The sequence below is a fragment of the Armigeres subalbatus genome, chromosome 3 (genome assembly GCF_024139115.2).
Source record: "Armigeres subalbatus isolate Guangzhou_Male chromosome 3, GZ_Asu_2, whole genome shotgun sequence".
Taxonomy (NCBI): domain Eukaryota; kingdom Metazoa; phylum Arthropoda; class Insecta; order Diptera; family Culicidae; genus Armigeres; species Armigeres subalbatus.
In genome coordinates, this window is record NC_085141.1 from 102,466,857 (window position 1) to 102,713,371 (window position 246,515).

The 246,515-nt window shown below is 40.4% G+C and overlaps 7 protein-coding genes and 1 long non-coding RNA gene across 8 annotated transcripts in view; 4 read left to right on the forward strand and 4 right to left on the reverse strand.

Annotated features, from left to right (window-relative positions):
* Positions 1 to 13,851, forward strand: part of LOC134228163 (histidine-rich glycoprotein) — a 14,771-nt gene extending 920 nt beyond the window's left edge. Inside the window, exon 3 of the mRNA XM_062709949.1 lies at positions 13,312 to 13,851. Within this exon, the coding sequence (XP_062565933.1) occupies positions 13,312 to 13,518 (207 nt within the window). The 3' untranslated portion in view covers positions 13,519 to 13,851. The remainder of the gene's footprint in view (positions 1 to 13,311) is intronic.
* Positions 13,852 to 29,754: 15,903 nt separating this feature from the next.
* On the reverse strand, positions 29,755 to 30,830 carry LOC134226731 (uncharacterized). Its single transcript, XM_062707695.1, has 2 exons — positions 30,637 to 30,830; positions 29,755 to 30,484 (listed from the first exon to the last, which is right to left on the reverse strand). Exon 2 carries the CDS (start codon positions 30,471 to 30,473, stop codon positions 29,892 to 29,894), a length of 582 nt encoding a protein of 193 aa, XP_062563679.1. The 5' UTR covers positions 30,474 to 30,484; positions 30,637 to 30,830; the 3' UTR covers positions 29,755 to 29,891.
* A 4,326-nt stretch (positions 30,831 to 35,156) lies between these two features.
* On the forward strand, positions 35,157 to 185,650 carry LOC134227253 (histone-lysine N-methyltransferase trithorax). The gene is made up of 6 exons (XM_062708602.1): positions 35,157 to 35,965; positions 148,858 to 150,211; positions 163,275 to 172,878; positions 181,625 to 181,758; positions 181,839 to 182,014; positions 182,167 to 185,650. The coding sequence occupies exons 1-6, from the start codon at positions 35,657 to 35,659 to the stop codon at positions 182,338 to 182,340; spliced, it is 11,751 nt and encodes a 3,916-aa protein (XP_062564586.1). The 5' UTR covers positions 35,157 to 35,656; the 3' UTR covers positions 182,341 to 185,650.
* Positions 185,651 to 193,791: 8,141 nt separating this feature from the next.
* On the reverse strand, positions 193,792 to 198,078 carry LOC134221321 (uncharacterized). Its single transcript, XR_009982320.1, has 3 exons — positions 197,572 to 198,078; positions 197,094 to 197,335; positions 193,792 to 194,458 (listed from the first exon to the last, which is right to left on the reverse strand). It is a non-coding gene; the product is annotated as an uncharacterized LOC134221321 (long non-coding RNA).
* Positions 198,079 to 203,053: 4,975 nt separating this feature from the next.
* LOC134222199 (double-strand break repair protein MRE11) lies at positions 203,054 to 205,953 on the reverse strand. The gene is made up of 4 exons (XM_062701342.1): positions 205,701 to 205,953; positions 204,833 to 205,435; positions 203,764 to 204,611; positions 203,054 to 203,583 (listed from the first exon to the last, which is right to left on the reverse strand). Exons 1-4 carry the CDS (start codon positions 205,804 to 205,806, stop codon positions 203,212 to 203,214), a joined length of 1,929 nt encoding a protein of 642 aa, XP_062557326.1. The 5' UTR covers positions 205,807 to 205,953; the 3' UTR covers positions 203,054 to 203,211.
* Positions 205,954 to 206,329: 376 nt separating this feature from the next.
* On the forward strand, positions 206,330 to 207,506 carry LOC134222201 (probable dimethyladenosine transferase). Its single transcript, XM_062701344.1, has 2 exons — positions 206,330 to 206,492; positions 206,554 to 207,506. Exons 1-2 carry the CDS (start codon positions 206,435 to 206,437, stop codon positions 207,414 to 207,416), a joined length of 921 nt encoding a protein of 306 aa, XP_062557328.1. The 5' UTR covers positions 206,330 to 206,434; the 3' UTR covers positions 207,417 to 207,506.
* On the reverse strand, positions 207,418 to 223,837 carry LOC134222200 (protein FAM114A2). Its single transcript, XM_062701343.1, has 3 exons — positions 223,010 to 223,837; positions 220,791 to 221,810; positions 207,418 to 207,620 (listed from the first exon to the last, which is right to left on the reverse strand). Exons 1-3 carry the CDS (start codon positions 223,688 to 223,690, stop codon positions 207,546 to 207,548), a joined length of 1,776 nt encoding a protein of 591 aa, XP_062557327.1. The 5' UTR covers positions 223,691 to 223,837; the 3' UTR covers positions 207,418 to 207,545.
* Positions 223,838 to 229,868: 6,031 nt separating this feature from the next.
* On the forward strand, positions 229,869 to 230,947 carry LOC134222202 (nucleolar protein 12). The gene is made up of 2 exons (XM_062701346.1): positions 229,869 to 230,078; positions 230,140 to 230,947. The coding sequence occupies exons 1-2, from the start codon at positions 229,996 to 229,998 to the stop codon at positions 230,864 to 230,866; spliced, it is 810 nt and encodes a 269-aa protein (XP_062557330.1). The 5' UTR covers positions 229,869 to 229,995; the 3' UTR covers positions 230,867 to 230,947.
* The last annotated feature ends 15,568 nt before the right edge of the window (positions 230,948 to 246,515 follow it).

The window sequence follows — 246,515 nt, forward strand, 5'->3', positions numbered from 1 at the left end:
CCATCGGTGCCGCAGAATTTCCAAGGTTATCTTTGGGTCAATAACGCAACTAGAATCGTTGCTAGCGTAACCCCTTATAGCATAATTCGGGTCAACGAAAAATGTTGAATAATTTATTATAACAATAGTTATACTGTCATTTCAAGCATAAGGTTCCCATATTTGAATGCTTTTGTGTATAAGCCTTAGACAGTTGGGGACCCAAGAACTTCTTGAAGAATACACCTACGGATTAACCAACGTAGCGATGAACTTCTCACCTGTGACTTCTAGCGGTACAGCCCCATTCTGGTCCAAAGAAGCACGCTGGGTAATCTATAATCATTTTCAAGCTTTGTAGGTCATCCTTGAAGAATGGACCTTCGAATCAACCAATGTAACGTTGGACTTCTCACTTGTGCCAGAGTGTAAAATAATCGAAATTTTTTGGTGAAGTCCACCTCTGCCGTAATCTGAAATAGTGACGTATACGCCATTTTCCAAAAATGGTGTTAACGAGTACTACTCCATCGAGCTTTTTAACAGAAAAATGGAAAACATGCATGTTGTAAAATGGCTGTTACGTCACTTTTTCAGATTACGGCAGACTTTTCTTCACTTGTCAGCTCACTTCCAGACACATTCATAGTCGGCTCTGGCCTGTCAATATTCGGTTGAATATTAATTTATGCACAAATTGATAAATTATCTAAATTCTGAACACGTTTTAAATGAGTAAAGTAATATATCACATAGAACTGAATCCGATTTTTATCCACGAGGCACTTTCAACGGTAAACGTCAATAACGTAAACGTCAATAAACAATGTTAATTATGTTTTTTCTGCACATATTAAGCAGTTTTGAATAATCATGCGATGTTTGTCAAAATTCGGACCGAAGATGCTTCATGAAGATGAATAATTTAAGCTCTGCTTGTGACTTCTAGCGAAATAGCTCCATTCTGGTCCATAAAAGCACGACGGGTGGTTTACAATCATTTTCAAGATTCATAAGTCATCTGAGAACTCCTTGCAGTCCTACGAACCAACCAGCGTAACGATGGACCTTTCATGTGTGACTTCTAGTGTAATATCCACATTGTCCATAGAAACATGCTGCGTGGATCATTATCGTTCACAAGGTTTGTAGATTATCCAAGAACTCCTTATACAATACACATGGTTTATCATACCTTTAAAGGTTCGTAGATCATCCAAGAACTCCTTGGAGTATAGGCCTACGGCCCAACTAGCGTAATGATGAATTTCTCACGTTTGACTTCTAGTAAAATAGCCCCATTCTGTCCCACTGAAACACGAAAGATCAACCAGCGTAACGACGAACGTCGCATGTGCAGCTTCAAGTGGAATAACCTCATTGTGTTATATGGAAACACGTTGGGTGATTCATCATAGTGGATAGCAGTTCTTCTGAGAACTCGTTGGAGAACAGATCTATGGATCAACCAGCGTAACGATGGACTTTTTCATGTGTGACTTCTAGCGGAATAGCCCCTTTCTGTTAAACGGAAGCACGTTGGGCAGTGTGTCATATTAATATCATGTTGATGATTTATAGGTTGCCCAACAGCTTTTATCAACTTACCAGAGAACGATGAACGTCTCATGAGCATAGAAGGGCGAAAAACCTTTGTTCGGGCCTACGATAACACGTTGGTCGTTTCATTATTATTTTTGAAGTTTAAGTTATACAGAGTTTAATTGGTACGATGCGCGGTTACAAGGCAACAATATGCTGAAGGTGGCTGGTTTAGATTTCTAGTTTGGTAGGAAGTTTTCTCACAATGTCTGGCGACAATGTCTTAGTGAGCGATGTAATGTCAACAAAAAAAAGACGAACGAATCGGACCTAATGAAATTACCGCAAATTGATTTATATAGGGGAACTGTTCCGATCTCCATCTCACTGTACATATATCCATCTCATCGCCAAACAAAGAAATACGGCACCAAATTCGTCGCTTCTTTTTGTCAACATGCGTGCTCACTGCTGAAAAAAATCACAAAAATAATAAACAAACCAAATTTCATTCCATTTGTTTTTGATGGGATAGAAATAGGAGCTATGAGATGAAGTGGCGAACCGTTCCCCTACAATCTATAATAAAAAAGACGCAGAACAGAGACTTGCACTTGATCATGTATTTGAACAAGTACATCTGCGACAGAGTATAAACTTCTGTCTACACTAAAACTAGGGTTGTGGTACCGGAATATCGGCGACCAGTACCAAACACCAATGAGAACCAGTATTTATGGTACCGAGGTACCAGTATTTTGTATAAAATATCAATATGGAGAAATGCTTAAAAGTGACAAAATATTTTTTGAAAATCACGATTTTAAATTATATTTCCGCTTTTTCATAAACATGCATAAAAACTCAGAATTGAGTAATTCAATGGAAAATGAAGCAGTTGTATTTAAATTTGCTCAAATAGGATCGCAAACCAACTTTGTGCTATAAATACAGTGGCGCTGCAGAATAAAGTTTTAGATATGGATACGTTTAGGGGATGTGATTGATAGACGTTTCTCGTAGAGAATCAAGAGCAAAGTTTTATTTTTATATATTTATGTGTTTTAGCTTATGGATAGTTATTGTGCCTCAGTATTTGATGTGCTTTTGTCAGCAAAGTTTTAAAACATCTCGAAGTATTATTTTGTCCAAAATGCCACATATGCGGTTTCTCAAACCAATGGTATTTTGCAAATGATTTACCATGTTATGCTATTTACTATAAAATAATACATCCCCTCAAAAAAAAGATGTGTTGAAAATTAATGTTGAAAAATTCTGAAAATTTCCAATCTAATTTTCCCGGAGCTGTAGTGGACACCAACTTGACTGTGGGATAATTTCTGATATGGCGTTTGTGGATGTCTACTGCATATGATGTGCCGGGTATTCTCAGCAATGAAGTGAATAAGAAGGTGTGGATAATCGATATTTTAGTTACAAGATAAAGATTGTCGTTGTCCAAAACATCTTTTTCTGGCGAGGATGGGGCGCTAAATATCAATTAAAGAAAAATTCATACGATTTGACAGTTGTCCAACATTTTTTATCGTTATTATAGTGATTTTTAAATTGTTATTAAGTTCATCACTGTAAACTCTGTACCCAACATGTTTCGAACAGCAGAACAAAGGGAACTGGAACGACGATCTTTATCTTGTAACTAAAATATTTTTCATGTGGATCTTCTTCATTAACACCTTCTCATTTACTGATTTGGACAGAATGCCAAATATGAAATATTATCCGCAGGTGAATTGGCGGCCATTACCGCTCGCGTACATCTAAGTCATTCCAAATCTAAGGTAAAAGGAACAAGTTATTCAAATCAAAATTCAATATCAATAAAAATACTCTAGTACCGGTATTTTCCCGGTACTACCGGTACTGGACTTTCTTAGTACCGTAGTACCGGTACCACAAAAAGGGGCCGGTACTAGGAACCCTAACTAAAACCAAAACCTTGTGGCTCTTCGTGTGTGTATTTTTGAATCTCTCAATTTTTCTGATCCATTATAAAAATAAATCCATGACAGAAAAATAGAATAGTTATTCAAAGACTCTATTAGTATGACTATACGTGATTTTTGAATGACTCCTTTCAAAAATTATGATTTAATTATTGGTTTCGTTGTACATGAGGTTACTGTGAACACATAAGTTTGTAAAAAATCATGGTTTTTAAAGACCAACATTTAAAAAAGGCTTAACAGTCAAAGTATTCTTGTTTTTCTTCTATATATTAGACCTCTTCATGTTTTCAAAAAGTATTGAAAAACCGGTCAGCCCAGGATCACAATTCGTATGCTAAAAGAAGCCTCCTATCAAATTTTCAGCCAATTCGGATAAAATTTCGAGGTTGCTCAAGTCGATTTAGTGTTTTTGGGCTATTTTCAATTTAAAAACAATTCTAACTTATGATATAAACGCCGAAAACCATCGGAACAACCTCTATACGGAAGCTTTAGGTGTGCTCTGCAAGTGAACATTGCGATTCGTTCCGTTCACGTTTTGACCATGTTAAAGCGATTTTCGAGCTTTTAAGTGCATAAAAATCACTTTCTTGATACTTGATGGGCTACTGCTCTTCGATGAAACTACGCCGAATGGAGTATCCTTCTCCACTGGACTCGATCTTGGGCCAATCGCTTCCAGTCGCCCTGAACATTGAGCGCCCTCAGGTCCTCTTCAACTGCAACAAGCCATCGTGTACGCGGCCTTCCACGAAGTCTGCGGTCTCTTCCAGGTCCTCTACTAAATATTATCTTCGGTTGACGTTCTTCCGGCATACAAACAACGTGACCAGCCCACCGTAGACTGCCGTGTTGTATAAGCTTAATAATATCCAGCCCTTTATACACCTGGTACAACTCGTGATTCATGCTACGCCGCCAGATACCGTTCTGCTGTTTACCGCCGAGTATTGTCCGCAGCACCTTACGCTCAAAAACTTCAAAAGCTCTCCGATCAGCATCCTTTAATGTCCATGTTTCATGGCCGTATAAAGCCACCGGAAGAATCAGAGTAGTAACATAGAAACTCTATTTCCCCTAAAAGTCGTAGTTCTACAAATTTACTATATTATTATTCCTTTTTTCCCTGGGCATTTGAGTAATATAATTGCTAATGTACGATTGTCCGTTCTTCTTTGTTCGAACAACTTGTTTGAAGAAATCCTAACGTGCAAATTTATGACAAATGTTCAGCTTCTGATTTTTAAGAATTTAACGGTAAATCGTATATTAGCAATTATATTACTCAAATGTTCAGGGAAAAAAGAGGAAAAATAATTTGATAAATTTGCAATTATTTGTCATAAATTCAAGAATTTGGCAGAACAACGACTCTTTGGGCTTTTAAAAGCTCGAAAATCACTTTAACATGGTCAAAACGTGACGGAACGAATCACAATGTTCACAAGACTTGTAGAGCACACCTAAAGCTTCCGTATAGAGGTTGTTGCGATGATTTTCAACGTTTATATCTCTGGTTATATTTTATTCGAAATTAAAAATAGCCCAAAAACATTAAATCGACTTAAGCCACCTCAAAATTTTATCCGAATTAGCTGAGAATTTGACAGGAGGCTTATTTTAGCATAGGAATTGTGATTCGGGCCTGACCGGTTAAATTTTCGATACATTTTGAAAACATGAAGAGGTCTAATTAAGAAATTCAATCAAATTTCAATGAAGGTGTGATTGAAAAACAGCAGCATGTTACGCGCACTTCTAGCACAATGCATAACGAAGCGCTCGTAGATCTGAGGTCTTGATTGAGGCCTCTCATTCACGCAGTCGCTGGTACAAATTTGTTCTGAGTGGATTTTTTTTTCTATTTAAAGGCGATTCTCACCACTGCGCATCTCGAATCGAATCACTCGATTCGTACGTTTTTGCATTCGTTTCGAAAAAAATGCGGCATTATGTATTTCGTTCGACTTCATTCAGTCGCAGTACAAGATTTCGAATGGTGCTGTACTAGCTTTATCGAGTATGTTCTGTCAAACGAAATGTAAAAAGAGAGAATAAAAGGTAGTTGTCTCCGTGTTTAGTATGCCGCCCACTGGAGAGACTACCTTTAGCGCATAGCGTATGTGAGTAAACAGGGAGAATAAGTGTAATTTCATCTGCGTGTAGCATGTTGCCTGTTGGAAAGGCACTCTTCAGGGCATGAATTGTCAGTTAATTTATAAACAAGCCAATTGTGCTCAATGACTATAGAAAGCAATATTATTTATTGAGCAGTTGCAACCGATTTAAACATTATGCCGTATGTTTTGTAAATTGAGATATTGTTACGACACAAATTATAATTTTTATTTTTTTTTGTTAAATATCTTGGCTGTGCATATGCACAGCATATGTTTCGAAATGGACAAATTGATATGAAATTTGCGAAAAAGAATCCACGTGTCTTGGAGGGACTCGAACCCTCAACCTCCTACTCTCTAGATAGGCGTGATAACCCCTACACAACAAGACCACTTAAAGGTCACGTTTGCGGAAAAGCCATCAGAATCCGAGTACCAACCTCCACCGCGGTTAGCTCTCTTTTTTGCAAATTGAATATCTTTCGGATGCTTGATTTGCCCAATCATGTGCTTTACTGTTGTATATCCACAGCCAAGCGAGTGCACATTGTTTATTAAACGAGAGGATCGCACTCCATGCCCCCCAGCAACGGACTGGGCGGGACGGTATAGAATGCGAATTCAATCGCACTCTGCTGTGCCAAAGGCTTGCTTGGCTAAAGCATTTGATGAGTTTGATTGCCTTTACGTAAACGGTCGCGTGTACTCAGACGACTAATGACGGTGAAAGACCGACACTTGATTACAATTAATTGCATATTATTCGGCAACTTGGCCGTACGAAAACCATTTTTTTGTTAAATATCTTGGCTGTGCATATGCACAGCATATGTTTCGAAATGGACAAATTGATATGAAATTTGCGAAAAAGAATCCACGTGTCTTGGAGGGACTCGAACCCTCAACCTCCTACTCTCTAGATAGGCGTGATAACCCCTACACAACAAGACCACTTAAAGGTCACGTTTGCGGAAAAGCCATCAGAATCCGGTACCAACCTCCACCGCGGTTAGCTCTTTTTTGCAAATTGAATATCTTTCGGATGCTTGATTTGCCCAATCTCCACATTTGCTTTACTGTTGTATATCCACAGCCAAGCGAGTGCACATTGTTTATTAAACGAGAGGATCGCCCTCCATGCCCCCCAGCAACGGACTGGGCGGGACGGTATAGAATGCGAATTCAATCGCACTCTGCTGTGCCAAAGGCTTGCTTGGCTAAAGCATTTGATGAGTTTGATTGCCTTTACGTAAACGGTCGCGTGTACTCAGACGACTAATGACGGTGAAAGACCGACACTTGATTACAATTAATCGCATATTATTCAGCAAGTCGGCCGTACGAAAATATTTTTTTCTTAAATATCTTGGCTGTGCATATGCACAGCATATGTTTCGAAATGGACAAATTGATATGAAATTTGCGAAAAGAATCCACGTGTCTTGGAGGACTCAGACCCTCAACCTCCTACTCTCTAGATAGGCGTGATAACCCCTACACAACAAGACCACTTAAAGGTCACGTTTGCGGAAAAGCCATCAGAATCCAGTACCAACCTCCACCGCAGTTAGCTCTCTTTTTGCAAATTGAATATCTTTCGGATGTGATTTGCCCAATCTCCACATTTGCTTTACTGTTGTATATCCACAGCCAAGCGAGTGCACATTGTTTATTAAACGAGAGGATCGCACTCCATGCCCCCAGCAACGGACTGGGCGGGACGGTATAGAATGCGAATTCAATCGCACTCTGCTGTGCCAAAGGCTTGCTTGGCTAAAGCATTTGATGAGTTTGATTGCCTTTACGTAAACGGTCGCGTGTACTCAGACGACTAATGACGGTGAAAGACCGACGCTTGATTACAATTAATTGCATATTATTCGGCAACTCGGCCGTACGAAAACCATTTTTGTTAAATATCTTGGCTGTGCATATGCACAGCATATGTTCGAAATGGACAAATTGATATGAAATTTGCGAAAAAGAATCCACGTGTCTTGGAGGGACTCAGACCCTCAACCTCCTACTCTCTAGATAGGCGTGATAACCCTACACAACAAGACCACTTAAAGGTCACGTTTGCGGAAAAGCCATCAGAATCCGAGTACCAACCTCCACCGCGGTTAGCTCTCTTTTTGCAAATTGAATATCTTTCGGATGCTTGATTTGCCCAATCTCACATTTGCTTTACTGTTGTATATCCACAGCCAAGCGAGTGCATTGTTTATTAAACGAGAAGAACGAACTCCATGCCCCAAAGCAACGGACTGGGCGGGCCAGAGTAGAATGCGATTTCAATCGCACTCTACTGTGCCAAAGGCTTGCTTGGCTAACGCAGTTGATGAGATTGATTGCCTTTACGTAAACGGTCGCGTGTACTCAGACGACTAATGACGGTGAAAGACCGACACTTGATTACACTTAATTGCATATTATTCGGCAACTCGGCCGTACGAAAACCATTTTTTTGTTAAATATCTTGGCTGTGCATATGCACAGCATATGTTCGAAATGGACAAATTGATTTGAAATTTGCGAAAAAGAATCCACGTGTCTTGGAGGGACTCAGAACCCTCAACCTCCTACTCTCTAGATAGGCGTGATAACCCCTACACAACAAGACCACTTAAAGGTCACGTTTGCGGAAAAGCCATCAGAATCCAGTACCAACCTCCACCGCGGTTAGCTCTCTTTTTGCAAATTGAATATCTTTCGGATGCTTGATTTGCCCAATCTCCACATTTGCTTTACTGTTGTATATCCACAGCCAAGCGAGTGCACATTGTTTATTAAACGAGAGGATCGCACTCCATGCCCCCAGCAACGGACTGGGCGGGACGGTATAGAATGCAATTCAATCGCACTCCGCTGTGCCAAAGGCTTGCTTGGCTAAAGCATTTGATGAGTTTGATTGCCTTAACGTAAGCGGTCGCGTGTACTCAGACGACTAATGACGGTGAAAGACCGACACTTGATTACAATTAATTGCATATTATTCGGCAACTCAGCCGTACGAAAACCATTTTTTTGTTAAATATCTTGGCTGTGCATATGCACAGCATATGTTTCGAAATGGACAAATTGATATGAAATTTGCGAAAAAGAATCCACGTGTCTTGGAGGGACTCAACCTCCTACTCTCTAGATAGGCGTGATAACCCCTACACAACAAGACCACTTAAAGGTCACGTTTGCGGAAAAGCCATCAGAATCCGAGTACCAACCTCCACCGCGGTTAGCTCTCTTTTTTGCAAATTGAATATCTTTCGGATGCTTGATTGGCCAATTCGTCACATTTGCTTTACTGTTGGATATCCACAGCCAAGCGAGTGCACATTGTTTATTAAACGAGAGGATCGCACTCCATGCCCCCAGCAACGGACTGGGCAGGACGGTATAGAATGCGAATTCAATCGCACTCTGCTGTGCCAAAGGCTTGCTTGGCTAAAGCATTTGATGAGTTTGATTGCCTTTACGTAAACGGTCGCGTGTACTCAGACGACTAATGACGGTGAAAGACCGACACTTGATTACAATTAATTGCATATTATTCGGCAACTCGGCCGTACGAAAACCATTTTTGTTAAATATCTTGGCTGTGCATATGCACAGCATATGTTTCGAAATGGACAAATTGATATGAAATTTGCGAAAAAGAATCCACGTGTCTTGGAGGACTCAGAACCCTCAACCTCCTACTCTCTAGATAGGCGTGATAACCCCTACACAACAAGACCACTTAAAGGTCACGTTTGCGGAAAAGCCATCAGAATCCAGTACCAACCTCCACCGCAGTTAGCTCTCTTTTTGCAAATTGAATATCTTTCGGATGCTTGATTTGCCCAATCTCCACATTTGCTTTACTGTTGTATATCCACAGCCAAGCGAGTGCACATTGTTTATTAAACGAGAGGATCGCACTCCATGCCCCCCAGCAACGGACTGGGCGGGACGCGGAATTCGCATTCTATACCGTCGCAGTCCGTTGCTTTGACACGTGGATTCTTTTTCGCAAATTTAACAATTTGTCCATTTCGAAACATATGCTGTGCATATGCACAGCCAAGATATTTAACAAAAAAATGGTTTTCGTACGGCCGAGTTGCCGAATAATATGCAATTAATTGTATAATTTTTATGTTTATTCGATTACATGCCACAGATCCAATTTTGAGCTAAACAATTTGAAGGTAAAGAAGAATTCGATAATAAATTACTTTGATGTTTCCATGTGTTTTAGTTAAATGCACTAACTCAACTATTTTTCCATAGATTTAGGAAAATACACGTTTTTCCCCATAGATTTTTCACGCGGTTTATCGAAATTGTCAAGAAATACGTGAAAACTGAAAAAAAACGATTTTAGTTGAAGTCGTTTTTATGCGAATTTCGGGATAATTAGAGATTGCATATTGTCTGGAAACTATAAAAGTAGGTATACTAATGGCATTCTTTCCTTCAATATACAATAATAAAACATTTATTCTCTTCCCGTAGAGAAATAATAAATATACACCATTATTCTTGTTTACGGACAAACGATACTTTCGAACGAATGCGATTCGTTCGAACCGTTTCTCCATTTGATTTTGCTGGCGTAATCGGGAATGCGCTTCAACTTTCGTTCGAAAGCACGTTCGTACGAAAACAAGAATATGGGTGATAATTTAAAATTTTCAGCAAGAAATGACTCTCGAATAACATTCGAAAGCTTTAAAGGTGACGAGCGTTTTTCATTCGACTTGAGTCGTTTTTCAGTGTGCCGAGTATCCATAATGCCAAAACATCTCGTTATTCTTGTACCTCCTCGAGCATGCTCGTACAATGAATCGTTTTCGAGATCGAATAGAAAGCCGTAATGCCAAACATGTTCGACTCGATAGAATTTCGTTCGAATCGAGATGCACAATGCCACCCCTGGTACAAAATAGTTGGGCTTAAGTTGTTTCAGCGTAATCGATCCATTGATAATTTTGCGTCAGTAGTGAAAACTGTTATTTGCGGGAGAATTAAACAATTAGCTTGAGCGTCTTGATTTGACTTATTGGATATTCATGCAGGAGGTGTTTTGGGAAATTCCTCTACATATTCCGTTTGTAACTTCCTTTTAAAATTTCATTCAGACTTCCTCCCAAAAATACTTAATAAACTTACTCCAGATGTTGATCATGAACTTCTCTAAGGTTTTGCCTCAGAAGGAATCTTTTCGGAAGTTACTCCGGGAGTTACTTTGCAAATTCCTCCAAAAACTCCATAGGAAATTCCTCCGGAAATTCCTTTGGAAATTCTTCCAGAAATTCCATAGAAAATTATTCCAAAAATTCCTTTGAGAATTTCCCCAGGAGTTCCTTCGGAAATTTTTCTCGAAATTTGTTCTAAAATTCTTTCAGAAATTAATTTCGAAAATCATCCTGGAATTCCTCCGAAAGTTTCTTCAGGAATTTCATCGGGAACTCCTTGCGAAATTCCTTCGGAAATTTCGCCAGGAATTCCATCGGAAGATGAACGTTCCAGACGTTGCTTCTGACTACTCAGAAATTGTCTCAGAATTTCCTCCAAAAAAATTTCTGGAAATACCTCCAGAAATTTCTGCAGATCTTGCTTATAAGCGCTTCCCTCACAGAGGTATTGCCTGAAAAATGTGCCTCAGAAATTGCCTCAAAAATTGCTCCAAAAACTCTTTTAGTAATTTCTGCTTCTAAAAAAACTGTAACAGATATTGCTTTGGGAATATTTTAAACAATATTTCTCGAATAAATTTCACTGGTAATTATTTTAAAACCGCCACCTGACGAATTTTCAAATAAATTTCTGGAATTTATTTAGGAAATTCATCCGACTATTCCTTCGGAAATTTCTTCTGGGCTTCTTTTCTAAGTATTTGTAAAACAAATCGTGGAGGAATTTCAAAAGAAAAGTTCCTTCCAAAAAGCTTCAAGGAATTCTTTCGGATTTTATCAGTTATTTCTTAGAAAATTCATCTTGAAAATTCCTTCGGAAATTCCTCCAGGACTTCCATTGCAAATTTGTCCAGGAATTGCATCGGAACATAGACGATCCAAACGTTGCTTATGAACTTCCCTCAGGAAGTGTTGCAGAAATTCCTCCAAAAATCGCTACCTTCCAATTTATCCAGTATTTCCTCCGGAATTTCCAACAAAAGTATTTTTCTAGTCTTTTTCAAATCTAGGACAAAATTAAATTGCTTTGAAAACTTCTTCAGAAATACCTTGGAAGCTTCCTCCAGAAAGTTCTTCGGAAATTCTTTTAGTAAAACCATATAAAATTTCTTCCAAATTCCTGCAGGAACTGTTCCGGAAATTTCATTAAAGAAATATTTTTTAGACACCTTCTTAATAAATTAGACGATTGCGTTGCATTTTATATACGGTAAAATGCAATCAAAAATTGGTAAAATTTGAACTTGCCTGACACCAGTGATTACTAGTTATATTATCAAATGAACATTATAAGAAAAAAAATATTGTTTGGAAGCCAATCACCGTGCATTTTATAAAAACCCTTAATTGCTTCCAAAGTGTTAAGCAAATTAATTTTTACCGAATAGATGGAAAACATTTAGTTGTACTCCTTATAGATGATAGCAATTTTATGCAATTTCCATGCACAAAAATTGATTTTGAGCTAATTTTAAAGTATTGAGTCATTAATGTTCTACGTGGTTGGATATCTGTTATTTAGTCTGGTACTTTATATACACATGGATTTTTCGAATGTGAGTGATTTAATACCATCATTATTTACGAGACTTTTAAAGTTATGTTCAACCTTGAAAACTAATTTTAGACTGCATTTTATTTAGATCATTTTCCACATTAAACGCTTTCTCAGCATATTTACATCTATTTTTATTAGCTACCGGCTGGGTTTTCATAATTTATTCATATTATCAACTCATTTCCAATTATCCTATTCAGAGGCAGAATTTTGAAGATAGTTACAATGTAGCTACTGAAACTGCATTGAATTATTAGAAAGCTATTTTCTTACCTTCACTTATTCGTTATGTTCATTAAAACTCAATTAATACTTGCTGTAATGTCAATACAATGAATATCAAAGTAGTAAACAATTATTATTTCAAGACTTGCTATGAAAAAATAACTTTTAATTACATTAGCATTAGCATTAGCATTGAGCAATTCGCACAAATTCGTAGGTGGTACAAGCCAAGACTATTGTATAAGAGTAGCATCACTTTCATCCGTTACCACAGATATTGATTTGGGACTAATCACTATCTCTTAGATGGAAGCAATGCACTCTCCAATAGTCGAGATCTGTCCTGGCCACGTCCTTGCGAATGCTGAGGAAAGGGAAGGATGGTTAGTTGGACACCTACTTAAGAAAGATGCAGAGAACTCTACGACCTCTCATAGGTGTCACGGGAGATTTTGGGATTGTGTGGAAGAAGGTTATAACAGTAGGAATCGTTTTGGTAGAACGTGAAACACAGGAAGAACTAAGATAGAAATACAAAGTAGGAAAGGGACGAGTCTGGAATTGAACCCACGACCTCCTGCTTATAAGGCAGAAGCGGTAACCACTAGACCACCGAGCTCGTTTTTTAATTACATTTAATTACATTTCAAAAACTGATAGGGTGTTAATTTATTAATTTACAAATTAATGCTACCGAACCTCACATAAACATTTCATGCTCTTACAATTCGCAGATTGTCCACCCTGAAACCGAGCACAATCACGCCCACGGACTGACCCTGGAGAACCACAGCGAGTTCGACAGCAAGCTGCACGGTGGCTACGGACACGATCTGGGCCATGCCGGTACGGAGCACGTTGCCGCCCAGGAATACGGCGGCCACCAGGAGTACGAACACCACCAGCACCACTACGGACACCTGGAGGACCAGGACGAGTAAAGAGCGGACCGGGGCACTCGCGCGCGGTCGTTGGGCATTCCCCGCTGACTGAATGACTGTTGTATTATGTGTATACTTGTGATATAGTCAATTTTTATTATTTAACATAAGTTCCGCCCGCTGCCTCATCCCGTGTTGAGCCATTGAGGGGTTGCTGGCGGGGGAGCTTGATTTGAGTGCAGGAATAACTCCCACTTGTTGCAGCCACGATATATTATTTAAATTATCAAACCATGACATCATCAGTTGTTAACTATTGTTTTTCATATTCGTTACGAATCTCACCTATAAAGACTTAATAAACGTAATGAATGTTACGATGCTTTTATCATACTCGAAACGGTATTTTCAATTAGCCTAGCTTATAAAACCAGCAAAGAACAGACATGTCTCTTTAAACAACCGAAAGACCTAGTCTTTAGTTGGATTTTTTTTATCGGAAGTGAAGGTAGTATACATACAATTTTTACCGCTTTTGCCTTTCTCACATACACAATAGGGTAACGGTACCAATAGTGGAGGTATTAGAAGATCCACAAAAGAAAATATTTTTAAAAAATTGATAATTATGGGAAATTTACAGCTTTAATATCTATATCTATGGAACTCGCCACTATTGATACAGTTGCACCACTATTAGGTGTAAGGGTGTCAATTTTGTTAATCAAAATCATCGTTTTCAATAGTTTTTCAAGCGAAATCTTAAGATAAGTTGCATTTAACAGGATATTTAAAGCACGACATATCAACTGAAACCATCGTAAAGTGTATAAATATGATAAATCTCATATCTCCACTATCTCCACTATTGGTGCTTCCTCCACTAAAGGTACCGTTACCCATAATATATACGTAATATATACGTGAAGGCTATAGAATCACTGCAAAATCGAACTTTTGATAGAAGGCTCGGAAACCCATAGTGTTGTATACCAATCGACTCAGCTCGAATAAATTAAGGTGATGTCGTTATGGTGTACGTGCGTATTAATTGAAGGGAATTGTAATATCTATCCCCATGAGGTGCAAATTTGACCTCTTTCATATGTTTTTCTCATTTTTATAATGCGCGAGAAAGGCACCACCAACGCTAGGTGGATTAATCTGGGTTTTTCTTTTTTTTTTAAATGGTCATGTTTCAGAAGAGGATCGAAGAGTGATGCGTCTGTGGGTAGACATAAAAATGTCACTGGATCAGTGGTGGGAAATGTCAAAAAAATGTCATGGGGTTGATATTACTAATTTGCTAATAACTTTTTTCAAAAGTTATTTACAATTCAGATTTTTAGGTTAACATGTAATGCTTAAAGGATGCTACAACTTTGCCGAACAGACCATTGTTCTAAATACAAAGTGTGAGGCATGATAAGGAAATTAAAAAAATGTCACGGAATGTCATGACATTAATGTCATTTGACCCTAATTGGGCTCTCACGCCGTCAATTTCAGCTTTAGAGCAATGATCTATTAGAAAAAGTTTTAGGATCCTTTGAGGGCTACATGTTTATATAAAACATACAGTTGTGAATAACTTGTGAAAAAAGTTATTAACAAATTAGTCCCATGACATCGATATGACATTTCCCGTCACTGCACTGGATGAAATTTTTTTTTCTTACTTCAACTAAAACCGGAAGCTTCAAAGCTAATTAGTAACTCGCTTAAAGAAACATAGTATTATTTGGATTTTCTCATTCATTTATTTAGTCTACATCTAAACAGTTAACACTGAATCAACAATTTGACGCCACAATACACGGTTCGAGGCCGCATCTCTCCATCCTCGAATACGCCCCACACTCGCCAAGTCGTTTTGCACCTGGTCTGCCCATTTCGTACCTGCCGGATCGGAAGCGAACATAATCTTTGCAGGGTTGCTGTCCGGCATTCTTGCAACATGTCCTGCCCATCGTACTCTTCCGGCTTTAGCTACCTTCTGAATACTGAGTTCGCCGTAGAGTTGGGCGAGCTCGTGGTTCATTCTTCGCCGCCACATACCGTCTTCCTGCACGCCGCCAAAGATGGTCCTAAGCACCCGTCTCTCGAATACTCCGAGTGCTTGCAAGTCCTCCTCGAGCATTGTCCATGTTTCATGTCCGTAGAGGACAACCGGTCTTATTAACGTCTTGTACATGACACATTTGGTGCGGTGGCAAATCTTTTTTGACCGCAGTTTCCTCTGAAGCCCGTAGTAGGCCAGACTTCCACAGATGATGCGCCTTCGTATTTTACGACTAACATGGTTATCAGTCGTTAGAAAGGACCCAAGGTAAACAAATTCCTCGATCACCTCGAAGGTATCCCGGTCTATTGTAACACTGCTTCCCAGGCGGGCCCTGTCTCGCTCGGTTCCGCACACAAGCATGTACTTTGTCTTCGATGCATTTACCACCAGTCCAACTTTTGTTGCTTCACGTTTCCGGCGGGTGTACAGTTCTGCCACTTGCCGACAATGTGCATGTCGTCCGCGAAACAAATAAATTGGATGGATGCATTGAAAATCGTACCCCGGCTGTTACACCCGGCTCTCCGCATGACACCTTCTAGCGCAATGTTGAACAACAGGCACGAAAGTCCATCACCTTGTCTTAGTCCAGGCGTGATTCGAACGAACTGGAGTGTTCGCCCCAAATTTTCACACAGTTTTGCACACCATCCACCGTTGCTTTGATCAGTCTGGTAAGCTTCCCAGGGAAGTTCTCGTCCATAATTTTCCATAACTCTACGCGGTCTATACTGTCGTATGCCGCCTTGAAATCAATGAAGTTGTTGTTAGTTTGTAAGTTGGACCTCTCTTATATTTTCTCATTTTTATAATGCGCGGGAAAGGCACCACCAATACTAGGTGGATTAATCTGGGTTTTACGTTTTTACGTCTTTTACGTTTTTACGGTTTTACGTCTGTTTTCTCTATATTGCCAAAAAAAATCGAAAAACGTCACAAAAATATGATAGACTTTGATTGTTAATATCTCAGCCGTTTCTAGATGGATTTTTAATTTTCTTGGACCATTCTATCAAAGAAGAGTCAACGCGTCATACCCGATGTACACTGAAGTCGTTTTTTACGCGGTTTTCTCACACAAATCACATGTATGATAATATTACCTATTGAAAACTTGCTGACAGTTTAGAAAACTAAGGAGTAGCGAATGATTAGCAGGCTGTTACACACGAAGTGAAGCAGATTACCACTTCAATTGAAAAGTTCCGAGCATTTTTGTCTGATAAGTTTGACGAAATCGTAACTGATTTCAAAGACCTGCGGGTCGAGAATGAAAAATTAAAAACCGAAGTAGAACAATTGAAAAAAAACACAAAAACACATGATGGGTACGGTTTACAAGTTGGAAGGTAACGTTGACAGATCTGACAAATCAGCTCTGGCTAACAATGCAATTGTGTGGGGTATTCCTACAGCTGACGGTGAAAATGTACTTCAACTTGTAGGCAAAATGTTACTTTCTCTAGGTTTGAGTGGACATTCTGAACTTGTTGTGTCTGCTGAACGTGTCTTCGTCAAAAATAAGACGAATAATGCACTAGCGCCTATTAGAATTATTTTTCGCAATAAAGAATCGAAAGAGGCAGTTTTCACCAAGAAAAAAGCCCATGGACAAGTTATTATACACTACTATTGATTAAAAATTTGTTGTTAACGGAAAAGCAATGAATGTGATGTTACGTGACGAGTTGACTCCTCTTTCTTTTGCCTAGACAATCTCAAGAGATGGTAAAAGTTAAGTATGTCTGGGCTGGTAGAGTTGGCGTTATATTAGTCAAGAAAGATGACAATAGTAAGCCAGAATTGGTTAAAAATAGAGATGATCTTACTCGTGTAATGAGTCATTTCTTACAGTTTACACAGAATCAAGTATCTGCATCTGTTTCTGGAAATACTCCATCGCCGAAGCGTAAAAAAGTAATCAATAGTTAATTTCACGTTATTTTTATTTTATTTATTTTTTTTAACGATATTAAACTGACTAAATGGATTCTACACCGAATATGATTTTAAATAAATTTTATGATAATTTGTGTGATTTTAATAATAAGTGTGTAATTGATGGTACTAAATGTTTAAATATAGTTCAGTGGAATCTTAGAGGAATAAACGATTTTGAAAAATTTGACGAACTGATTTATTTTGTGAATGAATGTAAAGTTGATGTTGATGTTATTGTTGTCGGCGAAACATGGTTAAGTAGGAAAAATTGTGGTATTTATAATATTCCCGGCTATTATGGCTTTTTTTCGTGCCGTGATAGTTCTTCAGGGGGTTTAGCTGTATTTGTTCGAAGTTCATTAGAATGTAAAATTATAGATAACCAAGCTACAAACGGTCTACATTATATCCACATAGAGGTTAAGCTTCTCGGCCATCTATACTACCTTGTTGGTGTTTACCGTCCTCCCTCGTTCGATTATAATGAGTTTCAGGATCTCTTAGAAAGTTGGCTTTCAAAATCTACCCCAGCTAAACCGTATTTAATAGCTGGGGATGTGAACGTTCCAATTAACAGGCAAAATAACAATTTAGTAGCAAGCTACAAACACCTTTTAGAATCATATAACTATATTTCTACAAACACCTTTTCAACACGTCCAGTTAGTGATAATATTTTAGATCACTTTATCTGCCCAATAGAAGTTGCTGCACGGTTGCATAACAGCACCATTTTTAGCAATATTAGTGATCATCTTCCTGTTTTGTCATCGCTCTCTTTGCGAAACGAAAAGAATGAACAAGTTTTAAAAACGAACATTGTTGATCGGGTTCAACTTCAAAATGAGTTCACAATGTTTTCAAATGACTTCCAGGTCACTAGTGATGTTGAAGAATCTATAAAGACTCTTGTTGAAACTTATGTATAATAAACTGTTAACTGACTGTACTAGTTCGTTTATCAAAACTGTAAGGATTAAAGGAGAATATTGTCCGTGGATGACTTACAACCTTTGGCGGTTAATACAAATAAAAAACTATCTTGAGAGAGTCAAGCGTTATCCTAACGATATGCAAATTGCTGCATGGTTGGATCATGTTTCAAAAGAAAGTAAAAACAGCTAAAGCCCAAGGAAAAAAAATATTATGAAAACATATTAAAAGCTCTAACCACTCTAATGTGTGGAAAAGTTAAAAGAAATTTTGGTCGTACCAAAGCTACAGAAAAAATTAGACTTCGGAATAGTCATAACGTTGAAGGCTCTGATTTAGAGACAGCTGATGTATTTAATAGCTTTTTCTCTACCATTGGTATTAAATTAGCTAATAAAATTCCAAGCAATAACTTTGATTTTTTGAAACCTGTCAAACGTGTTGAAAGTTCTATTTTTCTGAGACCTGCTAGTGTAAATGAAGTTTACGTAATCATCAGTCAGCTCGACGTAAATAAAAGTAAAGGGTACGATAATATACCGGCAGATCTGATGAAGGCTAATGTGGGACCATTTTCACAAATTATCGCTGATTTCTTTAATAGGATGATCGTAAACGGATCCTATCCGAATATTCTGAAAATAGCTAAAGTCACTACGGTATTTAAATCTGGTGACTCGTCTGATCCTTCAAACTACCGTTCAATTTCAACTTTGGCGATTCTCAACAAAGTTTTTGAGAAGCTTTTGACTAGCCGAATCATGAAATTCTTGTGTGATAAAGATGTTCTGTACAAATATCAATACGGTTTTCGTGAAGGCTGTGGAACAGCAACTGCTATCACCGAGCTCTTTGATGCGTTGACTGGTGAAATTGATCGAAAAAAGATTGTGGGCGGATTATTCATTGATTTAAAGAAAGCGTTTGACACTATAGACCACAAAATTTTATTAGATAAACTTGATCGTTATGGAATAAGAGGTGTTGCCAACGATTTGATCAAGAGTTATCTATCAGATAGGAAGCAGTTTGTTGTAATAAATGGTGTTCGCAGTAGTTTACGATCAATTGAAATAGGAGTCCCTCAGGGTAGTAATATAGGACCCCTACTTTTCTTGATATTTATCAACGATTTGGGTAATTTAAAACTTCGTGGAATTCCCCGACTTTTTGCTGATGACACGGCATTGTTTTACCCTCATCACAATGTGGAATCAATAGTGGAAGACATTAAATCAGACCTGGGGAGTCTCATATGCTACGTTTAGACAAGGCAAGTGAATTGAGCAAGTCGCTTGAATCGCACGCGAATGGAACGTGTAAACATCTTAATTCAATTCACTTGAACGAAAAGAAAGTTGAACATGTTCAACTTTTGGCAAGTCAATTGAATTCAACTGAGTTGTTCAACTCACTTGCCCTGTCAAAACGTAGCAATAGAGTATTTTAATGGTAATATGCTTTCTTTGAATTTGACAAAGACAAAGTAGGGTAATTCGCCAAATGTTGAACGGCTAATTTCTTCGCCTATTGTTGAACGCACGTGCATTTCTTATGGGAGTTCAACAATAGGCGACAAAATTAGCCGTTCAACATTTGGTGGTTTCCCCTACATGGTTTTCCACTCACCACGGAAAAAAATATTGCCGCATTCTAATCCATGCATCGGAAATTTGTGGATAGAAAAAGTTTCATCCTTTCAATACTTGGGACTTCACTTAGACCCTTGCCTTTCATGGGACAAGCACATACAACATGTAGCATGTAAAGTATCTTCGCTATGTGGACTTATGAGAAGAGTCCGCTCTTTTGTGCCTCCTGAAGCCCTGTTGCGATTTTATTATGCGTGCATTCATTCTATACTGCAATATCTCATTATTGTTTGGGGTCATGCTGCTAAGTCAAAACTTAAAAAGATTCAAACATTACAAAACAGATGTGTGAAAGTGATTTCAACTTGCCTCCATTATCTTCTACCGTTTCGCTTTATACTAGTCTACGGCACAGAATTGTTCCTATCATCGGATTACGTTATTCTCAAACGATCATATTTGTGCATAACGCTTTATACAACTCGAAGTTTCATCACAATATCGTATTTTCGACAAGAGACAGCTTTCAGGGCACTAGAAATGCTAATGGGCTATTGAGAAGCAATGCTTCCACGAACATAGGTCTTGTGCGCATCACATACCACGGTCCATCCAAATATAATGCACTTCCAACAGATTTGAAATCAATAACAAATAACACCATTTTTAAAAATAAGTTGAAGCAGTATGTAATTAGGAATGTAAACGAATTTCTTTTCTAATCGTGTCGACGTTTGCGAATGCGGGTTTTTCTAGCACTTGCTAGTTTTTTCCCTGCATCTTATGTTAATTGTAGTTTAATAGTATAATTAAATAAAGCCACATCGTTATCACTTTGTTGTAACATAATTTTTGATTTCGTTCCGGGAATCCCTTCAAAGGAGCTAAGTTCCACTGGGATTCACCTTAATTCATGATAGTAGTTTCTACCCCGCGTTTTAATTTGTTTGTTAGTAAGTGTCCATTACCAGGGGGCTCAAAATGTGAGCTCTTTGGTATGGGGGTCAGAGGAGGGTATTAAAAAAAAAAAAAAGAAAAAAAAAAGAAATCGGTTTCAGTGAATCAGTCAATCTCGTAAGTGCATCGCAAGCTTCTTCTTCTTCTATAGCACTACATTCCAACTGGAAATTGGGCAGCTTTTCAACTTTTGGCATTTCTTAAGTTATTAGTTTTTGGCATTTCTTTAGTTATTAATTGGTCGGGGTTCTGCCAAATTGCACCAAGCGCCAATGAAAAATAACTCATTTTCTTGCACAAATTTTCGTTAAGCAGATCCACTTGATCACAAATCGTATCGGATATTCTTTCACAATATAACTGAGGGTCTTGAACAACAAATGTGCGAATGAGGTGGGATGAATTCATTTCCGTTTTCATTTTACGAACCAAATATCACAAGTCTGTCACAAAGGCGCTTGGTGCGGTTTCGCTAAACCCCGACCAATTAAAACTTTCTATGCCCGCCATTTCATTAGTATGTATCTTGTGTGAAAATTATAAAGGATACATTATTCCCAGGGTGTCGAGAATTTTTTCCAGCCTAGATCGGATAGAGAATCGATCTCGACATCTCCGGATTCTTTGTTCGCAAGGCTAACTAGAGACCTCAAGCCAAATTTATGCAACAACAACAACAACAACAAAGCCCCTGGGGTTGACCAACTAACAGGAGAGCTATTTAAACACGGTGGTAAGGCACTGGCTAGAGCGCTACACTGGGTCATTACCAAGATTTGAGAGGAGGAAGTTTTGCCGCAGAAGTGGATGGAAGGTGTCGTGTGTCCCATCTACAAAAAGGGCGATAAGCTGGATTGTAGCAACTACCGCGCAATCACATTGCTGAACGCCGCCTACAAGGTACTCTCCCAAATTTTATGCCACCGACTAACAACAATTGCAAAAGGGTTCGTGGGGCAGTACCAGGCGGGATTTATGGGTGAACGCTCTACCACAGACCAGGTGTTTGCCATACGTCAGGTATTGCAGAAATGCCGCGAATACAACGTGCCCACACATCTTCTATTTATCGACTTCAAAGCCGCATATTATACAATCGGTCGGGACCAGCTATGGCAGCTAATGCACGAACACGGATTTCCGGATAAACTGATACGTTTAATCAAGGCAACGATGGATCGGGTGATGTGCGTAGTTCTAGTTTCAGGGGTATTCTCGAGCCCCTTTGAAACGGGCAGAGGATTACGACAAGGTAATGGTGTTTCGTGCTTGCCATTCAACATCGCTTTGAAGGGAGCAATACGAAGAGCATGGATTAACACGAGTGGTACAATTTTCAATAAATCCGTCCAGCTATTTGGCTTCGCCGACGACATAGATATTATGGCACTTAACTTTAAGAAGATGGAGGAAGCCTACATCAGACTGAAAAGGGAAGCTAAGCGGATCGGACTAGTCATCAGCACGTCGAACACGAAGTACATGATAGGAAGAGGTTCAAGAGAAGACAATGTGAGCCACCCAACGCGAGTTTGCATCGGTGGTGACGAAATCGAGGTGGTAGAAGAATTTTTGTACCTGCCGAAAATGATACCAGCAGAGAAATTCGGAGACGCATAGTGGTTGAAATTCGTACGTACTTTGGACTCCGCAAGACGCTCCGATCGAATAGAGTTCGCCGCTGTACCAAACTGACAATCTACAAAACGCTCATTAGACCGGTAGTCCTCTACGGACACGAGACCTGGACGATGCTCGTGGATGAACGTGCACTTGGAGTTTTCGAAAGGAAAGTGCTGCGTACCATCTATGGTGGGTTGCATATGGCGGACGGTACGTGGAGGAGGCGAATGAACCACGAGTTGTATGAGCTGCTGGGAGAACCATCCATCGTTCACACCGCGAAAATCGGACGACTGCGGTGGGCCGGGCACGTAGCCAGAATGTCGGACAGTAACCCGGTGAAAATGGTTCTCGACAACGATCCGACGGGCACAAGAAGGCGAGGTGCGCAGCGGACAAGGTGGATCGATCAGGTGGAAGATGACTTGCGGACCCTCCGTAGACTGCGTGGTTGGCGACGTGTAGCCATGGACCGAGCCGAATGGAGAAGACTCTTATATACCGCACAGGCCACTTCGGCCTTAGTCTGAATAAATAAATAATAATTCTGTCAAGAAGGACCCGTTTCCAGAATTACTTCTGATTGCTCGCTGTACAAAGGGTTGAAGTTGTTTGCTGTGGTAGGAGTTTTTCAAAATATCCTTGACGGTTAGTAGTTCTCTGCGCATGCCGAGTGGCAGTTGTCCGGATTCGGCCATGACTACATGGATGGGAGTGCTTTTGAGAAGTCTCATAGCGCTCCGTAGGTAGGCGTTTTGGATGGTTTGGAGTTTCTGCAAGTTGGACTTGACCGCATTTCCATATATTTGGGCTCTATATTCTAGTCGGCTTCTTATGATGGCGTTTCCTATCTTGACTAAGGTGTTTGGATTAGACCTGCTGCTTCGCTTCCCTAGCATCTTGATTATTTTTAGTTTTGCTGCTGCTTTGCCGCGAATGTCCTCGATGTGCCTCCTGTGGGTGAGGCTCCTGTCGACTGTGTACCCCAGCTATCGATGTGTGTTGTTCATGTTCACATTCTCTCGTCCCAGAGTCTATTATATATAGAGTTGCGCAAAGAGTGAAGCCAAATCTACCTATTGAACTGTCAAACCGTCTACCTATCGAGCAAAGTAAACAAATGCTTGTTGGTGAGGCGGAAGTATTGTTATCGCCTAATGATTATTATGGCGAATTAAAACGCATGAATTGAAATGTATTAGATTTGATCTAGAAACAGCTTCAAAAACCCAGATTAATCCACCTAGCGTTGGTGATGCCTTTCTCGCAATTAGTTAAGACACCAACCTTATATGGGGCCTATATGGTTCGGTGTACCATTTTCTTCATAACTTTTAAACGCAATGACCGATCGTTATCAAATTCAATAGTGATCAACAAGGCTTTGTCCTCTGTCGAATAAAACTTGTTGCGGTTAAGGTTTACTATACGAAAAGTTGTCTAATGTTTTCTTTAGATTTTGTGCACACACATACACACACACATACACACATACATACACACGGACAGACAGACATGTGCTCAGTTCGTCGAGCTGAGTCGATTGGTATATAACACTATGGGTCTCAAAAGCTTCTATAAAAAGTGCGTTTTCGGAGTGAAATGATAGCCTTTCGGTACAACTTTGTTGTACGAGAAAGGCAAAAACATCAATACATTCCCCAATAAAGTAGCAATAAGAAACTCACGTGTTTTCACTCTGTGGGTGACTAAGTTATTGAATTAAAAAGATTCAGAAATGAACGCTTCCGTGAAGTCACTTGAAGGGTTGAACAAAAGTGAAAGTTGGCAACAGAATAACAAGAGCATCATTCAGAATAAGTGTAGGAAGATCCTCTTTGCGTAACTCTATATAATAGACTCTGTCTCGTCCCATCTTGATCCTAATGTTGCTAATATCCTTCCCCGTGAAGGCAACTGCGGCGCTTTTTGAAACGTTAGTTTTGAGTTCCAGTTGCTCAAGCCCGGCTTTGAGCTGTATTAGGTGCATTTGGCTTTTCTTGCTGCGTCCTCTGGGCTAATTCCTGTCACTACCGCAGCAAAATCATCAGCGAACTGGACTAGTTCGCATTCTTCTTATTCGATCTGGTGCAGGCTGCTAGTGTAGAAATTGAAGAGTATCGGCGGCAGAGGACATCCCTGAGGAAGACCTTCACTAACCTCTATGTGAGCGTCCCCTTCGTTTGTCTCAAGAACGATTTGCCGGTAGCTGAGATAGGTGTGAAGCCATGAGATGAGTTTGTTAGCGGAGCGGAATATGCCTTCCTCTTCCTTAGGGCTCCAAGGATTTCTTCAACCTGGAGTGCCATATCGTAGCCTTTCCACTCGGTGAGGGTGTCTGTGTGGGGTTTCCTTACCGATTTCATCTTGTTATCGTAGTAGTCTGCAAGGAACCGCTGGGCGTCTTCCTGTGTGATTTCTGGTTTCCGGCTCACTGGTTGAGTTAGCGCTGTGTCTATGCCCTTTATGATATTCCACAGCTGTCTAGTGGGGGTTTCCTCATCAACTGCCTCGGAAAGTTCCTGACAGTAAGCTCTTTTTGCTTTCCGTATGAGCCTCTTCAGATTGGCCCGTGCTTTTTGCAGCTTGAGTAGATTGGTTATCTCGTAGCATTTCTCTTTTTTGTGTGTACGCCGCGTTGATTTCCTGGGACCACCAGCGCTTCAGGAAATTTTCCTTTTTATCTTTAACGATGAAGCTTGCTTTTCCATGCTTTCTTCGAAGATCGCCTGCATTTCTTCTGGGTTGTAGATGTATTGGGGCTTCAATTTGTTGATCAGTTCAGCTGCTCTGTCTTTGTTCACCCTTTTGATTTTTCCTGGTACCACCGGGATTTCGCTTCCGATATTAATGATAATCGATAAATGGTTGCTGTCAAATTCCTGGGGGATAACTTTCCAGCGAGATTTTGTTGCTATTCCGGCCGTTCCTAAGGTGAGATCGATCACCGTGCTGTTCCTGCTGACCGTAGACATGCACGTGGGTGTGCCATCGTTCAGCAGTTAGAATTTAGAGGGTTCCAAGATGCTATTGAGTGTATTTCATTTGGGGCAGTTGATCGAGCCGGGATCCCAGCTCTGGTGGTGACTATTGAAATCGCCTCCGACGATAATTTCGCCTTCCATCAGTTCCAGAGTCTCAAAGAACTCCTGCATTTTCCTTCTGGTTTCTCCGATTGGTGTTTGTCCGGGCGGAATGCAGTCCGAAATCAGTTTGAGCGGGGAGAAACCTCTTATCATCTTGATTTCGATCGCCTCGATCGGTAGGAGGTCCTCAAACTCGATTGTTTCAAAGTCTAGTGTTTCGTGCACAAGAATCCCCACTCCGCCGAATCCCTGATTGCGCCTAAAAGATGCTAATCTGTAGTGTGCCAGACGAAAAGTTTCCTGTTTCTTGAGCCAGATTTCCTGCAGCAATGCCACCCCTATCGCGTTTTCCATGAGGAAGTGACTGAGCTCTTCGCGTGTTTCGACGGGGCGAAGGCTTTAGACATTGTGCTGCTTAAACTCCACTTGATTGGTTTGTGTTGGTTCTGGGGGTTTCTTCGTGCGATTGCTCTTCGATGATCATTTGAATATCCTGACTAATTTCGATGAGTAGTTGGTCCCAGCCCAGCTCGGAATTTGCAAGATGTACCCTTTGGACAATCTTCTGCTGCAATTCGTATAAGGCTCTTAGCCAACGCTTGGGTCGGATCTCCTCGAAAAACTTGTGCTGCAGCCATGCAATGATGCCCTCGAAATCGGTTGATTTGAATGGATTCTCGTGGCATCTCAAACATGCGATCGGAGGTTCCAAACGTTGTTCGCCAGAGGTTTCCATGGGTGGGGCTAGTCCGGACCGTTCGTGGCTTGTCTCACGTGAGCGGAAATTTTTTTGTTGACGCCGAATTCTCAGACCTTCGAAGGATCTGTTCGTCTGTCCGTTTCCGGAATTGGTCTGTGCTAGCTTCGGATAATGGGTCTCCGCCTGCGAGAAACTTATCTGTTTTGTTCGCATCGTTTCTCGGATCTTCATGTGCCTCCGGACATTCGGGATCATTTGCTCCGTGCTGAAGCTTGCAATTTGGACACTTCGCGTCTGTCTGGCAGTCTGAGGAGGGGTGTTTGCCTCCGCAAGTTGCGCATCTTGATTGGGCGGTGCAGAACTTTGCTCCGTGTCCGAATCTCCAGCAGTTCTTGCATTGACGAATAGGAAAGATGTACAGTTCCGGTCTGAAATTGCATAAGATCTTCACCCGTTTTGGGACTTGTGGTCCGTCGACGGTAACTTTGATGTTCGTCGTGTCCTGGAGTTCTCCGTTCCTGTCGCGACGTTTGATGCGTTGTACCTGTGTTACTGGATGTTCCGCCTCTATGTTGAGCTTCTTCTCAGCTTCCTCGAAGCTGATAGGCACTCCTTTGATGAAGGTGATGGTGGTGTTCTTGTTTTTGGGTACATACACTCTCAGGTTAGCGTTCACGAGCTTTATGCGTCTCAGCTCCTTTTTCACTCTAGTGTCGATCTTGTACCTAAACTTCCCCAGCTTGGTAATTTCGGTGAAGTTGTAGAATCCCTTTTCTCTTAAAAACTTCCCTACAAATATCGGGTGGTTTGGAAAGTTTCCCTCTGTGTCGATCATCTCCAATACGACTGTGGTTGGCTCTTCCTGTTCGGTGTTGGTTGGCTGGTCGTTCGTGTGATTCCCCGATGTGTTCGGACCGCTAGCTTGTCTGTGGTCCTTGCTTTTATCGACAGTCTTCCTTCTATCGACGATTCTTTTAGGCCTACCAGCGGCTTCCGTACTCCTTCCAGGCATGTTTTTTTTAATTTCCGGGTACTTTTATTTATTTTCGTATTGATCCAAGGGTCGTGATACGCGCACTACCGTAAAAGTAGAACTCCGGAAATCACTCACTCGCACACGTATGTTCAAATTTTTAGGCTACTTTGGACATCAACAAACACATCAACAACAATAAATGACATTTGAATCATTTGTTTGAGAAACTGCATAAGTCCATTTTACACTATTTCGAGAAAACAACAAAAAACTGTTTTCGAACAAATTTGCACCGAATCTTTCGATTTCTTCGATACAGATCAATAGTTTTTGGCAAAACTCAACACCCTGGGGCACTTTCAGTGCAAAAAATGTAAGCAGTACATCACAACTGCTCTTCAAAGTACGTGGACATATGTAGTTTCTCAAACAAACGATTTTTTTTTCATACATTCCTGAACAAAAATTTTTTTTTCGTGTTTTTTTGCCAGAATACGTATTTTTGGACGAGGATTCAGAATATATAAAAATCTCATTTTGGCCAAAAATGTTACATATGCAGTTTCTCAAACAAACGGTTCATTTGTTTTGTTGTCGTTTTTCATAGCAACGTGCTTTTTTGGATCTAGTACCTATTTCTATTTTCCTTCCATTCCTCGATATCTCCCTATCTCGATGGCCCCCTCAATATCGAGATGTGGAGAGGAGACTGTATTTCGAACCAAGATAAAAACAGTGATGTATGATGTTCAAAATAACAAAACAATTTTGCGATTATTTTTAAAATGATTCTTTTCAAAAACAATCTTTAACTGCGTCAAATATGGTGATTTTACGGTAGTTCGTTTTTTTATTAGTTGCAAGGTAGGTATATAATTCATCGTAGATTATCCTGTCGCAACCTGCGAAACCTAGCGACTTGCAATTCCATGTCCCAAGCTCCCAATCGTGATCCTTTATTCGTCGCCTGGGTCTTTGCCGATTATATCAAGTCGTATTATCTCTTAATTCATTCGTAATTTGTGGTTTTGGGGCGGCTTATTGGGCCTGCGCAAACCTCCTGTCTCGTTGGAGAGCCATCGAGTCAGGAATTAGGCGTTCCACCTAACACCAGGACGGCTTTAACCCTAGCCCTGCCGGATAAATTGGGACAACTTTGCAGTGAGACGCGCTGCGTGGAGCGGTGAAGTGAAGTCCGTTAGCCAAACTTTGAGGAAACAGAATACCAACGAGATAAATACATATTTTGATGTACTTTAGCCGTGGACATAAAAAAACGGACACACCGGGAGTTTTCCAATTAAAGGATATACGTTACCAGAATACGGGTTTGAAACGTTACAACTTTGCACGTCATTTGGTTAAGAAAATTTTTTTTTAGCTTTTTAGTGGAATGTCTTCACTTGTCATAAGACGAGTTTGTACAATCCCAATTCCTTAGCTTAGCTTGATTGACTGTACCCATCGTAGTTGCTAGTCGTGATTGGCCGAGAAACAACAAATAATGCACAGCTCACCAATTGAATAGTTTTCTCGGGACTAGGAAGCAATTCTCACTGTACATGCTTTGGAGTTTCTTTAATTCAAGACCAATAACGATGCCGGCCACGTCCTCACAGTCAATTAGTATAAGGGGAGGAAAATTAGTTCGATACTCATTGCTACAAGAGACCGAGGAATCCTCTGCATCTCCATGAGCGCACTGGAAAGGAATAGTATGTTAGTTGAGAAGGAAATACATTGGAAATCGCCTTGGTAAGCGACTAATTATTTCATTTGAACGATGCCATATTCATGATGATACAAAAACGGAAAAGCAACGCGTGTCTTACGTATTTTCCCGAAGACTGGTTCGGAATCTTAACTACTTTGCTTGATAGCTACTCCGAAAAACACGCTCTGAACTGATAAAATTTATTACCGGCCGCGCAATGCAGAACGCAATATTTCGGTAGATCGCGCGATCGTTCTGCTGTCCGAAACAAGAGAAAACATGCACTGAACTGCTGTACAATCCCATTTAATTCCACCACTTAATTGTACCTTGACATATACGTATTTCGACCTCAACAGTAAGGTCATCTTCAGTGTCTCGTACTTGACTCGACTTCAAGTCGAGTCAAGTACGAAACACTGAAGACGACCTTACTTACGAATCACTTGTTAGGCTCTGAAAAAGGAAAAATAAATTGAAAGGAGATGTCCCAAACGAATACAGGAATTTAAAGTCAAAATATATTCTAATCTTAAAGGCAATTGTCTACGTAGGTCAAGCAAAGGAAAACATGTCATCAAATGAATAACAATTCCTTTAAATAACAGCTTCATATTTTTTTTTGACTTGTACATGAGCATTCTACAAAAAAGCAACCATTCATAGGATTCAAAAGCATTGAATTTTGGCTTTATTGTTTAATTAGTACGCCAAGCATTTGTCTTTATAGTTTTTTATATGTATTTTTCTCGGAATACTCTATAGGATTAAGTTAAAAAGACTATAATCGAACCGATTTAAATAAATAAGTCATGCACCTACCGTCTAGTGTTTCACGCTCCCGCCTTAAACATCTTTATCTTCCCTCTTCCGATCGACTAGACGTTGCTCGATCTTGTCAAGCCGATCGTTCATCGCTTTGAGCGAATCCTTAATTCCTATCTGAATCTCACTGTAGCGCTGCATCGCAATTACCAGGCTCTCCTCGAGGAGATCGTTTGCCTGCTTCTGCTCTGCCGTCCCGGTGGTCATCGCCTTCAGATGGTCACTGACGTCCGGCAAGTTGCGGAAGTATTCCGCCCCTAGTGTCGGCTCCAGCGCCTTTATCTTCTGCAGCGTCTCGAACGTTCCGGCCAAATCGTTCGCAATTGTGTTGATGTAGGTTTCCTTCGCCTTGATGTCTTGCTTCTCATCGAGGTACGAAGGATCGAGGTAGGACTCCAGTTCGTCTTTCCGTTTGAATGCTTGCAGGATATTGTCCCGGGCGCTCCCGTCGGCCAGGTGGCCGGTACTGGCAGACGGTAGGAATGATGCCGCCGATAAAACTGCATCCGTTAGGTTTTCGCCTTGGGCTTCAGTAGGGGGCAGCGGTCCCAACAGATGATTTAGGTTGTCAATCCGCTGGGAAATTACATCTAGCGATTCCATGTTTGGAGTATCTGAAGAATTTTTACATACCGTTAGTATTCAATAACTAATAATGATAAGGATTATGGTTTTCAATAAAAAATATAATTGTATGTACAAAGTTATAAGAATCTATTGCGGAATAACATGACATCATTTTTCATTTCACTCTTGCAATACATACCCTAATAATATAAAAATGCCAAATAAATAATAAAACTATCACTTGATTCGCGATAAAATAACACAAGAAAGTTTAGATTATAGATGTCTGAACAAAAAGGCCACTTTTTCACTTTTTTGAATGGAAATCTGAGAAAATCTTTACAAAAAAATTACGCTTGTTTTTGAAGTGACAGATCGATGGTCGTCAGCTACTCGAAAAACTTTGTTTGGAAACTGCTCGATAATACACGGCAAAACTAATTTTTTGTAGGTTCCACACGCACAGAAAAAAAAGTTGTTGAATATTGCGCTTTTTGCACTTAATAAGAGTTTTGCGAGATTTTTTTTCTCACACACAGTCATCTTTTTCTCACACTCAATACAATCAAAAAAGTTTGATTTTCCGTGTATAATATTTGTGTGTGAGTGCTCAATCTGAGAACAAACAGACATCAAATCATGGCGAGAATCGATTTAGTGTACACGCTTACATGTGACTAACGAGTAATGGGTTATAATTGGGTAAATTTCAGTTACAAAAATTGATCAACCCTATAGATACCCGCATAATAAAAAACAACATGTTATATGGTCAGAATCATTATTACGATGTAAGATATAGCTTCACAGTTTACGTTGCGGTTATCGAATACTTTTCGATCGATTCAACCATAACTGCTCGACATCATCACTAAATGTCAACATATAACATGCTGTCTCTAAAATGTTCTTTATTTCCTGCATTATATGTCAACATTTTATCATACTGTTGAGCGAAAATTTTGCACGCGAAAACAGACGATTTTTTATGGTGACATAACTTAACAACCCATTCAACATATTGTTATTTGTCAAATAACCGTACCACAAACTGTTAAAACTGTATATGAGATTGTTCATTTACAGTTGCCAACAGTAAAGGATACTGTTGTCGACCGCACGGGAAAATATCCATGTACAGTTTGTAATTATGCGGGTAGTGGAATACTCGGTGGAATATATAGATGAGCGAAGATAAATCCTCTGTCTCCAAACGAACTGTCAAACGTGTCTCCGAACGAGCATGTCGTCACGATTTCAATGGAAACGTTAAAGGCTGTGACGTCATATGCGCATGTGCACGGGCAAAAAAATCGACTCAGCCATGCTTTCGCTCATCTATAGATTCTACTATCTATAATAACGTACATATCCACAAACAAAAAAAAAACAAAAAACAAAAAAAAACAAAAAAACAAAAAAAACTCGGTGACAAAAGTACCGAGTGCCATCAACAGCGAAAAATGTGAACGGGTTTCCACGCATACATCATCTTATTATATCTTTGGATGATAAAATTACCACATGCTTTCAACTTCTGCAATAAGTGTGTGTATAATATCACCGCCGAGCAGTAGCCATGACACCAGTTGCAAAAACAACAGCCCAGCCAGCTGGAGTTTTCGTTAGTTTAAAAATCAGTTTTTCATTACCATATATATTTTTGAAGCAAATAGATGAAATTTGTATCCGTGTAGCAAATTTTTCGCTCGCAAAAGTGAAAACGTTTTCAGGTGGCGTTTTCAGTGTTTCACTGCAAAAATAGGAATGAAATTAGATTTTGTGGCCGAAAAACAAGTTTTTCGTTTTGTTTTATTTTGCATGAGAGTAAATCTGACATTTGCTAAAAGTAAAAAACTGCTACGTGTGACTGCAATTGCGAGTGCTCTCAGAAATCATTCGCTCGCACGAGTGATTTGCTTGCAACGTCTGACGGAGCCTTAAAGAGAAAGGAATCAAAGAGAGACTCTCTTTTGCACATACGACCTATTCTCATAGCACTCTAATCCAATACAAAATATTCAAAACGACCTGTCTGCTTTTGTAAACAAAGATTCAAACGTCGATTTGACGAATCTGATAGCACTCCCACGCAAACCGTCACCATTAACAGGTAGCGGAAGCCTTCCTCTGCGTGTTGAAGGTGTTGGTTTGCGTGGGAGTGCTATCAGATTCGTCAAATCGACGTTTGAATCTTTGTTTACAAAAGCTGATAAGTCGTTTTGAAAATGTTGTCTTGAATTATTACTTTTTTGACGTATACAATATGAAAATTATTCTCACTCATGGTGCTAAAAAATTCAATATTATTATCAATTATTATTTTATAGATGTTTAATTGCATATTCAGATTACGCCATTTATGATCATCATGATAAAGAATAACTTGACGTTAATCCCCATACATTCAATTTTCTTTCTCCACTTCAACACGATTAATGGTGTAATCTGAACAGGCTATATATAATGTCGTTTTCGTTTATTCGCACCGCTTGCACCGGTGTAGGCAAACTTGCACTGGAATCGTTCGTTTTTAAAAACGGTGCAGTTCCGTTCTTGCACCTTTTTGCCACCGGTGCAGAAAAATCTACACCCTACCCGAAGCGAGTGTAGCGGGTAGGCACCGCGTGGTACCAATACTTGTGTGATGCGGAGCTGTCATAAGTTTCCTATTCCGTTTCTTATTAGGTTCTTCGGATGGCTTTGTTTTTATTTTATTATCTGCTGATATCTATTCCTCATTGATATTATATTCAATAATGTTTATCAATGTTGTTGAAGTAGAATCAAAAGCTGCAAAGAATCTGTATCCAAAGAAGTTTCTATAATTGTACAATTTGTTATAATATTAATGAATTATTCTAATTATTAGTGATTTTTCAATTACAATTATATATATCAAAATCAACAAAAGAGAGAGAAACCTTTCTATATTTATTTTATTCTAATAAATTTATATAGTTATAAAACTATTCATTATTTATACTTATATACAGTGAACGTTCGCTAATTGGGGTTTTTCTAGTTGGGGCGCTTTTTAGTTGGGGGTTCGCTAATTGGGGCGAAACCCAATTAAAAAGCAGCTAAACGTCAGAATGTGATGTCAAAAACGCGTTGACGTTTTGTTTCCGTGTTTGGCGGGATCGATATTTTCTGGCGCGTAAAATTTTCCTTTGTTCAATGCAAAAAGTAAACAACATTGACGCTTGTCAAAGCGCCCCAATTAGCGAACGGCATTCGCTAGTTGGGGTGAGGTCGTGCCCCAATTAGCGAACGATCACTGTATTTTCTTTTCATAATGTAGTAAATCGAATAGACAGATAGAACAAACTTGTTCATTTTCCTCAACATTATATTTTAACTTTATTCAAACGAATATTGACATGATGTAACAAGGTTTGACTGTGAAATTCTGGAATTGATCTCAAATTAATAGTCGATTTACATAACTATTTTTAAATCGAGAAATAATTTAAATTTACACATATGCGGTTCTTGATTCAGCCATATCCGGTTATCTTCTGATTTAGCTTTTATCAATACTTTTTCATAGCAATGATATAAATAGTGCTTTTGTCTTTTTTTAAACTTGATATTTTGTACTATGAATATAAATGAATTGTATAATATGTTCAATTCATATGAAATTATTGAAGTAAAGGAAAAAATATCAAGTTTCCAAAGACCAGCTTTGGAGTAAATCCGTAACGTAACGTATTAGTTTTTTTTTTAAATCAATCACGTAGAGATGTAAAAATTTATGTTGAAGTCCATAAACTCGTATTGCATTATTTTCTGGTAAAACTCAAAATCTATTGATCATTTTGATACCATCATTGGGGGTGACAAAGAATCAAATGAGATTGAAAATAGGTCACTGTCAACAACTTAAAAAGTTTTTAGTAGCAAGAAAACTAATTAACCAAAACTAATTAACCAGTCGTTTTCCAACGATTTTGTTATCGACCTCTTGGCTGCCAGTAACAGCGATGATTCATTCTTAACTCATCGTCACCCCCGATGGCGGTATTTGAATCGATCTTCGTTTCAAATAGTTTTCAAATAAATATAAACGGCTAGATTTCATGAATTTCTAACATTCACAATTTATCAAATTCTACAAGTCCCTTTGTTTTTTTTTGAAGATTTTTCTACATTTAAATATGTTACAAACAATAAACAAAACGCATAAGAAACTACTTTATACGTTTTTAATTTGCAAAATTAAATTACAAAATTTGTGTAATTCTTTGTATAATATACAGTAGATATTTAAAAAAAAACATTAAAAACAAGACAAAAATATTACATAATCATATTACATCCTTACAAATATTACATCCTTATATAAATCTCAATAATATTCACTCGCTATATGATATTTGATAGATTTGATTGACGACATCACCAACACCATTGAAAACATGTGTTGGCAGTCAAAAAGTTGCACCAAAACCGTTCGTATTTGCGGTGGCAAATGTTGCACCGCCGGTGTACACCGTTCGGAATAAACGAAAACGACATAAAACTGATGCTCTTATTCCAGAAAGAGCGCGATAATGAACGTGCGCTTTGAAATTCGAGCACTATACGGCTGTCCGCTATCCTTTCATGACATAAAAACGAACTGACGAAACGTTCTCATCCGCATCAGGACGAAAACGAGTTGACCGTCATCCATTTTCCTCTTGACTTCGGGTGTCAGTTCGGTAAGTGCTGTCTCTCGGTTCGGTCGTGTTTTGCAAAGTGCTCCTTACGTGTGTGAAACCGTATGAACGTCGCCGCCGCCACCCCGTGCATGTTGCGCCTTTCCAACCGCCCATCCGTAACCGTACTTCGTTCGATTGTGTGCGTGAATTATACTCCCTTTCCACCCTCCCGTTCCACAGGGAAAAGTGGTTTGGTGGAAAAGCTGTTTATGTGTGTGTAGGTGCGTCCTAAAAGATCCAAAATGTTGATGTGATTTTGAGAAGAGTGTGTGGAGAAAATAGTGGAATTTTTCGCAAATGGGATATAAAGATACACCGATAAGAAGGGATACGCAAAACAAGAGAAGAAACAAGGATATAAAGGGTGTGCCAGACCCCGAATGATTAGAGTGAAAGTGGGCTGAATTTGAAGCTGTGAAAATTCATATTTTTTGGAAGGAGAACACGAAGGCCAGGCTAAAGAGCCAGTGATGTGTAAAGATTCGTTGCTCGATTTCCACCTTTTCCACGATGGGGAAATCCAAGTTTCCCGGTAAACCGTCGCGTTTGGTGAACAAGAAGCGCGTTTCGGTCCTACTGTCCGGTGCTGGGCTAAATTCCATTGCCAGCAGCGGGACCAGCAGCGATGAGGATAATAACCAACAACAACAGCAAGAGCAGGAAAATTCGACGGCGACGGAAAAGTTAAATCAATCACTTACACAAACACAACTCCAACAACAACAAAAACAGAATCAGCAGCCGTCAACGAAGGTATCAAAGACGTCGTTATTAGACAATGAAGAAATTGATCAAGATGGCGATGATGATGTTAGTAAGGTAAGTGAAAAAAAGTTTACATTCGCTCTCTACTTGCATAAATTATATGAATAACAATTTAAACAAATTCTGGGTGCATCTTGCATTTTTGGGAACGAAACCGTTTGAATTCAATCGAAACGAATTCAATCCATCTCTTCTGTTTTGACGGGCGTCCGAATGATGACCCCCATAAAAATTGCGTTGCCCTGAAGAAAATTTATGGAATTTTTGCATTCATGAAAAAGCAGAGCAACCACTAAGAGAGAAAAATGATTTCAAACGTCGTGTGGGGAATGGAAAGAGGAAAAATCGACGCCCGATGGTGGTGTGCGTTTCAGTCACTACAAATTCGGTAGTCCACCGCGGGAATGAAACGCAAACGTAAAAAAAACAACAGAAGGAGCGCGACTCGTTAAACAAATTCACAGTGGGTTGCTGTCAAGTGAAGAACTGATCAATGTATCAAAATTCTGTAAAATAAAGATAGCAAATCCAGAATAATTTATTCACTAAGCAGTGATTGTGCCTTTCTCGTGTATTATAAAATGAAATAAAAAAAACTGATTAATCCACCTATCGGTGATGGTGCATTTCTCATGCAGACAAAAAATAGTATTCTGGTCATAACTTCCGAGCCCATAGTCCGATCTGGCAAATTTTCAATAGGAAACAATGAGACTGAATTCTGCGTCGAATGCATAAGGATAAGTGCCTGAAAAATGAGTGACACTTTTGCTACATTTTTTTTAGGTGGGTGCGCACAGTCGTCATTCGTCTAATTGAGTCGATCGTATATAACACTATTGGAGCGATCATATAGTCTTTACGTTTACTTAGTATACAAGAAAGACAAAAATACACAGACAGGCCATAATAGCTCTTTTGCGTTCATTTGAACCCATTGCAACCGTTTCGAAAAAAACCAAAATTATCCACCTAGCGGCGATGATGCATTTCTCGTGCATCACAAAATGTGTTGAAAAAATTTCATCAGAAAGTTCATTTTGCATATTTTTGCATTATGTAATTAATACGTACCGTGAGCGTGCCTTATTCTGCGCGGCTCCTAATTCTGCGCACTTTGATACTAAAACATTTTTTTTAATTTTCTTTACTGTTGGGAATTTATTGTTGTCATGGGCAGATAATAAAGCAATGAATTAGCGTCGATAACGGGAATATGAAGAAAAACAAAATCGGTAAAATCGAAAATGTTAAAAAATGGCCTCCATTAGCAGCAGCGCTGAAACGCACATAAACAATTTTTTCTCAAATTTGAGCACAAAAAAGATTTGGACTCATTTTTTTAAAGCGAAGTGCAAAAGCAGATCATTTGTTGCTTTAATATGATGAAAATCGGCTTTCAGAGTGTAATCTCTATCTTATAGAAAGCATTTTATGTTGCGCAGAATATGGCACAAAATTTACTTTCTGTTCCTAATTGTGCGCGCGGAATGCATAGGTACAATAAGCCTGGCTTGTCAACCCAAATTGAACGTAGCAACTGTTTTGGCAAGGAAACATATTTCAAAATGCTGGAATAAAACAAGAAAAGCAAAAAAATGCGAAGATAGATTATCCGGAAAGAGACAAGGGATATCTGCTACTTGGCCTTGCGCACCGCATCTCCACTGAGCATGTTTTTAAACTTGGAGGTATCTTATCTAATACACATCACGTGACTAGCACGTATAATTTTCCCTGAAAAATCGACATAATTCCCCACTCGGAGATTTCCTAGGTCGGACTGGCATTTCAACATTTGAGAAAATAGCACTTTGGGCAAAATTAGCATTTATGTAAGACAGATCTTATTATTATTCGCATTGGATTACATTTATTTCCATTCCATATAAATATCGGATTTGATCGGAATAAAAAATGGCCTTTTCATCAATGGCGAACTTTAGTAAACAAAACAAAACAGTGACTTGACCATTGGCATGAACACAATAACCGATCTGGAAAGTTATCTGGGGGGCCGTACACATATTACGTAAGCACTTATGGGGGGAGGGGGGGTCGGTCAATATCTTACGCTCCATATGAATAAAAATTCATTTGTATGAAAAAAAATCATGGAGGGAGGGGGGGGGTCGAAAAACCCAGAAAAATTGCTTACGTAATAAGTGTACGACCCCTAACGGAAAAAATGGATCTTCGAAAGCAACTTGTGGCGACGGCGAGCAATCGGGTAATGGACTTGAAAAATGAATAAGACCTTTGTGCACATACATCATACACACATACAGGCACACTTTAGGAAACATACATGGTACTAAAAGTGCAAAAGTAATGAAATATTTGTATAAATGTTCAAAACCATTTCATGAGACAAAAAAACTCAAACTGAGTGTTTATTACTGTGCGCAGAATTAGGAACATTGTGCGCAGAATATGGAACATTTCAAAATATGTGCGAAGAATTAGGAACCATATGGCAATCCACAAATCGATTATTAATATATGTTCTTAGACAATTTAATCAAAATTTGAATGATTCATAGTCTTCCGTGGATTATAGTTACACAACTACTACATAAAGGTATTCATAAATCATTATGGTTCCTCGATAACAACGATTTTTTTTTTCCAAAATTTTCTTAAATGCGCAGAATATGGTACCTCCACGGTATTGCCACCATCCTTGAAAAAAAAATCGATTTTGAATTTATTTTTTCAAGGGGGAACTTTGGGAAAAAACAATGATTTTTCAATAATTCAGAAATGCAATGTTCGATCGGATCAATTTTCAATAGCAAACAATCGGGTTATGCTAAGTTCCAAAATTGTGTCTACAATATTTGTACACATACAGACATCACCTCGGTTCGTCGATCGGTATATAATACTATGAGTCTCCGGGCCTTTTAGTACAATTTTGTTGTACAAAAAAGGCAAAAAGGTAAAAACACAGGCACACATACATCACCACAATTCGGCGAACTGAGTTGATCGGTATATAACACTATGGATCTCCGGGCGTCCTATAAAAAGTTTGGTTTTGGAGCGAACATATTAGCGAGGTTCAGCGAAACCTCACCACGCGCCTTTTTGACTGACTTGTGATATTTTGTTCGTAAAATGAAAACCGACAGTAAACCATATCAATTCATTCGTACATTTGTCGTTGGATATCCTCAGTTATAGGGTAGAAGGATATCCGATACGATTTGTGATCAATTGGATCCGCTACACGAAAATTTGGGTAATTTTTCAATGGCGCTTGGTGCGATTTGGCTGAACTCCGACCATATAGCCTTTACGTATACTTAGTATACGAGAAGGCAAAAATAAATGAACTTCGTATCTAACGAAGGAAAATGTACATGTGTGAGAAAAACTTCAAAAAACTATGTTTGCTTTAGAACATTCATCATAAATAAGTTTAGGTAAAATGAAATAAAGGCAAGTTTTTGAAGCGCTAACTTGTTCCGTAATATGGATTCAACCAATGACGGTTTCGTTCAACCAATAATCCGGACTTGTTTACCCAGTAATTCGTCAACAACTGATCTCAGCGGCCAACATTCGAAATGCGTTTTTTCCTTAACTCTGCCTAACAGTCGTTGCAAGAGGTTTAGAAGGCTTCTTCTAGGTGTCCCGGAAGCCTCATTCTAAGTAGCTCGCAAGCCTCCTATCAAGAGGATCCAAATTATCCTTCCAAGCATGCCTTCTTTGAAAAGGCTCGGAAGTTTCCTTTTAAAAGGTTCCGAAGCCTTTATTCAAGAGGCTTGAAAGCCTTCTTTCATGAGACTGAAAAGCGTACTTTTTAGACGCTCAGAAGACTCCTTGTAAGCGGTTCGGAAACCTTATATTAAGAGGATCCAAAGCCCTTTTTTCAACAGACTCAGAAGCCTCGTTTCAAGAGGCTTGAACACACTTAAATTAATTTGCCGACCTCAGCAAAATTATCGCCGATATTCCAACAGCCGAGATCTCGGTAATTTCTTTTACCGAAATTTCGTCATAATCTTACCGAAATTCGGCAAAGTTGACTTTTTACCGAGATCTCGGTAACGATTACCGATGACTCGGTAAAGTGGGATTCGTCGAAATTATTGCTGAGATCCCGGATGTTGGGTTTTCGGCAATGGTAATATTTCGAATTTTAAGTGTTCAAGTCTTCTCTCAAGAGGATCGGAAGCCTTCCTCCAAAAGGCTCAGAATTAGTATTTCAAGAAGCTTGGAAGCCTCCTTTCAAGGGGCTGAAAAGCGTCCTTGCAAGAGAATGAAAAGCGTCCTTTCAAGACGCTCAGAAGCCTTATTTCAACTGACTTGGAAGCCTTAAAAGGTTCGGAATCTTCCTTCCAAGGAGCTCGGAAGCCTTCTTCAAGAGGCTCGGAAGCTCGTTTCAAGAGGCTTAGAAACATCCTTTCAAGAGGCTGAAAAGCTCAGAAGCCTCCAAAGGTTTTCAAAAGCTTGTAGAAAGCTTGATGTATTGGTGAGCCGTTTGTTTTCGGGTTCGTTTTTCATATATCTTATGAGTTACGACTATTTGTATTTACATCAAAAAATAGAGGGGTACCTCAACATTGGATTCAACAAAAAGATTTGCACTAAATTAATGATTTTGTGTGTGTTACTTCTACGTGAAGTTAAACGATTTACAATGATATGGCAATGCTAATATCATCTTCCAAACTTAGACGTACATGTTCATGATAGAATTAGAGGCGAAAGTATAGAATTGATAGTTCCGTTAGGATACGGCAGGCATGAAGAATGTTTTTATAGTTAACGATTTGAAAGCGAGCGGAGGGCAATATTTGTGATGGCACATATCACACGACCTTCCTTCTGCCAAGCTCCCGTATGAAGGGGGAGGGAAGAATATCAGTGTGGAAGCTTCCACATCGTGGTATCGTTATTCGCTTCCGGTCGTTATTCATTCGGGCGGCTTTCAGCCGTTATTGGCCAACCGACCGTGCCTAGTGGCCACCCGACGGTACCCCAATTGTTTGGCTTCAGTCGTTCGTCATCCGACAATTTTAGGGCGGAAGTGCCCGGGGAAATCCACGTGGTCAACCCTAACCCTACCTGCGGCGTTCGGCGAGGCCACAATACCCGAGACAAAGCCTCCGTGTCCAACCTTAACCTCCAGCACCGGCGGCGTTTTGCCGTATTCGGCAGTGTGCTCAACCTGCCTTCGCCAGCTTCCGTGTCCAACCACAACCTCCGGCACCGGCGGCGTTTTGCCGTATTTGGCAGATGGCTCAACCTGCCTTCGCCAGTCCCGCGTCCAACCACAAACACCCACCCCAGCGGCGTTGTGCCGTATTCGGTAGTGTGTTTGGCCTGTCTTCGTCAGCTCCTGCGTGCAACCGCAACCCCCAACACCGGCGGCGTTTTGCCGTATTCGGCAGTGTGCTTGGCCTGCTTTCGCCAGCCTCCGCGTGCAACCATCAACACCGACGGCGTTTTGCCGTATTCGGCAGTGTATTCAACCTGCCTTAGCCGATCTCCGTGTACAAGCAAAATCACCTGTCGGCGGAAAACCTACGCCATAATTACCACCATCGCCTGGCCGGTCTTGGGAGGCGGGCCTTCGATCATCCGAAAACCAGGTAGCATGCAGACACGGTATGTTAAATCGCATGCCAACAATGGACCCCAACGTCTCCGGCCGGCCACCCCACTACTAATCCTATGAACTAACCCTAAACAAAAACTTAAAATTAAATAGAACGATGCTTTAAGATATATTTCATTTTGCCAACGTGTTTGTTGATTCGTCCTGGTAATGCCCGTTTCTGCCTCCTTGGTGTCGTAGACTCCTTAAGCAGGTTACAAGTTGACCCTGAGAAATTTGGTGAGCTAGTTAGGGACGTTTGGACGTCCACTCCATAGACGTGAGGACGTCAAGGGAGATTATTGCAATAGTTGTCCAATCTTAATACTTCTTCATTCCTTGGCGAGATTTTTCAATTCAGGGTAAATAAAACTTTTCGGGTTCAATTCTTGCTAGTCTGGGCTCAATGTTCATTAGATGTCTTCGTTGGAATCTCCAGATGTCACAAACTCAGAGCTGGTAGCAAGTCACTTTTTAGTGACTTGGTCACTATTTTGAACCTAGTCACTAAAAAGTCACTATTTTCACCCAAAAGTCACTAAAGTCACTATTTTTCGGAAAATGGTCACTAAAGTCACTATTTTCGCACCATCGTTTGTAAAAAAAGTTCAAAATAATTCATTTTTACCCATCAACCAAATCAAATGTAAATCTGTTAGCAAAATATATAAAGTTTGAAAAATTGCTCCAAGGCCGTCTTATGAAGGGCAGAGCGGGTTCAAACCATGGACTTCGGGATCGAGAGACACACAGCGAATCTTGGGCATACGTTTAGGCTACGCCGTATATAAAGCGCAGGATTGTTAAGACTACGAGGATTTCCCGATTTTTGCTATTCTCGCGGATTTGATGCTGATTTACATAGGGTTTTGTTTTCGATAGCAAAATGTCGTTGAGAAGGGACTCCACATTTGAAGTCTATGCTTACCCATTTTTTTTGGATATTTCCAAGCCATTATTGAATGCATTATACTCTTGAGCACTCGTTTAACAAGCATTATAAGGGTAAGAACTTCACTTGTTGTCATTTTTCATCGTTTCTGTATATCCATTTTTTCGTCACGTCAATTTTGACATAATTCCGTGATATTTCTTAGTTTTAATTGATTAACCTTTTGTCTGTGCTCTGGGGTAAATATGACCCCAGGCCACTTTGAGTGGCTGCAATTTTTTTAGTTTTCAACCGATTCTCCTAATTTTTGGTAGTTTGGTAAAACTCGCCGGGATCTGTCTCCTATGTGCAAATTCGCTTGAAAAATCTTGAAAATATGGGCTACAGTGTCCTTTTTTCAAAAAACTTACGTTGTCTGTGCTCTGGGGTCAAATTGACCTTAAATTGAAATTGCTATAACTATTTTAATGTTTGGCCAATTTTGGATTTTTGGGGCTGTTTCGAAAGATAATCTAATCATCTTTCAGGTCGTTACAAAAGATTGACTATAGGTGGGCGGGTACATCGCGGGGAGGGGTTTTCGTAAAAAAGGGTACAAAAACAGTGATTTTTCATGCTTATTTTATTATATCTGAAATCCTACCCATTTTGAACTGCACCTTTTCAAAAAGGTTATGCAGGAAGGCGTGTGCTTTGACATGAGGCATTGATTTAGCGCTTGGTCGCTAGGTGGCGGTATATTTGAATTCATTATTTTAGACTACTCAAGTAACTCCGATATATGGAATTTTCCTCATTGTAAATATTCTTATCGCTAAATTTTGAAATTTGTAAAGATGACGTCTGTAACAAAGTTCGTCTGGTGGGAATAGACTGCCATGTAACGAAATAAATAATTAGGAAATTTACAAATAGGCGACGCTAGTGTACTTGCAATATTCTTGCATATATGAAATATTGCTTTAGCTTGAGATCCCTCATACCTACACCCAAGTTGAATTCGGCAACATTGTTCAGGATGTCTAGCACTACAAAGCGGTGCTCAATATAATGAGCACTTCTTTCCATTTTTAAATTTGTGCGATAAGAATATTTACACTGAGGAGAATTCTATATACCGGAATATCTTGAGTAGTCTAAAATAATGAATTCAAATATACCACCACCTGGCGGCCGAGTTCTAAACTTATAAACGCCTCATGCCAAAGCACATGCCTTCCTGCATAACCTTTTTAAAAAAGGTGCAGTTCAAAATAGGTAGGATTTTCGGATATAAGTAAAATAATCATAAAAAATCACTGTTTTATACCCTTGTTCACCCCTCCTCGCGATGTACCCGCCCACCAATAGTCAATCTTTGGTAACGACCTGAAAGATGATTAAATTATCTTTCAAACAGCCCTAAAATCCAAAATTGGCCAAACATTAAAAAAGTTATAGCAATTTCAATTTGGGGTCAATTTGACCCCAGAGCACAGACAACGTAAGTTTTTTTGAGCACAGACAGAAGGTTAACCCCTCTACGACGAACCACACAGCATGATATTGTCGGCGTAGCACCACATTAGAATTCGGACATCGGCACTTCCGAACCGAACTTTCTTCCTAAGTTTTATCTGCACATCTTTAGGCGAATCCAGCGCACTACTTCCTAAGTTGGGTAAGTTGCCTGTATCTAGAGAAAAATCCACCTTCGTTATGAAAAGCTTCCTAACTTTGTTTCGCTTAGAGGAACTTTCACTGTAATTTCTGTAGCGATGACCGCATAAATGTTTATGTAAAACTAGCAGACCCGACGAACTTCGTTCCGCCTAAAATTGATTTATTCTCTGATTAGATTTCGAGCTACGCAAAAATTATTGTTCCTTTTGTATGGGAGCCCCCCTTTCCAAAACGATGAGGGGTCTCGAACCATCTTAAGAACCTTCCCCGGCTCCAAAAACCTCTACATACAAATTTTTACTCCGATCGGTTCAGTAGTCTCCGTGTCTATAAGGTTCAGACAGACAGAAATTCATTTTTATGTATATAGATTTCGTAAAAATTCCGCCTTGAATTTGGGAAATAATTTTCGGAAGGCTTTTCTTAGGAACTCACCAAACACTATCTACAGGAATTCTCAAAAAGATTTCTACCGGAATTCATGAAAAAATCCGCTTGTATTTGAAGGAGATTTTTTTTCAAGGATTCGCGGAGAAGTAATTGACGTGCAGTTTCCGCGGAAATTCCTGAAAGACAGCAGGAATGTCTACAAAATATTCTGCCTTGAATTTATGGTATGAAATAATTTCCGGAAGTTTTTGTGCTGACATTCGCCATCGGATTTCTGTTGGAATTTCCGTTTGAACGATTTCAGAAAGATTTCACAAGGATTGAAGTATTTTCTGCACAATTTCAAAAAAAAATTCTAGAAATTTTCACAAGGTTTTCCACAGAAAGTCAACTTCCGCTGAAACTTCTGAAAAAAATTCAGAGTTTTCCAAAGCGACTTCTGCATCAAATTCAAGATTTTGTATCACATTTTACGAAACTTGAAACTTAGGAAACCTTAGGTTCGGTAAAATTCATGTTATATATGAGTTAATGTTTTTATGAAACCGAGATCAGGGTCTCGAAAAAACAAATGGCGAATGGACTATTTAAATTTCTTTCAATTAAAAATGTTAATAAAATGTTTTAATAATTAAAAATTAAAAACCGTATTTTGAAAATGTCATCATAATTTTGGATTCTTTAAGTTTTTTTTTTAACAATTTTTCTTTATAAAGATTCATTTTTTTTTTTTAATTTTTCAACGTGCCAAAACGTCACACGTCTAAGTACATAAAAATTAGCGAAAGCCCAATCGAAAATATCGTTCTAGCACTTTTTCACATTGTCTTGAATGCTGAATCATATATACATATATGGTGAAACTTTTGGGAATATATTTTGCGAGACAATATTTTTTTATCGATAGTAAAAGACAGCGCAAAATTTGTTATACTTCATTCTGACTTTTTCATACACAAACTACAGTTTCACGAAAAACTTCGAGCTCATGTTAAACTTTATTACCACAATGCTGTAGAAATTGCTTCAAAATCGTTGTTGAAATTATAAGCATGGTTTAGTGTAACAGGAATAAGGTTTACCATGGTCATTTTGCTAGCCTCTGGATGTCCCAACGAATACCTTCCTCAATATCCAACTCTGTGGTATTTATGGTGGTGTCGCCAAGTCGGTTGTCCCCTGCTAAAGATCCATCCTCTCCCTAGTTACGATGATGATGCACACGGCCAGCAGTAGTAATCCTCATGATTCTGTAATTTTTGTCTTCTCTTGATTTCTGATAGCATTCTAATAAGGATTTGAAAAAAAACATGATATCCCTTGTTTTTGATCTACTATGAGTTACACAATAACAATACGAATGCAATTCAGCTCACTACCTGGTTAGTACTTCATACAAAAGTCACTATTTGGTCACTTTTTCTGCTTCTGAAAGTCACTTTTTTCGTCATCGTTGGTCACTAAGTCACTATTTTGAACGGCATTTATCGCTACCAGCCCTGCAAACTCCTTGACAGCAAAACAATTCGTGAACCCTGGCTGCTTATTCTTCTGAAAACGTTTCACAGTAGGGATTGTCCACTACGCCTCGTTGGTACAGCAGCTCCCGATGTTTATTTTTGTTGTCCATAACCACAAACCAATTGGACTTCTGCACCGATGTCAAATATTTGCTGTGTAGATGTTCGAAGATAGTTCTCCAGTCTCGATGCTTCGCTGCTATAAATTTCAAACTCAAATAATCGAATCCTCCTGCCGTACCGAACGTCTGATATTGGTTTAATGCGTTAAGTGTCCATTGATCAAAATTTTAGAATATGATTGACTCCAAACGTGAACGAGTAAGTCGACAATTTGAGTTTAAATTCATCCTATCTAAGGTTGGCTTCAAAAATTGGTGGCTTACTCGATCAAGATGAGATCAACATCCAGAGGACCATGCCAGATCGAAGGAAACTAGCCGCAAAATTCTACGTGTATGCTTCAGTTGACAGACGTAGATACGACTCGTTGCTTCAAAGATAGTTCTTTTTTCATTTGAGCATTTTTGAGTGTCAGATAACACCAATGATAGCAGACAATGTTAGGGGAGGAGGTTCGGTTGTGGGCACCGTTCGGTTATGGGCACCCCTATGTATCTTTTGACAGATAAGAGATGCTGTCATTCTGATAACCGTCATTTGTTTGCTATAATAGCATGATGTTTTGTGCTCAATATCAAAACGGATGGGCATCTCTACTTTGTACTGGAAACAAATAAATTTTTTGTACAAGAAAAACAACACGAAAGTTTTTTTTTGTCTTTTTTAAAGTATCATAAATTGAAGTGATTTAATTCAAAAAGTGAGTTCTAATGCGTATTTACACAGTAAATTTAATCTATTTTGAGGCCCAATGTCGATTGCCATCAAAATTTTAGCGCGATTTTTTTTTCTTCTTTTTCTTCTCGTTCGCTGCGAAATTCGATTGTGGGCAATTTTATTGGTTCGGTTATGGGCACCCTCATTTTATTGATAAATCATTCAATATCATTTAACTTGTCCCTTAACTTATTTTTAATAACGTTTTAAGGCAGTTTTTATAATTAGTTTGACATAATTGTTCGAAATAATGAGTTTATTCAATATTTTTGTTCTTTGGGCATGTCTAGTCATTATACACACACTTTTTGGAACAAAGCGTTGATCGATTTGCTTCCAACAAGTTGTATTCGACGGGGAATGCTTTCCCATTGTTTCCTATTGGAAATTGGTCAGATCGGACTATGGGATCAAAATTTATGGCCAAAATATTATTTTTTGAAATGAACGAGAAAGGCACTATTGCCGCTACACGGATAACCTCGTAAACTCATTAAAGGGTAAATTTTCACCCATTTTGGAGAATAAGTGGATCTACTCATTTTATGAGTAAACCGCGATTTACTCATAAATGAGTAAATGCAATATATGTCAAAAAATGTGGCATTTTTACCCATTTTTGAAAATTGGTTTTTGTTGAAAATGGGTAAAAAACTCTCATTTTTCAGAATGGAGCTAGAATGGAAAATAATAAAAATGGGATTTGTTGCAGTTTTAAAGAATAGCACAACAAATAAAATACTCAAGCTTATTTATTTATTTCATACATTCTAATAATATGGGTTCATAAACACAATGATATTCTTAAAAATCCTATAGCCAGGATCCAGGTGTCCCTCGTCCTGGTTTGATTGAAGGTGCACTTCCATCTGTTTCGATCCTGATAAATCAAAAAACACAATAGGGATTTTTGATATTCAATTGAAAATTATTACAATTACTTACGTTTAAGCTTATCCATGGTTCCAACGTATAATTAGGTCACAGAGATCCTTTGAATTTCTGCACCGCTGCAAAACGCAACTGGCAGCTAAATTTGATTCAAAAACTTACAAGACTTTTTTCACCCATTTATGGGTTTACAAATAAACGTTTTTAAAGTCGGTCAACATTCTCAAAATGGGTGTTTTTTCACCCACTTCAAGTTGTCAAATTTTCCACATTTTCTGACAGCTTAATACCAGATCCTAAAATGGTTATATTTTTACTCATTAATGAGTTTACGAAGTTATAGTAGTAGGGTAGGGTGATTAATCAGAATTTTTTGACTGTGATGCATACCAATTAAACGTAAATCAATGAAAAATTAAAACCCATTTACCTAAAGTGCTATTTTAGGCCTTTCTTATGTGATTTTTTTCAACATCCTCCTTAATGCACCGAGGGAGGCATCATCACTGCTAGGTGAATTGATTTGAGTTTTTTAGCGTCTCCTGGCTTTTAGAATGAATAAACTATTCCTTGTCTTTAAATCTGGATGGTTTTTATTCATGCTTCTTTATTTTTAGCTAAGTTTTCAAGGGTGCCCACAACCGAACCGCGAAATGAAAATGTCCAAAAATGTCAAATTTTCTAAATTGTCCATATTTTTTCCTAAATCGATGAAATCATATTAATTTCTTTGCTAGTAGTAAGGTTATAAGTTTAGCTTTCGATTGCTATGCAAATGTCGACATAAGATCAACCAGGGCCAAAGTTATGGACCAAACACAAAAGGGTGCCCACAACCGAACCTCCTCCCCTATAAATTGATCAGTTTGATGGACATGACATCCAAATTTTCCAAAGGCAAGTTCATATTTCGCTTCATGGTTTGTCGAGCTATGCAATGTGGTACGATAACATGGAGTCTGACTGTTCCTTAGATGGAATCTGACTGTTTCATAACATGCTTAGGTATTTCAATACCAAACAAATAATTATTTGTAATGCGTTTGGTATTGTAATAAAAGAGTATGTTATGCCTGAAGTAATGTGCATATTAATTTTTGGTATACTCGTTTGGTATTTTATCTCTTATTCATAGCTAGTCATAATAGAGTATGGTATCAATAACAGAATGAGGTATTGTTGAGTCAATTTCTCCAACTCGGGTATCACACACACGCGTGCGTGTTGATGCTGCGTGGCCGTTTCTAGATTCTACCTTTGACACATGGCAGCGGACGAGGGTTTCGAGGGTGGCTTGAAGTGGTTTGACGGTGACTAGATTAGACGGCAAGGCGACAGCCAAAAAGGTGTTGACAAAGCGAAACGCTTGTGTCGGACCATACTGTCAGTTTTACGGGCAAGTGGAAGGTACGAACGACCTGCTTGGTGTGATGTGATGTAACTGATAACACTGACCCTGCCCAAGGTGTAGGTACATTGGCCCTGTAGATCTTCTAGGCAGCGTGATTGTGCGAGACGTGGTTTGGCGTTGATTACATTGGCGGGTTTTTCGGAAAAGAATCCCTGCCGGACTGTCGTCACTCGTCACTTGCTACCACACGATTATTTGGCATTAACTACGGTAGAATAAATACCCTGTTAATTACTCAGGCTATCTTAGAAACACCGCGTATCTACGACCAACACTGGATCGCAAACTTGATCCCTGGTGATCAAATGAAATAATGGCTTCAATTCAATTTTTTAATTTTTCGTCAATTTTTTTTTTATTCGTCAAGCTCAAGTGCCTTATGTCTCCCAGTCGTACATTGCATTTCCCTCCAAACGACACGATAAGTTAAGATTCACAACATTACTTTTATCGAACTTTTCAATTCCTCTACGCCACCGTGCTGCGGCAAATCCAACCAAACACAGCACACCAAAGTCCCGCTTGTGCATGCATGTGTTGGTGCAACCACCGCCGCGCACACAAAAGAAGAGTAGAAAATTTGGGAAAAATAAATAAAAATAGTGCGCAAATTTTGTTTCGTCGGGAGTTCAACTATACGGACGGGACGCTCTCTTGGGTGCTGATGACTCAATCGCGGTCAATCATCACCTCCTCGCAACCGCGCGCCGTATCGTTCGGTTTCATCACGTTGTCTTCGTTTCCATTGAAACCTTGTGTTGTGTTGTTACGAGCAGAGCGAATGTTGCCTCGCCGAGTATGTGTGTGGCGCTCTGACTGGGATCGAAAGACAAAATTTCAGACGAACGACTGAAAAACGATACTCCCGGATTCAATGCCATCATCCATCCATCAATCAGTCTCTATGATATTCCTTCAACCATGCTCAGGGAAGATGGGATTTAAAAAAAAAGGTCAACACGTTTAGAAAGGAAATAGGGATATGGGAAAAGGGATACAAACAAGAACGTGAGAAGGGCTTGTTCCTCAAAATAAACACTGGGGTATTCCCCTATCGACGGCTCCGGTGGATGGTGAATGAATCTTTGTTCTATGACTTTCTAGTGGTTTCTGGGCCGCGCGTCGCGCATCAATGAAAGTACTTTCATGCTTTTGGGTTCTGGATCTTTCTCGTGGCATGGGAGCTAACTCGAATTGAGTACCAGAGGTTAATTTTTGAAATGTTTTCAGGTCATATCTAATTATGAGATATAGGTTACTGTAAAGTGAAGTATCATTCTACAGTTTAATGTGTATTTAATATTTTTTATCACTGTCTGAGTGTTTTTTACATCATTCGTCATTTCAGTGTATCACATATAGCATTCATTTATGTATTACGTAACGGTTAAAAAATAATCATCTCATTTGTTGCGTTTCTTGTACACCAAGGTGTAACAAAAAGGCTGTAATATAATATAATAACATATTATGTTCACTCCAAAAACGAATTTTTGGTAGAAGGCCAGGAGGGCCGACTTTTTAAATACCAATCAACTCAGCTCGACAAATGTGCGAAAAAAAACTCACTCACATTTCATGTACTTATCCTTTACCGAAAAATTCCTTATCTGGAAACATCCTGAAAATATCAAAAAATTCCTGACACAATCAGGGAAAATTTCAATACCCGGTAATGAATACATCATGAGAGAAACTCTTTCAAAAGATGAAAATGATCCACAACTTTGAATAAATGTACCCATCAAATCAAACAATTAAAATAAATTAAACATATAAGGATCGTGGTTTCGATCTATGGGCAAAAAAAAACGTTTTGCCATCTTCAAAGAAATTTCTGGGGAATTTATTCGGGAAATCAATTAGGGTTTGCTGTGTAAACTCTTTTGAAAATTCCTTCGGAAATTCTCCAGGAATGTATTAAAAATTTAAAATTACTAAGAATTTTTAAGGCAATTCCTGGGGAAGCTTCCGGGGAAATTTCTGAATCAATATTCTAAGGATTTTTTTGAGGATTAGGAAATTTTTGGAGGAATCATCAAGGAAGGGATTATTAGCGTTATTTTCTAAATTATTCCTAGAAGAATGAACAAGGTGAGTCCTTGAGAGAATTTCTGGAAGTATATCAAAAGGAATTCAAGATGAATTTCTGAATGGATATTTTTAAGGAATTCCCGAAAGAAAACCTGAAGAGAATTTAAAAAAAAAAACCTAAAAGAATTTGTGAAGGATTTTTGCTTAAAGGTCTTTCCAAAGGAATGTCCGGAGGAGTTTCCGAAGAAGTTACTGGAGGAATTTTCAAAGAACATTTTCCTTTAGGAATTCCAGAAATAATTTCCAAAGAAATTTATTAAAATTTCCAAAGCAATTCGTATAGGAATTTTCCAAGGAATCTCTAAAAAAAATGTCCAAGTGAGTTCCTAAAAATTCCAAAAGAATTTCAAAATATTTTATGAAGCATTTTCCAAAGGTATTTCCAGTAGATGCGTCTAGTTCCTAGTAGCGTTGTAACAATTAAAATTATTTTGCCGAAACATGCTTCCAAAAGCTTAGTTTGGCCGTTTATTGTCCATCATGTAGTAGTGAATGTTTAGGTTTCACACTATCAGTACCGGGTACTTTGGTATAAACAAACTAGGTGTTGACCACATTACATAAGCAAACTCGTACTTTTCCATCAACTGTATTTCGTAACGAATTTACTGAGGAATTTTCAAAGGAACTCCCGAAGGAGTTTTCAAAAGAATTCCTTAAAACATCCGAGGAAATCGCTAAAGGGATTTAAAAAAAAGACAGTAACACCGCTTTCGACCATAGGTCCAAACTAAAAATTTAACATCTAGACAACGGACAGGGCACATAACACCCAGTGGACCGGTGGAGAATTTTTCGGTCACGAAAAGTTTCCTCCTTATCGGGGCGGGAATCGAACCCACACTCCATAGCTCATGCGTCTAGACGATTGACGTCGCTAATCGCACGGCCACAAAGCCCACTCGTAAACAACTCGTAATAGAATCTACAAATTAATTCCTAAATGATTTTCTGAAGGAATTTTCGTAAGAAGTTCTGAAGGGATTCGCAAAGAAATTCTTAAACAAGTTTTCGAAACAAATCTATAAGAAGTTTTCTGAAGTTTCTCTAAAGAAATTACCGAATTTAAATCCAAAGGAAATTTTCGAAAGAATTCTATAATAAATTTTAGAAGTAATGTCCAAAGAAATTCTTGGAGAAATTTTGAAAGAATATCTGAAAGTATTTTACGGAGGTATTTTCGAGGGATTTCTTAGAAAAAATTTTAAGCATTCCCTAGAAGAATTGACAAAAAAAAAATCGTAAAGGAAATGTTAAAGGATTTTCCGGAACAATCCCTTAAGGTGTTTTCTAAAGTTTTTGTAAAGATATTTCTGAATGAGATCCTGGAGGAAGTTTCGAAGGAATTCCTGAAGAAAATTTCGAAGAAATTCTCAGAATTTACTTTTTGAAGAAATTAATTTTCGATTCGAGGGAATCCCTGGAAGAATTTTTGAAGGAATAGCTGGAGAAATTTTTGATTGAATAGCTGAAGCAATTTTTGGATGAACTCACGAAGAAATTCCTAGAGGAATTTGTTAAGTAATTTACCAGAAAAAATGTTGTGAGGCCAGCAATGATTTCTTTTGAAAAACGTTTCTCGCAATACAGGTCAGCCTCGTATAAACCAACTGTATTTTTCGTTTCGTTGCTTTATATAGAAGTTGCGTTATATGGAATTACAGTCATACCTCGATATAACGTAACTTAATTTTTATTTTAGTTACGTTATATCGAAGTTACGTTATATCGAAGCAAATTGTTTTTCCTCAATTTTTTTTTAAATCTTTTTTTATAAAAGAATTTTAACTCGAAATCAATGTTATTCCTTCCAACCTTTCTTACTTAACTTTTATTTTATTTATTTTTTATATTTTTTTTTGTTTTTTGTTTCTTATTAGCTTATTTTTTTTTTCATATCTGTTTTCATATTTACATCTTTGAATATTACTTCAATCAGTATTCGTTTAATAATTTATAAACAAGAATAAACCTAAATTTAATATTCTAGATTTCCATTCTTTATTCATGAAAGTAGAGCTCAAGTTCATAACAATTCTCAAACCAGTTCGAAATAGCAAAACAACATTTCTGCACTGAAGCCTTTTTAGTGTTGCTTTTTAATTACGATGTCCATGATACAAGTACGCATCTGATGCAGCGAGAACTTATTAGTCAGTGGCCGATTGTTCTATTCCGAGTATCTGCTTACCATAATGAACCCATTGAGGGCTGCTTGTTCCAACTCGTTTACATATTCGTTATCATTTCCAAAACTCGCAGATTGTGACATGACATGCTTCTTCTTGCGTTGACATTGACTGCCTTGTGTTGTCACCGGCATAGGGTCGGTATGCTACCTTCTCATGGTAGATTGGTTAGAGGAGGTCCCGCGGACTCGAAAATAGACGAAGCCACTCTGATCAATCTCTAAAAACGTGCTAATCAACCATGTAGAGAGGGAGAGCATCCAAAAGGTGACGTGGTAAAGGAAATTACGGACATAATCATGCCGTTTATGGAGGCCCCCAGACCTTGAGCAAGTATTTCATACTCGTCGTGCTGATTCTCTGCGACCTAGTAACAATGGCTAGGCATCAGTGGAAGTCTCTGCTAATGTCTAGTAAGGAGGGGGAACGTGAGAAACGCCTCCTTATTGATTAGAAGGAGTTGGTGGTGCGACTCTTAAAGTGAGTAAGATTTTGCAGGATGCCGCCCCAAAACGTTAAATGTAGTACTCCCACCGACTGAATTTCATCGGCAGGACAACCGTCCCTGGTGGGAAATTTCCATCCCTAAAAAGCCGAAAATGAAAACGAAGTGAGTCGTAAAACAAGCGGCAGAGGAGGTAGCTGCGGCAAAAAAGAGGTGCTTGTAGAAGTATGATATTATGACGGAGCTACGCGGATGTCCCAAAGGCCATGAGAGGAGAGCAAATACTCTCTGGTCAAGTAGAAGATGTCAACTGCATCCATAGGATGCAGAAGGGCGAGATGATTTTCGGAATCCTGCTCAGAAGAGCTCGGCGTACAAAAACTTGACTGTAGATGGGCTGGTTGATGGGATTCATGTCGGAGTCTTATGCCCAGTCGAAGTCATCCCATGCAAGGGTTTGGATGAAATGTCTAAAGCCGGTGAGCTGGTTGATACATTGAAAGATCAGTGGAGAGTTGAGATCCTATTCGTTTACGTAAGAGCTATGCGGGCACGCAGGTGATGAGCCTATATATGTGCCCACCAGGTACGTCTGGCGGCAGCCAAGAAGTTGCTTGGTAAGACCAAGTTTAAGGTAGGATTAATGGTATGTTACGTGATCATACACCAACCACTTGTGGTCTGCTACAAGTGCTTCGGCTACGCTCATAAGTCATTTCAGAACTGAACTTCGGCAGGAAATTTCGTTTAGTACTGATTCTCAGCAAAATATTTACATTATCTCAGCAACCGTCACTTTTACTGAGATCTCAGCAAAAATCATGTTCACTGAATCTCGGTGGTGCCTACCTAGGGAAAATTCGTGGAACTGAAAATTTCTCAACTTCATCGGAAACACACGCATACTCGGTGATGTGCTCAAGGACTATGGTTTCGTAGCGCTGTAGGAGGTTTGTTGAAAGAGATCAATGGTGCGTTTAGAGGTAATCATACCATCTATCAGAGTAGCAACACACACGAGCTTTGAACAGCTTTACTAGTGATGGCCGATATGCAAAGGCGCGTGATCGGGTGGTGGCCGATTCATAATATAATGCGCAGGTTAAGGTTCAAAAGCCGGTTCTACAACTTTAGCATAATCAACATCCATAGCCCATACTCCGGAAGCACTGATGATGATAAGGACGCATTCTACACGCAACTGGAACGTGAGTACGACAGCTGCCCAAGCCACGACGTCAAAATCATCATAGGAGATTTGAACGCTCAGGTTGACCAACAGGATAAGTTTAGACCGACTTTTGGAAAGTTCAGTGCCTACCAGCTGGCGAACAAAAACGGCCAACACAGCCTTCCATATCAGGACACCTGGAGATCACCACAGCAGACAGAATCACAAATCGATCGCTCTGATTGATGGACGGCACTTCTCCGACATTATCGACGTCAGGACATATCGTGGCGCTAACATCGACTCTGATCACTATCTGGTGATGGTTTCACTGCGCCTAAACCTATCCGTCATCAACAATATTGAGTACCGACGACCGCCGCGATACGACCTAGAGCGACTAAACCAACCTGATGTCGCCAATGCATACGTGCAGTGTCTCGAGGCAGCGTTGCTGGAAGAGGGTGAGCTCTTAAGGCCCCACTTGAGGACTGCTGGGATACAGTTGAAGCAGCCTGGAAGAAGCCGAGTGCGAGGAGATGAAACAGTTGTGTCATTCTCAAGAAACACGCAGGTTCTATCAGAAGCTCAACGCATCCCGCAAAGGTTTCGTGCCGCGAGTCGAGGGATACAGGGATAAGGATGGAAGCTTCTTGACGGACGAACGTGTGGTAATCGAAAAATGGAAGCAGCACTAAGAGGAACAATTGAATGGTCATGAGAGTACAGGCAGTGAAAGTCATGGCAGCGGATGAGATGACTACGTCAGTTCCACGGACGATGGAGGCCAGCCAGCCTTGAGGGAAGTTAGGGATGCCCTCCAACACGTAAAGGCCAATAAAGCAGCTGGTAAGGATGGTATCGGAGCTGAGGTCATCAAGATGGGTCCGGATGGGTGGGAAATTTGCAAGCTGGCTCCATTGATGGCCTAACGACAACGGTTCAGATCTTTATTTTATGGAAAATCTTCCCAAAACGCAGTGAATACCAGGTCCCAACGCACAATCCGTATATCGATTATAAGGCATGAAATATTAAGGACGAGAACATCTTCCCTGGGAAGCTTACCAGACTAATCAAAACAATGGTGGATGGGGGCAAAACTGTGAGAAGATTTAGGGTGAAAACTCCAGGCAAGGTGATGGACTTTCGTGCCTGTGGATCAACATTACACTAGAAGGTGACATGCGGAGAGCCGGGTGTAACAGCCGGGGTACGATTTTCAAAAGATCCAATCAATTTATTTGTTTCGCGGATGACATGGACACTATCGGCCGATAAATTGCAAAGGTGGCAGAACTGTACACCCCCTGAAACGTGAAGCAACAAAAGTTGCTCTGGTGGTGAATGAGCGAAACTGAGCGTGATAGGGATCGCCTGGGAAGAAATGTTACGATAGACGGGGACACTTTCGAGGTGGTCGATGAATTCGTTTACCTTGGATCCTTGCTAACGGCTGAACATAATGTTAGTAGGAAAATAATGTTGGTAAAGGCGCATCATCTGTGGATGTCGGGCCTACTACAAACTCCAGAAGAAACTGCGGTCAAAAAAGATTCACACCCGCACCGAATGTATCATGTACAAAACGCTCATAAGACCGGTAGTCCTCTACAGACATGAAACTTGGACCATGCTCGAGGAAGACTTGCAAGCACTTGGAGTATTTAAAAGACAGCTGCTTAGGACCATCTTTGGCAGTGTGCAAGAAGACGGTGTGTGGCGGGGAAAGATGAACCATGAGCATGCCCAGCTCTAGGACGAATCCAGTATTCAGAAGGTAGCTAAAGCCGGAAGAGTACGATGGGCAGGACATGTTGCAAGAATGCCGGGTAGCAATCCTGCAGAGATGGTGTTCGCCCCAGATCCGGCAAGTACAAGCAGTCGTGGAGCGCAGCAAGCGAGGTGGGCTGACCAGGTACAGAACGGCTTGGCGAGCGAGGAGTGCATTCGAGGTTGGAGATATGCGGCCTCGAACCGTGTATTGAAGCGTCAAATTGCTGATTCAGTGTTTTCTGTTAAGATGTAAACTAAATGAATGAAAATGAATGAACCCAGACAGCCTCATAGAGAGGATATGTCGGAACGTGAACATTTGGAATGTGACGTCACGTCTCAAAATCTTAGATTCTTCCCTCCACCCTATGTCTGTTGAGGATGGTCCTATGGTCAAATGCACCGAATGAACACAATGACGTTTGAGACGGGCGCTGTTTACTAAAAATGAACACTTGCATGAACTCGATGAATGAAAAAGTATTCATTCTTAGTAAACAGCGCCCGTCTCAAACGTCAATGATGAACTCGGTGCATTGGACCATAGTGGCCTAGAATTGAAAAAATATGTTTATACTCAATGAATCACGTTTATAATGTAAACTGTTAAAAATGGGAGCAAAAAAAAGTTACGTTATATCGAGTTACGTAATATCGAGGTTACGTTATATCGAGGTATTACTGTATGCAAAAAAAAAGTTTTTCTTCAAATGGTGCATGACCGTTTTGGCATCAATCATTCTCATATCAATATTGTCGAAATTTTGTTTTTTGGTTACCCAAACTACTGTGCTCTTTTAGCCGCTGCTGTGTGGATTCCGGTTGCTGGACTGTTACTTCAGAACAAAAACATATCTCAAACTGTTCACGAACTGTATTTGATCCAACAAAGGATTCTCTCGGTAGATTCATCAAGCGGTCGCACCACTTACTTGCTCGCTATTCAACTGTCCCACCTTGCTGCTTCAAAGCCTGTCTCGTTAGCAATTAGCATGGTTGGTTCAGTTACGGTAGCCCACTTAACGATGATGAATAAGTCACTCCACTGTTGTGCTGTTTCATTTACTCTGTCATATGATCTGACTGACTTCGTTTCTCAATATAACTGCGATGGTCTAAGTTCTCATTTTCAACCAACGAATCGTCGAGCCTAGCCTTTCGATTGACAGAAAACCGGATCGAGACAGATCTTACGGGAGCTAGCATATACTTCGTACAAATTCAATCCTGATCTTTTATCGAATCAGTCACTCCGCCACGCGAGTTGTGAAACCAATTGGCATATTTCGCACACCATACCATGTGGAACTTGTTCCAAGGATTTTGGGACTTCTTTCTCCAGAAATTTCTCCGTGATTCCTGTAACTTCCTTCGGGGAATCTGGAACTTCCTCTGCTATTCTGATGTCTGATTCAGAGTTTTGGGATTTCTTCCGAAAATGTTAGTGTTCGCAAATTATTGGGCATTTTTATCCTACGTTGTGTCTTCAAGCAATAAAACTATATCAATCACGGTATTGACCGTCCTGCCATGGCGGAGGTAAAAAACTGACTATTTATTTGTCATATAGTACGGGAGGATTACAAATACATCCATCTTTACATTAACATTAGGGTGGGCAGAAAATATAATACGTTTGCTCAAACAGTTAGTCTTCCTTGAGGAATCTTCCCCTTTTTCAGGCTTCCTCCAGGAGTTCTAGGACTTTCTCCAGGAATTGCTAGCCTTTCTTCAAGTATTCTGGTCAAGATTTGCAGAAATCGCTCTCAATAGATAACGGGGTCTCCAGTAGCAAAGGCGTGGGATTGCCAATCCGGAGATGGCGAGTTCGATTCTCGGTCCGGTCTAGAATGTTTTCGGGTTGGAAACATTCTCGACACCCTGGGCATAGTGTATCCATTGTACTTGCCACACAAGATACATACTCATGCAATGGCGGGCATAGAAAAGCTTTCAATTAATAACTGAGGAAATGCTAATAGAATACTAAGTTGAAAAGCTAGGCCAAGTTCCAGTTGGAATGTAGAGCCATTGAAGAAGAAGAAGAAGAAGAAGAAGATAACGAACAACGATAAAAGAGAGGCAAAAACCTTTTCGAATTATAACAAGCCATAAAAACAAGGCTATCACAATTGTATACAAGTTGAAAAAAAACTGATTCGGATAGGCGGCCCCCATCGAGGGGGTTTGATAAAACGCTTTATTCTCGCTCATTTTATGTTCCTTTATTCTCATCAGTTCATTATCGTAACAACTTCCGGAAAACGTTTCTCATGGTAAGGTGTCATACGAGAGTGTATACAGACATGATAAGTGAGAGATTTTTTCATTCTCCTTTGGATTCAAATCCTGATTCAGGGTTTTCTTTAGCAATTCTGGAACTTTCTCCTGGAGTTCTGAGCCTTAATTTGAGAATTCGAAAATTTATGGAATTGTGTTTTCTTCCAAAATTCTGGGAATTAGTCTAGGAAATATGAGACTTCTTTCGTGAATTTTGGGGCTTACGTCAGGAGTTTTGTCTCTTCCTCGAGAAACTCGAGGGTTTCCACCAAGATTTCTTGGCTTTTCTTCATGGAGAAAAGCACTGTCAGTTTTTCCTAGAATTTTTAGACTTTTTCCAAGAGTTCTAAGATTATCTTGCAGCGATTCTGGGACTATCTCCATAAATTTTGTTAGTTTCTCCAGGGGTTCTGCGACATCCTTTAAGAATTCTGTGGTTTCCTTCCGAAATTCTGGGATAAAATCTGCGACTATCTCCAGCATCCCTGAACCATTCTTTAGCATTTCTAGGACTTTATCTAATCATTGAGTCGAGTACTTCATTTAGGAATTTTGTAACTTCCTTCCTTTTGTAGATCTCCCTTGAATAATTGTGGCATTTCACCCAAAAGTTTTGTATCTTCATTCAAAAACAAAACTTTTGTATCTTCCTTCAAGAATTCTTAGACGTGATTTCCTTCAGGAGTTCCGAGACTTTCTTTCAGAGCTCTGGATTTTGATTCTGGAATTTTTAAACTTCCTTCCCTGTCTGAAACATGTTCCTGGACTTTTAGGACTTCCTCCTGGACATCTAGGATTTCCACCAGGAAATCTGAGACTTTCTATAGTAATTGTGGGCTTCTAGAGTTCTGGAACATTTTATATCCTCCAAAAATCCTAGGTTTTCATAAACTATTGAAATGATTTGAGAAATTCCGAATCTTCTTCCACCGTTACGTGAAACACCCTCCAAGAATGTTGAGACTTTCTCTAGAATTATGAATCTTCTGCCAGGAATTCTTGAACTCTCTATAAGAATTCTAATACTGCTCCTTGGATTATGGACCGCTTCCATGAATTCTGGAACTTGCTCTAGTAATACTGCTGCTTACTTCACGAATTCTGTTAATTGCTTCTGTGGATTATTGGATGCACTCATACATTTTTTTTATATTTTGTCCTGAAACTCTATGACTTCTTTTTTGTTGTACCTAGTCTAATGAAAACGATTTTTCCATTCAAATTAAATTCTTCGTCATTCACAAAGAATTTTAAAAAAATCTTCGTCAGTCGTACAGTTCGTTTGAGGTAAATTATGAATATCAAAAAAATGTACAAGCTGCGCACGTGTCACTGAAGATTCTGATTTTGAATTGGTTGCTGATCATAGGAAAACTATAGAAAACGGTTGATTGATAGTCAATAACAGTTGCAGCACAGATTGAGATACAAGGTTGGTATAGCACAAGCTTCGTCAAAAACAGTAGCAATCCATGTGTGGCCTACATATGCCAAAAAATCCCGATTAAAGCGGAAAAAATATAACAGTTTTTTAATGATGTTATGATAAAGTTTTGATATTAGTTGTCATTATTCTAAAAATGTTGTATCAAAGTTTGATCACACTGTGTTCAATACAAAGTTGTGATAAAATATGAACTTATTTATTAGATTGCAAATAGAAACATTTATTGGGTGGGGTTTTACTGGCATTACATTACAAACAAGTTCAGGTTCAATAAATGGCTACATCCTTATGAAATATAATTTTCTGAACATTGTTGTACTTGGTAACATAAGTAACATATCAACCGAACTCAAATATTTAAAAACCGTTTCAATGCTCTCTGCTATTAATTTATTAAACATACAATCCAATACGTCTATACCATATTAACATCCGAAACATCAGTTTCTTCATCAACGCTTACACGTTATAGTATCGCAAATCAATTTCTCCTATTTGTACCGTTTACTGGCGGCTAACAACTCATTAACAGAACCCTGCCCAGCAATCGGTTTCCATTAAAAACCTACAGCCTTACAAAACATTTACAATCGGAGTTTCCCCACACATCGAGTAGCTACATCCAACGACTATATATCGAGGAAACGTACTGCACCACACCGCACCGCCCGGTGTGGCGCGGTAGTAAGAGCCGTTAAACCAAATTAGAAAAGCAATCCATAACAACAACAAAGTGTCTGACGACGACGGCCAGTAGTGTACCTTTTGGGGGGCCAGCAATAGACAAGCAGACACTTCACATACGGGCCGTTTTTTCAGTGTTTACATTTTACCCTTTAGGCCACAACATATTCCCCGAAGACACAGACCAAGCCATTCAGTCGGCTACGGGCAAACAAGAGTTTCCTTCTGCGTGCTGTTGTAGTTGTTGTTGTTGTTGTTGCTAATAACTCTAGGCAACACCGTAGTTTGTTGGGTTTGTTGTTGCTGCCAGAGTTGTTATTGCATGTGTTCGCCTCTGTTGTCATCGACTGCCGAAACCAAATTTTGCCATTCTCCACTACCAAATCGAGTTCAACATAAAGGCAGTTGTACGTCGGTGTTCGTTTCAGTAATACCATCGGCGAAGGCTGTTATCACATCTACAACAGTGGCGCAGCAAAACAGCGCAAAGGTTTTCGTCTCGGTTACCCGACTAGAGCGGTCACAGCAGAGGAGGAACTGTATGTGGAAGGTAACATGGAAATCGCTTCTGGGGCCAACAGCAGCAGCAGCACCTGGTGGACCCAGCGGTACCAATACCAGTCCATTGAGCGCTTTGTTGGTCGTTTAGTTGCTCTCTATCTCTTTGCTACTGGTGCTTTGTTTGTTGGTCGTGTGTTGGTTGAGAAAAGCCGGCATGGATGCCAAATTAATATTCAATAATGCAGTTCGGAATTAGCATTACAATGCGATAAATGCTTACTAATTGAAGATGTTTTATTGAGTTAGGTCTTTTTGTTTATGTTTTGTTTGCATTGTTAACTACTGGAGTGAGAACTGGATTGTTGATGAATAGACGTAAAGCATTGGATGGTAAACAATCGAATGTCAATAATGGAAAGCGAGTTATTGACATTCTCAAACTACTCGCAAAGTCGTGGACAATAGAAGGCGAGTTGTAGGAAGCATGTCATTAGATACTAAAGCCTATCCACGTTAAATTTCGGACACTTCGGTAATGCCCAAATGATTTGTCTCTATTTCATCAGCTTGGTGACAGCTGAAGGCAACACATATAGTGGAACTGTAATGTAATCGAACAGTAACACAGATATTAAATTATTTATAATTTGAGAAATATATTTAAACAAAATTTAATACGGCAATTGACAAATTACCATTTTTATGGTACGGGAATGTCGACAAAATTTCCTTAATCATTGGGCAATTGGTTCTTTGTTGCCAAACACCTTGTCGCTGAGCAACCGAAAGCTCCGTTAATAAAATTTCATTTACATTAAATAATGCCGGTTATTGTACTCTCAGAATTCAGATTCTTCAGCAATCCGGTCGATTTTCAACATCAGCTAAAAAAAAAACCTGTATTCCGTTTTTGGTATTCAGCATATTCGCCATTTTTTGCAATAGAACTTTCCTGTGGAAATTTGACCAATTTTCTAGTGGAATGCATTTCCCGTGAAAATCTGAATGAAAACTGAATGTACTTCTTGTGGAAATTTGAATTAAATCACCATGGAATTTCTAATCAATTATCCATGTTGTTGTAACTAATTTTCCCAAGGAAATGTAAACGGTTCTTGAAATGAAATTTTAATGGATTTCCCAACGAATTTTGAATGAATTTTTCTACGAAATTCAAATAAATCTCTCATTAAAATTCGAATGAATTCCCATCGAAATTCAAATGAATCTCACCCTTTCATCGAAATGCGAATGATTTCCCATCGAAATTCGAATGAATTTCTCTTCGAAATTCAAATGAATTTTCCGACTAAAATCAAATGACTTCCTCATCGAATTTCGAATAAATTTCCCAACGAATGATTTTCCGAACGAGTAAATGTTCCAACCAAATTCGAATGAATTTCCTACCGAAACTTCAATTGTTTTCCTAACGACATTCTAAACAAATTAGATTTTTTTTTTTCAACCAAATTCCAGTAAATTTCCCTAGGAAATGCAAACTAGTTTTCAAACGGAATGTGAATGGATTTCCTAACGATATTAGAAAGAATTTTCCAACGAAATTCGTATAAATTTCTCATCGAAATGCGAATGAATTCCCTCCAAAATTTGAATGAATTTCGCAACGATAGTCTAATGAATTTCTCATCGAAATTCGAATTAATTTCCCTTCGATTTCTTTGGTTTTCCCAACGATATTCGAAATATTTTGTCATCGAAACTCGAATGAATTTCTCATCGAAATGCGAATGAATTCCCACCAAAATATGAATGAATTTCACAACGAAATTCTAATGAATTTCTCACTGAAGTGGGAAAGAATTTCCCTTAGAAAGTCAAATGAATTTCCAACAAAAATCCAATGACTGCGTCAACGAACTTTCCACCGTGTTGCTAATAAATTTAGCAACGAAATCGGAATGAATTTCTAAACAAAATTCATTTGAACGAAACGAAATTTGAATGAATTTTTCATTGAAATGCCAATGAATTTAACAAAGAAATGTGACTGAATTTCACCAATAAAAATCCAAAAGAATTTGCCAACCAAATTTGAATCAATTTCCAACAAAATTGAAATGAATTTTTCATCGTAATTCGTATAAAATTCTCAATGAAATTTAAATGTATCTCACAACAAAATTCGTATGAAATTTTCAACGAAAGTCGATTGAACTTCGCTACAAAATTTGAATGACTTTCTTAACGAAATTGAAATTTATTTCCCAACGAAATTCGAATAAGTTTACGATTGGATGAATTTCCTAACGAAATGCGAATAAATTCTATAACTAAATTTGATTTATTTTTTCTCTTTACTAGAGTGTTCATCACTATAGGCCTGGTAGCGAGTCACTTTTTAGTGACTTGGTCACTATTTTGAATCTAGTCACTAAAAAGTCACTGTTTGCATCCGAAAGTCACTAAAGTCACTATTTTTTGGAAAATGGTCACTAAAGTCACTATTTTCGGATTGCCTATAAAAAAAAGTTTAAAATAAATATCATTCGTACCTACGTACTTTATACAAAAGTCACTATTTGGTCACTTTCTCTGCAATTGAAAGTCACTATTTGGTCACTTTTTCGTCATCGTTGGTCACTAAAGTCACTATTTTGAACGGCATTCATCGCTACCAGCCCTGTCACTACTAAATTTGAATGAATTGGGCAATAAATCTAATTGTTTTTATAATGAAATTCGAATATCTTTTCTAGCGAAATGTAAATGAACTTTCCAACTAAATTGAAACTTCTCTTATTTCGCCAACCAAATGAATGAAAATTTTAACGTAATTCGATCGAAATTCGATCGAAAATCCCATCGAAATTCGAATGAATTTCTCATCGAAATGTACCAAAATTTTAATGAATTTCGCAACAAAATTCTAATAAATTTCTTATTGAAATGCGAATGAATTTCTCTTCAAATCTCAAATAAGTGTTCTTTCGAAAATCCAATGACTGCCTCATCGAATTCCCATGAATTTCCCAACAATTTTCGAATGAATTTCCCAACGTGTTTCTAATAAATTTCACAACGAAATGATAATGAATTTCTTAACACAATTTATTTCAACGAAACGAAATTCGAATAAATTTTCCATCGTAATGAGAAAGAATTTTACAACGAAATTCGACTGGATTTCACCAACTAAACTCGAAAGAATTTGCCAACAAAATTCGAATGAATTTTCCAACAAAATTGGAATGAATTTCTCATCGGAATTGGTATGAAATTTAAATGAATTTCCCAACAAAATTCGTTTGAATTTCCCAACGAAATTCGATTGAGCTTCGCTACAAAATTTGAATGACTTTCCAAACGAAATTGAAATAATTTTCCAAGCAAAATTCGAATAATCCCCATCGTAATTCGGATGAATTTCCTAACGAAATGCGAATAAATTTCATAATAAATTTGAATTAATTGTGCAATGAAATTGTAAAGGTTTTTTAAAAGAAATTCGATTATCGATTAATGAATTTCTTCGGCAATTATTCTATGAATGCCTTAAATAAAGTCTTCTATTTTGATAAGGAAATTATTTTGAGCTTTTTAGTGGAATGTCTTCACTTGTCCTAAGACGAGTTTATACCATCCCATTGAATTCCACCACTTAATTGTATCTTGACAGATACGTATTTCGACCTCAACAGTAAGGCCGTCTTCAGTGTCTCGTACTTGACTCGACTTAGTCGACTAAGTCGAGTCAAGTACAAGACACTGAAGACGACCACACAGTTGTGGTCGAAATACGTATCTGCAAAGATAACGAAAATTAACTGGTGGAATTAAATGGACAGTACTTAATTCGTCTTAGACGGTTTGAAAAGAAAGAGTTAATTGCGAAAATGGACTGTAGCAACCACCCATCGCTGAACGTCGCTCGGATAGACAGATGCCGAAAGCTAATGTTTTGCAATATGAAGAAACTTCGTCTTGAGTTAAATTTCTGTTGTCGTTCTTCGCAACAATACGCATCTAAGATAAACTACATCTCATACTTGTCATAAGACGAATTTGTACAATCCCATTGAATTCCACCACTTAATTGTATCTTGACAGATACGTATTTCGACTTCAACGGTAAGGCCATCTTCAGTGTCTCGACTAAGTTGAGTCAAGTACAAGACACTGAAGACGGCCTTATGGTTGAGGTCGAAATACCTATCTGTCAAGAAACAATTAAGTGGTGGAATTCAATGGGATTGTACAAACTCGTCTTATGACAAGTGAAGACATTCCACTAAAAAGCTCAAAATAATTTTCTTAACAAAATTACATCTCATAACCAAATTCAGAATCGAGAAAATTTCATAAGATTCTTAGACCTCCGAGCAGTTGACCTCCGAGCAGTTTGCTCAATGTTAATAAAATGACACAAATTATTATGGCAAATACTATCAATTTCGAATAGCTACGTATTCCTACGTCACTTTTGCGTACAACCCGATTGGGCTGCACCTTTGAGTTTTCAGTGTGAGTTGTTTAATTTGTTTGTTTTATTTTTTCGAAAATTCAATTAGCTATTCCACCGAAAACTATTTCTTTCTCTAAATAATTTTCAATGGATTTCCTGGAAGAAATCTAAGAAGGAATCCCGGAGGCTTTTCGAAGAAACTTTTAAAGAAATCGCTGGTGAAATATCCAAAGGTATTCTTGGTGGTTTTTTAGATTATTCAAGAAAATTTGTTTGAGGAGCTCTTAAATGAATTTTTGGAAAAGTTTTTGAAGAAATCCCTCGAGGGTTTTGTGCAGGTATTTTTAAATGTATTTCCGAAGGCATTTTTAAAAGAGAGCCTGAATGGATTTTCGTAAATAATTCCCGTTTGAACTACTTTAAGAGATTCCTTAAGAAATTCTTCTAAAAACTCTTTTGTAATTCCTTGCTCCTTGCTTGCCTTGTTCTAGGACGAAATTCCTTAAAGAATTCCTGAAGGAATATCCGAAGAAGTCCCTGAAGGTTTTTTTCAAAGTAACTCCTGAAGGAACTTCTGACAGTCTTAGATATCTCCGAAAATTCCTTTGGACATTCCGTCAAGACTTCGTTAAGAAATTCGGATATACCTTCGCAAATTCTTTTTAAAATATCTACAGAGAATGTTTTAGGAGTTCCTTAGAGAATTGTGTCAGAATTCCAAAAAAATCTCTAAAAATTCCTTCAGAAATTTATTTACGGGTTACTTCGGACATTTCTTCCAGCTTTGGAATTTCGCCTTGGAATTGCTTTGAAAATTAATTTGTTATTCCTTCGGAAGACTATTTTAGGAATACCTTCGGATTTTTTTTAGAATTCCTCTAGGAGTTCCTTAGCAAGTTCCATGACAATTTTTCCTGAAATTCCCATAGGAATTCTTCCAAAACTACGTTAAGCAATTTATAGAGAATTTCTCCGGGTAATCCTTTGAAAATTCCTCCAGTAAATTCTTTTGTAACTTTATGAAGGCACTGACAAAACTAGCTCGGTACACATCGTTGATTCGTCCAGTCGGCCTGAACGGCCATGAATCATGGACGTTAAAAGATGCAGATTATAGAATTCTCGTGCTTGAGTTGAAAATACTGCGCTCAATACTTGGCAGCGTGGTGGAAAACGGTAAAAGGCGCAGACAAATGAATGAATCGCGAGTTAAACCAAGTATACAAAAATGCAGACATAGGCAGGTTGATAAAATAAGGCAGATACAGTGGGTTGGACATGTTGTGCGTATGTAGGAAGAGAGACCAGCAAAAGAACTTGCAGAGAACCTGGAAGAGGACGTTGGCTCTGGGGTGTGCAATCGAGGAAGATGCGGGAGCAGCCGCTGATGCATTTTGGAAATACTGTTAGGAATTCCTTCGAAAATGTCTGTGGGGATTTCCTCTTTCCTAAAAGGTTCCTACTACACTTTCCAACACTACTTCCGGAATTCTCTCGGAAAGTCCTTTAGAAAATTCTTTTAGGAATTCTATCGAATGAATTCCTGCAGGAATATTATATGTTTTACTAAAGGAATTTCTCAAAGAGAACCTGAATGGATTATTCTTTCTAAAATCAAAAAATTCTGCAGAAATTGTCATAGGATTTTACGAAGGAATTAAAATAATAAAATTTCCTGAGAAATGCCTGAAGGCTGTAGGTGTAGATATTAAAAATCATAGTTTCCTCCAGAAATTCTTTCAGAAACTTTCAATCAAAATGAAAGAATAACAAAATAGTGGTAATTCAAAAAACATTTTGAAATCAGGTATTGATTAGTATCGCTGGCAATTGACTATTTTGAATGTGCTGTTTGATGATCGGCAAACGCAGACTATTGCAATTTTGATCCACTGAAGTCGGTTTTTAAACGGGCGATTCCTACCGTGTGAATCAAAACCGCGTTAATCCAAAAATCCACTGTAAAATTGATTTTTTCAGCCATTGATTTTTTCATCTACGCCGGTTCACGCCGCCGCCGCCGCCGATAAAAGTCATCGGTGCGCCGCCGTGACGCCGCCGCCGCCGGGGCAAAAAAACATTATGACCGCACAATTCGTAGTTAATGTCTAAATTAAAAAAAGACGTTTTTACAAATTTAAAGAATCAGGATTTTCTAAAAAGTACTCCAGAAATTCCTTTAGAACTTTTTCCATCAAATCTTTCAGAACTTTCTGCAGGAATTTACTCAAAATATTCCTCAGTTTTTTCAGCAACTCTTTCAGAAATGGCTTTGTAAATTCCTCTGGAATTATCTCCAGAATTTTCAGAATTTCTTAAACCGATTAAATACGTTTTTTTGCCTTTCTCGTACAACAAAGTTGTACCGAAAGGCTATCATTTCACTCCAAAATCAAACTTTTTATAGAAGTCTCGGAGACCCATGATGTTATATACCAATCGACTCAGCTCGTCGAACTGAACAAATGTCTGTCTGTCCGTATGTGTTGGGTTTTTTGTCGTCGTGTTTCAACATAAATTTTGGACATTCTGCTTCAAAAACGGATGCAAGCCATGAAAAAGTAGAAATATAGGGGAAAACATTTTTTTAGAGATCTTCTAGGGCTTCCAAGCCTTTCTTGAGTTCAGATCTTGATGATCAACATAAACAAAAAAGCGTTTTACGGGGCCTAAATTAAGTTGGCAATGCTACTTGAGACATAATTAAACTATCTTTATCAAATCGCAGTGTTACCAGAACATCAACGGTACTCCAAACTATTCTTGAGTTCAGATCTTGAAGGTCTACAAAACCAACAGAGTGATTGATAGGTTCCTGAGGTTATGTGTTAGTTGTAGAAACCCCATGGGACATGATTAAATCAATATATAAAAAAATCTACATTTCCAAAACAGCTACAGTACTCCAAACCATTCTTGACCTTAGATATTGAAGGTCTACAACACCAACAGAGTGATTCAGAGGGTCCTGAGCTTGTGTAGTAGTTGGAGCATCCCCATGGGACATCATTACACCAGTATATACAAATCGCAACATTCCCAGGGTTCTTGCGGTACTCCAAATCATTCTTGAGTTCAGATATTGGAGGTCTTCAAGACCAACAGAGTGATTCATTGATTTCCGAGCTTGTGTGTTAGTTGGAGAAGCCCCGTGGGACATCATTATACCAGTATATACAAAATACAACATTCCCAGAATATCTGCGAACCTCCAAACAATTCTTGAGTTCAGATCTTGGAGGTCTACAAAACCAACAGAGTGATTTATAGGTTTATGAGCTTGTGTGTTAGTTATAGAATCCGCATGGGACATCATTACATCAGTATATAAAAAAATCAACATTCCCAGAATAGCTACGGTTTTCCAAACCATTCTTGGGCTCAGATATTGAAGGTGTACATCACCAACAGAGTGATCCATGGGGTCCTGATCTTGTGTGTTGGAGCATCCCCATGGGGCATCATTACACCATTATATAAAAAATACAATACTCGCAGAATATCTACGGTACTCCAAATCATTCTTGAATTCAGATCTTGGGGGTCTACAAGACCAACAGAGTGATTCAAATGCTACACAGCTTATGTGTTAGTTGCAAAAACCCCATGAGTTAAGTTAAGTTTCTTAATAATAATCTGCTGCATCGAAAAAATACTGGTCATTGTTTTTTTCTTCGAAAAATGCTCTCATTTTTGATGAAATTTTTGTAAGGTAGCCATTCACAAAGTACGTCACATCCTTACTGGGGCAGGGGCGGGGTGGGTTCTCAATATTTTTCCTGGGTGGAACAACTAATTTTGAGCATTTTTGCTGAAGAAAGCAAAGCTCTATCTCTTAAAACTGATTTTTGACAGCTGATTTTCGCCTTGGATCATATATGACCCATCCATATTGAATCGGTAAAACATTTCTGAGGAAATTCCTTTAGAATGTTTTTCGATAATACCAGCAGAAAATCCTTTGGAGAATTCTTTCGATTTTTTAGGAATTCCTTTGGGATATAGTTTGGAATTTCTTGGGAAATCGTTCGAACATTCTGTTAGAAGGAAACAATATTTTTAGCCCTTTTTAGTGGAATGTATTCAAACGTCTAATACGAGTTAAGTAACGAGTTACTTAACTCGTCTTAGACGGTTGGGATTCTGTTAGGAAGCATCAAAATTTATGGACATTCAACAGAATATCGGATAGAATTCAGATATTTTGTATGGTTTTATTGGAGAAAAGAATTCCTAACGGAATCTCTGAAAAAAATATCAAAGGAATTTTCGATGAAAAAATCCTACGTTTCACCATACTTTTATTCAGGACCTTCTCTAGAAATTCCATCGGAAATTTAGAATAAAATTGATCAAAATTGACGTGATATCATTTTTTTTTTTCAGAATAATATTGACGTATATAAATAAATTTCAGCTAAAATATTAAATTTGGCGAGTCACGTGCCCCATCCTGCCCTAGTTTAAATGCACTAAAGATCGCGGATACTATTGAGAGCGATTTCTGCAAATCCTGCAGATGACTGAATTATTAGGGAAAATTTTTCCATCGAAATTCTTTTCTCTCCCTAGTTACGGTGAAGATGGGCACGACCGGTAGTAATAATTCTTATGATTTAGTTATTTTTGTCAAAGATGTAAATCAAGGATCCCTTCCAATGCTAATGCTAATAGATCGATCATTGCGCTGCAAGCGATGCGATGGCTGAACAATGACTTTTAGTATTTAATTATGCCGGTCTTGGGGCCTTTCTTAGCTTAGTGGTTCGGATTCGTAATTATCTCAACTTTCCTAGGTAGTTAGTATCATTGTGTTAGCCTTATGTTATACAAATGCAAAAAAGGTCACTAGGCTCAGAAACCTCGAAGTGCCTAATAAACACGAAGCTGTCAGGTGTCTATATCGAGTATTGGAAAATTAAAACAAATGGTGACGAGAAAGATTTTTGTAGCCAATACGAAATCATTTAACAGTTTTTATTCAAATGAAGCATGTTTTTTTAAAACTAATGTATCAATTTGATTGAAATTTGCAAACAAATAATCACGCTTCTAGTCCCATCAAACGTCAGCGCTTTATCCATTATGAACAAATGCGCATCAATCAAAACGATCTGATAGCGAAGTAATTAAGCCGACAAACTTCCTCTCAGTTGTACAAATCAGAAAATATATGTGTCCGCGCCGCAATAACAACTACATCTCGAAGCGAAATAAAAATGGCAATGATTCGTTGATTCGCAGCAATCATCATCCGCTTTCCGCTACACGGTGGAGAGACACGACGGATCGGATGACTATGCACCGGCACTGGCAACTGGATTGACGTGTACAAAACCGATCCGATATCTCAGGAAGAATAATTTTAATATGCAAGCGAGTGAACACAAAATTAATACGACAAGACCGCAACATTGCCGCCTTGCATAGCGTGATATTGCGCTGTAGATAAAACCGGAGTTGAGTCAAATCGCCAAATGGCGACTAAATATTTTATGATACAGTCTAATTGCCTTTATAGAATAAATTGTTTTTCAAAGAAGTCATACTATTTTTATTTTTATGTGTAATTTCCATTACTATTCAGGCGCATACTTTTTACATTTATGACTTCGGACATTCCGATTTGTGTATCTCGCAACAGCATCTGGTGATGAATGTATGTACTTTTGATAGTGTTGACGGATGCTGCGCTCCGACCGTCTTTTGGACTGGATCGCACCGAGGTGGATAATTTCCCATTTAACGCCGCGATATGGAGTACACGCCACAGAGCCAACTAACTACACCAAACAAACGAAGAAACGGGTACCTACTTGAGCGAGGTGCGCAAAGTAAAATACCGAAAGCCAGCAAAGATTATGTGGTCACCTTTTCTCTCCGCTCGATTGCGTCTCAATTGGTGCGGTTTCGCGGTTTGAATTATTTGAACTTATGCTTCGCTTATTGTTTGTTCAGGAATTTACATTCGCTGTGCGAGAACTGATTAATTATAGAAAATATGGATTCATTATTATCAAGCTCTAATAAAAAATCCATAGACAAAAGTGAATAATCCACCTGTCATATTACAAATTTCGTGTACTTTGCAGATTTGTTTGAAAATCTAAGTAAACAAAATATTTGACATGTGTATTATTCATTATGTTGATAGTTCAATCCGCGTTGTTCACATGGAACAACTATAAGGAATTTGTTGTCATTGCGGTAATGATTTCGGGACCATCAATTTCGATAATTTATCACACGAAGGAAGGATCACATCAGCGAACCGTTTTGCTGGGCTGGGCTTAATTTTATTTTGTGACAACATTAACCTTTCGCATATCAATTACACTGCGAGCGCAGGGATACAGCGCGGTTCGTGTACAGCCCAAAACAGGTTTTTGCATTTGTTTTTTTGCTCCATACCATCGCAATGGGAGTTGGACAGTTGTCCGATGCGAAAACCGGTATTGCTGTCGAATGGCGATGATTGAAACTGCGTTTCTTCCATTCGATATATTAATATCATTTATGAAGCATACAAGCGACCGTTGGTTAAATGACATTCTCAATACGTTTGATAAAGTTATTCTTTGCTTTACAATGAAACTACATTTTGCCAATAATGTTGTTGGCACTGGAAATCCTCACTTGTAATCTGTTCGCAATACAAAAGATATATTTATTATCAATTGTGCATTTCAGCACATCAATCTGATTCAGATTGAGAATAGTAATTTGCAACTTAATATCGCTTCAATCCTCGAATTTTGATTTATCTTGAAAACTCATATTTGAAGTGCACTATGCTTTGTTTCTTATGTGTGTGATTTTTACAGCAGTAAGCTCGCATAATGGAAGAAAACGTGAAAAATACACCCGAAACTTCTGTTTGCGAATACTTCTTAAGAGAAACATTACAATTACGGTGTTCAGAACTCGTCATTCGCAAAAGCTTCCTTTCATGGCCAAATTTTCGCCAAAGAAAAATGACGTGACACGCCTGCTCGAGAACAATCGATGCGGTAGGCTTCGGGTGCCCAACCAAACATTATTTATGCCATTTTTTTCCCATTCTGCTGCCCGAAAGTGCAATATGCATGCATGCTGCACATCACCACTTGCGTGTGTCCTTGCGCGCATCCTCGTTTTCCGTTATGATGTTCGACGAGTTGGGAAACCGACGAAAACGGTTAAAAATTGCTCTCTCCTATCGAGCATCGACGAGGTGAAGAACACAAAAAAAATGAACACCAGTGACGTTGTTGTGTTGACTGTTTCACCTTTTTATGTTTTCGCTTAGTGCTGCTAGTGCGGCGAGGATATTGATTTAATTTTGTTTTGCATTTTTTTTGTCTGTTCTCGGAAAATGATGGATGGCTAATGGCTCCAGGACTTGATTGAATTGCATGCAACGTTGAACGTCACGCAATATAAAGTTTTTAATTGAGTAGATGAATTGATTTCTAATTGAACTATCAGTCCTGATTGATCGTTTTCTTGCAAACGAGTTTCTTGGCTGCAAAATCGATATGAAGAAAAGGGTAATATAAACTACGGTCCCTTTTTCTTGAACCATGAAAGTTAGCATTTCTTTTGGATGGCTCGGTCATCATGTAGAAGGTTCAAATACCGGTTCGGCTTCTCTATTGGCAAAAAATATTCGTGCTAGCCACATAATTTACAAATGCATAAATGACACCTCTCAGTCAACAAGATTTACTTGGTCAGAAACTCCTATTCACACTCCAGTATTTTTTACTGAGTCACATTGCTGAATAAATACTAAACCAATATTTCTAGTACAACAATTGATAATTTGTTAGAAATGTTATATTGGAGCTCAGTTACAAACGCCGTGAGTGCGAGATTAATATTTTACTTTGAATGGCACATACTTTTGAACTGATTATTTTTTCACAAAAGGACTTACTATTTTCCACTCACTTGTCATAAGACGAGTTAATACAATCCCATTGAATTCAACCACTTAATTGTATCTTGACAGATACGTATTTCGACCTCACTGAGACACTGAAGACGGCCTTACTGTTGAGGTCGAAATACGTATCTGTCAAGATACAATTAAGTGGTGGAATTCAATGGGATTGTATTAACTCGTCTTATGACAAGTGAAGACATTCCACTAAAAAGCTCAAAATAATTTTCTTATATTTTCCACTATTATGAGAATAAATTGAGGTTTACATCAAAGTCATAATTGAACATTGTGGACAATATTCATAATAATGATTCTGTGGTAATTTTTATAATTAAAAACATGGGATTCCTAATCCTGATGCTGCATTTTTTCTTTCCGAGTAGGTTGAAAAGCATTAACTTGAGACAACCATTCCACTTCTTCCATGATTATTCCTTCCAGTTCAAATAATATGTATCGAACTCATCCCATGAGTGCAGAAGTTGCACATTTGTGTTCATTTTCTGTGCGATGTTTTTTCTTCGCGCTCTTCTTCTTTTCACAACAACACTTTTATGCCTTTCATGATCGTCTCCTAAGGATATATAATGTGTTAAAAATTGGATTGGAATCGATCTACGTGTTCAAACAAAATACTTAAATGTTCGTTTTCTAAAGACAATATTCTCCTTCACACTCTTTTCCCAATGATCGTCCTACCTGACAACTTTCAATCATCTCTTCTTGATGGTGAATATATGTTTCAAGTTTGGTTGAAATCGGTCAAGGGGTTCAGGAGTTATACGGAATTGTTCGTCTTCTGAACAGTTCCCCTTCCCTCAAACCTTCCTCTTCTTCCCAATAAGGGAAAGGTCCACTTGGCCGAAAGACATTCGACCGAACTCCGAAGCCATTTGGCAGTAGGTCATTAAGCCGAAAGTTGTTTGGCCGATCAAACCATTAGTCCGAAATCCATCTAGCCGAAATGGACATACTGAAAATGATATTTAACAGGACTAGTAGTTTTGCCAAAAATGTCGTTGTCCCGACAAGCTAAAGTCGAAAAAGACGTTTGGCCGAAATGGTCGTTTAACTCAGTGGTTCTCAACCTGAGGTACATGTACCCCCCCCGGGGGGGAGTACCTTCGCTGGCCTAGGGGGTACCTCGGATAAAAATGCATAATGGCGGACGTATTATAATTCTAATCGAAGCTTATTGGTAAAGTTTTGTTAATTGTGATTTTTTTATTTCAAAACTTTGGCTCTTCAACTAGAACAAAATACGAAGGGCTGCGGAACAATAGATCAAATGGATAAATGTTGAACGAGAAAATTAAAAAAATCTTCAATGTAATCTATCTGATCTAAACAAAATGTTCAATAATATGTTAGAAACATGCTTTTGAACTAAAATCTAGAATTTAAAGGTTTGGAAGCCTCCGTTTGTGGAGCATGTAGGCTTTCAGTTGCTTCGTTGCAAGAAGTTTAGAAGCATCTTTCTACGCTTAACGGAATCCGTCTTCAGAGCAGCACGAATGCCTCCTTTCAAGATGTTCAGAAGCCTTCTTTCGAAAGGTTCGAAAGTTTCCTTTATAGAGACCTATGTCTCCTTGCAAGAGGCCCGGATGCCTCGTTTTAAGAGAGTCGGAAGCCTTCTTTCAAAAAGCTCGGAAGCCTTCTTTCAAAAAGCTCGGAAGATTCTTTTCAAAAGGCTTCTTTAAAGAGACTCGGGAGCCTTCTTTCAAGAGGCTCGGAAGCATCCTTTCAAGAGGCTCGGAAGCCTCCTTTCAAGAGGCTCGGAAGCTTCCTTTCAAGAGGCCCGGAAGCCTCCTTTCAAGAGGCTCAGAAGTCTCCTTTCAAAAGGCTCGGAAGCCGCCTCTCAAGAGGCCAGGACGCCTGCTTTCAAGAGGCCCGGAAGTCTACTTTCAGGAGGCTCGGAAGCCTCCTTTTAATAGGGCAGAAAGCCTTTTTTCAAAAAGCTAGGAAGGGTCCTTTTAAGAGTCTCGAAAGCCTACTTTCAAGTGAATCGGAAGCCTCCCTTCAAGAAGCTCGACTTCTTCCAAGAGGGTTGAAAGCATACTTTCAAAAGGTTCAGAAGCACCCTTTCAAGCTGCAAAGGAAGCCTCCTTTCAAGTGACTCAAAAGCTGCCATTCAAGAGACTTGAAAGCCTCTCTACACGAGGCTAAGAAGCCTTTTATCAAGAGCTGCGGAAGCCTACTTACAAGAGATTCAGAAGCTCCTTCCAAGACTTGAAGCCTACTTTCAAGAGGGGTACCTCAATTAATGCAAAAGTTTGAAGGGTTTAACTGAACGGGCCATACGACCGGAAATGTCGTTTGCTGATCGCGTCACATGGCTTAAAAGTCGTTTGATAGAACAATAGTGACTGAGAAAGTGTGAAGTGATTGACGACAAGAAAGAAATGAGGAGTGAGAATGTCCCTTTTTATGAGAAATGAGATGTCTCAGCTCTTATACAGTCATCTCACTCTCCATTTGTCAATTCTTACTCACTGAGAGAGAAAAAATAATTCCTTCATTAGCTTTCACTTCTCACTTCTTAATTATCATTAATGACTTTCCAATTTTTACATTCACTATTGCAGTTAGTTGCTATTGGCCAGTTTAAGTCGGGAAATCGGAAAATATGCGGGAATTGAAAGTCCATGCGAGAAATGCGGGACAAAGTTGGGAATTTCTTGAAGTTATACAATTTATTCAGACTAAGGCCGAAGTGGCCTGTGCGGTATATAAGAGTATTCTCCATTCGGCTCGGTCTATGGCTACACGTCGCCAACCACGCAGTCTACGGAGGGTATGCAAGTCATCTTCCACCTGATCTATCCACCTTGCCCGGTGCGCACCTCGCCTTCTTGTGCCCGTCGGATCGTTGTCGAGAACCATTTTCACCGGATTACTGTCCGACATTCTGGCTACGTGCCCGGCCCACCGCAGTTGTCCGATTTTCGCGGTGTGAACGATGGATAATTCTCCCAGCAGCTCATGCAACTCGTGGTTCATTCGCCTCCTCCACGTACCGTCCGCCATCTGCACCCCACCATAGATGGTACGCAGCACTTTCCTTTCGAAAACTCCAAGTGCGCGTTGGTCCTCCACGAGCATCGTCCAGGTCTCGTGTCCGTAGAGAACTACCTGTCTAATGAGCGTTTTGTATATTGTCAGTTTAGTACGGCGGCGAACTCTATTCGATCGGAGCGTCTTGCGGAGTCCAAAGTACGTACGATTTCCAGCCACTATGCGTCTCCAAATTTCTCTGCTGGTATCATTTTCGGCAGTCACCAGTGAGCCCAAGTACACCAATTCTTCTACCACCTCGATTTCGAAATGGAATAGTGAAGTCTTTTAGCTTTGTAACATTTTCTCCTAAGACTCTCAATATTAAATAACCATTAATTAATCCGAGAAAAAGCTAATTACCATTTCGTTGCAGCTTGTGGATTCGATTCTTGAAGATGCTTTATTGATTTCTCTTGAAAGCGACTCGAGTTTTGTCAGGAGACTTGTCGACATTTGTCGAGTATATCCAATTATGTTCAAATCCAGACACACATCTCAACTAAAGGCCTCTAATCTCAACAATCTCTGATCATTCGTTGTTCACATCTTTGGTACATGGTAATGATGTACAAGAGAAGTGCTTTAGATTAATGAACAGTATTTGGTCGTAGACCAGCATAAGAATAAACGAAAGACTGGCATAAATAATAAAGTATGATGTCATAATATAATCAGGATTCGTAGCAATAGTAGAAATAATCAAATCAATAATAATTCACTTGTCAATGTAAAATAAGTCTTCAGAACTGAAAATAGATTGACGAAAAAATTGAGATAGGAAACATAAAGGTTATTGTTATTATTATCTTGAGTAAAAAGATTTGCAATCCTAGACTGGCTCATCTCTGAAACATGGAGGTGCTGGAGAAGATGGATGCCAAAATATTGGCAGACGCAAAAATGTTCATTCTCTCAACGGATTCTTCAATTTATTTAAGGTTAAATCTAGATCAACAATTGAAAAGGGCGTAACAGTCAATATTTATTTTTCCCGGTCTCTCGTCCACATACATAGACAAAGAACTGGAAAGAATAAATGTCTGGTTGTTGCACCCTTTTCAAACATTGGTCTAGAACTATCGATTTTTCGATCAATCGTGTTGGTTACTGCACAGCTGTGTAAGTTGAAATGCATCATCAGAGCCAGTGCTCCCCGCATTTGGAGCTTTCTAAAAGAAATTATCATGGCGTATAACATCCCGAATCAGTTCTCTATCATGACAGCTTGAGAAAAAAGTTTCTCGCTGTGTGCTACATATCGAATATGTACACAGAGATGATAAGTGAGAGACTTGCTCTTACTCTTTAGGATTCAATCCCTGACTAAGACAATAAAGCTAGATAATTTTTTTTAACAGTAAACGTCAATTAAAAACACTTTTAGAATATAGTGATGAGCTTATTTATAAAATAAAAAAAATCACTGAATGAAGACCATAAAAAACATTCAATGTAAAATATTATCAATGTCAAATATTATTCACGTTTTTTTTTCGAAAATATTTTTTTTGGAATCTTCAAAATTATATCGAGAATTTTTAAAGAAATATTGAGAAATATGCGGGAATTTTAAAAATGTTACTACGGTCCATATCCATAGCCGGATCTACCTTCGTGCCACTATTCAAATGTTAACCTGAACTGTCACAAAGTCAACGGGGCCACTTTTGTAGTCATGGACATGAACAGCCACAACGCACCGAAACCAAGGAGTATCGAAATATAAAAGCCATTATGAAGCAGGCACTGCGGAATAGACCTGTGCGCCGATTGAAATTTTACCGGCGGTGGCATGATAAATAGGGGGCCCTCCTTAGCCGTGCGGTAAGATGCGCGGCTACAAAGCAAGACCATGCTGAGGGTGGCTGGGTTCGATTCCCGGTGCCGGTCTAGACAATTTTCGGATTGGAAATTGTCTCGACTTCCCTGGGCATAAAAGTATCATCGTGTTAGCCTCATGATATACGAATGCAGAAATGGTAACTTGGCTTAGAAACCTCGCAGTTAATAACTGTGGAAGAGCTAAATGAACACTAAGCTGCGAGGCGGCAATGTCCCAGTGGGGGATGTAATGCCAATGAAGAAGAAGAAGAAGAAGAAGGCATGATAAATCATTTTCAGCCAGCAGTGGTGGCATGGCGGCGTGAGTAGGCGTGGACTAATTTCAATTGTCAAAAGTTCTCCGGAATTTCTTCAGCAGTACCTCAACGAATTCCTTGGGAATTTTTTTCCACGAGTACAAGGTTCATCAAGAAATTCCTCTGGAAGTTTCTCCAGGATTTCGTCCGGAAGTTCCTCCAGAATTTCGTACGGAAGTACGGAAGGAATTTCGTCAAAAATTCCCCCGGAAGTTCAACCAGGAATACCAGAATGTTGTGTTGTAGTTCCTCCAGGATTTCCTCCATAAGTCCAGCTTTCGTCCAGGATTCTCAAGGATTTCGTATGGAAGTTCACACACGATGTCGTTCGGAAGTTTTTCCAGAATTTCGTTCGAGAGTTCCTCCATGATGTCGCCCGAAAGTTCCTTCAGGATTTTGTCCGAAGGTTCCTTAGGATTTCATCCGGAAGTTCCTCCAGAATTTCATCCCAAAGTTCTTCCAGGATTTTGTCCGGAATTCCTCCAGGGAGTGTGCGGGAGTTCCTTCATGATGTCGTCCGGAAGATCCTTCAGGATTTTGTCCGAAGGTTCCTCAGGATTTTATCCGGAAGTTCAACCAGGATTTGGTCCAGAAGTTCTCCAGGATTTTTTTCCAGAAGTTCCTCTAGGATGTCGTCCTGAAGTTCCTTTTTTTTCGTCCATAAATACCTCCAAAACTTCGTCCGAAAGTTCCTCCAGGATTTCGTGTGGAAGTTCTTCCAGGATGTCGTCCGGAAGTTTCTCCAAGATTTCGTCCGGGAGTTCCTCCAGAATTTCGTCCGGGAGATTCTCCAAAATTTCGTCCAGAAGTTCCTACAGGATTTCGTTCGGAAGTTCCTCCACAATTTCGTCCGGAAGTTCATCCAGCAATTCCTTCGAAAGTTCCTCCATGATTTCGTGCAGGAGTTCCTTCATGATGTCATCCTTCGGGATTTTGTCCGAAGGTTCCTCAGGATTTTATCCGAAAGTACCAGGATTTCGTCCGGAAGTCCTCTAGGATTTTGTCCGGAAGTTCCTCTAGGATGTCGTCCTGAAGTTCCTTCAGGATTTCGTCCATAAATACCTCCAGAACTTCGTCCGAAAGTTCCTCCAGGATTTCGTGTGGAAGTTCTTCCAGGATGTCGTCCGAAAGTTTCTCCAAGATTTCGTCCGGGAGTTCCTCCAGAATTTCATCCGGGACTTTCTCCAATATTTCGTCCAGATGTTCATACAGGTTTTCGTTCTTAAGTTCCTCTACATATTACGTCCGTAAGTTCATTCAGCTTTTCCTCCGAAAGTTCCTCCAAGATTTCGTGCGGGAGTTCCTTCATGATGTCGTCCGGAAGATCCTTCAGGATTTTGTCCGAAGGTTCCTCAGGATTTTATCCGGAAGTTCAACCAGGATTTGGCCCGGAAGTTCTCCAGGATTTTTTTCCGGAAGTTCCTCTAGGATGTCGTCCGGAAGTTCCTCTAGGATGTCGTCCTGAAGTTCCTTTTTTTCGTCCATAAATACCTCCAAAACTTCGTCCGAAAGTTCCTCCAGGATTTCGTGTGGAAGTTCTTCCAGGATGTCGTCCGGAAGTTTCTCCAAGATTTCGTCCGGGAGTTCCTCCAGAATTTCCTCCGGGAGATTCTCCAAAATTTCGTCCAGAAGTTCCTACAGGATTTCGTTCGGAAGTTCCTCCACAATTTCGTCCGGAAGTTCATCCAGCAATTCCTTCGAAAGTTCCTCCAGGATTTCGTGCCGGAGTTCCTTCATGATGTCATCCTTCGGGATTTTGTCCGATGGTTCCTCAGGATTTCGTCCATAAATACCTCCAGAACTTCCTTCGAAAGTTCCTCCAGGATTTCGTGTAGAAGTTCTTACAGGATGTCGTCCAGAAGTTTCTCCAAGATTTCGTCCGGGAGTTCCTCCAGAATTTCGTCCGGGAGATTCTCCAAAATTTCGTCCAGAAGTTCCTACAGGATTTCGTTCGAAAGTTCCTCCGGGAGTTCTTCCAGGACTTTATCCATCAGATACTCCAGGAATTTCTTCGGAAATTACTGCAGATGTTCCTCTAAGAATTATTTATTATTTCCAACGAAATTTCTCCCTTCAAGAATTACTCAGAAGTTTCTCCAGGAATTCTTTCATAAGTTCTTCAGGGAGTTCGGCTGTTGATTGAGGTGGCTATACTCCATGATAAATTCCTTTCAAAAATCCCCAATTACGAAGAGCACCAGATCTGATGATGCATTAAAGCTTGTTTTACATAGCTGTGTGAAAGAAAACATGGCCCCAACATTTTTTTAGTGTCTTTATTGAGGAGACTTCCCCAACATAAAATTAGCGAGAACGAATCGTTTTATCATAGCCACCCGGTGGAAGCTGTCTATCAGAATCTGGCTTTTACGTACTTGTATACAAGTTCGGTTCGATAGACTTGCTTTCATGGCTTGTTATAATTCGAAGAAATTTTGGTCTTTTTTTATTATTGGACGTTATCTATTGAGAGCGATTTCTTCAAGACCTGGGAGTAGCAACTTCAGCCAGTCAATCAAGCTCAAGCTTAACATCTCATTGTGTTTTTCATTCCTTTGCAAGTTGTCGAATGTCTAAAATAGATAAACAAAAACAATTTGATCCTTGTAAGGCATTATAAGAAAATGTAATATGCCACTTACTTTTCAGTGTTTTATGCTTTAAAGTAATTTTCAGTAGTTATATTCATTTGATATAGCTCAAACCAAGGTTTCAATTATAATAAAGTAATTGTTGAAAGTTTAATAGAAATATAAAAATAATCCATCCCATTGGATTAATTTTTATATTTATACAATATGTTATATTATAAATACTATTTCTAATAAAATAATAAATAACAGTATTCAACGATCCACGATTTTTAAAAAGGTATGCGATTTATGTTTTGTAATAAAATACATTTTAACCTATTTTACAATCAGACGGTGTTTATTCGATTTTCTTCCAATTATGTAAAAGTCAAAGAACCTACCAAAATCTGTAAAAGAACTGGGTATATGCGAAATAGCTAGATCTTATACCAACAGTGTATAAGACCTTACATTTTCTCTATAAAAATCAGGGCTTATCGGATATGTACAGTTTTTTCTACCGATTTTGGTAGGTTCTTATATTTACAGAATTGTAGGAAAAATCTATCATCCGCTAGTTGGATGTAGGTTGCTATCACGACGCATCCATGCCAGCGTTCCTCCTTCCTATGAATGATCCACTTCCCATAAAGCCCCAATATTAACGCGTCAGCTAACTTGTTATGGCCAATTTTACTACCTGAATTTGATCCGGACCCAGCAACAAATTCATTCATTTCCACATCGAATGGGCCCAATTATGCCATGTCACGAGCGTGACATTTGATGGACACGAGACTGTCATGGAAGGTCTCTCCCCGCAAAAGGAACCAACAAAGAAGCAAACAACGCCAACACCCGAGGAGAAGAAATCGAAATAAAAAAACAACGAACATCGCCGGCGTTGTCGTTGTTTTTTTAACGCTTATAAACTGCTCAATAAATTCGAAAAACTCGCCAAACCTCTTCGATGCGAAAATTATCCGGTCCCGCGAGCATCGTGCTTCTTCTTGGCATTTCCATGTCGGTGTTCGTTCTTTGCTAGGTGAACTTTTGGAAAAGGGCGAAACACCTTACTCTTGGAAATGAGAGAAAAAAACGTTTATAATTTCAATAATTGAAATCGAATCGGAATGTATAGAAGTATATCAAATAGAATCATTATTCTCGCCACTGCGTTTTCTTAATTGGCTCTTTTCGAACACGTTTTGGTTCGGGTTGGTGCGTTCGATGTTTTATTTTTTTTTGCTTCGTTCACCTTCAGAGCACGTTGTTTATAGGCGTGTACATGTGTATTTATTCCGCATTATCTTTAACGCAAACACGTTTTATGAGATGAAATCGGACCAAGTGAGCAAAAATTAAATATATAATATAGAACCCGCCAAGTTGGATGGATTTTTCATGCCTCTGTGACGATGGTAGCGTGCTGCTTTAAACTGTGGTGCTCTGTAATGACCAAGCTGCAAAGGTGGCTTTCGGCAGTGACGACGGCGATGGGTGGTACCGCGAGAAGAACTTGAAGAACGAGAAACCCTAGGAATTATTTTGCTTGTGAGGTGCACGCACAAGGACGGAGTCGGTGCCAAAAAGTAGCATTATGTGTATGTAATATAAGAAAATAACCTGTTGTTGGGAAGACTGGAGTAGGAATTACTCAATGGGAAGCGCTGATGAAAGATTCGACACTGTTTTTTTTTTGGTATGAGCGAAGAATTCTATAGATAAATAGGCAGCTAATTTGTTATAAGAAATGAGCAGTTTCAATGGAACAATGGCGAACCAGTATTTTGAATGAGTTGCCAGTCAATGAATTTATTGGAATATACATTCCGAATATTTGCACCCATATTAACGCCAAGACGACTATTGCAAAAGGTGAACCAATCGAAACATAAAAATATTATTGATAAAGGCAAATAATAATAGAGCAGACAATTCCCATCCTATTTTCACAGGCGTGAAGCACTCAGTTAATTGTAATTAGTTCAAACAAGAGAGCATCAAATAAACACATAGTAACGAAATCAGACTTTTGAGGCGGTCGGTTCGGGGAGCATATCTTACTGTGGAAATAGCTCGCTAATAATCGCCAATCGTTCTACATTCTACAATTCTATGTGTGGTTCGAGTGAATGGATTGTTGAGCCGTCGTCGTCTCCGTTCGTTTGATTCGCACACATAGGGTACGGTGGTGCAAAAGCTCGTTTTCATTGAATCAAGTCCTAGCCCAAACCTAAACTTTTCGAATGTACATAACAATTTACGCACTTTCTTTAGTAGAGTGGTCGGTGGTCTGTAGAAGAAATAATTGTAAAACTGAAGGGAAAGCGGAAGTAATGATTTTGGATCGAGTTTCTAGATAGAAAGATATTTGCAATTACTTCATGACAAGGTGATGCAGAGTCATAGACAATTCTCGGGTATTTATTCATAAGAACGTATGTGATTATGTAAACAAAGATTGAAACGTCAATTTCTCCAATCTGCCTTCCAACGCAAACCATCACCACAGACAAGTAGGGGGAGGCTTCGGCTAGCTGTTCCTGATGTTGGTTTGCGTGGGAGTGCCATTGGATTGAACAAATCGACGTATGAATCTTTGTTTACAAAATCACATATGTACATCCTTTTGAAGAAGTCCCCAAGAATTGTTTGCTCAAAAATACAACCAGGCAAGATGATGTTTTATTGAAAATGTTATTTTTTTTTAAATCATCTTCTTCAACGGCTCTACATACCAACTAAATCTTAGTGCTTTTCAACTTAGTGTTCTATTAGCATTTCCACATTTATTAATTGATACTTGAAAGCTTTTCCTTACCCGCCAGTTGCATGAATATGTATCTTGTTTTGCAAGAACAGGGAATCAACATTCGAGCAACGCCTAACAGTATACCCTTTGTCATCAACAAAGTTTGTTACTGACAAACGCACCTCACAACAAGCCTTTAACCCGAACACATTATGACAAGAATCATTTTCCTTGCATGCTCTGACATTAGATTCTCGAATATTTCTTTAAAAGTAGAAACTACAATGGCATAAAACCGAAATTTGCTGCAGAGATAATGCAAAACAACAAAATTGTCTTCTTTTTTGTTACTGACAAAAATTTTCGAATCTTTGTCATTATTATCTCCAATAAAAACAAAGCTTTGTCGTTTGTTTCGCATGCACATCCAAAAAAAAATGTTTCCCTGATTATGGCCTGAGAATCGAGAATGTTTTCCACCCGAAATCGTCTTAGCCCGGACCGAAAATCGAAATCGCCTCTCCGGATTGCCAATCCTACGCTTTTACTCGCAAGGCTAAATCATTATATATCCATATTCCTAGAAAACAAAAATAAAAGGCAAATTACTCTTATCTATTCGAGAAATCGGGTTTGCAAAAAGGAACATAAGAAAATTTGTTTTAATGAAAAATGAAACAACTTTACACTATTTTGATTTTAAGTTTGACTTTACCACGTTAAAAGTATTTTAGTTATATACAAACAAACAAGAATTCTTGAGACAAGAAGCAACGCAAACCCCATCCTACCTTACAATAATAGTGTAGCGATCGCGTGCTACCACCATCATCGTCGGCGATGCTGATGATGGTGTATAATTTCCGCGCCTGAATAAATATAGGTGAGCACTGGCAGTGCACAACGAGCACAGGAATAACAACAGACAGTCAGCGCACAGGTTGCACGAATTGATTTAGACTGCCGGGAGATAACGTTTCAATTCGACAGGCAAACCCCGGCTCGGTCTGTCATTCCGATGGGTTTTCACGAGACGAGAGGCATGTTATACAGCGCGCGTCCGAGTTATCGAATTGTTTCCAATTATGATACATTGAACTGGTTGGTTCTGTGTTATCTTCGGTCGGATCGTTAATCATCATCCGGAGAGTGGAAAAAAGTGCAGCTGGCGAAGTGATAAATATTCATTGAATCCCCATAATTAATTTAGTAGAAAACATGCTTCTTGTTTTATGTGACTTTTCCATTAGAACCTAACCAAGCAGAACAATTCAAACGAATATGGGAAATTGGGAAAATAATGCAGAGATTTGTTTTTTTTTCAACGGGAAATCTGAGAAAAAAATATTTAAGCTCTTTTAGTGGAATGTCTTCATCTGTCTAAGACGAGTTTTGTACTTTCCATTTATTTCCGTAGTGGAATTAAAAGGAAAGTACTAATCTCGTCTTAGACAGTTGGGTGGAAATCAGAACTTCTATGATAATGCTTCTGAACTAACCAATCTCGTGCGTGCATCGCAAGCACAGACATCAAAGTTGAGCAGCTTGCGGGTTTGGCTCCAATCCTCACAGCAGCGCAGCAACGAAGGCGCCGGTACGGAGTAACATCATCATCGATGGTGGTCATCGGGGTGGTTCAACGATGACGTCTGCTGCAGTTAGCGGTAAACTATCGTGTGGCCAGCAGCAGCACTCAAGTGTAATTTTCACGCGAATATCGAGCAATTTCGCATATGCCCAGTTCGTAGAACAGATTTTGGTGGGTTGGTATACAGAATTGTAACAAAATCTATCAATCACCGGTTGGGTGTACATAGTATGTTAGAAATGTGTAGTGTAGCTGACTGAAAAAAGAATTCCGAGCCCCTCGCAAGGAGCTTTGCGAGCCTAATGAAAGGGGTCTTTCAAGCCTCTTGAAAGGAGACTTTGACTATCTTAAAATGACGTTGCTGAGCATAAGAAAGTGAAAATTTGTTTCTAGTCCAGTCGTGTTTCTCAAGGAAGCAGAGCTATCAGCCGGTCCGCGAAACGATCGGCCAATCACCGAAATTTTGTGCTGCTTTGTGCGGGAGAGTAAATTAAAGTGAAAGAATGTTTCTTGTCCAGTTGTGTTCCTCCAATAAGTGATACGGTGTTCGGTGGCTCATGAGTTTGCAGTAGCCATCGAACAAGTGCATGTTTCAATCGATGCGAATATGATAAATTGCATATGTGCAGGTTAGGGTGGCTCAAAAAACACTTTTTCAAATTTTTTGATGGGCCGCCCTCTTATTCGGTTCTATTTGATGCCCTGATGCTCTGGACAAAATTTCAGCCAAATCGGTCAACGTTTGGGCAGTGCTAAACTCGTTGGAAGTTTATATGGAAAAATGTATGCAGAAACATCCAACAACAGTGATTTGCAGTTGGGCGGCACAATTTACGATCAAGAACCATGATACTCATTCAGTTCTTGTAAAATAAAGTACAGAATGTTATGCTGAAAACCGCGATAAGATTAGAGTTTATTACGCAAAGATATTAGCATTTGACTGGAGTGTTGTAGGGGTGAATTTATTTCTTTTCAAAAGTAAAAGAAACGAAATTTGATCAAACCCCACTGCAGAGAAATGCTAATAACTCAGCCGGGCAAACTCGAATCTTCTCGCGGTTTTCTGCATAAAATTCTGTATTAAATTCTCCAAGATCTGAATGAGTATCATAGTTCTTTATCGTAAGTTGTATAGTCCAGCTGCAATTTACTGTTTTTGGATGTTTCTGCATACATTTTTCCATATAAACTTCCAACGAGTTTAGCACCGCCCAAACGTTGACCGATTTGGCTGAAATTTTGTCCAGAGCATCAGGGCATCAAATAGAACCGAATAAGAGGGCGGCCCATCAAAAAAGTTGAACAAAGTTTTTCCCATACTAATTTGAGCCACCCTAGTGCAGGTATTGCTCTTTGCTCCGAAACAAGCGCGATCTTCAATGGTTTGCAGTAACCATCGAGCAAGCTTTATGAAGTGCGTGTTTTAGTCATCGCGAAGTAGTTAAGATATCGAATCAGTCTTCGGGAAAATACGTAAGACACGCGTTGCTTTTCCGTTTTTGTATCATCATGAATATGGCGTCCTTCAAAAAGAAATAATTAGTCGCTTACAAAGATTTCCAATATATTTCCTTCCCAACTAACATACTATTCTTTTCCAGTGCGCTCATGGAGATGCAGAAGATTCCACAGTCTCTTGTAGTAATGAGTGTCGAACTAATTTTCCTCCCCTTATCCTAATTGACTGTGAGGACGTGACCGGCATCGTTATTGGCCTTGAATTAAAGAAACTCCTAAGCATGTACAGTGAGAATAACTTTCTAGTCCCGAGAAAACTATTCAATTGGTGAGCTGTGCATTATTTGTTGTTTCTCGGCCAATCACGACTAGCCACTACGATGGGTACAGTCAATCAAGCTAAGCTCAAAATAACGTTGCTGAGCCTTGAAAGTAGGCTTCCAAGCTTCTTGTAAGAAGAATTCCGAGCCCCTCGATAAGGTTTCCGAGCCACTTGATAGTGAACTTCCGAGCCTCTTGAAAAGGGCTCCTTGGTCTTGAAAAGGGGGCTTGCGACCCTCTTAAAAAAGGGGGCATCTGAGCCTCTTGAATTAGAGCCTCCCATCTTTTTGAAAGGTGGCTTCCGAATCTCTTGAAAGAGGGCTTCTGAATCTTTTAAAAAGAGGCTTCCGAACCACTTCAAAGGTAGCCGGCTGAAAGAAGAATTCCGAACCTCTTCAAAGGGTGCTTTCGATCAGCATGAAAGAGGTATTTTGATCCTCTTGAAGGGAGGCATTGATCATCTAGAAATGACGTTGCTGAGCCGTTTAAAAGTAGCTTTCCAAACTTCTTGAAAGAATTCCGAGACACCAGAAAGAAAGTTTCCTAGCCATTTGAAATGGGCTTTCGACTCCGAGTTTCCCCGAGTTTGAAAAAAGGCTTCCGAACCACTTGAAAGAGAATTGGTTGGAAGAAGAATTCCGACCCCCTCGAAAAGAGGTTTTCAAGCCTCTTAAAAGGGATTTGAAAGGAGGCTTTCGAGCCGCTTTGGAAAAAGCTTTTATGCCACAAGGCTTCTGAACCTTTAAATTCAATATTTTAGGGTCAGCGAAGGTACCCCCGGGGTACATGTACCCCAGGTTGAGAACCGCTGTACTAAATGAATAATACCAAAAATTAATATGCAAAATACTGCAGGCATAACATCGAGGTCGTCGCTCCTGCTCGTACTTCCTAGAACGCATTGTAACCATTAAAATTATTTTCCCAAAACATGCTTCAATAAGCTTATTTTGGCCGTATGTTGTCCATCATGTTGTAGTGCATGTTTGGTTTTATCTACAACATCGGTTTGACACTTATAGTATCGCTATTTTGGCTACTAAGTTAAGGCAATTTCCAAGAAGAACTTTCTGGCAATTTCTAAAGGAACTCGTTAAGGAATTAACAAATGAATCCCTGAATGATTTTCCCAAGGATTTTTTGTAAGAAGTTCTGAAAGAATTCCCAAACTAGTTTCCGGAACAATAGCTCAATGAGTTTTCTAAAGCTTCTCTAATTAAATTACCGAATTAAAATCCAAAAGAATGAATGAATGAATTTCCTGAATGAATTTCCGAAGAAATTCCTAAAGAAAGACATTTTAAAAGAATATCAGACTGCCCCTGAAACTCGAACTACGCACATTACCGATCCATCGTCGCCTTGATCAACCGTATCAGTTTATCCCGAAATCCGTGTTCGTGCATTAGCTGCCATAGAACGACATTAACATGTTTACTGCAAAAAAAACTCGATGACGTTGGTTTCCAATGGCGGCCGTCGGCGGGTGGTTGCTGCACATCATCGAGTGGCTATCGTTGGCGTAAGCAGAACTCAAGTTTTTCAAACTCAAGGTTTTCACAAGATTCCGACTATGGTTTTGTTGACATTATTGATTGGAAATGCGCATTATTGAAAACAGTTGATTTCAACAAACACCAGAACAACTGGAAAGTCTTATGATATTGAATGAATTCACTGAATTAAAAATGAATTCCAAATAAAATTTGTGTGAAATTCGACAATCAAAATACCAAATGTTTTATTTTATATTTTATATAATTAATTCTCCCTTATAAACATTTTACTTTTTGCGTTTTTTCTGAGTTTAGTTACTTGCGATAAAATTTCATCTTCTACGGCTCAATGGCTACAGACGCTACCACGGTGAATAAATTTTCTGCAGCAACCACCGCCTAAGGCCATCACTGATGCCGATGCCATCATTGCTTTTAAACGTTCTACCACTTTGATGAAAATTAAACGTCTCAGAAAAACTCTCTTCCATTTAAAATTGTGGTCCTGAAAAGAACCGATTTACGCATCTTGATAAGAGAAAGATGCATTCCCGCGCGCGCGAGCTATTTTGCTCGAGATTTCGCGGAAAGCAGACCCAACGCATCGTTGAGCGGTGTCGGCATCAGTAGCTCGTCGGCGCGGTTGCTGCAAACAATTGAAATTTAACGCGGGTGTCTGTTGCGGTTTTGCTGCAAATCGTCGAATGGGATTTGTCAGCAGCACTCAAATGAAATATTCGAGTGGCCATTGCAATGTCATTGTCGGCAGCAAGTAAAATGTTCTCGCAAGTTTCGGACAATAGTTTGGTTTTGTTAGTGATTGTAAATGCGCATCCAGTGATTGTAAAGGCGCAGGACCACCATACTAAACGGAAGAGAGTTGATTTGAGACGAACCTTCTTCAATGTGACAGAAAATCTAATAGCAATGATTGCGTTGGTAGCGGTGACGGCCGTCGGCGATGGTTGCGGTAAAAAAAAATGTTCGCCGTGGTAGCGTCTGCAGCCATTCAGGGTGGAAAGTAAAATGTTTTCGCAAGATTCAGACATTTGAAAAGACATATTACATATTAAAAAGAAATCAAGCCTAGTTTACTAGATCGTAACGAAACACTCGGGAAAAGCGCAAAAAAGTGATAATTTAATATTAATTAAGAAAATATTAATTTTCAAACTTTTGGTATTCCAATCTCATTTTCTATCATAATCATCATGAATTAATTTTTCAGCTGTTCTGGTGTTTTTTTTCTTTATTAATGTGATTTTTTTATATTTTGATAAGTTTATCACATATTGTTCTGATGTTTGTTAAAATCAATTAATTTCATAAGAAAACATTTATTGCCAACACCTAAGCAACGCAGGGTCCGTAGTGTTACTACTAATAAAATCCATTACATACAGCTACGCAGCCCTACGTCACCTTTGCGGACAACTCGATTATGCTGCACTTTTGAGTTTTATTGAAAATTCTTTTGAATTTGCACGGGGAATTATTCTGAATTTCCAGCAAAAAATTGATTTTCCACGTATTTTTTTTATTTCTACGGTTTTTTTTATCTCCACGAGTTTTATTTCTAAATTTCATCGCGTAAAAAATGAAACATGGATTTCTACATTACATGTTGTCGTCTGACTAGATTTCTCCCTTATCCAAGTTTTTTAATATGTGCCGCCTATTATTTGATGTTGACACAATTCAACGACAAAACTGTTTTCATGAAGACAGTCAGGAAAACAGGTCTAATTGGTAGATTATATTTTAGTTTCTTATCATTAACAATACTTTACCACACAATTTTAAATAATAATAATTTCTTCTTCTTCCAGGTACGTAAATAACCGAATCGATTCGTATAATTTATTTTATCGTAAGTATCGTAAATCAAATAAGTAGTACACATAATAATTCAATGCTTTTTTTGGCTATGGTGTTTGAAGGCTCACGCGTTTGCCAATAAAAATGTTCACACTTTGCAGTATCTTGATATTTCCCACGTTTATGATACTTCAAAAACCGTTGCCAATGCAATTTATCATAAGACGTGTAAAACATTCTCTAATAGCGCCGCCATATCGGTCCGCTGAAATCTTTACTATGAAACCACACGCCACCACAACCAATTTAAAACCACTTTATTTTCCAACTCACCCATTTTATGATCACTATTCGCACCTCTCCCCAGCCAGGCAGCGTTCTTTAGCAGCTTGCTCAGTTTTCGATCGTCGTCGTAGCGCCCGCCGCAGCGCCGATATCCCATTTCACAGTCGGGTCGGCAAGCATGGCTTCAGCAGTGCTGCTCACTCACGTTAACTATCCATTGTCTTTTCACCAAATACGACACCCCGGTCGTCGGTCCTGTCTCGTGTACCCACCGTAACCTTTCACGCGGGTTCTAACATCATCAATCATCAGCATCCTCATACCCGACCTACTGCCTACTTGTGCTGGCTGCGGAGGTCCCCTAATCTTACCGACATTGCATTGCAAACTCGGGGCCTCAGGCATGCGTCACTTTTTACACAGGCTGTTGCTGTGGCCAGGCGCAATTGTAGGTCAACTCATTCGTGGTGGTCGTCGTTGTCTATCATAAAATAGAAACATATGGTCCGCACAACTTACTTCGACCCCTAAAATGATCGGGAGAAAAAGTTTTCTTGAAATCGTTCCGACACTGTCGCTGCGCGGATAGCCAGGAAGTGTGAACAACAACAACAACAACGGCGTAGACGTTTGTATCGTTGTTGACGCGAGAAAATTGATTTATTCGTTGATGTGGCATGTTGGAAAATAGAAGTTCGAATTTGATGAATTGATCTTTTTGGATTTTTACAATAACTGACCTGAAAATAATCGTTCACATTTTGTTGATGCCGGAGGCGGGACATCGCGTTTGGAAGAATTTTCACTTCCAAGCAAGTAACAACCAACGACATGAATCCGTTACATCAAAAAATCTATCATTACAACAAATCCAATACTCAACGTAGTCGTAAAATTTGAAGTATTTAAAAAATCATTAATCCTTTTCTTAACGAAAAGGTTCACTATGGTAACTTGCTATAATAATCTAAGATCTACCAAGCCCATATTCGTGAATTCGTTTGCTCTGCTTTAAACTACGTGCATTTCTCGCTACGGTACACTTATGGTAGGTAATATTTGTTTAGTATCTTGCCCTAGGTAATTAGAAGAAGAGCTCGCGACAATTGTGGGGGCTGGTGGCACTTTTTCTGCGCAGGAGTTTTAGACTATATTATGGACAAGAATTTAACTGGTCATAAATGCTGCTAGCTGGTTGAAGCAACTTCAGAGAAGAGGAGTATGAAGCGAACTTAGAAGCGTGAGAAGCCGAGTTAATGAACAGAGAAGCAAGCCGATTGTCCATTGAAATCAACTCTATTTGCCCATGTCGAAGGTGGTCAGGAACATCATGTAGAGAGAGAACAAGTAGAATCTAAGCCAAAAAAATGTGTTGTGCAAAAGACAGACACCACCTCAAAGATTTCATATCGTTTAAATATAGCATTGTTGGAAGCTATGTCGTACCTATCTGAACTTGTAGAAGTTCTACACGATGTGTTATATCGAAAGTGGAAGGACCAGACATGTCACTTTGTCTGCAGTGGATAGCGAGTATGACTCGTTTAGAACTAATTTCTATAGAAGTGTCTAAGACATTCCTAGATTTCTCCAGGAATTCCTTCGGAAACAGCCCTAGTTAGTTATTTTTTGAGCATTTCACCATTAATTCATTCTAAAATTCCTTTGAAGATTACTCCAGGAATTCCTTCCCGGTGGGATTTCTTCGAAACATTCTCCTGAAATGAATCCAGTAATCCCTTTAAAAATTCGTCCAGAAATACCTCCGGAGTTTCCCACAGAAATTAGTTCAATACTTCCAAATCGAATTCCTTCGAAAATTTCTTTAAAAAAAAATCTTAGGACCACTGTAAATTCTTACAAGAATTCCTTGGGCAATTCCTCAAGGAATACTTTTAGAAAAGCTCTCAAGAATTCTTTCCAAAACTGTAGAAAAAAAAATTCTAAGAAATTGAATGAAGAATTTCTGAAGGATTTTTGGAAGGCTATCCTAAAGCAACTTCAGACATTCTTAGATTTCTCCAACAATTTCTTTGGGCATTGCTTCCAGATTTTCTTCAGATATTCCTCCAGGAATTCATTAAAAAAATGCTTCGGAAATAACTTTGGAAATTAAAAATTAAAAAAAAAAATTCAAATTCCTCCGAAAAAATAATAATAGAAAGAATTTAAAGATTTGCTTTAGAATTTACCTCAAGAGTTCCTTCGGAATTTCAAACTTCCTTCTGGAATTATTTCGGTAATTCTTTAAATTATTCATTCAGGAATTTCTCCGGGAATACCTTTAGGAATACCTGTGGAAAATATTTTGGAATTTCTTTCGGAAATCCCTTCAAAAATTTCCTAGATGATTTTTTCGAAATTCCTTTGGAAATTTCTTTAGGTATCGAAAATTCGCGCGGGAATTTCTTCAGAAATTGGCTCAGAAATTTCTTTGGATTTGTTAGGAATTCATTTAGGAGTTCCTTAGGAAATTGAAGAAATGAGGAATTCGTTTACAAATCCTTTCAGAAATACATAAAAAAAATCTACAGGAATTCCTGTAGACCATTCGCCAGCGAATCTTTCAGATCTACCTCCGGGAGATCCATTAGCAAATTTCTTAAAACATTCCTTTGGATTTTTTTTCAGCATTCTTTTAGGAATTCCTCCGGATTTTTTTTCTTCATAATTTCCATAAATCATTCCTAAAGAAATTCGGCGTTCCTCCAATCATTTCTTGGGAAATTCCTTTAGATTTTTAGGAATTCCTTTCGGAAATATTTTTAAATTCCTTTAGGAATACCTTTGAAAATTCTTTTGGAATTTCTTCGGAAATTCCTTGACTATTCCGTTGAAAATTCCATCAAAAATTTCGTTAAAAATGCTGTTGGAAATGCCTTTACAAGTTCTTTACAATATTCCTTCGGAAATTAAATCAGGAATTCCTTCACTCCCCCATTTGAATGCGGGTAAAAAATGCACTCATATGATGTCACGATGCAATGGTTCATATAAAGAAAACATTCAATTGCTTCAAAACCATCAAAGTAGGCGTGATGCAAACCACAACTGACAGCCACATTACAAGCAATCAAAGTAATCTGGAAATGTGTCTGCCTGCAGGCACATATAGTGAACCATCAATAGGATAAGGCAAACAAGAGCATCTTTTGCTAACAGATAGAATGTTGGAATTTTCCTTTCGAGTGACTGAAAATTCTTCTTTCAAGAAGTCTACTTTCAAACGGCTCAGCAACGTCATTTCAAGATCATCAAAGCCTCCTTTCAAGAGGCTCGAAAGACCCTCATGTGGCTTGGAAGCCTCCTCTTGAAAGCCTCGGAAACGCCCTTTAGAGCGGCTCGGAATTATTCTTTCAAGAGACTTGGAGGCCTACTTTCAAAAGGTTCAGAAACGTCATTTCAAGATGCATGGTGACCAGCGAACCGGGAAAACCGAGAAAAAGTCGGGAATTGAAAATCACCGGGAAAATATCGGGAAATATGCGGGAATTTGAATAAGCACCGGGAAAATTTAAAATACTGTAAAAATCTCAAACATCATGAGAGGACATAGAAAATTTCCTACGCGAATGTCTTAGGAAGGCGGTTTAAGAGTTCCTTTGGAAATTCGATAAGGAATTCCTTCGAGAATATCCATAGAAACTTTTTTTGAAAATTCTTCTGGGATTTCCATTGTAACTATTTTATTCTTTAAAAAAATCCGTAAGAAATCTTCCAAGTAAATTTCCTGAATAAATTCTATTGGAATTTTGGAAATAATGCCTGAAGAAATTTTGCATGGTTTTCTAGACTTCGTTCCAAGGTTTTTTTCTGGAAAAAAATGCGAAGGCATTTCCGGAGAATTTTTCGTTGGAATCCCTGGGAGAATGGAAAAAGAGGAATTATTTTCGAAATATTCTGAATTATTTCTGGTGAAAAGTCCTGGAGAAATATCCAAAAGTATTTCCCGAAGTTTTTCTGGGAGAATCTCTGTGAGTCTTTGAATGAATTATTGTAGGAATTCCCTATGGAGAACGCGAACGAGTTTTCGACAAGAACTTTTGTGAGCATTACTAAAGGAATATCCGAAATAATTCTCAAATACATTTCCAAACAAATGCCTAGATTTCTCTAAGTATTTCTAAGTAATAACTTAAGGATTTTCTCCATGAATTCAGCTTGAGCTTGAGCTTGATTGACTGCTCGTAGTTGCTACTCCATTATGACCAGATCAGCTTTTCTTGCACAGGGAACCAACAGATGTTTGCTTGGGACTAGCACACACGTCAAGTCAATGTAGGGAAGGGGGAGGAAATGATGATGCAATCACTCGCCCACTGCAAGCCGAACATACCTCTGCATTTGCCACGAGTTCATGCGGAATTTGTTGGAATTTTTGGGTTAGGTTCGAGAAACAGAGCATAGCACGAAATGCCACAGTAGCGACGAGTTGCATTGTCTTCATTGCTACTCTACACATCGTCAATGACGCGCATGACGTTAGCTTTCGTCGTGTAACCAAATCGTCATGACGATATCGAAGAACGAGTTCAGTGCGTGATTTCTCTTGTTTCGGACAGCAGAACGATCACGCGGTCGGCCGAAGTATTGTGTTCTGCATTGCGCGGCCGGTAATGAAAATTAATCAGTTCAGTGCGTGATTTCTCTTGTTTCGGACAGCAGAACGATCGCGCGGTCGGCCGAAGTATTGTGTTCTGCATTGCGCGGCCGGTAATGAAAATTAATCAGTTCAGTGCGTGATCTCTCTTGTTTCGGACAGCTGAACGATCGCGCGGTCGGCCGAAATATTAGTGTTATTTCCCATCCCATAGATCGCATCACTTACCATAGTGAATCCAGATAAATTATCCTTTGTAACTAAAACGAAATCCTATCCCAAGACAATCGTGGAGATGCAGAGGTATACTCGGTCTCTAGTAGCAACGAGAGTCGGACTAACAATCCTTCCATTCCTATATGACCGTAAGGACGTGGCCGGCGCCGTTATTGACTTTAAATATTTGAGCTCCCGAAACGTGCACATTGAGAATGGGTAGCTAACCCCAAGCCCCATTCATTGTGTTCTCTGTACAATTTCGCAAGTTCAGTCAATCACGGAGTAGCAACTACGAATTGTGCGGTCATAATGCTCATGCTCATGCTCATGCCAAATCGTCATGACGATATCGAAGAACGAAGACTTCATACCGTTATTCTTCAAGCGACAGCTGCCATGCGAAGATTTTTATTAATTCTTTGTAATAATGAATTTGAAGCAACGTATGAAAGCGTTATGAATGTTATCGATACATTTATGTTACCAAATTTCCTACTATTTGTTTATTTGAGACGCTATTATGTTTTTAACCAGTCCGTCTATAATGACGTGCAATCAATTGTCTGAAGAAGTGACGACGAAAATCGTCATAACTTTTGGCTGCGCGACTATCGTCGTGGTACGCATGCGGCGCGAAGAAAACGAATAGGTGTTGCGTCGTGCAATGTTATGACGAAGACAAATTTTTTTTCACTTTCTTCATACGACGAGAATGACTATTGTCAGCCCTGAAACAGAGGCCCGTCTTGGTTAACGAGCTGCCAATGTGATATATAGGAGAAGGCAACTGATGGAATTTCTAATTGGATGTAGGAAACGAGCTCTATAGTTCATTTCCAATTCTAGCAGATTACTGTTAGAATACTCAAGTTGAAGGCATAGGAATAGTAATGGAAACGGTATGGAAGTCCTTTTTCCAGTTCTAGCGATTGCTACAACATGAGAAATATAGAGAATGATAAAAAGTAGGAGATTGGAACGGACCTGGGATTGAACCCACGACCTCCTGCGTATGAGGCAGAAGCAGTAGCCATATGACTACCAAGCCCGCTTGAGGATTTTCTCCATGAATTCATTAAAAAAAACTCATCCAACTTGTAAGTTTTCTCTGAGATTTACCAAAATTTGGAACCAATCTACGATTTAGGCGAAACTTATTTTGTAAACAAACATTGTTTTGTGGATTCCGTAGAATGCAAGCATTTTTCTCCAAAACTAATTCCCTTACCTGCAAGAGAAAAGCCTATTCTATCGAATTTTTTTTTTCAACAACTATTTAGGCTTTTTTCCGCCAGTTTTGTTATATCTAGACCAACATTTGAAAAGGGCGTAACAACCAAAATTTATTCCTTCTGATTCTTCGTCCACATATAAAGCAATATATGTAGACGAAGAATCTGAAGGAATAAATTTTGGTTACGCCCTTTCCAAATGTTGGTCTAGATATAACATGTAAGAATATTCCATGTGTGAACGATAAATTGCGGCTTTATTGATTTTAAACGCCTTTCGATGAGGAATGGATGAATGAGATTTCAATATGAATAAACTACGGTAGTACAGTATTCAGAACCGGAAGGCATCTTACAGTGCCCATCCACGCAATCCAGGGTCATTTAATGAAAGAAAAGGATTTGCTGCTTCCATCAATGGTATTGGATTGCGTGGTTACGTGAGAAACTTTTGTTTACAAAATCAGTTTCGCCCTGTTGAAATGTTGGTACCGATTTACGAATTCGTTTTTTCTCTTTTGTATCGGGAATTTTTTCAAAATATCGGGGGGAAACCGGGAAAAACCGGAAATCCGAAATCCAATATTCACTGGCCACCCTGAAGATGCTCAAAAGTCTATTTTCAATAGGTTCGAAGGCACCATTTCAAGATAGTCTTATGAGTTACGCTTATTAAAATAGGGGGTACCTCAATGAATACAAAAACACGAAGGGGTTGAGAACCGCTGCCTTAGTGTATTTATAATGTTCGAAACGGTCTAAACTTTGCATGTATAAACAAAAAATTGCGTCTTTATTGATTTTCAACATATTTTGAAACGCAATGAGTTTTCTCTCGATGAATGAGATTAGAGTTATTAATCATTAAAATCATTTCGTGTCATTTGGCTTATTTTCTGAGAATGTTTCTCAGAAACCCAATTTTAATACATGATGTGATGATGTAGGACGAACTTCTAACAATACTTCTATGCTGCAATTGCAATTATGTTAACTTTTTATTCACTCACAGCCAACGATTCACTTATAAATCTTACTATTATGGAAGACTTCTTGATTCGCAGATCATTTGCTTAGGGGCGATTTAAATATGACGTCCACTACTTTTTGAGATTTCTAGACACCCCTCTGTCACGCTTTTTTGTATACCTAGTATATGCACTGTCACAAATTCTTAGACTCCGCCCCCCCCCCTGAAACCTGTGACATCATTTTTAACGACCTCTTGGCTATTATTATTGCATCACTTCATTTGTATACTTATTAAACTGGAGATACTCTGGAAGACGCATGCCATTTACATATGATTTTTCGTAAATATGATAAATGGTTCCGTGAATCCTTGAATCCAATCCATGTATGCCTGCTGACAGGCCATTAATAAACAATGATTCCCCGAACAAAGCAGCACATCAACCGTGGCCTTAAATGACGCAATACTCGAATTCGGGGAACTTCCAGCAGCTCAATTTCAGTCCGCCTGACCAATTTACTGCGTAAAACAAACAGAAACTCATTTCAAACCGTTCTTACGGATTCCTTCATGCATTCAGCGCGCTTTCAGCTTTGATCGATTGCTCAATGCCCTGGCGCTGCATGAACGAAATATTTTACGACCCCAACAAATGATGACATTTTACGGCCAAATGCTCACGCCACAATTTCAAGTCAATTAGGCGACAAATGACAACGATGGCGACTACGTTCGCCAAACAAAAAATAAAACAAGCGTCAAGATTCAAGCAAACGATACATTATTATACAAAATATCTGCTGCCCTCTCTTGTGGGCCAGGCGCTACTTGGAAACAACTTTCGGATGACACGCCATCTGCAGAACACACTCCCGGCTTTCATAGTTTCGCTCGCTTATTGGATTGGACAAAGAGAATTTCCAACCAAACCACCGTATCGGAACGACGACGGTGCTCAAACTAGATCCAGATGTGCGACCGTGTCGTCCCGTCGTCGTTCTTGTGATCACATCGACGGAAGGAATCGAAGAAGGAGGCCATGCGCGTTCCTCGTTCGCTTCTAGTTATCTTGAAAAGTCGAATTTTCCGAACCATTCGTCTTCCAAAACGCTCGCTTCCTTCCCCCTTGTTTTCCTATCGATATACCTACGTAATATGCCGTGGGTATTGCTTGCGGAGCTGAGTGTTCATGATTCGGTCCGTTCTCCAGTGTTGTCGTTTAGGCTCGAGTGTTGAATTTTCTCGCTCACCCCTTCTTGTTATTTTACGTTTTTGTGTTTTTTTCTTCCTGTTTGTTCCATGTACTTTTATAATCGTTGTTGTTTTGGTGGTGGTCTTACTCCGACAATTATACCACTTACCATTGTGAAGCGCCAAGTTTCGTGTCAAGAACAGCGCTTCTCAAGTTACAAATTAATTTCTAATAATTATTTATTGAAAATATGTTTTTGGAAATCAAATAATTTATATGGTGGTATCTAAAAAAATACATCAACCATGGAAAGAAACCCCAGAAAGCCTATCGGTAGCATTAAGGTACATATAACTAAGACCCGAAGGTGGCAGGTTCGATTCCCATCAGTTTATAACAGTGGAAGTTTCTTGAATGCGGGTTGCCATGAGCAATAAGCTCGAAAAAGTCTTCAAAAATAAAAATAAGGGAATGGTTTCGAAAACAAGCTGACAAGCAAATACCTAGTCGCTTATCAACTATTATCGCGAATTTAATTGTGCCGTGATAATGCATTTATAATTTTGTAAAATCGCCATCTCATAACGTTAAAAATAACTCTTTGGTGTCGTGGTCACCTTATCGTAAAAGTAAATCCAGCAACTTGTTTATTAGTAGCATTTCGCTCAAACCAAGCCAATTACATCATCGGATCACGAGTTCACAAGTTCTTCCGTTGGTTACGCTTTCAAGATGATTGAACCTATTGGGCGATTTTGAAGTATAGCATATATTGAATTGACGTAGAGAACCGTTTTGAAATTCCTTTCGCCAACTATAACTTGGAAACCTCTGCCCCAGCAGTCCTAGTTGTGTGCTCGTTTGGTTTCATTTCGATTTTATAATTCCCAATATGGGGTGCTGTTTCTACTTGAAGTTTTCTCTCCTTGCTTCGGCAATTTTTTTTTTTGCACCTTTAGCCTTCCGATCAAGGTCCCAGCCAGACGTCGATTGTGCGAGTACATTCAGAGCCAAACGAAATCACCGAACTTGAACACGCAAAGTTCAATCACATTCGATGGTTGCTTTCAGAAACCCGGACATACAAATTTGCGTTCGCTTAGTCAAAATAGAACGCTTCGTGGATCACACTCACAAATTCTTGCTCCTCTACTATAACACCTACTCTCCAGTTAATCTTCAACAATTCTCCCTCCGGGGAAGTCGCCCTTCAATTATTCTTCCCTGTTCTTCTTAATACATTTTTTTGTGTGTGTTTCATTGTTTCTGCCCGACTCTCGATTCGACTCGACGTCGCACCCGGAGGCCGGCAACATCTTGAAGCGGACACAGAAAACAAGGAACTTGGGAAAAGTGTCTATACGCTGTCAGCCAGTTCAGTTCACGTCCAGCGCGCCAACGGCGATAGAAAGAGGCACATTTTTATTGACGAAGATAAATGGTTGCCAGAGGGTGTAGTTGCCGTTCGCTTTCATACGTTTCGAACCCATTCTACTTGACAAGAGATTTAACTAGAGATACATAAATAGCAAAAACAACATCTTTCCCCTTTTCTATGATCACAGACGTAGACACAACACAGCAGTAGTTTTTTTCCCTGGATTCCTTTGTATTGTGGTAGTTCAAAACCAAGGCGATTCGCACGTAAATGTGTATCTAATATTCATCGAACAGTCAGTGACGCTTGACCAATTCACCTTCACGCAGAGAAATGTTTTTTAAACTCAATGATATTATGTATAAAAACAACAAAAATAATTATTGTTCCTCGGCTAATAATTTTATTTGTTGAATTCAACAAAAAAACAGATTTGATTAGACGAAAAATATTGTTGTTTCTACAATGTTCCAAAACAGCACTCAAAATAAAAATTGTTGAATTTACAATATATTTTTTTGTTTGTACAAAAAATATTTTTAAACCAAAAAGAAAAATTTTTACTTTCAACAATATTTTTCTTAAATACAAAATAAAAAAATATTGTAATCAAACATTTATTTTGAATGTTATATTAAATTTCTCGTGATTATCAATTATTTTAATTACATGCGATTTTAATTACTACAATAATTATATTTGTAATTTTTTCAAATATTTACTTCACAAACTAGTTTATAATATACTGGATTATTTATACTGGATTGCAGTAGAAACAACAATTAAAATTTTTGAATTCAATATATTTCAGTTTTGATTTTAAAAATAAAATATTTGAGTTTAAAAAATATTTCAATAATTTTATTTTTTAGTTCAAAAAGGTAGATTTTCTCTGCGTGTTACGGTGTTAAGTTTGACTTATTCTATCTGGTTTGTTATAATTTGTTTGCATTTCTCGAACATTAAACAGTTCATTTGTTTGAACGTAATTAAATGCAATTAAATTAATTTTTGACTTGATTACTATAAGCTGAAACGAATCCCAGAGCTAATCCGTGACGCTGGATAGACACCTTTACGAGTGTGCTGCATAAATGCTGACCCAACACTAATCCCTAATTTACAATCCTTTCTAATCCTTCCGCTGTGAAACTTATGAGGCTGTCGTTGGTCGCTAAGTCGGTGACCTCTATCAAGTAGGTACTGCATTAATAATTATTGTTCCTTTTCCCTAGCTACGGTATTATGATTGATGCGGCTGGGAGAAATATCCTTCGTTATTATGTTATTTTTATCTAAGAATTTTGAAATTGCAAATCAAAGAACCTATCCCTTCTTGTCGTGTGTTCCGAACTTGGTTGAAATCGGAGAGTTTAGAAGTTACACTGAGGTGATGGATAAATAAATAGTACCCCTCAACCACCCCCCCAACCTTTCAAAAGATCATCTCTAACCACACTGGCGTCGTCTTCTTAAGATCGAGAATGTGTGTTCCAAATTTGGTCGAAATGGTCAATGGGTTCAGAAGTTATGCTGGAACATACATACAAACATTGAGATGGCGCATTTTTTTCATGATAAATAACATGCGATGCCTCTATATTAAAAACATTAGCCAAACGGACTATTTAGACTGATACTGAGAACGCTGTTTATGCGGTAAAATTTTTCCAATTTTTTGGTCTCCTGATTTCCTTCTATTTTTTGTGAATTTTTTCGTGGGGACAAACCAATGTTTTACATAATTAATCCAATGGCCAGAAATAACCAAAAAACAAATCGCCTAAGAAGCGACCCCAGTGTAATCTTTGTCCTTTTACATTCCCTTTTTAATTCACAAAAAACAAAGAGCAATTCTCTGTGAAATCGAAGGTTGATTTATTTTTGTATTTTTTAATTTCTCTGAAATTTTACATATTCATTCTTTGTGATCAAAAAACATTATTTGCATCAATGGTTTGCCGTTTCGACTCTAGGAGGCATAGACTATTCTTGGCCAATATTAGAGGAAACGCCGTGTGCAATGTGCATGTTTCAACCCGGAACTCCCGGTGGAATACCTGGATGAACTTCCGGAGGTATTCCTGGAGGAACTTCCGAAGGAATACCTGGAGGAACTTCCGGGGAATTTCTGGAGGAACGTCCAGAGGAACTTCCGGAGAAATGCCTGCAGGAACTTCCGGAGGAATTCCTGGAGGAACTTCCGGAGGAACTCCTGGAGGAACTTCCGGAGGAATTCCTGGAGGAACTTCCGGAGGAATTCCTGGAGGAACTTCCGGAGGAATTCCTGTAGGAACTTCCGGAGGAATTCCTGTAGGAACTTCCGGAGGAATTCCTGTAGGAACTTCCGGAGGAATTCCTGTAGGAACTTCCGGAGGAATTTCTGTAGGAACTTCCGGAGGAATTCCTGTAGGAACTTCCGGAGGAATTCCTGGAGGAACTTCCGGAGGAACTCCTGTAGGAGCTTCCGGAGGAATTCCTGGAGGAGCTTCCTAGGAGAACGTCCGGAAGTATTCCTAGAGGAACTTCCGGAGGAATTCCTGGAGGAACTTCCGGCCGGAGGAATTCCTGGAGGAACTTCCGGAGGAATTCCTGGAAGGAATTTCTAGAGGAACTTCCGTAGGAATTCCTGGAAGAACTTCCGGAGGAACTTTCGAGGGAATTCCTGGAGGAACCTCCGAAGGAATTCCTGGAGCAACCTCCGAAGGAATTCCTGGAGGAACTTCCGGAGGAATTCCTGGAGGAACTTGCGGAGGAATTTCTAGAGGAACTTCCGTAGGAATTCCTGGAGAAACTTCGGAAGGAATTCCTGGAAGAACTTTCGAAGGAATTCCTGGAGGAACTTCCGAAGGAATTCCTGGAGGAATTTCCGAAGGAATTCCTGGAGGAACTTTCGGAGGAATTCCTGGAGGAACTTCCGAAGGAATTCCTGGAGGAATTTCCAGAGGAACTTCCGGAGGAATTCCTGGAAGAACTTCCGGGGGAACTTCCGAAGGAATTCCTAGAGGAACTTCCGGATGAATTCCTGGAGGAACTTCCGGAGGAATTCCTGGAGGAACTTCCGGAGGAATTCCTGGAAGGAGAATCTTCCGAAAGAATTCCTGTGGGAACTTCTGGAAGAATTTTCGGAGAAACTTCCGGGGGAATTCTTGGAAGAACTTTTAAAGGACTTTCTGGAGGACCTTTTGAAGGAATTCCTGGAGGAACTTTTGAGGGAATTCCTGGGGGAACTTTGGAAGGAATACCTGGAGGAACTTCCGGAGGAATTCCTGGAGGAACTCTCGAAGCAATTCTTGGAAGAAGTCTCGAAGGAATTCCTGAAGGAACTTTTGAAAGAATTCCTGGAGGAACTTTTAAAGGAAATCCTGGAGGAACTGTGGAAGGGATTCCTGGGGAACTTTCGAAGGAAAATCTGGAGGAACTTCCGAAGGAATTCCTGTGGGAACTTCCGGAGGAACTTCTGGAGAAATTCCTGGAGGAACTTTCAGAGAAATTCGAGGAGAAACTTTCAGAGAAATTTCCGAAGGAAATTTCGGAGAAATTCCTGAAGCAGTTTTCAGAGCTTTTCTGGTGAAGTTTACGGAGGAATTTGAGGAATAATTTCGGAGAATATCTAATGCATGAAATAAGCTCACGCCAACCCACGCCGCCGACGCTAGCTGAAAATGATTTATCACGCTGTCGTAATCGGCACACAGGTGTAGATAAAATCTTGTTACACCATTTGAAAGATAATGGCTACTTATAACAAAATTTTATCAAAATAAGTTATAAATATTATAATGTGTTAAAATTGTTTTCAGTTGTTGTTAGGCTCTTCTTGTCGGAAATCCTACGCCTTTGCTCGCAAGGCTACTGTAGACTCCCACCGTCACTAATGTATTTGCGAATAAATTATTTGTGCTGGGTTCCGTCACTAGAAATTCACATTTTCAGGTTTTAGGCCAAAATATTAATTGTTGTTACACTTTTATCTGGATTCCACTACTTACATATGTCGTGCTGAAGGGGCTGTCATCTCGATGGGGACAAGATGCAGCTTTGTCCATTCCCTTTATTTTTGGAGGACCTTATGGTCATAGTTTCGCTTGGAGTTTCTCACATTCGGGAGATGTTACACTTGTAACATGGAAAACAGACGTTCCAAGACCACCTCTTCCTTGTCAGCATACCACAGATGGATCACGGACGGTTAGCGCTGAAACTGTTCGCAATATTAGCTTCGACAGTGACAACATTTGTGGAAGACTGCCAGGAATGAACCGCGGTTGGTCCAGCAGGAGATGTAGAGCTACAGCTGCCCTTCGGCTAGAATGTTTACTACACACTCAGTTTTTAATTCTGCACCTCGGCAAAAATCCGCACAGCCGTCTGCCCAGCAAAATGAAAACTGATATTCCGGCAAAAATGACGTTTGTTAGCTGATTTTCGGCAAATTATTTGCTGATTTTCAGCAATTTTGACAGAAATCTCGGCAAAAAACATGTTTGCTGGGGCAAGGCTGTGCGAAACTCGGTAAAAGTTCAACATTTTGCTGAGATCCCGGTAGAAAAAATTAAGTGTGTAGTCATCACAATAGCGACCAAAAAAATTTACTCTTTTTAGAAAAGGCTTATTTTGAAGCAACAGAAGCAGCCTATTTCTTTTGCACGTCGAGTGTTTACAATAAATTGTATCTGCAAATGAATGTCAATGTACATAAACTTTATACCTGTTATTACATCATATGCGCTTCCATAAGTGAAGCCAACGTCAGGACTCCGAAACTGCCTACAAGATTCTTATAACGCCATGGAAGTGAACAGGCGTTGTGGAATCTCTTCCTTTAATTGATAAATTGTACAAAAACATATTAACCAAATAAAGAATAAAATTTAATAATGGATTAAAATTCAAAATACTCGTGGTTTGAAATGGCAGTTCACAGCCTTTAAAATCTACTGATGTCAGGCCGTTTGTTGGCAGATTAGTAAAGAGATTTTTGAGATTTTTTGGTCACAAAATTATAATATTTTGTTGCTTTCATATTGTACGTGTATGTGATTTATATAAAAATTTAAGGGATTTCTACAATCAAATATGGTAACGATCCCAACAATAGTTGTCTAATAACAGTGTAGATAAATTTCTCAAAAAACTCATCACGATACGAATAGACACATGGTTTGATAACTTTTGACTGCGCACATATTTTTATCACACCATGTATTTTATACAAATTCTGGCGACTTTACTATAATAAAATACATGCAGGGTTGTTACGACTACGCAGATTTCGCGATTTTCACGGATTTCGCGAAACGATATAAAGACATAACGATTTTAGGGTTTCGCGCGGATTTGGCGCGGATTTAGTTTTAGGTGGAAATTTTATAAATAAAATGCTAAATCTAAGGAAGTTTATTTGAAAATTAGTTTGATGCCTATGTAAATGGGCCTTATTTTCATTAGCAAATGTTGTTGAGGACAAATTTACGTTTCAAGGTTTTTAACGTTATTGTATTTGTCAAAGTCCTTATTTAATGGCATGCATTACACTCTCAAGCATTATTTAAACAAATGTTATGAGGAGAGATACGGCACTTTTTGTCATTTTTAATCAATTTTAAAACACGACTCACACAAACCATGTCTATTGAAGGACATGAACACCCATTTTCATGTAATTCCAAGATATTTGTCAGTTTCTGATTGGTTGTTTCTTTTACAATGAATTACTCAGCATGATATATTATATCATTCTTCAAAAGTCGTCAAGAATTCTTTCATAATATTGGAACATTTTATATTTCCTTTAAACCATTCATCTAAAACGAATAAGGGTTTATACAATAATTGAAAACATAAACATGTTCTGTGATTCAATGCAGATGCCTCATTTTAATAAGTTCCTCCGCAGAAAGTCGATCAAAAATTAGAAGATGATTCTCACAAGTTATTTCTGGCGGGTTTTTTATAATATTTTCGGTTAACTCTGATTTTACAGGATTACCAACAGAAAACGAAGAAACTTCCTAAAGAAGTTTCCACAAGGACCATATGATGATCCTTGTATAAATTCCTTACAAACAAATTAGAGCGATGATCACAGAAATTTCTTTAGTAAGTGCTCCAAAATAGAACCGGGAGTTTTTCAGGGTGTCTACTACCTGGAAAAACCTGGAAATCCTGGAATTATCAGGGAATTCCTGACATAATCAGGGAAATTTCAATACCCGTTGATAATGAGTGAAATTCTCTCAAAAGATGAAAATGTACCAATCAAATCTATTGAAAATGTAGTGAACGTTAATGGATCGGAAATTCTTTAGCAATATATTAAAAAATACTAAATTAGTCAAAAAAAATTCTGGAGGAACTTCCGAAGGAATTTGGGTATCAGTTTTCCAAGGAATGTTTCAAAGAAATCACTAAAAGAGTGTCCATATGAAAGATTAGCAATTTTGTAAATTATTTCTGGAGGAATTTCCAAGATAAAAACCGAAAAGAAATCCCGGAGGAATTTCAAAACGAATTTCCGGACGATTTTTCGTATAGTTTCTTTAAGAAATTCCCGATTTGTAAAGTGATTTGTGAAGGAATTTTGCTAAAGGAATTCTTGAAAGAATAGCCGATGGAATCCCGAATGGATTTTTCAAAGGAGTTTCTAAAGGTATTCTCGAAGAATTTCCAAAGAATTCTTAAAAGCTAAATACACCCAGGTTTTTTTTTACACGGTTTGGTTTTGATCGTTTAAGACCTTCGACGTCAATGAAGCAATGAGTTAACCCCACGAAAAAATTCACAAAAAATCAAAGAAAATTCAGGGGGTATTTACAAAGCTGTACAAGTTCAGGTTAACCGAGAAATTAATGAATTCCAACCGTGTAAAAAAAAAACCTGGGTGTATACGGAAAAAACTCTTCCAGGTGCTTTCTAAAGTTTTCCTGAAGGTACTTCTGAATGAGTTCCTAAAAATCTCAAGGAATATCCGAAGCATTTTCCGAAGGTTTTTACAGTAAAGCAGTAATAGAACGCTAGTGGCGCTATAATCCTTGAAATTATTCTGCCAAAATATGCTTCATTAAGCTGAATAGCCTATTCAGATTACGATAAGATTATTTATCGTAATAAATATCGTGTTTAAGTTTAGAATGAAAATTGAATGTATGCGGATGGCATCAGGTTGTTGTTTATCATGATATTTATGATTGGCCGTTTGACACTGGAGTTTTCGTAAGAAGATCTAAAGAATTTCCTGAAGAAATTCCCAAACATATTTCCGGAACATTTCTTTAAGAAGTTTTCTTAAGATTCCTTTGAATCTGAAACAAAATTCTAAGAAATTTTCGAAAGAATTCTTAACCAAATTTCCAAAGAAATTTCTAAAAAAAATTCAGAAGAATATCTGAAGAAATCTACAAAGTATTTCATAAAGGTATTTCCGAGGGATTTTCACAAGATATTGGAATAAACACATAGAACAAGAAACTAGAAACTAAAAAAAATGTAAAGCAATCGCCAAATGCATCTCTAAAGGAATTTCCGGAACTATTCCTTGAGATGTTTTCTAAAGTTTTGGCAAATAAATTTTCAAATTAAATCCTGGAGGAAGTTCTGAAGCAATTCTTAATATCCGGAGGATTTTCCGATGGAATCTATGGAAAAAATTTCAAAAGAATACCTGGAGGAATTTCCTATGTGATTCCTGAAGGAATTTTGATTGAATGGCTGAAGCAATTTCTGGGTAAACTTGCGAAGTAATTTACAACATTGTTTTTGTGAGGCCACCAAAAAAATATTTTTCGCAGTATTTACTTTTTGAATTGATTATTTTGCTGCTAACATCAAAAAACAAACGTACGTTTTTACCTGGAACTTAATGTAAAACACCTGGAAAAAACCTGGAAAAATCAGGGAATTTTGTTTCCACAGATGAGTAGACACCCTGTTTTTCCACAGGAAGTCGCCAATCAATTTCTGCAAGAATTTCTAAAGCGATTTCCGTAGGAATTCATAAAGGGATTTCTGCATGTAAGCTTTGAAGATTTTCCGCAGGTTATTTGTGGAGAATTTACTTGAACTCACGGCAAAATTACAAAATGAATTACTAAATAATTTCCCAGGAGAATTTTTGTAAGAATACTCGGAGGAATTCCCACAGATGATTTGGAGCAACTTCTGCACTTCAGCAGATTCAAGGGCAGTTGGATTTCTGCAAACATTTCCATGAAATTTCCGGAGGATAACCCGCAGAAATTCCTGGGATGAATCTGCGCACGAAAGATGAATTTCTACAGGAGTTCTCGGAGTTTTTAAATGAAATTCCAGTAAGAATGGTCAAAAAAATTTCTGCATGAACTTTTAGATCAGCTTGTTACAAGAATTGAAGGAGAAAGAACGGACTAATTTCTGTTGGAGTTTACGCAAATTATTCTGCCGTATTTTCAAAGAAATTTCTTCTGAAATTTCTAAAAATATTCATCTGAATTTTTTGAAGGAATTTACGCATGATTCTGACTAAAAAATCAACGGAGCTTGAGCAACTATGTTAGATTTTGTATTATTTGTTTCTTGATATGATAAATATTTGTTTTACAGAAGTTTTGTTTAGAAAACGGAGCTTCGTTGTCTAATTCCTTAATATCTACGCAAGTTTGTGTCTTGTGATCAAGCGGTTTTGGCAGATTTTTTAATATTTGACATGTTTATCTTTAACCAGTTATGATCAAATCTGACATTAACATTCATTTGTATATGAACGTACCTTGTGCCGAATTTTATAAAATTCTATCAACAAAAAAACCTTACAATAACGGGTTAAAACATGCCAAAGCCATCATCTAATCCAAAAAGCGGTGCTTATGCAAATAGTTTTGACTGTTTAGTTCTTGTTCCCTTAGATTCAGTACTTCTAGTGGTGAATAAAGCCATTTAGAAAGGTTGTAATACTTACTGCGGTTTTATTAGTCCTATTAGCATTTTGATACAAACATATGTTGCAGTTTAAATTCATATTTGAAATCAGTAATATTGGAAAAAAAAGAACTTGAAGAGAAGACGTTAAATAAATTGTTATAAAAAATTGACATTTAACGTGTATTTGCTTAGAATTTAGATCTGGATCGTGCGGATTTAGCGCGGATTTGAATTTAGACGGCGCGGAAAATATTTCAGGATCTCTGTAACAACCCTGTACATGCCATCGAATGCACGACAATTCGTTTTGCTGAAAAGAAATACGGCTCACGTTGGAAAGTACAATTATTTTTGTTTACCATTTTCATTCTGGTTACAAAATTTTGTTGAATTTTAAATAATTCGTATAATTCTTTCCATCAATGGAAAATCGTCCAGTTTAAATTAATACTCGACCATTACGAGTTTATTAATGGTCTCTCAATCTAAAATTTGCTTTGAACATTTTAATTTTTTATCGTATTACTCAATCGACAAAACTGTGTCAGTTGCACCTACCCATATTGAACGTTTCGTGTACGAGTAATGGAGTAATACCCAACTTGGTTTCATGTCAATCAGTCAACTAATCCACCGAACGCCAGTGTTCAACACATGACCATTTGGAGCAACGCAGTTTGCAGTCCGGTCACCTTTTCCAGAATTCTCTCCATACCCAAAGCCTCTTTCACACCTTCCAAATCAACGAACGCTACAGGATTCATTCGAATTAATCAAAGCCGTAAATTAGTGGACCGATGTGCATCCAATTTGCCACTCAACACCCATTTTGGACGCCGCAGTTCTGCACTGATGGAGATTAGCGCATACTTGCATGCCGAGACTGTAGTGGCGATTCGTCTGAAAACGTCTCAGAGGTAGTTGCATCACAACCCAGAGACCATAGAGCAGTTCGAAACCGGTTCGGATCCCACCGTTTTCTTTCTCACCTAAAAGGATCATGTTGGTTGCGATGATAAATTTTTGTCACAACTCAACGTGAGTGCGGCGATAGCGAAAACCTGTTTTCATTACTCTCAGTACCACAGGTTGAGTGATCATCTCGCAATGCTGGGAGCATCTATGCCAGTTTAGCATATTTAGCAAATACATCAAATCAGCGAATGTTTTACAGATTCCAAAGAATTGTGTCATCACGAATGGCCGAGATGAAGTAATCGCCGTAGTTTGATTAGTCTTCGATGTTACTTTGTTGACGGCGCTATGTCGCCAATCATTCGATTAACGCGCCCAAAGAATGTCAGACCCAGCCAACCATAGGTTGGAACACAACGAATGACTGATAGATTAAAACGATCAAGCGCGCTCAGCCGTTTGTGGTAGGCGATCTTACCCTATGCAGGAGTCAACACCGCTGAGCATTCAACCACTTAAATTAAGACTTGCCTATTCTCCAGTTTGCGATGCACAGTTGTTTCATTCGTTAATGTTTACGGTCAAATATAACATAATTTGTTCTATCAAGTTTACATAAGAATGTTTTAACACATTGTTGTACATACCACCAGTGGTAATTGTGGTTCTGAGCATTGAATAAGTATCATTCAAATTCAGTCCAAATTTGAGTTTTCGTCATTAAAAATTTTGATCTTTTACATCTACGATTGCTAACACTGTCTGACATTCTCGGTGATCGTCACAGAGCGCTAATCGCTGCTTCGGCTGTAAGAGGCCGCGACCGGCAATCGATACATACTTGAATCGTGAAACGAGACATAGATTCCACACCAGAGCAGCCGCAACTAAATCCACAGCAGCTAATACCGCGCGATACTCCCATAGAGATGATGGTGGTAGCGGCAATAAGAGAACCTACATTAGATGTCATTGACCGCAGCCAATGTCTCTTGGTTTGTGCCGCTGGACTGGACCGCGCGCGCTCTAGCCCTGCTTAATAGCTCGTTTGTGCACCACACCTCGCCGATCGACAAACGGGCTTATACGGACCCCGTCTTACCTCCGTCTGCCGCCGTCATACTTATGGCGCTCTTCGAGATCAGGCAAGATCCATTCTAGAGCACATAGTTTTTTTTTTTTGCATATTATTCCATCGAACGGATGTCAGTTGATCTACGGCATTCCGCCATTAGCACCACTCCCCCGGCCAGAGCGTGCTGGTTAGCAGCAGTTTATTTTGCATAATTAGTATAACCTAATGCAATTTGTAGTTATGCATATCAGTGTGGAATTTGTCTTCCACCTATATGTGTACAATAATTGGCGTATAATTGAATTCCGTCAGCAGAGTGCGGCTATTTCGAACAGTGACTGCTACGCGCTGACAACAATCCAACCGTTTGTTTCCAGCTCATTATCTACCGCGGGCGGCACGGCAGCTGTAATCTGACGTAGACAAATCGCGCAAATCATTTGCCTTTTGTGCGTATATCAACAAAGTGATGTTGGTAGTAGGTAGCAGCTAAAGCCCGCCGGCCACTGCTTCCCTGATGCCGGCCGACGACGTCTGGTCTCTGTTGACGCTTTATGGCGACATAAAAATCGTTCATTACGAATCCAAAGGTTATCTCGCTGCCATCACCCTGACCATACATCCTGGCAGCCGTGGGCCCGTCGGTCGTTAGGGAAATTGAAATCACAATCGCAATGTTTGTTTCGACGGTTCTGGTTAATTAGGTGCCACGGTCGATGGCTTATTTGACCGATTGCATATTGTTCTCGTGTGAGTGTAACGTGATTGATGTCACCACTTTGCGTTAAGATTAGACAATATCGTCTCTCGGACACAAATGAGATCTCGGTTACGTAATATGGCTACACTATTTAATCCTATTTGATGTATTTTAATGTTTGTATTCCTTTCTGTCACTCGATCCGTATAATTATTTTAGTTCGTTTAGTTGTTCACAATCCTTGGAAATTCGAACGATTTTTCCTTTGAGAATTCGATCGAATATTCCTTTTGGAAAAAAAAAATCATTTTGAAATTCAGGAAGAATTTTCCGTTGGATATTCGAAAACATTTCTCATTGAAATCTGAAACAATTACTTGTTTGAAATTCTAAGTAATTTCACTTTGGAAATTGGAAATAATCACTCGGGAAATTTGAAAGAGTTTTTAGATGGTAATTCGAAGTAAATTCCCGATGGATATTCGAAAAAATCCTCAATGGAAATTCAAAAAAACTTCCAAATGGTAATTCGCAAAAAAAAAATCCAATTGCAATTCGAAAGAATTTTCCATTGGAAATTCGAAAGAACTTCCCACTAGAAATTCGAAATAATTTCCCACCAGAAGTTCGAAATAATTTCCCACCGGAAATTCGAAAGATTTTCAAACTGGTAATTTAACGACTTTCAATTCGAGAGATGTTTCTACTGGTAATTTAAAAAAATCCCTCTGGAAATTCGTAAGAATATCCCGCTGAAAATTTGAAAGGATTTTCCGATGGAAATGTGAAAAATTTCACAATGGAAAATTGAAGGAATTTCTTTCGAATTCTTATCGAAAATTTTTATTCCAATTTTCATCCATTTCCGAAATTGTTTCGAATTTCGGTGAATTTCCATTCAAACTTCCATTAGGAAATTTTTTCTTATGGAAAATCATTACTTTTATCAATTCTTCAAATTGCCAACGGGAAATTCTTTCCAATTACCATCGTGAATGTATTTTTAATTTTCGAATTTTCTTTTAGATTTACAACGGATTTTTGCCTTTCGCGTATACTAAGCATACGTAAAGGCTATAGGATCACTCCAAAACCTAATTTTTGATAGAAGGTTCGGAAACCCATAGTGTTATGTACCAATCGACTCATCTCGACAAATTGAGGTGATGTCTGTATATGTATGTATGTATGTATGTGTGTGTGAACAAAAAAATATGAGACACACATTTTTGTACTTAGCCTTATCCGATTTGCAACAGGTTTCATTCAACGCGGAATCCTTCCTAATTTTTCGCTATTATAAATCGGCCCAATCGGCCATTGCGTTCCGGAGTTCTTAAAAAAACATTGTTTTTTTTTCATTTTTTCCGAGGGTTCTCCTTTGAAAAAATATTTCAAAACAGATTTTTTTTTTGAAAACTGCTGCAATGCATTCATATGAACACAAATAAATGTGAATTGATGGAAATAACTTAATCTATCTCCCTTAAGGGTAATTTTGACCTCTCTTATGAGATTTTTTATAATACACGAGAAAAGCACCATCATTGCTAGGTGGATTATTTTGTTTTTTTTTTCTCCAATTTTCAATGGATTTTTTGATGGTAGGTTATTTGGCATATAGGTCGTTTGGCATAATGTTGTGTAATCATTGATTTCAGAACTTTGCAACCGTAAAATTATTTATAAATATTAAAGCTATGTCCATTTAGAATCCGGAATCATTTATTGTATTGCAGCGGCGCGGAAAGTGACCGCTGCAAGAATTATTTTACAGCGGTTTGTCTACCTAGGCGCCCACTTGCTGTGGTATAAATTTCAAAATGTTTCGTGCAGCGAGTCAAAAATTATTCCAGATGGAAGCCGAAAGGAGAGAAAAAAAACTGCACACCCACGTTGATAATCCTGCTCATCGACGATGGAACCTACGTCAAAATGGATTTCGGACAGCTTCCTAGCCAAAAATTCTACATGGCGATGGCACGATGAGTAGTTCCTGTGAAGTTTAAGTTTGCTTTTTGGACAAACTTGCAAAAAAAACCCAGATTAATCCACCTAGCAGTGATGATGCCTTTCTCGTACATTATAAAATATATTGAAAGAATCACATTAGAAAGGTCAAAAAAGCTTTTTAGGAGAATAGATCACATGTTTTCGATAATTTTGCATGTTTTTGTATGTTAAAATGCATCGCCACCATTTTCGAAAAAAAAATTTTTTTTTTGTTTTTGAATTTTTTTTTTTTACAAGGGGGACCCTTGGGAAAAAACAATGATTTTTCAATAATTCCAAAATACAATGTCCGATCGAGCCAATTTTCAATAGCAAACAATGGGACCGCATTCCCCGTCGAATGCAACTTGTTGCGAGTAAATCGGATAATGCTAAGTTCCAAAAAGTGTGTCTGCAAAATTTGTACACATACACACATACATACATACACACATACAGACATCACCTCAGTTCGTCGAGCTGAGTTGATCGGTATATAACACTATAGGTCTCCGGGCATTCTATCAAAAGTTATTTTTTGAAGCAATCATATAGCCTTTCGGTACAACTTTGTTGTACGAGAAAGGCAAAAAAACATCTGTGGAGCAAAGACCTAAGTGTTTTTGACGAATAAGACGATCGACTCGAAGCTGTACAAGGAGCAATGTCTCAAAAACTGCGGGCTACCTTCCATAAAGCCCATAAAGGTCCCGTGAAGTTTTGGCCAGATTTGGCGATTTGTAGTTGTTCACAACTTGAAAATCTGACGTAGACAAATCAGCGCAAATCGATTTGCCCTTTTGTTGCGTTATATCAACAAAAGTGATGTTGGTAGTAGGTAGCAGCTAAAGCCCGCCGGCCACTGCTTCCCTGATGCCGACCGACGACGTCTGGTCTCTGTTGACGGTTTATGGCGACATAAAAATCGTTCATTACGAATCAAAAGGTTATCTCGCTGCCATCACCCTGACCATACATCCTGGCAGCCCAATGGGCCCGTCGGTCGTTAGGGAAAGTGAAATCCACAATCGCAGTATGTTTGTTTCGACGGTTCTGGTTAATTAGGTGCCATGGTCGATGGCTTATTTGACCGATTGCATATTGTTCTCGTGTGAGTGTAACGTGATTGATGTCGCCACTTTGCGTTAAGATTAGACAATATCGTCTCTCTCAAATGAGATCTCGGTTAAGTAACATGGCTACACTATTTAATCCTGTTTGATGTATTTTAATTTTTGTATTCCTTTCTGTCACTCGATCCGTATAATTATTTTAGTTCGTTCAGTTATTCACAATCCTTGGAAATTCGAACGATTTTTCCTTTGAGAATTCGATCGAATATTCCTTTTGGAAAAAATATAATTTTGAAATTCAGGAAGAATTTTCCGTTGGATATTCGAAAACATTTCTCATTGGAAATGTGAATGGATGATGGATATTTGAAAAAAATCCTCAATGGAAATTCGAAAAAACTTCCAAATGGTAAACTTGAGCTTAAGCTTGATTGACTGCTCGTAGTTGCTACTCCATTATGACCAGATCAGCTGTTCTTGCACAGAAAACCAACAGATGTTTGCTTGGGACTAGCACACATCTTCAATGTACAAGTACTGGTGATCTCATTTGTTAGGTCATACTGGCGCCTGCCACGTCAGAATGCAAGTCAATGTAGGGAAGGGGGAGGGGGCATGATTATGCAATCACTCGCCCACTGCAAGCCGAATATACCTCTGCACTTGCCACGAGTTCATGCGGTATTTTTAGGATTTTCTGGGTTAGGTTGGAGAGGCAGTGGTTAACCTTTTGTCTGTGCTCTGGGGTCAATATGACCCCAGGCCACTTTGAGTGGCTGCCATTTTTTTAGTTTTCAACCGATTCTCCTAACTTTTGGTAGTTTGGTAAAACTCGCCGAGATCTGTCTCCTAGTTGCAAATTCGCTTGAAAAATCTTGAAAATATGCGCTACAGTGTACTTTTTTCAAAAAACTTACGTTGTCTGTGCTTTGGGGTCAAATTGACCCCAAATTGAAATTGCTATAACTTTTTTAATGTTTGGCCAATTTTGGATTTTTGGAGCCGGTTCGAAAGATAATTTAATCATCTTTCAGTTCGTTACCAAAAATTGACTATATGTGGGCGGGTACATCGCGGGGAGGGGTTTTCGTAAAAAAGGGTACAAAAACAGTGATTTTTCATGCTTATTTTACTTATATCTGAAAAACCTACCCATTTTGAACTGCACCTTTTCAAAAAGGTTATGCAGGAAGGCGTGTGCTTTGACATGAGGCATTGATTAGTTTAGAGCTTGGTCGCTAGGTGGTGGTATATTTGAATTCATTATTTTAGACTACTCAAGTAATTCCGATGTATGGAATTTTCCTCATTGTAAATATTATTATCGCACAAATTTGAAATTTGTAAAGATGACGTCTTTAACAGAGTTAGTCTGGTGGGAATGGACTGTCATGTGACGGAATAAATAATTAAGAAATTTACAAATAGGCGGCGCTAGTGTACTTGCAATATTCTTGCATGTTTGAAATATTGCTTTAGCTTGAGATCCCTCATACCTACACCCAAGTTGTATTCGGCAACATTGTTCAGGATGTCCAGGATTACAAAGCGGTGCTCAATATAATGAGCACTTCTTCCAAGATATGTCGCTAGTGAGCTGTTATAATTGAGTATATTGTTCCATGTGAGATATGATGTATTTTGGTTTGTAGCATTTTTGGCAAACATGAATGTTGTAGTAGAGTTCATCAGAAGCTTTCTTTGTATTCAACCTGCTCCAGCGATGCTGCAAATAATAGAATGTGTCCACAGAATATGTTTTAGGTCATCCAAGAAACCCTGGAGTTAAGGCCTTTGGGGCTACATGTGTAACCAAAGATCAGCCAATTTGCCGCCTATTTGTGAAATTCCCAATTATCACTTCCATTACAAGATATTCCATTCCCACTAGACGACCTTTGATCAAGACGCCACTTTAACAAATTTTAAATTTGTGTGATAAAAATATTTACACTGAGTAATTCTATATATCGGAATATCTTGAGTAGTCTAAAATAATGAATTCAAATATACCACCACCTGGCGGCCAAGTTCTGAACTTATCAACGCCTCATGCCGAAGCACACGCCTTCCTGCATAACCTTTTTAAAAAAGGTGCAGTTCAAAATGGGTAGGATTTTCGAATATAAGTAAAATAATCAAGAAAAATAACTGTTTTTGTGCCCTTGTTCACTAAAACCCCTCCCCGCGATGTACCCGCCCACCAATAGTCAATCTTTGGTTACGATCTTAAAGATGATTAAATTATCTTTCGAAATAGCCCCAAAAATCCAAAATCGGCCAAACAATAAAAAAGTTATAGCTATTTCAATTTGGGGTCAATTTGACCCCAGAGCACAGACAACGTAAGTTTTTTTGAGCACAGACAGAAGGTTAACGAGCTGCCAATGTGGTAACTGATTGAATTTCGGATGGATGTAGGAAACGAGCTCTATAGTTCATTTCTAATTCTAGCAGATTACTGTTAGAATACTCAAGTTGAAGGTATAGGAATAGTAATGGAAACGGTATGGAAGTCCATTTCCAGTTCTAGCGATTGCTAGAACATGAGAAATAAAGAGAAAGATACAAAGTAGGAGAATGGAACGGACCTGGGATTGAACCCACGACCTTCTGCGTATGAGGCAGAAGCAGTAGCCATATGACTATCAAGCCCGCTTCAACGAAAAAAGCCCGCAGCAAATGGTAATTCGAAAAAAAAAATCCAATTGAAATTCGAATGAATTTTTCACTGGAAATTCAATAGAACTTCCCACCGGAAATTCGAAAGATTTTCAAACTGGTAATTTTGCGACTTTTAATTCGAGAGATGTTTCCACTGGTAATTGAGAAAAAATCACTCTGGAAATTCGTAAGAATATCCCGCTGAAAATTTGAAAGGATTTTCCGATGGAAATTTGAAAAAAATTCACAATGGAAAATTGAAGGAATTTCTTTCGAATTCTCATCGGAAATTTTTATTCCAGTTTTCATCCATTTCCAAAATTGTTTCGAATTTCCGTGAATTTCCATTAGGAGATTCTTTCTTATGGAAAATTATTACTTTTATCAATTCATTCAAATTGTCAACGAGAAATTCTTTCCAATTACCATCGTGAATGTATTTCGAATTTTCTATCAGATTTACAACGGATTTTGCCTTTCGCGTATACTAAGCATACGTAAAGGCTAAATAATCACTCCAAAACTGAACTGTTGATAGAAAGCTCGGAGACCCATAGTGTTATGTACCAATCGACTCAGCTCGACGAATTGAGGTACATGTATGTGTGTGTACAAACAAATTTGAGACACACTTTTTTGTACTTGGCCTTATCTGATTTGCAACAGGTTTCATTCGACGCGGAATCCTTCCTAATTTTTCGTTATTGAAAATCGGCCCAATCGGCCATTGCATTCCGGAGTTATTAAAAAACATTGTTTTTTCCCCATTTTTCCCAAGAGTCCCCCTTTGAAAAAATATTTCAAAACAGAAATTTTTTTTTGGAAGCTGCTGCAATGCATTCAAATGAACACAAATAATGTGAATTGATGGAAATAACTTAATCTATCTCCTTAAAGGGTAATTTTGACCTCTCTCTCTGACCTCACACGAGAAAGGCACCATCATCCCGTGGATTATTTTGGGGCTTTTTTTTCAATTTTCAATGGATTTTTTGATGGTAGGTCATTTGGCATAAAGATCGTTTGGCGTAACGGCCGTTTAGCATAATGTTGTGTTATCATTGATTTCGGAACTTTGAATAAGTACAATTATTTATAATTATTATCGCTTGTATACGTTTCTTTTTTCAAAAGATTGTATTTTTTTCCCGGCATATGGCAAAGAAGATACGATTCCTTTTATTCAAATATGTAATGCGTTTGCCCATCTAACATGAAAACTCCCCCTAAAAAATTAGGAAATTTTCATTAAAAAAAATTAGGAAATTGCCAATAAAAATCAGAGTTTGAGCAATAAATAAATATAAAATTTCCACAAATACAGTCAAACTTCCAAAAGTCGATGTTCTATGACTCGATATCGACTCATGGAGGCAAATTTGCCATATTAAAAAATATTTTCTGTGTTACTGTGATGGTCTTCAATCAGCTTTCCAAGAAGTTTCTACTCCACATTTCGACATACTTCCATAAACAATTAAAAAAAAATCGCAAAAATTAGCACTTTTGGAAGCAAAAATTGCAATTATGTATTAAAGAACAATTTTCCATGAAGAAATCAAAATGTTCCACGGCAAAAATACAAAATGTCCATAAATAAAATAATATTAGCAATAAACAGATACATTTTTTTTAAAGCTTTGCATTGCCCAAATTACTCGACTTACTTCCATTCGACGGGAAATCCTGTCCCATTGTTTGCTATTGAAAATTGTTGTTTATGGAAAAAAAAATTTTGTTTATTGCTAATATTGATTTATTTATGGATATTTTGAATTTTTTTCCTCGAAACATTTCGATTTTTTTATGGAAAACTCTTCTTTTATAATTGTAATTTTTGCTTTAAAAGTGCTAATATGTTTTTGTTTTGTGGAAATTTTATATTTATTTATTGCTCATACCTTGATTTCTTTATTGGTAATTTTCTATTGTTTTATGGAAATTTTGTAATTCTTTATGGAAATTTTATTTTGCTTGTATAGTCTTTAAAAGGATGCATTTGCTAGGTTTAAGTCAAGCGAAAATATAAACCATTCTTCAAAATGAATCCTTTTAAAAAATCATGCATTTTTCCTCTTTGATTCTTTATTTTAAAGCATCACTTCTGTCTAAGAAGAGAACGTATGGTCTGATACAAAGCCTGGAGTTCCATAATGCTATATACCAATAGACTTAGCTCGACAAATAGAAGTGACGTCTGGATGTATGAGCGATTTGAGAGAGCCAAAAATATGATTTCTTTAAAAAAAAGGTTTTCATAACACATGGGAGAGCACGAATTCCTTGACTAATAAAAGGGAGAAATGGGCAAGTTTTCTGACATACCCTTACATAAAAAACAAAACTATCCACAATTAGGCCAAATGACCCTTTGCCAAACGATCATTATGCCAAACGGCCGAACGGGGTACAATCGGATTTTTTTCATTATCAAACAGACCATTCTATCGAATTTGCAAAGAAAAATTCGTTCAAACTCCCAAAGGAAAATATGTTCGAATTTCTAACGAAAAGTTTGCTCGTTTTCCCAAAAACAGGGCTGTTACAACCGTCGCGATTTTTGCGTTTTTCGCGAATTTGTCGCGGATTTGCTCTTCCATTCACGATTCCTCAGAATGCAACTTCTTTTGATTATTTTATTAGAATATCCTTTTGATTATTTTATTAGAATATCTTTCCAATTATCGTATTTGTTGTAATCACCATGATATTTGGCAGATCGATTGTTAAACAGGCTAATAATGTTTCAATTCAAGATGCCAGAACGCCGAACGCCCTTACATGTTGTTTCCTACATCGTGGAACATTAATACGTTTATGAGGAACAACACCAAGCATATCTTGCTCTCTAAGGGTCCACGATAACTTCCACCTTGGTACTCGAACTCTGATGGCTTCTCCGCAAACGTGACCTTAAAGTGGTCTTTTTGTGTAGGGGTAACACGGCTATCATGAGAGTAGGAGTTTGAGGGTCCGAGCCCCTCCGAGACACGTGGACTCCTTCTTGCAAATTTAGTATCAATTTGTCTATTTCGGAAACATGTGCTATGTGATGCTGGGTCATTGAGCCGAAGGCCGTTAGGCCGAAGGCCATTAGGCCGAATGGTCATTAGGCCGAATGGCCATTAGGCCGAATGAGAACTGGGGAGTGAGAAGTGAGTAGTGCGAAGTGAGCAAGAAGTAGACCGGAAGAAGAAATAAGAAAAAAGGCGGAAGATTTAAGAAGGAAGAAGAAAGAAGGAAGAAGGAAGAAGAAAGGTGGAATATTTAAGAAGCAAGAAGGAAGAGAGAAGAAGGAAGAAGGAATAAGGAAGAAGGAAAATGGAAGAAGGAAGAAGGAAAATGGAAGAAGGAAGGTGGAAGAAGAAAGAAGGAAGAAGGAAGAAAGAAAGGTAGAAAGAAGATGAATAAAGGAAGACGGGAGAAAGAAGGAAAAAGGAAGAAGGAAGAAGAAAGAAGAAAGAAGAAGGAAGAAGAAAGAAGGAAGAAAGAAGAAGGAAGAAGGAAAAAATAAGAATGATAAAGAAAGAAGGAAGAAGGAAGGAGGAAGAAGGAAGAAGGAATAAGAATCAAGGAAGAAGGAAGAATAAAGAAGGAAGAAGGAAAAAGGGAAATATAAAAAGGAAAAAGGAAAAGAAAGAAGGAAAAAAAAACAAGAAGAAAGAAGGAAGAATGAAAAAAGAGAAAAAAGGAAGAAGGAAGATGGAAGAAGGAAGATGGAAGAAGGAAAAAGGAAGATGGAAGAAGGAAGAAGGAAGCAGGAAGAAGGAAAAAGGAAGAAGACAGATAGAAGAAGGAAGGTGCAAGTAGGGATAAGGAAGAAGGGGTAAGGTGAGGAAAGAACTTCTCATTTTTCACTTTTTGCTTCTTTTTGCTAATTCGGCCTAATGGCCATTCGGCCTAATGACCGTTCGGCCTAATGACCTTCGGCCAAATGGCCTGACACTGTGCTATGCATATGCGTAGCCGGTTGTAGCGCAAAAGGTCGAAGGCACAAAGGGTCGAAATAAAAACAATGTGTCAAAATGTCGAAGGTCAAATAGTCGAAAAGCAAAAAGTGGAAGGACAATAGGTCGAATGACAAAAGGTCGATTGACAAAAGATCGAAGGAACAAAGGATAGAAATTTTACAAAATTACAAAAATTACAAAAGGTCGAAGGGACAAAACGTCTTATTGGTTATAGGACAAAAAGTCGAAGGTCAAGGTCGTTTGCACATTCATATTTGTTTTTGTTTCATTCCGATTTTTTTCCTTCTTACGTTATTTGTGAACGGCCTATTATTATTGTTCCATTTATTTAAGTCAACTAGTTAAGATAACTCGAAAGAAAAGCGTCTGTTTAAAATAAAAAGCCTAACTCTTAACACCAACATATAATTAATAGAATGAAATTTTCAATCTCTGTACATTCGACTATTTGTTCTGACGACCTTTCTTCTCTTTAATCTTTTGTCCTTTCGACTTTTTGCCCCAGTTATTTTTTTCGACCTTCTGTCCTTTCAACCTTTTGTCGTGTGATTTTTCGTTCGGCAGAATAAAAAGCAATTAAACGTCCTCAGATCTTTTGAAGAATATTTTGAAAATCCTCAACATTTTCTGAAAAATTATTTTTTGGCTAAAAAATCCATGGAAGGGAGTCATAATTGTTTTTCCATATTTGCATCAGCCTAATGTAAATTTTTCCGACTTACTGTGCGTATTCATGAACTAGATATTCCTATGGAAATTCGAATTAATTCTTTCAAATTTCTCACGAGAAATTAATTTCAATTTGTAATTACGGACTGGATTTTTTAGATTTTCAACTGAAAATGTTTGAATTTCCAACGCATTTTTTCCTTTTTTTCGAACGGGAAATCATACTAAATTTACATTCGTTTGAATTCTCAAAGTAAAATTCGTTCAAAATCCCAAATGAAAAATCGTTCGAATTCCCAGAGGGAAATCCGTTCCATTCTCAAAGAAAAAATCGTTTAAATAAAAAATAAGGAAAAATTGTTTGAATTCTAAAATGAATTTTTTTCGAATTCCCAAAGGAAAACTCGATCGAATTTTGCTGTGGAAGTTCGAAAAAAAATCCTTGTGAATATTTGAAATTCAGTAATTTATTTAGCTTACATTTTGCTATTAAGAAGAACAAACTAATAGCTCAAGATATTGATAAGTTCTTGTTAATGGCAAAACCTGATATTTTTATGATATTTCGGTGCAATTTTTTGTTATTTTCGCTTGTTATTTTTACTCTTCCCGGGTAGAGGTGAATAACAAACAAATAACATAATAATAACAAATTTTGCTATGATATTAGATTTAGTTATTCTTATGTTATTCATAAATAACATAAAATAACATCCCAACAACAAGTTTTGTTATAATAGTAAAATAAGTTATTTATATGTTATTGTAAAAGGGAGCAAAACAACAAATGAAGAACACATTTTGCAATCATAGCAAAGTTTGTTATTCATTTATCATTTGCATTTTCAACATACCAATAATAAATTATTTTGATATTTTCTTTTCTTCAAATATTTTGATATTGGTTTGTTATATTATAAAATGAGTGAGTTATTTGCTAGAGCAATGTCTGTTATTATTTTGCTATTTTAGCAACTATATCAAACAAACTAATAGCAGATTTTGCTATTCAGTTGTTCATATATTAATAGTAAAATTTAATATTATTTTGCTGTTTTCTTCTACCCGGGTTATTTCAAACAAGTTAATATCATGTTTTGTTATCAATATCACGTTTTACTGTTAATGAGCCATTTTCGTCTACCCGGGAAACATGGGGAACAAACGCTGCTGTAAGTCGCTCCTAACATGGAGAAAAGACGCTAGTCCAGATTTGCACCCCCGGAGAGGAGCAAACTCCCTACTTTGTCAGCATCCCGAGCAAAGTTTGAAATCAAAATTTGCTGTTATGATGTCAATTATTTGATTACTCCAGTTGATCTCGTTTTGTATGGATTAATTGTTAACACAGCAGCAATGAGAGCATATTTTTATACTGTGGAATCATACTGAAAACAAATTTTGCTGTTAATTATGCTTACTAAGTTTGAAATCATGAGAATCTTAATTTGATATCAAAATGAGTACTCAATTAGATTATTCTCATGAGAATTCATTACAAAAACAACATATTTTGTTTGGAGGTTGCTTTTAATATTCGTAAACAACTCACTTTAGATAATCGAGAGCAAAATTTGATGTAAAGCTGCTATCATTATGATAACTGAAGAATGCACATTGAAAACATGTTTTGATATCAATTTTTATTAAATAATAATTGATATCAAATTTTGTATTAGATATAATCTCAACAGCAAAGCTAAATATCATTTTGCTTTCATTTTGTTAACCGACTTTGCTCGGATACGACCATCTGAAGTTGCAGTGGGTAGAAAGCCGGATTATTTATGAATGTAATTTTTTTTTTCGAAGAATCTTTATCAGTTTTTCCAACAGTACCAGTATTCACATGTTTATATTTTCCATGTCCGAATTTTGCAAGCCACAAACCAATCATTTGCTAAACAAACACCATTACGACGACCTCCCCCGCCTAAATGAAATAATCCATTTCAATCGATTCCAAATTTAATCCCTCCTCAATTTTTTCCATCATTTCACACAATCGCTATAATCCATCTATTTCACCAACATTGCCGTGGATCCGCATCGCGCGAACTCATCAATATGAAATAAAACCCATGTTGGCCTTCCCGCTCGTAATCGCCACCTCGCTGTCTCACCGCACCTTACTGCTGCCGCCTAATTTTCAACAGCCCTGCGTAAGCTGGCCAAGAAACCGTGCGAACAAATCGCTCTTTTACTATTTTACACAGTGCGCGGTATCGCTCTCGCACTCTTCAATAACGTCGGTTGTGTCTGCTTATGAACTAAATCAATTAGATCTCATTAGATTCATTCAGTCGCTCCCAAAACCTGAAAATTAACATTTGTAAACATCATCATCATCATAGTCATTACAACAGTCTTCTCCTTTTCTCCGCTCGGACCCCGAACCCGCCTCGGCAGACACGATTTAGCTTTTCCAGCATCTTCACAACCCCGCTGGTGATGATGAAGAGAGAAGGCATTTTCACCTGAGCAGCGTATATTCAAGCGTTCGAAACAATGAGGGTTGGTGCGTAATAATTGCGGGAAGAGCTTTCGTTTGTTGATGATGAGCTCCGCAGGTTGATTCAATGAGATTGACATACAAAGATAAACTCTTTCAACTGATGGGAGGTGAGCCCAAAGAGGTTCCCGGATTTTGTATCTCACGTTGCTTTATACCACATGTTTTTGACAAAATAGCAAAATCAAAATTAGTGCGCGTACCACGCAGTCTACATCTGTTCCGTAGCACTTTGTCCGGAGCTGCTCCACAAATACCCAAAATGCTTGTCTATATACTTGAGCCGTGAATAATTTCGCATACATACGCGATTTTTGTTCACATACTTTGAGTTATTAGGAGCTGGTTGGCAAGTGGTCAGAGATGAATTGTCATACAACACAATACATACCTGAAATAAACTACAACTATTGAGGAAAAAAATCAATGTAGAATAAATAAGCTGCATTTCGAATATTGTTTCAGCAATGTAGGTGTTAATTTTTTTCTGCAAAAGAACATCCTTCATAATGTAAAACGAATTTTTTGGGAGTCAATATTATACAATCCTAGACGAACGACGAATCTATCGAACTATATTTTCTAGGCATTGTGTGAGAATGCTTGGTAAGTGAATAATAAGTATTTTTTCCGATGATTTTCATCTAAAATTGTTCTAATTGTGAGGTGTGTTCAATACACTAAACGGAGCTTACTTCAAGATAAATTAATTTTCGATGAAATCCCCATTTTCCCCGATTTTCGATTTTATTTCTGGGGACGATGAAGCTTCAGGAAGAACGCGTGAGATTTTATTCCGACTCAGAAGTCGAAAGAAATATTGTTTAATTTTAAATTTAAAAATTAATTGAAAATGCTTCTTCGGTATTTGCATTGGTTATGCATTATTGACTGATACACTATCGTTGGCAACTATAAACGAGGTAGGGCATTAGGACCCAATTTCCCTTAAAAGAATTTTTTTACTACAGATATGTCGCCCCTTCCTAATTATTTCTAAGCTAGTCTCCTTAACATAAAATTACTGAAACCTAAAATACGTTATCGCACATTTTGACGACTGAAACGGTCGCATAACTGTCGAACTGGTTCTTTCAACCTAGTCGCGATTGCTACTGATTCATCCATGGTCCACAGTAGTTAATTCAAGAAAATACTAAAACAAGTTACTCTACCGCGATCAGACGCTCTCCAAATCATGCTATGTATCCAGTCGTAACACATCCATGAATGTTGTACACCACAATACCTCGGAGGGAGAAAACTTGACAACTACAACCTAAACTACAGCGCTAACTACAACTAAAAACACAAACCAATACGCGATCACCAGCTAAAACCGATCGACAAATAAACAAACTACTCGAAGTCGCAACACTCTCACTCGCCCCCCGTGTATTTAAAACAGACTATGCGCACGGACGAGCGATCGTGAACGATCCGTCAATTATAATAATAGGCATCACAGACACCGGCAACATCCACCGACGCGGTAGACTAGATTATTTATAGGGGGAAGTTGTCAGCGCTGAGACAACAGGTTAATTGTTCACTAAACATACTGAGGCCAAACTGTGTCAAAAACGATTCGGAAGGGAAAAAACGATACATAAATTTACAAGAAATAAATAGCTTTTTTTTTCTTTTCAATTCCGGACCATAACACTGGTTTTTACCTACTTCTACTTATCTAAGCACTGAGTGTTAAAATAACGCTTAAAACACTCAAACGATATTTATGCTAATAAATCATTACTCAAAATCAAAATCAAACGTTGGTCTTTATTGCTTGACTATGGCTAAGGACGGTAACCAATGACAACCCTGCTCAAAATCAAATAATTTTTTGAATCATTGAAAGAAAAATCATATTTTGCCACTTGTTGCATAAAAATCAGAAGGGTTATGTACAAGACACGACTGCCCGACGTAAACTACGTAAAACAGTTTCCTGCATGGATGAATGTAGTGCCACTATGCTTGAATAATATATAACAATTGATTTGATCACTTATGTCATAGGTTTCGAATAAAATTGTCGTGACTCAACATATGAAAATTGTTGGATACAAACATTTGAAATGTTCACTTCTAAAATCCAAATTTATTTCCCAATGATGATGATGCCTCTGCAGCGATTGAATAAAAAAATGAAAAAGTCTGTCACTTTTCATCTATGTAGCATACCGCGAGAGCCTTTTTTCGCAAGCTGTCATTATAACGAACTGATTCGGGATGCCATACCTCTTGATAAATTTATTTTAAAAAGCTCCACACGCTGGGAGCGCTGGTTCTAATGATGCTATTCAACTTGTTCTACACAGCTGAGCGGTCCCCAGCAAAAATGAGCGATAACAAAGCGAGAATCATGACATCTCGGTGGAGGTTGCCTATCCGATTCTATTTTTTCGCACTTCTAACAAGTTTGATAAATTTGGTATCTTGGCATGTTATGATTCGGAACACATTTTGCCTTTCTTCAATCGTTGTTCCTTATCTACTTTCTGCAAACCCTGGACCTCTGTCGATTCCCTGTTAGATTTATCAAATTTTTAATTTATAAAGATAATTGCATACATTATGACGATTAAACGCCTATTTAAATGCTAAAAGCGCTTCTTTTAAATGTTCAATAGTTTAACGTTCATAAAACAGGCACACTGGTGGATAGTTTCCGAGTCGATTGATATATAAATCCATCGAAAGATAAAGGCGCTATAAGCGTTTAAAATCTAACATAATTTGGTGACGAATCACAATTTTGAAATTTTCGTTTTACATCCTGTATTTGATTCTAATACGTTTACGTCAATAACTAATAAAGAAGTAACTATCCAACTATTGACTACTCTCCCCTGAAAATTGTGAAAATCTGTGTCCGCGTGATATCGCTCGAAATAGTGGCTCGCCGTATGCGCCGGGAGGCAACGGACGGTGGTATCGGGCATGGTGTCAAAATTATAAATATAATAAATGTGTGCTACAAACTTGAACGGGTCGTGATCGTGCAGGTTGAAGAATGCTCATAGATCGCGAGGAATGGAGAAACAACGACGACGACGACGACGATGGCAACCACTAAATGATGATCGCTCGACCGCGTATTTTGGGCAGGAATGTTCAGAATGTCATAAATGAGACCGGAAAGAAACTTTATAGCCCCCACCGTACCGCCGTCGTTGATTCGGATTCTCGGACCGTGTTGAAGGATGGTTGGGTAGTTAAGTACCTGTTTCGGTTGTTGAAAAATCCAATTGAGACAATAAAAGTTTATAGGATGTTGTTTTAAGTTCTTTTTTCGAATAAAATGTGTGAACCGTATAATATTGTCATTGTTGATTCCATAATTAATCTGTATCTGTTTTCTTCTCCTTTCAGGTATGTTGAACGAAACTAAAAATGTGTCAAAACATCGAATATCATCTAAAAAATATATCTTTAAAAGGTAACATGTTTTGTATCAACAATCAACATTTTCGCTGGCGCAAATTGGTTATTTGTTTTTTATTTAGTTTTTCTTCATAAACTTCATATCTTCACTGAAGATGCACTTCAGAGAATATCGTACTTGATACTATTCTTAACCCATTTTATCCCAGCTTTGCCTACACTCCGGGCGTGACTGGGTTGACAGTTTCTGATAATACTGTGTATATAATGTATAATACTGTTTCTGGGAATACTTAACGGAAACAGTATTATACATTATACCCCCCATTTAAACGAAAGTGATGCTGTGAAGTTAGTCCTTCAATGTAATACTAATTTCAATTCATATTAGGCGACTGAAGTCAAAAATGTGACCACTGTCGAATGACAAATCACCTCTAATTTGAATGCCATTTTCCGGGGAGCATATCATTATCGCTATAAGCACTAACGACGATCGGCCTTAAATACCCATTAAAATGATACAAAGACATTCAAGCAACAATCATATATCTTTAAGCTCCAACGCCTAATCAATGTTGTCACCTTAAAGCGTGACCTCCACGCCTCCCGCTCATAGCAAACAGAAAAGTCGAATCGATGTAGACTAGACATGTGGCGCACGGGGTCTCGTCTAATGTCGCCGTTTGACGAACTTGTTCGGATCGTCATCGTCCACCAACTCCCGAGAACTAACCGGCCGACAAAATGTCAAACAATCACTCATGCAACCTATGGGCGGCGGTCATAAAATATGTACATACTACTAGTTTATATTCACTGGATTCGTTCATCATTCAGCTTGCGTGATGACGGATGGCGACAACGATGGCGATTGTTTCTCCGTGGCGCTAATTTAGGATTATATCTTCGCGGGTAGATCTACACTCGCACCAGTTGGAGGCATTCCGAATCGAACAATGAATATAAAATATTAATCCGCAGTGAGACGAAATCGTTATCGAGCAGATGATATTCGTTTAACAAAAAGAAAAGGCGCAATTGAATGAATCGCAATAGGCAAAAATGCTTTTTACATGTTGTTCATAAGTAGTTTCAGAATTTCCGAAACAGGGTTGTAAAAATGGATATATTACTCTCCCGAGTTTTGTGATATTAAAGGTTTTTACAGGAATTTGGCATAAGCAAGGATGTTAACGATCATTCAGTAATTTGCGTTCGATCATTTAGTAGTTTGTCAATGACACATTCCAGAAGCTGAATTTTAAAAATATGTTGTATGGTGGACTTCTAGTGCGAAGGTTTTTCTACAACTCTGCCTAATGGTTCGTTGTTTGAATTCCACTAGTAACAGAGTTATAGCTATAGTTTCAGTCAGTAACTTAGACTAAATGATAACAAAATTCCAATCATTTAGTTTGAGTTACTGCAACTAGCGCTCTAACTCCGTTATTAGTTGAATTCTAATAACGAACCATTCGGCAAAGTTGTAGAAAAACCTTCGCACTAGAAGTCCACCATACAACATATTTTGAAATTCAGCTTCTGGAATGTTTTATTGACAAACTACTAAATGATCGAACCCAAATTACTGAATGATCGTTAACATCCTTGGGCATAAGTTTACCGAGAAGTTCTCCAAAAGCTACTTGAACTTTTTAAGTTACAGGTTTTTAGCAAATAATAATTCATTTAAATTATTGTAGTGATCCCTGCAGACATTTGTCTAATTTTTAATTGAAATTCTATACCTTGAGCTAGTACATAATTGATGCAATAGCTTGTCATGAAATCGTTGCGAAGATCATCCTTCAGGAATTCCACCATAGGTTTGCCAGGAAATACTGCCAGAAATTTGTACGCGATTTTCGTCCAAAATTTCAATGGCTCCTTCTTGTAGTATTTGCTGGGAATCAAACATTTTCAACCTCTTTGCGCCACCAAATTTCGATGATGTTTTTGCTCTATCTTATTCATTTTTTGACCGATTTGTTTGAAATTTTTGCCAAATATTATTTTAATTTTGAAGGATCGATCATCATGATGACAAAAAATGTAGGAAAACATTTTTTGTATTGAAACTACACTAGTGGCCAAACTTCCGGGAATACCCGGAACTCGATTGGTTAGGACACTTTATATTTTCCAAATACTAGAAAGAACAATCTTATGTTCGTGTTTGAATTAATTTTGAACTATGTTTTGGACACCAGGAATTGGTTCCGAGGCACTATTCGGAGACATGGGACATATATCTGGATACTTTTCAGCCATATCAATCTTCAACGTTCTTTTCGACATACATATTGATTTTAGAACGTTTGGTAGAAACGGACGAATATTTCTATCAGCCGATTATGATGCTTGGCCGAAGAAGCTATTTTGCTTAACAAATTATTTGGCCGAAAGAGAGGTAAGACGGAACAAATTATTTGACCGAAAATATCGTTTACCCGAACAGAATCTTGACCAAAAAGCGTTGCCTTACACATATTTGGACTAAACGGTCATGGGAGCGAACAGGTCAAACGGCTGAATTTGTCATTGAGCCGAAATGTTATTTACTCGAACAGTCCTACAGTCGAAAAGGTTGATTGGCCGAACAGATCATATCGCCGGAAATGGGTCAGTTGGGCATACGGGTCTTTCGACCGAAAATATCGTTTGGCCGAACGGGTCGTATGTCCAAATAAGTCATTTGAGACTTCCGAACCTTTTCAACTGAGGCATCCGAGTCTCTCAAAGGGAGGCTTCCGAATAACTTAAAAAGAGTTTTCTTAGCATCTACTTGAAAAGACATTTCCTAACCTTTTGAAAAGATGCTTCCGAGCCGGAGGCATCGGAGGAAGCTTCGGAGATTTTTTAAAGAAGCTTTCCGAGCCTCTTGAATAGAGGCTTCCGAGCCTCTTGAAAGGAGGCTTCCGAGCCTCTTGAAAGGAGGCTTCCGAGCCTCTTGAAAGGAGGCTTCCGAGCCTCTTGAAAGGAGGCTTCCGAGCCTCTTGGAAGGAGGCTTCCGAGCCTCTTGAAGGAGGCTTCCGAGCCTCTTGAAAGGAGGCTTGAGCCTCTTGAAGGAGGCTGAGCCTCTTGAAAGGAGGCTCTGAGGCCTCTTGAAAGGAGGCTTCTGAGCCTCTTGAAAGGAGGCTTCCGAGCCTCTTGAAAGGAGGCTTCCAGGCCTCTTGAAAGGAGGCTCTGAGGCCTCTTGAAAGGAGGCTTCCTGAGGCCTCTTGAAGGAGGCTTGAGGCCTCTTGAAAGGAGGCTTGAGCCTCTTGAAAGGAGGCTTCGAGCCTCTTGAAAGGAGGCTTCCGAGCCTCTTGAAAGGAGGCTTCCGGGCCTCTTGAAAGGCGGCTTCGGAGGCCTCTTGAAAGGAGGCTTCCAGGCCTCTTGAAGGAGGCCTGAGCCTCTTGAAAGGAGGCTTCCAGGCCTCTTGAAAGGAGGCTGAGCCTCTTGAAAGGAGGCTTCCGGGCCTCTTGAAAGGAGGCCTGAGCCTCTTGAAAGGAGGCTTCCAGGCCTCTTGAAAGGAGGCTTCCTGAGCCTCTTGAAAGGAGGCTTCCGAGCCTCTTGAAGGAGGCCTGAGCCTCTTGAAAGGAGGCTTCTGAGCCTCTTGGAAGGAGGCTTCCAGGCCTCTTGGAGGAGGCTTCCGAGGCCTCTTGGAAGGAGGCTTCGAGCCTCTTGGAGGAGGCTTCCGGGCCTCTTGGAAGGAGGCCTGAGGCCCTCTTGAAGGAGGCTCGAGCCTCTTGAAGGAGGCTTCGAGGCCTCTTGAAAGGAGGCTTCCGAGCCTCTTGAAGGAGGCCTGAGCCTCTTGAAGGAGGCTTCTGAGCCTCTTGAAGGAGGCTTCCAGGCCTCTTGAAAGGAGGCTTCTGAGCCTCTTGGAAGGAGGCTTCCTGAGCCTCTTGAAGGAGGCTTCCTGAGGCCTCTTGAAGGAGGCTTCCAGGCCTCTTGAAAGGAGGCTTGAGCCTCTTGAAAGGAGGCTTCTGAGCCTCTTGAAGGAGGCTTCTGAGCCTCTTGAAGGAGGCTTCCAGGCCTCTTGAAAGGAGGCTTCTGAGCCTCTTGAAAGGAGGCTTCTGAGCCTCTTGAAAGGAGGCTTGAGCCTCTTGAAAGGAGGCTTCTGAGCCTCTTGAAAGGAGGCTTCCTGAGCCTCTTGAAGGAGGCTTGAGCCTCTTGAAAGGAGGCTTCCGGGCCTCTTGAAAGGAGGCCTGGGCCTCTTGAAGGAGGCTTCCAGGCCTCTTGAAAGGGAGGCTCTGGAGCCTCTTGAAAGGAGGCTCTGAGGCCTCTTGAAAGGAGGCTTCCAGGCCTCTTGAAAGGAGGCTTCCAGGCCTCTTGAAGGAGGCTTGAGCCTCTTGAAGGAGGCTTCCTGAGCCTCTTGAAGGAGGCTTCCAGGCCTCTTGAAAGGAGGCTCGAGCCTCTTGAAAGGAGGCTTCGAGCCTCTTGAAAGGAGGCTTCCGAGGCCTCTTGAAGGAGGAGGCTTCTTGAGGCCCTCTTGAAGGAGGCTTCCAGGCCTCTTGAAAGGAGGCTTCCGATCCTCTTGAAAGGAGGCTTCTGAGGCCTCTTGAAAGGAGGCTTCCAGGCCTCTTGAAAGGAGGCTTCCAGGCCTCTTGAAAGGAGGCTTCTGAGCCTCTTGAAAGGAGGCTTCCAGGCCTCTTGAAAGGAGGCTTCTGAGCCTCTTGAAAGGAGGCTTCCAGGCCTCTTGAAGGAGGCTTCCGAGCCTTTTAAAGGGAGGCTTCCGAGCCTCTTGGAAGGGGGCTTCCGACCCTCTTGAAAGGAGGCTCCCGGCCCCCTTGAAAGGGGGCTTCCGGCCTCTTGAAAGGAGGCTTCCGAGCCTCTTGAAAGGAGGCTTCCGAGCCTCTTGAAAGGAGGCTTCCGAGCCTCTTGAAAGGAGGCTTCCGAGCCTCTTGAAAGGAGGCTTCCGAGCCTCTTGAAAGGAGGCTTCTGAGCCTCTTCGTTTACGCTGCAGTAGTGTTGATAACGCTTAACGTGTGATCTTTTAATTATGTTAAAAAAAAAAGTAATGTGTTAAAATGATGTTAATCGTTAACGTATTCGAACCTTTCATCAATATAATTTGAGATCTAGTTGTGACAGAGACAAAGTTGTCCAGTTGTCCAGATCCAGAGACAAAGTTGTGCCGAAAGGCGATATGATCACTCCACAAAAGAATTTTTGATACGAGGCGTGGAGACCCATAGTGTTATATACCAATCGACTCAGCTCGACGAACTGAGGTGTGGTCTGTATGTGTGTATGTTTGTATATATGTCGGTGTGTATACGTACAAATTTTGTAGACACACTTTTGGGGACTTATCACTGTCCGAAATACAGGCTTCATTCGACGGAGAATCCTGTCCCATTATTTGCTATTGGAAGTTGGCTAAATCAGAATATGGGATCAGAAGTTGTGGCCAAAACACAATTTTTTATGCATAAAACACGCTAAAAACCACTCATTCATATGTTTTAGTATTTTTTGCACGAGAAAGGCACCAACTCCGCTAGGTGGATTATACAGTTTTTTTTTTCTATGCAAACCCCCCTTTCGACGACATCAACACCACATTTGTGATTGATTTCTCTGCCCTCGTTGTTTCCGCCATTCTCATCTCCATTAACCTCTTCCTTATCCCGGCGATCGTCACACTATTAGCTCGATCGATAGTGGCATGCTAAATACGTGTCTACAAAAGTGCTGATTCTGTTTTGTTGTGTTTGCAAAGTTAGTGCCATAAACAACAATACAAACTCCACGCGAGAATATCGTTTTCTCAAATCTGATTGTTCAAAGGGGCGATCAATCCGGCGCGGCGGTTGAAGAAGATGAATGATATGGATTTTGCACTGACAGCAGCAGCACCAGGACGGTGTGTGGCATGGTGGGTGTGGTGCGGTTGTGAATGTTGACGATCGACCGTGTCCGGCAGGCAGCAGAAGCCGGCTTCTCGCGTTTATTCAATATGAGCAGCCACAGCCAGCGCCGCGTTTAGTGTAGTGATTAACCTTGAGATGGAACGATTATTATTAATTCAAAATGGCGACCATGCGCATATATAAGTAATTATTTATACAAAACGTAGTCGTCGTTGCCATCGTCATTGTTGTCGATGCGTTTTGATTCTCCGGCTAGCGAATGGGGACTTCGGTAGCGTCAGCGGTGAGATGCACGGTCTCAAAATAGGTCCATACTGAAAACCGCTGGTTTCGAATTCCGATTCTGTCAAGACAAGATTATGTGTGCTGCTTCCCTGAATGTTTGGTAAACTTAGTTGACCACACTTTATATGATTGCAAAAAAAATTAAATTGACTTAAACCAATGCCGTTAGTAAAGTGTAAAAGTGGAATATCGAACTGCATGGAAGGTAGTATTCCACTTTGGGGTGTAATGTCAGTAGAAAAAGAGCTAACTGATGGTTGATTGGAATAGGATCGAACAGGTGGTGGTGATGACGAGGTGGGAGGTATATATAATACGTCGTGGAAGATTACTCCGCGCACCTTCACACAAACCGCACGCAACAGAGTTGAAGCCGGTTCGAGATGGAATGTGAGAATGCTATGAGGGTGGCAGTAATGGTGCGACTTGTTGGGTCAAAGACGCATAATGGTTGTACATACTGTTTATGTTCATATGTGTTTGTTTTCTTTCTATTTGTTCGAAGATGTTTGCTGTCATAGTCAAAACATTTTAAACTTTCAATTAGATTTGAATCATATCCATATTACCAGTAGACAATCAATCCACAAGTCAAACACATTGTTTTCTATTCAGATTAGCAATTATAATTCCTTGTTATTACATGTTTACTTTATATTCCATGTTTACTTATTTTCAATTGATTCCCTAGTTGTGATTATACGATTAGCAAAGTTCAAAATTATTTTAAAATGCTCAAAATGCTATTTGAAATCAGACTTTACCAAAAATATAGGGAAGACAACGATAATTTCTTTTCATAAAATGCTCAAACATCCCTACTAATCATTCTTCGCCTTTTTATAATGAATGCATTATATATTTTCCGAGTCCACACACACCCATTGAAACATTTCAATCAGTATTCATACCACATTTTATCACTTCAACGTCGAACCCTTTCAATTAATGAAAACCCAAGTGTTTAATTCTAGTGTGCCTCATGCTACCAACTGCCCAACAACAAAAGCCAACATGCAATTTACACGATTTCCATAAAGTAATTATCATGAATAACTTCTGGAGCCACAAATTACCGACTACAATTCATCATAAATGTCATTATATGACCCGAACCCCTTCCTACCCGACCAAAACGTGTGCAAAACGAGAATCCGAAGCCACGCTACCGGGACGGACCCCATCGCAAATACTCAAGCTTGTCCTGCTACAGAAACACAATCGGAGCCACAATCTCTCGATATGCACCTTCGAATAAGTTTCGTCCCGGTCGATCCCGAACATAAAAAGTATAAAAACTTGAAATAAAGCAATCACGTGATAACCATGTATGGCCAAGTACCGCATTCTTCGAGAACCCCAATTGCAGCGGCGGGGCCCGCACCCAAACCGAGGCCGGCCGCACCGCAAACTGTGTTCTGGCCCATTCTTCGGACGCGTCCTCTCAGAAAATGCATTTCATTGAGCCGGTAGGATAATGTGCACATGCAAACAACAACGACACGCATCAATATGAAAAGTACCGGCCACGACGACCGACGGTACGGTTGTTGGCAGCAGAACTACGCGCGGAGATGATGGGGAGGGGTCCTTTCCTTGGCAAGCACCTTGGAATATCGTGTTCGCCGCCTCGATGTGTTGAAGTAGGCCTATACTTTTAGTGGGTTTCATCGAGTGAAGGGACGGACACGAGAACGTGCATAAATCGTTGCAGCAAGAAGGGTCCTTTCATTCCCAGGTTGGGTCGGCTTGGTTGGGGGCTATTGATGGGAATCGCCGATCGGCACCTCTGCTGTGGCGGCACTGTACCGCTCTGTGGCAAACTTTGGAAGCTTATGCATTTTTAATTGCTCTTAAAAGATTTCCAACTAACCGCCGAAAACTTGAAATAGATTTGAATTACATATTTGTGAAGCAGTTCATTAGACCTTCAACAGAGAAACATTATTTTTCAACAACGAACCAATGTTTATTCGCTGTAATTCAACCACTTCTATTCTCTGATTTGACCATCATATAAAGTAGAAACTAATATATTTGTATTTTACATCAGCCATTAATTATCGTCAGGATTGAAATCTAAGTCGCTTGCCTAAAAAAACTGTCTTCGGTTTTACTTCACTGAGCAAACCTTTAAGAACAATCACCTATGAGTCCAAGAATGACTGCTAAACGGCCATCCGAAAATCATTTTTCATGTTTTTTTGCTGATGTCTGTCCTTTGATTAATTTGCAAAATCAATTGTCCCTAATGCATGGTGTAATGTTGAAATTGGACTCTAGATTCATATGAAAATGTACGAAATATGAATTAAAACGGTACACTGCATAACTTTCCCGTGTGTGGTGTGTTTTTCGGTCGCAGGCAGTAGTCGTAGTTGGTGTCGTTCGGTAAATGGACCTTCTTGGCGCAAAACTTGTGTAGCCTATATCGAGTACTTGGCTTTTGTGGCTTGCTGCACGCTGTCCCATTCCAGCAAGAACGGGATGCAGTTGCCAGCATTATGTTTGTCAGTGGTGTGTGTATTTTGAGCAGACTGTTCTACACCACGAAGCGAGTACTTTTGCAATAAAAATGAAGCAAGAGAAGCTAAAAATGCGATCATAAAATTGATACGGCTACGCGGGAGAAAAAGGTGGTAGTCAAGAGGTCAAGCAAAAAAAAACTGCTCCACCTTGCGTATAAAAATATGTCGGAACGTCCCATGGTTCAGCTCGCTACCCACAGTAGAAGCTTATCTGTCGATTTTGTTTTCATATTCAAGGTAATCGACACTCCTTGAATTGAAGGCGGAAAGCGATCCAGGTTTCTTAATTCAGGATTGATACGAATTCACTGTAATTGTGTAAAATGTGTTGAATAAAATTGAAAATAAAATCGGTAGTTCACATTAAAATAGTTAATAAATAGTTGTCAAGCTCATAAACTGACTATCCTGTAGTCGCAGATGCGTCATTCATCAACTCTCAAATAAGCTAGCTTGTTGTTCACCAGAACAAATTTCTGCAAATGCTGGTCAGAAAATGCAAGCCTGAAGACATCCTCAGTCGAAAGTAACCATAAAACTATGAAGTATGAATTAGACTTCTCTAATTCATATTTCATGAATTAACTATACATCCCTTCTTAGTGTTTAGTGATTTAGTCTGGAATGTTGCAAAACGAAATCTAGCAAAAGCTTGAATGTTCTAGTGAATTGTACCATAGAAATATTTAGTTAATGTACCTTCCAGCACAGTTCAGAGAGAAAATCTTTCGATTATATTCGAGCTGAATTCGTACGCCAAAATCACATGGGAAATTGTTACCGAATCAACCGTTTTGCCGCGCTAAAACTGGTTCTTTTGAGAAGGCGACGCGACTCGCATCGAAAATGGTATGCCATGGCAAGATCTGTACCACCATCCCGCGCACCGGCAACGTACCTGTCATTACACAGGGCATCGCCATTTCTTCGCCATATTTGAGCTTTATCCTATGGTGCAGTTGCATTCGCGAGACCCGCGGTGATAGTACATGGATGTGTGTGTGCTCAGGTACAAAGCCTCATTTGGCGTGATAGCTGAGTGGACGCTCATTAAATCATTTCACAGTCTGTTAACAGATTGGCGGTATTTTTTATTTTCTCCACCTATTTCATATTAGTTTGGAAGCTGGACTGGGTCGGATTCAGTAAATATAAAAAAAAAACTTCTGATGCAATAGAGTAGGGGTATTTGGGGTGAATGTCCTGTTAGAAGGACACGTAGTGGACACGTTTTATGAATGTCTTGATAAAGCCTATGTAGAGTGCCCAAAGCATGACGTGTAGAGTGCCCAAATCATGGCGCAGGAAAAAATGGAGCAGAACGATATGCGGAGGTTTTATGAGTCTGTCAATGGCATGCGGAGAAATACAGCGCCATCTCCCGTCACGTGCAACGACCAACAAGGGAATTTGCTAACAGATAAAACCGAAGTGGCTGCCAGGTGGAAGCAACACTTCGAGACTTTGTTGAATAGAGGAAGTGACGGTGCATCGGTGAACAGAGTAAATATTAGCAACGATGGACAAGATGTGGAGTCAATAGATGAGCCTACAATAGATGAGGTTAAAAATGCTGTTGAAGAGCTGAAAAATTATAAGGCTGCGGGGAAGGACCAGCTCCCGGCTGAACTTCTCAAACATGGCAGTGAGCAGCTTTATGGAGTTCTGCACCATATTATGTCGAAAATATGGGAAGACGAGGAAATGTCTGCTAGCTGGTTGGACGGACTCATTTGCCATCTCTTTAAGAAAGGGGTCAGACTGGAGTGCGCCAATTACCGAGGAATAACCATCATACCCTACAAAATTATGTCCCGTATTCTGTTCAACAGATTGAGACCGCTTAAAGAGTCCTTCGTCGGCGAATACCAAGCAGGTTTTCGTAAGGGCCGATCAACGACGGATCAAATGTTTACCCTGAGACAAATCCTTGGTAAATTCCGGGAGTACAACTTACAGAAACATCATCTGTTTATTGATTTCAAGGCGGCGTAGGATTCAGTGAAACGGAATGAATTATGGCACATTATGCTTGAACATGGTTTTCCGACGAAACTGATACGGCTGATAAGTATAACGTTGGACGGATCGAAATCAAGTGTAAGAGTTGCGGATGAAATTTCGACAGTATTTGTAACTTTAGATGAATTGAAGCAGGGTGATGCACTCTCGTATTTACTATTCAATATAGCGCTCGAGGGAGCGATTAGGAGAGCTGGTGTGCAAAGAAGCGGTATCATTATCACAAGATCGCATATGCTCCTGGGATTTGCGGACAATATCGATATTATCGGGATTGATCGCCGTGCCGTGGAAGAGGCTTTTGCTCCTTTTAAGAAGGAGGCTTCGTAACCAGCTTAAGTCCCGTAGTATGTAAACGAAAACAAAACTCGCGCTGTATACTACTCTGATTCTTCTGGTTGCTTTATACGGCCATCATTCATGGACGTTAAAGGAAGCTGATCGGAGAGCTTTCGGAGTGCTTGAGCGTAAGGTGCTGCGGACAATACTCGGCTGTAAACAGGAGAACGGTATCTGGCGGCATCGCATGAATCACGAATTGTACCAGGTGTATAAAGGCTGGATATTATTAAGCTTATACTACACGGCAGACTACGGTGGGCTGGTCACGTTGTTCGTATGCCGGAAGAACGTCAAGCGAAGATAATATTTAGTAGAGAACCCGGAAGAGGCCGCAGGCTTCGTGGAAGGCCGCGTACACGATGGCTTTTTACAGTTGAAGAGGACCTGAGGGCGCTCAATGTTCAGGGCGACTGGAAGCGATTGGCCCAGGATCGAGTCTAGTGGAGAAGGATATCCCATATTCGGCGTAGGTTCATCGAAGAGCTGTAGCCCATCAAGTATCAAGTAAGTCCTGTTAGAAATCCAGAATAATTTACCCTCTGGTGATGGAGCCTTTCTCGTGTAGTGTAATGTTATGAGAAAAACACATTTATATCTCATTCAATTTGCTTTTAACTAATACATTGCAGCCATTCCTGATTTTTTTAGATTAGGATTTTTTTAAAGAAGAGGTGGAAAATACTACATCGCATTCCGTGCATTCATCCTGCTTCGAAAAAATCGGATAATGATATGTACCAAAAAGTGCGTCTCACACTTTTTCCACACACAGACAGACACCATGTCAATTTGTCGAGCTAAGTCAATTGACATATAACACTACAGGGGATCCCGGCTATCAAAAGCTCAATTTTTGAGTGGTCTTATATAGCCTGAATACAATTACCACTAGACAACGGAAAGTTATTTAGGCAACATCCAATTTTTTCGCGTTTCGAAACGTTGTCTTCTTACTAGGGTGGACACGACCCACGGCAGGCAAATGCGTATATATAGACGAGCAAATCACAGGTGAAAATAAAATGGAAAAAATATGGATCAAACGGCGTCATTTAATTTATATCTGGTTTTATAACATGGGGCACACTTTAAAATCTTAGCGTCAAAGTAAAATAATAAAAACAAAAAGCACAATTGAAAACAATTAGAAATCAAATGATGACACAATACACAAAAACCGAGTTAGACACGGGCGCTCCGACGTGGGAAGGGTCATTTTGATGCAGTTCAGTCCTGTGAGAGTTGACCTCCTGCTCTACTCTCCTAAGACTACTGCATTTCGGTGGTCCTAATGATGCGCTGTTCTTCGGTGGTAACGTTTGCCTCTGAAGGATTGAAGTTGTGGTGGGTGAGGCCCTAATCCATAAACTCCTCGCCAAAAATTTGCCAATGTAACGGAAGCCCTTTTATTTTTCGACCTTTCTTTTAAGGAAAGGATCAGAACGGTAAATGTGGCGGTATTCAAAATCCGAAAAATTCGGAGGGAGCCTGAAAAAATGCTCGATGACTTTTCATCGATATCCTTCAATAAAGGAATGAAAAAAAAATCGAATGCGAATTGGCGTGTCTAGCTGTTGGTTTGGCGAGGTATTGTTATGGATGGGGTAGGTCGAACCCCCCCCCCCCCCCTCGAATCGGAATGACGATCGCTGGGGGGATGGGACCTATGTTTAGGAAATGCCCGTTCGCCTGCAGTGAGGGGCCTCATTCCCGATTCAGGATCCAGGGGTGCTTGGGTGTCTCGTTTTGGAGGGCAGAAACCACGCTCGCGGAGTCCTAAGGACTACGATTGGTTTGTTCGCTGGGATGGTGGCCGCAACAAAGACGGCGGCGGCTTCAGCAAAAAAAAAATGTTGCACTGGCGTGGCAGGCTCTCCGACATGGCCATATTGGGTTGAAGGACTCCGAAGCCGACTCCTCGTTGTTCCGGATCTCGCTGTTGCGGAAGCGTGTTGCAAGCAGTTCTAATACAGACCGTCGGAGTTCCTCTGTGTTGTCACCCCTTTTAAACCGCGAAGCTATGGTGCGGTCGATGCTTACTGAAGGCGTCAGCCAGCCCTTCGCTCCGTGCCAGTGGACCCGCGCCACTGGGGGGAGGCTAGTACCGGCTACACTTCTCAGGATCCGGTCAGCTTCATCGAGGAGAGGGACTGACTTCACCAGAGGTAGTGGCAGCGACGGAAGCGGCTTTACGGCAAATGGCCAATAAAATACGGTGCCGGAAAAAGAGGATGCCAGAGTCAACATATACCGCTAGGACCGACCCTTGGGGACGCCGGTTTCCTCAGGATACTCATTCGATGCTGTGCCGCCGATAAGCACTTGGAAGGTTCGTCGAGAGAGGAAGTTCTTGACGAAAGCAAGCATGTTGCCTGTGATACCCCAGTCTTGTAATTTTCTAAGGACCAATGGGGTCCAGATCTGGCTAAAAGCCTTGGCGATAGTAAGTGACACTAGGTCAACATGCTTGCCTTCCTCATATGATGTTGACGCTTCTTGGAGCACACTGCCCTGGTTGGCAAAGTATGTGCTGGTGCCATATCCTGGGCGAAAAGCGTGTTTTTTTTTTTTTTTTTTTTTTTTTTTTTTTACAAGGGAGAATGCATTTACACACTAACCCAGTACACGTGCATTGTAGTTGCCAAACCACCACACGGAAGTGTACTGGGGTGTCGGGCTCCACCATACCGGTAAAACCGACTAAACTCCCTTGGGCTCCACCATCGTTTCCCCCAGGAACTACCTCGCAGTACTACTTCTGGGGGGACGGCAGTACTAAGCGTACTCGCTCATTATCGCTCACACAGGCACTCGTCCCACGCGAGACTGACTTGGGTGCTCGCACACCATTCACTCCATTTGAGTCTTACTTGGATGCTCTCCCGGACGCTCCGCTGCCATGCCTCGAGGTGTCAATAGCGGTAACTGCCTGGGCCTACAGATATTGCGCTACGACACTCCTGCCTCAGCACGAGCAGATCAATCACACCACTGCCGAAGCAGACCACACGCTACCCTGCCGAAGCAGGGACACTCCCCATGCACCACATGTGCACAACTGTAGGTGTGTGGGTACAACCCACTGCTACCCTGCCGCCGAAGCAGCTTCTCCAAAGACCATTCGCTCCATGTGACCCTTTTTCGGGTGCTCACTCTAACACTCCACTGCCATGCCTCGAGGTGTCGATAGGTCCCTCGACTCCTACCTCAGCATGTGCAGTCCATACTCAGACTTCTGCTGCGCTTCGAGGTGACAATAGCGGTGACGCGCCGTGACACTCCTGCCTCAGCACAACCAGATCACTCACTCCCTGCCGAAGCAGCTCACGCGCTACCCTACCGAAGTAGGGACACTCCCCAACTCACTCTAACACTCCACTGCCATGCCTCGAGGTGTCGATAGCGGTAGCAACGCTACGACACTCTTACCTTAGCATGTGCAGTCCATACTCAGACTTCTGCTGCGCTTCGAGGCTGCCATAGCGGCGGCGACTCGCTATGACACTCCTGCCTCAGCACAAACAGATCACTCACTCCCTGCCGAAGCAGCTCACGCACTACCCTACCGAAGTAGGGACACTCCACATGCCAGTTGGCACTCCTCCCTGGGCTTGTGCTTTGAAGCGGCACACAGTCGCTTTGATAGAGTCCGCTTACGGGCACTTGTGGTTTTTTGGGAGGGATTTTAGCAGAGCCCACTGCTAAATCCCACCACGCCCTAGGCAGTTCTCCCTGACTCGCAGACAGCTGGGGAGGGGTCGTCAAGCCCTTGGACATCATGCTGTCCCTGCTGTCCCTGCTGCCCCAGGGATGGCCAAACCTTCCGTCAGCTTCCAGTTTTTCCCTAAGTCGCCGATTGACCATCCTTTCAACGGTTTTGGACACACACGAGGTCAGGGAGATTGGGCTGAATTTGGAAGCATCGCGACTGTTCACACTGCTCTTCTGGATGGGAATAACGTAGCTTTTTCTCCACTCGTCATGCGGTTTTCCCAAATGCTGTTGCTGTTGACGAGGTTAAGAAAAAGGGACTTCGCTGCCGGAGGGGGCCGTTTAATTATGAGATACCCCAACTCATCTCCTGCTGAAAAAAGCTGGTTCAGCAGGCAACCGGGGGGGGTCTGCGGGAATAAGAGTGGTGTTGAGGTGGAGATTACGGGTAGCGATGTTTCTCTGGAAGTCGGCTTAGAACTGGGAAACTGCTACCAGAGAAGCGAAGTAGTCACCGAGAGCATTCTTAACTTGTGCAGGGTCTGAGATTGTTCGGCGGAGGTCTTTGACGGGTTGATGCTGTCGGTGTTTCTCCTTGTAACAGTGCAGGGCGTCTGGCCTGAGAGGGTGGTTGGTGCTTAGCTTGCTCAATGTCCGAAGAGCTTTTCGCCTGGCTTGGCCGACCGCTGGACCGGGGGATGGCTTGCTGTGCGGCGGCAAGGATCATGCTGGTGAAGTCGGAAATGGACGAGGGAGGTTGGTCCGCGCAAGCGATCGACGTGGCGTGCTCGTACTCCTCCCAGTCCACTTCGTCGTATTTCCAACGGGGCCGCTTGACTTTCACAGGAGGGGGAGTGTTGGTGGAGATCTGCACCGGGTAGTGGTTACTACCATAGAGATCGGTGCCGGCTTTCCAAGAGAAACGTGGCAGAACGGACCTACTTACCGCGGATACATCGATGGCAGTTGCAGAATGCCCGTTGAAGAAGGTGGAAGCGAGGAGTGTAACGTAATCAGCCAATTCGAAGTCGTTTAGGTGTTCCATGGTTATAGGCTACCATAACAGCCCGCGGTTTGGTTCACGGTCAATCGCACCTACCAGAATCTCGTCGATTACGATGAGGAACAGTAACGGTGATAGAATACATCCTTGCCTCACACCAGCTACGACCCGGATAGGGTTGGACAAGACCCCATTGTGCAGCCTTCTACACGAGAAGACCTCGTACTGTGCCTCGATGATTTTCTCAGGAGGGGGTTCCGTCGGCGCCCCATATATTCTCGTGATTGAGACGGTCGAAAGCTTTTTCGTAGTTAATGAATACCAAGTAATGCGACTCTTGGAATTCGCTGACCTGCTCAAGAATGATACGGAACTTGACAATATGGTCCAAACAGAAGGTTTCGGCACGGAACCCGGCCTGCTGCCGCCGGAGAGTCGCATCGATCTGAATCCGGGCTAGGATAACTTTGCATAGAACTTTGAGAACGGTACACAGTAACATAATGCCTCGCCAGTTATCGCATACAGTTAGGTCACCCTTTTTGGGTACCTTCACTAAGATACCTTGCATCCAGTCGACCGGGAAAGTTGCAGTGTCCAGATATTACGAAATAAACGATGCAGTAGTTGAGCGAATGTCATGGGGTCAGCTTTGAGCATCTCGGCTGATATATGGGGCTTTATTCTATTTCATGCTTTGGATGGCTGTTTGAATCTCTAGCAGTTATGGAGCTTCGGTATTGCCGCGATACGTCGGATCCTAGGCAAATCATGCCGAGGTGGTGGTGACCTGGCTGGCACTTGAAAAAGTTGTACGAAGTGTTCGAACCAGCGTTTCAGCTGGTCAGTTGGGTCGGTCAGTAACTAATCATTCGCGTCTTTCACAGGCATCGTTGTATTCATCTTCGCCCCTTCGCCCTTGTGATTTTAAATTATCCATTTCACACAGTTACTGTCACATTAATCCGTCTCTGGGCTGCTTACAAACGGCTCCTTGCGCTAACACGGTCGGGGTAGAACCGTGAAAGGAACGCCAACATTGACTGACTGGAATGACGTAATCTGCGTTTTTTTCCTTCTCGCTAGCCCATAGACGCCGCTATCGTCATTTCACCAGACCGTTGACAACGAGTGCGAGTAGGCATTCATGTGACGCCAACGAGATCCCATACCTACGGACACATGTTTGGTATGGGTGCTTTCTCCATTAACGGAACGCCTGGCTTGGAACAGGGCATGAGCTGTGTTTTAGTGGCACCACTCTGAATCGTTTTAGTGTAAGCCACCCGGTCCCTCCTGTCTGTATCGCTACTTCTCTTACGTGGTCCCCGCACTCGGTTGCAGAGAAGCGAAGGTGTCCCGATGGTTGAATAATATGTAAACAAGCAATTTTGCGCATATTCAACCTCACTTTAGAGAGCGATATAAGTAGAACCCTGGAACGGAGGCATGGTGGGTAGATAAACTGAACTGTTTGTCGATGAAAAAAAAGTTTTTCTTTTCATTTTACATAAAACAAGAAAAAAGTTCACTGCTATACGGGAGGAGTGTTTTAGGTTGATACTTCAGCTAGGTGACCATTTTCTCTTTATTTGTAAGTAGGTGGAAAATTGGAAGAATTTGCATATTTTGGGGAGTACCCTCATTTTCATGAAATGAAAGTCGTGGGCAGTGATTAGCTCTTAAAATAGCACGTAAACTGCCATCAGGCAGGTAGATCGCCTAAAATAGTTGTGAGAGGTCAAAAATTGTGGATAAGCTGATTTAACGATGTATAGACTAAATAAACATGTATGTATAGGATATTTAGTTCAGCGTTAGATTTAGCAAGCAATTGGGTAGGTAAATCAGCTGTTGTTTTCCTTTTGAACTCCTCTTTTAACGACACTGCTTTTTTACGAAGTGACTTAGACAACAGTTGCCTTATTTACGATCCCCCTTTTTATCGCTTATCATTTTGTAAGCTGTTCACTCGTGTGCATTGCTACTAGGGTTTTTGGTGATTGTGATTACTTCTTGAAGACTTGCATTATGAATCCTCTCCAACACACGTCCTGCTATGCTAACACATATCGGCACCAACATTTCAAAAGGGCGAGTAAACAAGAGCCTCTCACGTCTCTGGTGGGCTTATTTGTTTTCACCCACGCAATCCAGCGTAATTTAATAAAAGAAGAAGATTCGCTGTTTCCAGCAGTGATGTTGGATTGCGTGGGTTGGTTCGAATTAACCCATCAGCGACGTGAGAAGCATTTGTTTACAGAAGCAGTTTCATCCTTTTTAAATGTTGGTGCCGATATGTCAAACTTGCATTCACATTTTTTTACGCATTATATTTCTTTAAATTACCTTATCATTATTACAGGAAATCAATCAAAAGTAGCTTCCTATAGTATTATTTTTTAATTACTAGACCAATCTACCTCAACCAATTAAATCAATACATGGACACGATTCTCGTAATAATTATGCAATAAAACTGCCAGCCAGTACCAGTTTCGTGATACCAAATTAATTCATGAAAAATGAGCAAAAGCATGGTAATTAAGATTATGATTTTTCTTGCATTTCCCCCCTCTGACTTCCCACGCGAACATACATACGTACGTTTGAGTGTTTTTTTTTCTGCACTGTATATTCCTACCCGTCATCGTAATTCTTTGCTGTATACTAATTAAAAAACAGCATTAACTCAAAACGACATGCTCAAGAACGGGAACTGCTGCATTCGCGACCATACAGGCATGACAGGGCAATGCATGCATGCACCTTTTTCTTGCATACCCCGAGTCCCCCGTCCATCCCGAATTGTTCCAAGTTCTGCAATAGGTGCGTGTTGATTTGCCTCCTATGAACGAGGCGCTCTGATGCACGCACGATGTATGTAAATAATGCCAGGTCTTGCTGCCTCCTCACTTTTTCTTCCAGACCAACCGGTTTCCCGTAGCAAACACCAGAGAACACATTTCTGAAATATGGCATTTAATACGACCATCATCGGGACCGTCGTTCTATATAGCCATGAGAGCCATTCGGCAATATCACCATCAGCTTAGAGCCGTTCAAGTCGCCATGTGTTGGTGCCCGTTCTTATGCGAACTCGATAAACAAAGAATAAGGGACGGTTCGTTTTCTTCTGCATTTTCCAGAACGCAAAATTGACACGCAGGGTGACGCCGGCTTCTGTTTTAAAGAACCTGATAAAAAAGAGCTCGAGATGAGAACGTTCATTTGGCATTAATAGTGAATAGGATGTTCCCACAAAAATGAATATGTTTAAGGTACTATGCTTACGATGGGGTTCTTTAAAAGCCTAGAAATATTACATACCTCAAACAGAAATCAGTAATTGTAAATTTATGTTATTCGAGATTCCTCAAAATATCAACAAATATCAATAAACATATATGCATCCCCTACTTCACTGCCCCACTCGCATTACAGTCCCATTTAAGTTGTCATCCCTTTTGAGTAAACCCAGTGAATAGTCTTCATTTCAAATGACCCGCCATACATCATTATAAAAATTGCGATTTTGTATGCCCATGAGTGAAAAAATACCAAGTCATGTTCGTCCCCTATTGAAAGCACCCACATAACAGTCCCATCAAAAAATTACATGACCTGATTTCACAAAAATGAACAATATTTCAATCAAACTAAATTGTTTCACGGTAATATATACAAGATCCGAGTACGTTTCAATTTATAAGATTTTTTTTGAGTTTTCTATTAAAGATGCTATATTGAACTTTAATGACTATCATCTCAGTATGCGAAAAACGGTATGGGACTGATATGCGATTGGGGGCAGTTCAATATTCAGTCATCTCTGTACTGCATGCTCTATATCTCTAAAAAGGAACAAATTCTACTGTTGATCTAAATCTGAAAGTCGGAAATTATCATTGATTAAATGATTTTAAATCATTCTGCGAATCGATATTCTAATTTCAAACACAAATTCTCAACTCCATCAAGCTCACACAAGTCGTTTACATTCCATGCTAATGATTATTGAATTAGAACTGCGCAAAAAGAAAAACGCAGTAATCAATTATACTAATCACATGTTTTATCTTCCTCTTCTTTCAGCACGATGACGGCGACTCAGAGAACGGTGAAGATGACGACGAAGACGACGACGACGATGACGAGGATGATGATGACGACGACGAAGACGATGATGATGATGACGAAGAAGATGATGATCACAACGGTGACGTAATCTACGGTGATTTAAGTCAAGAGAATAAAACCGAAACCTCAACAATGGAAAAGCGGCCAAGCGCCAGAAATGGCGATGACGAGTGCCCTCCGAATGTTGTGGAAGCCAAAAGCGTTAGCAACAGCGAAAAAACGACATCGGTAACGTCAGCATCGTCAACCGGAAATAGCTTTGAAATGAAACCATCCTCGCTATCAGCCATAGGCTCATCGATGAACAAAGCATCTGCCTCGAAAGAGCCATCCCAGTCTCCATCCAACAGTGGTACAGCCATGACAAGTTCCTCAGTAACCAGTGAAAATGCCGAACCGATTTCATCCAATCCCAACACCTCCGAAACGCCATCCCCTACGGTACCAGAACCGCCACCCAAACCGAAAAAGAAATCTGTCACGTTCCATACCACTCTGGAAACCACCGACGAGAATATCGTTAAGAAAGTTTACAATCCTAGCAGTGTACCTCTAACATCCATCATCAAAAAGGAATGCCTAGCAAGGCCCATAAGGCTGAAGAAAAGTTTCAACCGGAAGATGAAGAAGCGATTGCAGCGGTTAGCGTTGCAAGCTGCAGCAGCGGCCAACAAATCGGAATGCATTCTGCGGCCCTCTCTGCTGTCCGGTGTGGTGCAGAAATCAACGGAACAAACCACCAGCAGGTTTTCTTCCGGTTCGGCCGGAAGCTTAGCAACGTCAGGTGAAGCGCTAGCATCGGCGGTGGCTGCCGCCGACGCAGCAGTAACCACTCCATCATCAGCTGTTGTAGCACCGTCGCAGGAAGCGGGGAATAATGGTGAATCTGCTTCAGAGGCTCGAAATCTCGAAAGTGGGGGAACTCAGTTCGGTGACAAACGGTTTATCCTACCGAAACGAAGTGCTCATTCTAGTCGTGTAATTAAACCCAACAAACGGTTCCTGGATGAATTCGAGTTGGAGATAAAGAAGAAGAACAAAGCGGCAGCTGCCGCTGCTGCCGCAAGTGGGACTTCGTCCTCGGGCGATAGTGTTGGTACCAATAGTGCGGGGAGGGTAGCTACCAGTGATAGTTCAGGTGATAAAGTGTCGAAAGGTGATGTGAAGGTGGGGAATACCGAAGATGGTGCTAAAGTGCGTGGGGATGAAGAGCGGGTGGATAAGAGTGAAGAGGGGAAGAAGAAACGGGAGAAAGTTAAGAAGGATACGGAGGAGCTGCAAAGGAGAATTTCCAGAACAGATGCTAAAGGTAAGCACCGCATTTCAATTATTCTAGTAGGTACGTTCGTCTATCTTTATCGACGTCGAAAGAGCAAACATAATTATGGTTAACAGTGTATAAATTTGTGTACATATTAGGAACTGCATAACCAGGATTACTGTACAATGGTTAGCTGGAGATTTTTATTTATTATTGCCTCAGGTTTTCATTTTTGTTTACAATCAGGGTTCATGTATATGCGAAAAAACGATAATTTCAAGAATCTGGATAGCATATTTTCACTGAAAAATAATAACTAAAGAACGATGCATATTTTTTGGTGAAAACTGAAAACGCCAGCAAATTTTCCAGCAATCTGAAAAACTTTCCACTCTGAGGAAAATTAATTTGGGAAAACCGTAACACAAAAACAAGAAAAATTTGCTGAAAATCTTAAGATATACGTTCTTTTGTTCCTGATCAAGGATTGCAGAATTCTCTCTCATTTGACAATGAATGAACGACAATAAATGAGAGGCAAAACATCTTGCTTCATTCTTAAAGGCCTCCCTTAGCTGTGCGACTACAAAGCAAGATCATGCTGAAGGTGCTGGGTTCGATTCCCGGTCCGGTCTAGGAAATTTTCGGGTTGCAAATTTTCTTGGCTTTCTTGGGCATAAATATCATTGTGTTAGCTGCATTATATACGAATGCAAAAATGGTAACTCGGCTTAGAAACCTCGCAGTTACCAACTGTGGAAGTGCTTAATGCTTAATGCGAGGTGGCAATGTCCCAGTGGGGGATGTAACGCCGATAAGAAGAAGAAACCTCTTCCAATCATATCAGGCCATGAACACAAGTGTATTGTACGTAAATGCATTTATCATGTACTGCAGCGGTTATCAACCTGGGGTACATGTACCCCTGGGGATACCTTCGCCGGGCGCAGGGGGTACCTCGGACAAAAATGCATAATGGCGGATGAACTACAATTTTAATCAAAACTTATTGATAAAGTTTTGATAATTTTGTATTTTTTTATTCCAGAACTTTGACTTGTATATACATAATATGCATGGCGATCAGTAAATCATGCCGTCTAAGACGAGTTAAGTACTCTCCATTTAATTCCACTACGTTTTGTTATCTTACGCAGATACGTATTTCGACTTTAGTCGAGTCAAGTACAAAACACTGAAGACGACCTCACAGTTGAGGTCGAAATACGTATCTGCGTAAGATAACAAAACCTAATGGAATTAAATGGAGAGTACCTAACTCGTCTTAGACGGTTGAATAATAAATCATGTCCTATTGAATCCTGCCCTCCACAACCAGTACATTGGATGAAGGTCTGTGAGAGAAAAAATCTTGTCTGACACAGAATGTTGAATAATATGTTAAGAATATGATTCTTACCTAAAATCTAGAGTCTACAGATTCGGAAGCCTCCATTTGAGAAACATGAAGACTTTTTCCCGAAAAGCTCAGTCGCATCGTTGCAAGAGAACTGTAGCATCCTTGTACGCTTCCATCCAAGCAGCTCGGAGGACTCCTTTCAAGTGACCCGGAAGCCTCATTTTAAGAGGTTCGAAAACTATCTTTCAAGAGGCCCGGAAGCCTTCTTTTATGCTTTATTTTATAAACTTTCTTTTTTTTTGCTTCTTTTAAAAGCCTCGGAAGGATCTTTTAAAGGGAAGGCATTCTTCAAACCAAACCGAGCCCTAGTTTAATCTATTTTTCGAGCTAGGACAATAAGTTGTGGTAATAAGGATTCGTCGTATGTAGTCCTCGCTACCAATTGCAGTCTCTGAATGTTAACTAAATTATCTTTGTCCTGCAGATGGTTATTTCCTCTATTTGAGGCTAAACTATATGCAGCGGAAGTAACTGTTCAAGCAATTGCTTAAAAACGATTTTTGTCACTAAACAAATTCTTTAGCTAAAAATGGTTTTGAGGACAGAGCTAAGCCCCGGGTTTGTAGCTTTACATACTCGTGATATTCTAGAAGGAAGGCTATTACTGTTCTGTCTTCTCAAGGAAAGATTAATAAGGGGCGCGCCTTTAATGAGATTTTTCTCTGTGAAAGGTCTAAACAGCGGGACCTTGTCATGGTACTAAAAAAACATGGAAAAAAAAACTAAACAAAAACTGTATCGAAAGCGGTACTGCATTGCTTCTCAATAGTAATGAAGTAATTCGACATGCCCTCTTAAACTAAAGATACGGGGAATGCTACAATAGATATAATAACTGGTCACAGTGTGTGCACCCGAACAGGAAAAAAGGCAATTTTCAACAGGCTAGAAAGCCTCCTTTCAAAAGGCTCGGAAGCTTACTTTCAAGAGGCTTGAAAGCCTCCTTTATAGAGGCCCGGAAGTATTATTTTAAGCTTCCTTTTTAAACTTTTTTTTTCTTTTCTCCTTCTTTTAAAAGTCTCAGAAAGCTCTTTTCAAACGGCTCGGAAGGCTCCTTTCAAGTGGCTCGGAAGCCATCCCTTAAAAAAACTCGGAATTCTTCTTTCAAGAGGCTTGGAACCGTACTCTCGAAAGCCTTAGAAGCGTCCTTTCAAGATACTCAGAAACCTCATTTTAAGTTGCTGGAAAGCCTTCTTTCAAGGGGCTGAGAAACCTGGTTTGGAAGCATCCTTTCATCCAAAATGCTCAAAAGGCTCTCATAAAAAAGCTCGGAAGGCTTCTTCCAAGAGACACGGAAGCCTCCTTCTTTTTAAAGGCTCGAAGCCTTCCTTTAAGAGGCTCGGAATTGGTTCGGAAGACTTTTTTTTCGAAAGGCCCGGAAGGCTCCTTTCAATAGGCTTGGAATCCTCTCTTCAAGTGGTTCGGAAGCCTTCTTTCAAAAGGTTTGAAGCCTCCCTTTAGGAGGCTCAGATTTTTTCGTTCAAGAGGCGTTCAAGCGTCCATTCAAGATACTCCAATGCCTGCTTTTAAGTGGCTAAAAAGCCGCCATTCAAGAGGCTCGAAAGGCTCAAAAGTGTTTACTCATGATACTCTGAAGCCTCCTTTCAGAGAGTTCAGCTCAGAAGCCGCCATTCAATAGACTCGGAAGAATCTTTTCAAGAGGCTTGGAAGCCTCCTTTCAAGACCTCGAAAACCTCAAATTAAGATGCTCGGAATTATTTCTCAAAGAGGCTTGGATGCATAGAGATTCAGAAGCGTCCTTTCAAGATACTCAGAAGCCTTCGTTCAAGTGGCTCGGAAGCCTTCCATAAAATGGCTCGTAAGGTCTTTCAAGATCATCATCAGAGCCTCCTTTCAAGAAACTCGGAAGCCTACTTTCAAGACGTTCTGAAGCCTCTTTTTTTTTATTCCTTTATTTATTTGTTAGGCACTCTGTGTTACTTGACCGCTACTGTGCCGATATCTACTGTGGTATTCTGCTCTACAGAATCCACACAGAATCTATTTTTAGATTTCCATTACCATTATTGTTGTCGTTGCCAGTCCATCTCATCGTGAGTCCATTGTGTCCGTTTGTCCATGTCGTGTATCCAATGATCGTTGCATTGTTCGGTTGCCATTAATCCGGGTAGCGTTGGAGGAATGCCTCCGAGAAGAACAAGTTGTCAGTCGTCATCAGGCATCCGTGACGGTAAGGCGCGTACCCCAAACGCCACCGTATGGGCTGCGGATCTGGTGACTGACGAGGGTTTGGTGGAGGGGCTGGGAATCGAACCCATGACCATTCGCTTGTAAGGCGAACGTGTAGCCAACTACGCTACGGGACCCCCTAATTCTGAAGCCTCTATTGAAGGGGTTTAGAATCTTTCTTTCAAGAGGCTCGGAGCCCTGTCTTCAAGGGGCTCTTTTTCCAAGAGGCTTGGAAACATACTTTCAAGCAGCTCAGAAGCGCCCTTTCAAGATGCTCGGAAGCTTCCTTTTAAGTGGCTTGAAAACAGCCTTTCAAGAGACTCAAAAGCTGAACTATTGTACAACTGAAATTTTCACTTCTCAGTACCTCTCTCTGATGATTTGAGGCATGAAGGAACCGAATTTTGCAAAACACAACTGACAAAAGTTTAGAAATTTTCCAACGAACATTTTGATGTAAAAAAAGTATATGTGACCGCTTCAAAATGTCGAAGGAAAGTCTTTTTACTTCAACCAAGTGTTCCGGATTCCATAGGTACAAATATTACCATTTCGGTAGCCAACAGCATCTTTTCTTGTGGCGCACGGTAGGAAAGGAGTGATGAGAGCAACAGAAAGTCCGTCGACTTTGTATCTAGCGCGGCACTAGAAAAAAGCGTAACCCCATTTGTAAACACGAATATAGCATGAAATCGAATGGGACGAATATAGTATGGAACGAGATACCGTCGTGCGGGGCTTCCTTTGATTCCGGGGGCTACTTTGGATTTTTGATTTTTTGAAAAAAATAAACGGAAAAAATACCAAATTTGAAACAGAAAGTTGCCATCCAACTATCAACAAGACACCCGATTGGTGATAATGACAATTTTATAGTTATTTTCGTTATAATTCTTGTTTTAAAATGTCCAACGTAGCCCCTGATTTTTCAAAAGAAGCCCCGCACGACGGTAAATAATTGATAATACATAAGAAATAAGACAAATAAGACAAATAAAATAAATAAGTTCCTCTAAGTTCCTCTAAATTCCTCCGAAAGTTCCTCCGGGAAATCCTCCAGAAGTTCCTCCGGGATTTACATATTTGTCTTATTTGTCTTAAATTTGCCTTATTTGTCTTTGTTTGTCTTATTTATGTTTGTTTGTCTTATTTATCTAATTTGTCTTATTTGTTTTATTTGTCTGTTTGTCCTATTTGTCTTATTTAAAGGCTAGTACGCTGCTGAAAAGTACTGTGCAAGTAGATAGGATACGGAATTATTCCGTACTGAAATTCCGTGAGCAGTAAGATATTCTTCCTGGTGCTTCAGGGAAACCAATAGTTGATTGAAGGCTTGTTATTTAGTACATACCTAAAACAAACATGCTTATCAGTTTTGTTATAACAGAAAATTGTTTTATCACAAAGCTCGTGCTTTGAATCAGTTAATGCAGTTATTAATTTGCTCTTACATTGTTTACATTGCTCTTCGTCGATGTTTTCTTTTTATTATTGTAGCGAATTGCTGTAGTTTGCCGAAGATTTAATGGTTTGGTGTGATAAAGGGTGATTGATGAGTTATTAACGAAGTTATGATTCTCAGCGCGTGATATTTTGGTAAAATAAAAATATTTATTTTCAAATCGAAATAATGATATCCCAACATCCACTTCGCTCAATATTTTGGAATTTTTCAAAATATATTGTGATGATAATTTATACATTTGAAATAGCATAAATGTAAAAGATTCTAATCGTGATTTTTTTTTAGATTTTGTTAGATTCGTTATATTTTGATAACTTTTGAATTTGAAGACGAGCCCGACGGTCCTGCATTATAAGCAGGAGGCTGAGCGTTCAATCCCAGGTTCGTTGTAACTGAATTTTCATAATTGTTGTTTCGTTTTCTACCAATACGATCCGTACTGATGTTCCTTTCCTATAGCATTTTTCTTAAGTAGGTGTATGTAGCTAATCCGGTGATCGTAATTTTCACACATCCTCACGAGAAGAGAATGTTCATTCACGCAGATTTTTGCCTAGAAATAATTTTTCGGGAAAGAAAAACAGGTCTTATGAGTGATAGATAACCATTAATTATGTTTCGCTCACTTCCAGTGGCGCAAACATTTGATTTGCTCGCAGGATTACTCATAGTTTTGAGTTTGAGTTTTGACTGATAGGGTAAAATGCCCAATAGTGAACCCCCTAGTAGCGAAATTTTGCTCTTTTTGTCATAAGGAGTAGAAATTTTCAGCATATTAATTCTGCTTGACATCTAATACCAAGTTCTGCATCTCCTCTTCACGATACATACATAAAACACTGAAATACACGACGTTATTCGTTGAAATTAACATTTTAAAGTCTGACTGAATGCGCCCTATAGTAGACCCCCTGGGGGTCCATAATAGGAATTTGCTTCCCTATAGTCGACACTTCATTTGATTTTTATGTTTTACGTTTCGGGACGTTCTTCTTCCCTATTATGGACACCCCAAAATATTCTCATAATGGACACTCTCGTGTTTATTTTTTAAAGAATTGTAAAAAAATCATTTAATTTTACTTTCCATAGCATTTCCAATTCATATAATCAAATCATAGGACTGTAATGTAGGTTCTTCCGACGGATAATGTTAATAGCAAAATGTTTACAGTGTGTTGTAATAATGCAAAAATGGCTGGAGGGTCCACTATCGGTTGGGGGTCCACTATTGGGTACTTTACCCTAGCAACCCTATAACCAGAGACCGGCGGAGTGAAAAACTGTCGAAATGGCAACGTATGAAAATGCATGAAATCGTGCAAATAATACTGGGAGCACTTGAACTTTTTGCTTGCTTCTTATGGGAACAAAAAGTAAACAAGTCGAATTGGAACCGCTTTTGACGGTTCGATTGGAAACAAGATGGCGTCTTTGCCGATCTCTTATTCTAGTATTTCTACTTTACCCTATTTAGTAAAATTTCCTTGGGATAAAAAGAGAGGGCAAAAGTTAGCGTGCACGATTTTCGTTTCTCTTTTGAGTTCGTTATGAGAGAGTGGTGAGTAAAAGATCCGCCACAAATTACGAAAAAAAAATTCTCCCTCGACCCAAAAACGCTAGATATTTTGTCTCATAAAAATTGCAACTGAAACTGAAAGTCACTAATTTGGTCACTTTTTCTGCAGCTGAAAGTCACGATTTGGTCCCTTTTTTCGTCATCTTTGGTCACTAAAGTCACTATTTTGAGCGGCATTGGTCGCTACCAGCCCTGCATTTTCTAAAACCAGAGCTGGAGTTTGTTTATTTTGGTCTCCTCCTTGTGTGATTGGTCGGCGCTACTGCTGTTCTCTCGCCGAACCACTGCATGAGCGATAAATTCCTTCCCCATTGTTGCCAATTCCTTTTGTTCTCCGTTTACGGCAAATTCTAAAGCAATACGCTAGGAGAAGAATGAATTCTGTCATCAAAAGAAAAAGTAGAATCATTGTTACGGTTGGTTTCATTTTGTTGAAATAATTGTAAATATTCGATCAAGTCTGTATCGTTTGCGCTATATTGTGTCTGTTTTATTTGTTGATTCTGTGTCTTTACTCAAAAGGAAAGCCTGAAAGTAGAAAAAATAATATATAATAAAATGTTTAGTTGTGATTTGTCCCAAGTTTGTTCCAGACACAGACATCGAGTCGTTGATGCCAAATGGCATTAATTGATTCGGGGTGCCCAAATAGGATCAGAATCCAGTGGCGTCGCGTAACCTCAGTTTTTACCTGTGCACTGACCCAAAAAATGAAGATTTTGATATTTTGACAGTGCAAATGGAAAATAAAATCATCAGAGTCGTTTAAACCAAGGATGTTATCGATCATTTAGTAATTTGCGTTCGATCATTTAGTAGTTTGTCAATAACTCATTCCACAACCTGAATTTCAAAATGTGTTGTATGGTGGACTTCTAGTTCGAAGGTTTTTCTACAACTCTTCCTAATGGTTCGCTGTTAGATTTCAACTAAAAAAGGAGTTATAGCGCTAGTTACAGTAACTTAAACTAAATGATTGGAATTTTGTCATCATTTAGTCTAAGTTACTGAAACTATAGCTATAACTCCGTTACTAGTGGAATTCAAACAACGAACCATAAGGCAGAGTTGCAGAAAAACCTTTGCATTAGAAGTCCACCATACAACACATTTTGAAATTCAGGTTGTGGAATGAGTTATTGACAAACTACTAAATGATCGAACGCGAATTACTAAATGATCGAAAACATCCTTGGTTTAAACTAATCATCTAGTTATTCTATGCATTTCCGCACACCAATTTCTTAAATTTAAATCCAGTGTACAGGTAAATTGAGGTTGGGGAAACGCCACTGTCAGAATCCTAATAAAAATCCAGCTATGATTACAGCAATTGGTTGCTGTAGACAAAGAACACAAAACGCGATAAAAATATATTTTACGGGATTTGACTGATGGACCAAAACATTGGACGTTTCTATCGGGGCACAAAGAGATCGTCAATTATTTTAATTTGTTGTTTGTTTCTTGTTGATTGCATACCTTTATGTTTGTATAAAATAAATTTGTTACACTGGCGTCCAACGTGGGGCCTGTTACATCATGACCAAAAATTCACAGCGAGGTATGGGATGCAGCTCTCAAAATAATTTTTGAAATTTCAAAATGGTATTTATTTACAAATAATTTATGGCATGAGGTTAGAATTTTGATTATCTACATTATACATATATGAATTTGAATGTTAATGACAATAAAGTTTTTTCTTGAAATGGTTTCGGTGATGGTACTACTTTTAATGTTTATTGTATTTCTAATCCCGCCTAATAAATCATTTTCAAACAAATCTCTGTTTGTAATTTTTAAAATTATTTTAAATTCCATTGGCTATACCTTGCCGTGTTAAATTTCAGTGATTCTACTTTTCCTCTGATGACAGCGTTTATCCACTTCTCCTCGCGTATTGTAAACTCCACAATGATAAAATAATTTTGGCGACACTGACAGTTCCATTCTGGCGGGCTAAGTCGTGCGATTTCCTCTCTCAAAGAGAGCCACCACGTGCTTTTTAACGGAAAATTCTTCCCTCAAACCTTAAGGTTTGAAGCCAAAATTACTCATTTCTCAGCAAATTGATATTTACCATGGCTTTTATATAGTTATAGCCTATCTACATTAATAATAGGATAGGATATAAATCTTTGGATACATGTCGACTTGGAGCGGTATTGCCAACTGTATTAGGAACAAGGTCATCTTCAGGATCATGAGTCCCCTAACCCTTTAATGTATTTAAAACATCATCAAAATAATTCTGTCTGAATCAGAGATGATTTGGACAATGGATATGGTTTTAATCGTAAAAATTAGCTTTAGGCAAATTCAGATTTTGTCGTGGAGCCAGTGGTCAACAAATCAACAAGGAATACGGCATTTTCAAGCGAAACATCATTTGAACATAATCCCAAGAAGTGCAAGAAATGTGTCACCCGTTCTAAATAAATTTGGTACACTTTTGATATAGTTTTTGGGTCCTTGCTTATCTTGCCCCATATCGCCTCATATGATAAATATGTGCATCATAAAAAAAACTTTTTTTAAAACCAGGGGTGACATTGCGCATCTCGAATCGAATCACTCGATTCGTAAGTTTTTGGATTCGTTTCGAAAAAAATGCGGCATTATGTATTTCGTTCGACTTCATTCAGTCGCAGTACAAGATTTCGAATGGTGCTGTACTAGCTCAATCGAGTATGTTCTGTCAAACGAAATGTAAACAGAGAGAATAAGAGATAGCTGTCTCCGTGTTGAGTATGCCGCCCGCTGGAGAGACAACCTTCAGCGCATGGCGAATGTGAGTAAACAGAGAGAATAAGAGTAATTTCATCAGCCTGTAGCATGTTGCCTGTTGGAAAGGCATCCTTCAGGGCATGAATTGGCGTTAATTTATAAACAAGCAAATTGTGCTCAATGACTTAAAAGCAATATTATTTATTGAGCAGTTGCAAATGATTTAAACATTATGCCGATACGACATGTTTTGTAAATTGAGATATTGTTACGACACAAATTATAAGTTTTATGTTTATTCGAGTTTATGCCACAGATCAAATTTTAATTAAAATATAAAAATAATATATAAATAAATAATTTAAAGCTAAAGAAGGATTCGATAATAAATTACTTTAATGTTTCCATGTGTTTTAGTTAAATGCAGTTGGGTCATCTCATGCGCGTATTTTTTTGTTTAACTCATCTATTTTTACGTAGATTTTGGAATATACACGTTTTTACGCAGATTTTCCTCATATATTTTCCACGCGATTTATTGAAATCGTCAAGAAATACGTGAAAACTTCAAAAAACCGAATTTAATTGAAGTCGTTTTTACGCGGATTTCGGGATAATTAGAGATTGTATATTGTCTGGAAACTATAAAAGTAGGTATACTAAAGACATTCTTTTCCTCAAGAGACAATAATAAAACATTTATTCTCTTCCCGTAGAGAAATAATAACAAATATAATAAAAAAAATTCTGCAAGAAATAACTCTCGAACAACATTCGAAAGCTATAAAGGTGACGAGTGTTTTTCGTTCGACTTGAGTCGTTTTTCAATGTGCTATCGAGTTTCCATAATGCCAAAACATCTCGTTAGGCTGATGCCATACTGGGAGAGAAGAGAAGCGATTAGAAGAGTTGAGAGGGAAGCGAAGCGTCCGCGTGAAAGCTACCTCAATGAGCGATGTATGGAAATCGCTTATACCTGTCATAGTGGAAGCGATGAGAAGAGGCGAGAAGCGGTAGCCAAAGAGGTGAAGCAGTTCGTAGAGTGCTTTGCCGCGCGAGATCGCAAAGGATCACTTCTGTATGTTTGTTGATTTGAGTTTACCCTCGTTCGCAGTTGTTTAAAATGGCTGTGGGTGAAAAGTATTGCGGGAGAGGAAAGCAACATTGTTTATTTTGTTAATTTGGTTAATGAAAACATTAAAATATGTATGGTTTTAGCTACATGTACGGAGCAAATCTGATGTTTTTCATAGTAGCGTTACTCATTAAAATTGGAAAATATTCTGGTACAGTCCATACATTTAAAAACACTTTGAAACAAATAGCACGTATTTTGCTGTTACCACAGACAAATGGATGTAGAACTTATTATTTTAATATCGTTCACGCATCTGTAATGCGCGTTTGAAACGAAAGAAATTGTTGTGTTCAATCGCTTTGATATTTGATTTTACACTGGAGTCGGTATTTACGCGGGAGATACGTACCGTGTATCTTGAAAAGACCGTTAAATTGCGTAAATCTAGATAACCGCAGAAAAAACCTTCAACGAAAATCGGGTTTGCGCAATTTTTGCTTATGTCCGCATATTAGAACTTCGGGAACAATCCGATAGATAAGGAAATTGTTGTCCCAATTTTTTGCCGGCCATCGGTGGGAAATGGTTTCCTTTTTTTCTGCGGATTTTTAGAAGTTGCGTTTGTTTACGCCGTTTTTCAAAAAGGTTGCCGAGACAAAACGATTTTTGTGGAAGTTGTTTTCGTAATATACGTATCTCCCGAGTACAAATAAACTTCAGTGTATAGAAATGTTGTATTTGTAAACATCCATAAATTACGTAACGCTTGAAGGGGGAGGTGGATTGTCCGAAGTGTGACGATCCATACAAAATTTTCAGATGTTTCATACAAACATAGTGTGACATAGGGGGGTGGGTTTTCTTGAAAATTTCCCGTTACGTTATTAATGGATCTTCCATAGGAGCAAACGTAAAATAGGAATAAAACATGGCCCAAAAAGTTTTACCATAGCTCACATCATAAAATCGGTTTTCAATTGCAACATTCTATAAATCTCCCCAACCCTCTTCTTTGTGCTAAATATGCTTCGAGAAGCAAAATATTCTCCATCTGACGAAATCCATGCTTTTACATTTGTGTATTTGTTGCGAGATCAACACTCTGAAAAACGCTATCAGCATGTCATGGCTCGCTTTGGTCGTCGCTTCACTTCGCTTTGCTTATCTCCAATCTCTTCGCTTCGCTTCTCTTCGCTTCCAGTATGTCATCAGCCTTATTCTTTTACCTCCTCGAGCAAACTCGAACGATGAGTCGTTTTCGAGATCGAATCGAAACCCGTAATGCCAAACATGTTCGACTCGATAGAATTACGTTCGAATCGAGATGCATAATGCCACCCCAGTTAATGAGATACTGAAACATCATTAATCAGTGTTTATTGATACTTATGTCAAAGACAGGTCATCATGAAGGTGTTTCATAGACAAATCAGCAGAATTCGAAGGAGTTTCACTATTTTACAAAAATTAACGCTTAGTTTGGCCATATTGCCCCAATTTTCCCTACTTCTGTTTACTCCACTCAACTAACACAATTTCCTTTGCATGGTATTTGCAGAGGTATTCTAGGTCTCTAGTAGCAAAACCAACTACCCACTAACGGTCCCTTCCTTTCCCAACTGACTGTAGGGGAATGATTCAAAATAATTGTTTAGACATTTTACTGAATAACACTTCTCCACCAGAATAAACGGGCTTGGTGGTCATATGGCTATCGATTCTACTATGTATCGTGCTCCACAATTCTCTTGTGAAAAGAGACATCGATAGAACTGAAATGGACGACTTCATACCGTCTCCATCGCTATCATATACCTTCAACTTGACTAATCCAGCAGTACCTATGAATTGAGAATGAACGAAAGCTTATTTTATATATAGGCGACTCCACAACGTTCATATCCGATGGTACTTCTCGAATACATAGTCTAGTTAAAGGTATAGGATAGAGATGGAAACGGTATGATATGGAGTCGTCCATGACGTCAGTTTATGACCAAATTATTGATATCGCCAGAACTTGCACATTTAACGTGAGTGCACGCTACTCAATTATGACCAGATCGCAGGATCTCTGTGTAAGGACAGCTGGGCTAGTTAATCTTATGCTCAATGAAAACATTCTCCTCCACAAGAACAGTCTTTTCATACATTTTGTAGCTACTTCCTCACTATTTTTCACTTCCCCTCAGATATGAGATCTGGTCGCTATGGGTGAGCTTACGTCCTGAGATGGCGACCAAAGTGGGGAAATCCATTCCGAATTCATCCCTTCCAGGAAGAGTTCCTTTCCAACATTGTTTGCATTGTTTTAGCACATCAGATAATCTTTATCGAGGTTTCATGAATCACTTATCTGTGATGAATACAAGCTGTGAATATACAAACAATTAAATTCTTGAGTACAAAGAGACCAAAGACTACATTCTTGAATCATAATCTTTTTTTAAATTTATGATATAAAATAAAATTGATAATACAAAATTTCTCAATTTTATGACAGTGAAATAAAATGAAGAAATAGGTATGCGATCTGTAATGTTATGGAAAGTCAGGGAATTTTTATCACAGATTTGATTCGCCACCCAAACAGTATTTCATTTATCCATTAGATTTAACTATAATCACATTTTTATTCTCCATTTTCAGATTCTCCAGAACCTCATACGGAGGAGACAGAGCATCAACCAACGCGCCCGCCCAGCAGTATAAACAACCCCTTCGCGAAATCCGATCCCGGCCTATCCCCAAACGCCAGTAGCCTGAAGCTGGTGAAGCCGTCTATCCTCTCATCCACCAACGCAGCATCTAGTCTCTTACCCAATGCAACATCATCCAGTCTCGCATCGGCATCATCTATTTTTAGCAAAAGTATTCTTCGACAGCCTAGGCTACAGTTTGCTACATCACTCTTGAACTCCAATCCGTTGGCAGCGTCTGGAGCGACCAGTAATGGAAACACTAGTGCCACTGTGGCGACATCTCCGGCATCCTCTGCTTCGGTAGTGCCATCCACGGACGGTCCATTTTCGCTACATCTCAAGTCTGGTGCGAAGTTAGACTCTTCCAAAATCTTCTCCAGTGCATTGACAGCAGCATCGGCACCTTCCGCGCCAGGCTCGGTATCGTCCTCTTTACCCAATTGCAGTATTTGCGGAATCGCATCCAACAGTCGGTATTATCAGCAGGCGACGAAGAAGTTCGGTATCGGATGCTGCGACGTATGTCGAAAGTTTATCTCCAAAATGATCAAAAAACTTGCAAGTTCGTCAAGTCCCACGAGCAATCATGTGACGATGAAATGCAAAAACGAAGGCAAATGTTCAATAGGACCACCTGTGGCGATTCGACCGGATCACGTTAAAACGCGACACATATTCAAGGAACGTTGTCATGCTTGTTGGCTTAAGAAGTGTTTGGGTAGCTTTCAGTTACCTTCAATCTTGAAGATTCGCTTGACACAAACACTTCCATTGAATTTGCGTCAGGTAGAAGCGGCAAATGGTAACTCGGGCAGCAATGTTAATAGGAAGGAGTCCGTGGAAAATAATATTTTTTCGAACAGTTTGGTTAGTGGTCAGAATCCGGCAGGTTCCCGGATACTTTGGAACGCGATGAGCATTGACAAACCTGAGTTCGGGAAATCCAATTCGTTTCTTTCCTTGGCGAACCCATTGGCACAAAATAACAATACTTTTGGCAGTTCACCACCTATCAGGTTGAATATGTCTGATAAACCGTCAATACTGACTCCAAGTACGCTAACCAATACTAAAGTGATTAGAAGTCCATCCGTTCAAAAAGAGGAAGTTGTTTTGCCTACCAAGGAAAAGAAAGATGTTGAGTCAGCGAACATAGACGACGCGTCTATAAATATTAGAACCAGAAGTAAACCTGAAACTGAAGTTGTTACAAGCAGTCCTGCAGTTTCATCTATTGCTTCTGCAACATCTACCGTATTGACTACTGCCGCGGTAACAGCCACAACCTCTACCAGCACAGTGACAATTACGACAACCTCCAGTAGTACCGCTACTACTCCTTCAGCAGTCATAACCCCAGCAAACGGCCAAGACAAACGACAACGAATAGATCTGAAAGGGCCTCGTGTGAAACACGTGTGTCGTAGCGCTTCCATCGTACTGGGTCAACCGTTGGCCACCTTCCCGGATGACGCGACGACACTCGAGAACATTGAAACCCCTCCCAGTGAATGCGTGGCAGATGCGGCTGATGATCTAACCGCCACCAATTTGGAGACCAGAATCGAGTCAGAACTTTGCCATTCTATTGAAGAATCTCAAGCTCAATCTTGCGCTGATTGCAAGGAGTCGGAAGACTTGGCACTGTCACCTCCAGCAACTCCGGCAGACTTGGATACCAGCGGATCGACGGAGAAGGAGCTGGTTATTGATGAGGATCAGCTGCCGGAATCGAACTGCAGCACTCCCACTAAGGAAGTGGATGTTATCAAACCTCCGACACCGCCCCCGCCAGTTCTGAAGATTGAAGTTGAAAAAGAGGTGGCTACTAGTAGGAAGATCGAAGAAATTGAACGACCAACCACTAGGAAGGCCACTTCCTCTATTCGACCGCAGGTCCTGAAGCAAAATATTAGCGCTATAACGAAAAGTTTCAACACGAATATTCGGGCGGCTGGCGGCCAACAGACGGTACCGGAGATTCCAAGCGTGCCACTGATTTCCATTGACTTCTGGGAGAATTACGACCCAGCGGAAGTAAGTCGTACCGGTTTCGGACTAATCCTGTCTGAAGAAATTCCAATCAAAGCGTTGTGCTTTCTGTGCGGGAGTTCGGGTTTGGACGAGATGCTGTTCTGCGTTTGCTGCTGCGAACCATACCATCAGTATTGTGTGAAGGACGAGTACAACATTCGGCAGGTGTCGTTGGATGAAACCAACGTGAGTCTGCTGGAATTGACCTGCACCGCGATGAACATGGGGAGTTCTCCCCAACAACAGGCGTTGAATCGGTTCAATTGGATGTGCCCACGGTGCACCGTGTGCTATACGTGTAACATGGCAACGGGAAGTAAGGTGAAGTGTCAAAAGTGTGGAAAGAACTACCACACGACCTGTTTGGGAACGAGTAAGCGATTGCTGGGAGCGGACCGGCCATTGATATGTGCCGCATGTTTGAAGTGTAAAAGCTGTTCGACGACTAATGTAACCAAGTTCATCGGTAATTTGCCGATGTGTACGCCGTGTTTCCGGCTCAGGCAGAAGGGTAACTTTTGTCCACTCTGTCAAAGGTGCTATGAGGATAATGATTTCGATTTGAAGATGATGGAGTGCGGTGAGTGCAAGCGTTGGGTCCATGCCAAGTGCGAAGGATTAACTGACGAGCAGTATAACATGTTAAGTGCGTTGCCGGAGAATATTGAGTTCATCTGTAAGAAATGCGGTAAGAACAATGAATGTGCGAACGTTTGGAGAGATGCGGTTGCGGCGGAGTTCAAAGCTGGGCTTCTCAGCGTCGTAAAGTTACTCAGCAAAAGCAGGCAAGCGTGTGCTTTGCTCAAACTAAGTCCTCGGAAGAAAACAAGCAACTGCACGTGTTCCATAAGCACAGGGAAAAGTATATCATTCTATGGTTTTGGTAACAAGGATGAGGGAAATGCGATAGCGAAGAAAGCCAAACTCGATGAAGATTCCATTTACGACTTCAACAGTGAAAATAGTAGCAGCAACTCGAGTTTCCCACCGACAACCAAGTGTTATTGTTCTGTTAGACCTTCGAGGCCATCGGATATCAGTCTCGTTGAGATTAAGCAAAAAATCAATGCCAACGAATATTACTCGTTGCAGGACTTTAACTACGACATGAATTCCCTCGTTAACTCGATTGGTTCAGAAGAGCTCTCGACGGCGTACAAAGAATTCTTGAGTGAAACGTTCCCTTGGTTCCAAAATGAAACGAAAGCTTGTACGGATGCATTGGAAGAAGCAATGTGCGGCGAAGAAATGGGCGAGTATAACCATGTTGCAGGTATGACTGTAGAACCGGATCAACGAGTTCCAAGCATCGATGTTCCACTGGATGGGTTCGATGACTATTTCTACGAATCGCCAGCCGTCAAAGACGATCGGACGTGCATGTTTTGTAAGCAACTTGGTGAAGGACTTCCCTTGCACGAATCTCGGCTGTTGTACTGCGGTCAAAACAACTGGGCCCATACCAATTGTGCCCTTTGGTCAGCGGAGGTATTCGAAGAAATCGATGGATCCTTACAGAACGTCCACTCGGCAGCTTCCAGAGGGCGGTTAATTAAATGCAGTCATTGCAACGTAAAAGGCGCCACGGTAGGATGTAACGTGAAAAACTGCGGAGAACATTATCATTTTCCGTGTGCTAAGCAGACTAATTGTACCTTTATGCAAGACAAAACGGTTTACTGTCCGCAGCATATTTCGGAAGTGAGTAAGAAGAAGTGTCAGACGGAGAAAAACTTTGAGATCAATAGATCAGTTTACGTTGAGCTTGATAGGCGGAAAAAGAAGTTTGTTGAGCCGTCCAAGGTGCATTTCATGATCGGGTCGTTGAGCGTGAAAAAACTGGGTCACATCGTTCCGATGTTCAGCGATCATCCGGATGCGATAATTCCCACGGATTTTGAATGCACAAGGTTGTATTGGAGCTCGAAGGAACCGTGGAAAATTGTCGAATATAAAATAAAGACGACCATTCAAAACAACAACTATTGCAATGGGACGGATTTAGGTAAGAACTTTACTGTTGACCATACACTCAATAGCAGCACGGTATCCTGGGGATTGACCCAGATTTCAAGGTGGCATAGCAGTTTGAATAGTGAAGATCAAGATCCTGAGCCTGTGGCAGGCACTTCCGGCATTCATAGAGAGAAAACCATGAAACAGTTGTTGGAAGCGGTTGGTGGCCCAGGGGATGACACCAACGATGAGGAACCACAGAATAATAATGATCTGCTGCCGCAGGAGATCAAAGATGCTATCTTTGAGGACATTCCGCATGATATTCTGGATGGGATAAGCATGTTGGACATTCTGCCAAAGTTGATGACTTACGACGATTTGATTGCGATGGATCTCAAGAACGAAAACAATTTCAATGCAGAGATCCTGAAAGAAGTCGGAGGAGTCAGCAGTAGTGGTAGTAGCAGCAACAGCAGCAACGCTACCGGTGGATCCAAGGAAGATGACATGGAAGTCGATCATGCCGATGACATTAACGACATAATGAAGTGTAGTGGGGAGTTGAGCAACGACGGATGGATAAAAAGCCTGTCCCAACCGGGAATCGAGGATGCGCTATTGAGTGCCATGAAACAGCCGTCGTCTAGTCGAGACTTGAAGCGGAGTAAATCAGATATTCTATCTCGGGCTGTTGTAGGGGGTCGTAGTGCGGGTCAGCGCTCGGGAAGTTTTTCATGGAATTCCAAGTTGGAATCCACCGCTGCAGTAGTGGCGAAACGAAGAAAGATAAGCAAACTTGCTGATGTCCTTTCGCTTGGTAGGATAAAAGATGAACCCGCCTCTGGAAGCATTCTGGAGCGACGGAAGTCTCTGCCAAGTGAAGAGTTTATCTGGAGCGCTAGTAAGAGAAACACCGGAGAAAGTTTAAGCGATGGTATGAATGTTTTCGAGAAACTGAAAATATCTCAATTGGACGGAATGGACGATTTCTGTGGCGATTCTGTTGATATGAAAGTCTACTCTTCGAATATGATCGAAGCACCGGTCAAATGTGATCGTTGCCACGCGACGTATCGAAATCAAGAATCGTACCAAAGGCATCTGAACTCATGCGAAGTACTTTCAACGAGTGAAAGCGACTCCGAAACGCGATCACCAAGGTTGCTCAGCCCTGAACAACAACAAGCACAGGTAGCCAATCAATTTGCAGCTGGGACATTCATCCTTCCGCAAACTTCATCCGCTCAAACCATTACAACGGACATATACGGGAACATTAACCACAGCCAAGCAACGAATCCCACTATTTCTGTGATATCAGGTCTAAATAATCAGACCATAAATTTGAACAACCTGAATAATCAAGCAATTCTCTCGAATATACCCGCTTCGATGCCAATCACTATTAACCAGCTTCAATCAGGCATCCCAATACAAACTTCAGCAGGCACTCATCAGATACCGATTCAGGGAACCCTTTCAAACCTGGGTGGAAACATGATCATCTCAAACCAAGGCCAATTGTTTGCTCAACCAGTGAACTTTCAACAGTCGCTCGACAACCAGCAAAGTTTTGTGCAAAACAAGCAACGATTCATTCAACCGGCATCTACAAATCAACTCCCGCAAACCATTTCAATTGGGAACAATTTGGTAAACACGGGAAACACGATAAGTATGCTTCCTCAACAGCAGCAAATTATCTCTATCGGGCCGAATGGTCAACCACAAATTGTGACGGTAACTACCCCACAGCATCAAACACAGCAAGCTTCTCTGATTCAAAATACTCAGAAAAAGCAGATGATCTACCCGACGGTATCCCCGAAAAAGCCAGGACTTTCCAAAATATCGCAAGGTCCTACACCTATCAAGGCTAAGAAGTCAAACCCAACTTCTACGGTTACTTCGAAACATTCAATTCAAATAAAGAAACAAGAACCGATCACCATCCAGCAAGCTCCAACACCTCAACCTCAAACCATTCAAACAATTACCCAACCGATCGCAGCTCAACAGCAACAACAGATCCAGCTCATAAATACTTCGTATCCTTTGATAAGGCCTGCCAGTGCCGCTACTCCGCAACAAACTACAACGGCATCCGGAAATCCCATCATTTTCCAACAGAATAATCAACCGATTATCGTTCAACAAATGGGAGGCAATCAGATATCCTACGTAGCCGATCAGAACCCTGTTCAATATTTGGCTCCGACAAACGTCCTTACCCAGAATGGTTTTGCCATGACCACGGCCGGTGATGGAACTTTATCTGCAGCGACCAACAACATTCTGATTCCAAACGGTGCCGGAGGATACTCGATGATTCCGGCTAGTGCACTGCAGTTGGCAGCTCCCCAACCACAGGTCATTGGTACCATCATTCAACCACAGGCCACCACCATTCAATGTGGAATGATGTCTACTGAGCAGATGGTTTTGGGAGCAGCGGCCACGCCAACTCTTGAAATGGTCACTGATCCCACGTCCGGTTGCATGTATTTAACCAGTCCGCCCGTTTACTACGGTCTAGAGACAATAGTGCAAAATACTGTTATGTCTTCGCAGCAGTTTGTTTCGACAGCTATGCAAGGAGTTTTGAGTCAAAACTCGAGTTTCTCTGCTACAACCACTCAGGTTTTCCAAGCGAGTAAAATAGAACCGATTGTTGAAGTTCCTACTGGTTATGTGGTTCTCAATAACGATGGCACTACTACCCAGCAAGGTTTGGCCCCAATGCAACTACAGACGTCGTCGGGAATTATTCAGCAAGCACAAATCCAACCTACACCTGTCACAACTCTAGCCCCTCAAACTCAGCATCTTCAAGCAACCGTCACTACAAGCCAGCCAACTCCTATTCAGGCATGGAAAATCGAGCCACAAATTATACAACAACAACAACAATCAACACAAGCTCCGGTAATAAATCCAATCAAAACTACAACAACGGTTAAGAATATCATTCCCAAGGCCCAACCACAACTGGTAAACAAAGTTATGCCTCACACAACGATCAAATCCATACCGGATCAAGTACTTGCTTCAATGGGTAACCATAAGGTCAACCATCAATCTGCGGCATCTGCTGCAGTTTACACCACGACAACAACAATGACCACTACTACCAAGGTCTCTAACGTGATTAAGCCTATCACCAAAACAATCAACCATAACAAACCCAAGATCGTTGCGAAACCTGTGAAACAAAAATCTCTGCTGTTATCACCTCCACATACACCTTCCCAGCACACTCTTCAGCAGAATCAGCCGCAAGCAGTTCAACATTTTCCGCAAAACAATCTACCAGTGAGTTCCAGTTCCCAACCACAAATGGTTCCCATTAAACCAAGTATCATCAACGAAATAACAACTCAACCGATCACCAGTACATCATCGAAGATCGGACCTACCCACATGAAAAACTCTCTTGACTTCAGCTCTAATAGTCAACCAATCAAGGGTAGTTCCTTGTTAAAGAAACCTGATATGAAACCATTCTCACGGAATGCTCCGAACACCGCATTCCCCTCTAGTCAACCGCAACTCATGCATCACCAACAGCAGCAGCAGCAATCTATACAGATCAACAATATTCCAAACGCCACTTTTAATCACGACATTCAACCGGTTCAACAGCAGAAGTCCCTACTTCCACAGGTCGAAAACAAGAAGAAGCCGTCACATGTTACAATGTCCATTGCAACGACTAGCTCTTCGCCAATACCCTCAATTGCTGGGTCACTGTCGATAAGCAACTCATCGATTACCATCACTCCAACACAAACCGCAAGTATTACCCTTCCGACGGCTCCCTATCCGATGCCGCTCTACTCGAACATTCCTACCAACGTTGTAAACCCAATACAGCAGTCCATCAACAACATTAGTGGTAGCAACACCAATACCAATTCGGGTACGGTTCAAAATCGACCGACAAACCGAGTCCTTCCAATGCAAGCCACCGCTATCTTGCCCAAATCGCCAGAGGTCCCACAGACCCCGCCGCCATTGAAAATATCAAATGCTTTGCCGGACAAGATTGATGAAATAACTATTATTCCTAGTCACAACTTCAGTCCGGAACATCCAACCATGAATTCATCTCCCGGCCTCAAAATAATTTCCGATAAACTGCTCAAGGAAACCCGACTCGAAATAGATATCAAACCAATCGATATCAGTCCGATTCTTCCACCTCCGATCCCAAGCACTCCTATCGAAAATCGTGGATTCAGCTCTCTGGACACACCACCACCACCTTCCCCGCAATCAGTCCAACGAACTCTTCAGCATGAAGATCAGCCTACCTTCCAGCTGAATCTAAACATCGATCAGCACGGTTCGCTGATTCCCATATCCAGCGTCGATACAATCAATTCAATCAGCTCTACCACTACTAGTATTGCGCAACTTCCACCAACTATAACCGAAATCAACATCAAACCAGAACCGGTAAGCACCACAACGACCCAGATGGAGATGGACGCCAAATGCGAACAGCTACTCACCGAAACGGAAGAAATGCTCGCCGAAACCATGCAGGAAGATTCTTTAGACGTGCGCAGTATCGATTCGCAGAGTCTGAACGATGAATCCGAATCTCCGGAAATCAAACATAAAATTTCCGAGATTCTGGATAACCTCGAACAGCAAACCAACGAGGAAGACAGTTTCAGCGAGTGTAAGGAATCGGACAGTTCGGAACTGTTGATGAAGATCGAGGAGAACGCTAGCTTGGATACTTCGGGCAACTCGTTGAAAAGCCAAGAAGAACAACAACTGGTGGACGAACTCAATCAGGAATTGCAGGCCAGCGCACACACGTCGCCTGCTGCTTCGACGCGAGTGTCTGAGTTGATCATTCCACCCATCTTCGAAAGCGATCCCAAGAAAGACGACGATTTGCGGTACGAAACGGAACAGAAAGAAAACCTTGATCCGATTTCAAACGTAGTCAGTACTTCATTGAACAACAACCTTCTGGCTGGGAATGAATCTCACGCCGAAGAACTGATCAAACAAAAATCCAGTCAACTGGTTTCGATCAAGCCACCGAAAACCAACAGCCCCAAGCTGCTGTACGAGATCCAATCGCAGGATGGTTTCACATACAAATCCACTTCAATTGTCGAAATCTGGGATAAACTATTTGAAGCGGTACAAATTGCCCGTAGAGCGCATGGTCTGCAACCGCTTCCAGAGGGACAACTGGAGGAAATGGCCGGTGTGCAGATGTTGGGTTTGAAAACTAACGCCATCCGGTATCTGCTGGAACAGCTGCCGGGCGTCGAGAAGTGTTCGCAGTATAAACCGCAATATCACAAAAAGCTGTCCGGCGATGGTTGTCCGAACGGAGCCACAGCTGCAGCAGCAGTGGCATCCATCTATGCGGATTACTTCGACGACATCAAGGAGAACCCGTATGGTGCTGCCCGTTGCGAACCGTACAGTTCCCGGTCCGAGTACGATATGTTCAGCTGGCTGGCGTCGCGGCACCGGAAGCAACCGATGCCGGTGGTGGCCCAGAGCATCGACGACACAGTGATTCCAAGGTACGCACAATAGTTTGTTTTCTTTTTATAAACTTTATTAATGTGTTTTTTAGATAATGCATAATAGTGGTTTAACAGAGTGACCAGCTAACCGGGAAAACCGGGAAAAACTCTGGAATTGAGAATCACCGGGAAAATATCGGGAAATGTGCGGGAATTTTTATGAGAACCGGGAAAATTTGGAAACCTACTTATACCTATTTGAAAAATAGTGCAGCAATCTTTGTATTCAACGAAAATTTAAAAAATAAGTGTTTCTCGAGATCAGGGAATCAATATTCGAGTAACGCCTAACAATATACCATTTGTCGTCAACAGAGTTTGTTACTGACAAACGCACCTTGCAACAAGCCTTTGTCAGAACCCAAACACAATAGTGCTGTCCAATGAGAGCTTGAAGTAGCTCGAAGTTTCTCCCTGTCCTGCTCATGCCCATTTGTTGACAAAAAAGAACGAGCAGGACGGGAACAACTTCGAGCTACTTCGAGCTGCTCATTGGACAGCACTAATATGACAAGAATCATTTGGCTTAATTTTGTAATCATAGTTAGATTCTCGAATATTTCCATAAAAGTAGAAACTATTATAGCTCAAAACCGAGGATTCGCATCCAAGAAAAATTGATTCACACTTTTATAATTTGTGACATAATCAGTGTTTTAAAAATACGAAGTTGGGGTTCAGCCAAGAAGCTCGTTTTCACTGTGACCAATAGAACATTGTTGTTATGATTTTAGACAATTATGCTTCATACCAATACTACGACTGGTTTGAATAAATGCGTTTCAGAGATGTTTGAAAACCGTACATTTGGAGTTACGTAATAAACGAAAGCTGTTCCACCTTCACAAAGTCTTTATTACAATTCCTGCCAAAAAAATTGCTGTGTTGAAAAAGTTTATGATTGAAATATGTTCACAGTTGTATAGCGAGCTCAGTCTTGAAATGATAAATACTGCTTCTAAAGACATATTGGAAAGCACCGATCAATCGGCATTTTTATAATAATTAAGGAGTATGCATAAGAAGTTTCCTGAAATAGCTGGACTGAAATAAGCATTGCTATTGTTTGAAAATGTTCACATAATTTGAAGCCGATACAAATGTTTAAAAACAATTATGTATTTGCCCAGAAAAGGCAAAAGAGTAAATGACCCTTCTTCAAAAAAACGCCTCTTTCCGAAAGAAGGCAGAAGACTAGGTGACCCATTTTTCAAAAGAACGCAAAAGTCGAAGCGTATATGATTTCTTTTCTACGCATACCTGTCATTCTTGTTATGCTGCTTTGATTCAAATTCAGGGCAAATCTTCACCTAAGTGCTTATATATTATGACAGACGATATTAGCAAGTGTGTTAATGAAAACAGTCAAAATGGCGCCTGTAGTGACGACCAACAAATTTTGTTGAATTTTCACTCTTAATCGCTACAAATGACGATGCTTTTCATTTCATTACATGCATAACCACCATAGAAAAGTACAAAAATATGTTTCTGTTATTTAAATACAAAAATTCTTGATTATTTATTATTTTGTCTTGCGTGAACGGAATTAAGCGCTGATTGGAATAAGGGCACGGCACGGTACCTCTATTTTAGAATGTTCCCAAGATTTAGGTTCCATTCTAAGGGAACACGCAGATACACCACAAAATGGTTCGAGACCTATGAATTGTTGAGATGAACGAAGTCTTGCCAGCATTTTGTTCATTGCCTTCAATGCCACTATGACTAGGAACCCAATACAGTTCACTTTTGTCGATGTTACTTCAGTGTCTCCGAACGTAAAGGGCCGATGCCCACGTAGCGTTTTTCCAAGCTGCGTGCACGCCGCGTCCACGCAAGGTACCCAGCATCAAATGTAGTCGTGCACACGTTTACGTGTGCATTACTCCATTTGATGCTGGGTACCTTGCGTGAACGCAGCGTAAAAAAACGCTACGTGGACATCGGCCCTAAGTGTTCCCAAGTTGGTTTCCTCCTTGTACAGCAAGCGTGTTTGTACGTGCAATCTGCATGCAGTCGAATGTAGACACTTCCTACACTCGTTCGGATATTCAAATTTGTGTTGGCAGGATAGTTTTCAATATTCATCAACCAAGGATTCCTCAAAAAGTATCAGTCTGTTAATATAGAATACTAACTCGATGTTTGGCCGAACGGGTCATTTGGCCGAATAGTTAAAAAAACTTAGATTGCGAGTAGTGAAAAATGAGTGATGAGAAGTGAGTAGTGTTACGTGAATATTTGTTTGCCTTCTAAAAAATTGTGGGGTTGTATACAAAACACGACCGCTCGACGTAAACTACTAAAATTCGAAGTGAGAAGAAGTTTGAGGTGAAAAATGGGAAATAAAAAGTGAAGGGTGCTTGGTGGCCTTGTGTCACTGCTTCTGCCTCATAAGCAGGATATTAAGGGTTTGATCCCTGGCCCTTTCCAATTTCCTATTAGATAATTTCATTAATCATATAACTCAATCTCTACTTTGCAAATCAAATGCTCATTGCTAGCAAGTATGATTCTAAATATAGAATTGTTACAAAAAGCTGCCTGTTACTTAGTACCCGCATACGCATGCTATATACGGTCGCTATGCTCGTGCAGGCCTCATACAATTAAGAATGTGTGAGGTTGATGTGCGGGTAGCGATGGTGTGGTAGACGTGTGCGTGGTGTTAGAATCCAATAGCATTCAAATTCTAATTGTAAAAAATGAATCCCATTAGAATTCACTTTAATACTTTCTCATTACTCTAGTACTTCTAATTCTCATTCATATATTCCTATCCCATAGATCGCATCACTTACCAAAGTGAATCCAGATAATATATCCCTTCATACTAACACAATATCCTATCCTAAGACTATCGTGGAGATGCAGAGGTATACTCGGTCTCTAGTAGCAACGAGAGTTGAACTAATAATCCTTCCTTCCCTTGATGACCGTAAGGACGTGGCCGGCGCCGTAAAATGCATTGAATTTCCGAAATTTGCACATTGAGAATGATAGCTAAACCCAAGCTCCATTCAATTGGTTCCCTGTGCAAGTTCTAATCAATCACGGAGTAGCAACTACGAATTGTACGGTTATCCTGCTCATGCTCAAGCTCATGCTCAAAAATGGGAAATAAAAAGTGAAAACCGAAAAATAAGAAGTGATATGAGAATTGAGGAGTGAGAAGTGAAAAAAAGAAATGCGAATTGAAAATAAATGGGAGAGGAAAGTCAAAGTAAGAAGTGAGAATTTAGAGGTGAGAAGTGAAATGTGAAATGAAAAAAATGTGAGGTGAAAAGCGAGAAATAAAAAGTGATGAGACGAAAGTGAGAAATAAAAAACGAAAATTGAGAAGTGATAAGTGAAAAGTAAGAAGATGGCGGTATGGTGATGGACCTGGGAGAACGCGCGCAGGACATAATTTTACCGGATCCGGATCTCCAGGAAATTCAGGAGGAGATTGGCCGGCTGAAGAACAACAAAGCCCCTGGGGTTGACCAACTACCAGGAGAGCTATTTAAACACGGTGGTGAGGCACTGGCTAGAGCGCTACACTGGGTCATTACCAATATTTGGGAGGAGGAAGTTTTGCCGCAGGAGTGGATAGAAGGTGTCGTGTGTCCCATCTACAAAAAGGGCAATAAGCTGGATTGTAGCAACTACCGCGCAATCACATTGCTGAACGCCGCCTACAAGATACTCTCCCAAATTTTATACCGTCGACTAGCACCAATTGCAAGGGAGTTCGTGGGGATCAGGTGTTCGCCATTCGACGAGTACTGCAGAAATGCCGCGAATACAACGTTCCCACACATCATCTATACATCGACTTCAAAGCCGCATATGATACAATCGATCGGGACCAGCTATGGCAGCTAATGCACGAACACGGTTTTCCGGATAAACTGACACGGTTGATCAAAGCGACGATGTATCGGGTGATGTGCGTAGGTCGAGTTTCAGGGGCATTCTCGAGTCCCTTCGAAACCCGCAGAGGGTTACGGCAAGGTGATGGTCTTCCGTGTCTGCTATTCAACATCGCTTTGGAAGGGGTAATACGAAGAGCAGGGATTAACACGAGTGGTACAATTTTCAATAAGTCCGTCCAGCTATTTGGCTTCGCCGACGACATAGATATTATGGCACGTAACTTTGAGAAGATGGAGGAAGCCTACATCAGACTGAAGAGGGAAGCCAAGCGGATCGGACTAGTCATCAGCACGTCGAAGACGAAGTACATGATAGGAAGAGGTTCAAGAGAAGACAATGTGAGCCACCCATCGCGAGTTTGCATCGGTGGTGACGAAATCGAGGTGGTAGAAGAATTCGTGTACTTGGGCTCACTGGTGATTGCCGAAAATGACACCAGCAGAGAAATTCGGAGACGCATAGTGGCTGGAAATCTTACATACTTTGGACTCCGCGAATAGAGTTCGCCGCCGTATCAAACTGACTATCTATAAAACGCTCATTAGACCGGTAGTCCTCTACGAACACGAGGCCTGGACGATGCTCGTGGAGGACCAACGCGCACTTGGAGTTTTCGAAAGAAAAGTGCTGCGTACCATCTATGGTGAGGTGCAGATGGCGGACGGTACGTGGAGGAGGCGAATGAGCCACGAGTTGCATAAGCTGCTGGGAGAACCATCCATCGTTCACACCGCGAAAATCGGACGACTGCGGTGGGCCGGGCACGCAGCCAAAATGTCGGGCAGTAACCCGATGAAAATGGTTTTCGACAACGATCCGACGGGCACAAGAAGGCGAGGTGCGCAGCGGGCCAGGTGCGTGGTTGGCGACGTGTAGCCATGGACCGAGCCGAATGGAGAAGACTCTTATAGTGAAAAGTAAGAAGTGAGAATTGAGAGGTCCTAAGTAAGAAGTGGAAAGTAAAAAGAGAGATGTGAGAAATTCAAAGTGAAAAGTGCAAAGTGATTGGCGATAAGTGAGAAGAATAAAGTAAAAAGTAAGAAATGCGAAGTAAAAATTAAGAAGTACTAAGAGATAAATGAGTAGTGAGAAGTGGGAAGTAAAAAGTGAAAAAAAGAGTGAGGGGTGAAAAGTGAGAAATGAGTATTTCGCAATGAAGTGAAAATGAAAACTGAGAAGAGGAAAGTGAGAAATGAGTAGTGAGAATTCAAACATTGTATCTCATTTTATTGTCTCAGTCGATTCTTTGACTTATTTAAAGTCAACTTTCCCAAAGAGCCTATATTTTTTGAAGCCTCTAACAATTTTAAAAATCAAAAAAGTGCTGCACCTGAATCCACCCGATGTTTTTTTTTAAATCGGGCAAATGTTAGGCCAATCCTAACAGCATTTTTTTGATTTTTTGTTTTAAATTTTAAAAATACTTAGGGTCGTAAACAAATATGAGTTCTTTGGGAAAGTTGACCTTAAATAAAATAAAGAATCGATTGAAGGAGTTAGAAATGTTGACAGGAAAGGTCAATTGTGAATTGAGGAGTGAGATGTGCTGAGTGAATAGTGCGCAGTCAGAACTGAGATGTAAAGAGTGAGAAATTAGAAGTAAGAGGTGATAAATAAGGAGTCAGAAGTGTAAACTGTGGACCGAGGAGTGAGAAGTGAGATGTGAAAATTAAAAATTGTGAAATTTATCTTTATTCCATCTGACTTCCTTCTTTTAACTCCCTTCTAGCTTCTGTTTTCTTCCATTGCCTTTTCCTCTTTTTTCTTTTTATTCCTCTTTCTTCTATATTCTTCCTTCTTTTTCTTTACTTTACCCCTCATTTTTTCATTCTTTTTCTTTCTACTTGCTTCAGCTTACTTGCTTTTTGTTCCTTATTTCTTCTTCCTGTTTGCTTATTCCTCCGCCTGTCTTCTTACCTTTTTTTCTTCCTTTTTCCTTCCTTGTTTCTTTTTACTTCTTCCTTCATTATTCATCCTTACTTCTTTCTTCTTCCGTTCTTCTTCTGTCTTATACCTTCTTTCTGTCTTATATCTTACAACTCACTTCTCAACATCTCGCTTCTCACATTCCAATTATCATCTCTCACTTTTCATTGCTCATTATGCGCTTCCTACTTCTCACTTCGCAATCATTGCATCTCACTTCTCATCACTTACTTCTCATTTCTCACTTCCCCCTTCCTACTTCTCATTTGTTATAGTACACATCTCACCAGTACTCACTTCTCACTACTCTGTACTCAACTCGAACATCCCATTTATTATGTCCCTTCTGTACACTTCAAACATCCACTTTTCACTTCACTTGATAAGAAAACAATTTTGCCTATTCGGCCAAATGATCCTTTCGGTCAAAAGACCCTAAACCATATTTCTAGATGCTATGGAAAGTTTTTGATATTTAAAAAAAAATCCCTGACTCAATGTTCCCTTCAACATCGAGTAAGGGTGAATTCACCGTAATAGCTTTTAATGAGAAAATAATAAAACTGTTTATGGGATCGATAAGTTATTGTGTTTCATTGAAACATTCAAAATCAGATTGAATAACAGAAGTCATTTTGAGATTTTAGTAAATTTGATAATATACGTTACTCAATAGATTAAGCGCATAGCAAATGACAATTCTTGGGTACTTATTCAAAAAGGCGCATGTAATTTTGTAAACCAACATTCATACGTCGATTTGGCCAATCTGATGGCACCCAAACACTCTTTAAATATTTAGTTTAAAAAAAATGCTTTACGTTCATATTTCACAGATCTTCTTCTTCTTCTTATTGGCATTACATCCCCACACTGGGACAGAGCCGCCTCGCAGCTTAGTGTTCATCATTGGTGTAACTACAGGGGGGCTAGGGGGGGCTTCAGCCCCACCTAGAAACCAATTAGCCCCCCTAGAACTTTGGCTACATAAAGTGAATTTTTTTCATTGTATCTCTACGAAACACTACAGCAAGTTGATTACACTTTATTAAGTTTCTGAACTTGGAATAATTCTCGCCTGGTTTTCGAAAACATCGAATGTCAAAAAGAGAGGTCTCCGGTCCATCAACCCCATAACTGAGAGTATCCTACAACAAATGTACGTATGAATTGATATGAAATTATTTACGTTTTCCTTTTACGAACAAAAAATATCACAAGTCAGCCAAAAAGCTGCTTGGTGCGGTTTGGCAGAACCCTGACCATATACAAATAATATCTTTCTAACAAAAGATGCGTCGCATTCCTGAAAGGATTATGATTAGAATCCATTCGATCCATTACCAAATACAGAGTTCAGTATGGCCATATCGTATCTATTTCTTTCTTCGTATTTGTCTGGTAAAGTTCGTCAAAACTTTGAGATTTCAAGGGAGGTAAATGAAACTTCAACGAATTCACACAACTCCTATGACTTCTTATGCCAACTTTTGAACAATATACATTAGTTGGGTTCAGCGTCGGGCGAAAACGACAACTTTCTGTGTTTTGACTGTTAAAAACCCAGATTAATCCACCTAACGGTGATGGCGCCTTTCTCGCGCAAAAAGGTAATAAATGTAGCCTTTACGCTTACACCTCGATGATGTACAAGAAAGGCAAAACAGTTACACCGTCTAATGTTATGATAGAAAATTTACACTACTAGACGACAGATGGCGCTGCCAAAAGTTTCTCGAATTTCCTTTGTTCGAATTTTCACTTTCGGACAATTTCATAGTACTATGAAACTGAACGAAGAGCATACTTACGCCTAAATGCGTGCAACACGAGCATCTTTATAGTGCGATGAAACTCTTAATGGGAAGCCACGGATAAAATATTCATAGATGCAAGGCATTTTTCATAACACATTATTGTTCTATGTGACTATGTCTCATCACTATTTTAATATTATCTATTTTTTGCAATTTGCAATTATTATGAAATTCAATAGTGATCAACAGCGTTTTAGTCTCTGTCGGATGCAACTTGTTGCAAGAAAATCAGTTAAGAGTTTCTATGTGAAAATTTGGCTAATGTTTTTTATGGCATTTTGTGCACACACACACGCACACACATACACACACACACGCACACACGGACAGACAGACATTTGTTCAGCTCATCGAGCTGAGTCGAATGGTATATAACACTATGGGTCTCCGGGACTTCTATCAAAAGTTCGAATTTGGAGTGAAATGATAGCCTTTCGGTACAACTTAGTTGTACGAGAAAGGCAAAAATAAAATTTTGAAAAGTTAGCCCCCCTCCCCCTAGAATTTTTCGTTAGTTACGCCAATGGTGTTCATTAAGCACTTCCACAGATATTAAATGTGAGGTTTCTAAGCCAGGTTACCATTTTTGCATTCGTATATCATGAGGCAGACACGATGATACTTTTATGCCCAGGGAAGTCGAAACAATTTCCAATCATGATCTTGCTTTGTAGTCGCGCGTCTTACCGTACGGCTAAGGAGGGCCCCATATTTCACAGATAGATTCTTTAACAAATGAACATACATTTGGCTTAGGAACGTTTCAATTATTGTTCAATTGGGGAAGATCCATAAAGTACGTCACGCAAAAATTAAGGATTTTCAACCCCCCCTCCCCCCTTTGTCACGCTTTTCGTAACGAACCTCTAAAATTTTTGTATGAATCGTCACGCTGCTCTGAACCCCCCCCCCCCTCCCCCCTAGAGGCGTGAGGTACTTTGTGGATGGCCCCTTGTTTCAGAAAACTCCTCAGAAACAGAAAGCCGCCCTCACTACGTTTAAAATAAATTATGATCGTTAATTTTGTATTAGAAGTTTTAAATGTATTAAATTAATGTTTTTAAAATAATTCATTACAGGCGAGGCAGTGGAAGTAATCTCCCGATGGCGATGCGCTATCGAACGCTGAAGGAAACATCCAAGGAATCGGTGGGAGTCTACCGGTCGCACATCCACGGACGCGGCCTGTTCTGCAACCGGGACATCGAAGCCGGTGAGTGTAAAATCATCTAACCTCTACAAATTTCCAAAGATCGACATTTGTCAACATGTTCACATCAATTAAATTTCCAGGCGAGATGGTAATCGAATACGCCGGAGAGTTGATTCGCTCCACCCTGACGGATAAACGCGAACGGTACTACGACAGCCGGGGCATTGGCTGCTACATGTTCAAAATCGATGAACATTCCGTGGTGGATGCAACGATGCGAGGCAATGCAGCACGTTTCATCAACCATTCGTGCGAGGTAAGTGACATTCCGCACCGCATACTCAATCACGCCCTTTCCCAGATCCAGCATCCAACAGTGTCATCATCCGTTCATTCGACCTTGAACTTGTGCGCACTCTAAATTTGTGTTTTCTTGTCTCTTTCTTGCTCACACCACCCACCCCACAGCCGAACTGCTACTCGAAGGTCGTTGACATACTGGGGCACAAGCACATCATCATTTTCGCCCTCCGGCGCATCGTCCAGGGAGAGGAGCTGACGTACGATTACAAGTTCCCATTCGAGGACGTCAAAATCCCGTGTTCGTGTGGGTCGAAAAAGTGTCGCAAATATTTGAACTGAAGCCGGGATTGGATTTTGGATTGAGATGGAGTTGTGACACGGGCAGGACATTGTTCCGAAGCAATAGGGGTAACCGACCGTCAGATACAGGATTATTTAAGGAATTTTGCATGAAACTACCAAAGGTGCTGTTTTGCGGGGATGGGAGGGCAGAAGCTTTTCGTACGTTGTAAGGGTGATAACGTGATATTCAGAATGCATCACATTGTAGGCGAATCGCAACGTTCGTGCTATTCGTAAACGGCCATATGTTTAAGGTAAAATGTTTCCTTTTTATCGAAACCTAAGCGTACACTTGTGTGTTTGTAGATTTGGAATAGTGTCTCCAAAGTGCATGTTTTGTAAATATAAATACCTAAATACATTGTGAGTTCTGACTTCGTAGCTGCATTAGGAATATGTAGGTACCTATTATTTGGAAGAGAGATTCAACAAGATTTCTTCTTCTGTACATAGAGAGATGTTATGGGTGTGCTTCTCAGTGACAAAGTTCGAAATAGAAAAAAAAAACTATTTGTAGACACGTTTTAATAAACCGATACCTAATAGCAAATCAAGAGTGGGACGCCTGTTATTCAAAAAGTTTTCAACTCATGTCGAATAGTGATTTTTCTGTATGGGTTTCAATGGTAGAGCAGATTGCTCAGCCCATCGATGCGCAAAATTTTAAAGTTTATCGTATTACAGACATTTTATATTTGCTGTTTCTGAATATACAGTTGCAGTGATCACGGATATACACGTTATCTGGTCATCATTATGTTTTTGTAGCTTCGGATTCATTCCTCAGAAATCCATATTCTTTTAATTGGATTCGTTTCAATTGTATTCAAATCGACCTCATAAAGGAAAACTAAATTATGTAATTTGTGAATCAAATAATTTCAGCAGGTATGGAATTAAAACTTATCATACGGAAAATTGAAAGCATGCTTTTTGGTGGAAGAAATGGAACTACCCACAAGAACAATACAATTTGATGCATATAAGCATAATTTTTACACATTTTTATGAAAAAGTTAATCATTAATTTGTAAATAAAAGGTAGTCATAAATGTGCATAATATTTTTTTCGTTTTTGAAAGTCGTCCAATTCTCCCACGAAAGGGTTTACTTTGAGATTAAATACTTTTTATTTGTCAATAAAAATACTAAGTGTTTTGTGTTAAATTCTTTTTGCATAGTGCAAATGCAAATCGCAGTACGACTTTCAATCTAATCTGTCATTTATGCAAAACATTATATATTTAACTTTTACATTTCAAATCCGTTTAATCTGTGATCAGTAGTATTAATTAAAAATAAAAAAAATCTTTTTGGCACCACGCGTGTACATTCGTGATTCATTCGTAAAATCAATATTCGACTTGGAATACCTGAACCATAATCTAACAGCGTAAATCTGTCTACACGGTCTACAATCGCATATTTTAATTTACATTGCAACTAAGGACTTCACTTTTTAAAATAAAACAATCCGTATTGAAAAATACGTGAAGTTTGTTTTTAAAAGATTAAAAAACTTCATTTGCAAAAACGTAACAATTTCGATAACTGATATGAAACAACTGATCATTTTGTACATTTTTGTTAACAGTAGAGACTGTAGAAAACTTGTTGAATATGTAAAAAAACACAAAACTAGAATCAATATCTGACATTCACAATTACTTAGTCCCTCTGGTTCAGTCAACAACACTCGAAATTTCGACTAGACAACTTTTAAGACATCTATCGCAGAAAAGATTTTATGAACCGAAATCAGATAGAAATTTTACTCTATGTCGTTTTCAAGCTTAAGTCCGATGGTAAATTGTTAAATAATGTACAACGCGATAACACTTTTACTAACATTCAAAATGGTAGTCGAATAGAGTTCCGCTCATTGTAATCTTAGTACCAGGGCTAATATGTAACCACTAAAGTAATTCATTTATTCGAATATAAAAATAAAGTTTGAATTAATCGTAAACATCTGTCTCTGAAAAACGATTCAAGGTTGTAGTATTATTGACTGTTCGTTGGAGAAAAAAAAACCTACTATTAAATACGCATTTTATCCGCATCTCATCAGTCAAATAGTGATACAAATCACGAGAAACATTTTGTCCACGCGGCAGAAGACTGTACATAAAAAAACTAATTTTAAGTTTTATTTGAAACCCAGAACGTAAATTTTATAAACAACTCTAGCAGTACCTTCCTATATAGTATCTGATTTCTTGTGTTTTAATGGGTTCTGCATATTCAAAGTTATTACAACCGCCGCAAACTTACTATAATAAGTATTCGATTCGAATTTCAGACGGTTAGGAATCTCTGCAAGTGTATTCCTGCTTTCTTAGCGAAGAAACACTGCAAAGTCAGTAAACGTTATCTTGCCATTTTTTGTTTGTTTTACCTATTTATTAAAACAACTTGTACCGTCGTCTGCGCTTGAACAAAACATCAAATGTTTGAATTAAGTCATTGTAGCATATTGAATAGCTACTCTACATTTAAGCATTATTTATGATAAAATAGACCAGCCTAACAGTTTTCGTGCTATATAGTAGATATATTTGTACATTTGTAACTAAAGTTCACACACACAAACACTTTTACTTGTAGAATCGTAATAATTGAATCAAAACTTAGTGTAGACCGTGTTTTAAATGTATGTAACCCCTTCCCGGTTACATGATATTCGAACATGGTGAAGTGAAAACAAAATGTGATACTAAAGGAAAAATAATTTGTGAAATCTTAACTTAAATGCTTCAAAAAATAACGTTTAACTGACAAATAGAATTATTTGAAATAAAATACATGAAAGGATATTACTAAACAATAATGTGGCTACGCCCGTAGTAAATGAAAGCGTAGTGAAAACAAAATTACACAAACACTCATACACACACAAAATCATACAAAAATGAACCACTTACACAAATCACACAAAATAGTTTTACCAATAAAATTACCGAGTTGATAATGATTCTATGTAGAGCTCTGACTCCATAATATTTAAAATGATACTTGTGGTTGGTGTGTAAGAATATTCTCTTTTGCTTGAACAAAAAATGTGCTCACTAGAGCTAGCACACTCACAAAAAGATACACACTCGCGTGAGTAGTTGGATCTATCAACCGATTGCAACATACTACTATTAATTACCACATTCATACGTGCATAAACTACTACTACTACTATTAATACTACTTAGGAACGTAATTGCAGTTTATTATGTTTAAGTTTTTTTTCTCATTTGAAGTATTATGTTGAATTAAACAATAAAACGATAAAATAAAATGTATTTCAAGTCATGAACTCGTTGGAAACTAAAGATAATTAGAAAGAAACCACCCTCCAGTGTTGTGCCTAGGGATGAAACGATATCACAAAGATATCGATACTTTTACTTTAGTATTATCGTAAAAAGTATCGACACAACTAAATATCGAATAGTAAGTATCGATGCCTATTCGTATCATTTGAGTACTCATATATTTGAAGTGAAGTTCAAGCACAATTATTTTGCTACTGACATATTTATAGTCATTTATTAGTTATGTTGGATGGAACGCTAAATAGTGGAAGAATTATGCACTTTTTCATCGATGATATAATAAGGTTTTTGACGTAGAACTATGTCTGTCTTTTCTATATTGGGGTACCTTTACGTTTGATATATGCGGAAATCATACCATTTCTTAGATGAAAGTCTCATTTATAAAATAGAAATGTGAAATTGGCATCAAGTGTTGATAAATCGCTGAGAATTGTAACTGTTTCGGTTAACTCGCGATGGACTGTATTTTTTCTCGGTTTGGGAAGACAATCAAACACGCGTCCGCTCAGATGGACATGTATTTCTTAACCAAAAAAGGGATTTTACAACGTAGGTTCATACGCGCGCGCTGCAGAAGGCAGCATGCAAATTCAAAAAGGGGAAATTCAATCTTACACGGCAAAAATAATGTAATCAAAAAAGTCTTCTAATTTTAGAAGTAACATCCTCCCGCCCTTGGGCTTGGCTCAAGTCGATGTCCCTTGCTGATTAGGAGCCTCGTTGTCCGAAATAGGAAGCACTGCTATTTGCGTCATCGTTCTGCGATAATCTCCGGAGCTTATTATTATTTATTTAATCAGACTAAGGCCGAAGTGGCCTGTGCGGTATATAAGAGTCTTCTCCATTCGGCTCGGTCCATGGCTACACGTCGCCAACCACGCAGTCTACGGAGGGTCCGCAAGTCATTTTCCACCTGATCGATCCACCTTGCCCGCTGCGCACCTCGCCTTCTTGTGCCCGTCGGATCGTTGTCGAGAACCATTTTCACCGGGTTACTGTCCGACATTCTGGCTACGTGCCCGGCCCATCGCAGTCGTCCGATTTTCGTGGTGTGAACGATGGATGGTTCTCCCAACAGCTGATGCAATTCGTGGTTCATTCGCCTCCTCCACGTACCGTCCGCCATCTGCACCCCACCATAGATGGTACGCAGCACTTTCCTTTCGAAAACTCCAAGTGCGCGTTGGTCCTCCACGAGCATCGTCCAGGTCTCGTGTCCGTAGAGGACTACCGGTCTAATTAGCGTTTTGTAGATTGTCAGTTTGGTACGGCGGCGAACTCTATTCGATCGGAGCGTCTTGCGGAGTCCAAAGTACGTACGATTTCCAGCCACTATGCGTCTCCGAATTTCTCTGCTGGTGTCATTTTCGGCAGTCACCAGTGAGCCCAAGTACACAAATTCTTCTACCACCTCGATTTCGTCACCACCGATGAGAACTCGCGGTGGGTGGCTCACATTGTCTTCTCTTGAACCTCTTCCTATCATGTACTTCGTCTTCGACGTGTTGATGACTAGTCCGATCCGCTTAGCTTCCCTCTTCAGTCTGATGTAGGCTTCCTCCAGTTACTCTCAAAGTTACGTGCCATAATATCTATGTCGTCGGCAAAACCAAATAGCTGGACGGACTTATTGAAAATTGTACCACTCGTGTTAATCCCTGCTCTTCGTATTACCCCTTCCAAAGCGATGTTGAATAGCAAACACGAAAGACCATCACCTTGCCGTAACCCTCTACGGGTTTCGAAGGGACTCGAGAATGCCCCTGAAACTCGAACTACACACATCACCCGATCCATCGTCGCTTTGATCAACCGTGTCAGTTTATCCGGAAAACCGTGCTCGTGCATTAGCTGCCATAGCTGGTCCCGATCGATTGTATCATATACGGCTTTGAAGTCGATGAATAGATGATGTGTGGGCACGTTGTATTCGCGGCATTTCTGCAGTACTTGGCGAATGGCGAACACCTGGTCCGTGGTGGAGCGTTTGCCCATAAAACCCGCCTGGTACTGCCCCACGAACTCTCTTGCAGTTGGTGCTAGTCGACGGCATAAAATTTGGGAGAGTACCCAAGTAACCATGAAGCTATATATGCTTGTAAAAAACACAGCCCTTAAAGTTGACTTAAAGTGGAAAAGGGCAATTATAAGACCGAATTAATGGTTCATTACTTTGACATGTTGAAATAAAGCATCAGTAATGCATCGCTGCATTCGCAATGCTGATTTAGAGTATCGTTGTCTGACAGTTGATAAATAAATGCAACTTCACATCGTTAAAACTGATCTAATGCAGTTAGCATTTAGCATGTCGATTTATGATTGATATATGTGCAATATTGTAATGCTTGGTGTTACTTGGGTACCTTGTAGGCGGCGTTCAGCAATGTGATTGCGCGGTAGTTGCTACAATCCAGCTTATCGCCCTTTTTGTAGATGGGACACACGACACCTTCCATCCACTCCTGCGGCAAAACTTTCTCCTCCCAAATCTTGGTAATGACCCAGTGCAGCGCTCTAGCCAGTGCCTCACCACCGTGTTTAAATAGTTCTCCTGGTAGTTGGTCAACCCCAGGGGCTTTGTTGTTCTTCAGCCGGCCAATCTCCTCCTGGATTTCTTGGAGATCCGGAGCCGGTAGATTTATGTCCTGCGCGCGTTCCCCCAGGTCCATCACCATACCGCCATCTTCGTCTGCCACATCGTCATTCAGGTGTTCTTCGTAGTGCTGCCGCCACCTTTGGATCACCTCACGCTCGTTCGTAAGAAGGTTCCCGTTTATGTCCTTACACATATCAGGCTGTGGCACGTGGCCCTTACGTGAACGGTTTAACTTCTCATAGAACTTTCGTGTGTTATTAGCGCGGTACAGTTGCTCCGTTTCTTCACGGTCTCGATCTTCCTGCTGGCGCTTTTTCCTCCGGAAAATCGAGTTTTGTCTGTTCCGCGCCTGTTTATATCGTGCCTCGTTCGCCCTCGTGCGGTGTTGCAGCAATCTCGCCCATGCTGCATTCTTCTCTCCACTAACTGCTCACATTCGCCGTCATACCAGTCGTTTCTCTGATCCGGGGCACCGTGCTAAGTGCAGCGGTTGCGGTGCTACCAATGGCGGATCGAATATCTCTCCAGCCATCTTCAAGAGACGCTGCGCCTAGCTGCTCTTCCGTTGGAAGTGCCACTTCCAGCTGCTGCGCGTATTCTTGGGCTAGTCTACCATATTGTAGCCGCCCAATGTTAAGCCGCGGCGTCCGACTTCGACGCGTGTTGTACACCGTCGAGAGTTTTGAGCGCAGGCATACTGCAACGAGGTAGTGGTCGGATTCAATATTCGCACTGCGGTAAGTGCGGACGTTCGTGATTTCGGAGAAGAATTTACCGTCGATTAGAACGTGGTCGATTTGGTTTTCCGTTTCTTGGTTAGGTGATCTCCATGTGGCCTTGTGGATATTTTTGCGGGGAAAGAAGGTGCTTCGGACTACAATTCCGCGGGAGGCTGTGAAGTTTATGCATCGTTGGCCGTTGTCATTCGATACGGTGTGCAGACTATCCGGTCCGATGACCGGTCTATACATTTCCTCCCTTCCTACCTGTGCGTTCATGTCACCGATGACGATTTTAACGTCCCGCAGTGGGCATCCATCGTATGTCTGCTCCAGCTGTGCGTAGAACGCTTCTTTCTCGTCGTCGGGTCTCCCTTCGTGTGGGCAGTGCACGTTGATGATGCTATAGTTGAAGAAACGGCCTTTAATCCTCAGCTTGCACATCATTGCGTTGATTGGCTGCCACCCAATCACGCGTTGGCGCATCTTACCCAGCACTATGAAGCCGGTTCACAGCTCGTTGGTGGTGCCACAGCTTTGGTAGAAGGTAGCCGCTCGATGCCCGCTTTTCCACACTTTCTGTCCTGTCCAGCAAATCTCCTGCAGCGCCACGACGTCGAAGTTGCGGGGATGTAATTCATCGTAGATCATCCTGTCGCAACCTGCGAAACCTAGCGACTTGCAATTCCATGTTCCAAGCTTCCAATCCTGTATTCGTCGCCTAGGTCTTTGCCGATTATATCGAGTCGCATTATCTCTTATATTGTTCGTAATGATTGGGTTTCTAGGCGGCTTATTGGGCCAGCGCAAACCTCCTGTCTCGTTGGAGGGCCGTCGTGTCAGGGCTGTTTAGCGTCCCACCTAACACCAGGACTTGGGCTTGTGCGCTTTAAGCGGCACACGGTCGCTTTGGTGGGGCCTACTTGCGGATACATGCAGCTTTTTATAGAGGTTTAACAGGGCCCACTGTCAAACCCCACCACATCCTAGGCAAGCCCCACAACTCGCAGATGGCCTGGGGAGGGATCGTCAAGCCCTTGGACATAGTCCCTGCTGCCCGGAGCTTGTACGAACTGAAACCACCCTCGTGATATTGTCCCGTCCCGGGTGTGTATCAACGATCCGACCAAGCTTCCACTGTTGCGGTGGTGTATTGTCTTGCTTCAATACCACTAACATGCCTTTGCGAATAATAGAAGCCTCCTTGTTCCATTTACTTCTCTGCTGCAGTTCAGTCAGGTATTCATTGCACCATCGACGATTGAAATCTTGCTTTCTCTTTTGAATGAGTTGGTATCTTGAAAGTCTGTTCTCCTTCAGGTCATCATATAGTGGTTCAGAAATCGCTGTTAGCTCGCGACCCACAAGAAAGTGCCCTGGACTAAGGGCTTGATAGTCGAGGGGGTCGTCGGATTGCTGACAAAGCGGTCTTGAATTAAGCACCGCCTCAATTTCTTCATAGTTGAGATGAGACTCGTTGAGCACGCGATACAGATGGTATTTAGCACTTTTCACACCCGCATCCCAGAGTCAACCTTGATGCGGAGCTTTTGGCGGATTGAAACTCCAAACAATAGGTACTCCTAGCTTGACAAAACTCGTCCACCTTTCTTTCAAGAATTTGCGACTGCAACAACTCCTTCAGTTCGGTCAATTCTCGTTTGGCGCCAATAAAATTGGTTCCGTTATCAGATCGCAGTTCGTTCACATTTCCTCGTCGGCTGACGAGTCGATGCAAGGCACCCAAAAACGACTCCGTTGACATTGATGTAACAAGCTCAAAGTGCTTTTGTACACAGACAAACGAAGACTGCGATATACCCTTTCACTGGTGCCCTTGCACGTCCTTGTTTCAGCATCACTGGTCCGGCATAGTCCACACCGGTTCTTGCAAACGGTTCCGCGACTGTTACTCTACACTTAGGTAGGTCACCCATGAATTGGGTTGTATCCTTCGGTTGAACTCGAAAACATTTTACGCACCGCCGTAATACTCGATGTATTGCCCGTTTTGCGTTCATTGGCCAGAAGCAACGCAGCAGTACAGCAAGTAACCCATTCTGTCCAATATGAAGATGCTCACGATGAAAAGTCTCGATGCTCAACTAGGTGAGGTGATGCTTTTCTGGGAGAATCATCGGGTGACGTTGATTATACGGTAGATCAGAGTTGCGCAATCGACCATTAACTCTCAGCCTCGCTCTCAGCAGTCCACTATCCGTTTCTATTATAGGATTAAATTTATTCAGTTTTCCTTTAAGCATTATTCCTGCTTTCAAACAATTGATCTCCTCAGATAAAGTTTCTTGTTGTACTACTTTCACCATAGCTAGTAGTGCGGCGTCAAAATCCAGTCTGTTGAGCTTTCCACTTCGTCGTTGAACAGTTTTCTTTCTACAGTTTTCAATGAATCTCAGTATGTATCCGAATATTCTTTCCAATTTACGAAAATTACTACATTTCAGGATCGTATCCATCACATGGTTACTATCCGGGACTATTTTTTTCGCAGAGCGGTACAACAGGTCCAGCATTCTCCATGTTTGGACCCCTCCACCACAAATCACTTTCCGTTAACTGTTTGGGATACAAACCACGCGATATATGATCCGCTGGATTGTTCTTGGTTGGCACGTACTTCCATTCATAATTGCTCGTCAATTCACGTATTTGGTTCACCCGGTTACGAACAAAAATCGAGGTGGTAGGGTTCATAAACTGTAGCCAGCTAAGCACTATTTGTGAATCGGACCACAGAATAACTCGATCAACAGTGACGTCAAGAGCTTTGATTACCTTTGTTACCTGTTCCGCTAGAAATTGAGCTGCACACAATTCTAATCGTGGTATCGTCATTTCACATGGGTTGTTGTCATCTTTCGATTTGCGATCCACTTCCTTTATTGGGGTGACTCGAGATTTTCCGCAAAGCAAAAACATTTCCGGTGCATCATTTGTCTTGACACTTCGCAAATAGACGCAGCAGCCGTAAGCCTTAACGGAAGCATCTGCGAACCCATAGATCTCCCAGCTATTCACATTATCAACAGTCACTCGTCTTGGAATATTGATGTCTACGTCTACTAGTTCTGTTAGTTCATTGCGTAACTTCTTCCACTGGGCCATTAATTTGGGTGGCAACTCTTCATGCCATCCAATTCCACTTCTCCACAGCTCCTGCATAATCATTTTTGCCAAAACGACGGTTGGACCCAACAATCCTAGTGGGTCAAAAAGTTTAGCAATTTCTGACAGCACTTTTTGCTTTATCCAGCTATCACGATCTTTATCAAGCGGTTTTACCCGAAAAAAGAGTCGATCGGTATATAACACTATGGGTCTCCGGGCCTCCTATAAAAAGTTCGTTTTTGGAGCGAACATATAGCCTTTACGTATACTTTGTATACGAGAAAGGCAAAAGAATTTATCTTCAACTGGATCCGAAAGAAGTCCAAGTGTCATGATGATTGGGTCGATGGTTTCGTGGTTCATGAAGTCCAGTTGTTTCGCTTGTTGTTCCATGGGGATGTCTTCTAGCAAGGACGGATCATTCGCACACCACTTGTGTAAAGCAAAACCTCCTTTAGCTAATAACGCAACTAAATCAATCTGTAACTCTTTTGCCTCTTCAAGAGTTTCAGCACCCGAAAGGACATCATCTACGTAAAAGCTTTTTGACGCCACCTTGCTTGCCTTGGGAAAGCTCGTCAGTCGCAAGTTGGTTCAGAACACGGGTAGCCAGGAACGGAGCAGAAGCTGTTCCGTACGTTACTGTCGATAATTCTATCACCTGCAACGGCTTCGATCGATTTTCACGCCACAGTATGCGCTGGAATTTTGTGTCATCTTTATTCACTTGTACCTGTCGGTACATCTTGGGTACATCAGCTGTGAATGCATACTTATGCAATCTAAACCGCAGCAATATTTCAAATAGAGTGTCCTGCACCGGTGGCCCAACCATCATCAGATCATTCAGCGAGTGTGCGGTCGAGCTTCGGGCTGAGGCATCAAAGACAACTCTCAATTTCGTAGTCGAGCTTTCCGGGCGTAGTACACAGTGATGCGGAAGGAAATATCCATCTTCGATTTTACCAAATAAAGCAGATTAGGTAATAGAGTATATTTGATTTTACCCTCAGCGTCATCCAACACTCTGCAATGGCCAAGCTCAATATACTCCTGGATATACTCAGTATACTGCTTCTTCAGTGCTGGGTTTTGATCTAATCGTTGTTCAAGCTGGTAGAAACGTTTTTCAGCTTGCTGACGTGATTTTCCGAGTACACCAAGTTCCTTCCGGAACGGCAATCGAACGATATACCTTCCGTCAACAGCCCGCTCAAAAGTATCCATGAAATGTCGTTCAATCGTCATCAATGTGCTTCGGCTCGATTGTTTGATCATCAATCGACCAAAGCTTCTTCAAGGTGTTCGCCAGATCCTCGTCCAAATCAGGAGTAGTCATTACCTAGTCGAAGTAGTCGAACCATTGTCAATGCGCTTGAGCCCGAAACTCTTCCAGACACTAACCATCCAGCATGCTTTCTTGTAGCACAGGAAGTTCAGGGGACATTTTGATCTTACCTGAAAGCAGCATGTCGAAGAACGCTTTAGCACCGAATAGCATATCGATGCGGGATGGTTCATAAAACGCCGGATCTGCCAAATTTACTCCTGCTGGTAGCGGCCATCCGGTCTAGACAATTTTCGTATTGGAAATTGTCTCGACTTCCCTGGGCATTAAAGTATCATCGTGTTAGCCTCATGATATACGAATGCAAAAATGGTAACTGAACTATCTACTACAAGGCTTGTTGTCACCGTGATTTAAAGAATAATTAAAAAGTACGTTTGATCTTCGTGAGGACTCAATCTAAACTGAGCTATCAGCTTTATTCATTTCATATAATCAATTCTCTTCTCTTAACGTTATTCGAAAACATCGCAGATGGTATTCGTTAAACATCGACATCAGAATGCGTTATGTCGATACACGCAGAATTCAAACACATCAGCTCTTCCCTTTTCAAGAATGGAAAGACTGTCAATTCATAAAGATTATTTTCACTTACGATTAAGAACTATACATACATAATAATAACAACTCGATTGAATTCATAATTCAAAGAAAAACAATATTACAATTCAGAACGTGGTCAATTAACACTTTAACGATGACGGTATACAAAGTCACCATCGTTTACTTGTCGACGTATTCTTTTCAAACGCCTCGGAGCGTCTTCGGTTGACTTTTCAACCTCTTGCATCGCTTCATCAAACTTCATCTTTCGCTTTCTACTTTGCCTGATTTCCTCCTCCGGAAAGCCTTGAAATTCCTCGTCGACGGCATCTGGTTCCGGCTGTTGCCGGCGGCAAACAACATTTGGTCTTTCATAGGATTCCCCATGTTTACAGATGCGTAGCTGCCCTCGATGAGCTGTGGTTACCACGTTTCCAATTAGTACCTGAAAGGTATTACGAGAACGCCTTTTAATGAAATTTGCTTTGAGCCATCTGGATATATTATGTGGGTTATGGTTTTTATACCATATTTCGTCTCCCTCTGTCAGATTTTCTAAGGGATCAGGAGTATTACTCTCCTCACCTTTTTTTGAATTATCATCAAGTATAGGGATTTTGTTCTGATTATTAGTTACATTATCATGCATAGCTTCTAAATTTAAATTCCTTTTATACTGTGACTTTGGGTTTAGCAGGTCTAATATAGTTTTAGGTTTGTAGCTAAATATCATTCGTGATGGACAATTTCCTTCTATACTGATACAATTGTTCCTGTAATTGAATAGAAACAAATTGATTTGGTCCTCTAAATTCAATTCAGCAAATTCTGGATCATTTAGAAACTTTTTCAATACATCTTTACGGTTCTTACCAACCTTTCAGCTTGACCGTTACTGGAAGGGTTATACGGAGGACTTTTGAGAATTTTAATCCCCTGTCTATTCAAGAAACTAACAAAGGCTTGAGCATTGAAAGGAGGCCCACCATCTGAAACTAATACGTCCGGTAATCCATATCTTGCAAATAGGGCAATTAATTTCCTCAAAACTTTAAAGCTGTCTGTTCCGTTCTTCATTAATTCAACTTCTACCCATTTAGAGTAACTATCAACCACTAATAAATACGTACGGTGTTGAAAATAAAAAAAGTCAATATGTATCCTGCTGAATGGTTTTATGGTAGGTATCCATTTAGATTGAGTTTTTGTTTTAGGAATAACCATCATACTATTGCAAGCATGACATTTTGCTACAAAATTTTCAATGTCGGCATTAATCCCGAACCAATAAACACATTGTCTTGCTAAACGTTTCATCTTAACAATTCCAGCATGATTCGCATGTAACAGCTTTAGGACATTTTCCTTCAAAGAAATAGGTATTATTACTCTATTTTGGTATAATAGACATTCATCCACCAGTTCCAATTCACGTTGATTTGCAAACACATCCATATACTGCTTATTTATCCTTGCAGGCCAACCCTTTGTCATAAATAAAATAACATTTTGCAAGAAAACATCGTCTTTTGTTTCTTTGGCCACCAACGAGAAATCTATAGGAAATTCCTTGCCAAAGTTTATGCTATTAATTAAATCCACATCAAATTTATCAGGAACTTTATTATCTAGAGGGAAACGTGAACAAAAATCCGCGTTTCCCATACGCTTTGATGGCCTATATTGTATTTCATAATCGTAGATTGAAAGTTCCAGTACAAATCGCTGCAGTCTAGTGGCGTAAATAGAATTTTTCCCGTCTTTGCCAAAAATGCCTACTAGAGGCTTGTGATCAGTGTATATAATGAATTTTTTTCCGAATACAAACTTATGAAATTTTTTGACTGTGCAAACCAAGGCAAGTGCTTCTAAATGTAAGATTGGATAATTTCGTTGAGCGGCGTTTAGTGAAAAGGATGTAAAATAGATTGGTTTCTCTATTCCGTCAATTATGTGTGCCATTACTCCTCCCAAACCATATCCTGATGCATCGGTGACTATAACAATAGGTTTATTTGAATCATAAAATTCCAAAAAAATTGCCTGTAGCAATGCTCGCTTACTCTCTTCAAAGGCTGTATTGCAATCATCGTCCCAAATAAATTTGACTCCAGTTTTTAGTAATTTATATAAATGGTATAACTTTGAAGACAGCCTTGGGATAAATTTATGGTAATAGTTTATCAGTCCTAAAAAGGACTTAAGCTCTGTCTCATTTCGGGGAGCATTAGCTTTTTCAATTGTAGAGATTTTCTCAGGACAAGGTTTCAACCCTTTCTCGCTTAAGACGTGCCCTAAATGAACCAGTTCAGTAACAAAAAATTTACATTTACCCCAATTGACCTTAATGTTATAATCTTTCAACCTATCAAGAACTAAAATTAGTTTTTCTTTGCAATCCTCTATGTCTGTCCCAGCTATTAAAACATCATCCAAGTATACGGTTACATTATCAATTCCATTTAGAACTTGGTCCATCACTTGTTGAAATATTGCTGCGCTGGAAGAGGCTCCTTGAGGAAGCCTATTATACGTATAAAGCCCTTTTATCGTATTTATTACCATGAATTTTTTTGATCTCTCTGACAATGCTAATTGAGTATAGGCGCCCTCAAGGTCTAATGAGCAAAATACCTTACATCCAGCCAAACCAGCAAACACATCTTGAGCAGTAGGTAGTGGGTACGTATTTGGTATAATAAATTTATTCACAGAAACTTTACAGTCTATCACTAACCGTATATTATTATTCTTTTTCATTACTACAATAACTGGGGAAGCCCATTCACTAGTCTTTATAGGGGTTATTACTTTTTCATTTTCCAATTTATTCAAATAATCCATAACTTTGTCCCGTAAGCGGTAAGGCACACCATAAGCTTTCTTGAATATAGGTGCTTCAGATTTTAGGATGAGATCAGCTTCAAATCCTTTAATAGGTTTGGAGAAATCTTTAATAAACACCTCATTATATTTAGCTTTGATTTCGCTTACTGATACCTGGTTCAACTTATTATCATTAGAGATTGCGTTCACAAAAAAATGTCTCCATTTCGATAGAAATCAAGGTAAAAACTCACCAGAAACTCCGTCAGCCTTTGCCGATTCTTTGAGGGGTCTACTCGGGGTCAATCAACCACACACGAGCCGTCAGTTGACGTATCGGGCCGCTGATACCTGCTTGGAATCGCTCTCTCGGAACTCGAAATCCCTCGGATCGAAATTTAGTATCAGGGGAATAGCCAATCAGTCGTGACTCACACCATTAAACCAATTTCAGCGATGGCGAACAATAGCTGTCAGGACACAATCACTTTTGAATCTATTAAAGATAAAGAAAACACTCTTAATAAATGCAATGTAAAGATAGTTTTGTTTCACAATTTTTCTTTTGTTGTTCTCGCTCTATTGTTTGTAACAATATCCAACGCTTAAACCAATCTCTTGTTCTTTAGTAGCTTACAAAATGGCCTCCAATTGCCGAATTATATTAATTCCTGTTTTTTTTTACCACACCTGCATTCTAATTGCAGAATTGTCTATAATTCTACAACTTACCACAGGACTGGAGCTGAACAGAAGAAACTGGATACCGATTTCTTATCCTTCAATTGAGCAACAACTTGTCGATCGTCTTCCGAAACTTCAGTAGATTGTCGCATGCAGGAGATGGCGTCGCGCCGGATTGAAGCCAAAGGTCTTTGTTCGTTTATAATGCCGCTTCAAGATGATTCCACTTTTCCTCGTCGCCAAACTGAACTATCTACTACAAGGCTTGTTGTCACCGTGATTTAAAGAATAATTAAAAAGTACGTTTGATCTTCGTGAGGACTCAATCTAAACTGAGCTATCAGCTTTATTCATTTCATATAATCAATTCTCTTCTCTTAACGTTATTCGAAAACATCGCAGATGGTATTCGTTAAACATCGACATCAGAATGCGTTATGTCGATACACGCAGAATTCAAACACATCAGTAACCTGGCTTAGAAACCTCGCAATTAATAACTGTGGAAGTGCTCAATGAACACTAAGCTGCGAGGCGGCTCTGTCCCAGTGTGGGGATGTAATGCCAATAAGAAGAAGAAGGTAGCGGCCATCCATCAATTTGCACCTTCTGAATAGGAAGCGCCCCAGTTACACGAGGCACTACCAGATAGTCCAAGCAAGATTCACCTTCTGAGAATCTCGACCTTGCCTTCATATGCACCTGGAACTTCTCCAAAGTGCGCATACCGCTAACTTCTATTACAGGAACGTTCGCGCATCGCTTGCTAAGCCGCAGTAAATCTGCCATACTCTGTTACACAAAGTTTGCCATTGCTCCTAAGTCCAAAAGTACACGGCACTTGTGCTGATCACCGTGGCTGTCGAACACATACACCACTGCGGTCGCTAACAACATTTGTGTAGGTGGGTCAGAAGCTTTGCATGGAATCACACACTTTGCAACTGTTGTCGGTGCACCTTCCTTGGATTCGCCAGCATCTCCATCAAGGATTGGCGTTTCCTTCCTTTCTGGTACACGCTTTTCCTCTGGATGTAACAATACGTTGTGCCGTTTAGTGCACTTCGGACACTTTATCTTCGCTGAACAATCGCTTGTACGGTCTCCTTTTTTAAGGCAAGGAAAACACAGTCCAAGCTGCTTTGCCTTATCAAATCTAACCTTCACTGCGCTTGAATAAGTCACAGTTTTGCACTAGATGCTTATCCTCCCAAACAGGACAGATTGATTCCCCTTTTGGATCACTGTTGTGTGCACTTTGTTGATCTGAGTAGAGCGACCAGCCGCGTGTGGCGCACGAGCTTTCTGTATACCTTTAACACTTTTGCAACGCTCCAAGACATGTTGCTGGTTGCGAAGGACGGAGATCAGCTGTTTATATGTAGGGAGTTGCCCCCGCTTCACGTTCGATTCCCAAATTTTCCGAGTGTCTAATTTCGCTGAAATCAACGTGATCACAATGGCTTCAGAGAGCTTTTCCATTTTCATGCTGTGAAACTCTAATGAATTGATGCACCTTTCTGCTTCATCGATCAGTGCTTTCAACTGCTGGAAAGTGTCACTAGTCATAGCCAGAGCTTAAAATATTCATCTTCATGAAGCAACTTCGGTCCGAATTTTGACAAACATCGCATGAATATTCAAAACATAGAATGACATAGTCAGACGACTACACCACGAACTCATTCATTCGACTGTCACTGAATGTGTTTCCTATGCAACATGCTTCTTTGTTGCACACTTTTTTGTCACTTCTTCACTCCTATATCTTTCACTCTATTTCCTCATGTAGTCTGTTCTCTGCCACGAACAGCCTAGAAAGGCCACCACTAGCCTTCAAAGGCCTTTTCAAGCTGTGCAAAATGACGCAAAAAACACTTCACAAAATAGCGCCAGCAACTTTTTCAAACTTGAACAAAATGGCGTCTGATTTTTCAGTGATTCGTGGGGAGGAATTCACGCCTATTTTCTAACACGACTCTCGAGGCCACAATCCGTATCACCGTTCCACGAGGAAATCACTTCTTTCCCAAGCTATTCTTCTGTAACTTTGACCAACTGGTCACACCGGCAAGCCGATCTGTTTCGGACGCTCCGGTTCATTATTTTCCAGCTTCCTACACACGCGCCAGAATCACTGTTTTCGGCAAGTCGGTAGGATTTTTTGTCAACCCACATACACTATGCACCGTCACTTCAATCCGGATCGAATACGACCAAATGTTTCGGTTAACTCGCGATGTACTGTATTTTTTCTCGGTTTGGGAAGACAATCAAACACCCCAACTAACAATTTTGGTGCTAAAAGCTTCAACTTCTAGCCTTAGGCTGTATATTTAATATGCGAATAAAAGCAGCCAATGCTGAATAAAAGAAAAGCCTCCGAAAATAATCCCTTAAACTTCAACTCGACTAATACCCAAATATCTATCAGCTAGTCAGTTTGTGCCGAATATATTTCATCTTTTATCGTTTATGCATCATCGAACATCGTGACTCGCTTTTTTAGAAGAACACCATGGTATCGTGCCAGCACATTGCCGGCTTTCCAGATGGCCTTACCACGGGAAGGGTCGATTTACCGCCTGCTTACCTCTGCACGGCTGGTATCAAGAATGATGATGCCGCGTGCACCCCAAATTGATCTCTTTGCGATAGGGCCTATTCGCCAACACACAGAGGGACTTGCTGACGCGGTGCCTACGCCTGTCCCAGCCTTGACGAGGACCCCTTTCCGTCCTCGGGCTCGGAACCCGCCCGGTTAATCGATGCCGCGATCTCCCGGTGGTTTTCCCACCTTTGGCAATAGGACCAAGCTCTGTCTTTTCCATGCTTCAGGGAAGACTCCCTGGTCCAGGCATCTCTGCATGCCAGATCTGAACATCTCGGGAGCCTCAACAATGACCACTTTGATGGCCAGGTTTGGAATTTCCCGCCTTTGGCAATAGGACCAAGCTCTGCCTTTCCCATGCTTCAGGGAAGACTCCCTCGTCCAGGCATCTCTGCATGACAGATCTGAACATCTCGGGAGCCTCAGCAATGGCCGCTTTGATGGCCAGGTTCGGAATACCATCCGGTCCTGGCGTCTTACCTACACTAAGGGGTAAGGGACTGTGCAATCCCCGCAAGTTCCGCCACAGTTACTCTTCCCTCGTCGGCCACCCTGGCCCCTGGCAGCTCCACAAAGTGAGGCCAGGGACTTGGGTCATGACGTGGGAAGATCCCGCGATGATCCTCTCCAGCATCTCTGGAGACCGCTCTGTGGGGGCCATCGCCCCACGTGTCTTGGCCATTACGACCCTATAGGAGTCACCCCATGGGTTTGCGTTGGCACTTTGACACAGGCCCTCGAAGCAGGCTTTTTTGGTTGATCTAATCTCAGTCTTCAGAGCGGCTCTAGCAGCTACGAACGTCTTCTGTGCGTGCTCGCTGCATCCGCCTCCGTGCCCGTAGGCAGGCGCAGCGAAGGTTCGTAATTGCTTGAGTCCACCAATAAGCCGGTGGCCTCCCATTCCTAGGGTGGACTTTCCCGAGGACTTTCCTAGGCATGGTGGCATCGCATGCACGCGAAAGTACTGTTACCAGCTGCTCGCCGCTCAGACCGAGAGTATTGTGCTCGGAGCGGAGCGTTTCCTTAAACACCTCGTCGTTGAAGTACGATGTCTTCCACATACGAGGGCTAGGCCTCGCCCCTTCGTCCGTCCGCAGAATGCTGGTGGTATAGTCAATACTGTAGCAAACCGCCAGTTGGTCGCTGTGAGTGTAGCCATTATCTTCCCTCCAGTTCGAACTACTTGTACGGCCAGGGCTCCAGAACGTAACGTCGATAATCGACTCGGCCCCGTTTCAGCTGTAGATACTTTTGGTACCGACATTGCCAAGTCCACATCCAACATGGCCAGTGATTCCAGCAGGATCTGTCCCCGTTGATTCGTGGATCGGCTTCCCCATTCCACGGCCCAAGCGTTGAAGTCCCCCGCTATCACCACCGGCCTACGCCCCATCAAGTTACCTGTCAACCAATCCAGCATAGGATCGAACTGCTCGATCGACCATCAAGGAGGCGCATAGCAGCTGCAGAAGAAGATCCCGTTGACTTTGGCAATGACGAAGCCCTCGTGTGTCGAAGACACCAACTCTTGGACTGGGTATTTCCCCGTTGTCCCAATTACCGTTCCTGGCGGGTACCCGGTAAGGATCCGCTATGATGGCGATATCCGTCCCCCATTCAGCAACTGTCTGACGCAGCAGTTGCAGGGCTGCATCACAGTGGTTCAGGTTTAGCTGCGTTACCTGCACTGTGATTTTGCAGCACGCTTAAACTAAGCTGCGAGGCGGCTCTGTCCCAGTGTGGGGATGTAATGCCAATAAGAAGAAGAAGAAGAACTTGACTACCTTGGAGGCGTCCGCTGCATATAGCCGAATCAATGCTACCTGCGTCCCTGCAGGCCGTATACCTCGTTATATATGGTTATAACCTCTTACCACCGTCTTTCCTGGGTGGACGGACCTTTTTAGGTCCTTCCTCCCCCGGTTTTGGAGGTACCTGGCCGGGGTTCAGCTTCCTAGCCCCACTACCCTTGTTCGGGGTAGTAACCCTCCGCGTTTTGGCCGCGAATACTTGAGCCTCAGTCTGGGTAGACTTTAGCACCACCGTCTTCGCTGGCACGCCCTCAGTCGATTCGACCGTGGGTTAAGTGGCCCACGCTGGCGCTGCGCACCGAGCTGCCGTCTATTGCCTCTGGCCTCCTGGGCGGAGATCTGAACAACACACCTCTTGTGAAGGGGTTGTCGCCTACACTATTACCACTAATCCAGCTTTCCACGCTCGGTAATGGCTGCTTGTCGGTGTGTAAAAATCAATCGGTCACTGTACTTTTTGACACTAGCTGGAGGAAAACTCACTGGCGAAAAGGCCTTTTTCCCTTCCCCTCACCCAGGAACGCCAATGAGCTTTCCTCCAGCTAGTGTCAAACAGTACAGTGACCGATTGATTTTTTCACACCGACGAGCCGCCATTACCAAGCGTGGAAAGCTGGATTGAAGAATTGACTTGGTTTTCCATTTTGATCCCACGAGTTTCTCGGAAAAAAGAGGTCCACCACGCCAGAGCCCAGCATGACGTGGTAGGGGACAATTACTGTGGAGGGTGCCCAGGTACCCCACAGGCTCCGTTAAAGGCCTAGCTCATTATTTCACCCCCCCTGGCCATGCATCCCCTCGGCACGGGTCGCTTAACGCCTTGGGATTAGGGGTTAGGGACGATGGTCCCTTTGGTCGCACCCACTCACTCTAGCTGATGTCAGAAGGACAACAGTGCCCAGGCTGCACTACCAGCTAAGTACAAAACCCTTAGCTAGCGGTCGATTGTCATCGGAAGACCCGTGGAAGCGTGACCATTCTTATGTGATTTTTTCAATATGTTTCACAATGCATGAGAAAGGCATCATCACCGTTAGGTGGATTAATCTTGATTTTTCTCTTTTTGTTCAGTAAAATTCTATAAAGTTGTTTTCAGCACAAATAACAATTCAGTTTTCAAAATTATCAACAGAACCTTTTATTTGAATACAGACCAATTTCTTGGTGTAAACTGTTTCAGAATGAAAAAAAAAATACATTTCAAATGCAGCTCAACAATACGAGCTTTAAGGAATGTACAGAGAGCTAACACGTACGATTCACCGCCTATTCGTCATCATCTTCATCTGATATATACACCACCTTGGAAATGTTACGACTGCTGGCACGGGAGCTGGCCGCCGGTTTAGTCGTGTGAGTTAGGAAAGAATCGATCTTACTGTCCGAACTATTGGACGCCCCTCTACCCCTACCTCTACCACGGCCTCTCGAACCCGTAGCAGCTGTCGCGGTAGATCGTGATCCTCGTCCACCGCCGCGACTACCCCGCCCACCACGAGTAGTGGTCGTTGATGGTGGCGCAAAAAGAGAAGTAGAATTGGCTTTCGGTTTATAATCAATATCTTCGTCGCTGTCGTGAGCGTATGATCGACTAGTTTCATTCGGTGGCGGACCTTTCTGGTTGCGCGAATCCAACATCTGAAATAAAGATCATAGGTATTAAAGATGACCACAGTAGAAAGAAGATTTGAAAAATATCCCAATAAAATACGTCTGCTTCATTTTAATGAATTAACATGTTCAATATTATGACTTCCCGAACCAAAACCTTTGACAAAATAAATCCTAACCCTTAGTGAAAGTGAATATACAACTTACTTTCAACATATCGTTGTAAGTCTCACGCTCTTTCGAGCGAAATCCTTCGAGGATTTCATCGATGTTTTCTTCGGAAACCACCTGCCCGTCCAAGTGGTTCAGCACTTGACGCTCGTAGAACTTGACTATACTGTCTGCTGCATCATCGTCTTCGTAATCGACCATACGCTTCGTCAGTTCACTCATACTTTTCGAATATAGCAGTTCCAACTGCTTATCTGCATCCGCTTCCTTGAAGTACCTGTCGACCACCTCTTCGGCACGGTTTGCAGTTGCTTCCCTCTGATTTTGATACGCCTCCAGTAGGGCATCCTTGTCCAAAGGCTTCAGTTCGTCTTTTGCCTTGATGATTTTCTTCTTGAACACGATCATATCCTGCGGATTGGCCACACGGCCTGTGTACTGCTGTCCGAACCGTATGGCGTTGAACTGCTGCTCGATATCCATAATTTCAAGCCGCAAACGAATTAAAGGCATTTTTGGTTGCTTCTGGTTGCCGGTCAATTTTGCTTCAGCACGCTTGATCATGTCTTCGATTTTTTCGGCAGCAAAGTTTTGCATCTTTTGCTGAACGTCGCCCTCGTCCAAACCTAGCTCGTCATGGTACTCTGCCATGTTGATCGACTCAAATATGAACGGCCGTACTGTTTGCAAATGAATTGGATCAAGTCGAAACAAGCTTTTGTGAATACTTAAAATTCCACAACACTTATCTAGTGCTTCCCCTTCGGCTAGCGATGTGGCTACTGTTGAACCTGGCTGGCTTACATAAAATTTCTTGTTGGGGTTCTCCTCCGGGATAATTCGGCAGTCGTGTTCGTGTCCCCAAATTACAAGATCCAGAAAACCTGAAATATTAAGAGCAAATATTATTAGTCTATTCTATCACACTATCCCTAATCCCGTGCTAACTTTTGTTTTCCTGCTAAAAAACTAAAGGTTGGAGAGCTACACACAAGTTATGCAAAATATAATCAATCAAATTGTTTAGCCTGGTGTTCGATTTCAGTTGATTTATTTAACATGAAAAGAATCAAAAGCGCTAAATAATACTCGTCTTTTTACTCACCTGGTAAGGATTTCTCAGGTAGATAATTCTTCGGTCCCCGATCTGCTCTGTTCTGATGCACCACCATTACATTGAACCAACCGGCATCTTCCGGCTTTTCGAGAAACACTTTCGCTTCGTTGAATAACCTCGCCAACCGGGCGTCGCTAATATAGCTCAATCCGTACAGTGCCATCTTGGTCTCTCCCTTCTTCAGCAAAATGGGACTAATATTAATTTTCGTCAAATCGGTCCATTTGCCGAAATAGTTCACATAACCATTGGTGCTCAGCAGGTCCAGCGAACTAATCCGCCCGAACCCACTAGGGTCGTCATGATTTCCATGGATGGAAAACACCGGAATAGCTATGTTCATGTTCGGATCCTCGTAGTTGACGGTTTTGTTGAGCGATTCGAGGAAATTTTCATTCTGATCGCTCAGAAATTCCAACTTGATGGGTTTGTCTCCCAACAGGTAGGTTTTCAGCAGTCGAGAGCATCTGTTCAGCGTGTTCGTAGAAGGATTGGCAATATGAAATAAGTCGCCTCCAAGAATGATTGCATCTACATCGTTCTCCAGAGCATGTTGCAGCACTTCTTCGAATGCAATGAAGCTGTCGTCTCCTGGAAAATTGGAAATCGACTTCGTACTTTTTTACAAAAATGTATAAAATGCCAAAATAAATACGAATTTTAGCATCTATGATCAAGACTCATACTCGTTTCCAATGTGTATTGCTATGACGAATTCATATAGGTACCTATGTATGTTTTTGATTATTACCTAATTTTTAAAACACATGGATTTGATTTACAAAAAAAATCAAGTGAATTTGGTTAAAATGTTACTGAGTCCTTAATTTAGAACAAAGCGCTGAAATTTTCATACCTCGAATCACATCCTTCTCGTTGTATCCCAAATGGATATCGCTTGCAACCAAAATCTTGATCGTATCCTCCGGGTCGATAGTGGAATTTTGCGTAGACTCAGACATTTTTGTTTGGAAATCACACAAACATAATATTCAACAACTTTTCCTGAAAATTCTTGTTGAAACAACACAAATAAAATTTTGGTTCTTGGGTTTTCGTCCGATGTGCTTCAGTGCTGTCGGTGCTCGACGTTTGAAATTTGACATCGCGCGCGCTCTCTTTTTCAATTATTTCAAGCTCTATCAGGAATAAGGGCGAATGTCACAAGATCGAGTATACACTCTTCCTCGACTTCCTTTATAAATAATGTGACATGCAGGGTTTTATTGGTGTTTTATCAGCTCAGAACTAAAAGAACTATTGAAAGCAAAGAGAATTTGCATTGATTGTTGTATTAATCATAGAATAATTCTGATGTGATAAATCGCAAACAAATCCCCTGCTTATCCCATTATTTGAAATTGGACGAAGAAAAATCTCTTGCTACATTCGCCCTTTAGCATTTTTAAGCGTTAGCATGACGAAAAAGTACCGTTCCCAATCTCTGACAATTATTATGACGGCGTTATCTTTTTCTTTTCTTTTTTATTTTACTCTGATGATGGCACATGGTTTTGTTGTGATTTTTCAAAAGCTGAGTGTAAATTTTCTCAAAATTTTCTTTATCTAAAAGAGTTTTACTGCTCAAAAATGCCAAAAGTACGCGCAGAAAAAAAATCACGGATTCATACGGATGTGGCCAAGCAAGGTAGGTCGAATCTGATCAACTATTGGACATACTGACTGATGTCGGTTTATTGTTTTCACAGGAATCGTATTCAACAAGGACTTCGGTCAGCATATCCTCAAGAATCCGCTTATCGTCACATCGATGTTGGAAAAAGCCGGACTTCGTTCAACGGATGTAGTACTCGAAATTGGCCCCGGTACCGGTAACATGACAGTGAAATTATTGGAAAAAGTTAAGAAAGTGGTCGCTTGCGAAATTGATCCCCGGCTGGTTGCCGAACTTCAGAAGCGTGTTCAAGGCACCCCAATGCAATCGAAATTACAGATATTGATTGGGGACGTCCTCAAAGCGGAACTACCATTTTTTGACTGCTGCGTCGCTAACATGCCCTACCAAATAAGTTCCCCGTTTGTTTTTAAATTGCTGCTGCATCGACCGTTTTTCCGTTGCGCGGTGCTTATGTTCCAGCTGGAATTCGCTCAGCGGTTGGTGGCCAAGCCAGGAGACAAGTTATATTGTAGGTTAAGTGTAAATACCCAGCTGTTGGCACGGGTCGACATGCTGATGAAAGTGGGAAAGAACAACTTCCGCCCACCGCCGAAAGTGGAGAGCAGCGTGGTACGAATCGAACCGAGAAATCCACCCCCTCCGATTAACTACACCGAGTGGGACGGCCTTACGAGGATAGCGTTTTTACGCAAAAACAAAACCCTCGCGGCAGCATTCAAGCAAACGTCGGTACTGACGGCATTGGAACAGAACTACAAAATGCAATGCTCGTTGAAGAATCAGGACATGCCAGATGGTTTCAGCATAAAGGTCAAGGTGGAGAGCATACTGGAAAGGATTGATGCTGGAACGAAGCGAGCGCGGACTATGGACATTGATGATTTTATGGCAGTCTTACATGCATTCAATTCGGATGGAATTCACTTCAGTTAAATCAGATGATATTTATATATTCTCTAGCATAATAAGTTAGAATATACACACAAGAGTAATAAACAAACTTTCGTATATTAACTGACAAAACACTTGTCCTGTTCCCAATTCATACTCTTCGATGATGAACTACGCCGCTCCTATTTGCAAAATGGGGATGAATAACTGGAAGGCGTTTTGCACGTAAGAAGTGCTGTTAGAACCCTGAAAATATATAAAAGCGTTAAGTCTTAGCGTCAAATAACAAGAAATCCTTGACACTGCTCCAAAAGTTTGGTACAATTGCATATTTATTACTTTATAATTATTTCATATTCTCTATTTTGCTACTGATAAAAACACAATAAACTACACAAACTACTGGATTGTCCATAGAACATGCAATTTAATGATAGGTTGCTAGTCAAAACGATATCCTAAACATGAACCGGTGCCAGCGAAAGTGGTACATAAACCATTTTTGTCAATTTTGAGTTTTTTATATCAACGGCTTCTATTTGCAAATATCTAGTAAAGGAATAATGAAAAAGTGATTTTTGGCAACTAAATCTGGAGATATGTACATTTTATTTTCTGGTATATATCACAATAGCCATTTCGTTGCCAGAAAAAGTGGTAGGGGAAAGTGGGGCAAGATGGCCATACTAAGCGGTAACCCTTGTAAAATAGTGACACTGCTTCAAATTCTGCTGATTTCTCCATGAAACACCTTTATGATGACCCGTCTTTGACATAAGTATCAATAAACACCGATTAATAAAGTTTCAGGATTCTATAACATTCCCCAGAAAACCATACCCCAGAAAACCATTCCCCAGAAAACCACTTCCCAGAATATACCATTCCCCAGAAAACTATTTCCCAGAATGAAACATTCCCCCGAAAACCATTCCCCAGAATGCACCATATCCCAGAAATTTTTTTTCATACATTTAAAAAGATTCTTGCAATGAAGAAAAAAGATTTTGGCAACTAAAAAACTGGAATGAAAAGAATGTCTCGGGAAAAAAACTACAACAGTAGGTACAGTTCAATCTGATATAATATACTTTTCCCATGATCTTGGTTCGCTTGATAAAATGTACAATGCGCGCCGCAATACTTTCTGTTTCGACGGCATGTTAAGCAATGCTGGAGTAAAAGTGTGTGTCATATTTCTGTGAAAGCATTATTATTCTGATAGAAAAGTATTGAAGTCATTCCATTTTTTTAGGTTGCCACTCGTTATAAGCCTAACCCAATGGACCTTATTATTCACGCCAATTTTCGAATTACGTGAATGGTCGCTCTTAATTGGTATAAGCGAACTTTGCAGGAACAAATGTAGAATCTGCAATGAGATAGGGGGAAAGACGGCTTTGGCAGGTTTTGTTCTATTATTGGCAGGGGGGTTTTTGTCGACCAAATTTTATGAAATTTATGGCCACATTATTCTTTGATATGCAAAGAATGTTTAGGCCAAATTTGAGCCTAGTCAGTCATAAAAAAACCCATGCCAATAATAGAACAAAACCTGCCAAAGCCGTCATTCCCCCTACTAAACGCATGCTGTAAAAAGTAAGTTTGAGCAAATGCGTGCTTTTCTAGAAGCGTTAAATTATGATTTACCTTATTCCCGGAAAATGCCTATAGTAACCTTTATGTGGATTCTCCTATGCTGCCATCATACGTATACATATATATATTTGTCCCATATTTGATGGGATTACTATTTACATAAGACAGTTATGCGTGTAACGACAATATTTGAAAATTAATTAAATTTTATCCAATAAACCTGTGGATTATTATTATTGCGGGTAAATTCATATTTCAAAAGAAGGCATCATTCACTTGTTTGCTATACTCCGGGCAAACGCGTGATTTGAAAGAAGGTATTTCAGGAAAGTGTGTGAGTCAAAAGAATGTATCACTCATTTGCCCTTTTACGAACAAATGCGTAGTTTAAAAGAAGGAATCATTCGTTAACATTATTTCGGGCAAATTCGTGCCTTTAGAGAAGGAATTATTTACTAATTTTTATATTCTGGTGCTTTATTTAGGACAAACGCGTGCGTAGCACACATAAATTATAGACTTATTTGTCTTGTTCAGGGAAATGCGCGTTTTAAAAGAAGGAATCATCGACTTAATTGAATCATCGACGGGTAAATGATTGGGTCCCTATTTGTTTCCTCAATCAAGGCGTGCTTCAAAATAAGAAGAATTTATTTTCTGTTTTGGGGTGAAGCCAGAATAGACGTGATCATATGCTTTGGCTATGCTAAGCCAGAATAGCCGTGACCATGCGGTGCGAAGTGACGTGACAGTGCAGTTTAAGGTCACTCCTGACGGAATCCAAGTTCCAAAGTGCTCGCGTTTTCGGGGGCACACCACTCGGTTCAGAGGCGGCGCACAACTGTCATTTTTGTTGATTTAGCTTTGCTGCTGCGCAGCATGCGTAAAATAATAAAAATGACAGTTGTGCGTTGCTTCCGTATCGAGTGGTGTGCCCCCGAAAACGCGAGCACTTTTAAACGTGGATTCCATCAGGAGTGACCTTAACAGTTCATTGATAGTAATTGTTATTCCTTTGCGTGAGTCGGGTCGCGTCACATCGCACATCGCGTTTACTCTGGCGGCATCTTCCCGAGCAGCACCCATGTTTCAAATAGAACACTGCAACATCTATACGACCAGATTCAGTTACAGATAAGTCGCAGCAACCAAATTTGCATCAATTATGCTGTTTGGGTTATGGTCATTATGCCAACAGGCACATTGTATTGGAAACTATAGGTTCTAACAATTGCCACAATGGCCCTTGCACATCCAACTCATCAAGACAAATGATTTTATGTATGGTCTTGCGATGATGTTTGTAAGAAAACAAGAAAATGAAATCATGTGCATCTATATATTCTGTTTTCTGGGGAACGGTACATTCTGGGAAATGGTTTTCTGGGGAACGGTACATTCTGGGGAATGGTACGTTCTGGCGATTGGTTTTCTGGGGAATGGTACATTCTGGGGAATGGAATTCTGGGGTATGGTTTTCTGGGGAACGGTTTTCTGGGGAATAGTATAGAACCAAGTTTCAGTATCTTATAAACTGGTTTTAAAAAGGCTGATTTTATGATGCCTATATTTACCTTATGGGGCAATATGACCACCCCCTCGGGGCAAGACGAGCCTGGACCAAAAACTATATCAAAAGTGTGCTAAATTTATTTAGAATAGGGGACACATTTCTTGCACTTCTATGGATTATGTTCAAATGATGCTTCGTTTAAAAATGTCGTATTTCATGTTGATTTCTTGACAACTGGCACTACGACAATATCAGAATTTGCCTAAAACTAATTTCTACTGTTAAAACCATATCCTTTGTTTTAAATCATCTCTGATTCACGCAGAAACTATTTTGATCATTTTTTAAATGCATTTAAGTGTTAGGCACCTCTTAATCCTGGAGATGACCTTGTTCCTATACAGTTGGCAATACCGCCCCAAGCCGACGTATATCCAAAGATTTATATCCTATCAAACCTAATTACTGTGAATCTCCTCAAATTATTATTGTATATATGCTATAGTTATATAAAAGCTTCGGTAAATATCAATTTGTCCTGAAAAATGAGTAATTTAGGCTTCAATTGTTAAATTATGTAACTAGAAAATTATAAGAAAATTCGAATTTCAACTAAACCATCTTCAAATCAATATTACAAGAACAAGTGAGGTTATCAAAGTGCATTTTTCAGTTGTATAGCCCTTTTACATTATTGTGAACCATCCCTTGTAATAATAATGTGAATATAATGCTCACTTAAGGCATAATTAACGTTGGCTGTCTTGCCCCATATGGCCATCTTACCCCACTTTCCCCTACATGTACAGTTCCACCCACTTAAATCAGCTTATTTAAAAGAAAATTCGGCAACATGACTGTTCTCACAACAGATTTTGATCCTATTTTGAATTTCAAGATAGTTTACTGCCGTTTAGAATGATTTTAAAAATGTACATGTACCACTTTTACTGTCAACGTTTTTCGGTTTCTGTTTCCTTTTGTTCCCATTAATAGTGGTACATGTGCAATTGGTTCCAATAAACTTGAAATTTGTCATAAACTTCGCTTTTTTCACTACACTATCTTTAGTAGACCTCTTCATGTTTTCAAAAAGTATCAAAAATTCAACCGGGCAGCCCAGCATCACAATTCTTATGCTAAAATAAGTCTCCTGTCAAATTTGCAGCTAATTCGGATAAAATTTCGAGGTGGCTCAAGTAGATGTAGTGTTTTTGGGCTATTTTCAATTTTGGAAAAAAATCTAACAAGAGATATAACAGTCGAAAACTATCGCAACAACCTCTTTTTTTTTTTTTTTTTTTTTTACAAGGGAGAATGCATTTACACACTAACCCAGTACACGTGCATTGTAGTTGCCAAACTACCACACGGAAGTGTACTGGAGTGTCGGACTCGACCATACCGGTAATACCGACTAAACTCCCTTGGGCTCCACCATCGTTTCCCCCAGGAACTACCTCGCAGTACTACTTCTGGGGATGGCAGTACTAAACGTACTCGCTCGTTCTCGCTCACACAGGCACCCGTCCCGTGCGAGACTGACTTGGGTGCTCGCTCTATCGCACCCTCAAACACACCCTACATACTCTGTTGCACCTCTGTCATGCCGTGCGGGTCTAACTTGTGTGCCCACCCTTCTCATGCCATGTGGGTCTAACTTGTGTGCCCACCCAAACCCTTGATTCATGCTCATACACTCCATGCTTGCACACACGCTAACGCTCCTATGGGTCTGACTTGTGTGCCCACCCTTCTCATGCCGTGCGGGACTAACTTTTGTGCCCACCCTTCTCATGCCGTGTGGGACTAATTCTATGCCCACCTTTATCGTACCATGTGAGACTGCTCACCTCTTTCATTCAGTTCGCGCTGACACATACTACTCGAGTCATTCGACCTAACACTCCCTCTGGCATCCCTTGTGGGACTCTTCGCTTAGGTTCCCACTTCTGACATGCCATGTGAGTCTGACTCACCTCATTCATGCCATATGAGACTAGCTCAACACGACTCAACTCATTCCTTTCGTACCATGTGAGACTGACTTGGATGCTCCCCCACACTCCTCTGCCACGCCGCGGGGTATCAGTAGTCGTAGGAACCAACATTCCTGCGCTACTCCCAACGCGGCGTGTGCAGTCCATACATACACCTATTCATTCACCCTTCTGCCATGCTTCGAGGTGACGATCTCGGTTGCCACCCGCTGCGCCATTACCTCTGCATGGGCAGACCATTCACACACTTCTTCGCGTTCGGCACTTTCGCTCTAACTTACCAATCACAAGTTACTCATGCTTGTCGATTGTTGCTCGGCGCGCCAGATTCTCTGCAAGCTGCAGGCAATCTGAGTGGTTGCAGTCGAGACTGCGTTCCACTTCTCCACCGCTTGACACATCCTTTGGATAAGATTATCCGGAGTTGTGTCCCGGCCGCAAACGTCTAGCATTGCTCTTCTTTCGACGTCGAAACGAGGACATACGAACAGTATGTGCTCTGCAGTTTCGTCAACACCTGGGCAGTCAGGGCAGACGGAGACCTCCGCGTGCCCAAACCTGTGGTGGTACTGTCGGAAACAGCCATGGCCTGACAGGAATTGTGTCAGATGGAAGTGAACCTCCCCATGGGGTCTCCCCACCCAGCTTGATATGTTAGGAATCAGCCGGTGGGTCCACCTACCTTTCGAGGAGTTATCCCACTCGCGCTGCCATCTGGCAACCGAAGTCACCCTGGTACGCTCGCGGGCTCCTCTGGTGCCACGTAGGTCAAAACACTCCTCGTCCTCCCGGATGACCAGCCCGACTGGCATCATACTCGCTATCACGCAGGATGCGTCGCGCGATACCGTGCGGTAGGCCGATATCACCCTGAGACACATCAAGCGGTAGGTGCTCTCCAGTTTCTGCAGGTAACTGGTTACCCCCAGTGCTTTTGCCCAGGACGGGCCGCCGTACCTAAGAATAGATGCGGCAACGCCTGCCAGTAGCCTACGTCTACTGGCGCACACCTTGGAGCTGTTGGACATCATCCTCGATAATGCCGCCACAGCAGTCGAAGCCTTCTTGCACGCATATTCGACATGGCTACCGAAGGTAAGCTTGTCGTCTATGATGACCCCAAGAATCTTCAGACTCCGCTTTGAAGTGATCGCGACGTCTCCAACGTGTACAACTGCATGTTGTGCCGACTTACGGTTGCTGACGATAACCACCTCCGTCTTATGTTGAGCGAGCTCAAGGCCTCTCGCACTCATCCAGTCCGCCACAGTGCTGATCGCGTGTTCTGCGGTTAGCTCTACTTCGGGGATTGACTCCCCGTAGACCTCTAGGGTTACATCGTCAGCAAAGCCGACGATCTTCACACCAGGAGGAACTTTAGCTTCAGAACCCCGTCATACATCAGGTTCCATAGTACCGGACCCAGGATTGACCCTTGCGGGACTCCTGCGGTAATAGGAACACTTTTCTGACCGGCATCGGTCTCGTATAGCAGCACACGATTCTGGAAGTAGCATTCCAAGATCCGGTACAGTCCCACCGGCAGGCTAAGCCGGTGTAACGAGAACGCGATGGCATCCCAGCTTGCGCTGTTGAATGCGTTCTTCACGTCCAGTGTCACCAACGCACAGTATCGAATTCCTCGCCTTTTCCGTTGGATCGTTACCTCTGCAGTCTTGAGGACTGAATTGATAGCGTCCACCGTGGACTTACCTTCCGAAAACCAAACTGGTTACTCGACAGGCCATCCGTACCCTCTGCATACGGGTGAGCCTGTTGAGGATGATCCTCTCGAGCAGTTTACCCGTCGTGTCGATCAGGCAAATTGGTCTGTACGCCGATGGGTCACCCGGAGGCTTCGGCCTTCGGCAGCAGTACCAACTTCTGCCTTTTCCATCTCTCAGGAAACAACACTCATCCAGGCATCTCTGCATAGCTAGCCTGAACATGTTCGGGTTCGCTATGATCGCTGCCTTAAGTGCACTGTTTGGAACTCCATCGGGGCCTGGAGCTTTGTTCATCGCAAGGGTGTTAGCCACTGCGAGTAACTCTTCGTTCGTCACCGGAGCCACCATTTCGGCCACACTCCCAGCGCCTTGCAGCGCAGGAGGAGGCCAGGGACTTGTGGCTCGGGACGGGAAAATACTTCGATAATCCTCGCCAACCGGTCCGGTGACCGTTCGGGGGTGAAGAGCCCCTTTGGTCTTGGCCATCACGATCCTATAGGCGTCACCCCACGGATTCGCATTGGCACCCTCGCACAGGTTGTCGAAGCACGCTCTCTTGCTGCTCTTGATGGCCTTGTTAAGGCCAGTCTCGCAACGAAACACTTCCCGGCGGACCGCTCTTTCCTCCTCGGTGCGGGCTCGTTGCGTCCTACGTCTAGCCTTGAGGCAGGCTGATCGTAGGGCTGCAATTTCGGCACTCCACCAGTATACCGGGCGTCTGCCATTTCTTGGCAGGGTTTTCCTCGGCATAGTAGCGTCGCACGCGCGTGATAAGACAGCTATCAGCGCATCCCCGCTTAGACTGTCGGTGTTGGCCTCCAGTCCCAGGGCCGCGGTGAAAACTTCGCTGTCGAAGTGAGTGGTCTTCCACCCACGGACCTGACAGGGATCACCCGCCCTCGGACACTGCACACCATAATTGATCTTGAAGCGAATTGCTAGGTGATCACTATGGGTGTAGCCCTCGTCTACCCTCCAGTCCAGGTCCGAGACCAGACTAGGGCTGACAAACGTTACATCTATCCATGACTCGACCCCATTCCAACGGAATGTGCTACTGGCTCCGTCATTGACAAGCACTGCGTCGAGTTTTGCAAGTGCCTCGAGTAACGCTTGTCCCCTCTGATTGGTGCAGCGGCTGCCCCATTCCACTGCCCAAGCATTAAAGTCTCCCGCTATAACGAACGGGCTCCGACCTACTAGGTCGGCCGATAGCCTGTCGATCATCTGGTTGAACTGTTCCATTGGCCACCTTGGTGGGGCGTAGCAGCTACAATAGAACACCCCGTTGATCTTGGCTATCGCGACACCCTCCGCGGAGGAGTGTACAACCTCTTGAACAGGGTACCTGCCCGTTGTGCAAATTGCCGCCGGCCTAGACCCGTCCGCCACCCAGTTGCCGTTGCCGGCAGGGACGTTGTACGGGTCGGACAGGAGGGCGACATCGATCCTCGACTCCGAGACCGCCTGCCACAGCAGCTGCTGGGCAGGTGCACATGAACCTGTTCACCATTTTCAAAAGTATTCCAGATTCAAAGTGCCACCCCTCTATTTCAATGAGTATCTTAAATGGAGTCTCCTGACCAATTTTCAGCCAAATCCATGGAAATTTAGAGGTGCATCAAACGAGATTTGTGATTTTTCAGACTTTCCCATAGAAATGTCGTCTGAATGCATCAATTTTACTCCACATAATAGAAGCATTAGTCCTTAATAGCTTCTTTAGACTATTATCTACCACTTTGTCATTGATACTAGGATGTTTAGAGTGCTTATTCTATGACTTTTTAGTAGGTTTAGCTGAAAAATTTGCCCAAAAACTAAAAAAAATATTTTAGGTGCTTCTGGGGGTAGTAAAAATTTTCAATATATGTCCAATTTAATTTACCCGTTTATTTCCTTCGAGTGTTGCGGAAGTTTCGTCCATACATCACTTTATTCTGAAAAATAATCTTCGGCATGTAAAAATGCAGTTTTCATAAAATACTCAACATTTGAATAGGGTAGTCAAGCAAGACCATTCCCCCCATGCTAGATCAAAGTTGACTATGATTTATGAGCAATGTCATCCAGTATGCTCAACCCAGTAGTATAGATCTAGAGTGGGCTATGTGGTAGTGTCAGGGCCTACAGATTTAGAGGTCTACTGTTCGAAGCGCAGAGTAGAAACAAATTTTTTCTTGACTAATCTTTTGGAAAATGGCATGTTTTCAATTTCAATATCCTTTCGCGGTCGTTAACTACATTTGAATGTGATTACGTCTATACCGTCCTAGTTATTGCATCACTCATGCTATATACTAATTTCAAACAACCTTCAGTTATTGAGAATATAATAAGTTTATGTCCTTCATTGCAGACACCAACTGTGAAGTTATAGTTTGTTATTGGTTGCATCGATCCGGTTTTATGTGTGCAACGAGTGTGGTACAATAACTAGCTAGAGGATAACAAATAAATCAGGGTGATTTTTTAAACTTTGTTAAGATTTTTTTATCACGCTCAATTTAAAGTAAGTTTCCGACAGCGACAGATCATCGGCAACATGGAATTTCAACCTGCCTTGGTAAAAAAATATATTCATCTAACTCTGTGCCTCGAACCGTAGACCTCTTGATTTGTAGGCCCTGACACTACCACATAGCCCACTCTAGATCTATACCAGTGGGTTGAACATACTAGATGACATTGCTCATAAATCATAGTCAACTTTGATCTAGCATGGGGGGAATGGTCTTGCTTGACTACCCTATTCAAATGTTGAGTATTTTACGAAAACTGCATTTTTACATGCCGAAGATTATTTTTCAGAATAAAGTGATGTATGGACGAAACTTCCGCAACACTCAAAGGAAATAAACGGGAAAATTCAATTGGGCATATATTGAAAATTTGTACTACCCCCAGAAGCAACCAAATTTTTTTTTTAGTTTTTGGGCAAATTTTTCAGCTAAACCTACTAAAAAGTCATAGAATATATACTCTAAACATCCTAGTATCAATGACAAAGTGGTAGATAATTGTCTAAAGAAGCTATTAAGGACTAATGCTTCTATTATGTGGAGTAAAATTGATGCATTTAGACGACATTTCTATGGGAAAGTCTGAAAAATCACAAAGCTCGTTTGATGCACATCTAAATTTCCTTGGATTTGGCTAAAAATTGGTCAGCAGACTCCATTTAAGATACTCATTGAAATAGAGGGGTGGCACTTTGAATCTGGAATACTTTTGAAAATGGTGAACAGGTCTAGTGCACAGTGATTCAGATTCAGCTGTGTTACTTGCACGGCTTTTTCCGATTGGCTTCTCCGAAGGGACACGCAGGCCCGCCCATAGCATGGTTCCGGGCCTGCTTCTTACTGGCGCAGATAAGGCACCTAGGTGCCTTGTCGCATTCCTGTGCTTTGTGTCCCTCCTCGCCGCAGCGACGACACATCTTGCTTCGGTCTGGGCCCTTGCAGTCATAAGACTTGTGCCCGGACTCAAGGCACCGGTAGCACCTGTCCACTGAAGGTGGCTGGAGCACGCTTACTGGGCATACTGACCAGCCGATCTTCAGCTTCTTTTTCTCGATGACCTTTTGGGCGTCAGCCACCGGTAGTCTGAGATAGGCTACCTGCGTACCAAAGAATCCCCTCTTAGACGTACAGAGGACCGCTCAACCTCTGTGCCGCACTGCTCTTTGACGGCAGAGACGACGTCTTCCGCGGTCGTGACCTCATCCAGCTGCTTACACTGGAGGGTCACTTCCGCACCCAACGACCTAACCTGAGCGCCGTCACCCAAGACCTCCTGGGCAAGCTTTTTGTAAGCCGCCCCGCTGGATTGCGCGCCACGCTTCAGTACCAAGATCATTTCACCGTTCTTGGTACGTCTAACGCTGCGCACGTCCTGGCCCAGGGCCGATAGGCTATCGGCCGCTCGCAGCGATTTAAGGACATCGGCGTATTTGTCCTTGTCGGTTTTCACCAACAAGGCCTCGCCTCTGTCTCTCACTTTCTTCATTGGTCGAGGGGTGTTCGACTTCCGCCCCCTACTGACCAGTTGCCAAGGATTCGGGTACCGATGGCTGGCTGGGGCCAGCTTGTGGCTCAGCAACTTGTGCCTGTCTAGTGCCTTTCGCCTTCTTGGGCATACGCCCTTCAGGCTCCGGTGCACCATCCAGGCGACGCTTCGCCTTAATGGTAGCGCGTTTGGGTCGCTTCTTACTTGGCGTTTTCTTGCCCTCACTGGCCGTAAGGGCGGTCGCCTCTTTCACCGCAGTAACACCGCTAGGGGAGGAGAGGGCCTTGGTCTGCGTACCTTTGGCTATCCTCTCTGCTTCCGCTACACGCCTGATGTAAGCGACCTGTTCTTGTCTTGCGACACGAACAGCTCGCCGGAGCACCAACAGGCTCTGCTTGAGCTCCTTGTTGGTGTTCTGCCTGCCGCTTACGAACTCGATGATCTCATCGAGTTGCTCGGCCACCACCCGTATCCCGGGTAGTGGCTCGTCAGGCGTGCAGGCAGGGCTACTCCCCACCACCGCTGGAGACTCTTCGGTGCTGCCAATAGCAGCAGCCGTCACTCCACTTGCCCCTTTTTTAATAGGGGACCTCGCTAGGCCCCTTTTGGCAAAGGGGTCCGTCACCTCCAACTCCAAAGATAGGTTTCGTTCAGTACTCATTTCTTATGGGTCCCCTTGCGGCTGCCGCCGAATCCTACTGGAGTAGTCGCCTTTAGTGATCCCATGGTTATCTATGCCTGCCTTGCGGCAAGCAGGGAGGCCATGCGAGGGTTGACACTTGCGTGTTCAGAGCCAGATCAGCGCAAGTCAGGAAAGGGCATCTGAGCCTACTCCCACCCAGTAGGCAAAACTGGATGGCAGGATTGGGCAGCGTGCTACAAGGCCCGCCACGGTTTTATGGGACGGAAGACAGCCTAGCCATTAGCCCACTCGCCGTTTCGAGTCAGTGTCACCTGACCCTACTAAGAGAGTAGAATGTCAGACTGCCAGCCCTCACTTCACAATATAACAATATCCAAATACGAAACCAGTACACGCAACCAGTATGCCATAATCAGGGTCTTACTGATATCAACCCTGATGTGCCAGTGGCACTCTCTGGGCTTGTGCTTTTGAAGCGGCACACAGTCGCTTTGATAGAGTCTGCTTACGGGCACTTGTGGTTTTTTGGGAGGGATTTTAGCAGAGCCCACTGCTAAATCCCACCACGCCCTAGGCAGTTCTCCCTGACTCACAGACAGCTGGGGAGGGGTCGTCAAGCCCTTGGACATGGTCCCTGCTGCCCCCATCGCAACAACCTCTATACGGAAGCTTTTGGTGTGATCTATAAGTCTTGTAAACAATGCGATTCGTTCCGTTCACGTTTTGTCCATGTTAAAGTGATTTTCAAGTTTTTAAGTGCATAAAAATACTGTTTCCCCCAAAAGTCGTTGTTCTACAAAATTCTTGAGTTTATTACAAATGATTATTAATTTATTATATTATTATTCCTCTTTTTCCCCTGGAAATTTAAGTAATACAATTGCCCATGTGCGATTTACCGTTAAATTCTTAAAAATTAGAGGCTGAACATTTGTCATAAATTTGCACGCTGAGATTTCTTTAAACAAGTTGTTCAAACAAAGAAGCTTCGATTTCACTTGTTACTACGATGCACTCAATGTTAAAAGCATGCAGACATATGGTGAAATTAACAAAATTTGGAAGTCGTTTGTTGTAAGCATCAAATATCATATGATTTGATTTATGTTTTGTTCGAACAACTCGCTTAAAGAAATCCTAACGTGCAAATTTATGACAAATGTTCAGCTCCTGATTTTTAAGAATTTAACAGTAAATCGCACATGGGCAATTATATTACTCAAATTTCCAGGGAAAAAAGAGGAATAATAATATAATAAATTAACAATCATTTGTCATAATCTCAAGAATTTTGTAGAACAACGACTTTTGAGGGAAACAGTATTTTTATGCACTTAAAAGCTTAAAAATCACTTTAACATGGACAAAACGTGAACGTAACAAATCGCAATGTTCACAAGACTTGTAAAACACACCAAAAGCTTCAGTATAGATGTTGTTGCGATAGTTTTTGACGTTTATATCTCTTGTTAGATTTTTTCCAAAATTGAAAATAGCCCAAAAACACTAAATCGACTTGAGCCACCTTGAAATTACATCCGAATTAACTGAAAATTTGACAGGAGACTTATTTTAGCATAAGAATTGTGATGCTGGGCTGCCCGGTTGAATTTTTGATACTTTTTGAAAACATGAAGAGGTCTAATCTTTAGGCACATCAGGCATAACATGTTTGAACAGTTTAGTTGCAAAAAATTGCAAATATGAATTTATTATTCGATGTTTTTGGGAAAATGCGTCTCCTGAAAAATTTACTCAATGTAACATGTACCACTTTCGCTGGCACCGGTTCACATAATACTAATTTTCGTTTGAGAAGTCAATAAATATTGTCAATTAAAGAGCAAATAACAACGAAACCATCAAACTAATAACTTTTGAACAGTGTCACAGAACCAGCAAAAAGTTATCGCCAAAATGGCATACCTCTAAGAAGATGTTCGTTATTAGCGCACTATCGCTGTCTTCCCCCGCGGACCGGCGCGGTTGATGGTCGGCTTTAAGTTTGCTCAATTCTGCGGAAAACCTTGCCGCCACTCCACTCAAATGCCAGCAGAATACCGTGGTTAACTGAACCAAGGCGTCGGCTTCGTTGGCCGTACTGTGATGTTCGAGTATCAGCAGAATTTCTGCCAGCTTGTGCATTCGCAGTACACAGAGTGCCGTGGTTTGGGCAAGGGCATGCAACGCCTTTTCGAAGATTTGCTGTGATGATCGTGCGCTTGTGGTGGTTTCGATCCACTCGAGGTTCTCCTGCCAACACTTGAGCAGATCTTGGAAATCAACTTTCACTTCGTCCAGATCCGTGACGGCTTCTTTCAGTTTTTGGTGCAGCTCTTCGACGCTGTGGGTACCATCCGTGTCATCGTTTTCTGAATCGGGTAGCTCACAAAGTTCTTTGACCTCATTCATGGTTTCCTGCAAGTCTTCCAGGGCGTTTCCCGTGAGAGGACTCATTAGAGAATCTAATTTAAGGGAAGCTTGTTTGGACAGCATCTCTAATGCTTCCAAGTGAACCAGACCATGATAATCGTCGAACAGCGTTTCAAAGTGCAGTTTCTTCTTGTACAGATGTTTCTGCACTTGTTTTAGATTTTTTTCGCGCTCTTCTGTTTTTTCCTTAGCTTCGCGAAGGACCTGACTTAACACAACGCCATCGTTCATCCGCTTGCTCAACAATCCGGGATCGTTTTCTTGTAAAATCGTCATTGTTTTCTTGCCGATTCCTTCTAACGTGTCCAAACCACCGGTTATAACTTTACTACTGATTTGAGTCACTCCCGAAACGATCTGATCGAAACCAAAACGATCCGTTGTTGGTACTGGTTCGGCTTTGGGTTTACTCTCATCCGAAATGTAACCGTCGGCTTCAAGTTTTGCTTTTTCTTCCGCTTGTCGCTTCGCCATCTCTTCCGGCGTGGGTACACCGATGCCTGATTCAATAGCCTGTGCAAAAAATATGTTTTAAAATAAATTGGGAGGAATTGGTTAAAAAATGATTCTTTAGAAATTGTTTGCAAGCTAGAAGAATAACAAGTATTTCTCGAATTATCTACTTTGAGAAGGTGACTTTTATCATTTTTTACTTTTCGATTTAATTTAGTTTGTATTTTGTTTCATAAAAACAGAGCTCCAAAAAGCTGACATTTAGAAACTTTCAACTCATTTCACAGTAGCCCTTTACGGGCTAAATGCGTGGGCGTTAAGAGGCAGATCGGAAAGTTGACGGTGCTTACGAGCGAAAAGTGCTGCGTACTATAATCGGTGACAAATTAGTACATGGTGTGTGGCACAGACTCATGAATCACGAGCTGTATCAAAAGTACAAAGAAAATATTGTGAATCGATAGTAACTCTGTCCGAATGTAGGAAGAAAGAATATAGAAAACGATATTCAACAGAGAACCGGATAGAGGCCGGCAACTTCGTGGAACGCCACGAGCACGCTTTGTTCACGCGATTGAGTCGAACCTAAGGTAGGTGGGGACCACAAATGTTCGGGAAAACGGGAGGAACATCACCTAAGACCCATGATTACGGAGTTCAACAATACGCCAGGTATCGACACTGTGGCCAAAGCTATTCCGATCAGGTAGGCTACATTTTACAGAATTCTGTGAATTTCACCGAAATTTTAACAGCAGACCAAACCGGTGATTATATCACAGATTTTTTTTTTTGTATTTTTTTTCTTTTTTCAACTGTCTAAATCACGGTAAATGTGTAAAATTAATTCCATCTTCAGGAGGTTATGATCGCAAAAGGTTTGGCCTTCACGCATCTTCGATATCTACAGAGTAGGAGTATGGGGGCCCTCCTTAGCCGTGCTGTAAGACGCGCGGCTACAAAGCAAGACCATGCTGAGGGTGGCTGGGTTCGATTCCCGGTGCCGGTCTAGACAATTTTCGGATTGGAAATTGTCTTGACTTCCCTGGGCATAAAAGTATCATCGTGTTGGCCTCATGATATACGAATGCAAAAATGGTAACTTGGCTTAGAAACCTCGCAGTTAATAACTGTGGAAGTGCTTAATGAACACTAAGCTGCGAGGCGGCTCTGTCCCAGTGTGGGGATGTAATGCCAATAAGAAGAAGAAGAAGAGTAAGAGTATAACAAGTACGCAACTCGCAAGTATACATACATACCTGCGAAATATTAGTGGTGATCGAGGCCACACTCTTCGACGCTGAAGACAGAAATGAAACGGCAGCACCGCCCCAACTGGGCTTCCATCCAGTCCATGACTGTCCCGTGGGCATCGATTTACCCGTGTTCTGCTGACCGGACAAGCGGTCCAATATCGAACTAACGGGTGGATCATCTTGACCCTTCATGAAATCCTTAAGCTTGTTTTCCACTTCATCAATATCTACATCTTTATAACTGGTTCGTGTTTTCGCTTTTTCTGAATCATCTACAGATTTTTTAACACCTGAACCTGATTCCACACTGAAATCTCCCCAATCGTCGTCGAAATCATCCCACCCATCACCAGTTCCACCTTGACCTTCCACAGGTTGCTCCTTCGCAGCATCCGTTTTTTCTACGACCAGCTTAGCTTCGTTCAGCCTATCCTTGTCTGGTTTAATAATTTTTCGAATTCCTGTCTTACTATTTTCTTTGGAATCATCCGAAAACTCAAGGGCAACAGCACTTTTATCTGCGGTCAGTTTCTCAGTGTGAGGCTTGTCGCTCCTGCTGATTGGCTCCACGTCAGACTTTGTAGCTGGAGGTGGTGGATCCAACTTGCCAACTTCCTGCGTTGTTTTCACTTCCTCAAAATCTTCATCCGCACTTTCAAATGCCTCATTATCGGAGTCACACATTTTAACTATGTCCAGTAGAAAGCTGTGAATTTGCGTTCTCAAAAATTGCAAAATTTCACAAAACACTACCAAATTACGCTGAATCGCGAAAAAAGGGACTTCATTTCAGATTCGTAAATCAACAACCCAGCTGTCATGAAAAATCTTTGCTTGAATAAAGGGCGTGAGTGAGCTCAAATTTCAGCGAGTGCTCAAACAAATCGATCAAAATCTCATTATTCATGGAACGATTCCATCTAACGCTTAAAATGACGTTTACATCGCGAGCAAAACAACCTGTATCGGGGACTCGCACCAACCAGCAACGTGGACAGAGCGGAAAGTAAAAGCTAAGTCTTGATTTCTTGTTTAATCGCGAATACGAAATTGTTTCTTGGAATAATTTCAAAGTTTAATCTTTCATTTTTCGGATGCCGGTAGTGTAAATATCATATCAGACGCGTTTTTTTTTATATTCCATTAGTTTTAGTTTTCTCCAGTTAATTAGCATAAGTGGTGTTGGTTAGGATAATTTAAATATAAGTTAGAGTTAAGTGAGAAAAAGTGGTGTAAATAGTGGATGAACAGTGATGTGGACAATGACATAGGAATCGAGTCCCACTCGAATTCCCAAGGTAGGTTAGATGAAGAAAGACACAAACGGAAACTCAATGAAAAAGACAACGAAATAGATCCAAAACGCATTCAGACAGAAATGGGACGCTCAAAAGAAAATGGCGGAAAACAGGTACGCCCAGACGATTTTGCGGATGCCAATATGGCGGACGCCGGAAACAGTGAAATTCATTACACACTAACACAGAAAAACGATACGGTAAATGAACACACACAAACAAGACGAACAAACATGACACACACACAGACACAAGACAGCCAGATGACAGACGATAAAAATGAACAAAAGCGGAAAGGGAAAAATAAGAACACGAATTCTGGGTCGAACGCGTGGGAAAAAAATACTACACATACAGTATTTTTCATGGAGAGACAAAACAAAGACGACAAACCGATTCACCCCATGATGTTAGCAAAAATGTTGTTCAATGCAGGTGTGAAACAATACAAGGAACTCAAAAGTGCGGGCTATGGCAGGTTCAGAATCTCTTTTAACAAACCAAGGGACGCGGAAGTGTTGTTAAACTCAACAATACTCAAAGACAATTACAAATTCAACATCTACATACCAAATATGCTCAAACAAACGATAGGAGTTATTCGTAACGTTCCACCAACAATCACAGCTGACGAGATCTTGAAAAACATCTATGCAGGGAAAAAGAAAGTCACTCAAGTTGAGCGAATTTGTAAGATGAACAAAATAGAAGGCAGAAGTGTGCTAGTACCAACGTATTCTATAAAAATATATGTAGAAGGACAAGAACTTCCGGAAGAAGTGTCAATTTACGGAATAGTTGCGAAGGTAGATTTCTACATCTTTCCTGTAAAACTATGTGTTAGGTGTTGGAGGTTTGGACACAGGGTTAAGACATGCAGGAGTTCAAAACCGAGATGCGTTGTATGTGGGTTGGATCACGAAGGCGAAGTTTGCTGGGATGCTCCAAATTGCGTGCATTGCCAAGGGAACCACAAAGCGAATGATAGGAATTGCCCAGAAAGAATAAGACAGGACATGATACTTCAAGTAATGGCTAGGGAAAAACTTACTTTCGCTGAAGCAAATCTCAAATTCCCCCGAAACAAAACAGTACAAGGTAGGATACAACCAACATTAAACTCACTCCAAGATTTTCCAACTCTACCATCAAATCCAGAAACGGCTCACAACCCTTACACACAAAAACCACCAAACACAACTAAACAAGTAATCACAAATCAGAATGTAAACCAAATCGCAAACATTGAAGAAATAGTAAATCGAGTCAAAACCGAGCTACTTAAGCAACTAAACCTTGACACAATAATGGACAAAATTAAGACTATCCAGGAAACGATTACGAATAACAATCAACTCAAACAATCAGGAAAGAAATCTAAGGATGCCCAAACATTACTCACAGAAATTGTAAATCAGATGAAATCAATATCTAATCCGGAAGTGAAGATAGACCCAATTAGTTACCCAATCCCAATTCAAGATGGACAGGTACCGGAATCTCAAATTCATACAACATAACATAACCAGTATCAGACCAGTAGAAACCCGAAAAATACTCAACCACTTCCTCACAACAAATAGTATAGATATAGCAGTTTTGCAAGAAATATGGATGAAACAAAACGAAGAATTTAAATTTCCAGGATACAATTTCGAAAAATCTCTAAGAACAAATGGCTACGGTGGTGTAGGCATTTTAGTTAAAAACAACATTAGATACGAAGAAATAAAACTCCCGAAATTATCCCCCATAGAAGCAATTGCAATCAAAACTCTGAATACTCTTAATGAAATAATAATAATATCAATATACATACCCCCATTCCCCATTAGAAATGAAGAGATCAAAGAACCACTTAAAAAACTCTTAGATAACATAAGCCTTTGGAACAGATGTACTATACTAGCAGGAGACTTTAACGCTCACAATAAAATTTGGAATTCTAAACAAAATGACTGTGCTAGAGGTAAGCTACTATCGAGCCTAATAGATATGACAGACCTTGTAATATTAAACGACGGAAGCCCAACACTAATCAAGGCACCAGGAACCACACCATCAACCATTGACTTGACAATAGTTACCCCAGAAATTGCAGGAAAAATAGAATGGAAAGTAATAGATGACGAGCTAGCTAGTAACCATAAAATTATAGAATTTGAAGTTCAAAACACAGTTAAACAACAAACAATACAAACTAAATTCTTGAATAAAAAAGCTGCTATTGAAAAAATAAACAATATAGATCCTAACGAAATAGAAAACCAATATCAACTCATACCTAAATTCCATGAACAGATTGAAAACGCCAAATACATTCCCAGAAACCAAACCTTCAAACCAAAAACATGGTGGAATGAAGAAATAAATAATTTATACAAAACTAAAAACAATAACCTAATCGAATATTTCAGAAATCAAACATATGAAAATTTATTAAAATTCAGAAAATCTAAAGCTAAACTAAAGCAAATAATTAGAAAAGAAACACGAAAAAGTTGGAATACTTTAATAGAAACAATAAACCCAGATATGGATCAAAGAAATTTATGGAATACAGTTAGAAGAATAAGTGGAGGTTTTCCAAGCAAAAATAATTTACAGCTTCTAAATGACGTTAATTTGGCTACGGATTTCATGATAACGAATTTTCCTAACACAATTACAGATCTAGAATACATACCCAAGATAACAGAAGATAGAATTACTATAACAAATAGAGAAGTTTACCAGTTAATACATTCTAAAAAAGATAGTTCAAGTCCCGGTATAGATGAAATCTCGTTTCACATTTTAAAAAATATCAATACATCATTGCTAGATAAAATAGTTGAAATTTTGAACCAGGTAGCAAATAGTGGGGAAATACCCGAGGAATGGAGAGACATTAAAATCATTCCGATCCTTAAACCCTCGAAAAATGCAAACAACGTCAACTCCTATAGACCACTGTCAATGCTTTGTGTAATATTAAAATTAATAAATTTTTGCATTAAAAAACAGCTAAATTCGTACTTGGAAAATAGCCAAATTATCCCCAAATATTCATTCGGATTCAAAAAGAAAACTTCGGCAGTTAATTGCGTCAACACATTGATTTCACATATTCACAAAGCGAAAAGAGACAAGGAGGTTGTTATTGCAACGTTCTTGGACCTTACGAAGGCTTTCGATAATGTAGACATTAAAATACTACTAAAAATAATAACTGACGTAAAAGTACCAACGGTCATTACTAATTGGATATATCATTATTTAAGAAGTAGAAAAGTCAACTTAAATCTTGCTGACGGAAGTATCTTAACTGCAACAACAAATAAGGGGCTACCCCAAGGGTGTCCCCTTTCTCCTTTATTATTTAACATATACACTACAAAATTGCACACATTAGCATCAAATGACAAAGTACTAATTCAATTTGCTGACGATTTCACCGCGGTAGTAATAGCCAAAAATCTGCAATTAGCTGCTGAAAGAATGAATAATTTTTTAAATGAAATAATCACAATGCTCAACAACTTAGGATAGTTAATGCAGACAAATGTGCCACAATAATCTTTACGAATAAATTCCATCCCAATACTAATATTACCATAAATAACACTCCTATTAAAATAAAAGCATTCCATAAATTTCTAGGCATCCATATCGACCACAAACTTAATTTTAAAACACATATAGATAAAACAATAGTCAAAGCTAAAAAGAAAATTAATGTTTTAAAAATGATAGGGAAACGCAAAAATGGTGCACATCCAGAAACAATGTTGAAAATAGCTAAAGCAATAGTACAGCCACATTTAGATTACGGATTAACAATAATAGCCAGAACGTCAAAAACAGTCTTTACGAAACTAGAAACAGTTCAACACCTGTACATAAGAACAAGTATGAGATTTTTAAAGTCCACGCCAAATCACGTAATACTAGCAGAAAGTGGAATTTTACCTCTGAAAGAACGAGCAGAATACCTAGCATTAAAAGAAATAGTCAAAAATCTTTACTACCGAAATACACCAATAGTAGACTATTTACAAAAACTAATAACATCAGATGAATTGCCAAAACAAACTTCATTTCTAGAAAAAATAGCCTCAATTAATAATTTCCATCTTCTACAAATGGGCCACTACATACCTTATGAAAATACAACCAAATTAACAATATATACCGAAATAGAAGGGTTAAGGAAAAATAAAACTCCATTAACAGTTCAAAAACAACTAGCTTTAGATATGATATCAAACAAATACAAAAACGAATATATAGTGTATACAGATGGATCCAAAATATGTGGTAAAACAGGGTATGGATTTTATGATAGCATCGAAAAAACTTCGTATAACGGCAGGTTAAAAACTCAATTTACAATAATGAACGCAGAGATTTTTGCAATTTTAAAAGCTATAGAATACGTTGATATTAGAAACATTAAATCCGCAATAATACTAACTGATTCTAAGAGTGCAGCACAAGCCATTAAAAATAATACAACCAATGATAACTACTTGATAAGCCAAATAATACATAATATAAATAATTCACAAATACAAAACATTACAATACAGTGGATACCGGGACATACGGGACTAATAGGAAATGATAAAGCAGATATCGCGGCAAAAATAGGGACAAATAGACAGCAAATAGATAATACACCATTGACTAAAGACGATCTGATATTAAATTTAAAAACGGAAACTAGATGCTTTTGGAACCAAAGATACAAAACGATATCCGAGGAAAAAGGAATATATCACTTTAAAATAGCACAAAACGTTCAAAAGAAACCCTGGTTTTCAGAAATGAGACTTTCTACGCATCATACTATTACTATTAATCGACTCAGAACAGGACATTTAGCAACAAAAGACCGACTAAACAGCTGGGGACTTGTTCCCAGTGATAAATGCGAACAATGTGATGTTAAAGAAGATATCATCCACATTTTACACTACTGCACTAAATTTAACCATATACGTTGCAAATATCCAATACTGTACAATAGACACGAATTAATAGATATTCTAACAAGCACAGATCTGCAAAAAATAAAGCAAATAGCTCAATTCATTGGAGAGACTGAAATTACTGTTTGAATAATGACGATGTTTCCTAAAATTGAGGTCTCCAAGCGGATTTTACCAACACTATCACAGAGTGATTTTTTTTGCTGCACACTGAATCAAAATGAAAATTTTCATTTTCACCTGCTGCCGAGGTAAAATTTGCGATATTTTTCTTAGTGTATCAACGGATTGTTTGTTGTTTTCTAACAGCAAACAAGAAAAATATGACAGTTCTAACAGCAAACAAAGGAAAATTTTGTAAACACGGCACCTACACTGATGGGAATGGAGAGGGCTATGTTTAAACTGAAACAAAACCAAAACTGATATGACATTACCCGGCACTGAAAATAACTGCAAGAAAATAACTTTGATCGGTCGTTAAGTTACGGTAGAGTGACGAAATGTAGTCACACTTGTATACAAGACTTGGCTGTTATGGACCAAACAGGTCTGCGCCATAAAGCGAGAGAAAAAAAAAAAAAAAAAAACCTGTATCGGGGAGTGATCGGAGTGCAGAGGCATGTGTTTTCGCACGGTTTTAGCATTCACTGTTTCGAATAACTTACTGGCGTATTTCGTTCCTAATTTATTAATTAATTCATCGTCGTTTTAAAAAATGAAACGCAAATCAGAAGACGGTAACAAACCTGCGTTTGTAAAGCGAAAAACCGAACTTGTGTTTGATCCAAACAAGCGACAGTGAGCACTTAATTTACCACTTCTCGTACAATTCCGTCTCATCCGTATGTATTGTTTTCAGAGAATTCCTGTCCGGCTTCCACAAGCGAAAAGTTCACAGGAAAAAACTAGCGCAGGGCGATCTTCAACGCAAGCTCAAAGAGGAAGTTCGTCGCATCCGGCACGAAGCGAAAGGCAACGTTAAAAAATTGTACCATTCTTACAAACCAATACCGGAATTAAGCGCTGCAGATCGCGAGGAAGACGAATACGATACCGAAAATGTCACTGTCAAGGTCATCGAGCTGTCCACCACAGACCTGGCCAAGGAAAATAACTGGATCGGGGAAAATCGAGCAGCGGTGCGTGACGAGGAAGACGATGAAGATGACCCAGAAGAGGATGAAACCTCCGACGAAGAAGATATTGATACGATCCCTGGTATGGAACTTGATGGAGAGAAGAGAAATAAAAAGAACAAGGAATCTTCTAATGAAAATGAGGAAGAACACGAGGAGGAAATGCAAGTCCCAAGCAATAGCAGTGGAAAGCAGAAACCTCGCGGACCGATTCTTAATCTCGAAGGGGTGAGTTCTAAGAAGGAGCTGAACAGGAAGCTGAAACGTCATGCGCAGAAGTCGATGCAGAAAAGCAAAGCCTATCAAAGGACGGTTCGCGTGCAGCAGCAGAAGCAGTTGAAGAATTCCCGTAGGGTGCGCCATTTCAAGACAAAACATTTGAAACGGAAGGGAAAGTTGCAGGACGGTGTCAAACAGAGTAAAGGCAAAAAACGTAGAGAACGGGATTAGTTTTAGGTATATTATTTGGAAAATGATTAAAAAAAATGGCATAATAAATTTTGTTTTATAAGAGCTTCATTTTAAACCTTATCTTGAAGTAAAGTTTTTGTACACAATCTAAAAAATCACTACTTGTGTGTTAGTTGGCCAAGATCGCCGACAACGATTGTGTGTTGTAGAGTCAAATCTGGAGTATTTGGAGGACCTTTAATGTTCCACAAGTTCCAGTTTGTGGCTACCATCTGTTCATTGATTTCAAAGGAGTGAAAAAATGAGCTGTGACAAATAATGCCTGAACATGCCTGATTAGAGTGATACGTGCAACGCTTGGTGGCTTCAAATCAAGTACTCGATTTACATCTCGTTTGTTACCTTAGATGGATTGAAGCAGGATGATGTGCTTTCGAATTTATTGTTCAACATTGTACTCGAGGGCGTAGGGGAACGGCACTATCATTACAACGATCACAGGGCAGTAGTGAAGGCTTTCCCCCCACTGAAGAGGGATACGGCGATGATATAGGATATAGGTAGATCCAGTGGTGCTTGATGGGGATGTGTTTAAAGTTGTTGTGACGATGCCGTTTCCCTTGAAGTGAAAAAACGTATTGCTGCTACGAATAGGGCCTGGACGTTAAAAGAAGCGGACCGCAGAGCTTTCGCGGTTTGAATTAATAAATTTCTCGGTTTACCTAAACTTTCACAGCTTTTTCAATATCTCCTGAGTTCTCTTTGATTTTTTGCCTTTCTCGTACAACAGTTGTACCGAAAGGCTGTAGCATAGATTTTCCTCAGAGTGTACGTGTGACTGCAATTGCAAGTACTCTCAGAAATCATACGCTCGCACGAGTGATTTGCTTGTAACGTCTGGCGGAGCCTTCAGCTCGCGCACGAGGCCTTGATGATTGAGATTTGAGCATGATTCTGCCTACACTGGCTATAGGATTACTCCAAAAAAGAACTTTTGATATAAGACCCGGAGGTCTATAGCACAGAGAAACAGACGTCCGATGGAGCTTTCTTCGATTTTGCTTGTGTTTGACGTTTACACACTACCGCCATTTGGTTGCCGATTGTCCACTCACGATGCATTGGGCGATAATGTTTCCGTTACGATGAATTCACGGAGAATAATCCCTCTAGTTTGAAACAACCAACATGTTGGTTGTTTTTCAAACTAATGTATTAGTTGATTCAATATATAATTTGTTTGTTTTCAACTGATAGTTTTGCTTGCAAAAAAATTATATTACAAATTTATATACAAAAGTTTGGTTTTCTTCCAACAAGATCAAATATCCATCAGGTATTGTGTATCCGGAATAAATTTTTACCGCTTTTTATACCGAAGTTGGATTTTTCTCCAGATACAGGCAACTTTCCCAACTTCGGAAGTAGTGCGCTGGATTCCCCTAAAGATGCGCTAAACAACGCATCCATTAGTTTGACAGATAAAACTTCGGAAGAAAGTTCGGTTCGGAAGTCCGGACTTCCGAATTCTAAGTTGGTGCTACGCCGACAATATCCATAACAAACAAACCCAACTACACTAAAAACGTTTGTTTTTGCCGTGCAAAGTGGTGCACTAAACGGTGTACCGTGCTGTGCCCTTATTCCGTTCACCTAAGACAATGCGCTATGTCTAAAAGCTCTAAAAAACAGCCGTTTAATATTTTGAAGCTGCAATTTCGCTACATAGTATCATTTGCTATATACAATTGAAAATAAAATATGTTGGGATGCATTCATAGACTTAGGCTCCACTAGTGAAAACAAAATTGACCAATTATGTGGTCCTAATTCCAATCATCTGAAATGGCATTGTTCCTAATTCCGTTCATTCGTGTTCCTAATTCCAATCACCCGAAAAACATTTGATTTCTTGGAGATGCTAATACCAGGCATCATTTTTCTCACAAATCCATCTTTTCATTTATTATAATATTGCAAATAAAAAGCTTAAAATGTAATTTCCTTCCAAATAAAATACATTGAATGATATTTCCTTAGTATAGCCAAGTTGACTGTTTTTGCGTTTGTTTCACTTACTGTTCGAGATATATTCAACATGAACATTGATGCTAGCTGTTCAGTTGCATTAGGTACCACAGAAAAGGACATACGATTCCTTAACGGAGTTTTACACCTTATCCTCAACGTAATTTTGACTAGAGCCTGGATACTAGGCTTTTAATTCTGACCTGAACCTTCCAAAGCAATTTCTCTGTTTGTTTGCATTGTTCGTTCAAATTGAATATTCTTTAAAGTTCCGGTTCTTTAAAGTACCGGCTAACCCTACTTCTACGAAGTATTAACGGATTTCGGTAAAACATAACCTTATTTACAGCTCAGAGTGGGCAGTGTTTTTGCCTTTCTCGTACAACTAAGTTGTACCGAAAGGCTATCATTTCACTCCAAATTCGAACTTTTGATAGAAGTCCCGGAAACCCATAGTGTTATATACCATTCGACTCAGCTCGATGAGCTGAACAAATGTCTGTCTGTCCGTGTGTGCGTGTGTGTGTGTATGTGTGTGCGTGTGTGTGTGCACAAAATGCCATAAAAACATTAGCCAAATTTTCACATAGAAACTCTTAACCGATTTTCTTGCAACAAGTTGCATCCGACAGAGACTAAAACGCTGTTGATCACTATTGAATTTCATAATAATTGCAAATTGCAAAAAATAGATAATATTAAATTAGTAGTAAATGTAGTAAAATTCTTCTTTATTGTTTCATTTTCTGTTCTACAATTATTTTTTACATGTACAGTGCTCGGCCGGCTTGGCCCTCCAACTTCAATTTTAAATTTTTATGTTTACATTGTTATTTAAGTGTTAATATGATATATCATGACGGCCTTTAGGAGGCGCTGGTGTGTTTTTTTAAATTTGATAACCTAACTACTATGTACACTAATATTTACAATAAGAAATTTGATAACCTAGATTGGAACTAGCGCCCTAATTGGAGCCTGATCCGAATGCAAGCAACGGACCCTAAACTTTTCTTTACACTCACCAAAGCGTTCATGTAAGGTTTTTATTCCGGCCAGACGGTGGACCTCGGATGTTCTTGTCCTGGGAGGGGTGTTGAGGATCATCCTCAGGAATTTGTTTTGGACCCGTTGAAGTTTGAGGTGGTGGGTTTTAGCGCAGCTCTCCCAGACCGGCATGCCATATTCGATCACAGGGAGGATGATTTGCTTGTAGACAGCAAGCTTATTTTTCAGGGACAATGACGACCGGCGGTTGATCAAAGGGTACAGTAGTTTCAACAAGACGTTACACTTTGTCACCGTTTTGTCAACCTGTTGCCTGAAAATAAGCTTGCTGTCGAGGGTCAAGCCAGGTAGCCGGCCTCATTGGCCCATTCCACGGTCGTGCCATTGAGGATGATTTTACAGTCCCCAGGCGGAACAAGTTTAGGGATTTGGAGTGGGGAAAATGATGACCTGGGTCTTCGCCGCGTTGATACAGATCTTCCAGCTGGTGAGGTACTCTGTCAGGGCATCCAGGCCTCGTTGGAGTTTTGCCACTAGCGCTCTGATCACTCTACCGTTGTAGACGATGGATGTGTCATCTGCGAACAGAGACAGAATGCCGCCTTCTGGAGGTTCTGGCATGTCGGAGGTGAACAGATTGAAAAGCAGGGGCCCGAGGATACTGCCCTGGGGAACGCCTGCGACGATGTTGTGCGCATTGAACTCGCTCCGATGATTGAGACCCGGAATGTCCTTGCCGACAGGTAATTGTTGATGATTTTCACCAGGTAGCTGGGAAGATTGTAGCGTTGTAGTTTGTACACCAGGCCATCATGCCATACATTGTCAAATGCCTTCTCGACATCGAGTAAGGCCATGGCGGATGTTTTCGAGACAAACTTGTTCCGTCTGAGGACGTTGGTAACTCGGGTCAGTTGGTGTACAGTTGAGCGACCGCGTCGGAAACCAAACTGTTCCTCGAGCAAGATGTTGAGATTTTCGGCAGACCCAAGTAACCGATGATGAATAGCTTTTCGAATAGCTTGGATAACCCTGAGAGAAGGCTGATGGGTCGATAACTTTTGGGGGAGGAAGGATCCTTCCCAGGCTTCCGGATGGGGATGACTTTCGCTGACTTCCAGGACGATGGGAAGTAGCTAAGCCGGAGACACTGATTAAAGATCAGCGAGAGGTGCTTAAAGAACGGAGCACTCATGTGTTTGAGCTCGAGATTCAGGATGCTGTCGAAGCCTGGGGCCTTCATGTTTTTCGACGATTTGATATAGGCCGTCAATTCGTCAGTTGAGATCTCCAACTCCTCCGAGAAGTCGTTGGGAATCAAATGGATGTTGTTAGCATGCTCGTTGACGGCTGCTTCGTGTGGACTGACGATGTTCTGCCCAAGATTGTGTGAGCTGACGAAGTGACGACCTATTTCAGCGACCTTCTCTGCAGGAGTTATCAAGCGATCCTTAGAGCCATTATTGTCTAGTGGGATCAAAGGTGGAATGGGCCGAGGCTTGGATTTTAGAATTTTGGTCATTTTCCAGAACGGCTTAGCATAATCTGGGAGAGTGCGGATCTTATTCGAGAAGTCGTTATTTTTGAGGTCCACCATTCTGGCCTTGATAATTTTTGTGATACGATTGCAGCGTGCCTTAAGCTCAGGCAGTCCAGTACGCTGAAAAAGCCTGCGTGTGACATTCAGCAATCGAATCAAATCTTTGGTGAGTGTATCGATGTTTAAGGAGTTGCTTACCTGCCGAGCCGTCGGTACGTGTTGCTCTCGGGCCGCCGTGATCGCCTCCTCGATAGCGCACAGCTGGCGGTCGATACTTTCCGGCGTCTCCGGACGCACCTCGTAGTCGACGGTGTTATCGACGCACTGCTGGAAACGCTGCCAGTTCACTCGGTGGTAGTTCCGCCGTAACTGCTGGTGCCGATTGACCGAGGAGCCCAGTTCCGCCACCACCGGATAGTGATCCGAACTGAGCTCCTGGTATACAACCGGCTGCGAGACGTGGTCACTCAGGTTTGTTACGTAGAGGTCGAGCGTTGCGTGGGCACCGGACCGACTCAGCCGAGTGGGGGAATCCGGGCTCAGGATCGTGTGGCCTTCCTCCATGTCGTTGCTCCAGATGGTGCCGTTTCGATTGCCGCGACTGTTGCCCCAGGCTTGATGTTTGGCATTCAAGTCGCCGGCAATGATATACTGGCCTTGCCTCCGCGTCAGCTTGACGATGTCCCTCCGAAGGGCAGCCGATGATCCATCGCCGGCTTTGGCTTGCGTTGGACAGTATGCCGCGATGAGCGCGATTGTGCCGACCGAAGTGGTGATTTCGACACCGATGGCCTCGATGACACTGAGCTGGAAGCTTGGAAGCAGACGACAGTTGATGTTGTAGCGAAGAGCGATGGCCACACCACCTCCCCTGGTCGGCCGGTCGAGTCGCACGATGCGGAAGTCCGGGATGTTGATGTTCACCTCCGGTTTTAGGTGCGTTTCGGTGATGAACGCCACGTCTATTTCCTTCTCCTCAAGGAAATCCTTCAGCTCGATTGTTTTGCTCTTTAGCGAGCAAGCGTTCCAGTTGACCAGGCCCACCCTAGCAGCCATTTTCAATGATGAACATGCCAAGTGTGAAGACCTGGTCGAATCGGGTTTTGCAGCCGCGCAGTCGAGTGGCGAGCTGCGCGAAGATCGGGATCAGTTGCTCCGGAGTGTACAGCGGGGCAGATTCTTCCGGTGGGACGGCTTCGTTCTCCGACTGCCGACGGAACCCAGGAGGAGGAAGCGGGGGCCATTCGCTGGTGGATGGTGCCGACGATGCTGGAGCTTGGACCGATGCAGCTGCCGCTGCCAGTCGCTTGTGCGGCTGTAGCGGTGGGAGTATTGGAATCACACGACGGGGAGCCGGGATAGCTGGAAAGTTCACCTCGTTGATTACAGGAACACGGTTCTTCTTCGGAATGTTCCTGGTGGAAGCCTTCTTCCGGATTTCCAGGAACTCGGCTCGCTTTGGGCAGCCCTTTGTGGTGGCCTGATGTTTGTCGCCACAGTTGGCGCACTTGGGATCGGCCACCTCCATTTTGTCGCACTCGTCAGTCGGATGGGGTTCGCCACACTTGTTGCAGCGCGGCTTCATGCGGCAGTTCCTGGTGCCGTGCCCGAAATTGAAGCAGTTGGTGCATTGCGTGACATCGCGGTGCACTGGCCGATATCGCTCCCAGTCAACGACGGTGTAATTTATAACGCCAACCAGCTTCAGGTCCTTCCAGGTAGTGGAGCCGTGCTCCAGATGGATCAGGTAAAGCTGGTCGCGATATTTCCTCGCCTTGTCGTGACGAGCGATCTTGTGGACGGCTACTGGCTTCAGTCCGCAACTTTCAAGCTCTGCTTGGAGCTCTTCCTCCTTCATGTCGTGAAGTCCTCGCAGCAAAGCCTTGAGCGGCTTCGTGCCGGGGTGGTCATGAGTGTAGTACTCATACTTGTGGACCTCGAGGAACTCCACGACGGATTGATGATGGTCCCTGTTGGCCGGCATCACTTTCACGCCCTCGCTGCAGAGCCGAAAAGTACATTTCAGCCCCTTAGCGATCAGCTGGCGAATTTTTGGGCGTAAATCCGGCGGATCGCCCTTCACAAACACGGGCGGGCACTTCTCCTTCCGCTCCGGTTGCACCTGCGGCAGCTGCGATTGCTGCTTCTTCCTCTTTTTGGCGGATTGCCGGCGTCATCAAGCGGCAACGGCGAGAACACGTTGCTCTGCAAAAGCTGCTTGGAGGGGTTACCCGCGCCTCCAAGAGCAGTGCGCTTAGGCACTTTTCCAGCGACTGAATCGGCCACCGAGTCTCCCATGACGGGTCCGGGAGAAAATAACGCCAACGCGACAAGCGAAAACGTAAACAGCGAAAGAACGAGAAAAAAAACACTTCGAAAAAAATGCGCGAGCAAAAAACACGTCCGTACGTGTTGCTGTCTCGAACTGGAATGCCGCTAGATGTCGTTCGAAGCGATATTAAATTAGTGATGAGACATAGTCACATAGAACAAAAATGTGTTATGAAAAATGCTTTGCATCTATGAATATTTTATCCGTGACTTCCCATTGAGAGTTTCATCGCACTATAAAGGTGCTCGTGTTGCACGCATTTAGGCGTAAGTATGCTCTTCGTTCAGTTTCATAGTACTTTGAAATTGTCCGAAAGTCAAAATTCGATCATAGGAAATTCGAGAAACTTTTGGCCGCGCCATCTGTCGTCTACTAGTGTAAATTTTCTATCATAACATTAGACGGTGTAACTGTTTTGCCTTTCTTGTACATCATCGAGGTGTAAGCGTAAAGGCTACATTTATTACCTTTTTGCGCGAGAAAGGCGCCTTCACCGTTAGGTGGATTAATCAGGGTTTTTTTATAGAAATTCGCCAAGAAATTTCCGGATAAAGCTTTTAAACAAGAACGCCGCAATTATGGATTGTGCTGTTTAAAACTGTCCGTATTCTTCGGAAACCCTTTCTTAACATTGTCCAGCATTCACTTTATAAATCATCATTAAATCATAATACAGTTTTTAGGTATTTTCCCGACACGAGTTGAAAAAGGTCCCATAACCTGTCGTTAACGGAATTCCTTTCGGTCTGCCTGCGTGCGGGATAGAATTTCAAATGTTTACCATTCATATGGCTTCATGTACCTACGATGTACCTTTTCTTGCTCATAGATTTTATTCTCAAACACATAATTTTCGGAATCCATCCTCCAAACCCAATGAATGGCAATAGGAACGACTAGGTTTAGATGTACCGTGACCTGCCCTAATTCCAATAGAGGTAATAAACTATAGAGGAAGATTGTCGCTGTCGTCACTGGCGAAACATCTTTTGCTGGCGAGGATAGGGCACTAAATGTCAACAAAGGAAAAATCAGAACGTTTTGACAGATAGGTACCCAACATGTTTGGGGACGATAACAATGGGAACCGCAGCGACAATAGTCCTCTATAGTTTATTACCTCTATTCTAATTCCGCGCATTGCCCAATACCGTGGATTTTATCCAAATTGATGAATATAGATGTACTGTCTGTCATACACATCACATTATTTGGTGAAATGCACAAATATATATCAGAAAATGTTAGCAAATTATTATTGTGGGTATTTGTGACGTAAATTGGGCACTAAAAAATAAATGGGAAAATGTATGGCTCGACCAGTCAAAATTTTCATCCGCTTAGCAAAACGCTTAAAATTATGGTTATATTTCTAAGGGCCGATTTCTTCACCTCCGCTTAGTGCTTAAACCAGGTTTAAACGTATGGGTAAGCACCGCTTAAGAGTTAAGCGGAGGTGAAGAAATTGGCCCTAAGTCTTGTAACCTAATTTTTTAATGATATTTACTTCCAATATCTCATTGAGCCCATTTTTACAGCTATAAAATATGAGCTGGATACTGAAATGGTATTTAATATTCTTGTTTTTGCATTTTTATTGATCAAAACCATTGTCACGGTGACCGTGACTTGTACCGTGACTAGGCTATACCATGAAGTTGATACTCAGAAAAATAAAACAAAACCCTCACATTGGATACATAGACCACTAGACAGTGTCATATACTGCCGTGAATCGCATATTTGTCCCATATGAATAGGAAACTCAGCAAAGATGGGACAGAAACGCGATTCACGGCAGTATAGGTATTGAAACATTCATGTTAGATATCTACGACATTTTATGCGTAGGATTACTAGGGGAGCACAATTCAGATGAATTACACATTGCGATATGTATTATTCCAGTACTTAATCCCCAAAGAAAAACTTAAACTTATTAACGTGATTTTTTCGTGTAATGAAGTTCATCACTTATATACACCTAATGAACATACAAATCGTCTTTATTGTGTCATTCAGCACATGCGAATACGATATCATTTATGCGATATTTACCACAGACTATAGACGTAAATATTTTTATTTATATTTATATTTATATTTTTTTTTATTTATAATGTTACCTGTTTTGTTTTGTTATGCTGCTGTGTTCGAAATCCAGGGCAAATTTTCACTTAAAAATGCTTAAATATTATGACAGACGTTCTTAGCAAGTGGGTTAATGAAAACAGTCAAAATGGCGCTCGTTGTGACAACCAACAAATTTTGTTTAAATTTTCACTATTGTTCGCTAAAAATGACTTACTTACTTACTTATGGATCCTGTACACCTCCGGTGGTGCAAAGGGCCGACTTGAAAGATCTCCATCCTGAGCGATGCCCGGCTATCGCTTTAACCTGTTGCCAGGTTAGATTTCGGTCGACTTCTTTTATTTCTTTATTGAGGCTTCGCCGCCATGAGCCTCTGGGTCTGCCTCTGCTGCGATGTCCCGCTGGGTTCCAGTCTAATGCTTGCTTACAGATTTCGTTTCCGCCCTACGTAGAGTGTGGCCAACCCAGCCCCACTTCCGATCCTGAATTTCTGTTGCTATCGGCCTCTGGTGACAACGACGATGGAGCTCGTTGTTTGAGATCCAGTTGTGAGGCCACCAGGCCCGAATTATATACCGCAGGCATCTGTTAATGAACACCTGCAGCCGTTGAGTGTTCTCCACTGATACACACCATGTTTCGCTAGCGTATAACAGCACAGATTTCACGTTAGAGTTGAAAATTCGTATTTTGGTGCGTTCACTTATCTGCCTGTTTTTCCAGATATTTCTTAAACTCGCAAAGGCAGCCCTTGCTTTCTTGATCCGTGCGCCTATGTCGATCTTGGTACCGCCGTCTGACGCCATTTGGCTACCAAGATATTGGAAGCTTTCAACATTCTCCACTGGTTGCCCGGCTACTGTGAAACTGGAAGGAGTCACCGTGTTTACATCCAACGATTTGGTTTTGTTGACGTTGATGACTAAACCTGCCGAGGAGGAGCGATCGGCAAGGTCGTTGAGCTTACTCTGCATATCAGAGCGCCGTTGCGCGAGTAGTGCAACGTCATCCGCCAATTCGAAGTCGTTTAGGTGCTCCATGGTTATAGGCTGCCATAACAGCCCGCGGTTTGGTTCACGGTCAATCGCATCTACCAGAATCTCATCGATTACGATGAGGAACAGTAACGGTGATAGAATACATCCTTGCCTCACACCAGCTACGACCCGGATAGGGTCGGACAGGACCCCATTGTGCAGCACTCTACACGAAAAGGCCTCGTACTGTGCTCCGATGAGGCCGATGATTTTCTCAGGGACCCCCTTGCGTCTCAGGGCGCCCCACATATTCTCGTGATTGAGACGGTCGAAAGCTTTTTCATAGTCAATGAATACCAAGTAAAGGGACTCTTGGAATTCGTTGACCTGCTCCAAAATGATGCGGAGCGTGACAATATGGTCCACACAGGATCTTCCGGCACGGAATCCGGCTTGCTGCCGCCGGAGAGTCGCATCGATCTTCTCCTGAATCCGGGCTAGGATAATTTTGCACAGAACTTTGAGAACGGTACACAGCAACATAATGCCTCGCCAGTTATCGCATACAGTCAGGTCACCCTTTTTGGGCACCTTCACTAAGATACCTTGCATCCAGTCGACCGGGAAAGTTGCGGTGTCCCAGATATTACGAAATAAACGATGCAGTAGTTGAGCGGATGTCATGGGGTCAGCTGTGAGCATCTCGGCTGATATGCGGTCGACCCCTGGGGCTTTATTCGATTTCATGCTTTGGATGGCTGTTTGAATCTCTAGCAGTGATGGAGCTTCGGTATTGACACGTGTTATACGTCGGATCCTAGGCAGATCATGCCGAGGTGGAGATGGCCTGGTTGGCACTTGAAAAAGTTGTTCGAAGTGCTCGAACCAGCGTTTCAGCTGGTCAGTTGGGTCGGTCAATAACTGATCATTCGCGTCTTTCACAGGCATCGTTGCATTCATCTTCGCCCCGCTTAAGCGTCGTGAGATATCGTAGAGGAGGCGAATGTCCCCGGTTGCGGCGGCTTTCTCTCCTTCGTCGGCCAGAGAGTCTGCCCACGCTCGCTTGTCCCGTCGACATGAGCGTTTTACTTCCTTCGCAAGAGCCGTGTATCGTTGACGGGCTAAGACTTTGGCTCCTCTGGTTTTCGATCGCTCTATCGCGGCTTTGGCTTCTCTTCGCTCCTCTATCTTCCTCCAGGTCTCATCGGTGATCCATTGTTTTCTCTGGGTGCGTAGTTCAGCTAAAAATGACGCTGGTTTTTATTTCATTTCATGCATATACATAACCATAGAAAAATACAAGGATATTTTTCTGTTGTTTTTGGACAAACACTCTTTATTATTTATCAATTTTGTCTTGCGTGAACGGAATTAGGCGCTGATTGGAATAAGGGCACAGCACGGTACTACACCTCAAAAACAAAAACGTCATTAGTTTATGTTTACCAAAATATAGGTTGTTCAAAATTCTAGTAAACGTCATACTACAATATGAAGAATAAGGTTGATCTTACCTGTGACATTATGTTGAATCTACCTAAAATCTTAACCTACTAACATGAAATTGAGCTGAAATTTTAGTTTGATGCAAACTAGATTTTGAAGCTATTCTATTTCAGTCACTTCCTGCTGATTGCAGACATTTTGAAGTTTGCGATACACGAAAGCATCTCAGTGCTTCATCCTGTTTTTTCGTTTATGGCTGGAGAATAGTTACTCGATAGAGGTTCATTATCATCATACACATCAACAGTTTTTAGGTTCATAGACAGGGCATGTATTAAAGAAAAAGAAATATTTTCTTATACTGAAACTGAAAGTCACATCACGTTTTCACAAATTTCTCGTTAAGGTCGTAAAGTATTGCAGTATTGCTTTCATTCTCTCCGCTGGTCTCTTTTTAAACATCGTCTCTGGCGTTCGCTCTTTCGCATTATTCCAAGCGCTCCCGGCTCAAATATTAGGATAATTGTTGGCATATGCAAAAGTAATAATTAAAATTAGAGCGTGATATTTTTATATGATTCTCGGGGTAATGGCCTCTCAGGGTAGTGGCCTTTCGGGGTAGTGACATTCGGGTTAGTGTCATAGAACCATAAAAAATACCCAGGGTAGTCAAAGTTATTCGTCTCAACTACCCTGTATTAGCCAGTCGACATGGGCATTTATTACAATGTTTGAAAACTCGATTTGTATATGCACAAACTTATAAAAAATGTACCGATTGGAAGTACACCACTACCTGAGTTTGATCCTAGGAAGCATTGCGAGCGGACGCGAAAGAAAAATTCTTGTGTTAAAATCTCGCGTTTGCTAATCATCCGCCAAATAACACTATTCGGCTGGTTTTCCGATTTTCACGAACCTATGAGGATTTTGAGGATACAAGGACTTTGAAGTGCTGCGGATAACTACCCTGCCATGCAAACGACGATGACGTCGCCGTACGAAGGAGCAGCGAGCAATCGAGTGACGACAAGGTGATTACCAAAATGCCAAACTATCTGGATTTTTTGCATACGGCATTCTGAAGTGTCAGTGAATTCACTTAAGTATCCTGCGTCCGCGAGTTAGGGTGCCATGATTGTGTGGTGTGTAAAAATCCTTCTGGTCGTGGTGCTGAGTTCGACTTTTGCCATTTCCCTGGCCAAGCTGGTGCTGTGCGTGTGGAGTGGTTCATAGAAAATTCGGTCGATTACGAGATCCTCACGTTTTCAATGGAAGCAAAGGAGGATAGAAAATGCAAAACTCTGGACAAACTAAGTTGGTGAGCATGTTATTTCTCTTAGTGCTTTAGAATACTATGTTCATGACTAAATACACCAAATACGCACAGGGCATCGTTTGCTGCTATTGCCGCGGATATTGTGGGAGGCCCAGGTATCCGGTTCACGCTTTGGTTTGCAACGGTGGCTCTTCTCGGCCTTCTACTCCCTGAGTAGTTAGTCCGAATAAGGGCGTCCTTGTAAAATTTTGCTGTACCTGTTATGAATTTCTAGGGGATCAGTACAAAAGGCCGAACCACAGAAGGCCGAATCACAAAAGGCCAAAAATGTTCTAGCATACCACAAAAGACCGAAAACCCAAGAGGCCGAATGATACAAAAGGCCGAATCTCAAAAGGCCGATTCATTACAAAAGTTTCAATCTTTCAACCAAGAATACTCACAAATTTACGTTTACTTTTATTATGCTGCCCCATTAAGAAAAACTTGTACACGTGTTTTGCAACTACTAGCAGCGATCTAATCAATCTTATTCAGTTGAGGTATTTAACGTCAGTTCAACGTCGAAGCTCAATCTTTCAATTGAAAGAAGTTGTTAACAGTTAACAGAGTCAATTTGAATCCTTATTATATTCCATAATAGATCAATCTTCATTGCAGTAATGAAAGGATGAACATAACTGAACACTGTATACGTATAAATATTAGTGTGGGGAATAAAGTGAGTCTGAAAAATGCATTTTTATGCATGGAGTAGAGATAGCTGAGGGGTAACGTTCCAGCCTCTCACTCAGAGAATCTGTGTTCGACACAACCTTCGATAGCTCAGTTGGTAGAGCGGTGGACTAATTAGCACTTTAAATGTAACGGAGTAATCCAAGAGCTCTCTTTTTTCTTCCATTGGCAGGGCTGGTAGCGATCAATGCTATTCAAAATAGTGTCTTTAGTGACCAACGATGGCGAAAAAAGGGACCAAATAGTGACTTTCAGCAGCAGGAAAAGTGACTAAATAGTGACTTTCAATTTCATTTGCATTTGTCACTGCACATGGATTTTATTTGAAGTTAATAATTTTCAAAAATTATGTCTCCTAATATCTTTTGGTCGAAAACTTCAATTTAAAGGCAAAAGAATAAATAAAATTTCTCGTTTAATTTTTCAGTACCTAAGTAACATTTTTTCATGAATTAATTTGAATAGTGCAATCAACAGAACAACATGAAAGCTTTTGATTGCAGTACTCAAATTTATTCATGAAAAAAATGTTACTTAGGTCCTTTTGAAAAGTTAAGCGAGATTTGTATTACTAAAACATTATTTAACAAATCCGATGAAAACGAAATTGTGTGCTTATTTAGTAGCCTTATTTTTTATGCACTATTTAATTCCATTAATTTGCTATCTTTACAAGTATACGTATTTAGACTTCAACAGTAAAGACGTCTTTAGTTTCTCAAGTCGTGTCAAGTATGAGACAGTGATCAAAGTCAACAAATAAATAAAATAGTTCGTCTTATGCCAAGAGAAATCTGATAAGTTTGTTTTATTTCATTTAAATTTTTTTTTAATTTTTCACTTTTTTTATGACAGAAATTTATATGATTAATTTTTAGACATAGATTTAAATAGTTTATAAATCTGAAACCCAAGAATAATTTCAAAACCTAAAGAATTTTCTCAGGACTTAAAAAAGCCTAAACAAGAAGTTCGAGCTACCAACCAACAAATTCACGATTTTTCCCGATTAAATTCCCAAAGTTTATGCAGTTTCGAATGTTTGAATTGTCATAAGAATATATTTTGGACAATTCTTAAGTATTTATCTGAGCAGATGTCGAGAGACCATTCATTTTGCTCCTTTTACGGAAACATTACGGAAAATAATCTTTATATGGTAAATCTTTACACACTTAGTATTAATTGCTGCAGCTCTGCAAAAATCCGCGCAGCCGTGTGTCCAGCAAAATAAATACTGATATCCCGGCAAAAATGAAGTGATTTTCAGCAACTTCGACAGAAATCTCAGCAAGTCCTTTGCAGTATCAATCAGAAATGCCAATTTCTTTATTTTGATTCAAAAATTTATATTTTTATTTATTTTTCAAAATAAAAAAAATCTTGTGCACTAATGGGCTTACTCTAATGCCTTCGCTCACTAATGATTTCCCCGAAACAACAGAAAGTGTATCTAAAATAAAAAGATCAATCTAAATATGCAACATTTTAATTGATGAAGTGTAGAATTCAACAGTTTTTAAAAGAGGTTTTATACATAGCAGAGTCAGCAATTGGCTTTGTAAATATATTTAGATTCTCAACATCTAATGACAACTCCGAGATTCATAGCGAATCTGGAGTCACGAAGAAATTCCGAATAGCGTTCAGGCCAAAAATTACTAAGTGGTCATTTTGGTTGTAGGTCAATGCCCAGAATACCAATCCCCAGAATCAGTTCCTCAGAATGGTATTTCCCAGAATTCCATTTCCCAGAACGACCAATTCTCTAGAATGATATTCCCCAGAATGTACTATTTCCCCGAAAAGAAATCCCCAGAATGACCCATTCCCCAGAAAAGAAAAACCCAGAATGACCCGTTCCCCAGAAAAAAAGTATCAGTCTAAAAAACTATGTCTTTCGCTGTAATTTCTATAAATTATAAATACCAGATACTATATTTCTATTCAAAAATACTTATATTGAAGCACGCATTTGCCCGGAATAAGGCAAAACGACATATGCTGTCTTCTTTTGAAGCACGCATTTGCCCGAAATGGAGCCCATTTGATTTGTTTGTTAAGGTTCACATATAATACGAAGGAGCAGATAATTCATTATGTTCATTGTTCATATTGGGGGAAGACCATATGGCATAAAACCGTTTGGCATAACGACTTAAATGTCTAAAGGCCGTTTGACATAATTTGTTGGGTACCTCGAGGTCATTTGGCATAATAAACATTTGGCATAATCGTTGAAAAAAGTA

Coding starts and splice junctions, on each gene's coding strand:
- LOC134227253 (XM_062708602.1), top strand. CDS start 35,657: ATGGGGAAATCCAAGTTTCCCGGTAAACCGTCGCGTTTGGTGAACAAG. Junction 150,212..163,274: donor TTCCAGAACAGATGCTAAAG/GTAAGCACCGCA, acceptor CTCCATTTTCAG/ATTCTCCAGAACCTCATACG. Junction 172,879..181,624: donor GACGACACAGTGATTCCAAG/GTACGCACAATA, acceptor AATTCATTACAG/GCGAGGCAGTGGAAGTAATC.
- LOC134222201 (XM_062701344.1), top strand. CDS start 206,435: ATGCCAAAAGTACGCGCAGAAAAAAAATCACGGATTCATACGGATGTG. Junction 206,493..206,553: donor TACGGATGTGGCCAAGCAAG/GTAGGTCGAATC, acceptor TTGTTTTCACAG/GAATCGTATTCAACAAGGAC.
- LOC134226731 (XM_062707695.1), bottom strand. CDS start 30,473: ATGGAATCGCTAGATGTAATTTCCCAGCGGATTGACAACCTAAATCAT.
- LOC134222200 (XM_062701343.1), bottom strand. CDS start 223,690: ATGTGTGACTCCGATAATGAGGCATTTGAAAGTGCGGATGAAGATTTT. Junction 221,811..223,009: donor TCACCACTAATATTTCGCAG/GTATGTATGTAT, acceptor TTTTTTGCACAG/GCTATTGAATCAGGCATCGG. Junction 207,621..220,790: donor TAACGAACATCTTCTTAGAG/GTATGCCATTTT, acceptor ATATATTTTCAG/GGTTCTAACAGCACTTCTTA.
- LOC134222202 (XM_062701346.1), top strand. CDS start 229,996: ATGAAACGCAAATCAGAAGACGGTAACAAACCTGCGTTTGTAAAGCGA. Junction 230,079..230,139: donor TTTGATCCAAACAAGCGACA/GTGAGCACTTAA, acceptor TATTGTTTTCAG/AGAATTCCTGTCCGGCTTCC.
- LOC134222199 (XM_062701342.1), bottom strand. CDS start 205,806: ATGTCTGAGTCTACGCAAAATTCCACTATCGACCCGGAGGATACGATC. Junction 205,436..205,700: donor CGAGAAGGATGTGATTCGAG/GTATGAAAATTT, acceptor CCAATTTTCCAG/GAGACGACAGCTTCATTGCA. Junction 204,612..204,832: donor ACCTGAGAAATCCTTACCAG/GTGAGTAAAAAG, acceptor TTAATATTTCAG/GTTTTCTGGATCTTGTAATT.